At 39.2% G+C, this 243,793-nt stretch overlaps 1 long non-coding RNA gene and 1 pseudogene across 6 annotated transcripts; one reads left to right on the forward strand and one right to left on the reverse strand.

The window, feature by feature from the left end:
- Positions 1 to 9,340: 9,340 nt before the first annotated feature.
- On the reverse strand, positions 9,341 to 10,943 carry LOC123466111 (annotated as a pseudogene).
- Positions 10,944 to 47,145: 36,202 nt separating this feature from the next.
- LOC112586455 lies at positions 47,146 to 243,469 on the forward strand. 6 transcript variants are annotated; one of them, XR_006641305.1, is made up of 7 exons: positions 47,146 to 47,866; positions 227,412 to 227,536; positions 228,675 to 228,757; positions 234,961 to 235,042; positions 236,067 to 236,219; positions 242,439 to 242,587; positions 243,331 to 243,469. It is a non-coding gene; the product is annotated as an uncharacterized LOC112586455 (long non-coding RNA). The 6 variants fall into 6 exon arrangements; XR_006641304.1 differs by having other exon boundaries at positions 228,675 to 228,729; XR_006552673.2 differs by lacking the exon at positions 227,412 to 227,536 and having other exon boundaries at positions 47,147 to 47,866.
- The last annotated feature ends 324 nt before the right edge of the window (positions 243,470 to 243,793 follow it).

Genomic DNA, 243,793 nt, shown 5'->3' on the forward strand with positions numbered 1-243,793 from the left:
CCCAGAGAACCCTGACACTAACTTTTCTAAGTAGAGAAATGATCATTTATTCCTACACATTGCTTCCTGTCATTAAGCCATTTCCGTACTTAAGACAAAACATTTTCCATAATAACAAGGAAACCAAGTGTTTTTCCTAAATTGTTGTTTGACCACCTATAGCATACACACACTTACTTTCAAAGTTTTCTGAAAGTAGAAATTCTCTTTTGTCAATATCAGCTCTGAGAAATCCGGGAGATCCATCTATTTAATGTCTCTATTGAAAACCTGCTAAGTGCCAGGCACTATGAGACACATGAAAGGAAATCCCATGTAGCCCTTGAGATGCTTCACCTTTGCAATTGGCTACCTGCTTTAGTATGAGTACAAAGGAGTAATTTTACCTGGTAGGGAGGCCCATGAAGGTTTAACTGAAGTGGACACTTAAGCTGAGTCTTCGAAGACAATTTACTTAGTGGTCAAGGATCAGGAGGTACATCTGAGAAAATGGAACAGTGCATGTTGAATCATGGCAGCAGACACCAGCACCCAGTGTGATGATCTGCATGCAGTCTGTCAAGCTCTTCTGGAGAGAAGCCATATAGCAGATAAGACCAGAAGAGGCCTGTTGCAGAAATCCTTCTGAACTGTGGTTGTTGTGGTTGTTCAATCGCTAGTTGTGTTCAACTCTGTGACCCCACGGACTGCAGCATACCAGGCTCCTCTGTCCTCAGGCTCCTCTGGAGTTTACTCAAATGCATGTCCATTGAGTCAGTGATGTTATCCAACCATCTCATGAATCTGTGAACTCATTTTCCATGAGAACTGTGGTGGAGAGTCCCTGTTTTATCCTGTAATCAAAACAGTCAAATGTTTGCAAACAAGGAAGAGATCAGATAAGATATATCCTATAGAGTACTGTGAATGCTGGGATAAAAGATGTATATTGGAAAGTGAGGCTGTTTGCAGATTATTTGAAAACTTTAGTTCGATGCTCTAAGCTGTTAGAGCAGCAACAATGAGGAAAGAAGGAGATAAGCTATATTGTTTTGGAGGTTTAATCAAATGAAATATACAATTATAACTTGACTTCATTCAATTCAGTTCAGTTCACTTGCTCAGTTGTGTCTGACTCTTTGCAAGCCCATGGACTGCAGCACACCAGGCCTCCCTGTCCATCACGAACTCCTGGAATTCACTCAAACTCATGTCCATTCAGTCGATGATGCCATCCAACCATCTCGTCTTCTGTTGTCCCCAGCATCAGGGTCTTTTCCAGTGAGTCAGTTCTTCGCATCAGGTGGCCAAAGTATTGGAGTTTCAGCTTCAGCATCAGTCCTTTCAATGAATATTCAGGACTGATTTCCTTTAGGATAGACTGGTTGGATCTCCTTACAGTCCAAGGGACTCTCAAGAGTCTTCTCCAACACCACAATTCAAAAGCATCAATTCATTAGTAAGGCATTATTTTTGCCTTGTAGAGGCCACATTGCATATTTTTCCCAAAGTTATATTTTTCTAGGAATCCATGATATTATCATTCTTTCCAGGTGCTGCCATCCTGATGAGTATGAGGATACAAATCACTAGTCTGAAGTTCGCAGGTTTGCTTCCAGTTTCCTCTCAATGGACACTATGTACTGGAAACCATTAGTCTTTACTACCACAAGTCAGTTTAGCATGACAGTTTGCACATTCTAGCCAGAACTTTCACCAGGGTCCCTGATGATTTATTTATATCTAGTCCATCAATTAAATATAGAACATACTCTTGATTTACTCAGTACAACTTTGATTTTAGATTTTTAACTTGCCATTGTTATGCATCCCTTGCTTTCCTTTAAAAATGAAGATCTTATCCCTCCTTTCAGAAATCTCTGCTCATCCCTCATTTCTCATTCTAGCTTGCTAACAGGAGCTGTGGTTGAGTTACTTTTTAAAATATGTGACACACATCTTCCCTGAGAAGATCGTCATAGGTGACTCCAGGCTTCCTGTGTTCCAATTTCTCTCTAAATGCTCCTTCTTTTCTTTACCAGTGTATGCCAATAAGTGAGGATAAAGAAATATGGGACAGAATGGAATTCTGATACATTATGTATCCTTTACCATGAAATTAAAACTGTTGGGTCTTAAATTATTTTATTTCTTGTAATCCCAGAAGTTTAATAAAGCTACATACCAGTTGTTCTACTTATTCCATATATTCATCCTGTTAGTGTTTTTCAGCAAAGAAAAAAAATTGGAAATAATCACAGTAGACTAAAATTTTATATTTAATGACTCAGTTATGGTATATCTAGATAATGTACTAAGTAGCCATTTAAAAATGATTATTTTAATCTGGTATTTTGACATGAAAAACTATAGAATATTATATAATAAAGAAAAACACATTGCATAATTAGATATGGAGTATGATTTGATTTTGTGATAGATTTCTTTTTATATGATACAATTTGGGTAATAGAATTTCAGTTGAATTTGATTTAATTTTTACTGTTTTATATTTTCTGGTGAAGGTTGCCCATTGCAGATTCAGCATACTTGCTGTCTTTATTTAGGAATGCTTGTCCTCTGTTTGAGGTTTGCTAACATTTTCAGAATAAAATTATTAGTAATTCTTGGTAATACAAATGATCCGTGGCATATTTTAAGAACGTTTTTGTGAGATGTCGCTAAACAAAACACAGTAAACCAAAAACCCTTGCATCATTTCCTCTGAGTTAGTAGTCCTTGTCTGAGTAGAGAGAGACACTGGGTCTCCCCTCTGCTTAAGCCCAATCAGGGTTAATTTCTTAGATGATAATGCCACCATGACTAAAACCAAGTTGACAACTCCACATTCACTATTTCTGGGATGATATTTAAATGTTAAAGAGAGAGAGCATTTTATATATTAAATTTACATACATGTATTTTTTTTAGATAGAAAACTGAGTTTTTTTTTTGCTTTGTTTTGTTTTTCCTATGCTTTTTGTTGAAAGGATCTCAGCTCCTCTGCTCTCCAGTCCAGCATACCAGGGCACGATTTGGCATTATTATTCCATTCTTAGAAAAGGAAAGGACAGTGCTGGGCACGTTGACATTCAGTTCTGTATTTATTTTCCTGGTGGCACGTATCCTGACCTTTCCAACTTGATACCTCGGGTTGATAGACTGTGCAGTTTTCTTTTATTTTCCTTTACTTTGGCAAGTCTTCCAGGGAAGAAAGGATGACTTCTTCCAGTATCCAGTGAGGCTTTTTTATGTTTTTCCTTTACAATCTGGAAAATTTCATTATGAAAGCTGAAACATAACATTTATGCCACCAACACATTTTGCATGTTAATTTCCCAAGAAGATAAATCCCATTTTCTTACATTTCCAGAATCTCAAGGATTATGGGGCATCCCACACTTGTTCCTTGGATGTTCTACGCTGGTGCTCCATCTGGTTTTCTTTTCTAAACGTGTTCCCCTGAGATCATCTTTAATTTGAATTGTATTAAATTCATCAAACTTCTTAATGAGCCTTGGGCATTGTTCAACTTGTGTGGCAGTCCCTCCTGGATAGTAGCAGAGGAGAATCTTAACTGCCTTTAGTATCTTTACTTCTGGGCGTTCCTATCAGGTCTAAGCGCTGTTTCACATTATGTGGATGTCATAAATAACTTGGTTGAAAGGGTCAATGTTTTCTTATCTTGAAGAGAGTCAAAGGGCAGTTTGCATTTATCTAGGAAATGCACCTCACAGATGCTGGTCTTAAAAGCTCCTCAGGGGATGGGTGGGGAAATACTATTATCCTTACATAATTCTAAAAACCTGGGGGGTGAGGGGGTGGACCAACTGCACAAATTCTTTCCTTTCCTTTTCATCAAGGCCACAGCAAAAAGAAACACACACACACACACACACACACACACACACACCCCACTAGTAATTTCATTTATCTTACAGCTCACAGTTTCTACTTAGTAGTATGTACTTGTCTTGTCATATCTTAGCTTGTTTCCTTCAGGATGTTTTTCACTTGTATACAGAGTGGCTTGTAAGAGGTTTACTTAAGTACTATCTTGGAAACAGTTTCAAGTACACCTCCCCAAGTCAGAAGAGCAGAAGCCAAGGATTTTTTGTTTTGTTTTGTTTTGCTATGATGAACTGGGACTTGACTTAAGAAATTGAGCTCAAATCAGGTTTTAAAGAAAAGGATTTGTAATTGTATTCTAAAGGCCCCCTACACAGTCTACAGCTGTCTGGATCTGTTCCTGAATGGAAATCATAGATGAAGTCTGTGATATCTCCCTATTGAATTTTCAGTCCACCACCCAGTTTTAGTTCATGCTATCTGTTCCTTGCCAAATTCCACTTCCTTGAGACTGTAACCCATATCCATTGATTTATGTTGTAAGTCTGGGAAAATCAGCTTCTAAACACTAAAAAATTTGAATATTATCAATTCACCTTAAAGAACAGACAAATGCCTGCAAAATTCCTCTTGAAACAAATATTTTGAGATCAATTCTACTTTATTATTGACTTCCATTACTGAATTAGAGATTTTTTTTTCTTTAAATCAACTTTGTTGAGGTACATTTTCCTGGAATAGAATGCACTTATTTTAAATGCACAGTTTGTTGAATTTTCATAAAGACATATGAAGCCGTAGAGCTTCCGATCCAAGCAAGATACAGAATAGTTTTATCCCCTTAAAAATCCCCCTATGCCTCTTCTAGAGTGCAGCTAGTGAAAAATTCCAAAGATGAGACTGAGTTTGGCGGGTATTGGGAGTGGAAAGAAAGCCAGTGCAGCTGGCTTAGTGAAGAAGTGGAGAACAACATGAAAAGAGAGCAGAGAAGCAGGTGGGACCTGATCTTGCATGAAGTAAAGTTTGACTCTATGTCCAGTATAAAGAAGCCCTTGGAATCTTATATATCAAGGAGTATTATGATCTGAGAAGCATCCTATTTTTCCTTCCATCGCCATCTGTCGATTCCTACAGTTTCCACCTGGCCGAGATCCCCTACTTCATGCTTTTCTGATCTCATCCACAGGAATTTCTGGAATTTTTTTTAACCCCTAAACTTTTATATTACACGTGTCTTCCACTGTTTACACCATTGCTTCTGCTCTACTGTCTAGCATGTAAAAGGGACAGAAGGAAATAAAGAAGGAAGGAAGGGTGTTAAAAACCTATTGCAAACTGATCACAATACCAAATTATATATTTTATAATATATGACTGCCCTAATTGGCAATTTACTGCTATATAGGTAGTTTATGAAAAGTGAGACCCAGCAGAAAAACAACCGTTTGTTAAATGCATACTATCTGGCATTAGTCCAGGCACTGTCGCCAGAACTATAGAGTAGAGCATTTAATTTAACGACTACTAGGCTCAGTAGATGCTGCTTGCTTTAGCACATGAAGAAATAGATTCAGAGAATTAACTTTCCCTAAGTCAACTAAGTTGTAAGAGTGCTCAGATCTTTATGGTTCCATAACCTATTCTACTGGAGAAGGCAATGGCACCCCACTCCAGCACTCTTGCCTGGAAAAATCCCATGGACAGAGGAGCCTGGTAGGCTGCAGTCCATGGGGTCGCGAAGAGTCAGACACGACTGAGCGACTTCCCTTTCACTTTTCACTTTCATGCATTGGAGAGGGAAATGGCAACCCACTCCAGTGTTCTTGCCTGGAGATATCCAGGGCCTGGCGGAGCCTGGTGGGCTACTGTCTATGCGGTCGCACAGAGTCGGACACGACTGAAGTGACTTAACAGCAGCAGCAGCGGCAACCTATTCTATTCCCCTAATACATACTGTCTCCTCAAAATTAGGATTTCCTTTCTGGTGTGTTGGTGTGTTAGTCACTCAGTCGTGTCTGACTCTTTGCGGCCCCATGGACTGTAGCCCACAAGGCTCCTCTGTCCATGGAATTCTCCAGGCAAGAATACTGGAATGGGTAGCAATTCCCTTCCTCAGAGGATCTTTCTGACCCAAGGAGAGAACCCAGGTCTCCTGCATTGGCAGGTAGATTCTTTACCGTCTGAGTCGCTGAAATAATGTGAACATTTTAACTATGTGAACAGAAAGAGGGACGGGAACTGGTACTGTTTATTAAGTTCCTAATATATGCTGCTCATTAAGCTAAGTATCTAAAATTTTACCCGTTTTAATTATTCCAGCTATCCCAAAGAAAGGCTGAGAGAAGTAAAGAAGCCTTCTCTAAGTCATGAAGCTCACTGGGACAGAGCTGGGAGGTGATTCAGCTGTGTCTGGTTCTGATACCCATATTCATTGCCTCTGATGAAGCCACCGTTTGAAAGAAAAAGTTGGCCTCACCTCCCTAGGACTAAACTTAAAAGGTATATAATATACTTATTGTGTAGAAACTTTCAGCCAGACATGAAACAGAAAAATCTATTTCTAGGGACTGGGGGGTGGGGCCGTGATCTCCCTCCACTTCTGCAGTGTCTGTGAAGAAGAACGTGGTTGTCAAGTGCCCTAGAATAAATGACACGTTTTGATAGAAGCACAAGAGGGTCCTGGCTTCAGGGCCCACAGCAGCAGAACAGGAAACGGAGAGGTTCCCAGGAGAAATCAAGTTGCCTTCTCTAGGGAGAAACACAAAGGAGCATTTGAACAGGCAGTTGATCAGTAGGAAAACTGCGAAGTGATAAAAGAACTGGAAGTCACAAAAGCCCTTGGCATACTAGTTTTAATAAAATGGTTTGTCCCCAGCTACACTTTATTCAGTGAGTGCCTTGACATATGTTTCTAAGAATTATCTTTTAACAATGCAGGTGTTTCCACCAAGAGCCAACCCCTGTCTTTACCAAGGGTAAAAGAATCCCTTTGGACTATTTATCTGATTGACCAATCAGTATGTGCATTTATTTCTTTCACTGATTTTAACCAGAGTTTTCACTGCCTTCTATTGTCTCAGGTGGACAGAATCTGCTACAGTTTTGGCTGTGTGACTTTTTACTAACTATTCATTTGATTAAATTTGAAGCCATAATTATTAAGTATTTTAGTATTCCCCCAAAATTCCTTTTTAAAATTAGATTGCTACTTGGTAAAAAAAAATCCTAACAATTCTGAGTAAAATATTAAATGTTCCAGATTGGTTTAGCATGAGAAAACACATCTTAAAAATTTGAAGAAAGTTAATATATAACATTTTGACTCTTAGAACTCTTATAATATGCTTCCATGTAATTTATTTTGTAATAATTAGATTAGAATCTCCAAACTAGATCATATAAAGATGGTATAAGAATAACATGCATTACGTGATCCATAATATCTCCTTACTGTGAATATATTACAAGATGGCACAGAACCATATTAGCTACGAAAGTGATTTTTCAGCTGAAGATAAATATAAGAATTGCTACTGAGAATTTGCGGATTGAAAAAACACTGGTTACTCTGGCACCAAATTATACATCTTGGTAATGAAAAAGAGTAAAAGTATCTTTGCCTGTGTAGAAACAGTTTTGTCACATGTTGAGACAAGCATACTGAAAGTTTCTCTTTTTTGCTACTTAAGACACTCAGAACCAGCATTCACCTGGTATTTTGTAGGTAATTTATGATTTCAGTACTACTATAAAACAGCCACTTCTCAAAACTAGCGTAAATGAACCATATGCCCCAGATATATATATATATATATATATTTTTTTTTTTTTTTTTCTTCTGGAGTCTATTGGGAAACTATTTGTTCAGAAGAGTGTGAAGAAATTCAGCCTCACATCAGGGTCCTTGTCCATTGTGAGTGACAATAAAATACACTAGGCCAGTGTAGATTCATCTCTAGTGCTTTCTGGGGGAGGAGGGCTGTGGAGAGTAGGTAACAGAGTCCTCTGACTTTGTGGATTAGGATAAAATGGCTATGACTTGTGTTTATTGCTTCTATTCACAATCTTTTGGAAATACTGTCTAGAACACAGGAAGAGAATGAGACTCTCTCATGGACTGCTCTATCATAGATCAGCACATCAGAGTCACAGTGGACGCTTGGACTAAGTTAATCAATTGTTCATATACTTTGAACAGACCCAAATTACTAATAATTGAAAGTAGCTAAGAAATTTAAAAATAGATCGATGTAATTTAGTGTTAAACGTTTCTGTATCCATTTATGTATTTACTTATCCTACCCAAACAACCTTGTGCCTGCTACAGCTCCCCTAAACATGTTTGCGCTCTTACCTATTCTACCATATTTTGTTGTTGCTGCTGCTGCTTTGTTGTTTAATACAATCATTTTCCCTTTAGAGTCTATGTGTGACTTTGTTCAGATCTCTAGGTGTAGGGCTGACCCTGGAGAATATGTCAGGGACTGATTGCCTAACAATCACTTAATAATGATTGTTAATCAGTTATGATTAACTGATTATGTAATTGATTAAGTAACTGATTATGAATGATAATCAGTTAACAATCAGTTAATGGCAAAGAGATAGAGAAACAGTGGAAACAGTGGCAAACTTTATTTTTGGGGGCTCCAAAATCACTGCAGATGGTGACTGCACCCATGAAGTAAAAAGACGCTTGCTCCTTGGAAGAAAAGTTATGACCAACCTAGACAGCATATTAAAAAGCAGAGACGTTACTTTGCCAACAAAGGTCTGTCTAGTCAAAGCTATGGTTTTTCCAGTAGTCATGTATGGATGTGAGAGTTGGACTGTGATGAAAGCTAAGCGCCGAAGAATTGATGCTTTTGAACTGTGATGTTGGAGAAGACTCTTGAGAGTCCCTTGGACTGCAAGGAGGTCCAACCAGTCCATCCTAAAGGAGATCAGCCCTGAATGTTCATTGGAAAGACTGATGTTGAAGCTGAAACTCCAATACTTTGACCACCTGATGCAAAGAGCTGACTCATTTGAAAAGACACTGATGCTGGGAAAGATTGAAGGCATGAGGAGAAGGGGATGAGAGAGGATGAGGTGATTGGATGGCATCACGGACTCAGTGGACATAAGTTTGAGTAAACTCTGGAAGTTGGTGATGGACGGGGAGGCCTGGTGTGCTGCAGTCCATGGGGTCACAAAGAGTTGGTCAAGACTGAGCGACTGAACTGAACTGATTGCCTAACAGTCAAACAAACAAAAAGCCTCATAAAAATGGAAATAAATCATATTTAAGAAACTCCTTTGCAATTTGTCATCCTACTTGTTTCCATCACTTTAGCACTGCTCAGTGAATTGCATATAGAAAATGAATAAAAATATTTTTGAACTATCATTTCTTGGCATTGTCAATCTATGAACAAGACAGTTTTTTTTTTTTTAATTTCCCATGAAGGGAGAGCATTTTCAATCTGCCATAACATGTGCTCACCCATTTTTACCTTGAACCTACAGCATTTCAAACTATAGTGAGCGTAGATGATTCCTTTTTGACTCTTTTTATGTTGCTGGCAGAAGTCTTCTCGCGTTTGCTTTGAATCCAGTCTTTAGTGCATCTCTGTCTGCTCTTGCACAGATCTAGGAGTATAAGATGTAGCTGAGTCCAGCCTGTCGCCCCTACACCACCACGATGTCGCGAGAAAGGGCGCAAGGACCTGTCAGTGTTGGCTTAGCCTTCTGCCCAGCTGGCACAAGGTCAGGAACTACTTTTTCTTTGGGTTAATTTGCGAACTTTGATGGTGTAAAACAAGGTTCATATCTGTAATGAAAACAATATTGTAGTTTGAAGATTCACAAATCCCCAAGGAAGTAATTCCTCAAGTATAAACATTGCTAGTTGCATTTATTCACTTGATTCCTCTTTATATGTTAAAAAGAAAAACAAACAAACCCAACAGCTTTTACAAAAAGCATTTTCAAAGTGGCTTCACTTTTCTACAGAACATCAGTTAAAAAATCAAAGGCCAGGATAACACAAGATAGTGTTTATTTTTAAAGTTGCCTCTATAAATGAATCTTCCAATTTCACATTTTTATGTTTCTCCTTTATGGTTAGTCTTTGGAGAAAATACAAATTAAAGAGTTTTTATTCCATTGAAATGGAGGTTTTCTTTAGAAGAATTTCTTTCATAAAGCATAGATCAAATCTAAGCTCATATTTTGAATATGGAAATTCTCTTGGTGATGAAAGTTATACTGAGAAAATGTGGAATGTGTGCTTCATACTTTGTGTGTTCTTGAAAATAATCACAGTGCCAGTGAACTTCAAGATGATGGAGTTTAATGGGCCCTGGAGTCTGAATAGATCTCATTTCTTGGATTAGCATATGAACTTGCAACCAGAAGTGTGTGTAGAATCAGCACAAATCTGCAGAGAGTCATGGCTCTGGTGGGAAAAACACTTGTGCCAGTCAAAGGAGCCCCTGGCTGCTGTAAGTGACTGAGGAATTGAAAACTTTGGCTCGCTCAGTGTAACTGGGTGCTAGACAGGGTTCCACTAGGAAACTTTGTGCTGAGATTAGACTGGTTTGTAAAGGATGCCAAGAAAAGCAGAGTTGGTGCTGCTAGGACAGACTGAGGCATGAACAGTGAAATCACTGGACGTTATAAAATATTCTAAAAGATGAGGAATTATCTAATAAAAAGTGTTGCCTTTAGTCTTGGACCTGCTCTTTTGTTCTTCCTTTCCCTTCTCCTCCCTCTTGTGATCAGTCCTTGATCTCCAACTAGGTTCAGTTATTTGGATTCCCTGGCACAGTTGTCATCTGGTCTGGGAATTATAATTAATTATTTTTGTGAAATAGTGACTATCTTGAAGCAATGCATTTATACTGGCAGAAGGTCAAAGCTTGTTTCAGAGTTTTAAGTGCCTAAAAAGTTGGAAAGTATTCTCGTCTCATGTCCTGACAATGAAAGCAAGTAGGTAGTACCAAAGGGAACTGTGGGGGTTCTGGCATTATTGCCCTTTGCTTTGGTAACAAGAAGAAAAAAGAATGACTTGGAAAGACATAGGAAATTTAGCTCTTACCTGGGTGGATCATGTCAAGTTTTGGTTTTTCCATTTCCCCGTATTTCATTTATTTTTTGGATAGCGTTGTAATTTTACAAAGTGGTTGTGAAAACACTGCTGACAGCTGAATGTACATCCCTGGGTCATAACAGTCACCCGGAGATTGGGTCCACAGTGAATAAGCAGCAAGAAATCTGGGTAGAGGCATGGGGCATAGAGATATTATGTTAAAAATTCATTTAAAATAACAAAAGACACCGCCCACTCTAACTTTTTTCCTATCAGTATAACCGTAAGGTAGTTCAGCCCTCAGACACAGTGTGGGGGATATGAAAAAAAGTCAATCATGTAAATTAACTTCTTAAATGCATTATTTTGTCTTCAAAAATCTTTATAATTGCATGAAAAATATATTAGTATATTTGAAATTTAGAATTAAAAGCTGACTTACTGCCCAATAATGAGCAGGCTATTTTATTTTTGAGAGTTAGAAGAAGGAGAAAATCAAACTAATGAACTAAAAACAATTATTTATTAAACATTACTTTGTTGATAGAAAATTTAGGAATTAAACAAGTCCTATGAACTATAATCTAGTAGCAAAGAAAATTAACCAGTCTGTTCCTTTCAGATTCTTTAAGGCTGTGCTCCTTTCTGTAAAGAGAAGTGAAAGAGACCAGTGTTTGCAGACTGTCTGCTTCAAGTCAGGTGTTTTACACGCACTATCTCACACCCTCTGAATTAAATGCCACTCAGGGAAGCTTTACAGTCATCTTTTTAATGATTAAAAACACAAACCTCAGAGGGGAAAAAAAATAAATCCACTATTGTTAGTAAATGATGAAGTTCAAATTTTGAACCAGATCTATCCACAAATTTATGTTTGATTTACTTCACTGGCAAGCTGGAAGTGGAAACCAATTAAACATTTTTAAAAACCTGTATTTTTATCATTAGTACCATGGGAATGAAAAAAAAATCAATGGGAAAAAAAAACAACAACCCTGCTTCATTCACATTTTATTCATTCAGTGAGAGTAGCTTGACAGTGAATGACCACGGCTGGAGCAAAGAACTACCACGTTGCCTGAGCCTTCTCTCCACATCCTCGCTCTCTGGAAGAGCCCAGTGCTTTTGTATGGTTTTCCTTACGTGATGGGCTGGCAGGTATGGTCACAAGAGGAAACACAGGAGAGGCTCCAGCAAACAAAGTTTCTTACACTCACAGGTCTGAGAGATAGGAGGGCAGGCAGACCACATGGGAAAGACACAGGATGGTCAGAAGATGGAGTGAGGGGAAGACTTTAAGCCTGAGCCTTGACTGGGGACAGCAAGGCAGAGTAGAAAGTACAGTTTAAAGTTAGTTGGTTTGAATCCTTTCAGTGGGCTTTCTAAAACTATAGAGGTGGTTCCTAGTTGCCTGGTAGTCAGGTACAGATGAGAGAGTTGGACAATAAAGAAGGGCAAGTGCGGAAGAATTGATGCTTTCAAAGTGTGGTGCTAGAGAAGACTCTTGAGAGCCCCCAGGACAGCAAAGAAATCAAACCTGTCAATCCTAAAGGACATCAACCCTGAATATTCATTGGAAGGACTGATGCTGAAGCTCCAATACTTTGGCCACCCAATGCAAACAGCCAACTCACTGGAAAAGCCCCTGATGTTGGGAAAGATTAAAGGCAAGAGAAGAATGGGGTGACAGAGTATGAGATAGTTGGATGGCATCATCCACTCAATGGACATGAGTTTGAGCAAACTCTGGGAGATGGTGAAAGACAGGGAAGCCCAGTGCGGTGCAGTCCATGCGTCACAAAGAGTTGGATACAACTTAACGGCTGAACAACAAGGTCCTGAGGTGATTAAAGCAGAAGAATAAAGAGTAAGGCAAAGAAGTAAAGAGTAAGGCAAATAGAGGATGTGTTGGTTCTGGCTTCGTTAGTGTGCTTTTTAAAGGCACACTCCGGGCTGAACTCTTTGCTGTCATCTCTGAGAAGTGGCTGACCCCAAGAGGGGCAACTTCTCCCCAGCTGGAAAGTGTTTTTTCTAAGATATCAAAACATTATAATATATAGAAAATTTTAAATATATACACTGTACCTGATGACCTGTTTCACATGACATGGTTATTGCTGTCCCTTGTCTTTCAAGTCACTATCTCTTCAGGTCTTGGGTTTGAGAATATAGTGAACATCCTGACCATCTAATTGGCAGGCATCCTTCCTTCCACCATCCAGAGAAGCCTGAGTCTTAGTTCAGCTTTCTTACTTCCTTCATGTAACCTACATGATTCAAGAGAAAAGTAACCATACCACCCTCTGCTCATGAGTGAGCCTGAATTACCAAAGGTCCTGCTCTTCTTGATTAGTAATTGAGTCAAGTATGGGCATGTGACTTTATCTTGACACCCCCCCACACACCAAAATAAAGATTTCTGAAGGGTTCTAGAGAAGTTTTCATAGATCTGCTAAAAGGAATACAGAAGACCTCTCATGCTGAACACTTCTGACCTTAATGCCTCAGGCAGCCACTGCATGAATGCAAGGGAAAGAAATCTCAGGATGAAACCAGCCCTGCCTAGGACAGAGCAGAGAGTCAGCACTCATGCACTAAAGGTAGAGTGGGGCTAGGGACTGACCAGTCCTACTTCTGCATGTCCAAACTCTGGATGTCCTCTCAGTGTTTAAGTCAGGTTGAGTTGGATTTTTCTATTGCACATATGGGTCTTTGCAAAGGCTTGCTCCTGATACAGAAGTTTTAGATAAGTGAGAAAAGGCCTAAGAGGACCCCTACTACAACATTGGTTCTGGTGTTTATCCAGGACTTCTACTATTTGTTAGGTTTATGCGAATATAATTATGGTTTTTGGACCATGAATTTTAAATCATTATAACTAACCTCAAGCACATCTTTATTAGTAAAAACAGGAACCATTACAGTCAACACATTTTTGCCAATGAGAAAGATGTTTGTTTATTTCTATAGTGTAAAGATCCACGCTTCAGAATTAGACAAACTCTTGGAAAAGAATTTCTGCCTCCTGCTGTTTGTGGAAGCACTTTCCCTGTAAAAGTTGTTGAGATGCTTGAAGAGGTGGTAGTTGGTTGGCGAGAGGTCAGGTGAATGTGGTGGATGAGGCAAAACTGTGTAGCCCAATTCATTCAACTTTTGAAGTGTTGGTTTTCCGATGTGTGGTCGGGCATTGTCTTGGAAAAGAATTGGGCCCATTGTGTTGACCAATGACAGCTGCAGGCTTTGCAGTTTTTGGTGCATCTCATTGATTTGCTGCGTGTACTTCTCAGATGTGATGGTTTCACCAGAATTCAGAAAACTATACTGGATCAGATAGGCAGCAGACCACCAAACAGCGACCATGACCTTCTTTTGGTGCAAGTTTGGCTTTGAGAAGTGCTTTGGAGCTTCTTCTTGGTCCAGCCACTGAGCTGATCATCACTGATTATCGTATAAAACCCACTTTTCATCACACCTCACAATCTGATCAAGAAACAGTTCATTGTTGTTGTGTAGAATAAGATAAGACAACATTTCAAAACAATGATATTTTGGGTTTTGGTCAGCTCAGAAGGCACCCACTTACCGAGCTTTTTCATCTTTCCAGTTTGCTTCAAATGCCATTGACCATAGAATGATTGAGTTCTTTGGCAACTTCTCATGCAGTTGTAACAGGATCAGCTTCAATGATGCTTTCAGTTGGTCATTGTCAACTCCTGATGACTGGCCATTGCAGTCCTCATCTTCAAGGCTCTCACCTCCTTTGCAAAACTTCCTGAACCACCACTGCACTGTAGGTTCATTAGTAGTTTCTGGGACAAACACGTTGTGGATGGTGTGAGTTGTCTCGCTGCTTCATGACCCATTTTGAATGCAAATAAGAAAATTGTTCGAATTTGCTTTTTGTCTAGCATCATTTCCACAGTCTAAAATAAATATAAAATACACAGCAAGTAATGTCATTAGCCAAAAAAAAAAAAACCCTGTGAGAAATGCACATTAAAATGATGTATAATATAACACTCATTTAAGACTGTATTCCTATATCAAACGGCAAAGTTCAACAGTGCAAAACCACAATTACTTTTGCACCAACCTACTAAAGAGCCTCTTGATGAAAGTGAAAGAGGAGAGTGAAAAAGTTGGCTTAAAACTCAACATTCAGGAAACTAAGATCATGGCATCCAGTCCCATCACTTCATGGCAAATAGGTGGGGGAACAATAGAAACACTGACAGACTTTATTTTGGGGGGCTCCAAAATCACTGCAGATGGTGACTGCAGCCATGAAATTAAAAGACGCTTAGTCCTTGGAAGGAAATTTATGACCAACCTAGACAGCATATTAAAAAGCAGAGACATTACTTTGCCAACAATGGTCTGTCTAGTCAAAGCTATGGTTTTTCCAGTAGTCATGTATGGATGTGAGAGTTAGACTATAAAGCTGAGCACCGAAGAATTGATGCTTTTGAACTGTGTTGAAGAAGACTCTTGAGAATCCCTTGGACTGCAAGGATATCCAACCAGTCCATCCTAGAGGAAATCAGTCCTGAATATTCATCAGAAGGACTAACGCTGAAGCTGAAACTCCAATACTTTGGCTACCTGATGCAAAGAACTGACTCATTTGAAAAGACCCTAATGCTGGGAACGATGGAAGGTGGGAGGAGAAGGAGACAACAGAAGATGAGATGGTTGGATGGCATCACCAGCTCAATGGACATGAGTTTGAATCAACTCCAGGAGTTGATGATGGACAGGGAGGTCTGGTGTGCTGCAGTCCATGGGGTCACAAAGAGTCAGACACGACTGAGTGACTGAACTGAACTGAGTAGAAGCCCTTCTGTTCCACCTTGCCTTTCAGGTGTTGCATTAGAAAGAATGAGTACAAAGGAAATCATTTCCAGGAAACTGATATCCCAGAATTAGGATAACACAATAGGAAATTAGTTGAGCATTTCCACTGTATCAGTCACTCTTTGGGGCTGTAGAAATATACAAAAAGCAAGAAAAATCTCCAATAACAAAAGTTACTAACAGTTTTAAAGGAGGAGAAAAACAATCAACAAATCAGCAAATATGTATATAATATGACAAAAGGTATGAATATTTTCATCCCAATGCAAAATAAGATTCTCAGTAAATATTAGAAAGTGCTGCGAAGAAAATTAAGAGAGAATAAGGCAGTATAGAATGGCTGTGCACATGGGGAGTGCTATTTGATACAAGGAGCTAAGGGTCAATCTTCCAAAGAAAGGACACGAAAGCAGAAACCCCAAAGACTGAGAGAAGCAGTCATGGAGTTCTGGAGGAAAACTCTTCCAGACATCAAGAACAGAAAATGCAAAATCCCAGAAATAGGACCATTCCAGGTGTGTTAGAAGACTATCAAGAAGAACAATTTGGCTATTGTAGAATGAATGATGGGAGTGGGAGAAGATGAGGACAGAGAGGGGACACAGAACTTGTAGGCAGACATAGGACATCATTAGCCACAATAAAGACTTCAGACTTTCTTGTTTTCAGGAGCTTTGTGTGGATTGTGACATTCTCACTTCAGTGAAAAAACAGGCTCTAAGGAGGTCTGGGGGTAGGGAGACATGTTAGGAGGCAAATGCAGTAGTTCGAATGAGAAAAAATGATGAATTTGGAAGACAACATGAAGGTAGTAAGAAATGCCAGATTCTGAATATATTCTGAATATTGCTGAATGATAGACAATGTAGTATGAGAGAAAGAAAGGCATCAAGAATTATTCCATGATTTTGACCCAAAAAAATAGAATCATCTCTTTTCTACGATGGTGCTAACTACATGATGGACTACTCCTGTGAAGGTGTGTAGTTACAAGTTCAGAATAGCAATTTTCAAATTCAGAATAGGTGGAAAAAATTCATATTTTTATAGACTTTCATAGAAAAGTGTTGAGTAAGAGGCTGGGTATCCAGCTCTAAAATTCAGAAAAGAAAGTTAAGATTAAAGACCCAAATTTGAAAGTTGTCTGAATAAAAATGTATGGAAAATTGTGGGACAAAATTAAATCATTTGGAGAATGAATGCAGATAAAGATGATTCTTGAGCCCATCAGTGTTTAGCAGTCAGGGAATATGAGCATCACCCGGGAAAGGACAGAAGCGGATTAAAAGAGGAGACCAGTGAGTTTTAAAAAGAAAAGAATGATCTGGAGGCCAATAAAGAATGTGCTTTAATGAGGAAGAAATGAGCAAGTGCTTCAAACACCACTAATTGGTAGAAAAAGATGAGAACTGGAAAATGTCCATGGCTGTCTGAGAAAAAGGCCAAATTCAACTTGTTTGACTTTTCTTTTCTACAGGTACCACTTTATCATACTTCTTTAGCATTTGGAATGCAGACTAATTAGACTACTTATTTTTATAGAGATTATATTTGATTTCTTTTTGTTCAGTCCTTAAGTTATGTCCAAATCTTTGCAAGCCCATGGACTGCAGCACACCAGGCTTCACTGTCCTACACCATCTCCTAGAGTTTTCTCAAACTCATGTATATTGAACAGTGATGCCATGATAGCCAATAAGTGGTGTCATTAACAAGCTGAAAGCAGCTGCCTCTGTGTTTCTACCTAGACTCCAATTTGATGAGTGGCTTAGGAGTATTCTGAGGGTCAGCCTGCAGTAACATGGGAATCTTGAAAACATGCAAATAACATCCCCGCCAAAGCATTGCATCGCTCGTTGCACATTAAGGCGCACATTTTCAAAGCCACCGGAAAGCTGTAAAACCAATCTGACTGGCTTTAGCAATAGTTGAAGAAAGAGGACAGCATATATTAATGCTTTCTGGCAAACCATTTGGAGATTTTTATTTAACTTTCATTGTATATAGGTGTTAAATTATCAAAATACCTCCTGCCAATATGATAGGGTAAGTCTTCCAAACTAAAGCATTTCCACATCTGTGAAACAGCTGAATTTATGTCAAGTTTGTGAATCTATATAATTATAAATTTAATTAAATTCCAAATGATATTTTAATGAAGAATTCAGGCCTCCAAAATGAGTATTTTGCACAAACTCTCTTTTAAGATTAACAGTAAAATATTCAAACTAAAGGCTTTGTATTTTATTTTGTAGTAGAAACAATGTCTTTAGGCTGAAGAGAGCTGATGGAGTGCAGTACAATGAAAGGAAGGCTATGCTGTTAAATAGCAGTTAGCAATTAACCTTATGCTCTTTCTTGATTATGTCTATATCATAGGAGTTAAAGCAATGCCAAGTTTTTTTTTTTTTTATTAAATTTCAGTTCTAACTGTAGTTTGTTTCAATGAGATTATTTTTGTCTTCTAATAAACACATGATTCACAGAAATCTTAGTTTTCGTTATGTAGTGATTAGGCATTAGTGATTTCTGTGACTACAGATTTGAAAAATACTTCACTGACACTGAATGAATTCAATAAGACTGTATTGTAGACAATATGTTTATTACTAATTAGGGATAAATGTTAGCTTCCCAGGTGACTCAGTGGTAAAGAATCATCCTGCCCTTACAGGAGATGCAGGAGACATGGGCTCAAACCCTGGGTTGAGAAGATGGAGAAGGAAATGGGAGCCCACTCTAGTATGCTTGCCTGGGAAATCCCATGGGGAGAGGAGCCCAGCAGGCTACAGTCCATGGGGTTGCAAAGAGTCGGACACAACTGATACACATACACAGGGATAATGTTAGTTTTTGAAGCAAAGAATAAATCAACATGTCCATGAAAATATATGTAATCATTTTTTCATGTTCCAGACACTGTACTAAGCTCTTCATTTATAATTCTTAATTCCTCAGACGAACTCTGAGGGATAGGACTATTTTACAGATGAACCCTGTTTTAAACAATGGAAACTGGGGTCTGGAAATTTTAAGTAATTTGGTGAACGTCACAGTAGGTATGTTGGCTTGCCAGGCTCTTAATCACTACTCTGTACTGGGCCTTGATGTTCAAGTACAAATCTATACACCAAGGTTCTTCTAAAGCTTCTGTACCAAGGGAGATTAACAATAAATCAATAAATTTATGCAGTTTTTCCACATAGCTATCTCACTGTTTCTTAAGCTTTTATTAATACTTTTTTCACAGTGATGAATAGCTCTAATAGATACAAATATTGTCCATTTCTGCTTTATCCCAGGGATGCAAGGACTCTTCAATATCCACAAATCAATCAATGTAATACACCACATTAACAAATTGAAAAATAAAAACCATATGATTATCTCAATAGATGCAGAGAAAGCCTTTGACAAAATTCAACATCCATTTAGGATAAAAACTCTCCAGAAAGCAGGAATAGAAGGAACATACCTCAACATAATAAAAGCTATATATGACAAACCCACAGCAAACATTATCCTCAATGGTGAAAAATTGAAAGCATTTCCTCTAAAGTCAGGAACAAGACAAGGGTGCCCACTTTCACCATTACTATTCAACATAGTTTTGGAAGTTTTGGCCACAGCAATCAGAGCAGAAAAAGAAATAAAAGGAATCCAAATTGGAAAAGAAGAAGTAAAACTCTCACTATTTGCAGATGACATGATCCTCTACATAGAAAACCCTAAAGATTCCACCAGAAAATTACTAGAACTAATCAATGACTATAGTAAAGCTGCAGGATATAAAATCAACACACAGAAATCCCTTGCATTCCTATACACTAATAATGAGAAAACAGAAAGAGAAATTAAGGAAACAATTCCATTCACCATTGCAACGGAAAGAATAAAATACTTAGGAATATATCTATCTAAAGAAACTAAAGACCTATATATAGAAAACTATAAAACACTGGTGAAAGAAATCAAAGAGGACACTAATAGATGGAGAAATATACCATGTTCATGGATTGGAAGAATCAATATAGTGAAAATGAGTATACTACCCAAAGCAATTTATAGATTCAATGCAATCCCTATCAAGCTACCAACGGTATTCTTCACAGAGCTAGAACAAATAATTTCCCAATTTGTATGGAAATACAAAAAACCTCAAATAGCCAAAGCGATCTTGAGAAAGAAGAATGGAACTGGAGGAATCAACCTACCTGACTTCAGGCTCTACTACAAAGCCACAGTTATCAAGACAATATGGTACTGGCACAAACACAGAAATATAGACCAATGGAACAAAATAGAAAGCCCAGAGATAAATCCACGCACATATGGACACCTTATCTTTGACAAAGGAGGCAAGAATATACAATGGATTAAAGACAATCTCTTTAACAAGTGGTGCTGGGAAATCTGGTCAACCACTTGTAAAAGAATGAAACTAGAACACTTTCTAACACCATACACAAAAATAAACTCAAAATGGATTAAAGATCTCAATGTAAGACCAGAAACTATAAAACTCCTAGAGGAGAACATAGGCAAAACACTCTCCGACATACATCACAGCAGGATCCTCTATGACCCACCTCCCAGAATATTGGAAATAAAAGCAAAAATAAACAAATGGGACCTAATTAAACTTAAAAGCTTCTGCACATCAAAGGAAACTATTAGCAAGGTGAAAAGGCAGCCTTCAAAATGGGAGAAAATAATAGCAAATGAAGCAACTGACAAACAACTAATCTCAAAAATATACAAGCAACTCCTGCAGCTCAATACCAGAAAAATAAATGACCCAATCAAAAAATGGGCCAAAGAACTAAATAGACATTTCTCCAAAGAAGACATACAGATGGCTCACAAACACATGAAAAGATGCTCAACATCACTCATTATCAGAGAAATGCAAATTCAAACCACTATGAGGTACCATTTCACACCAGTCAGAATGGCTGCAATCCAAAAGTCTACAAGCAATAAATGCTGGAGAGGGTGCGGAGAAAAAAGAACCCTCTTACACTGTTGGTGGGAATGCAAACTAGTACAGCCACTATGGAGAACAGTGTGGAGATTCCTTAAAAAACTGGAAATAGAACTGCCTTATGACCCAGCAATCCCACTGCTGGGCATACACACTGAGGAAACCAGAAGGGAAAGAGACACGTGTACCCCAATGTTCATCGCAGCACTGTTTATAATAGCCAGGACATGGAAGCAACCTAGATGTCCATCAGCAGATGCATGGATAAGAAAGCGGTGGTACATATACACAATGGAGTACTACTCAGCCATTAAAAAGAACACATTTGAATCAGTTCTAATGAGGTGGATGAAACTGGAGCCTATTATACAGAGTAAAGTAAGCCAGAAAGAAAAACACCAATACAGTATACTAATACATATATATGGAATTTAGAAAGATGGTAACAATAACCCTGTGTACGAGACAGCAAAAGAGACACTGATGTATAGAACAGTCTTATGGACTCTGTTGGAGAGGGAGAGGGTGGGAAGATTTGGGAGAATGGCATTGAAACATGTGTAATATCATATATGAAACGAGTCACCAGTCCAGGTTCGATGCACGATACTGGATGCTTGGGGCTGGTGCACTGGGACGACCCAGAGGGATGGTGTGGGGAGGGAGGAGGGAGGAGGGTTTAGGATGGGGAGCACATGTACACCTGTGGTGGATTCGTTTTGATGTTTGGCAAAACTAATACAGTGTTTCAGGTTTAAAAAAAAAAAAAAGACATGTATGCATTTTATTTAATTTATTAGTATGTGAGGAAACCAATAAAATATTAGAACATGTTAGTAAAGAATCCAGAGAGCACAGATATGCGCAGTCAGAAGCCGCTTGCTGAAGCAAATGTATGAAAAACTGAATTCTTGGAGGTGTACTAGACAATTTTACTTCCTAGGAACAAGAATAATGTTCTTTGCTACCCACTTCTACAAATTACAAAGTTATAAACTTGCTGAAAGATAATAAATGCAGATAACCCAAGGGTGTGCTAGACAAGACACCATGTCATCTTTGTTCCTGTTCAAAGTCTTTAATATCTGACAGTCCGTTCATCTTGTGACCATAGTAATCTCAAAGATTATTCTTGAGCATAAAAAAGGCACAATTAGATTTGACCTGATTATTTACCCAAGTGCAACAAGAGTGTTGCTGCTGCTGCTGCTGCTAAGTCACTTCAGTCGTGTCCAACTCTGTGCTACCCCATCCCTGGGATTCTCCAGGCAAGAACACTGGAGTGGGTTGCCATTTCCTTCTCCAATGCATGAAAGTGAAAAGTGAAAGTGAAGTCGCTCAGTCGTATCCGACTCCTAGCAACTCCATGGACTGCAGCCTACCAGGCTTCTCCGTCCATGGGATTTTCCAGGCAAGAGTACTGGAGTGGGGTGCCATCGCCTTCTCCGCAACAAGAGTGTTAATGTATCATAAAGGCTCTTTGAGTTTGCTTTGCTTTTTCTGGGTCATACATACAGCACTGAACAGCTACAAAGGCCATAAATTAACCTCTGCCTAGATATTTTCATAAGGAATCTCAGATTTTGTGTTTTTAAAGGCCTCTATTCTTCTATCCCAAGGCCAGGAAGCCAAGCCCAAGAATCTCACTCCACTAGATTTTACTGGCAATACCTAAACATGTAAGTGAATTCCTATCTTCTGGAAGTCTCCCAAATTTTTAAAGATTCCTAGTCTGCCAAGAACTTACTTACTAAACTTTAGAATAAGGCTGGGACCCTGTAAGCCAGGTATTGGACCAGTTTTCTTAGGAGAAGTTTGGAGGCATTGGCTCTATACTTTTCTTTCCCCTGAAAGGCAGCCTGTCACACCTGATTTTTTAAGAGTTTCAGTCTCTAATACAATACCCTAGGCAAAAATCTTGGAGAACAGATTCTTGTTGTGGCTATGCAAATATTTTCATGAAAGGTAGGGGGTCATACTAAGTTTCTGAATTCTTGAAAGAGGGGGTAAGTGGGTTGAATTGCATCTGCCTGCCCCTGCTGCTGCTAAGTCACTTCAGTCGTGTCCGACTCTGTGCGACCCCATAGACGGCAGCCCACCAGGCTCCCCCGTCCCTGGGATTCTCCAGGCAAGAACACTGGAGCGGGTTGCCATTTCCTTCTCCAGTGCATGAAACTGAAAAGTGAAAGTGAAGTCACCCTGTCGTGTCCGACACTCAGCGACCCCATGGACTGCAGCCCACCAGGCTCCTCCATCCATGGGATTTTCCAGGCAAGAGTACTGGAGTGGGGTGCCATTGCCTTCTCCCTGCCTGCCCCACCCCACCCCTAAATACCTCAGAGTTCTAACACTTGCGAATGTGTATTGTTTGGAAAGAGGCTCTTTGCAGATTAATTAAGTTTTCTTATTCAGTCCCAGGAAATGAATTCTTATTCTACTGTATCTTGGACTAGTGGCCTGATTTTATGGCACTCTGGTTGGAAAGTTGTCTATGTGAGCTCACCTTTAAAGCCTGTACCCAAGAGTTTATTCTTTGAAGTGTCAATCATTAATTAAGAATTTCAAGACAAGATCATCCTAGATTTAGGGTGGGCCCTAAGTCCAATGACTGATGTTTTTTATAAGAGAAAGAAGAGGAAGATTTGGGACACAGACAAATTGAGGGGAAGGCGGTGTGAGGACAGAGGCAGAGTTGAACTGATAGGTCTACAAACCAAGGAACACCAAGGATTGATTGCCAGCTGCTCTCAGAAACTAAAAGACCTGGGACAGCTTCTCCCCTCAGAACCTTCAGAAGGAATGATTTTTAAACTTCCCACCCTCAGAACTGTAGAGAATAAATTTTTGACATTTTAAGTCACCCAATTTTGTGGTCATTTGGTATGGAAATCTTAGGAAACTAACACAGGTGGTCAGTAAGAAGTAAATATTATTTATAAATGCCATATTTCTGCTTTAAATGCAGATTTTACTAAATTGTATGCATTATAGGTAGCTTAAGATGAAAAAGAAAGGGCTTATTTATATGTCCAAAAAATAGAAACTTAAAACTGTACCAACTGTATTCCAAACAAATAATCACAAGAAAATTACCTTCATCACTTTTCATATTCAGCTCTAGGAAATAAATGCTTATTCCAGCGAATCTTGGGTTAGTGGTCTGACTTCATGAAGCCGTCTAGCAGTGTGGTGTGAAAGTTGTCTGTGTGATGTCAGTTTCAAAGCCTGCACTTGAGTTTATTCTTTGAAATGTCAATCATTTAAAGTCTCAGAGACCTTTTGTGTCCATGATACAACTTTGCCTTGCAGCTTACAGTAGGGACTTCAGGTGAGAATTAGAGTAAAATAAAACTGTTTAGAGACTTAATGACCTTTGTTATTTTATCACCATAGTCGATAATATCATCATAATAAATAATATCAAACAAAAGAAAGTAAAATTCGCTATGGGGGTATAGCATATAACTACTTTATAGAAATTTTGATCAATTTTCCCCCTTAGGGTAAAACTGTATTATGGAGAAAAAGGGCACTGACAAATTTCCAGGGACTTCCCATGTTTCTGAAATATTTACATTAACAGCATTTCACCCCCACATACATTATCTAGAAAAAGCTGAGTGTCTCTTCCGAACTGATAACTTTTCTATGCAACTCTTCCAATAGCAATAGATCAAACAAACGTAAAGTTGTCTCATATTTCTTTTTATTAGGTGATAGAACAAAGCTTTGTGATTTCTCAGGAGACCTCTGGGAAATCTCAAAAATAGTTCTAGATGTAAAATATATCCTGAAAATATTTTCATTCTTTCCTCAATTCAGGGACAGTTTTCAGAAGACAAAAGCAAAAGAGTGGTCACAGGCTATTTGGACACTTTAAGAAAATAGAATAATAGGTATCTGAGAAACGATTTCTAGTTACCTAGTTAATCAAAGTGACAGTAAAAGATATTAAAAACAAATCTAGAAGATAATATCTGTAGTGGATAGCCAGTCCCTTTTGCAAAGGATCTTCCCAACCCAGGGACTAAAACTGGGCCTCCTGCATTGCAGACAGATTCTTTACCACTGAGCCATCATGGAAGTCCCATTTAATCAAAGTGACAGTAAAAGATTTTAACTGCAAATTTAGAAGATATTATCAGTCTAAGAACTTTAGTTCTTTAATAGCTGAGGAATCGTTATCCTTTTTTGTTTGTTTCTGCTTAATTAAATAATCAAAGACATAAGAAAGTAAACATAAAGCACAGAAAATTGTTTTGAAGAGGCAGTATGTCCTGTGTAAGCAAGATAACAGAGAAAGCAAAAAAAAAAATCCTTTCATAACGTAGAGGAAGGCATGAATCAGTTAACCAAGGAATTTAGCCCATCAAAAGTGAGCAAATGTGACTAAAATTTTAACAGGCTTCATATTAAAAGCTTCTTTTCAGATTTAGGTATTACATATAAACCAGGGATAATTAATTCCACCATGCCAAGTCTTGTCCTATATTATACTCTTTCAGTATTCTGGAACATGCTGACCTTTGGTTGGAGGACAACCTATGTTCTCAGGACCCCTAGGGAATTCTTCGGAAGTCTTTGAGGTCAAAACTATTTTCACAATAACATTAAGATTTTCTTTTTTAATTTTCACGCTCTCACAAGTGTGCATCGGGGTTTTCCAGAAGGGACACAGTGTGTGATAGTGCAGTAGGCTGCATGCAGAAGCCGGTTGAGAACCCAGCTGTCATCTATTATTTCATATATTAAAGACATTTTTTTTAATGTGTAGCAAAGTCACTTTTTTAGCAAAAATCCTTTTTAGTAAATAGTTATTTTCATAAAAATATGTTCCTTCTCTTAACATGGTTGATTTACTTCTTCTGTCTTTAAATAAATGAGTAAATTTATATTTTAAAAATCCAACCATTTTAGGCTTGCATATGGCAAATATTGACAGTTATAACTCACAAAATAATGCTCTTTGGGGTTGACAATACTTTCTAATAGCTTAAAGGTAGAAGTGAAAAAGTTTGGGGAAAGCTGCTTTAGGAAAAATGTACTCCTTTTCCCTAAAAAGGAAAAGCGCAGAGTTGTGTTTTCTTTCTACTGCTCCCTGTACTGTCTCAACCACTTACTAATTATTACTTTTAACCATAGTAACTAACTTCCATATCTAAAGTCATAGGAAGAAACACATTTATTAAAATGCAGTTTGAGGCCATTCTTTTATAGAATGGCCTTCCCTGGTGGCTCAGACAGTAAAGAATCTGCCTGCAATGCAGGAGACCCGGGTTCGATCCCTAGGTCAGAAGGATCCCCTGCAAACTCCAGTATTCTTGCCTGGGAAATCCCATGGACAGAGGAACCTGGCAGGCTACAGTCCACAGGGTCATAAAGAGCCAGACACAACTGAGTGACTAACACATTCACTTCGCTTTTTATAGAATAGACATAAAATATGAACTATACTGATATTTAACATCTAGATAAGAATAAATAAGTAGCTCAGGATAATTAGAGGACTAGACACAGCAGAGCATGTTTTAGAGATTAAAAGAACTTCATTAAAATCACAAGTTATCACGTAGAGGAATTCAATATTCACCAAGAGACTGGCTCCCTATTTTATGAATGTAGTCAGAAAAGTCTAACAAGAGCACAGGAAGGACAATCAGATTTGCAGCCAAAGCAAACATGCTTTAGTTAGAAAGACTCATGTTAGACCCACTGAATAGCTGTACACTCCCCACCATCCCACACCTCTCCTAAAGGGATGGGAAGATCCAAATTTATCTAGGAACTCACTGAAGATCTAATGACAGAGAGAGGCCACAGTGACTTTCTTTGTAAAGATTATTTTAGCTGAGGTGAGTTTTATTTGTTTTTTGCTTTTCTCTGGAAAAAAAAATAAAAAATTTATTATCAGTCCTGTTTTTTGTTCTTACTAGGAAATGGTGACGCAACAGCCAAGTACAATCAGAGTCTAGTGAATGGAAAGAAAATACATATGGATGTGAAAAGTCAACTTGATTTGAGGAATTTGTAGGAAACGTCCAGGCTTCCCTCGTGGTTCTGTGGTAAAGAACCCACCTGCCAATGCAGGAGATGTGGGTTCAACCCCTGGGTCGGGAAGATCCCCTGGAGAAGGAAATGGCAACCGTCTCCATTATTCTTACCGGGAGAATTCCATGGACGGAGGAGCCTAGCGTGCTACAGTCTGTGGGGTCACAAAAGAGTCGGACAGGACTTAGTGACTCAACAGTGACAACAGAGGGTATGTCCTGTGCAGTCGAAGGAGACTCTACACAACTGCTAACGAAAGCCATCTGTGTGCTTCTCAGCTGAGATAAACGCTCCCGTCTTGGCTTGTGAAAACTTAATCGGTTTTTAATTTTGACTTATAGTCATTTAATTTTCATGAACATACAATGACACTGAGATACTGTGTCAAGTTATAATATCATATTGGAAAGTATTAGAATGAGACTCACTATAGGCAATGCATTGGACTAGAGATACTCACATGTACTGTTCAGGAGTGTAACTCTGCATCTTTTCTGGAAGACTATTATAGTCATGGGAGAAGGCAGTGGCACCCCACTCCAGTACTCTTGCCTAGAAAATCCCATGGACGGAGGAGCCTGGTGGGCTGCAGTCCATGGGGTCACCAGGAGTCAGACACGACTGAGCGACTTCACTTTCACTTTTCACTTTCATGCATTGGAGAAGGAAATGGCAACCCACTCCAGTGTTCTTGCCTGGAGAATCCCAGGGACGGGGGAGCCTGGTGGGCTGCCGTCTATGGGGTCGCACAGAGTCAGACACGACTGAAGCGACTTAGCAGCAGCATTATAGTCACATAATTAGGGCTCTTATAACTGTGGCAGTCCTGTAAATCAGCAGTTCTACTTCTGGAAACTTGCCTTAAAGAAACACTCAGATGTTATCAGTGTTAATGTAGTGCGCTAATAATAATAAAGAGATAGAAACAAACAGAACAAGCACCCATCCAGAGTTGGTTGAAGAAATTAGCAGTTCATCCATGTAATGAAACAGTAGTTACAAATAATGATATGACTTCGTTTTTTTCTTCATTCACTCAACAAATATTTAAATGTAATATTCTAGGAACTACTGTATAAATTGGGCATATAGAAATAGACCCAAAAGTCCCTGTCCTCCAGGAGCTTACATTCTAGCTGAGAGAGAAGCAGTAGTAATGCTGCTAACACATCACGTTAGCACTAAGGAGAAAAGCAAAGGAGAGAAATGGCAAAGCTGAGGAAGGAGCCACTGAGCGAGTTAAATTTGCATCAAGAAGTGAAATAGATGAGAGACTAAACCACATAGATACCTGGAAGAGTAGGATCCTATACAGACAGAACAGCTGATACCAAAGCCCCTCAAGAACAACAAGGGGTCAGCATGGGCAGAGGGGATTTAGCAAAAAGACTCAGGTGGTGAGGTCAGAGAGGAAAGGTATTAGGTGGTGAAGTCAGAAGAAAGGAAGTGCCAATGAAGAATTTGGCCGTTTTATTTATTTTTTTTTTTTAAATTTTATTTTATTTTTAAACTTTACATAACTGTATTAGATTTGCCAAATATCAAAATGAATCCGCCACAGGTATACATGTGTTCCCCATCCTGAACCCTCCTCCCTCCTCCCTCCCCATTCCATCCCTCTGGGTCGTCCCAGTGCACCAGCCCCAAGCATCCAGTATCGTGCATCGAACCTGGACTGGCAACTCATTTCATACATGATATTTTACATGTTTCAATGCCATTCTCCCAAATCTTCCCACCCTCTCCCTCTCCCACAGAGTCCATAAGACTGTTCTATACATCAGTGTCTCTTTTGCTGTCTCGTACACAGGGTTATTGTTACCATCTTTCTAAATTCCATATATATGCGTTAGTATATATATGGAACAGGTAATGTGATTTGTCTTACATTATAAGATTACACTAATTGCTATGTAGTTAGAATGGACATGGAACAACAGAATGGTTCCAAATAGGAAAATGAGTATGTCACCCTGTTTATTTAACTTATATGCAGAGTACATCATGAGAAACTCTGGGTTGGAAGAAGCAATAACCTCAGATATGCAGATGACACCACCCTTATGGCAAAAGTGAAGAGGAACTAAGAGGAGAGTGAAAAAAAAAAGTTGGCAAAGCTCAACATTCAGAAAACAAAGATCATGGCATCTGGTCCCATCACTTCATGGAAAATAGATGGGGAAACAGTGGAAACAGTGTCAGACTTTATTTTTTGAGGCTCCAAAATCACTGCAGATGGTAACTGCAGCCATGAAATTAAAAGACGTTTATTCCTTGGAAGAAAAGTTATGACCAACCTAGATAGCATATTCAAAAGCAGAGACATTACATTGCCTACAAAGGTCCGTCTAGTCAAGGCTATGGTTTTTCCAGTGGTCATGTATGGATGTGAGTGTTGGACTGTGACGAAAGCTGAGTGCCGAAGAATTGATGCTTTTGAACTGTGGTGTTGGAGAAGACTCTGGAGAGACCCTTGGACTGCAAGGAGATCCAACCAGTGCATTCTAAAGGAGATCAGCCCTGGGATTTCTTTGGAAGGAATGATGCTAAAGCTGAAACTCCAGTACTTTGGCCACCTCATGCGAAGAGTTGATCATTGGAGAAGACTCTGATGCTGGGAGGGATTGAGGGCAGGAGGAGAAGGGGACGACAGAGGATGAGATGGCTGGATGGCATCACCGACTCGATGGACGTGAGTGTGAGTGAAGTCCGAGAGATGGTGATGGACAGGGAGGCCTGGCATGCTGTGGTTCACGTGGTCGCAAAGAGTCAGACACAACTGAGCGACTGAACTGAACTGAACTGAATTGCCATGTTGAGTATAGATGAGAATGAGCTAAAGATGGAAGGGAAAAGACCAGTTGTGAGGTTTCTTTAGTTATCTAAGCAAGTTATAAAGGGGTTTAGACCTGATTGTAATAGTGGAGTGGGAAGTGGTAAATTTGGGGCTTATTTGGAAAGACAATAGCATTTTTATTAAATCAGATGTGGGCTTCAGTAAAATAGCTAAAAGATGACTTCAAGACTTATTTCTTGAATAACAGGAAGGATGGAGTTATTTTTTGAGATTAGGAAAGAGGAGTAAGTTTGGCAGATAATATCAGTCAGATTTGAACTTGAACTTTGAAGTTTTGCATCTTAAATTTGAGATGCCTATGAAGTCACCAGATAGAGATGTCAAACAGTCACTTGTATATGTCAACCAGGAATTGAGAGAAATCCAGGAGGCAGGTATACAATCGGCAATGCATCCTGTAAATGGCATTTAGGGCTTTCCTGGGATCTCAGTGCTAAAGAATCCACTTGCCAATCAGGAGACTTGGATTCGACCCCTGAGTTGGGAAGATCCCTTGGAGAAGGAAATGACAACCCACTCCAGTATTCTTGCCTGGGAAATCCCATGGACAGAGGAGTGGTGGGCTACAGTCGATGGGGTCAAGAAAGAGCCAGACAAGACTTAGCAACTAAACAAAGCCACAGTGAAATGGTATTTACAGGCATTGGATTATATACGAACACAAAGGGTACAGGTATAGAAAGACCGAAGAAGAGGTGAACGGACTGAGCCGAATAACACTACAAATGTTTAAAGACTGAAATTGAGAAGAAGTCAAAGAAACCAAGGGAATTCCCTGGTTGTCCAGTGGTTAGACCTCTGTGCATTCACTGCTTGGGGCCCAGGTTCAATTCCTAGTTAAGGAACTAGAATCCGCAAGTTACACAGTGCGGCCAAAAAAGAGAGAGGTGGGAGGAGAGACCAAGAAGAAGCAGCCAGAAAATAAAATCAGAAGAGGCTCTGAAAGCCAAATAAAGACAGTGATTCAAGAAAAGAAAGGGATCTGCAATGTCTAGTAAAGATCAAGTAAAAGGAGGAATGAGGACTGCACATTGAGTTAGAAGTTAGTGGTGATCTTACGGAACAGTCAGTGAAATGTTTATAAATGTCTAATTGAATCTATATTTAGGTAATATTTTTGAATCCTACTTAAAATAATGTTTAGGGTATAAAACAATACATGTTTGGAAAGTGTAGTATGAATTTATTAAATATAAATTCATATCTATTATTTTTTTCTTAAATTTTATTCTGAGACTGTACATTTGGTACCCATGAGTTTTATTCTGTGACTGAAGTTTGTGCCTCTTAATCCCCCTCACCTATTTCTCTAACAAGTAGGTGGTTGCTAGAATGAGCTAGAACTGAGTGACTGAACTGAACTGATACATGTTTAGTATTAAAATGCATATATAGGAGAAGTATGAAATAAAGTCCACCAAGATATTAACAGGGTCTGTTTCATCAGGTGATATATTAAAGCCTTTGGTTTGGGGACTTTCCCTGTAGCTTTATTTTTTCTGAATGGGTATCTATTATGTTTGCATTGAAAGGAAAAAAAAGCAAAGGTAAAAAATAAGGAATAAAAATAAACCACAAAAAATAAGATAATCTGCATTATGGTAAAACTCTTGGTAAGATAAAGATTAAGGTAAAAAAGACTGTTGATTCCTCTTAAGCTAGGAAATGTTTTAGAAAAAAGTTTAGTTGTAAAATGCATTTGTATTTAAACACTTGAAGAAGTTCATAGAACTCTTTCTTCTTACACAGTGAATTATTATTTAGTAAAGAGTGTTCTTTCACTTAAAAATAAAAATCTGATTTCAATTGTTCTTAATGGTCTAAAAACAAGATGTTGTGCTTGAAAGCTAATAAGAATATGCATTAGAAGGTTGGAATTTTGTTCTTTTTTTTAAATTCACTCTTTTTTATTTTCCTATAGCTCAGTAAGTGTTTAATATAGCAAGACTTATATTTTACGTGTTTTAATAGTGATACTTTAGGAAAACCTCAGTTTACCAAAAGATCCTCAAACATAATCATGACCCAGGAAGCAGCTGTATTCCATTTCCAAAGAAAAAATTACACCATGCTGAATTGTTTAAAAGAAGTAATATAATGGTGATTTTTTTTTCTTGTGATTTAGTTTGAAATACTGTGCCTAAAATGCTGAGCTTGAAGTCCCATAAAGCTTGGTATGCTTTGCAAGAAAGCACTCCCAGCTTAATTTAGGCCAGGCTTCCTTTTGCTTTGAAGGAACAAAAAAGAAACATTAACTGTTCCTGGCCTTCTCCTTAGGAATTGACTCAACATTTCCTCAGCAGTCATGGTGATGTTCATAGCAAGCTGAGCTAATTCTTCAATGAATAGATGAATGAATGAATGAACTGTGGAAAACTCCAAAAAAAAAGAAAAAAAAGTAAGTCACCTTTTATCTTAACAGAATGTAAATGAAAAGTCTTAGAAATGAGAAAGCTTCCAGTCAAATACGTTTTTATTTCATCTGAGGCAGTTTTCTTTCAAAACCATGGTAGCTTCAAGCAGGCACCACAGTTTTTAGATTAAGCCTCATTGTGTTGTATCACCTGTCTAAAATCTAAAATGAGATAAATTTTAAAAATATTCATATATTTATTCCTCAGTACAAGTAATATAAACGGAGATTCAGTCTTGCTCAATATTTGTAGTGCCTGTACTTCTTGTTGTCTCTCACTGTAAGAACTAACTTCTTCCCTTTTCTTGTAATCAGTCTGAAAATATCTTTCCACTCTCTCTGTAATCTGAGTTTAGAATACAAATTATTGGTGTCAAATAATCAAATATCTCTTCTACTGATCTTATATAGATGAAAAGTTAAAATTCAAGAAGTAATCCTATGGAATACATGCTCTAGTCTACTAAAGTAGAAACAAAAATGATAAAGCAATGAAGTATAGATTTAAAAAATAATTATGGGGGACAATATAAAATACTTGAAAATATTTGACTGTTCCAAAGAATCAGAGAAAAGAAAGAACAAAAGAACAGAAAACTTGTTGGGACAAATAGAGATAAAATATATGGTAAAATTAAATTCAGTGCCAACAATTAAATGTAAATGGACTAAACACTCCTGTTTGAAGGCATAGGTTTTCAGAATGTTTTCAGATATACTGCTTACATTGATAAAATTGAACAAGTTGGAAGATTTAACTATCTGACTTTAAGTCTTGTTATACTGATAACAGTATATAAAAAAGTGTGCCATTTGGTATTGGCATAATAATAAATAGATCAATGGATCAGAATAGAGTCCAGAAATAGACCCAATTATACACGGTTAGTTTCTTTTTGAAAAGATGATAAAACTATTTAATTTAGTGAGAGAAAAGAAAATCTCTGTGACAAGTGGCACAAGAAAAGCAGATAAACATATGGGAAAAAAATAAACCTTGACCCAAATCTTACACCACGCATAAATGAGTTGAATTGTCAGCCTAACTAATGTAAAAGCTAAAACTATAAATTCCTAGAAGAAGAAAATGAAAGAAATATCTTTGCAAACTTAAGTAGGCAAAGATTCATTAGAAATTTAAAAGATAAACTGGGCTTTATAAAAATGTTTAAATTTTCCTCAAAAAAAATTATCACATGAAGAATCAAGCCATAGAATGGGAGAAAGTATTCACAATTAGCATCTTACAAGAACTTGTAGCAATAATATATAAAGAACTCTTAAAAATAATATTCAAGTAGTCTAAAACTAGAAATGATCAATGTCTTTCCACAGATGAATGGATGAACATATAATGATATAAATATATCATTATTCTACATGGCAATGAATAAAAGAGAGCTGATACAGAATGAGCCTCAGCTATATTATATTGAGCAAGATAAGTGTGCGTACTGTATTTTCCATTAATATAAAATTCTAAAATGTCAAAACTAAAGTACTGTAATGGAGAGTAGAATAGATGTTCCCTGATAGTGAAGGGCAGGAAGGAACTTTCCAGGTTAGTGAAAATGATTTATGCCTTGATTAATTATTGATTACATGAGTGTATACAATTGTTAAGAATCATTAAATTGTACACCTAAAAGCCATGCATCTTATTGTACTTAAGTTATACCCCAGTTTGTAAAATGTGATCCTGTTGAGGAGCTCTGGCTGCTGGGATTCATCTACTGGGTTCAAGGGTATTAAGCAACACATTCTTTATTTTGCCCAGGAATGCTAAAGGTAACTAACTCTACCAATAGAATATATGGAGAGAATATAATAACCCTTTATAGCAATTCAGCACATAGAGTTTTAAAGCAAACATAATTCTCTTTTGGCCTTAAAATAATATCTTGTTAAGTAGGCAAACATCATTATTCCAAGTCATAAATGAGGAAAGTGAAGCTTTTTAGCAGGACATAACATTAGAAGGAGAATCTCAGTTTTCCTGACCATTCGCCAGTCCAGCTCTCTGCACCACTCTATCTGTATAGACCATTGTCATTTTAAGGCGTTGATTGATTGTCCAAATTCAACAGTCATCCACTTATCTCCTGGCTGGGCTATTGGGTTTTAAAGATGAACACAAGGCCTCAATCCTCAAGGAGAACACAGTATGTACTTACTCTGCTGAAGTCCATTGTGGGAGGATATCTATTTCGAACACCTAAACAGACATCATGGGGCTTCCCAGGCAGTGTTAGTGGTAAAGAACCCACCTGCTAGCACAGGAGATGGAAGAGATGCAGGTTCAATCTCTGGGCCAGGAAAATACCCTGAAAGAGGGCACGGAAACCCACTCCAGTATTCTTGCCTGGAGCAGCCCCATGGACAGAGGCTTGGTGGGTTAGTAGTCCACAGGGTCACAGAGTCAGAGACAAGTGTGGGACTTAGCACGCACACAGACACTAAGATGTGAATGCATTTTCCACGTTACCTGATATGTTGGAATTAAATTAGACATCTTAATCAATAATCTATCAAAGTGTATTTATTAGGAACACATGCTTTTGGACTTTAAATTCATCATATATCCAACTCTTCAAACCCTGAGGGGTAGTTTCTACTGCGGCCGACCAACCCACTAAAGGTGTGTCTTTATTTCTAAACTGAAAGTGGATGCCTCAAAACCCCAGAAAGGAAACATTTGTTTTGGCCGTTTTTTCTTTCAGCTGTCATATTTTCATTGAGAATATACGGACAGCTAGGTGCAGGAAGGATCCTGTTAAGTTTCCATAAAACCACCAGTCCTGACACTGTAGAACAGTTTGTTCCTTTTGTTGGTTTTCACATTCCCTGAAAATTGGAGGGGTGACTAAAAGAAGAAGGGCTCAACAGTAGGGCGATGGGAAAGTTACTATAGAATAATTTGAAGCTTGGTTCTCCTACACAATATCTTTTATTGAGTGAAAGAAATAGTTTTAATTTCACTCTGAAACAGAATGAAATGGTGACTTTACCAAGGATGCCTTTCAGCCCTAATTTTATTTTTCATTATATCTTGATATTTAGGATTCAATGCTTATTAATTTTTCACTTTAAAATTAGCATAGAGGGACTTCCCTGGTGGTCCAGTGGCTAAGACTCTGCATTTCCAATGCAGGAGGCCTGGGTTCAATACCTGATCAGGGAACTAGATCCCACATGACACAATTAGGAGAAGACTGCAACGAAGACCAGCACAGCCAAATTAAATATTTAAAATAAAATAAAAGTAACAGTATAGACTAAATATACATATTTTAATATTTTAACTTATTTGGACATATTAGAATTCAGAGTTTATAATGTTTAAGAAAAGTAAGATATATTGACATTTTATATGGCATTTCTGACAGATTAAAAATATCCCTAATTACTGGATAAATAAGGAGCTGTAGAGCAACTGAAAGCCTCACTTGTAACTTTAATGAATGTCAAGAGTAATTCTTATTTAATATTTTAGAGGTGGCTAATACCATATTTGTTGTACATTTTTCATATAAAGTATGGTTTACCATTAGTCTTCAGAAAAAAAACTTAAGACTATAAATTTTATCATAAAAATCACAAAAAATGATCTTGGTAATAAAGATTTAAATATTATTCAGTAAGAAAAGCAGTAGGTGTTAGAATTATAAGATTTAATCCGAGATTACTATGAATGTGTCGAGTAACTTGTTAAATCTGAAGAAGAAACTCTGATCAAAAGGATAACCAGTTTCCATTCCTAGTTTTGCCACTAAGTAAATGTGTGATACTGGATAAAAACAGAGAATTTTAGAATAATATGAAGGCCCAAAGAACTCAGTGAAGAAATTTTCTCCAGTGGCAAAGACCATTACACGATCCTACAGTCTTTGATCACTTACATTAATGAGGACTCATGGCTTCATGAAGCAGATGTTAATTTTCTGTAAATTATCTGAGATTACTTAAGTTTAAATAAAGTGGTATAAGTGTGCATGTTAGTTTTAATCTGTGCCCTAGAGATAACATTAATTTACAGAGTCCTAATCAAGACTACGCACCCCAGGGAAGTTGAACTACTGCTTGGAAAAATTTCATCAGAATCCTGCACTACAACATTATGGTGATAATCAATTCAATGGTCCTAAGTGTTGATCCCTGCTAAATGTCAGATAGTATGATAATTAGCCTAAGGAAAGTTAGCAGTGATTTTTTATCTGTGATAAGACGAGTATTGTATGAAACAATATGGGTTGATCACTCTGCTCTTGGTCAAAAAAGGTATAAGCATCTTGGATTAGCTCGGTTATTCAAACTGGTACCCTAAACCTAGGGCTGTGTGCTCACTCTGACTAGCAGACTACAATAACTTTGCTACTGAAATGTTGTCACATTTGCCTCATGGGACCCTCTTATTTAATTTCATTACAAGAGTGCCCAAAAGAAGAAAGAAACTTGGTCAAGTTTGCAGGTTGCATTCCTCACATGAGTGTGCCTGTTAATGTGTGGCAGAATCTGGCCTGCAACTTGCTTTTATCATAACATACCAAGCGGCAGTAAAGTGCTAGAGGCTATTGTATCTACCTGCCCAAAATCCAATAATTATTTATTTCCAACTTTATTGAGATATAATTGACATATAACATTGTGCAGGCTTAAGGTGTACAATGTGATGATTTGATGTATATATTTATTGCTAAATGATTTTCACAATAAGAGGAACGCAATTATTCTGAAGGACTACATCAGTTTAGGTAAGTTCACAACAGCAACTCATTCTGTTTTTATTTTTGTGTTAATGTCTCAGAATACTATTTATTAATTTGCAAAGAGAATATCAAATTTTAACTGAGCCAGAACATGTGTATTAGCTGATGAACACATTACCTCTTCTGGTTTTATAGTTCCCTTAGGAAATATTCTTTATATTTAGCTGACATTGACTTCTGTAAAACTTTCATGCGTTTGTCATGGTTTTTTACTTTCTGGGCCACACACATGAGCCTAATCCCTCTAAAGCAGAACTAAATTTTTAAACACAAACTCAAAACATGACTTATTTTTTTTTCTGTTCTGATTGAGACCTCATTTACCTAACAGTATAAAATTCAGTCTCAGTCCATTTTAGTGTTTACCCTTTCCAACTCATGTGAAAACCCTCGAGTCTCACAGAAGATAGTCCATTCAAAGAGTCTTTCCTGTGTTCCCTTCATGTTTCTGTCTTCTAAATTGCTCATTGCTTAAGATCCCCTGATGAAGGCTGTACCTTGTCGTGGTCCCACAGCCCTGGCGCTGAGACAGGGACTCTCTAGTTGCACCAGGCTGTTCTACTGATATTCTGCCGCTTTCTTGGAAGACAGTATCATGGTAATCCATGATATTTGATAGAATTACAAATCTTGATCCTCTTCTTACCATGGGAAAAAGAGCCTAGCTCCAGGAATTTCTACCTCCCCAATCTGCAAGAAATAGGCCCTCATACACTACCACACACATACACGTCAGCTTTGTCCCACAACATTTCACCATTCCCTTTGCCACGAGTCTGCACCACCATCTTCCCAGAGGCGATTACTGTTATGAATTTTTTAAACCATAGATTCGTTTTGCCTGCTTTAAAATTTGTATAAACAGAATTGTATAATATATATTATTTTCCTGTGTAAGAAATTCATTCTTTTTTCCTGCACTATAGTAGCATTTCATTATATGAATATACCACTGTTTTAGGCATTCTCCTATTAAGTTGTCTCCAGTTTTTAACTACTGTGAAAAGAGTATTTGTGGATGTATATTTAAACCTTTTTCTTGGTTAAATATATTGGAGTACAACTGCTGGGTCATAAGGTAGTTATATGTTCAGTTTTATAAGAAACTGCCAGACCTCTATTGAAAGAGACAGTACCATTTTACATGCACACTAAAACGAATTCTTCCACATTTTCATCAATATTTGGTGTTGTCAGTGTTTTTGTAACTAACCATTCTGTTGAGTATGTAGTTGTATCTCACTATGGTTTAAAGTCCATCTTGTCTATACTTTTGTGTATAGACACACATAGAAGCAAGCCACAGTAAAACCATCACTTGTGTATTCAAGTTTTGGATCTTCAAATATTGAGAAGTATCCCAGTTGAAAAGATAAATATTCAAGTCTATTCCTAACTCTTGGGGGCAGGGGGTACAGATTCACAGTTCATCCTTGAGTGTTCTGGCCTCTATTGTTTCCCACCTTTGACTTCCTCCCACCACCATGGGGTTGCCCATTCATGTAGGTCCTCCAGGTCAGGCGTCTGAGCTTTGTTCTTCCCCATGCACAGCACCCCTTTGGGTCTAGGGAAGTGCACACCACTGTCATAATCTGGAAGCAAGCCGAGTGGGTGAGGAATTCTGGGATTGCAAATAGCTGCAGGGTGGGCCACAGGGGAGAATGTGGACTTCAGGTGGACATAGCCTTTGATCCCCTACCCAAATCCTTGCTCTGTGGGAGAAGTAAGGACAGAGGCAGAGATCCTCTTGTCCAAATCTGAGTATAGTAGTGTGAGAACACCCATTTCATCTGATATTAAAGTTGCATTCTATTACTTGCCTGAGCGATACCAATTTCCACCTCTTTTGCTGCAATGGCAGATCCTAAAGGGCTCTGTCATTTCCTCAGCCACCTTGGTCTTTCTACAGTATTTGGCTGAGATGTAATGTTTTCACAAGAAAAACAGAAACGCAAAACCAACCAACAAACCCAGGAAATGCAAAAACACATATATGGATGTTTACCTACCTCAGAGAATTGTTTGTGGCTGATACTCAGAAATGGCACCCCACTCCAGTACTCTTGCTTGGAAAATCCCATGGATGGAGGAGCCTGGTAGGCTGCAGTCCACGGGGTCTCGAAGAGTCGGACACGACTGAGCGACTTCACTTTCACCTTTCACTTTTATGCATTGGAGAAGGAAATGGCAACCCACTCCGGTGTTCTTGCCTGGAGAATCCCAGGGATGGCGGAGCCTGGCGGGCTGCTGTTTATGGGGTCGCACAGAGTCGGACACGACTGAAGCGACTTAGCAGCAGCAGCAGCAGCAACAGATACTCACAAATACATTAGCGATATAGCCAAAACATAACCAGAGCAAAAGAACTCACAACCCCCTCCCACACACACAGACACACACCCCCTTGCCAGATTTCTGTACAGATGGATCATTCAGAAATGCCTCAGAAATATTTATCAATCATAGGTGAATTGAACACTGCTTATATATATGGTGGTCACTGCTCCAAGGACTCTACATACACTACTTGTTTAATCCTTATACGACTTAGCAACTAAACAACAATAACAATTATTATCTTCACTTCAGATGTGGAAACTGAGGCATAGTGAGATTAAATTAAAAAGATTGCTTGAGTTTACTCGCTAGGAAGTTGCAAAGGCAACATTCAAAGCCAGACAGTCTGGCTGCCGAATCCACAGCCCTGCCAGGAGGCTGTGCTGGGTAGGTCTATGTGTTAGGCGTTTTATGAGGTGTTTTATATAGATTAGCTAATTCAAACTGTGACAAAGGTATAATTATCTCTGCTTGACAGATGAGAAAATAGAGGCTAACTAAGTTGCCAAAATTATAAAACTAGTAAATGACTGAGCTGGATTTTACTAATTTGTCAAAATCCTATAACTAATAAGTGAGTGAGCTCAAACTTGATTAAATTATATTTGGGCCACATAGCATCTGAAGGCAATATGTAATATTTTTGACATTTTTTTTGTGTGTTTTCATTTTCAATTTATACATGGAAGAGTAAAATTCAATTATCTGGGCATTTCTTTCACATGGAGCACCCCAGCCTTTAACAATAACTGATAAATGAGGTATTACTGTACCCTGCTACACACAGGGAAGGTTTGATTTGATTTCCAGTCCTGCAGCCTAAACCAAACCCGGGATTTTGAAAGTGGTGCTATAGTTGGCATTAACTGCATTTGATTTTTCTCTGGGAGAAAAAGAGTTCCTTTTTGGACTTAAAAAAAAAGAACCAATATATCCGTAAATATCAAACACGTTATTTCATTTCAATATACATTTATGGATAAGATAACTTAGTGATTTCATATTTCCCTGTGAGTGCAATAAAATCTGAAGAAAACTAAAGGAAAAAACGTCTACACCAAATCATTCAATATGCATTCCTCGATGCATTCCACAGCTTGGAGCACATACAGGAAAGTATGGAAAAAATGACTGCCTGAGCTCTCCTACTTAGAAAGATTTAATTTTCCTTCTGAGCCCTTAGTGTGAGCATAGGTGCAGCATTTATTGTACATCTGTCACACGTTTTCAAGTTGCCACTGAATTGAGCATGTGCTCCTTAAATGTAAGAGAGAGTAAAAAACCAGGAAAGGTTCCTTAAAGAAAGCAGTGCATTTTCTATCCCTGAGAAATATTTGCACATTTAAGCATAAACAGAGACTATGCTTTTTACCCAACAGCTTTCTTTACTTCTCAGTACACTGCTTCTATGATAATGAGTCTTACCTGAAGACATGTTCATTGACTAATTATTCTGATTAAATTATGCTTTGCAAGCTTCAGAGTAAAATTCATTTTTTCACTGATCTTAAAAATACTAGAAGGTCTGGGCAGAGAGTTCTTCCACAAATGGGGAATCTCCAGTAGCACTGTTGGGCTGGTGATTGGAAAGGAAGAGCAAACACAACTGTAATAAACCATGCATGTGGTGTGTGTGTGTGTGTGTGTGTGTGTGTGTATTAGTTGCTCAGATGTGTCCAGCTCTTTGTGAACCCATAGACTGTAGCCCACCAGGATCCTCTGTCCCTGAAATTCTCCAGGCAAGAATACTGTAGTGGGTAGCTATTCCTTTCTCCAGAGGATCTTCCCAACCCATGGATCAAACTCAGGTCTCCTGCCTTGCATGCAAATTCTTTACCATCTGAGCCACCAGGGAAGCCTGCAATAAACCCTATGACTCCTTTAAAATAAGTACCTCTGTGAATGTTACTTCTGACGAGAATGCCGTATCGATATGGATCTATGTTGACTAATCCTGGTGGTGGTGGTGTGCTTAAATATTAGCGGATAATAGTGGCAAGAGAGGGCATCCTTGTCTTGTTCCTAATTTTAGAGAAACTGCTTTCAACTTTTCACCATTGAGAATAATATTTGCTATGAGTTTGTCATCAGTTCAGTTCAGTCGCTCAGTCGTGTCTGACTCTTTGCGACCCCATGAATCACAGCACACCAGGCCTCCCTGTCCATCACCAACTCTCAGAGTTCACTCAAACTCATGTCTATCGAGTCAGTGATGCCATCCAGCCATCTCATCCTCTGTCGTCCCCTTCTCCTCCTGCCCTCAATCCCTCGCAGCATCAGGGTCTTCTCCAATGAGTCAACTCTTCGCATGAGGTGGCCAAAGTACTGGAATTTCAGCTTTAGCATCAGTCCTTCCAATGAACACCCAGGACTGATCTCCTTTAGGATGGACTGGTTGGATCTCCTTGCAGTCCAAGGGACTCTCAAGAGTCTTCTCCAACACCACATTTCAAAAGCATCAATTCTTCGGCACTCAGCTTTCTTCACAGTCCAACTCTCACATCCATACATTACCACAGGAAAAACCATAGCTTTATGGCCTTTATTGTGTTGAGGTATGTTCCTTTTATGTCTACTTTCTGGAGGGTTTTTAATCATGAATGAGTGTTGAATTCTGTCAATAGCTTTCTCTGAATCTATTGAGATAATCATATGGTTTTTCTTTCAGTTTCTTAATATGGTATATCACATTGATTGATTTGCCTACATTGAAGAATCCTTGCATTCCTGGGATAAAGCCCACTTGGTCATGATGTATCTTTTTAACCTGTTGTGGGATTCCGTTTGCTAGAATTTTGTTGAGTATTTTCGCATCTATGTTCATCAGTGATATTAGCCTGTAATTTTCTTTTTTTGTGGCATCTTTGTCTGATTTTGATATTATGGTGATGGTGGCCTCGTAGAATGAGTTTGGGAGTTTTCCTTCCTCTGCAAGTTTTTGGAAGAGTTTTAGTAGGATAGGTGTTAGTTCTTTTCTAGGAGTTGTGGTACATATACACAATGAGGGGCTTCACTGGTGGCTCAAACAGTGAAGAGTCCACCTGCAATGCAGGAGACCTGGTTTTGATCCCTGAGTCAGAAAGACTCCTTGGAGAAGGGAACGGCTACTCACTCCAGTATTCTTGCCTGGAGAATTCCATGGACAGTTCATGGGGTCACAAAGAGTCAGACACGACTGAGTGACTAACACTTCACTTTCATTTTCATACACAATGGAATATTACTCAGCTCTAAAAAGGACCACATTTGAGTCAGTTCTAATGAGATGGATACACCTAGTGCCTGTTATACAGAGTGAATTTAATTCAGAAAGAGAAAGACAAATACCATCTATTAATGCATATGTATGGGATCCAGAAAGATGGAACAGACGATCCTATTTTCAGGGCAGCAAGGTAGACGCAGACATAAAGAACAGACTTAGGGTCACAGTGCAGGAAGGAGAGGGTGGGATGACTTGAGAGAATAGTATTGAAACATATACATTACCATATGTAAAATAGATAGATAGTGGGAATTTGCTGTATGATACAGGGAACCCAAAGCTGGTGCTCTGTGACAACTTAGAGGGGTGGGATCGGGAGGGATGTGGGAGAGAAGTTTAAGAAGGAAGGGACACGTGGATGCCTGTGGCTGATTCATGTTGATATATGGCAAAAACCATCACTATATTGTAAAGTAATTATTCTCCAATTAAAAATAAAATTAAAAAGAAGAGGAAGGAGGGGGAAAAAAATTAAGGAGAGAAAAATATCCTTTAATAAGAATGGACTTCTTAAAAATTCTTACTTCTATGCCTAAAATTCAAACTAGGAAGAGAAGATTTAAACCAAGAAAGAACTCACAAGGGAATGACTCTATTTCACGAGTTCTACGTATCATCATCATAAAAAAAAACCATTAGTGGTAGTGTTTTTACTTCCCCTGAAGCCTCCACACCACCATGCTATAAAATGTCAGTGCATAGTGTTGCAAAATTTATCTGTTTGTTTAGCTTTAGAACTTGACTTTCCAAGAATGCTTCAGCAGTGAATGAGAGGCCCATGGTGAGAACAGACCCCACACAGCTGCTGGCACTATGGGTGCCTGGGCACAGCCCATACAGAGCAGGAAGTTGCTCCCACATATTTGGCAGAGACTGCCGGGGCATGGAGCCACTGGCAACCTGGCCTCCCCAGTGAGTGAAGTGAAGTGAAAGTCATTCCGTCATGTCCAACTCTTTGTGACCCCATGAACTATAGCCCACCAGGCTTGTAGATCTGTGGAATTCTCCAGGCAAGAATAATGGAATTGGTTGCCATTCCCTTCGCCAGGATGTCTTCCCAACCCAGGGATCAAACCCAAGTTTCCTGAATTGCAGGTGGATTCTTTGCCATCTGAGCCACCTGGGAAGCCAAGAGATTTTTTTTCCTAAATGTCAGGGTCTCCTTGGGAGGATGGGAGCCAACATTGCCAGAGGCAAGACTTAGAAATTAGCAGGGAACAAAGGGAGATGAGAATGGAATAAAAAAAAAAAAAAAGATTATGGCTTCTTTGCCAGAACCAACAGTGCATGGATAAATCCGCTAAGTTGCTGGTTTGATAGATAGGGACTTCAAGGTGAAGAGTATTTTTCTTTTGTTCAGTGTTTGAACTCCACCCTGCTTTGATTTGTGATTTATACTTCACTTTGTGCTTTTTTTTTTAATTGCTGTTGTTTGTGGCTATTTAATTTTTGTTTAAGAAACAAAATCAAATCCAGTAAGAAATGAAAACAATTGATTACCTTCCAGACTATCATAAAGATTGTATAGAAAGTATTTTTTTAATTAACTTTTAAAAAATGTTGGGGAGGCAAATACACTCTCTTGAAGTTCTGCTATATGCTAAAGAATGTGCTAGATATTTAACACATATTATCCTGTTTGGTGCTCATAATAACACAGATAAAATATTTATTTTTGGCTCTGTTTTGCTGATGTAGAATTTAAGGTACTAATCTCTGGTGACCTCAGCCCGAAGCAGATTGAAGTGGGGCTTCGGTTCCCCATCCAGAGACTGAGGTTGGGTCATGGCAGTGAGAAGAGCAAACCCTGACCATTAGACCAGTGGCCAGTGAAAAGGCCCTGGCTCTTTGGCTTTGTAGAAAAAGGATTCCCATAAATATGAAAATAGTGAAACAAGTAAAGTCTTTATTAGGAGGAAAAAGAGTACAGTACTTGTGGATAGATACATGGGCAGACTCAGAGAATCACTGAGTTGCACCCTCATGACAGTTTAAATCACTTATTTGGGGCATTTCTTCCAGTTTTCCTTTGGCCAATTATTTTGATTTGCCTGGTTCACAGTCCATATTTGGTCTATCTCAGGATCCTCTCGTGTGTGGGCACGCATCTCTTAGCCAAGATGGATTCTACCAAAGAGGCCTATGGGTAGTAACCATCACTTAGTTTCGCTCCCCTTTGACTTCCAAGGAGGCTTTCTGTGCGTGTGTAGGTAGGCAGGTCTCCTGTCTTTGAGAATGAGGAGTGGGTAGTCTCTTATCTTCTATCTAGACAGGGCCCAGCCTCCCCTCTCAATTGTCCTGCCGTTCTCATCTTGGAGTATTTGTCCACAGGGAATGAATCTCCAGTTACTTTACCCCGGCAAGGGGAGGACATCTACCTCCTGCCTCAATAGGAAGAAAGTGACATGGCCAGAGTGACACAGCCACAAATGTGATTTATGACTTGACCCTTGTCCAACAGAGAGTTCATTCCCTGTCCTCACATTGAAAAGCATTTCCAATGCATTTGTCCTCATTGTTAATTATGAAATAATTTTTTCATACAATAATATCTTATGCAAATAAGAATTTAGATGTTTCCAAGAAAATCCCATTGTCAGTTTTACATTCTGACTTTAACAGATTTCTGTAGAGATGTAAGTTTCCAACCTATTTGGTTGTGTGGCTAGAACTAAATGTTACTATACAGAATCAAAAGAGAATTGAATTAGGAGGCTCTATGGATTGTCATCATGCACTGTCCACAATTGTCAGTAGCCACATGGGGCTTTTTAAAATTAAAGAAAATTAAATGAAATGAGAAAAATGTATCCTTTTGTAAAAGTAGCTACATTTTGAGTTCTTGAATAGCCCCACCTGGGTGGCTGGTAGCTGCTGTATGGCACACAGCAGAGTATTACCTACTCATCTTTGCAGACAGTTCCACTGAACAGTGGTTCTCTATTCTTTACCACTTTAGAGTCCAGATGAAGAAGCAGATTTCCAGAAAGTTATTGTTTGTATAATAAATACCTCTGGTGTGCTTTCTCTTCCAGCCCTCTTGTCCCCACACTACACTGTCATGTAAGTTTACTTTTTTTTTTAATATGAGAACAAAAGTAAACAATTATAGGAAGAACTGCAGGAAATTTATTTCTTGTTTGTAACATGCCGAAGTGAGGGGAAATGATACTTTTTTTTTTCAGGATCTTATTGTGAACTGTAGGTTTGTTGGCAAAGATAGAACTCAGGTGCCCCAAATCATGTTTCTTATGAAAATGATTTAAAACCTTGAGAGACCAAAAAAAAAAAAAGGTCCTATGAAGCTTTGATTAGTAATGTCTTTTTCCTAAACGTGAATATCTGTAAGAGTTTCTAATGTTTAAGTGATGGTCATTTAATAAGGACTGTTTTTCAAATGCCTATTTTGTGAAAATATAAAGTAATCCATTCAATTATGCTTAAATAATGAAATTTAAAATTGAAATGACCAATATATTTTGTGAAAATTAAAATAATTTCCAAAACATTTTAAACCTTAATTCTCATGGTATTTGGAAATTGTCATTTCTTCACTGATTCTTTCATGTAATTAATCATATGTAGATTGTACACCTAAATCTACATTTTTTTTTCATTTGGATCTAAACGTCATCGAAAACAGTTGAAACACATATAAACAGGGGTCCCCAACTTCCAAGATCTAACGCCTGGTGATCTGAGGTGAGCTCATGTAATAATAACAGAAATAAAGTGCACAATAAAAGTAATAGGTTTAAATCATCCTGAAACCATCGCCCACCCCTCTCCCCACTGGCCCACAGAAAAATTGTCTTCTGCAAAACCAGTTCCTGGTGCCAAAAAGCTTGGGGACCACTGCACTTAAGGACATTTTGAGTGAGAGTCAAAAGACTTTTCTCTATACTTATTGAACGTTAACACGTGGAATCACTTTTCGTATAGTAGTTACAGCTGACTTTAAATAATACCTCACTGAGTCTTTGTGTTAAAACTTGCACTTCTGTGTTCTAAGTCATATTCGTTTATTAAGAAATTACTTTCCTCACAGTATTCTCCTGGTGTAGGAAAACAACTAGCTAAATTCTCAGGAGGGAAAAATCAAGCACAAGGCTGTGATTATCTAAGAACTTTTTCAGTATACTAAAACCTATAGCAACTTGGTTGTCAGGTAACCTAGATCTGATGGCTCACAAATGATCACAGACAATGTGTGAGCATGCTAAGTCGCTTCAGTTGTGTCCGACTCTTTGAACTATAGCCCACCAGGCTCCTCTGTCCATAGCATTCTCCAGGCAAGAATACTGGAATGAGTTGCCATGCCCTCTTCTAGGGCATCTTCCCGACCCAGGGATTGAACCTAAGTCTCCTGTATCTCCTGCATTGGCAGGCAGGTTCTTTACCACTAGCACCACCTGGGAAGCCCCCACAAAGTATGTAAGCCTCTTAACTTCCACTCTCATAAAATCAGTGTTATAGTTAAAGGACCCTGACAGATATAACATTTATGACTGTGTTCAGTGTATATGTGAGTGCATTTATCATTTAGGATGTACACCAGAGCGAATTATTTCTGCCAGATTCTGTGACTGTGACATAGATTGGGTGTGGGGTTAAGTCCTGACATGATTATAACATTTAAAGATACAGAAAATTTCACTGTAACCATCCTAGCCCATCCTGTTCCACCATTAGGGATATCTCATGAAAGAAGTTAGACAAACATGATTTGAAACCATTACCCTTCAATTCAAAAGTTTCAGTGTTTTTTTGGTTTTGTTTTTTTTTGCGGGAACCTGGTTCCCAACTAGGGATCAAACTGTGCCTTCCTACAGTGGAAGCTCAAAGCCCTAACCACTGGACCACCAGGGAATTCCCAGTTTCAAATTTTTTTAAGTTTATTTCCCACACTGTCTCTGCCTCATCCAAGTTCTTATTTTTTTTCTTTTAGTTTCTTTTAGCTTTCCTTCCTATTTTTTTTCTATTTTTCTAAACAGATTTTAGCAAGTCTCGGCAGTTGTGTTATGTTTGAGGCATACCATGAAAAATGGATCAAGAAGGCAGACCCTGTACATTGGTAGGTATGAGCTGGCCACCCAAGATGGCTATTCTCTTGCTTTCTGCCAGTCCCTTCTTCTACCAGTACCTACTTAGCCTACACCCTACTCACCTGACTGACCTTCCTACATACTTGCCTCAGCCCTAGCTAATGACTGTTCTGACCTTTAGATCAGAACATCTCCACCTGATAGCCTATTTAAGGGGCAGTGAGGGGCAGCGGGCCTCCGCTAGTTTCCCTGGTAACCAAGGAGCCAACCAGATATCAATCCCCCCTGCAACTGGTACCCTCCCCCTCCCGGCGGGACCGAAGCCTGCTGCTGGGCACTGCCCACAGGCCTATGCCGCGCACTGTGAGGTGTCCCTCCAGGACTTTGCTTCAGACGTGTAAGTTTGACCTCTCTGTCACCGACTCCAGGCTCTATTTTGGTCTCAAAGCTGGGCAGGGACTGGGCTCGCAGGCCTGTGGGACGCAGCCCAACAATTGACTGCACAGCCAGGAGACCAAGGAAGCTCCTGGGAGCGCTGGAAACGGTCAGGAAAGGGAAGTTGTGGGGGCCCTGCACTAACACCTGGGGCCTGAAGGTTGTCGGGGGGCGGGGTGGGAAATCTGAGGGTGACCACCTACTGATGTGGGCTGGATGATAGCTGTCCTTGATGAAAGGAGACCACCCAGGGAGTACAGAGGACTCAGATACCCTCAGGCTGTTGGAGAGATGTGGCCGCCATTACAGTGGGAAAAAGTGGCCACAGGTGTGGTCTGGTTGCTGCTTTTTATATTAGGACCACCAGTGCTGAGCTCACAGACCAGGTGAAGCTTGAATGCTGATCATGTTCCTCAGAAAGTAAGGTGTGGGAATGGGAGGGAATGATATGTATTATTGTCTATTACTGTTATTTGTTAAACTGAATTGGTGATTTAGAAATGGAAAAAAGAAAATCCCTGAAAAATGACCAAGATGGGAATCTTGACTTTCTAAGACTGATTTCTGTATATGCCATGAGAGGAAATGAGCTTTCTGAAAGGAATTGGTATTTCTCTTCTTGTGTTTTTGAGATGTAAATCATCTGCTTGGGATCTCAGGGACTTTATCAAAGAAAGGAAAAGAGACATTGATTTATGGATTACAGTTTTACAGTGTGTTAGTTTCTGGTATATAGTATATGTGTTTTATATATATTCTTTTTAATATTATTTTTCTTTTATAATTTACTTTAAGATATTGACTATAATTTTCTGTGGTATACCATCAGTTCAGTTCAGTCAGTAATGTCCGACTCCTTGCGACTCCATGAACTGCAGCACGCCAGGCCGCCCTGTCCATCAACAACTCCCAGAGTTTACCCAAACTCATGTCCATTGAGGTGGTGATACCATCCAACCATCTCATCTTCTGTCGTCCCCTTCTCCTCCTACCCTCAATCTTTCTCAGCATCAGGGTCTTTTCCAATGAGTCAGCTCTTTGCATCAGGTGGCCAAAGTATTGGAGTTTCAGCTTCAACATCACTCCTTCCAATGAACACCCAGGACTGATCCACTTTAGGATGGACTGGTTGGATCTCCTTGCAGTCCAAGGGACTCTCAAGAGTCTTCTCCAACACCACAGTTCAAAAGCATCAATTCTTCGGCGCTCAGCCTTCCTCACAGTCCAACTCTCACATCCATACATGACCACTGGAAAAACCATAGCCTTGACTATACGGACTTTGTTGGCAAAGTAATGTCTCTGCTTTTTAATATGCTGTCTAGGTTGGTCATAACTTTCCTTCCAAAGAGTAAGCGTCTTTTAATTTCATGGCTGCAGTCATCATCTGCAGTGATTTTGGAGCCCCCCAAAAATAAAGTCAGCCACTGTTTCCCCATCTATTTGCCATGAAGTGATGGGACTGGATGCCACGATCTTAACCTTCTTAATGTTGAGCTTTAAGCCAGAATCTTGCTATTTATCCATATTCTATATAATAGTATGTATGTGTGAATTTCAAGATCTTAATTTATTCCTCTCCTCAAGTTTCCCCTTTGATAGCCATAAATTTGTTTTCAAAGCCTGTGAGTATTTGTTTTACAAATTAAGTATATTTTTATAATTTAAGTTTCTGCATATATGTAGTATCATATGATATTTGTCTTTCTTTGGCTTACTTAGTATGATCTCTAGTTCCATCTATGTTGTGGCGAATGGTATCATTTCATTCTATTTTTATGACTAATATTTCATTGAATATATGTCCCACATCTTCTTTATCCATTTATTTGTCAGTGGATATTTAGGTTGCTTCCGTGTCTTGGCTACTGTCAATAGTGCTGCTATGAACATTGAGGTGCATTTATCTTTTCAAATTAGAGTTTTCTCGGCATATGTGCCTGGGAGTGATATTGCTGAATCATATGACAACTGTACTTTTAGTTTATTAAAGAACTTCCATACGGTTTTTCTGGAGAAGGCAGTGGCAACCCACTCCAGTACTCTTGCCTGGAAAATCCCATGGACAGAGGAGCCTGGTAGGCTGCAGTCCATGGGGTCGCTAAGAGTCGGACATGACTTCACTTTCACTTTTCACTTCCATGCATTGGAGAAGGAGATGGCAACCCATTCCAGTGTTCTTGCCTGGAGAATCCCAGGGACGGGAGAGCCTGGTGGGCTGCCGTCTGTGGGGTCGCACAGAGTCGGACACGACTGAAGCAACTTAGCAGCAGCAACAGAATACTGTTTTCCATGGTAACTGCATCAATTTACATTCCCCCCAACCTGGTAGGAGGGTTTGCTTTTCTTCACACCTTCTCTAGCATTAATTATTTGTAGATTTTTTAATGATGGCCATAAAAGAGGATTTTGTAAACTCGAGCAGAAAAACTGGGAGATCTGTGTTGACTGTGTATGTGTACTTTACAGTATACCTTATAAATGTTATGTTTCTCTACCTCCAAGTGGTATGGCCAAGATCATTAGGCATAGAAGCAGCAAGTGACTTTTAGTCACTAGGGGCGAAAGAACTTTTAACACCATTCAGTTATTAATGGTATTAATAACTGACTGGGATTACATTTTTAAATAGGAGTATACTTGCTTTACACTGTTGTATTTAAGTTTCTACTGTACAACAACGTGAATCAGCTATAAGTATACATATATTCCCTCCCTCTTGTGGGTTAACATTGTTGAAGCCTTATGACTTCAGGCGGTACTCACTTTGATTTTGGAGGGGTGCTTTTCATTTCTTTCTTACTCATTCACGGCTTTTACTAAATATTGAGGCAAAAGGCAGGAATGAGCTATTAAACTGGAATAGCACCATGGAAAGAAGATGGAGAAGAATAAGTTGGTTTTTCAGTTCAGTTCAGTCACTCAGTCGTGTCTGAATCTTTGCGACCCCATGGACCGCCGCACGCCAAGCCTCGCTGTCCATCACCAACTCCCAGAGTTTACCCAAATTCACGTCCATTGAGTCGGGGATGCCATCCAACCATCTCATCCTCCGTCGTCCCCTTCTCCTCCTGCCTTCAATCTTTCCCAGCATCAGTGTCTTTTCAAATGAGTCAGCTCTTCACATCAGGTGGCCAAAGTATTGGAGTTTCAGCTTCAACATCATGATGTCCTTCCAATGAATACTCAGGATTGATTTCCTTTAGGATGGACTGGTTGGATCTCCCTGCCATCCAAGAGACTCTCAAGAGTCTTCTCCAACACTGCAGTTCAAAAGCATCAGTTCTTTGGTGCTCAGCTTTATAGTCCAAATCTCACGCCCATACATGACCACTGGAAAAACCATAGCCTTGACTAGATGAACCTTTGTTGACAAAGTAATGTCTCTGCTTTTTAATATGCTGTCTAGGTTGGTCATAACTTTCCTTCCAAGGAGTAAGCGTCTTTTAATTTCATGGCTGCAGTCACCATCTGCAGTGATTTTGGAGCCCAAAAAAATAAAGTCAACCACTGTTTCCCCATCTATTTACCATGAAGTTTTGGGACCGGATGCCATGATCTTAGTTTTCTGAATGTTGAGCTTTAACCCAACTTTTTCGCTCTCCTCTTTTACTTTCATCAAGAGGCTCTTTAGTTCTTCTTCACTTTCTGCCATAAGGGTGGTGTCATCTGCATATCTGAGGTTATTGATATTTCTCCCCGCAATGTTGATTCCAGCTTGTGCTTCTTCCAGCCCAGCGTTTCTCATGATGTACTCTGCATATAAGTTAAATAAGCAGGGTGACAATATACAGCCTTGATGTATGCCTTTTCCTATTTGGAACCAGTCTGTTGTTCCATGTCCAGTTCTAACTGTTGCTTCCTGACCTGCATAGAGATTTCTCAAGAGGCAGGTCAGGTGCTCTGGTATTCCCATCTCTTGAAGAATTTTCCACAGTTTATTGTGATCCACACAGTCAAAGGCTTTGGCATAGTCCATGAAGCAGAAATAGATATTTTCCTGGAACTCTTGCTTTTTCTATGATCCAGAAGATGTTGGCAATTTGATCTCTGGTCCCTCTGCCTTTTCTAAAACCAGCTTGAACATCAGAAAGTTTACAGTTCACATATTGCTGAAGCCTGGTTTGGAGAATTTTGAGCATTACTTCACTAATATGTGAGATGAGTGGAATTGTGCAGTAGTTTGAGCATTCTTTGGCATTGCCTTTCTTTGGGACTGGAATGAAAACTGACCTTTTCCAGTCCTGTGGCCACTGCTGAGTTTTCCAAATTTGCTGGAATACTGAGTGCAGCACTTTCACAGCATCATCTTTTTGGATTTGAAATAGCTCAACTGGAATTCCATCACCTCCACTAGCTTTGTTTATAGTGATGCTTCCTAAGGCCCACTTAACTTCACATTCCAGGATGTGTGGCTCTATGTGATTGATCACAGCATTGTGATTATCTGGGTTGGTTTTGGGGACCCACAAATGCCCAGTTTTGCTGAATGATGAAAAACTTGTTGTATAGTAATAGCAATCATGATGGTTAACTTTATGTATCAACTTGACTAGGCCAGTGTGCTTAAATATTTGGTCAAAAATTACTCTGGATGAAAGTTACATGTAAATCAGTTGATTCTGAGGGAAGCAGATTGCCTTCCATCAGGTGAGTAACTGTCATCCAGTCAGTTGAAGGCCTGAACTAAACCAAGGGCTAACCTCCCCTGGCAAGAGGAAATTCTTCAGCAAACAGCCTGCCCTGAGTCTGCAGCCTCATAGCCTTTCAGACTTAACCGTACAATCAGCTCATGGCTTGGTGTTCAGCCTTTCAGTCCACTATGCAAATAGTTGAACTTGCTGGACTTCACAATTGCATGGGCTATTTCCTTAAAATAAATGTCTTTCTATATATACACAGCCTATAGGGTCAGTTTCTCTGGACAGCTCTGATTAATACAGTAATGAAAGAAAGGTAACAGAGGAAATTAGCAATAAGAGACTATTAGCAATTTTTAAGTGGAAGAATGATAAGATTGGAGTCTTGTTTCAGGAAAATGAGTCGTGGTGAGATGTAAATTGCATGGAGGGATGAAGCACAGTAGAGAAACACGTGGAGGGGAATGTAATAGAGGTTAATAAGCATTTGAGGACATGAGTGGCACTGTAATAAAGAGACGACATAGATAATGAGAAAACATAGGTGGCGAGGCTTCAGATTCTGGAAACAGACTGATCACAATTTGAAACCCCAGCTTTTGCCTTTCCTATTTGTTTGAACTCAAATAAGTTCCAGAAAAGCTTTCCTTATCTGTAAAATATAAGTAATTGGATCTATTTCCTAGAACCATTGGAAGATTCGAATAAAGGCATAAATACTCCTGTAATGTGTAACACAGATTCTGCGTTTCTTGTATAGTAACCACTGAACGAATACTAGTTTCGGATACCCATCTCCCACATACACAGGATAGCTAGCATATATATGGAGAGTTAGCCACATGAGAGCTAGCTTATTTATGTGTATACACACACATATGCTGGCTCTACATATATATGCTAGCTATCATGCATATATACATGTGTGTGCATATATATAAAATGTGTATAAAGTATGTGGCACAAAAGCAGCAGTTCAGATAAGTTAAAGGGAGGAGGGGGATTCAAGCTTCTGTGATGTAAAAAAAAAATGGTACTGTTAACAGGAATAGCAAAATCAAAAGCCATAGCTCTTTTGAGGTAAGAGACAAGAAAGGATAATAAACTCGTTTATTTTGGAACATGTTAAAATTCATTTACTAAATGAGACCTGAGGAAAATCTAAGTGGTTAGAAGTGAAAGTTTAATAATATGTAATAAAGCAGTTGGAGAAAAGCAATATCTTAATTCCAAAATAACTGGAATGAAACTGAAGATTTTAATTTATTCACTATGTATATTTCTATTAAGATAATATTAAGAAAGTTTTAATGAAATGGGAAAATGCTATATTATAGCCATTTCTTTCAATATATATATTTATTAAAATATAGTCAATTCCATGGTATAAAATTATAATTCATTAATATTGTTTGCATTCCAGTAATCTTACAGATGTACCTCTGCTTTTTAAAAGTGGGTACATGTGTCAGATGCCAAGTACAATGATTTATTAGCACTGATATTTGAAAATGAGAAATCATGGTCAGATGTACATACATATGACTGGTATTGATTACCTACTACATGTCAGGCTCTGTGCTGTAGTTAATTCTTCCTCAGAATTTCCCTATTGGTTTGGACTTTATTCTCTAATCTATGAATAATGCCCTCTTTCCTTTGAGGACACAAAGCTAATAAAAATACAGTTTAATCTGAACCCAAATTTGTTTGATTTTACAGCACTTAGATGTGTGTGGACTGGTTACCAGAAAGCCTTTTTTTTTTTTTAACCCAGTGGCTATCAAAATTAAACCTTTTTATTGGTCAGAAAAGCTTCAAAAGCTTTCTTTGGCAAAATGTTTTCTATCCCTTTTGGATTCTGCTCAATCACAGAGGAAGTTGTAATAAAAGTTCTCATGGTAAGACCCTTATTTCACTTTAGCTACTGTCTCCTCCCACCTTCCAAAAAAAGTTTATGTACCACACAGACTATAAAGAACACAACTGAAGGCAGACTCACAGGATAGGGCTGAGGTAATCTGTGCTCTGCAGACACTCTTCCTCTACACATTTGGAGGAAAGCACAATAAGACTTTTCAGACATCTGTTTTTGAGGTTAACGAAAACCGAAAACATCAACAGGACTCAAATAGCTTTAAAATCTTTAACACACTCTGCCATGTTGGAAACTACCTGTCAAAACACATTCTCTCAAAGCAACCTATTCCTCTTTCATATTTTATTTGTAAAATTATTCTATTATCCATTAGCCTAGCACCAAATCCATTTACTGTATCTGGGGATACTTTTTAAAGTAACATTGTAAATTGACGTATCCTGTGTATTTATTGCTCCTTCCCATTTTCAAGCTCTGACGAAGCCCAGGGCCAAGGCCTTTGAAGACAGTCTAGAATCCTGCAACCAAAGGGAGCATGTCAGGAAATGGGCTTCCCAAGGAGGTGAAGCTGCTAGCTGCTGTGTATCTAGGCCACAGACTGGCTAATGGGCAGCAGGCAAGTGACCACTTAGAAAAAGTACTGTAACAGGTGACTAAAAAGGTGACTGGAACTAGAACCCACTTTGTTCTTATTCCATGAGCACTCATAGGTCAATCCATTTTTTTCTTACAGGTGGAATGATAGAGATTTCACCTAAATCCTTAAACCCATTTCATACCATGCTGCTGCTGCTAAGTCGCTTCAGTCATGTCTGACTCTGTGCGAACCCACAGACGGCAGCCCACCAGGCTCCTCTGTCCCTGGGGTTCTCCAGGCAAGAATACTGAAGTGGGTTGCCATTTCCTTCTCCAATGCTTGCATGCTAAGTCACTTTAGTCATGTCCGACTCGGTGTGACCCTATGGACAGCAGCCCACCAGGCTCCGGTGTCCACGGAATTCCCTAGGCTAGAATACTGGAGTGGGTTGCCATTTCCTTCTCCATTTCATACCATAAAAATACCAAAATAAATATTGAAAAATAACAGCACAAGCACAAACTTTTGAAATACTCATAGTAAGTAAAATCAAGCAGAATATAAAAACCACTTTGTTAATGTCCCCTGTGGTTAATCACCCTATATGAATAGAAAGGGCAAACCATCTTACAAGGCAAATCCAGTAAGTTGGAACTATTTTATTCTTTAGAATCAGTAAACCTTCTTTTGGGAACCACTTGTCTTTGCACCAGGATCAAAATTAGATTCACCTTAAATTTATTATTTATTAAACTATGAAAACCTTTGCATTAATAAAGCTAAAGGCAGGACTGCCCCTAATATTTGCAGGGCCTGAGGCTTGCACTAGGCATGTCTGAGAATTTTAAAGTTATATATCAGACTATGGGGCTTCCCTGGTGGCTCAGTGGTAAAGAATCTACTGCCAGTGTAGGAGATACAGGAGACAAGGGTTTGATCCCTGGGTCTGGAAGATCCCCAAGAGAAGGAAGTGGCAGCCCACTCCAGTGTTCTTGCCTGGAGAATCCCATGGACAGAGAAGCCTGGCAGGCTACACAGTCTATGGATTCACAAAGATTGGGATATGACTGACTGACTGAGAACATACACATATATCAGGCTATAGTCATGATCCTTCCAGGTTCCCACTAAGGCCCTTAGAACCTGCTTTTGCACTTGCCCCGCAGCTGAGGTGCAAGAGGTGTTGATCTCTCAGGCTGCATCAATCCCTGTAAACCCCAGTAGCCACCTGGATCTGTTGACACAGGGCAAGGCAGAAGCTGGTCCAGCACCCAGGCTGCCAGGGCAGTCACCAGAATTACCCAAGCCTAAAGCAGTTCTGACCTGGTAAAGTTCCCCCAGTGCCAGGATGGCAAGATCTCCTCCCACTCTCTTACTTTTCTAGGTCAGAATTTCCTGGCAGTTCTAAGCACTTCCCAAAGCTGTATTACCCCAGGACGGGGAGGGATGATGTTTAGTTGTTTGGAGCATCCAGTCTGACTCAACACCTACTTGCAGTGATTTGAGTCAACCGGCTTAAATAGAAGCAGCTCCATTCCCTGACTCCCAGGGAAGAAACCGTGATTTTTCTCCACTTGTGTGACTCACTCCCAAGACACACATCCTGTGTGTGTGTGTGGGGGGGGGGGTGCGGTGGTGTCCCATACCTTCCTCCCAAATAACTTTATTGGTCCAATTAGTTATTGAACTTTGTAAAACCTTCCTTTAAAGGTCAGAAAGAAAAAAATTGTATTTTGGTATTTGAGAAATGTGTTGATTCCCCTATAGCATGAGACCTAGCCCTGGAGCCTTTGAAGGCAGGACTTGCTCAGAAGGGAGATATCTTCTTCATGCATTTTAATGTCCTCTTCATTGCTTTTCTCCAGTGTCTAGTAATTCAATCATATCTGCCAGAAAAACTAATTGCCTTATAGTCATTGTGTGACAGTTATAGTATTACTTACGATAACAGTGTTTGGTATCAAAACTTTCAGATCTTTAAAGGTATAGTATCTCATATCTCATCACATTCTTATGGTTAGATTGCGTTCCAGTAGGACCAAAACTTGCCACTGAGAACTGTTCTTCCAGCAGAGATGCACCCTTCTGCACCCCATGTGGTTCTTGGGGCATGGTCACTCCAGGGGCCTTACCCGGGATCTGGTTTCTGGGTCCTGGGGACATGACTTAGGATTGGACAATCTGAGTGTCTCCTGCCCTGGCAACATGACTGGTGGCAAACGGGGCTAATCAGAGTCCAGAAGTGCTGACAGATGTTGGGAAGAGTATGTTCTTTTTCTCAGGAATCCAGAGCATGTTGGATTAGTGCTGTCTGTAGTCATCTTGGTGCCTCATGAAAAAAGCCTCTGAAATTGAAGTCAAACAGAAGGAGACATGAGAGAGATAGTCCTCAGGATGGTGTTTAGATCCCTGAATCTAGTTGTGCCTCTTGGAAAAGCCAATACATTTTTTTATTTGGTTTATTTTGAACTAGTTTGAGTTGGAGTTGTGTCACTTGTAACACAAAGCCAACTGAATAACAGAATTTCTGAAAGCAACAATTGATTCTGATCCCAGGCAAATCCGCCCAGATGTTCTACAACCACATCATTTAAAAAACTAAACCTATGTTTATCTCCCTCTTGACAAATCTGCCTTTCCTACTGTATTCCAAAACCTCTGACCAAAAAATATCACTCCCCTTGAAGTTCCATCTCCGTAAGTACTGCCACACTTTGCCCTGAATATTCGTGAATCCATCTTCTCTTCTACTGTCGCTGTTTATTCCATAATTTTTATTTTTATTTTTTTGCTGATCTGTTGGAATAACCTTTTTCTAACTGGTTTTCTGTACCTCGTTTTGCCCACTTGCAAACTATATTTGATCTTGTTGCCAGAGTGAGATTTGTGACAAGTACTTTTAATGATGTGACCCCTGTGTTCCATCCCACCCCTGCAACGCTCTCTCTCAGTTGCTCATCATTGCCTGAAAGGTAAAGCTCAAATACCTTAACACTGGTTAGCTAGCTCCTTTATAATCTGGCTGAAGCCTGAACATTTCTAAGCTGGCTTTCTGTCTGCTGCTGCTGTTGTGTTGCTTCAGTCGTGTCTGACTCTGTGCGACCCCATAGACGGCAGCCCACCAGGCTCCCCCGTCCCTGGGATTCTCCATGCAAGAACACTGGAGTGGGTTGCCATTTCCTTCTCCAGTGCATGAAAGTGAAAAGTGAAAGGGAAGTCGCTCAGTCGTGTCCGACTCTTCGCGACCCCATGGACTGCAGCCCACCAGGCTCCTCTGTCCATGGGATTTTCCAGGCAAGAGTACTGGAGTGGGGTGCCATCGCCTTCTCTGGGCCTCCTGTCCCTGCCTCACAAATAATCTGCGGTTCATCCATAATAAATTACTCCAGTTCCTTGGGCAGTCATTTGTTTGCACATGCTGTTTCTCCTTTATCTGAGAAGGCCTTTATATTTGTTCTCAGCAGAAAGTTAATATGTGCTTTTCTAGACTCAATCAAACCTTGCTTCCTTCTAGTAAATGTAATCTTTCAAGGATCTGTACAGAATGGAAAGTCCAAATCAGTCTACTTCTTAAGCTCAGGATTTTATTTGTATCCATTATTCTTAAATTCACTTAGAGAATCTGTGAGGTATGATCACAGAGGAATGGGAAATAGCAGAATGGATCTTAGAACTTTGCTGTGAAGAGGCCATGGTTATTATCTGCTGTTCCAGAAGCCAAGGCAAATGTAAATTTTTAGTTCTTTTGATTCTGTACTATTTGGTTAGCTTAGTGTTTCCACGGGTCACACACTTATAGTCCTGTAATATAAACCCACAATACACATTGGTGTGTGCTGAAAGCATAGGGACATTCCATGTTGTTTATGACCTTCTTATTTCCATATAGTTTTTCTCCCAGAGCCCAATTTGTATTTCTGTCTCTACACCTCTGAGTTGGAGATTTTCCTATATTTGCATCAGTGTTTTACATTGGACATTTCCTCAAGGTCTCTGACTTGGATTCCCACTCCCCCTACTTCAGGTTACTTTGTAAAGCATGTATATATATATATATATATATGTCTATATTGTAGCTAGCCCATTGGAACCCACCACTTACACGTATGCCCCACTCTTGGGTATATGGGCTCTTCTTAATACTGACCAGAGTTTCCTTTTAAGTCTGGTTAGCAGGAAATATGAATGTTGGCTTAGTCATGAGCAAGATTTAAAGACCCAATAGTAATCACAAAATCCAACTAGATTTCTTTTGCAGTTACTTAGCACTCCTTCCTTTGTCTTGTTTTTTGGTCTCCAAGTGGAAGGAAACAAAAGTTCCTGTTTATTTCTCTAAAGTGCGTGTGACACTGATTTATTCATTTCCAACCCGAGGGTAGTCGAAGCCAGCAATAGTGTGACTCATCCGTTTGAGATATTTTTTTCAGTCCATCTCAGCAAACTGACTTGTTCCGGCTCCAAAGCAACAATGCCTGGGCAAAGTGGTTTATCATTAACTCCCAGATTGCATGATGCCAAATGCTGGATTTTTAGAGTCATGGGTGTTCTGCAAAACCCTCAATGCCCAGGCGAGACATGCTGGATAGATTCTGTGCATTCTGGGAAATACATCAAGGTAATAATTACTTCCACATTTCCCCTCTTAAATACACATTTTTACTCAGGGCCACAGGTTGCTCTTACATACACCCAATGCATTTCAGATTTCTGTGTAATTTAAAGAAAAAGCATTGCTGAGGTGAGCCAAATTTATATACAAGTTCTTTGTATAAGTTATTTCAGAGCTACAAAGGCTATGGACCCATGCTTATATACAGTTTGTTTCCTTGTTATGGCTTTCTGCCATCAACTGGAATACCTTTCTTACAGTGCTTTAGCTCCCAATATGAAAAAAGGTTACTTATTTTTTATTCATTTTTTAAAGAAAGACTCCTTATGTATGTTACTAAGAGGACTGGTTTACATTTTCAATACCCTTGATCTGGATATGGTAGGAGAGGTGATATGTTAGAACGGAAAATTGTGAATTGCAAGTCCAGTGGAAAGAATGGGATCGTTTTCTGTGGGGGTGAAGGAGAACGTATATAATTTTTTATTCTGTGGAAACTGAAGGCAAAATGTATTGAAACATATCTTTATGAATTATAAATAGAACTCGCTTCTGTTGCACTCATTTATTCCTTGTAGGATATATATAGTCGTTTAGTTTCATATCATTTTGAAGTCTTTCTTAGAGTTAACATTCAGGCTATTACTCTCTGTTCAGTATTGATAATGTCAATTACATTATTCATCTCCACAGATTTTTGCTTCATTACTGTTTGGAAATGGCTTTAACATTGCTTTGGTCCTAGGTCTTTCATATAGAAATAGTTTTCTCTGTTTTAAGTGTGCCTTCTAATTATATTTGATTAAAGAACATTTGGGACTTTATTTGGGGGTTCTCTTTGTATATTGTTTTTACATTTTCCTAAAAGCACTGACAGTTTATAGATATATTAGGAAGTCACTAGATTTTTCTGTGTTTCTTACTGTTGTCCATGCTTTCTATTAAAATACTTATTTAAAATAGCACAATATTTTGTCTGTGGTTTTGGGAACATTAAACTTAAGTACATTCTGTGACTCAAATGTGTGTCTGTTCAGAGACATTCAAAAAGAAAAGCAATTGAAAGCTCAAGTGCAATGTTGTTACGTTTTTATTGAAAAGAATTTTTAAAAAGCCAGATATTGTGGTGCCAGATACATTACTTTAATGGTTAACTCCTTGACAGTCTGTCAAAAGGTAGAACTTGTATCTGGGATAGCTTTATGGGATAAACATGTCATAGCTTTGATTTTACTACCTCTGACTATAGAAAATTGTTTTAACTCATTAACCATGTAAATAGTCCTGTGTTCAGTACCATCCATAGAGCTTTTGTGGAGAAAGTATACTGGATATATCATTTTAGGCTGTCATTAGACTGTTTGAATTTGCTTTAAATTAAAAATAACTTGAATATCTTCAGTTCAGTACAGTTGCTCAGTCGTGTCCGACTCTTTGTGAACCCATGAACTGTATCACGCCAGGCCTCCCTGTCCATTACCAACTCGTGAAGTACACTCAGACTCACATCCATCGATCAGTGATGCCATCCAGCCATCTCATCTTCTGTCGTCCCTTCTCCTCCTGCCCCCAATCCCTCCCAGCATCAGAGTCTTTTTCCAATGAGGCAATTCTTCGCATGAGGTGGCCAAAGTACTGGAGTTTCAGCTTTAGCATCAGTCCTTCCAAAGAACACCCAGGGCTGATCTCCTTTAGAATGGACTGGTTGGATCTCCTTGCAGTCCAAAGGACTCTAAAGATCTCCTCCAACACCACAGTTCAAAAGCATCAATTCTTCGGTGCTCAGCCTTCTTCACAGTCCAACTCTCACATCCATACATGACCACAGGAAAAACCATAGCCTTGACTAGATGAACCTTTGTTGGCAAAGTAATGTCTCTGCTTTTGAATATGCTATCTAGGTTAGTCATAACTTTCCTTCCAAGGAGTAAGCGTCTTTTAATTTCATGGCTGCAGTTACCATCTGCAGTGATTTTGGAGCCCCAAAAAATAAAGTCTGACACTGTTTCCACTGTTTCCCCATCTATTTCCCATGAAGTGGTGGGACCGGATGCCATGATCTTCGTTTTCTGAATGTTGAGCTTAAGCCACCTTTTCACTCTCCACTTTCACTTTCATCAAGAGGCTTTTTAGTTCCTCTTCACTTTCTGCCATAAGGGTGGTGTCATCTTGATATCTGACATTATTGATATTTCTCCCGGCCATCTTGATTCCAGCTTGTGTTTCTTCCAGTCCGGCGTTTCTTATGATGTACTCTGTATATAAGTTAAATAAGCAGGGTGATAATATACAGCCTTGACGTACTCCTTTTCCTGTTTGGAACCAGTCTGTTGTTCCATGTCCAGTTCTAACTGTTGCTTCCTGACCTGCATACAGATTTCTCAAGAGGCAGGTCAGGTGGTCTGGTATTCCCATCTCTTTCAGAATTTTCCACAGTTTATTGTGATCCACACAGTCAAAGGCTTTGGCATAGCCAATAAAGCAGAAATAGATGTTTTTCTGGAACTCTCTTGCTTTTTCCATGATCCAGCAGATGTTGGCAATTTGATCTCTGGTCCCTCTGCCTTTTCTAAAACCAGCTTGAACATCAGGAAGTTCACGGTTCATGTGTTGCTGAAGCCTGGCTTGGAGAATTTTGAGCATTACTTTACTAGCGTGTGAGATGAGTGCAATTGTGTGGTAGTTTGAGCATTCTTTGGCATTGCCTTTCTTTGGGATTGGAATGAAAACTGACCTTTTCCAGTCCTGTGGCCACTGCTGAGTTTTCCAAATTTGCTGGCATATTGAGTGCAGCACTTTCACAGCATCATCTTTTAGGATTTGAAATAGCTCAACTGGAATTCCATCACCTCCACTAGCTTTGTTCGTAGTAATGCTTTCTAAGGCCCACTTGACTTCACATTCCAGGATGTCTGGCTCTAGATGACTGATCACACCATCGTGATTATCTGGCTCGTGAAGATCTTTTTTGTACAGTTCTTCTGTGTATTCTTTCCACCTCTCTTTATATCTTCTGCTCCTTTTAGATGCATACCATTATTGTCCTTTATCGAGCCCATGTTTGCATGAAATGTTCCCTTGGTATCTCTAATTTTCTTGAGGAGATTTCTAGTCTTTCCCATTCTGTTGTTTTCCTCTATTTCTTTGCATTGATCACTGAGGAAGGCTTTCTTATCTCTCCTTGCTATTCTTTGGAACTCTGCATTCAGATGCTTATATCTTTCATTTTCTCCTTTGCTTTTTGCTTCTCTTCTTTTCACAGCTATTTGTAAGGCCTCCCCAGACAGCCATTTTGCTTTTTTGCATTTCTTTTCCATGGGGATGGTCTTGATCCCTGTCTCCTGTACAATGTCATGAACCTCATTCCATCGTTCTTCAGGCACTCTATCTATCAGATCTAGGCCCTTAAATCTATTTCTCACTTCCACTGTGTAATCATAAGGGATTTGATTTAGGTCATACCTGAATGGTCTAGTGGTTTTCCCTACTGTCTTCAATTTCAGTCTGAATTTGGTAATAAGGAGTTCATGATCTGAGCCACAGTCAGCTCCTGGTCTTGTTTTTGCTGACTATATAGAGCTTCTCCATCTTTGGCTGCAAAGAATATAATCAGTCTGATTTCAGTGTTGACCATCTGGTGATGTCCATGTGTAGAGTCTTCTCTTGTGTTGTTGGAAGAGGGTGTTTGCTATGACCAGTGCATTTTCTTGGCAAAACTCTATTAGTCTTTGCCCTGCTTCATTCTGTATTCCAAGGCCAAATTTGCCTGTCACTCCAGGTGTTTCTTGACTTCCTACTTTTGCATTCCAGTCCCCTATAATGGAAAGGACATCTTTTTTGGGTGTTAGTTCTAAAAGGTCTTGTAGGTCTTCATAGAACCATTCAACTTCAGCTTCTTCAGCATTACTGGTTGGGGCATAGACTTGGATTACTGTGATATTGAATGGTTTGCCTTGGAAACGAACAATCTTAACATGACTTAAATTCCAGCCTAGACTTAATTGGCCTATTCTCCAAATGCAAAGTCCAGAATTGAATAGAATGTCATGATTTATTTATTAAAAAATCTTGTACCTAGAGAATGAAGAGATAGAGAAGGTGGAGTTACCAAATTCTGAGTACTTATTCATTTGGGTTGATGTATCCAATTATTTCTAGTTCTGTAGCTCTTCTTTGGGAAAAAGGAGTCAAGTGGTTTCAAACATTGGCTTTGGAATCACATCAAAAGTGATCAAATACTAGGTTTTCTATTTGGAAGTGTTCAAATACCAGATTTTATATTTGATAGTCACATGCACTTGGGAAAATTGTGTGTCCTCTCTGATCCTTAATATTCCCTGGAAAATGAGTAAATTTTAATCTGTATCATAGGACAATTGGAAGGATCAAATGAGATTAATGCAAGCAAATTATTTATCTTAGACTCCTGACACATCGTAACATTTGTTAAATCATTCCCTAAGTGTTCGAGGTGAGGTGGAAGTTAGGGAATGGTCCCTGCACTGATGAATGGCATACTAATACCATTAGCTGATATTCTGATGACAGAATGAAAGCGATCAAATTTAATGTAGATCCATCCATATCTTGCTATCTCTCTTAATAATTCATTTGCCAGATCTAATAAACTCAGAAGTGAAGCTGACATTCGGGACTACCCAAAGACAGTGGCAAGCTAGGGAATGGTGACTATCTAATAGCTCAGTAACTTCCCACACTATTAATACTGGAGATGTTCATGACTGGGCAGATGAGCGCTTGGCTTCCAGTGGGACCATATTTGTCAGTTGCTCTTGATCACAATGCCTAGGAAAACGGAAATGTGAAAAATATGTGTAGTGTGTGTGCAGATTCACAAAATTTGCAAGAAGATGCAAGTCTTGCCTATGTTTCCTACCAAAGGAAAATACAGTAGCTATCAACCATTGTTGTTGTTGTTCAAGTTGTCAAGTTGTGTCTGACTCTTTTGTGATCCCGTGAACTGTAGCGCACCAGGCTCCTCTGTCCATGGGATTTCCCAGGCAAGATTACTGGAGTGGGTTGCCATTTCCTCCTCCAGAGGATCTTCCCAACCCAGACACTGAACCCAAGTCTCCTGCATTGGCAAGCAGGTTCTTTATTGTCTTAGCCACCAGAGAAGCCCTTCTCATGGTTTTAGAGAAATTGTATTGGAAAGATAATTAACTACAAATATTTACTGAGTCGCTTCCTTCAGGAAAGAATGCATATCATCCAGAGGGCTGATGTTAGTATAATATAAAAGTGACTGTCAGGGCTGTCAGTGTCAGATAAGTACCCAGAATGTTTCCTTAAACAATTCACGCAGTAACTTCTTCTGCAGGAAACCCTGGTTCAATTCCTGGGTCAGGAAGTTCCCCTGGAGAAGGAAATGGCAACCCACTCCAGTATTCTTGCCTGGGAAATCCCATGGACAGAGGAGCCTGGTGGGCTACAGTCCATGGGGTCGTAAAGAGTCGGACACGACTGAGCACAATTAATGCCTTATCTAAGTGGATGTGGAATGAAGTTTGACAGGGAACATAGTATTATAGCCCTTTGTTCAAAACAAGTCTGTGCACACAGTCTGAGCTGTAATTCCTTGTTTCTGTTTCAGTCTTTGTTTCTCAACTCACATTTTAAATGATTTAGATACAGGGGACAAGTCTTGTCCTTTTGCAAAGAACAGTTCATACCAAATGACACTGATTTTAAAACGTTTTTCTTCTTCTGCCAAAATGTTGCTACTGAGGAATTACCATCAACTCAGTTAAGACCCTCCAGTGTGAATGGTGGTGCTGAGTCACCCACACTCTCAACCTGATCCCCTTATTGATCACAGCAAACTTTTGCAAAATAGCTGGGTGGAATGATGGTTAGAGCCAGTGAAACCATTCAGCTCAGACTGGGACTTGAACCCATAGCCTGGGGCCTCAAACCTGGTTAAAACCCAGTTTGGGACTTGAACCCATGTGGCCAGGACTTGAACTCAACCAAATCCCACAGTTTTCCAACTGAGATCACAGACCTAGTTTCAAGACCTAATGAAGTTCTGGTTCTTGATGTCTCATCACAGGAAGAATTCAGTGGGAGACAAAATGATAGGTAAGAAGTGGGTTTAGTTAGAAACACACTCCACAGACAGAGTATATGGGTCATCTCAGAAGGCAAGAGCTGTCTTGGGAGAAACACACTTCATAGACAAGAGTGTCTGCTCAAAATGTGATTGGTTAGTTTTTATGGGCCAGGTAATTTCATACACTAATGAGTGGGAGGATTATTCCAAGCATTTTGAGGAGGGGTGGAGATTTCCAGGGATTGGGCCACTGCCCACCTTGTGGTCTTTGGTCAGCCTTGGAAATGTCTTGGCGCCTCTGGTGTGTCATTTAGCTTGCTGATATATTCCAATGATCATATACTGAGGATCAAGGTCTAGTTGAAGTTGACATGTCTGCCATCTTAGACCCATTTGATTCTAACTGGTTTATGTTGTATCCTTGGGCTATGTCATTCTTTCAAAGGTTGTGCCCTGTCCCCTCCCTCCTGTTTCATCAGCATGCGTAAAATGCTACATTTTCTGTTTTCGAACATGTTTCTAAAGGGGTAAATACAACTCTGGCATCATTAACACTGTATTCAGTAGAACCACTAAGCTGTATGCGGAAATGTATATTTGAATTGGGATGAAATTCACAGTGGCATACTAGACATCTACACTCATTTACACTACACTCAATGAGTGTAGTAATATCTATACTCATTTGTGTTGATAAAGCCGAATCAGAATTTCTGTGTGTATTTTGTGCCTAAGAAGTTGGTGGAGCTGAGGAGATGATTTAGGAGAAAGAAACATGGGTTCTAGGCCTAACTGGGTTGTCCTTTACTGGGTTAGTAATTTTCCTTTGTCTGTCTTCATTTCTGAAAAACAAGGGTTTGGGCTAGACGGTTATTTTCCAAATGTACTGGATCTTAAAGAAGCTTATCGCGTCCTGCTGCTGCTAAGTCACTTCAGTCGTGTCCGACTCTGTGCTACCCCATAGACGGCAGCCCACCAGGCTCCCCCGTCCCTGGGATTCTCCAGGCAAGAACACTGGAGTGGGTTGCCATTTCCTTCTCCAATGCATGAAAGTGAAAAGTGAAAGTGAAGTCGCTCAGTCGTGTCCGACTCTTAGCGACCCGGTGGACTGCGGCCTACCAGGCTCCTCCATCCATGGGATTTTCCAGGCAAGAGTACTGGAGTGGGGTGCCATTGCATCCTAGCCAGTCCTAAACATCTCTATTCAGCAGGGCTATAGCCTGTAAATCTATTATATATATATAATCAAATACTCCTAGTAACCTATATAAACACTGGATTAGGTGGTGTTTGACTTCCTTGCTCCCCACTTCAAAAAGTCAGAGGTATAAGAAGTGGTAGTTATCACATTGTTATTAATGTCCATTTACAAATGGCTATGCTGAGAGATTGGCCTATCAACAGAAAAATCTAAGAAATAAAATCCTTTAAGGACACATTACTTCACTTTTATTTAACTAAATGACAAAATATACATTCATTAGTACATACTAATACATTGAAACCAACCGATAGAACATGGTGGTCATTAAAAGCGTGTGCCGTCTTGTTGAATGAAGCCTGAGGAGAGGAAAAACAGTTTTACTTTTCTACCCTCTAGTCTTATCTGTATTTATAGAATCTCTTTGCAGCATGGTATTGTAGGGTCTAGGAGCATGAAGAAGTGTTATAAAAATCATGGAAATTCAGGCTTGATATGATCACAACTGCAAAGATTGTAAGTATGGGCTCTACTAAAGAGAAGAGCGATATAAAACAATAAAATTTTATAACACAAACAACACCTTTGCTCATGCTCAAACATCCACACACACAAGCACACTCACGCCCCCACAAATATGAACACATGCACACCCTCTTTGGAACACATGCTGTGTCACACTCTCAGTTCTGGATTGAGTTTTTAGTTGATTAAACACACGAAACTGAAACTATCCAAATAAACTCTCTTGGCAGTTATTGAAAGTCTTTTGAAGTAAGCCAGAATGCCTCTGCAGTCCATGTTCCCATATTGAATCAGTCCCTGTCACAGTGATAGCATGTTTATTTTTTATTGTTGGAACGTAGACTTCTTTCATTGCACCAGCTCTATGAGATAAAAATAAAAGTCAATAATGCAAGGCTCCGTGGGTTTGAAGACCTCCACTGTGGTGAAAACTTAGGCTCTAATTCTTTTTGCAGTCTATTTAAAAGATTAGGCTGCTACTTTGTAGCATTATTTTCAGACTTTTTCTCTCCCCTCTAAGAGGAAAAATAGTTTCTTGCTCTTATGAAGCAGTAAAGCTTCTTAATACTTTGGTGATTCCCTCATTCCTTTTATGTTTCTGGGGCCATGTGGTCTGTTGAAGCTTGTCATTTGTAACAGGAACTGACTGGGAGAGACCCATGTGGGAAATGCTAAAGGTAATTTTGAAGATTTCCCCAAAACCTTGTTCCTTTCTTCAGAGACCTTTACTGCTCAAAAGCAAAATATTTTGAAATACCAAATTTGGAACTTGAACTATAAAGTAAAACAAAGTGAAATATTTCCAAAAGTTAACTCATACACCCTGCATAAAAGCACCCTCTTCCCCCAAAGTCCCTGCTTTGGATAATGGTATCAACTGAAGTCTTGGCCTCTCATCCTGCCCAGTTGTTCTTCACATGCTGTGTTACCTTAGTTCTCATTCTCTGGGCTTGTCTCATGGCTGAGTAGGATTTTGTTGAATATAATCTGTCAATCTCCCTGCTTCCTCTTCCTCAAATCCTAACCCTGTTGAAACAGTCTTCTAAAGTATGAATCTGATCTTGTCTTTAGAAACTTTGTAACTAGAATAACTAAGGAATGTTCTTCTCTTATGGTTATCAGCTCCTTTATAACCTATCTTAGACGCATTATAACCTATCTTAGACTCATATGCTATGATTTCCTTTAGCCCTTATTCGACCCCTCAGCCCTTTTTTAGGGACACTGACCTTCTTACCATTCCCTAAATAGGCCCTGTTGTTGTCTGGACTATCTCCGTAGACATGGCATTCCCCTACCTCTCACATCATGACACCTGTCCCAGGCTAGCAAACTCCAGTTCAACCTTCAATATTCATCTAATGTCGTATTTCCTATGAGGCTTCCACATTTCTCCCTCCTAGAGTACTCCGTTCATCCTCTATTTCCGATGCAAATCATGCTATGGCTAGTATAATGAGTTGAATGTTGACATCCCCCACCAAAGGTATATCCACACCCTAACCCCCTCCAGTACTCTTGCCTGGAAAATCCCATGGATGGAGGAGCCTGGTAGGCTGCAGTCCATGGGATCGCCAGGAGTTGGACATGACTGAGTGACTTCACTTCCACTTTTCACTTTCATGCATTGGAGAAGGAAATGGCAACCCACTCCAGTGTTCTTACCTGGAGAATCCCAGGGACGGGGGAGCCTGGTAGGCTGCCGTCTCGGGTCGCACAGAGTCGGACATGACCGAAGTGACTTAGCAGCAGCAGCAGCAGCAACCCCCTGAATCTCTGAATGTCACCTTGTTTTGAAAAAGGCTCTTTGCAGACATAATTAGGAATCTTGAGATGAGATCATTATGGATTACACGAATGGGCTTTAAATCTGATTCAAGTATCCTTATAGGACACATAGAGGAGAAACACACAGGGAGAAAGGGAGACTCGGTGAAGATGGAGTCAGAGATTGAATTGACCACAAGCTGAGAAACTCCTGGAGCCACCAAAAGCTGTAAAGATCCCCCTGCCCTCCGCCCTGAGACTTGGGAGGGAGCATGACCCTGTCGACCTCCTGATTTCTGGCTTTAAACCTCCAGAACTGTGAGAGAATACATTTCTTTCTTTTTTTTTATAGCCACCAAGTTTGTGCTAATTTGTTGCAGCAAACCTAGGAAACTAAGGATGGTTGTTTATACATCTGCCTCAAACTAGATCTGGAAATCCTAGAGAAGAAAAAAAAAATCACCATAGATTTTTCTTTGTAATTAATAGATATTTTGGGAGTGGATTTAGGTTAATAGAAAAATTGAGCAGTAAGTACAGACTGTTCTCATACACCCCTTCTCCCCCAGTTTCCTTTATTATTAACACCTTCCATTTTTGGTGTATATTTATCACAATTAATGAGCCAACATGTATACATTATTATTGACTTAAATCCATAGTATGCATTAGGGTTCAGTCTGTGTGTGGTATATTCTGAGTTCTAATAAATGTATAATAACATGTATCCACCGTCGTAGTATCTTACAGAATAGTTTCACTGTTGCTGCTGCTGCTAAGTCACTTCAGTCATGTCTGACTCTGTGCGACCCCATAGACGGCAGCCCACTGGGCTCCCCCGTCCCTGGGATTCTCCAGGTAAGAACACTGGAGTGGGTTGCCATTTCCTTCTCCAATGCATGAAAGTGAAAAGTGAAAGTGAAGTCGCTCAGTCGTGCCGATTCTTAGTGACCCCATGGACTGCAGCTTACTAGGCTCCTCTGTCCATGGGATTTTCCAGGCAAGAGTACTGGAGTGGGGTGCCATTGCCTTCTCCAGAATAGTTTCACTAAGAAGCTAAAAAATAAAGCCCTAAAATGCTCTGATGCTCTACCTATTCATCCCTCCCTCTTCCCAAACCTTGAAAACCATTGATGTTTTTACTGTCTCCACCTGTCTTTTCTAGATTGTCAGAGTTAGGATCATAGAGTATATAGTCTTCAGATTGTCTCCAGTCACTTAACAATATGCACTTATCTCTCTTCATGGCTTGATAGCTCATTTCTTTTCTCAGTGGCTGTTACTCAGGGTTTCTGGGTTGGTTCTGGATTCTTCCTTGCTTTGATGTGATTTGTGTCATATCCTAAAGCCAGAGGACAAAGTGAGAACTGATAATGAAAAGGACACAGAAACACCTGCTGTCACATGAGAAAAAGGAGCCTTAAACCTCCAAAAGGTATATAACTCATATTCATAGGTTGAATACATTTTGAGTTCTACAACTGGTAACTTTGACTTATTTATAAAACAGTTAAAAAGTGACTCATGTAATAGTTATGAATCTTACTTAGAGTCAGATTTTAATGGTTATTCCCATGGCTGAATGGCTAGGATCAGTTACCCTTTTATTTTGCCCTCCCACCATCTCTTTTTTAAGAAAAGAGTATCCTTCAGTAGCATTCGGCATGTATGAATGAATGATATGAAGTGGAGGTTTTCGGTTCAGTTCAGTCGCTCAGTTGTGTCCAACTCTTTGCGACCCCATGGACTGTAGCACGCCAGGCTTCCCTATCCATCACCAACTCCTGGAGCCTACTCAAACTCATGTCCATCGTGTTGGAAGATGCCATCCAACCATCTCATCCTCTGTCGTCCCCTTCTCCTCCTGCCTACAGTCTTTCCCCGCTTCAGGGTCTTTTTCAGCCAGTTGGTTCCTTGCATCAGGTGGCCGAAGTATTGGAGTTTCAGCTTCAGCGGAGGTTTTAAGTCACAATAATTTTAAGAGGTCTTGGAAGGAGAGATACTGGGTTGGCCTAAGTGTTCATTCAGGCTTTTTTGTAAGCTGTTATGAAAAAATCCAGACAAATGTTTTGCCAACCCAATACATATGAAAGAAGCTGGGTCCTGAGGTGATAGTTGTTAAAGGTGAGTGATAGAGATATGAGAGCTTGTTTTATTCTCTAAATTTGTGTATTTGAATTTATTCATTTGAAAATAATACTGATAAAGAGAATTTCAACATAATTTTAGGCAATTATATTAATTGAACAGAACTTTGATCTCATCTCAAAGCAGAATTTTATATGCTGAAAAAAATTCTAAAAGACCAAAAATTTTGTATGACTGAAGCTACTTAAGGATCTGAATGCAAAAAAAAAAAAAATGTATACATACATACATATGTGGGGGGGTATGTGTATTGAATATCTGTAATATATTCTTAGAAAACATATTCCAATATAGTAACAATAGGAAATAATTTGAATTATATTTATGAAAATACTAGAAAAAATGCTTGAACAAATACTGACAATAGATAATACATAGCCAAATGGAAACATTTTAGGTGCCGATTTAAAGTCTAAAAAGCCAAATATAGAAAATTTTTTTACTATTAAAGAAAAGTTTCAAGAAAGGATATTTGAGCAGTCTCATAAAATTGTCATCTTATGATATGATTTTGGGTGCAGTTTGTGATAATTTCAAGGAAGACAGAGGCAACAAATCTATCATGCAATTCATAGTAAATAATTTATGTTAATGTAAATAAATAATTTATGGATACATCACAAATGGGAAGGATTCCTCTCCCACCACATTGGGAACTGTCTTTAATTAAACTACAAATTCATATCATTCCCTTCTGAATAATGAAAAGTTCCCTTCAGAATATCCTGAAAATATTGAACTGGAAAAAAGAAAACTCATATTTTGTTCACAATTTCAAATGGTTTTCAGTGTAAAGTCCTAAAACATAAACTTATTTTCATCAAATTAGTATTATTTAGCTTTGTTTTTAATAAATATATGTATACTTACACTAAGAAAATTCATTTAACTAAAGAGCAAAAAAAAAAAAAAAAAAAAAATCCCAGCCTCTTGTTTTCAGAAAATATATTAGTAGATGGCTCAAACATAGAATCTTGATTCCCAATAGGTCTCCAGCCAGCCCTCCCAGTACGTCGAGCTGTGGTCTTCTGATGCATTCTCCCCATTGTTTGTGATAAATATTTCTGGCACACTTATCATCTTAGGTAAAGTAAATTGTTGAAATCTGATTTACTGCCAGCTTTCTGGTGAAAATGCAAAAGGAGCTGAAATCTGTGTTTTGGATTAACATTTTATTATTTGGTTGATACTTTTCTTCTGCTTTGTAGCAGTGTTGTGATTTTGCTTGTTTTTAAGCTTCTTCAATTTTTGCTGCATATTTTGTCATTTGACTAATAGGAAAATGTTTGCTTCTTAGTCATCTTATGTCAGATGATTCATTTCTTCTTCTTTTTTTTTTTTTTGTTGATAACATCAGGCAATTTTAGTAGTGTTTCTAAATTTATCATGCAGCTGTTAAAAAAAATCCCCACTGGAATTCTAGCATATGTGCTTGGGTGCTGTAATGAATGTGCCTATTTAAAAATTTTAAATTGATACTTCAATGTATACAGACTACATAACAGCATCTCTAAATCCATTTCCTGTCCCAGGAGTCAGAGTAGGCTGCAAAAAATGACTGTTGTGGTATGATTTTTATGAGGATTAGGTTTTCAAGTAGTCACTGACTCATTTTTGTTGGTTTTGTTTTGGTGCTATAATAATTTTCCCTTAGTCCCACACCACCTTCCTAGTCATTCATTTAGCTTAAATTTATGTATTTATTCAATTAACATTTTGTGACCACTGCTTATTTGCCATGCACTAGAGGTCCAACCAGTCCATTCTAAAGGATATCAGCCCTGGGATTTCTTTGGAAGGAGTGATGCTAAAGCTGAAACTCCAGTACTTTGGCCACTTCATGAGAAAAGTTGACTCATTGGAAAAGACCCTGCTGCTGGGAGGGATTGGGGGCAAGAGGAGAAGGGGACAACAGAGGATGAGATGGCTGGATGGCATCACCGACTCGATGGACATGAGTTTGAGTGAACTCCGGGAGTTGGTGATGGACAGGGAGGCCTGGCGTGCTGTGATTCATGGGGTCACAAAGAGTCAGACATGACTGAGCGACTGAATTGAACTGAGGTTAAACATTGGAACCAAGAAATGAATAAGACATGATCACTACATACAAGTAGCTCATACATTGTGAGGAACATCTTTGTTCAAAAGGGGAAAAGAAACTTGTGTTAAGACAAAGAAAAATAAAAATAACATCTTTCTCTGACATAGGCATACCTGAAATGATAAAACTGTAATATTGACAGCTTTGGGGGGAAAATGGACTTGCAGAAACACTTTAGATTGGGAGCAAACATTTGGATTTAAACACAAGGCTGTCTAGAACTGACTTAAGTTGAATGACAAGGGTTTCTGGTGACATTTTTTGCAGCAATCTGCAGGCAAATGGTGCATATTTATAGTCTGGAGGTCATCAGGCAGAACTGCAGGGGTTGGAGTGAAGACGAGGAGGAGAATTAGGAAACATAAAAGGAAAGTGAAACTACTTGAATATTTAGAAGTTGGAATAGGTGAGCCCTCCTATTGTTAATAGGGTGATAAGAATGACAGGTGTAATAATGGGTATTTCATCTCATGTATCTGATAGTGTGGTGGTGGCTAAGCTGTAAGTGAATAATACTATAAATATGATAAATGTTATTACAAATTAGTAGATTTAAAACTATTCGATTATACAATAGATTTTAATAGATTATACAATGGCTTTTATTTACCCTATATGAGCAATTGATGAATAAGCTATCTTTTTTCATAGTTGTGTTTGGTATAGTCTGCCTTATTCAATTATAATAGTATGAATAAATAGTAGGCTTAGGATCATGGATAGTGAGACTTGGTAGAACACTAACAAGGGTGCAAGTTTTTGTCATGTTAGTAAGATTAACCCTGCTGTTACTGGGATACCTTGTAAATTCAGGTACTCAGAAGTCGAATGGTGATATCCTAGTTTTATGGTTAGGGCTAATGTTATTACTGTTGGTACTGTTGGATTAAAGATTTTTGTAATAGTTCATAGGCTGGAGTATAATAGGTTAATGATAACAGCTATTATAAGTAATATTGATGTGGTAGCTTGTGTTTGAAAATATTTAGTGCATGCTTCTATACCTCACAGGTTAACTTTTTTTAATATAGGAAAAATGGCTAATATGTTTATTTTGAAACCGATTCAAATAAGTAGTCACTTCAGTTCAGTTCAGTTGCTCAGTCGTGTCTGACTCTGCGCAACCCCATGGACTACTGCAACATGGCAGGCTTCCCTGTCCATCACCAACTCCCTGAGCTTGCTCAAACTCATATCCATTGAGTCAGTGATGCCATCCAACCATCTCATCCTCTGTCGTCCCCTTCTCCTCCAGCCTTCAATCATTCCCAGCATCAGGGGCTTTTCCAATGAGTCAGTTCTTTGCATCAGGTGGCCAAAGTATTGGAGTTTCAGCTTCAGCATCAGTCCTTCCAGTGAATATTCAGGAATGATTTCTTTCAAGATGGACTGGTTTGATTTCCTTGCTGTCCAAGAGACTCTCAAGAATCTTCTCCAACACCACAGTTCAAAGGCATCAGTTCTTCAACACTCAGCTTTCTTTATGGTCCAACTTTCACATCCATACATGACTACTGAAAAAAACCATAGCTTTGACTAAATGGACCTTTGTCAGTAATGTCTTTTTGCTTTTTAATATGCTATCTAGGTTTATCATAGCTTTTCTTCCAAGGAGGGAGCGTCTTTTAATTTCATGGCTGCAGTCACCATCTGCAGCGATTTTGGAGCCCAAAAAAGTAAACTCGGTCACTGTTTCCATTTTTTCTCCATCTATTTCCCATGAAGTGATGGGACTGGATGCCATGATCTTGGTTTTTTGAATGTTGAAATTTAAGCCAGTTTTTTCACTCTCCTCTTTCACTTTCATCAAGAGACTCTTTGGTTCCTCTTTGCTGTCTCCCATCAGGTTGGCATCGTCTCCATATCTGAGGTTATTGATATTTCTCCTGGCAATCTTGATTCCAACTTGTGCTTCATCCAGTCTGCCATTTTGCATGATGTACTTTGCATGTAAGTGAAATAAGCAGGGTGACAATATTCATCCTTGACATACTCCTTTCCCAATTTGCAGCCAGTCCATCATTTCATGTCTGGTTCTAACTATTGATTCTTGACCTGCATACAGATTTCTCATGAAGCAGGTAAGGTGATATGGTATTTCCATCTTTTTAAGAATTTTCCAGTTTGTTGTGATCCACACAGTCAAAGACTTGAGCATAGTCAATGAAGCAGAAGTAGATGTTTTTCTGAAATTCCCTTGTTTTTTCTATCATCCAACGGGTGTTGGCAATTTGAACTCTGCTTCCTCTGCCTTTTCTGAATCCAAACTTGAACATCTGGAAGTTCTTGGTTCACATACTGCTGAAGCCTAGCTTGGAGAATTTTTAAGCATCACTTTGCTAGCGTGTGAAGTGAAGTCGCTCAGTTGTGTCCGACTATTTGCAACCCCATGGACTGTAGCCTACCAGGCTCCTCTGTCCATGGGATTTTCCAAGCAAGGGTACTGGAGTGGGTTGCCATTTCCTTCTTCCCAGCCCAGGGATTGAACCCAGGTCTCCCATATTGCAGGCAGATGCTGTACCATCTGAGCCACAGGGAAGCCTAGTGTGTGAGATGAGTGCAGTTGTGCAGCAATTTGAACATTCTTTGGCATTGCCCTTCTTTGGGATTGAAATGAAAACTGACCTTTTCCAGTCCTGTGGCCACTGCTGAGTTTTTCCAATTTGCTGCCATATTGAGTGCAGCACTTTCACAGCATCATCTTTTAGGATTTGAAATAGCTCAGCTGGAATTCCATAATTTCCACTTTGTTCATAGTGATGGTTTCTAAGGTCCACTTGAGTTTACATTCCAGGATGTCTGGCTCTAGGTGAGTAATCACACCGTCATGCTTTCCTGCATCATGAAGATCTTTTTTGTATAGTTCTTCTGTGTGTTCTTGCCACTTCTTCTTAATATCTTCTGCTTCTGTTGGATACATACAGTTTCTGTCCTTAATTATGCCCATCTTTGCATGAGATGTTCCCTGGGTACCTCTAATTTTCTTGGTGAGATCTGTGGTCTTTCCCATTCTATTGTTTTCCTCTATTTCTTTGCATTGATCACTGGAGGAAGGCTTTCTTATCTCTCCTTCCTATTCTTTGGAACTCTGCATTCACAGGGGTATATCTTTCCTTTTCTCCTTTGCCTTTCGCTTTTCTTCTTTTCTCAGCTATTTGTAAGGCCTCCTCAGATAACCATTTTGCCTTTTTGCATTTCTTTTTCTTGGGAATGATTTTGATCCCTGCCTCCTGTACAGTGTCACAAACCTCTGTCCATAGTTCTTCAGTCACTCTGTCTATCAGATCTAATTCCTTGAATCTATTTGTCACTTCCACTGTAAAATCATAAGGGATTTGATTTAGGTCATGCTTGAATGTTCTAGTGATTTTCCCTACTTTCTTCAATTTAAATCTGAATTTTGCAATAGAGAGTTCATGATCTGAGCCACAGTCAGCTCCAGGTCTTATTTTTGCTGACTGCTTAGAGCTCTTCCATACTCAGCTGCAAAGAATACAATCAATCTGGTTTCGGTGTTGACCGTCTGGTGATGGCCATGTGTCGTCTTGTGTTGTTGGAAGAGGCTGTTTGCTATGACCAGCGCGTCTCTTGGCAAAACTGTTAGCCTTTGCCCTGCATCATTTTGTACTCCAAGGCCAAACTTGCCTGTTACTCCAGGGATCTCTGGACTTCCTACTTTGCATTCCAATCCCCTATGATGAAAATGACATCTTTTTTTGGGGTGTTAGTTCTGGAAGGTCTTGTAGTTCATCATGCTGCTGCTACTGCTGCTAAGTCACTTCAGTCGTGTCCGACTCTGTGCGACCCCATAGACGGCAGCCCACCAGGCTCCCCTGTCCTTGGGATTCTCCAGGCAAGAACACTGGAGTGGGTTGCCATTTCCTTCTCCAATGCATGAAAGTGAAAAGTGAAAGTAAAGTCACTCAGTCCTGTCCGACTCTAGCAACCCCATGGACTGCAGCCCACCAGGCTCCTCTGTCCATGGGATTTTCCAAGCAAAAGTACTGGAGTGGGGTGCCTAGAACCATTCAAATTCAGCTTCTTAGGCATTAGTGGTCGGGGCATAGACTTGGATTACTGTGATTTTGAATGGTTTGCCTTGGAAACGAACAGAGATCATTCTGTCATTTTTGAGATCATACCCAAGTACTGCATTTCGGACTCTTATTCACTATGAGGGCTACCCTATTTCTTCTAAGGGATTCTAGACCACAGTAGTAGATAGAATGGTCATCTGAAATAAATTCTCCCATTCCCGTCCATTTTAGTTCACTGATTCCTAAAATGTCGATGTTCACTCTTGCCGTCTCCTGTTTGACCAGTTCCAATTTGCTTTGATTCATGGACTCAACATTCTAGGTTCCTATGCCATATTGCTCTTTACAGCTTGCACTTTACTTCCATCACCAGTCATATTCACAACTGGGCGTTGTTTTTGCTTTGGCTCCATCCCTTCATTCTTTCTGGAGTTATTTCTCCACTGATCTCCAGTAGCATATTGGGCACCTACCAACCTGAGGAGTTAATCTTTCAGCATCCTATCTTTTTGCCTTTTCATACTGTTCATGGGGTTCTCAAGGCAAGAATACTGAAGTGGTTTGCCATTCCCTTCTCCAGTGGACCACATTTTGTCAGAATTGTACACCATGACCCATCCATCTTTCATGGCCCTACATGGCATGGCTTATAGTTTCATTGAGTTAGACAGTGGGAGCTGGTTATTACAATTATGGTTCCTGAGATAATAGTTGTTAGGATGATGATCAAAATGATGCAATTTATTAGTATAGGAAGGAAAGGATATAAACCAACATTTTAGAGGTATGGACCAGATGGCTTATTTAGCTGACCTTGCTGTTGAGTCATGTCTGACTCTTTGTGAACCCACAGACTGTAGCCCACCAGGCTCCTCTGTCCATGGTATTCTCCAGGCAAGAATACTGGAGTAGGTTGTCATTTCCTTCTCCAGGTGATCTTCCCAACCCGGAGATCAAACCTGCGCATTCTGCATTGGTAGGTGGATTCTTTTCCACTGATCCACCAGGGAAACCCCTTAGCTGATTTTTCTCTAGAATATAGTGTAATGTGATGGCATGAAGAATTCTGAATTAAGAGTTCAATTCTTATAATTCTAGAAAGAAGAGAATTTAAACCTTTATTATTTAATCTATCAAAGCAACTCTTCTATCAGACATATTTGTTATTTTTTGGAGGAATACTTGATGTTATAATAAGTAATGGGACCTGTCATGTGCATAGGGCTAGCATTAGTGGTAAAAAGATTTTTGAAGTAAATGTGTTAGTTGATCATATGGGAATTGTATCAAATTGAATTCATAGGAAATAAATTGTTAGTAGTAGTGTTTTGATAATAAAATTGTGCATCATTTTGGTTTATATGGGTTATGGAACACTCCTAGAAATAGCATTGTTGTGAAAATGTTCAGTATGATGATGATTGCATTTTATGCTGAGAAAAATATGGTGAATGGGCCTGCTGTGTATTCTATGGCTAGAAGAATGGGGATAACAAGAATTAATATATAAATTGTAAACATTGTGTTAGGAAGAGAATTTGAACCTCTGGTTATAAAAGTGTGTTTCGTGCAGACACACACTGAGTGGTAGAACACGCACAGTGGGCAGGCGGTCCTCTAGTATCACTTACACTAATGTGATGTTTTTGGTAAATAGGTGGAGTTTGTGTTTGCTGAGTTCCTTTTACCTTTTTAAATCTTTAATTGACTGCATGCTTGTGTTTAATAAATAATGTTGAATTTATTGTTAATGCTCTTGTTTAATAAATAATGAGTTGTATTTACTGTTAATTATCAGTGTGTTATTAGTTACTGATGCAAAGATATGCAAGGAGAAATACTTCTTGTTACTCGTATTAACTTTATTGCCTCTATTGGTCAATAGACTAGTCAAGTATAAATCTTGAACTTGATTTACTTGTTGTTGGTTTTAGGGTAAAATTACTGTTGAGCTTGAGGTGGCAGCTTTTAAGCCAACTATGGTGGATATGGAACAACAGACTGGTTCCAAAGAGGAAAAGGAGTACGTCAAGGCTGTGTATTGTCACCCTGCTTATTTAACTTATATGCAGAGTACATCGTGAGAAACGCTGGACTGGAAGAAACACAAGCTGGAATCAAGATTGCCAGGAGAAATATCAATAACCTCAGATATGCAGATGACACCACCCTTATGGCAGAAAGTGAAGAGGAACTAAAAAGCCTCTTGATGAGGGTGAAAGTGGAGAGTGAAAAACTTGGCTTAAAGCTCAACATTCAGAAAATGAAGATCATGGCATCCGGTCCTATCACTTCATGGGAAATAGATGGGGAAACAGTGTCCAACTTTATTTTTGTGGGCTCCAAAATCACTGCAGATGGTGACTGCAGCCATGAAATTAAAAGACGCTTACTCCTTGGAAGGAAAGTTATGACCAACCTAGATAGCATATTCAAAAGCAGAGACATTACCTTGCCAACAAAGGTCCGTCTAGTCAAGGCTATGGTTTTTCCAGTGGTCATGTATGGATGTGAGAGTTGGACTGTGAAGAAGGCTGAGTGCCAAAGAATTGATGCTTTTGAACTGTGGTGTTGGAGAAGACTCTTGAGAGTCCCTTGGACTGCAAGGAGATCCAACCAGTCCATTCTGAAGGAGATCAGCCCTAGGATTTCTTTGGAAGGACTGATGTTGAAGCTGAAACTCCAGTACTTTGGCCACCTCATGCGAAGAGTTGACTCATTGGAAAAGACTCGGACGCTGGGAGGGATTGGGAGCAGGAGGAGAAGGGGACGACAGAGGATGAGATGGCTGGATGGCATCACTGATTCAATGGACCTGAGTCTGAGTGAACTCCGGGAGTTGGTGATGGACAGGGAGGCCTGGCGTGCTGCGATTCATGGGGTCACAAAGAGTCGGACACGACTGAGTGACTGAACTGAACTGATGGTGGTGTTTGTCTTTATTTTCTAGTTAAGGTTGTATCCATTTCTGAAAAGCTGTGCCTTTTAGATTAACATTTTAAAGTACTTTAATATTTATAATTTGTGGTAATTTTTAAAGTTGAACTGAAATTCTTTTCCTAGACAACTAACCATCAGCAGGCTTCTTAGGCTTGTCACCGTCACTCACAGATTTGCTCACTGTTCTGCTACATAGATGAGTCTGTTGTAAAAAACTGGTCATAAGTACCTCATCAATTTCAGGATATTTAACTTTTCTTTGTTAAATGTTTGCAACTTAAATCATTATGAGAAAGATACAAGGGGTAAACTTTGCTTTTTGCTACTTTTAATGTTTCTTTCACCATTCCCATAGTTCTATCAGTTCAGTTCAGTCACTCAGTTGTGTCCAACTCTTTTCCACCCATGGACTGCAGCACACCGGGCCTCCCTGTCCATCACAGCTCCTGGAGTTTACTCAAACTCATGTCCATTGAGTCGGTGATGCTGTCCAACCCTCTCATCCTCTGTTGTCCCTTCCTTCTCCCACCTTCTATCTTTCCCAGCAACAGGGTGTTTTCAAATGAGGCAGTTCTTCACATCAGGTGGCCAGGGTATTGGAGTATTCAGCTTTAGCATCAGTCCTTCCAATGAATATTCAGGACTGGTTTCCTTTGGGATATACTGGTTGGATCTCCTTGCAGTCCAAGGGACTCTCAAGAGTCTTCTTCAACACCACACTTCAAAACCATCAATTCTTCAGAGCTCAGCTTTCCAACCCTCACATCCATACATGACCACTGGAAAAACCATAGCCTTGACTTGATGGACCTTTGTTGGCAAAGTAATGTCTCTGCTTTTTAAAATGCTGTCTAGGTTGGTCATAGCTTTTCTTCCAGGGAGCAAGCGCCTTTCATTTCATGGGTGCAATCACCATCTGCACTGATTTTGGAGCCCCCAAAAATAAAGTCTCTCACTGTTTCCATTGTTTCCTCATCTATTTGGCATGAAATAATGCGACCACATGCCATGATTCTTGGTTTTCTGAATGTTGAGTTTTAAGCCAGCTTTTTCACTCTCCTCTTTCACTTTCATAAAGAGGCTTTTTAGTTCTTCTTCCCTTTCTGCCATAAGGTTGGTGTCATCTACATATCTGAGGTTATTGATATTTCTCCTGGCAGTCTTGATTCCAGTTTGTGCTTCTTCCAGCCCAGCGTTTCTCATGATGGACCCTGCATGTAAGTTAAATAAGCAGGGTGACAATGTACAGCCTTGACCTACTCCTTTCCCAATTTGAAACCAGTCTGTTGTTTCGCGTCCAGTTCTAACTGTTGTTTCTTGACCTGCATACAGATTCTCAGGAGGCCAGTCAGGTGGTCTGGTATTCCCATCTCTTTAAGAATTTTCCACAGTTTATTGTGATCCACACAGTCAAAGGTTTTGGCATAGTCAGTAAAGCAGAAGTAGATGTTTTCCTGGAACTCTCTTGCTTTTTCCATGATCCAGCGGATGTTGGCAATTTGATCTTTGGTTCCTCTGCCTTTTGTAAATCCAGTTTGAACATCTGGAAGTTCATGGTTCACATACTGTTGAAGCCTGGCTTGAAAAATTTTGAGCATTACTTTGTTAGTGTGTGAGATGAGTGCAATTGTGCAGTAATTTGAACATTCTTTGGCATTGCTTTCTTTGGGATTGGAATGAAAACTGACCCTTTCCAGTCCTGTGGCCACTGCTGAGTTTTCCAAATTTGCTGGCATATTGAGTGCAGCACTTTCATAGCATCATCTTTTAGGATTTGAAATAGCTCAGCTGGAATTCACTACCTCCTGCAGAGGTACAGTCAGCAGCTGGAAATCACTTCCACTAGCTTTGTTTATAGTGATGCTTCCTAAGGCCCACTTCACTTCATATTCCAGGATGTCTGGCTCTAGGTGAGTGATCACACCATCATGCTTATCTGTGTCATGAAGATCTTTTAGGTACAGTTCTTCTGTGTGTTCTTGCCATCTCTTCTTAATATCTTCTGCTTTTGTTAGGTCCATACTATTTCTGTCCTTTATTGAGCCCATCTTTGCATGAAATATTCCCTTGGCATCTCGTATTTTCTTAAAGAGATCTCTAGTCTTTCCCATTCTATTGTTTTCCTCTATTTCTTTGCATTGATCACTGGAGGAAGGCTTTCTTATCTCTTCATGGTATATTTTGGAACTCTGCATTCAAATGGGTATATCTTTCCTTTTCTCCTTTGCCTTTTGCTTCTCTCATTTCGCAGTTATCTGTAAGGCCTCTTCAGACAACCATTTTGCCTTTGTGCACTTATTTGTCTTGGGGATTGCCTTGATCCCTGCCTTCTGCACAATGTCACAGGAGCGGTGGCTGCACAGTGCTGGAGTGGTGGCTGCAGGGCGCTGGAGCGACTGTGAGGAAGTACCCCATGTCCAAGGGCAGAGAATCCCCGGCAATATGGTAGGAGGGGCAAAATTGCATTTAGAATCAAACCCCATACCTGCCAGAGATGCTCAGAGAGCTCAAGCAAACCTTGTGCCCACCAGGACCCAGAGACCCCACAGAGACTGAGGCAGAACTGTGTTTGAGTGTCTCCTGCAGAGGTACAGGCCAACCGTGGACTGTCACAGGGGCAGGGGCTCTGGGGGCAGCAGACCTGGGTATGGCATAAGCCCTCTTGGTTGAGGTTGCCATTAAACTCAACCATAGAGCTGCCAGAACTTACATAGGACTGAGGAAATAGAGGGCATAAACAGAACCTTGTGCACACCAGGACGCAGGAGAAAGGAGCAGTGACCCCACAAGTGACTGACCCAGACTTGCCCATGAGTGTCCAGGAGTCTCCAGTGGAGGTGTAGGTCGGCAGTGGCCTGCTGCAGGGTTGGGGGCACTGAGTGTAGCAGTGCGTGCATGGGACCTTTTGAAGGAGGTCGCCATTATCTTCATTACCTCCACCATAGTTTGGCCTCAGGTAAATAACAGGGAGGCAACACAGCCCCACCCTTCAAAAGAAAATTCATTAAAGTTTTACTGAGCATGGCCCTGGCCATCAGAACAAGACCTAGTTTCCCCCTCAGTCAGTCTCTCCCATCAGGAAGCTCCCATAAGCCTCTTATCCTTCTCCATAAGAGGGCAGACATACTGAAAACTACAATCACAGAAAACTAACCAATCTGATGACATCGACCACAGCCTTGTCTAACTCAATGAAAGTATGAGCCGTGCCATATAGGGCCACCCAAGACGGATGGGTCATGGTGAAGAGTTCTGACAAAACGTGGTCCACTGGAGAAAAGAATGGCAAACCACTTCAGTATTCTTGCCTTGAGAACCCCATGAACAGTATGAAAAGGCAAAGATAGGATGCTGAAAGATTAACTCCCCAGGTTGGTAGGTGCCCAATATGCTACTGGAGATCAGTGGAGAAATAACTCCAGAAAGAATGAAGGGATGGAGCCAAAGCAAAAACAACACCCAGTTGTGAATATGACTGGTGATGGAAGTAAATTGCAAGCTGCAAAGAGCAATATGGCATAGGAACCTGGAATGTTAGGTCCATGAATCAAGGCAAATTAGAAGTGGTCTAACAGGAGATGGCAAGAGGGACCATTGAAATTCTAGGAATCAGTGAACTAAAATGGACTGGAATGGGTGAATTTAACTCAGATGACCACTATATCTACTACTGCAGGCAAGAATCCCTTAGAAGAAATGGACCCCATCATAGTCAACAAAAGAGTCCAAAATGCAGTACTTGGATGCAATCTCAAAAATGGCAGAATGATCTCTGTTCGTCTCCAAGGCAAACCATTCAATATCACAGTAATCCAGGTCTATGCCCCAACCAGTAATGCTGTAGAAGCTGAAGTTGAATGGTTCTGTGAAGACCTACAAGACCTTCTAGAACTAACACTCCCCCAAAATGTCCTTTTTCATTATAGGGGACTGGAATGCAAAAGTAGGATGTCAAGAAATACCTGGACTAACAGGCAAATTTGGCCTTGGAATAAGGAATGAAGCAGGGCAATTAGTGCCATTCTGCTGCTGCTGCTAAGTCACTTCAGTCGTGTCCGACTCTGTGCAACCCCATAGACAGCAGCCCAACAGGCTTGGCTGTCCCTGGGATTCTCCAGGCAAGAACACTAGAGTGATTGCCATTTCCTTCTCCAATGCATGCAAGTGAAAAGTGAAAGTGAAGTCACCCAGTCAGGTCTGGCTCAACGACCCCATGGACTGCAGCCTACCGGGCTCCTCTGTCCATGGGATTTTCCAGGCAAGAGTACTGGAGTGGGTTGCCATTGCCTTCTCCAATAGTGCCATAGGGTATTTTAAATTTCTATCTTCTATGCTTTAAATGTTGAGTAAATGTTTTATTTAGCTGGCTTATACTCACTCTTCCCTGGTGGCTCAGACGGTAAAGTGTCTGCCTACAATGCGGGAGACCCAGGTTCGATCCCTGGGTCAGGAAGATCCCCTGGAGAAGGAAATGGCAATCCACTCCAGTATTCTTGCCTGGAAAATCCCATGGACAGAGGAGCCTGGTTGGCTACTGTCCATGGGGTCGCAAAGAGTCAGACACGACTGAGCGACTTCACTTAATACTCACAGAATGGAGAGTGTTGGGCTAGATTTAGTTCAAAGTACTAACAAATTACAAAATCTAGGTGTAAACTAGGTGCTTTATTAAAGCTATGATTTGGTTTATCAATTTGTTGAGTCTCGTCTCTTACATGATTAGGAAGTTATTACAATACTTGGAGCCTGACAGACGGTGTGTGTGTGTACTTTGTAGTCTTATTCATTAACCACTTCTATTCTTAATTTACTAAATCCTCCTTTGGTTTTTAGTTTTCATAAAAACTTTTGAGTGGTGAGAAATATATTCTTAAAGTAGGAAATGTAGCCCATTTATTCTGACCCATAGGTTACACCCTAATCTAATGTCTTTATGTGTAATAATTATGCTTACTTTTATCTCTTTTAGGATTTAAACTGAATGTAGTATGTAGACTGAATTAGCAAGAGTTGGTGAGGTTTCTTGGGTTTTATTGATTATAGAGCAGGCTCCTCTAGAGTGGTGTGAAGCACCGCCAAGTCATTTGAGTTTTCAGCTGTTGCTAATAATACTCTGACCAATAATGTTATTTATTATAATTATTTGAGTTGAGGGCTAAGCATAGTGGATTATCTAATCCCAGTGTGAGTCTTAGCTGTTGTGTAATCAGGAAGTATTAAAGTCACTTTCATAGCAGATTTTTATTTTAGTTAATGGCTTTTTACAACTTAAAAGTTTATTTTACATCACTGTTTAACATGCTTTGTGCTGAATTTCTGTTAACTTGGGCTAATCATTTGACCGCAGTGGCTGGCATGAAATTTACCAATGCTAGTTAGTATAACTTAGTCAAACTTTCATTTATGGCTTAATTTTTATCACTGCTGTTTCCCGTGGAGGGTGTGGTTAAGCAAAGTGTTATGAGCTGCTAATAGTAGTGTGCTTGATGACTGCTTCTTTTAATCTTAATGATTTAGAGGGCATTCTCATGGGGCCTGGATGATTGGATATGTAATTTTATTTAAAACCAGTAGAAAGGCTGGGCCCCAAACACATGTGTTTATGGAGTCAGTAAACTCATCTAGGCATTTTCAGTGCCTTGCTTTAGGTTTTAAGCTATGTTAACAAGCTGTTCTTAACAATGAGAAGTAATATGTTGATAGTTGTTTTAAGGGATTTACGTTGAATTAAATGTTAAAATTTTGATAAAAATGGTCAGTAGATCTGGGGAGATCTCTGTCTATATAAATGTTAGATAAGTATCTCAGTACAATTATAGTTACTTGGGTATAATTTTGAGGATTAAGTTATTCATGTTTATTAGGTAGATGGCTGCATTCTATGTATTTTTATTTTTTCCTTGTTTGGGGAGTTTGGAAGGTATTACAGTCAGGGAGAGCATGGGATTTAGTGGCGGTTGTGGGGGTTTGTTAAGCAGGTCACTTCTGTTCAGTGTGTGTCTGCATGTGCACGTGTGTGTTCATGTGTCAGTAATTTCCTTATGTCCTGTAACCACTGACTGAATAACAGCTTATGGTTGGTGATGTTGGTAAATAATACTAAAATCCAACTACAATTTATTTGGCTGTGTTAAGGCCATAGATGGCCATAGCTGAGTCACAGCATCCCTTTAAAAATGAAAAAATTACCAGATGCATGAAACCATAGTTATGTATGAACACAGGCTGATTAGTCATTAGTCCATCAAGATGTAGGATGCAAGATGTGAAACAATAGGTGATTTTAGGTGAGATGCTCCTAGGTAATAATAAGATGCCTGATAAAGTTGGCTTAAAGCTCAACATTCAGAAAACAAAGATCATGGCATCTGGTCCCATCACTTCATGGGAAATAGATGGGGAAACAGTGTCAGACTTTATTTTTGGGGGACTCCAAAATCACTGCAGATGGTGACTGCAGCCATGAAATTAAAAGACGCTTACTCCTTGGAAGGAAAGTTATGACCAACCTAGATAGCATATTCAAAAGCAGAGACATTACTTGGCCAACAAAGGTCCGTCTAGTCAAGGCTATGGTTTTTCCTGTGGTCATGTATGGATGTGAGAGTTGGACTGTGAAGAAGGCTGAGCGCCGAAGAACTGATGCTTTTGAACTGTGGTGTTGGAGAAGACTCTTGAGAGTCCCTTGGACTGCAAGGAGATCCAACCAGTCCATTCTGAAGGAGATCAGCCCTGGGATTTCTTTGGAAGGAATGATGCTGAAGCTGAAACTCCAGTACTTTGGCTACCTCATGCGAAGAGTTGACTCATTGGAAAAGACTCTGATGCTGGGAGGGATTGGGGGCAGGAGGAGAAGGGGACGACAGAGGATGAGATGGCTGGATGGCATCACTGACTCGATGCACGTGAGTCTGAGTGAACTCTGGGAGTTGGTGATGGACAGGGAGGCCTGGTGTGCTGCGATTCATAGGGTCGTAAAGAGTCAGACATGACTGAGAAACTGAACTGAACTGATAAAGTTCATTAATACTTAGGAAACTGCACAAGTAGTGGGCCTGAGTGAGAGGAGGGACACCTGCCAATGTGTGTGATCTGTTGGATATGATACACATGTTGACTAGAACTGATTTGATCTAATGTGCTATGTACAATCAACAATATGTACTATGTAATAGTAATAATATAGTGTGTATGTTTATAAGCATGGGCTAAATAATTAATATATGACTATAAATATTGGTATTGTGTACCATCAGTAGAGTAATGTCCATGCTTATAAGCATGGGGGATATAATTAATGTTATATATGTAATGTATTATGTACAGTATGATATGTATGTACATAATAATGTGATAGTGTGTGTATGCATGAATTACATAAGAGTTTATCCTCTACCCAACTTGACAATATCTTTCATGTCTTTTACCAGAGATCTTTTATGTTCCCAATCTATACCTTCTTCATATTTGAGTTCATTGTTTCCCTTGAGTTTAAGTATAGTCTATAATTCTAAATTCCTTTTTTTTTTTTTTTTTGGCTTAACATTCTCATTGGAGTTCCATTTCCATATCCAGCTGCCTTGATATTACCATCAGGCATGGCACAGGTGCTGACTTGACTGTAGACTCTTCTAGAACTTCAGCCTTCACCTCCTTATATCACAACACCATCCACCTGGTTTTCAAGCCAGAATGCTGTTCTAGTCTTTCGTGACACTTGCCTTTCCTTCAATGTTCATGTCTTATCCATGGTGAAGTCTTGTGGATTTTGGCTCTGTCACAAATTTTCTTTCTTCACTGTTCTTTATCTGCACATCATTGAAAGGTCTCTCTGGTTGTATTCTGGCCAGTTTCCAAACAATTCTCAATTTTGTCCCCCCAAAGAGATCTTTTAAAAAAGAAAAAAAAAAAAGCATAGAACTGATGATGTTACTGTGGCTTCTTAAACTGCTTGACTCTTTATTCTTTAAGGCTTCCCATTATGTTACATAAAAATTTGAAATCCTTAACAGGATCCTCCATGATCTAGCTGAGACTTGTCTCTTTAGCCACTTTCTGCCTTGCCTGCTCCACTTCACAATGGATTTTTTTAAGTTCTTTGGAAGGACAAGCTCTTTCCTAGTATCTGAACCTTCACACATGGTCTTGTTTTCTGCCTAAAATCTCTTCTCTCACTATTTACTTTAATATTTCCTTTTTATATGCTTAATCTGTATATTCCTTCACAAAACTAAAAGCCTTACTTTGAATTCTTCTGTAATAAATGCCACTTACTTCATTCACATCCCCTTTTTGTCAGAGGTGAAGTTGATGCTAGAAATAGCAGATGTCAATTGCTCACATTTGTATCTTTCAGTGAAAATGGTCATTTGAGGAAGGCTATGCCATGTCTAATGTGGCTATAAAAATGTCTGACCCTTTGCATCAAGCTGAGACAGCTGAGCTCCAGATATCCATGTAGGATTTATTGAGGCCTCAGTTGTATGACAGGTCAACATCTCTGTCTGTCCAGTGCTGTCTTTTCCACTTCTTCACAGACATCTCCGTAGAGCTCTTCCTGGTACACACATACACAACCTTTTTTTTTTTTTTTTCCCCCTCAGAGTTTGTCTCCAGAGAGCCAAACCTAAGATCATATCAGGAATAGTCCTAGGAAGTCAACTATAAAGTGAAAACCTTAGTGCCAAACTGTTCAGTGCCTGGAGAGTAATAAGACACCATCATCAATGTTAGGATGGGTGTGGATAGCTGCTGGCATTCTCTAGTTCAGAATTAAGCATTCACTGGTCATGAACTGGTAGGGTCCAATATCAGCAATAATATTTTTGGCACATAGGAGGGATGAGCAAATTAGTTAATGGCAATGCCTGTAGAACTGGACATGGAACAACAGACTGGTTCCAAATCGGGAAAGGAGTACGTCAAGGCTGTATATTGTCACCCTGATTATTTAACTTATGTGCAGAATATATCTTGAGAAATGCTGGACTGGATGAAGCACAAGCTGGAATCAAGATTTCCAGGAGAAATATCAATAACCTCAGATATCAGATGACACCACTCTTATGGTAGAAAGGGAAGAAGAACGAAGGAGCCTCTTGATGAAAGTGAAAGAGGATAGTGAAAAAGTTGGCTTAAAGCTTCAACATTCAGAAAACTAAGATCATGGCATCCAATCCCATTACTTCATGGCAAATAGATGGAGAAACAATGAAAACAGTGACAGACTTTATTTTTTTGGGCTCCCAAATCACTGCACATGATGACTGCAGCAATGAAATTAAAAGACGCTTGCTCCCTGGAAGAAAAGCTACAGCCAACCTAGACAGCATATTAAAAAGCAGAGACATTACTTTGCCAACAAAGGTCCGTCTAGTCAAAGCTATGGTTTTTCCAGTAGTCATGTATGGATGTGAGAGTTGGACTATAAAGAAAGCTGAGCACTGAAGAATTGATGCTTTTGAATTGTCGTGTTGGAGGAGATTCTTAAGAGTCCCTTGGACTGCAAGGAGATCTAACCAGTCCATCCTAAAGGAAATCAGTTCTGAATATTCATTAGAAGGACTGATGTTGAAGCTGAAGCTCCAGTACTTTGGTCACCTGATACACATAGTCTGACTCATTTGAAAAGACCCTGATGCTGGGAAAGATTGAAGGCAGGAGGAGAAGGAGACAACAGAGCATGAGATGGTTGGATGGCATCACTGACTCAATGGACATGGGTCAGTAAGCTCCAGGAGTTGGTGATGGACAGGGAGGCCTGGCATGCTGCAGTCCGCAGGGCTGCAAAGAGTTGAACACAACCGAGCGACCGAACTGAACTGAACTGAAAGCCTGTAGAAAGAGGTGGATCTTGATGATTTCCATTTGATTTATTGTCAAGAGAAAATGTTAGGCTCAGAGTAATTATTCCCCAATAGATCACAAGATGTAAAGGCTGCAGGGCATCAGTTGCATTTAAAGAAATCCTAATCTCTTGATGTGGGAGGAAGAGGTAGCAGAGGATCAGGTACATGACTCTATCCTAAAAATAGCAGAGCTGTAGGTGAGGTTGCATTCTCACCCGGCAGTCTTCTGCGCTAAGATCAGAGCCCAAATAAGAAAAGAGGGGACCCTAAGATACAGAATGAGGATTTCTAAATGAATCCTGTTGAGAACTTCACACCCCCAAATTCTCCTGAACCTGCTGGACCTGAAAAATTGACCATATACTCTTTATTAGAATTCAATGGCTCCCCTGGTTTGAGGACTATGTAGATGCCTCAAGACACTTTGCAAGATGGTGCTTCTGTCCCCAGTGATCTCCTCCCACCTACCACTGTAGCATCATTTCAATAACCATATCAAAAAGAAAAAAGTCAAATCCCAGCATAGCCTGAACAAGAATGAGCCTGATCTGCCAGGAAAAGAGGTGGATTCTATCTTGAAGGATACTGAAGGAACTGCAGGATCTAGCTGATACATATCAGCAAGAGCTGGGAGACAATGGAACTGGATTGTGAGATGTACTCAGGGAAACAAAAATAAATCTGATCAGGAAAGATTATTGATGTGGGCTACTTTTCCAGAGAATAAAAGTCTGACAAGGGTCCTAGGAGATAGTACTAATACATGGCTAAGGTGACTCTTTAAATTTGTAAAAAATTATGGTCTTCCTTAGTTAAAAAGTGTTAGTTTCTCAACCATGACCAACTCTCTGGGACCCCATGGACTATCGCCCACCAGACTTCTCTGTCCATGGAATTCTCCAGGCAAAAATACTGGAGTTGCCATTTCCTTCTCCAGGGTATCTTCCTGATTCAGGGATTGAACTCAGGTCTCCTGCATCGCAGGCAGATTCTTTTGTAAAGTATAAATGTCAGAAATGCTGTAGCTGGTAGTGGAGTAAGGGTTTAAAAGGCTCCTGGAGATAAACTTTCTAGAGTAGATGTACTCCCTTAGGCTGGAATAGGTTCCAGGGGAGGGCCATGGGAACATTCCATTTACCAAAGCAGTTAGAAATGCCCAGTGAGAGGGGCAGCAGCATCATTGGGAAGTTCAGTGAAGGATTTCTTCTGTAGACAGTAGCTGATGATAGAACATTCTGCTCCTGTTAGGGCTTCATGATGGTGCTGGTGATGATAGGATGCTAGAATGAGGTGGCTGCACTTCGCTGTTAGAAGCAATGGAGAATGTACTTTATACAGTAAGGAGCACAATGAGATTGTAGCCAGGGCTACTGTGAGAGAGGTATGGAGAATGCTAACGAAACAGTTTTCGTGAAATGAGTGAAAGTCGTTCAGTCGTGTCTGACTCTTTACGACCCCATGGACTATACAGTCCATGGAATTCTCCAGGCCAGGATACTAGAGTGGGTAGCCGTTCCCTTCTCCAGGGGATCTTCCCAACCCAGGGATCGAACCCAGGTCTCCCACATTGCAGGTGGATACTTTACCAACTGAGCCACCAGGGAAGCCCAAACACAATATTCAGTTCAGTTCAGTCACTCAGTCGTGTCCGACTCTATGACCCCATGGACTGCAGCAAGCCAGGCCTCCCTGTCCATCACCAACTCCCAGAGTCTACCCAAACTCAAGTCCATTGAGCCAGTGATGCCATCCAACCATCTTGTCCTCTGTCATTTCCTTCTCCTCCTGCCTTCAATTTTTCCCAGCATCAAGATCTTTTCCAATGAGCCAGTTCTTTGCATCAGGTGGCCAAAGTATTACTGTAGACTACATAGGCATCCAAAAAGGGTATGTCTTGGTTTTACAGTATAAACTAATTGAGGGAAGAGGCTGGATATATGGCAGAAAATACAGTCTGAATTTATTTGTACAGCGTGTTAATGCCCACTAGAGAGCATGAACCTCGGAAGAGAGACTAAGCAAAAAGGTAGAGATAATACCTTCCCAGTGGTGCTAGTGCTAAAGAACCTGCCTGCCAGTGCAGGAGATGTAAGAGATGCAGGTTGGACCCCTGGGTTGGTAAGATCCCCTGGATGAGGGCATGGCAACCCACTCCAGTATTCTTGCTTGGAGAATCCCATGGACAGAGGAGCCTGGCAGGCTATAATCCATAGAGTTACAAAGAGTTAGACACGACTGAAGCAATTTAGCATGCATGCAGTGACTAAAACTGAAAGACAGCCAGTTGCTGTCATTGGTCAGCCCAGAAGTGGGACAAGGGGAGCATAATAGAGATGCTATGGTGGCAGAGAGGGAGGTTATACACAGGCAATCTCTGTAAGGCAGTTCAAGTTACTGCCCCTGCTGTATGTTTAACTGGCCAAAATAGATGCCATTACTGAACCTCTGATATGATGCCAACCCTAAAGAAAACTAGCCAACCACTTCGTGGAGAGTTAATTGTACTTGAAATCTCCAAGCTAGAAAGATGAGCAAGTAAAATTCATACACTGATTATACATTTGCCTTTCCTACCCACAAAGACTTGGCCATCCTCTCTATCTGAAAACATACAGAAAAAATTTTTATCTACTGGCACAGCATCCTGCATGTCTATACCTTGAACAAAGGACTAGCTTTATTAGCGACCAAGATATGGCAGTGGGCACATGACCATGGGATCCACTGAGCCTATAATATATAAACCACCCAGAAGTTACTGACCTGCTGAATGGTAGAATGGGTCTGACCACATATGCATCAATTTGGTTTGAGAGTGTATTAATTTGCTTTGTTGTTGAGTTGCTAGGTCATGTCTGACTCTTTGCAACCCCGTGAACTGCAGCATGTCCTTCACTATCTCCTAGAGTTTGCTCAAACTCACATCCACTGAATTGATGGTGCTATCCAACCATCTCATCCTCTGTCGCTCCCTTCTCCTCCTGTCTCATCTTTCCCAGCATCAGACTCTTTCCAATGAGCTGACTGTTTGCATCCAGTGGCCAAAGTACTGGAGCTTCAGCATCAGTCCTTCCAATGAATATTCAGGACTGATTTCCTTGTCTCTGTGGTCATAGGCTTAAATAACAGACATTTATTTTCTCTCAGTTCTAGAGGCTAGAGGTCAAAGATAAAGGCAGGTTTGGTTTCCCCTGAGGCCTCTTCCTTGGCTTGCAGTTGGCAGCCTCTTGATACGTTTTCACATAGTTAATCCCTCTGCCCAAGCACACCCTTAGTGTCACTGTTTTTATTTCCTCTTTTAATAAGGACACCGAGTTGGATGGGCCTCATTTTACCTTCATCATCTCTTTAAAGTTCCTCTCTCCAAATATAGTCATATTATATGATACTGGGGTTCATGACTTCAAAATAGGAATTTGGGAAGTCAGTCCTAAAGGTAATCAACCCTGAATGTTCACTGAAAGGACTGGTGCTGAAGCTCCAATACTTTGGCCACCTGATGTGAAGAGCCAGCTCACTGGAAAAGACCCTGATGCTAGGAAATATTGAGGGCAGGAGGAGAAGGGGGTGACAGAGGATGAGATGGTTGGATGGCATCATCAGCTCAATGAACATGAGTTTGAGCAAACTCCAGGAGATGAAAGACAGGGAAGCCTAGCGTGCTGCAGTCCATGAGGCTGCAGAAAGTCGGACATGACTTAGCAACTGAAAAACAACACAGTTCAGCTTGTAACAGAGAAGGAAGGGTTCCATCCTCCAGAACACAGTATGTACCTTGAGTGAAGGAAATTTATACGTTGGTTTGTCTTCAAGATCTCAAACACTTGAGACTAGGAACCAAAGAGTTGTAAGTATCAATAGCCCCAGTTACTATCACTCCCAAGAACCCAATAGGAAAGTTTGAGCTTCCTGTCTTACCAAGGACACAGTAAGAGCCCCATTCAACTTTCAACCCTCCAGTAACTTCATACTCCTCACACCAAGGAAAAATCAGGAAAAACAGGAAATCGCCATCCCAACAGGTATCTTGGCAGGACACCTATCCTGATCATCTGCAAAATGGGACTAAACATGTGTTGTGCTCAAGTGACTCACTGGGGTATGTCTCTGCTTCCATGGCCAAAGTTTTAATAATAATGAACAAGCACAGCAGCCATTGTCTGAGAAGAGCATGCTAACTAGGGACTCGGATCCTTCAGGGACAAAGATCTCATTCACTTTACCAAGAAAACCACCTAGCAAGCAAGGGGGTTAGCTGAGAATGAGGAAAATGTGGAATGTACGGTGGAGCAGGTTGATGAATATTAGTTAGTTACTACTAAGTGGTCACACTTTATTTTGGGGGGCTCCAAAATCACTGCAGATGGTGATTGCAGCCATAAAATTAAAAGATGCTTACTCCTTGGAAGAAAAGTTATGACCAACCTAGACAGCATATTCAAAAGCAGAGACATTACTTTGCCTACAAAGGTCCATCTAGTCAAGGCTATGGTTTTTCCAGTGGTCATGTATGGATGTGAGAGTTGGACTGTGAAGAAAGCTGAGCGCCAAAGAATTGATTCTTTTGAACTGTGGTGTTGGAGAAGACTCTTGAGAGTCCCTTGGACTGCAAGGAGATCCAACCAGTCCATTCTAAAGGAGATCAGTCCTGGGTTTCTTTGGAAGGGCTGATGTTGCAGCTGAAACTCCAATACTATGGCCACCTCATGCGAAGAGTTGACTCATTGGAAAAGACTCTGATGCTGGGAAGGATCAGGAGGAGAAGGGGACAACAGAGGATGAGATGGCTGGATGGCATCACCGACTCAATGGACATGAGTCTGAGTGAACTCTGGAAGTTGGTGATGGACAGGAAGGCCTCGTGTACTACAATTCATGGGGTCGCAAAGAGTCAGACACAACTGAGTGACTGAACTGAACTGAAGTGGTCACATGAGGCAGCAGTGGTTCATCCCATGGCCCTTCTTTTGTAAGTTTCCCAGGAAAGTTCAATAAGAGCCATGAAGGAGTTGTTTCCAGAGATGGACAACTAATTGGAAGATACAGGTGGATCTATACCACTTAGTCATGGTGGTGGTTTAGTCACTAAGTCATGTCCAACTCTTATGACCCCAGGAACTGTAGCCTGCCAAGCTCCTCTGTCCATGGGATTTCCCAGGCAAGAATAGTAGAGTGGGTTGCCAGTTGCTTTTCCAGAGGATTTTCCCAACCTAGGGATCGAACCTGGGTCTCCTACACTGCAGGCAGACTCTTTGCTGATTGACCCATCAGGCAAGCCCATACCACTTGGTAGTAGACTATAATTATTACATGATGATTCCCTCAGATACCCGCTTTAGGACTGATGCACCAGCCCCAGCTCTTGGAAAAACAGACTGCTAAGAGCTCACTGATAGACCTTTCACTGTGAATTTCTTCAGTAGCCACAGGGAGCACCTTCCCCTCAGTGATAAATTCTTCCAGGGAGGCAGTCTGTAGCCAGTGCCCATGAAGATGCAAAGCTTTGTTTCCTTCCCTTAATTTGGGATAGCTTTGAAGGACTGTCCCAGCAGCTAGACCTCCATAGGGTCCACTGAGAGCTCAGGTGCAACCTCATTGTGGCCCAACCTCTCCCTCAACCCAATCCTGCTTCATCAGTGTCTCCACAAGTGTCCTGAGAGCACTCCACAATGGGTCTTCTCTGTGAAGCCATCACCCTGAATGTTTCCAGGATATCTGATCTAAAACATTCCACTCTCAGCCTTTCACCATATATCTTAGCTTTCTTTCAGAGCAATTAATATTATTGGTAGTAACTATACATTTATTGGAGAAGGCAACGGCACCTCACTCCAGTACTCTTGCCTGGAAAATCCCATGGACAGAGGAGCCTGGTAGGCTGCAGTCCATGGGGTCGCTAGGAGTTGGACACGACTGAGCAACTTCGCTTTCACTTTTCATTTTCATGCATTGGAGAAGGGAATGGCAACCCACTCCAGTGTTCTTGCCTGGAGAATCCCAGGGACAGGGGAGCCTGGTGGGCTGCCATCTCTGGGGTCGCACAGAGTCCAACACGACTGAAGCGACTTAGCAGCAGCAGCAGCATACCTTTATGAGTATTCATTTATTTCTATATCAGCTACCAACATGATTGAGAGCAGGACACGTATGTAACTATTTTGTCCACTCCTGTAACCCCTTATATGTGGTACATAATTGGTACTTATTAAATAGTTCTTTCTACCACTAATCAAACTGGATAACATGAACTGTTTTTTTAAGTCCTCTGTTAGTAATATATTCACCTTACAATAATGAATTCTTCAGTTTCTAGAAGAACTCCAAGCATGAAGGAATGTATCTGTCTACCTTGTGCAGGATGCTACATTCTTCAGGAGAAAATAGGACCATCTCCCAGATCATGCAATGAGCTGTAGCCTCTCCTTGTTCCTCAACACTGTTTACTCATCCATTTAGATTCCCCTAAATCAGCTCCTTTCTTTTTCCCACAAATAGCTAATTCAGCCTTTTCTAATCTGCCTAAACACCTCCCCCTTCTCTCAACCGTGCTGTATCATTGCAGAGGACTTGAAGTTCTTGACGCTACATCCATTTACAAAACATAAACACTGATGCCTATGTCGGTGTCTACCTTTTTAGTGCCAGATCATTAGGAGTATTTTTTGTTTAAGGTTATCAGCACTATTTTTTTATTGACTTATGCCAATTTTATTGACTTATGCCTGCTTTATTGACTATGCTAAGGCCTTTGACTGTGTGGATCACAATAAACTGTGGAAAATTCTGAAAGAGATGGGCATACCAGACTACCTGACCTGCCTCTCGAGAAACCTGTAGTCAGGTCAGGAAGCAACAGTTAGAACTGGACATGGAACAACAGACTGGTTCCAAAGAGGAAAATGAGTATGTCAAGGCTGTATATTGTCACCATGCTGATTTAACTTATATGCAGAGTACATCATGAGAAACGCTGGGCTGGAAGAAGCACAAGCTGGAATCAAGACTGCCAGGAGAAATATCAATAACCTCAGATATGCAGATGATACCACCCTTATGGCAGAAAGGAAAGAAGAACTAAAGAGCCTCTTGATGAAAGTGAGAGGAGAGTGAAAAAGTGGGCTTAAAGCTCAACATTCAGAAAACGAAGATCATGGCATCTGGTCCCATCACCATCACTTCATGGCAGATAGATGGAGAAACAGTGGAAACAGTGTCAGACTTTATTTTTCTGGGCTCCAAAATCACTGCAGATGGTGATTGCAGCCAGGAAATTAAAAGACGCTTACTCCTTGGAAGGAAAGTTATGACCAACCTAGATAGCATATTAAAAAGCAGAGACATTATTTTGCCAACAAAGGTCTGTCTAGTCAAGGCTATGGTTTTTCCTGTGGTCATGTATGGATGTGAGAGTTGGACTATAAAGAAAGCTGAGTGCTGAAGAATTGATGCTTTTGAACTGTGGTGTTGGAGAAGACTCTTGAGAGTCCCTTGGACTGCAAGGAGATCCAACCAGTCCATCCTAAAGGAGATCAGTCCTGGGTGTTCTTTGGAAGGACTGATGTTGAAGCTGAAACTCTAATACTTTGGCCACCTGATGCAAAGAGCTGAGTCATTGGGAAATACCCTAATGCTGGGAAAGATTGAGGGCAGGAGGAGAAGGGAACGACAGAGGATGAGATGGTGGGATGGCATCATCGACTCAGTGGACGTGGCTCTGGGTGGACTCCGGAAGTTGGTGATGGACAGGGAGGCCTGGCGTGCTGCGGTTCATGGGGTCGCAAAGAGTTGGACACGACTGAACTACTGAACTGACTGATGAGCCCTAATTTTTTTAGGATAACATTTATTCTTGCCCCTTCCCTTCATAGATGAGCCTCTTGAAGAGGTGTTACATTTACTATTTCTGTTTCTTCACCTTCCATTTTTTTCCCATAAATTTCAGCTTCCTTTGTGGAGCTCATCATTCCACTGAAATTACTCATAACAGGATTGCCAACAATCTCATTGTTAATATATCCCAACAGAATCTTTTTCAATCTTCAAATTACTAAGCCTTTCCTAAGAATATATGACACTTGTCCTGTCTCCTGAAATGCCCTCTTTCTTGGCTTTCATGACACCAGCTAGATTTGTGTTCTCACCACTGTTCAGAATTACCATCTGGCAACTGTATTGACTCCTTGTCTTCTGGGACTCCTCTAATTATTGGTGTTTTACTGAGTTGTTGGCTCTCTTCTCTCCACATTTTATGATGTTCAAAAGATAACCCTGTTCAGTTCCTTGGAATAAATAACAGCCATACCTTCAGTGCCAATCTCTATGTGAGTGTCGAATTCAACATTTCCAAACTCCAGTTTGTTATCTTTCTCACTCACTTCTCCACTTTCTCTCACTACACACACACACACACACACACACACATACACACACATGCACACACACTCCATTCACTCAGCAACACAAATGAGAAATTTAGGAATAATACTTGACTATTCACCACACAGAGTTTTGTGAATTTGCATCTAATTATGTTAGTGCCTCACTTAAATCCCTCAATGATCTGTATAATGCCCAAGAAAAACCCCTATTTTGTTTATAAGACTCCTATACCTTTCATGGGAGAAGGAAATGACAACCCACTCCAATGTTCTTGCCTGGAGAATCCCAGGGACAGGGGAGCCTGATGGGCTGCCGTCTATGGGGTCGCACAGATTCGGACACAACTGAAGCGACTTAGCAGCAGCAGTAGCATACCTTTCATGAGCTGAACTCGCTCTCACCAAAAATATTTTAATCATTCCCATCTCTTGTCTAGAAAGGCAAGATAATTCAAGAGAATAGAGCTGCCTAAATTTGAATTCAAAGTGTACCATCTGTATGATGTTTGTAATCTGTGAGAGGAAAAATAATTAATTTGTCCATGTCTCATTTTCCTTTAATGTTAAATGAATATAGTATCCATTTATGTATGCATGAGAATTAATTCATATCCAACATGTAAAAGTCTACAGTGGGTGCCTGGTAAGTAGGAACCACACAACAAATGTTACCTATATTTATTATTTTTATTACTAATAGCAGTAGTAGTAGTATCTGATTCTGGACATTAAGTTTCTTCATGGAAGGTACTGTGGTAGGCATATAATAGATCTTAAATGTTCAGGTATAGAAAAAGAAAGAGTTCTTTAGAAAACCAACTCATGATACTACGGAATATTTTTCTTCTTTAAATGCTGAAATAATTGCAAAATTAGCACATTTCAAAGAATTTCAGTAAGTGTAAACTCTGAAACTATGACAGAAAGAAAATATTCTGTTACATATAAATTGAGAAGGGTCATTATCTTGAGAGACACATACTTCATGTGTAAAAGCTTGAGAAGCAAATATTTTCTGAAAGAATCAAAAAGAAAATGAAAGTTAAGCCATAAATGTATCATGCCTATTGGCATAGGAAAAAGTAAGTTTTGCGAAATAAAGCTCAACCAAAGCTTACTTGCAAACTTTATTATTTAAACCTTCTGGAAGAGACCGAAAACTCAACAACTTGGCTTATCAAAGACTGCAGTCAATATAGCAAGGCTTAAGAAAGATTGGAATGAACAAGCTGCTTCACAGACTCGGAATGTTATTAGAGTCAAAGCCAGCCACACCATATGGTTGCTGAAAAATCCACTCATCAGGAAGAGCCATAAAATTGTACTGTATTTCTTGAGACATAAAACTCCTACCTATTAAGGTTTAAAAAAAAAAAAAAAACACAGCACTCAGAGAGAACTTGGAAGGAAAGGGAAGCAAGATTAGAAGACTTCCAAAATGTGTTTAGAGTATTCATGCTGTATATAGCTACATGGCAGACAGCAAAATAGGTCGTATACGCTGCAGACATAATATCAATGCACAGAAACTCCAGGCTGTTCGTGAATTGTCTGTAGAAGTTATCAATTCAGTACTCACCCATGACTGATAGATGCCCTTCCAATGGCCTTTTCACCCACTTCATGTCCTGATTCAACTACTGCCATGCATTTCCTTTTATTCCACAAACTTTTTGGAATGAAGCAAGTATTATGATCTTTTTAATAAAACAACCTAAACAACATTTAGGTATCAAATATACATATTTCTAAATCAAGATAAATTTGACTTGGAGTAACAGGTAAAAAAAATTCTTATATTGCAGATTATCAGGTCCCCCAAATTATATAAAATCTAGAACATTTAAAGAAGTCCTCCAGTTTTTTTTGGGGGGGTTGGATTTCATTTTCTATTTGTCAGTGCATATTGATCATGTGGGACTGGTCCCCTGAGGATGGGAGGCACCACTGGTTTCTCACTAGGCTGGAGAGGGGGCATTTTGCCTAAATTTATAGTTTCAAAGTCCACCATCTGGTCTCCTAGGGATGTCCTGAAGCTAGTGTCTTCTGAGGTCCTACTTCTCCCTCCAGAGTAGCAAGAATCATGCACTGTAACTGTAAAAATGAAACTATATATTTGTTTCCTGCAGCCTCATTAAGTCTTATGCAATGGTAGAATTCTTCCCTATTCTTGAATGAAAACCTGGATGAAATCGAAGTCCCTGCATTTTATGCTGTTTATGTAATCGCACACACTGTCTTGTTTCAGTTATTAGCATGTCCAAACCAAGATTCTAATTAAACTCTTAACTTGATTAAATATTAACATGTTCTCTAGCCTATATGAGCTTGAGGCTGGAGCCTGCAAAGGGATTGCAAGACCAACTGATAATTGAAGTCAACTGAACTCCTGGCCTTGAAAGTGAAAGCGTTTATTGCTCAGTGGCATCCACTCTTAGTGGTCCCAGGACTGAAGATTGCCAGGCTCCTCTGTCCATGGGATTCTCCAGGCAAGGATACTAAAGTGGGTTACCATTCCTTCTCCAGGAGATCTTCCTGACCTAGGGATTGAACCTGGGTCTCCTGCATTGCACACAGATTCTTTACCGTGTGAGCCCCAGGAGGCTGTCACTCCTGGCCTTGGTCCATGGTTAAACTTGACTTTTTCTTTTGAAGCATTTGCATAGCCTTTTCAGGGACCCTCACCTGTCTGTTCAGTTCAGTTCAGCTGATCAATCATGTCTAATATTTTGTGACCCCATGGACTGCAGCACACCAGGCTTCCCTGTCCATCACCAGCTCCCAGAGCTTGCTCAAATACATGTCCACTGAGTCCATGATGCAATCCAACCATCTCATCCTCTGTCATCCCCTTCTCCTCCTACCTTCAATCTTTCCCAGCATCAGAGTCTTTTCAAATGAGTCAGTTCTTCACATCAGGTGGCCAAAGTATTGGAGTTTCAGCTTCAATATCAGTCCTTCCAATAAATATTCAGGGCTGATTTCCTTCAAGATGGACTGGTTTGATCTCCTTGCAGTCCAAGGGACTCTCAAGAGTCTCCTCCTACACGACAGTTCAAAAGCATCAATTCTTCAGTGCTCAGCTTTCTTTATAGTCCAACTCTCACATCAATGCATGACTACTGGAAAAACCATAGGTTGGACTAGATGGACCTTTGTTGGTAAAGTAGTGTCTCTGCTTTTTGATATGCTGTCTATTTTTATCATAGCTTTTCTTCCAAGGAGTGCCGTTTAATTTCATGGCTGCAGTCACCATCTGCAGTGACTTTGGAGCCCACCAAAATAAAGGCTGTCACTCTTTCCACTGTTTCCCCATCTATTTCCCATGAAGTAATGGGATTGGATGCCATGATCTTCATTTTCTGAATGTTGAGTTTTAAGCTAACTTTTCACTATTTTCTTTCACTTTGATCAAGAGGCCCTTTAGTTCCTCTTTACTTTCTGCCATAAGGATGGTGTCATATGCATATTTGAGGTTATTGATATTTCTCCTGGCAGTCTTGATTCCAGCTTGTGCTTCATCCAACCCAGCATTTCACATGATGTACTCTGCGTATAAATTAAATAAGCAGGGTGACAATATACAGCCTTGACGTACTCCTTTCCCAACTTGGAACCAGTCATTTGTTCCATGTCCAGTTCAATCTGTTGCTTCTGGACCTGCATACACATTTCTCAGGAGGCTGGTCAGGTGGTCTGGTATTCCCATCTCTCTAAGAATTTTCTACAGTTTGTTGTCATCCACCCAGTGAAAGGCTTCAGCATAGTCAGTAAAGCAGAAGTAAATGTTTTATTGGAACTCTCCTGCTTTTTCTATGATCCAGTGGATGTTGGCAATTTGATCTCTGGTTCCTCTGCCTTTTCTAAATCCAGTTTGAACATCTGTAAGTTCACGGTACATGTACTGTTGAAGCCTGGCTTGGAGAATTTTGAGCATTACTTTGATAGCATGTGAGATGAGTGCGATTGTGTGGTAATTTGAGCATTCTTTGGCATTGCCTTTTTTTGGGATTGGAGTGAAAACTGACCTTCCCAGTGTTACTGGAGTGTGTAGCCATTCCTTTCTCTAGGGGATCTTCCTGATCCAGGGATCAAACTGGGTCTCCCACATTGAAGGCAGATTCTTTACCATCTGAGCCACCAAAAATATATAATTTCTCCTCAGTTTAATTTGGCTTTTAAATCCTCTATTCTTATATTGGAATAGGTAAATAAGATGTAAAGAGCAGTCTTATATTTTTCTCACCAACTGATCCCACTATATGAATATTAAAAATGAAAGCAAGAGTTTCACATAACTACACAGATCAGTAACTACTGAGAAATAATACATACCTCTTATATATAATTTCCCCAAAGTAAAGATATCTATGTATATGTGTATATATTTTAAAATTTTGTTCTCCAAATATCCACTGCATTTGAAAGCTCTGATAATCTTTGCAATGAGTCATACATCTTTAGTGCTATTGAAACATTCCTTGCACATACCATGAACATTCAACAGGAAATTTAAAACTTGTAGGGAGGATAAGTATAACAAAACCAATAATTAAAATTAACAATCTGTGTTCATTCTCACAGATACTGGGACAGGTGGGAGCTAACATCATTCATCTCTAAGTTTTCTTTCCTCTTCTTTCTCTTGTTTTTGTCAATGATGAGTGTACCTGAGTCTCAGTTGTGTGCAGTTCTCAGTTGAGAAATATAAAGAATGCAATGAAGAATCTCAAAAGAGGAGCCATTTATTTTTCAGTTAACAAAAGAGAAAGACAAAGACCAATCTGAAATACTTGACTGGGACCCCAGAGTTGATACCTGCACCTTAGCAGAAACTTGAAATAGAACCAAGTATTGGAATAGAGAAGTATGTAGAAAATGACAGTGATCTCAATTATTTGCATCATCAGATAAAATACTAAGTGAAAAGCCCATGTGCAGAAGGAACTCTACTATAGATGAGGTATTGCTTTGCTGTCTTATACATAAGTTATTGCAAGGAAAAGGCAAATATTTAAACTGCCAATTGAATAAGTAACAATACCACTTATCTCCCCAAAATATGGTGAACATTCATTTAGTTCAATTCAAAATTATTTTTTAGGCCTCATTGCTTTAGGTTGTCATAAAATTTCTGTGTGTGTGTGTGTGTGTGCATGCGTAAATGCAGTGACAGCTCATTAGTGGTACGGAAGTAATTCAATTGATGAATCAAACTGGCAATGTGGGAGGAAGAGTGGGTCATTGTAAATGTTGTACAAGGTATGATATACTACCTGTGAGCAGAAAATAAGTTCTCTACGACAATAGGAATGTTTTGGGGTGTGCTGAGTGACAGTTTTAAATGTATTGCAGTGAACAGTAACTCATATAATGATGTGTAATTAAGAGAAACACAGTACCATTATGTTACCATTTTAAAAATGACAGAGCTGAGAATGTTTTCTTGGGAGAACCATATTCAAATGGACATGTAAGCTGGGGAACTTCAGTTCTGTCTTCACATGTTTGAAACTACCATGTGGAACAGGAGATAGATATTTCTCTAGGTGCCAGAGGAAAATGAGCAAAAGGTAAAGGGAGATCATGTTTGGATCAAATATAAAATGGGTATCTCAGAAGGAAGAAGGTTCTCTGCCATCTGAGGTGTTCTGATGTGATATGTTCATCTTGTCTGAGATAGTTTCACTTGACTCATGTTTTTGGACTCAAGAATCCCTGTGCACCTCCTACTAACACATTAGACTGATATGGAACATAGTCTAATAGGTTAAAGAGGCAAATGTATAGGAATCTGCCTTGGTTCCCTACCCTAATTAGGGATGCCATATTAATTTAGCCTTGGGCTAAGAGGAGTTGGTATCCAAGTCACAAAATTCTTTCGCATCTTAGACCTTTCAAAACAGATAACTTCCTCCACTGGCTCTAAATCAGCTCTAAAGAATCCTGTGTTTCTTTGTTCAATTAATCCATGTCTTCCTTTTTTTGTTTTTAGTCATGAAACTATTCTTTATGGATTTCATAACTTAAAAATTCCTGTGATACATTGACAGACCAAAAAAGCACTTTCTCTTTTCAACATCTGTACTATGGTGATTTATGACCTCTCTTTATTTGGTTTGCTGTCCTACATTTTTTAAGCAGTAGGTAGAAGAATGAGAATCAGTTCTTTGAACTGTACTGTATATAAATATCTGAGCTGAAGTACAATAACAGGTCTGTTGTGCATCATGAAGTAAAACCAGTAAGGTAAATAATGTAGCCGCATAAAAATATCTTATTATTCATATTATAAACACCTCTGATTTTACCTAAACACAGCCAAGTACAAAGTAGCCATATTATCTTGGTGTTGTGTGTAGCAACCATGAAGCCTATAAACTTCCATGGGTATCTGTTTACAGTATTTTCTAATCAGTAAATGGAGGTTAGCATTGGTTCATCTTTAAATTCAGAGCATTATTCTATACAGATGGAGCTTTAACATTTTTTCCCATATGGTGTCATATTTATTTCTACAAAGGAAAAGTGATGACAGAATTTTTCTGAAAAAAAAAAGTTCCAAAAAATATGTATTAAAACAGCAGTAGATTTCCCATTAAGCAAAAAATTCAGTACCTCATTTTTCAGCCAGCTGAAGGAGCGCCGAGAATGTACTGGCTTTGAGAAAGATATATCTTTCCAGCCAAAACTCTTCAGAGAAGTTCAATATGAATAATTTCCATTCAGGAATTCCATCTTTCATATGCCAGGTGTCAGGACTGTCAAATCTTTGGACTGTTTAGTCTTATCAAACCTAATAAAACAATCATACATAACCACTAGGAAACATTTTGTTCTTTTCTTCACAGCATCACTTTTAAGTTCAGCTTGGTTTACTAAAAACCAGTTTCGCATTCTTAGACATCTTGTTCAGATTTCTAAAGAAAATTTTCTTGAAAAGTATGTCAATATAAGGAGTTATTCAGATATACACATAATGCAAGAGTGGTATTCAGATGTTTATATATTGAATGTAAACTATGAGACATGAAGTTTAAATGGTATTCTTTCTGAGGGAAAAAAAAATCGATGGTACAAACCTTTTAGCTTTACCTTACTGACAGTTCATGTGGAGCTGGGTGATGTTGGCTGGATATTTCTTTGTACCAAACATTTGAAATTCAGTACAGAAAACAGGTGTGCAGATTGCCTCCTTGCACCGTGATTTAGTCTTGTGACACCAGGGTTTCCCTTGTAGAACTTTGAGTTCAAGGTGTCCTTATTTTACTTACTTCCCATAACTTGTAGTTCTACAAAAGAAATGGAGTAGAGAAAATTTCTCAGATGAAATATCTTAAGTGTCACCTGCAATTGGTATTGTTAAAATCAGTTCCTTGGATTAATAATATTAAAGTCTGTTTTAATTTCTCCAACAATATATTGGTAAATAAAAGGAAAATATATTTTTAGAGGGGAAAAAAGTGGAAATGTTAGTCACTCAGTCGTGTCTAACTCTGCAACCCCATGAATGGTAGCCTGTCAGGCTCCTCTGTCCATGGGATTCTCCAGGCAATAATACTGGCATGGATAACAATTCCATTCTCCAGGGGATCTTTCTGATTCAGAGATCAAACCCAGGTCTCTTGCACCACAGGCAGATTCTTTACCATCTGAGTTACCAGGGAAGCCCCAGGGAACTGATGCAGTTGCTTAATGTTGCTCAAGAACAGGATGAAGCATGATATAGGCTGCATTTTCATAATCCTTTGTGGGTTAAATTTCTCTAGATATATGAGGGGATAATATAAATCGCTCCTTTGCATACCTATCCTGGAATGGTTGTGAATGATCTTAGCAGTTCCTGGATTCCATTTAAGAAGTAATAACTGTATTGGCTTCCCTGGTGACTCAGTGGGAAAAAATCCCCCTGCTAATGCAGGAGATGCAGGTTCAATCCCTGGCCTGGGAAGATCCCCTGGAGAAGGAAACGGCCCTGCTCCAGTATTCTTGCCTGGGAAATCCCATGGACAGAGGAGCCTGGAGGAAACAGTCCACAGGGTCACAAAGGAATCAGACACTGAGAGACTAAACAACAATGGTAATTCTGTTGACCAACTGCCAGATGATGGGCCAGGTACTTTTAGACGTATTATCTCCTCTGACAGCTTCAGTTGCCCCTTAGGTTTGTCAACCAGTCCTGCTTCTGGTTAGGAGGAAGTCTAAGCCATGACTTATTTTCACATCACTGGGTTCACTAGATCTTATTTGTCTATAAATTATAGTTCTAAATTCAAGGATTCTGTCTTAGGTTTAAAACCAAGTCCTTGACCTTTAAATCAATTTTATTAGGTGAGTGTGTGGTTTATTCTTTCAATACTGACCTGATACTTGAGTTCATCCAAGAATACATGGTTCTGCTGGCTTTACCCATGTTTCTCCAGAGACTTGAATTCAATCCAATAGTTCTGCCTCTGGGTCTTGATGTTTTATTGCTGACTACGAGAATATCCAGTCATTAATCTGTTGTAGCCTCTATGGTGATATCTGTTACTTTGGAATTATAACTAATAACTAGTGGGATAAAGATACTCGGTATAAACCTGTATATTCTTATAGCAGAGCAATGTGTTTGAACATCACCTGTCATATTTGCCATTTTTTTAAAAACAATTGAAAATCATCAGTTGTAGGAATTATCAAGGCAGCGTCAAAGGACAGTTTGTCATCTAGATCCCGAGGACATAAAATCTTCAAAGCCAGAGAGCCTATTTCATCATTGTATTCTTTGCAGCTAAAATGGGTCCTGCCCCAGATGCCTGTGTCCTGTCTTGAAAAACCAGGCAGGTCTAGTTGCTGCATTCTAATCCATTCCAGTCTGCCTCCAGAGTTTGACTGTAGTATCCGATAACTGTTTTTTTTTTTTTTTAAGAGCCTTAGGTGCTTAAATTCTTAAAAGTATTTAACTCAGATTAGCAGTTGCAGAAATTCATGGCAGAGCAAAGCGAAAAGTAAAGAAGTTGAAGTGAAAGGGAGAAGAAAGAAGATGTAACTAAGAATAGCATAGGTGACTTTGTGATTGGTCATAGAACTACATTGGCAGATAATGTTTAGTTAAAAAAAAAGTTTAGTTTAAAAAATGGATATTTTAGGGGGAAAGATATTTTAGGGGGAAAGTTTTAGGGGGAAAGTTCTGACTTTTTATTCATTTTACTTTTAAAATTACTTTTTATTAGAATATAGTTGCTTTATAATGTTGTATTAGTTTCTGCTGTACAGCAGAGTGAATCAGTCACACATTTAACATAGATATGGGCTTCCCAGGTGGCTCAGCAGTAAAAAATGCACCTGCCAATACAGGAGACTTGGGTTTGATCCCTGGGTCAGAAAAATCCTGTGACAAAGGAAATGACAACCCGCCCCAAGATTTCTTGCCTGGAAATCTCAGAGGAGCCTGGCAGGCTACAGTTCATGGGGTCACAAAAGAGTCAGATACATCTTAGCCACTCAACAACAACAATATATGCTTGGGGCTGGTGCACTGGGACGACCCAGAGGGATGTTATGGGGAGGGAGGAGGGAGGAGGGTTCAGGATGGGGAACACACGTATACCTGTGGCGGATTCATTTTGATATTTGGCAAAACTAATACAATTATGTAAAATTTAAAAATAAAATTATATATATATATATATATATGTATGTATGTATGTATGTATATCCCCTCCTGTTGAACTGTGTTCCCATTTAGGTCACCACAGTGTATTAAGTAAAATTCCCTGTTTTATACAGTAGGTTCTAATTAGTTATCTATTTTATACATAGTATCAATAGTGTATATGTGTTGGGGGGTTGAGGAGAACTGGGACATATATATGTCATCTTCTTGAAGAATACTTAATATGCTTAAATTAGTTTTTTGCACATCAGTTCTCATGGTAGTCGATGTTCCATACCTAACACTGCATGGTCATATCCATGTTTCGGCACTAAGTCTAGAATTTTCTCCCCAGTAGTCAAGAAAACAAGGAAATGAAGATGACACCATACAGATGATTTGTTCTTGGTTCATGTCTAATCACTATTTAAAATAAAATTTATATTTATTTATTTATTTATAAAATTTACCAGTTTGACACATATACTCTTGATAGTCAGAAACGTTTAAACAAAAACAAACTTATTCATAATCATTATGAAATAACATATAAAGTAAATATTAACCAAATGTGAATGTAAATTGCTATACTGCTTAACATGTACAGTTGGAACACAGAAATATGAATTATCTAAGAGAACAAATAATTTTAGAAATGCAGGAGAAATCATTTATTGGGCAAAAGAAATATTTCATGTATTTTTAGAGACTGTATTTAGTCTGCTTTGGTTAATGAATAGTATGTCCCCTCAACCATTAATTGATCATGCATCCAGATGCAAAGGAAAATATTTTGGAATATGCCAACATTTTATAAATTAATGTATGAGTTCAGTTCAGTTCAGTCGCTCAGTTGTGTCTGACTCTTTGCGACCCCGTGAATCGCAGCACGCCAGGCCTCCCTGTCCATCACCAGCTCCCGGAGTTCACTGAGACTCACGTCCATCGAGTCAGTGATGCCATCCAGCCATCTCATCCTCTGTTGTCCCCTTCTCCTCCTGCCCCCAATCCCTCCCAGCATCAGAGTCTTTTCCAATGATTCAACTCAGTCCATAAAAGAATTCTTTTTTTTTTTTCCATAAAAGAATTCTAAGTGATAATTTTTACATGGTGGTGTACAAACATTCTTGTAGCTTACAAAACTCATGTTGAAAAAAATATTCTTGAGTCTCAATAATTATTTACTGGATTATATAAGAATATTTAAAGCCAGTGGTGATACTGACTGTGAAACATATATATATACACACACACAGAGAAAGCATTTTTCAGAAAATGTATGTGCATATGTGCTCAGTCATGTGCGACTCGTTGCAACCCGCCAGGCTCCTCTGGCCATGGAATTTTCCAGGCAAGAATAGCTAAGCAGGTTGCCATTTCCTGCTCCAGGGCTTCTTCCTGACCCAGGGATCAAACCTGTATCTCCTGCATGTGCTGCTTTGGTGGGTGGATTTTTTTTTACCACTGTGCACCTGGAAAGTCCCCAGAAAATGCACACCTGTAATAGATATGGGATTGAAAAAGCATTCCTACAGAAGATAGTTAAGAAGAGGTTTATATTAACAAATTTCTTAGCCACCTGTTTTCACAGAATTTCAGTCACATCTATATCCTTATCTACTGTCTAAAATCTCCAGCTTTTCACTGAATAATTTTAGTTGAAGTTTTCACAGAGATTGAAAAAGCTGGCTCTGTGAGACTGTATGTGTGAAACACTTTTAAAATGGATGCCCTTAACACGATTTTTTTCTCTGTTTGTTTTACTCATATTTTTGCTCTTCTACTATTTTTTTACACATATTTTCCTTCAAAGTTTGACCTGTATATCCTCAGGTAACTCTCCCCTACTTCCTGACACTTCCAAGTACAAAACTCTCTCACTCTTTACACCTAGCGGGGATCATGGTTTCTTGTCACGAGAAGGTGTGCTGTGAGATTCAACCTGTTGCCACTCAGCGTAAACCTCTTTCTAATCCCTGGTGGTGCTCAGAGGTCTCGGTGCATACAGCACTGTCACCCGCACCACGGTGAAGCACCAAGAGTGAACCTTCATACTCAAACGCGTGTAAGGACATACACGATGACACGGTTGTCAGTAGTACTTGTGAGAATCAACTTAAAAACAAAAGTCTCAGCTAGTGTATCTTCAGGAGATTTTTTCCATGTGTAAAATCTCCGCATGTGCAATATTCTCAGCAGGTTGAAAACTAGATTAATTGTTCACAAAAAGTAGCAGTTTGATACTTTTCTCAACCTTAGCATTGAATTATTTTCACTTGTTTGAAATTATTTTCCTACTTTATTTCTATATTTCTCACGCCATCCACTGTCGTACTTAAACATTCAAAAATATTTCACAAATATGTCTATGTATTATATAAATAGATGTGATATACATCTGTATATGTCCATGTGTGTATGTGTGCCTGTATACACATACACACACACACGTATCTACATACATACACACATTCTGGTGAATAGAATATTTATCTGTGTGTTTCTCTGTTCTGACTAGACTTTAATTTCAAAGCCTGCGTTTTGAATAAGACTGTGAGTGCCCTATTTGTTAAAATTAATGAAATACTCTTCATTTTTTGCGTGTACATACTCGTAAATGATGATGCTCATTTTGTAACTACCTTCTCTACTATAAATTATGATTCCAGATGGCATTCCATTGTTTCAAAACTGATGCCACTTGCCATCTTTTAGGAAAAGATTGTATTTAATAGGAAGTCTGGGCAGTGTTTTTCTACAAAAAGGGAGAGAGGGTGTAGCTTGAGGAACAATATTAGGCTTTGCAATTGAATTGTTCTTCTACGAATTACTTCCTAAAAACTGATGTAAGCAAATAACTCTTCCAAGTCTCTAAGAACTTCTTTACAGTAGGAAGTAGCTTAACAATTTGCTGAAAATATTTTCATCTCTCCACTCAGGAAGTAAGGATCAAAAGCGATTATTATTTCTTCTTCCTTAAACACATCATAGGTGCCATGTGTCATAGAATACACACCCTAGTTCTGGGTGTGTATTCATGTTGGAAAACACTAGCATACTCTTACAAAGAAGCATCTTCCTTCCCCTCCCCCCTAAAAATGTTCTTAAATAAATTAAATGTAAAGATTAGTGGGAATAGAGACTTGTATTTACTACAGTTGTCTCAGTGCCTAGTTCAGGGTCTCACACAGATGCTTGATAAATATTAACCAGATGAATGAATGAAAGCTGTTTATAGTTTCAGCTATCAAGCAATAAACTCGTGGACTAAAGGACTCCAGGCTCTCTCCTCACTCACTATATTAGCCCCATAGGTAAGAAAAGTCTCAAGGATATCACAGAATCAGTTTACCCTTTCAGGTGATAAGAATTGTCTATGTGGTGTCTGGGAAACACCAAATATGGAGATAAAGGTATATCTTTAAAGATAAAGATATAAAGGCCGTACAGAACATAAGGAAAAAAAAAACCCACACCAGACTGAGCCAGGTAGTGAATGAATTATCACTAGTCTGTTGTTAGGTGAAGGGGGTGATATCAGTGTCTGAATCTCTTTCAGGGTCTATATTCTATCATTCTATGAACATTATCCCCACAGTATACACTGTTTGCTTATATTCATGGATGTTCTGGTGCTAACAACCAACAACGCTAGATGAGATAGCATCAGTCCACAGGGTTGCAAAGAGTTGGACACGGCTAAATGGCTTAGCATGCATGCACGCATGCATAGTAGTTAAATTCTGGTTCATCAGTAAGCATTTCTTTTTTCCATTTCATTTGGACTTTTCAACTGGCACCCACAGTGCCCTAAAAGTCATGGTACTTTCTCTTCTAATCAACACTGTTGGTCTAAATGTCCAGTAAACTTTATTTTTAGTGAAAATAAGAATGAAATGTTTCAAATTTAATTTTACACACTGGACTTAGATGGTTTCCATAACTTACATAAGGGCATGCTATATAGGAATTATGAGCACTTCACTCGCATACCATATAATGCAAAAAGAGAAGGGACTGCTTTTCTCAAACCCTTGGTGATTAAGTGGAGCCGTTCATGTCTCCTTCACTTCCACTTCAGCTTCTTTCATTCACTTGAACTCTGCTGAGGGCCTTTGTGGTGAGCAACTATCACTTCTGCCAGCCCAGCATCCATTCTCCTTCTTCTGATATAAATACCCTGACTTTCCTTAGGGAGCCACCCCTCCCCAAGTCTCAGCCCTGTGGTTAGAAGGCGCCTGGCATCACTGCTAGATTCCAGACTGGACTCGTAACCCAAGTTTGTCAGATCATTGCATCACATTGATAGAGCAGTTTTCCAAGGGTAGGTGTGTCACTCAAGCCAAACTCATAAAACTCAAATCTAGGATTTTATTCTCCATGGGGTCACAAGAGTCAGACAGGACTCAGTTTCAGTTTTTTTTTCACTTCGTACATATACATATAGGTAAATAGAAAAATATCTGTGGATATGTATGCATGTGTAGACATGTGTGCATGCATGAATTTGAGTGGGGTTAGCATCAGTGACATCCTATTAGCAAATCAGTTCACTCCATGCCCAGATAGGGGTTTCTAAATACCACTCTCTAATAAATGAACAGAGCTCCTGGGAGAAATGGTTTTCTCTAGATGTGAGGCAGGAAAATATGAAATAAGCCTGGATCATTATACAGTAGCAGAAGTAAAGGAATGTAGGGAAAAAAGCAAATGAAGGAGGTTGGCATATGAAAGGGCATAAGAGCCAAACTGAAGGATCTCCAATGGACAAAGTTTGAATAGCTTGAATAACAGAATAAGTTACTGGGGTAACTTATTGAGTTTGAGATTTAAACCCCCAAAATAAAAATCTGTAAGTATTTAACAATGTAAATAAATTAATTACTGCATAAATAAATAGGGAAAATTCAATGACTCTCCCTGCAAAAGAGTTTCATTTAACAAATTGAAAAGTACCAAGAGAAATTAGAAACCACCATTAGGACACTACAGTAAAAATTGCCACAGGCAAAATCCAAAGGTGAATGCTAAAGTGAGTGGGACAAAAGTTTAAGCTGAAACAAGATGTTTGCACAGTATTCCTTTACAGTACTTAATAATCACAGGACAAAAGTAGTTCCAAATGAAAAGTCTTAGCAGTTATGTCCATAGCCAAGTGGTTAAGGTTGCCATTACCAGCATTGATTCATGTAGCCCCTGATACTAGGTACTGAAAAGGGCACATCACTTCTGTGATAGTCTTTTCATTAATCCTAGCCTGAAGCCAATCATGAGAAAACATGAGACAAACCCAGGTTGAAGGGCTTTCTACAAAAAACCAGTACTCTTCAAAGATGTCAAGGTCATAAACACAAGAAAAGACTGAAGACTGCCCCACATTGGAGGAGACCACATAGGCATGAATCCAGCATAGGAATCCTGGATTAGATTGGAACAGAAAAATAGCAGTATTTTTTTTTAAATGATAGTATTTGAATAAGGCCTGTACTTTGGTTAATACTCATGTGTCAAGGTTAATTTCTTGATTTTTGATAAATGTTTTATAGTTATAAGATGTCACTGTAACAAAAAGCTGAGTGAAGGGTAAAGGGGACCACGCTGCTTTTGCAATTATTTTATAAGTATTAAATTTTCCCAGTGTTAAAAACAAATCAAACTTCTTGATCCTTTAACCGGTAGTAGACTATCAGTGCTATTCATCCCATGTTGCCAATCTGAGTTTTTATTATTTAGGACATTTCCTAATTTTCCCCATTTTGTTTTCTGTGATCATAGAAAAAACGTGGAAATACCACAAAGCATCATGTATGTAATTTTTAAAAAATTGACTAAGCTCTTGTATCAAACAGACAGCAGAGTCAGTGACTGTAGTTTAGTTCTCCATCCAGAAAAGCACAGCGCAGGGCTTCCAGGGATCAGGCAGCTTTGGTCTATAGAGTGATTCAGAGGTCCAGGTTTCATTCATATTTTTTCTTCATCATCCTCTGTGGGGTCCTCCCTGTGTGTTACCATCATATCCAAGTTAGAACTGTTGGGAAGTAGAAAGAAAAACTCAGGAAGCTCTGCCAGGACTTAAGAAATTATCGTGGAAGTGGCACGTGTCAGTGCACTCATATAAACTTGAACATCTGTCAGGATGTCTAGGAACAAAATCAACTGCAATTCTGTTGCTATGGAAGAAGAGAAGAAAGTGTTTGGTGGTTGACTACCAATCTCTAATACAAGAAAAAAGAGCATTTTTAGGAGATTCCCAGTTCAGCAATCATTTACAATAATGAGGAACTTCAAATATAGAAAAGAATCTTTAAGCAATATGAATAGTGTCATAAATATTAATGATAATAGCTGACATCTGAATAGTAAGTTATATTTCAAAAATGTTTTTCCTGTGAATTGTCGCATTTAATTCTGTGAAACAAATATATTAATCCTAATTTATAAAGGAAGAAATTAGAGCAGAGAGAGATTAAATATTAAATAATGGTGCTGCGGGAATACAATTCTAGATTATCTGACCCAGCATGGGAATTTTCTTTATAGACTGTGTTTGGATACCTTCAGTTTAATTGTTAAGAATGGTTTGAAAATTCAGAAGTAAAATTTCACCTCAGTATTATTAAAATCACATTGTTAGAAAATTGTATACACTGTTTTCAGGGAATTAGGAGTTTGAGAATGAGTCAGACTCTCCTCCTGAACGTGACCTAACCATATTTGTTCAGTTCATAATGACTGAATGTTTTATTTAGACCAAAGAACCACTAATTTCAGGCTCTGGTTAAAAGCCAGACCTCGAAGTCTCCTATTATTCCAAGACTCCATTTCCAAATATTTTATTTCCTTAATTTGTCTCATGCACTGGTTTTGTCCCAGGCAGTTCTCATTCAACTCCAAGTTCAAACAAGAGCCTTCAGTTTCACAGTCTGTCTTCTCTCCCCCAATTTGTCTTGGCTGATCGCCTCCCACTGTGGCCACACAATTTCTCTCATTTGCACAGTTGATGCCGTAAGTCACTGCTGTTGGCAAGGGAGTATGTGAAAGGGTACGTTCCTTCATAGCGAGTGTGGTTAAAGGACAGAACCCAGAGCAGAGGACCCCTCCAGTCCATCACATTCCGTGATCAGTGCCCTCCTTGTGAAGTGATAAATATCACTCCTATGCAGCTTAGGATTCTAAATAAGTATTCAGGTCATTTCCTTTCCTGCCCGTGTAAAATTGATGTCAAGATTGCAATGAAACTGCCAAAAATGCCAGTTTGATTTTTCATTAATGGAAGGTAGGTATCCGAACAGAGGAGCTACTCTCTGTCCTTGCTCTGTGATAGACTAAGCCAAGCGGAAACTTTAAGTGGAAGTCATAGTCTCTTAGCTTAAGAGCCCTGTCTATACCTGTGGACTGTTAGAGAAGTGAAAGGACTCAGACATTCCAGGAGGAATGAGAGAGGCTCTTACTAAGACTGGACAAGCATTGTCTCCAAGTATCTCAAAGGCAGCCTTGAACCATCCTTCAACAAGGCATCACTCTGCATTACCTAATAGAGAAAGCCTGACTTTGGTAATTATTAGAAATCATATCTTAGCTCAACATGGAGAAAAATAGGTGTAAACATCAGAGATGTCTGAAAAGGCAGTGTCTGCAGTGAGCTAGTTTCTTACCCTTTGGAAGGCTTCAGGCATGAGAGCAGCAGTTTGAAAGTCTGTGGTTAAGAGAGTAAAGGCTGGCCCACATGGCCTGGCTCTGCAAACTTGGACACACTGTCCTTTAGCATCCTTGCAACATAAGTGGAATAACAATGCCATCCATCTTAAATAGATTTGTGACAGTTTATATGGAAAGTACTGAGATGAACTTTTAATGATACTAAAGTTTCAATAAATATTGTAAATATTTTTTAAGAGCCAGAACTGGAGAAAAATCTGTAAATGGGAAAAATAAAAAACACATGGGAGACTGAAGAGCTACATTGAAAGTTATAACAAATTTGTATACTCTCCTTAAAACTCCATACAGTCTGCCTTCTGTATTGTCTTTATTAAATAACAAACTATTAGAGGGCAGAGAATGTATGAAGACAATATCAGTTTGAAACAAGTAAGATGCGTTAGTGATTTGTTTTTCCACCAATGTGTCATGGCTTATTAGTGGGCTGTAAATGCATTATGGGTATGGTTACAGGGGATAACAAAATTTAAAACAATTTTATAACCATTTAAAATGTATATCAATTAAAATTATTGCATGGATCCATTTCAAGCATCAAAACTGATATTAAAATTTTACATTTATTTAGCAATTTTAAGTTGTTCATTAAAACTTCTGAAAACATTAACTTAGATTTTTTATTACTGATAAATAAAGTACAGAAACTATGATGTTTCTCATCAGGCTTCACATAGATCACCCCGAAATTACTTCTAAATGATGCCAGTGTGCCAATTAAAATTATTTTCTACATGTCATGACATTAAAATGTATGAGAAGTACTAAACTGCATTTTTTTTTTAAATACAGTAGTCCTTTGATATATGCAGCAGATTGGTTCCAGGACCCTCCCTACTGATACCAAAATCTAAAAATGTTCAAATCCTTTACATAAAATGCATAATATTTCCATATAACCTATGCTCATTCTCCGGTATACTTTAAATTATCTCAATTATTTCTAATACCTAAAACAATGTAAGTAGTATGTACATAGTTGTAAATACAATGTAAATGCTATGTCAGTAGTTGAGAGTATGTAGCAAGTTCAAGTCTTGCCTTTTGGAAATTTCTACAGGTTTTTTAAAACATATGTTTTCCATTCATGATTGGTTGAATCTGTGGATGTGGAACTTCTAGATACAAAAGGTTGACTGTAATCTTTTTATTTATTTATATCTTTTACTAAATCTCAATATAAAAATTACGATAAAACCAAGTTAATCTGGTCAAAACCAAATTTTGATCAAACCTGGCATAAGATTAGCTAGATTTTATCCTTCCAAGGGGCACAGTTTGAAATTTTTGTAGAAACCACACTGCAGTGATCTTTTATGGTGTGGGCTATGATCTCCTTTTGGCAGAAAAAATTTCCCTGATGAGTGAAAATTTACATAAAATTCAAGTATGACCAAATAATGGTCAACTCCATGCAAGTATGTATTTATGTGTAACTTAGAATGACTCTTTAAAGTGAATTATTATACCTTACTAAATGTAATATTTATAAATAAAAATAATAGATTCCTCTTATTGACTGTTGGTTTTTTCTGCAATGAAGTCTGGCTCCCAAACACATTCAGCAGTGCTGCAATCTTGCTGTTGACTGGTACTCATATACATGGGTTGGAAATGTGGTGGTGTCCAAGAAGGCATCATTTGTTTTAGTCTTGAGTTGAACATATTTTTCAACTGCTTTCTTGCTTTCTAATAAATTCTGCTTTTAAACCACTCTGGACAAATTTAGCTTTAGACTGTATTTTATTTTTATTGTAATTGCTCCTTTCTCCAGCAGTAAGGAAGTAGAAATGGAAAGTTTAGGTGGACTTTGTGTACCTAAATGTATGATTATCAAAATAGTTTGGGAGCCAGTAGTGCAGTGAAAGAACACTGAAACTTGAGTCAGAATATCTGACTCTTAATTGTTAAATTACTTTAGACAATTTAGCCCCATTGAATCTGCTTTCTTAGTAATAAAGAGAGTAACGGCATGCCCATTAAATCTGTTACAAACAGAGAATTGAAGGATTGATCTACTGTAGAAGCTTAGAGATGTGAGTTATGTCTGTGTCTAAATGTTTTTAATGATCAGTTTAGTCTTAACATTGTTATTCTGGATTCCGAAAGGGACTACCAAACAGAAGCCATAGTAAACAACCTCCAGTAAAAACAAATGACATGAAACAGGCTCTCCTCCAATAACTTTCTCCCAGAGCATCCACTGACCACTAGCCAGCTGTGATGCAAGCATTCATTGATAAATACATTCAGGCAAAGAGTATAGTGACTAGACAGCCGCAACATAGCTGACAAAGTTTATTTAATCATTTTAACCGTTGTCTTGGATTTCTAAATCCATGATAAATGTAAATAAAAGCTAAGGAAACCAATTGAAGCCAAAAATAATGGGAGGTGGGGAATAAAAAGACAAACATGGATCAATTGCAAAATAACAAGGTATGCAAACTAACGTCCAGGTACGTATCTTCCTTTGTGATTCCAGAGTACTACAGAACTCAACATGAAATACCAAGAATGGGCAGAAATTTAAAATATTTAGCAGGCGTTGATGGATATAAACTTGAATACAAATATACCCTGAATGCAATTGAAAGACTGAGAATAGAAGTCATGGCACACACACGGTTATATTTGATATTGTCAGAATACCTCATGGGCCGACAGGTGCACTGATGTTCATGGCCAGAAGTCTGCACTTCTCCTGGTCACACTATTCCTAGCTTGGGAAGCAGAGATCAATAAATTCCATGAGAATAGTGAAGATTAGGGTTATTTGATTAGACTCAGAAGCAACATAAATAAGGAAGTCTTCTACAGAAAACTTTGATGTTCTACCCTTTATCTCAACAGTATTGTCGATCCCCCCCCCCCCCCCAAACAAAGCAATAAGGAGGAAAAGCAACATTACATGAGGGGTGGCCTCAACTATGCCAAGGAGTATTTGTTATTCTTTCTTTCCAGGGTTGTTTCCTCTGATGGGCACTAGCAGTGTCATGCAGGTAGATCTGTGACAAAGTGCATACAGCCCAGGGAAACTTTCCAAGCACTGGTTGGAGGGGATTGATTTTCTGTTTTTAAAGAAAAGTCTGTCTCGCTGAATCGTATGCCCATTAACTTCAGGTTACTTACTCGACTTTCTCTTGAGGTAGTGAATAGTCTGGAGTTACCATATGTATTCCAAGGTTGTGTTTACAACATGCTGGGGAGAGTATAGGACTATCAGTTACAGAAAAATTACTTTGATTTTGTTATATTCATTGTATACATGGTTTTCAAAGAGCAAAAAGCATAACTTTGTGTTCATATAAGTAAATAGAATTTATTAAGACCGAAGGATCCTTAAGAACAGAGGTTACACTTACATGAGCTCATGGTGCTTTGAAACGTAAGCTAAATCAGGCTGGTAGCTGATTAATTAACTATCTTTACTGCGTTGATAATTGACCATTTTTGCTGAGTTGACAAGAAATCTAAATCTGCAACTCAAAGGGGCTTCCAATATTCCGTTAAAATATTTTTGAAATTTAAATCCCAATGTTAAGAAGATAAATAGGTTTCTTGTTGGGGATACAGTTTGGCAGAGAGTCGGTGTCTTTAGAGCTTTGGATGCCTTGTTGAGATTTTAGCTTCTTTTCTCTTTTCCCTGTCAAGCAGGCAAGCAGCTCTATATGTAACCACTTTAGTAAAGATGTGGGGCAGGAAAGAGGAATGAGCCACAAGTCTTTGTGGACTTTTTTTTTTTCTCTAGCTCTTAGGAGAACCTAGATAATTTTATGATGAAGCTAAATCTTCCTTGGTATCATAGGCATGAGTTTCTGAACAGACAGGGAGGATTGGCTAGACTGTGAATAAGAAGAGACAGACAGAGGGGCCAGGGAAGCCACATCTTGTTCTTTAGCAGTTCTGCTGCGGAACTGGCTGGCAGGCAGGCAGGCAAGATAGATAGGCAGGTTGGTAGATAAATAGCTAGATAGCTAGCTACCTGGCCGTGTTATCCCATTTTGTGCACATGATCCCTGGAAGGTAAGTGAAAGGATCCTGTCACGCAAGCATGTACAGGAAGCAGGAAGGAAGCAGCTGAATTCTAAGAGCCTGTGAATCCTCTACAACGGTCATCCCCAAGCAAACCATAGGAACCAAAGACTGGGGTCAACATCTAGGATGAGTCACCTGTCCCAGGTTACCTAGGACTGCCCCACTTGTAGCAGGAAATCTTAGTCTCAGACAAACCAAGACATTTGTCCTCTTCCCTTTCTGTTCCTCCCCCAACCTCAAACACAGGTTTTAAGTATATGAAACAAGGGAACAAGTCTAAGATGACTATTTCAGAAAGGACTGAGATTTTCACCTGACCTAAGGAATGGTCAGATCAGAAATTGAGATTATGAAATCAAAAGGAATTATGGAAAATATTCTATTTTTTATACACCAGAGCTTGTGTACTAAATGATAACCTAAAATAGTTGAATACTAGAAGGAAAGAATGTCAGCAGTTTTCCAATATCACTAGCCTTAAATTCTATACTGAGCTAAAACATTGTGTAGAGCGACCAAAGAAATATGTCATAATTACAAAATTCAGAAACTCTCATAGCAGTCCTGATAAAGGTACTTGAAGAACTACTAGTTGATACAGAAATGAATCAATAGCAAAACTCAAGAATTAGAAAATTGTGTAATAAAAATCACATGAAAGCCTGTAGAGTAAAATTATGTCTAAATAATGTTTGTAAAAATGATAGTACAAGTAAATGCAAAAAAGGTGGAAAGTTTCTGAAAAAAACTGACACAAGAATGATAATTCAAAGATAACTTTCATCATTTGGGCCTATACATATTGTACCTTCATATACAAATTGTACCTTCGAAGATGGGGAAGTAAGATTATTTTTTAATTTTTAAAAATTTTTATTGAAGTATGATTTATAATGTATTAATTTCTACTGTAGAACAGATTTATTCAGTTATACACATGTATGTATATTCTTTTACATTATGTTTTATCATAGGGTACTGATTATTGTTCTCTGTGCTGTATACAGTAGCATCTTGCTGTTTATCCATTCCCTGTATCATAGTTTACATTTCCTAAGCCCTGTCTCCTCCTCCATCACTCCTCTAACTCCCCTCCTTGGCAACCAGAAGCCTCTGTGCCCATGAGTCTGTTTCTGTTTCACAGATACATTCATTTGTGTCATATTTTAGATTCCACAGATAAGTGGTATCATATGGTATTTGTCTATATCTTTCTGATTTACTTCACTTTAGTGTGATAATCTCTAGTTCCATCCATGTTACTGCAAAAGGTATTATTCCATCCTTTTGACGGCTGAGTAGTATTCCATTATATTGATGTAACACATCTTCATCCATTCTTCTGTTGATGGACATTTAGGTTGTTTCCATGTCTTGGCAATTATGAACAGTGTTGCTGTGAACATAGGGGTGTGAATGTATCTTTTTGGATTAGAGTTTTCTCTGGATATAAGCCCAGGAGTGGGATTTCTGGATCATATGATAATTCTATATTTGGTTTTCTGAGAAGTCTTCATACTGTTTTCCAAGTGTCTGTGCCAAATTACATTGGGGAAGTAAGGTTAAAAGCATTCTCAGTTTTTTTTTTTTAATTTACCAAAAATGTCAAAAGATTTGTTAAGAGATTTGATTTTATAATTATAAATATATGGTAAAAGAATTGTCCAATGGAGAACAGTGTGGAGATTCCTTAAAAAACTGGAAATAGACCTGCCTTATGATCCAGCAATCCCACTGCTGGGCATACACACTGAGGAAACCAGAAGGGAAAGAGACACGTGTACCCCAATGTTCATCGCAGCACTGTTTATAATAGCCAGGACATGGAAGCAACCTAGATGTCCATCAGCAGATGAATGGATAAGAAAGCAGTGGTACATATACACAATGGAGTATTACTCAGCCATTAAAAAGAATACATTTGAATCAGTTCTAATGAGGTGGATGAAACTGGAGCCTATTATACAGAGTGAAGTAAGCCAGAAAGAAAAACACCAATACAGTATACTAACACATATATATGGAATTTAGAAAGATGGTAACAATAACCCTGTGTACAAGACAGCAAAAGAGACACTGATGTATAGAACAGTCTTATGGACTCTGTGAGAGAGGGAGAGGGTGGGAAGATTTGGAGAATGGCATTGAAACATGTAAAATATCATGTATGAAACGAGTTGCCAGTCCAGGTTCGATGCACGATACTGGATGCTTGGGGCTGGTGCACTGGGACGACCCAGAGGGATGGAATGGGGAGGGAGGAGGGAGGAGGGTTCAGGATGGGGAACACATGTGTACCTGTGGCGGATTCATTTTGATATTTGGCAAAACTAATACAGTTATGTAAAGTTTAAAAATAAAAAAAAAATTGTCCAGAAATCATAAGTATATTATTTTAGATGAAAGAAAAATAAAACCAAAAAAAGAAATAGGAATGTAATATAAATGTGCTTAATTGGCTCAGATGAAGAATCTTCCTGCAATGTACAAGACCTGGGTTTGACCCCTGGGTTGGGAAGATACCCTGGAAGAGGGCATGGCAACCCATTCCAGAAACCATAAATAGATTATTTTAAATGAAAGAAAAATAAAAGGCAAAAAGAAATAGGAAGGTAGTATAAATAGGATACACAAAACAATTACTAAAGTAGGTCTGGTCATATTGCATATGATAATGGAGGTTAATGAGTTAAACTCCTTAAATTATAAAACTCTCCATTTTCTTTGGGAAAAAAAACTTATTATTGAACATATGCTGTTATAAGAGAAATACCTAAGTTCAAAGGTGTCTTTGGGTTGTCCATTACTGCTGAATCTTGAAACCCTATTGTAATATCACTAAAGTGATTATTTTAAAAGACACAGACGCACAAGGATACTGAAAGTAGGAGTAGAGACGATAGCCACAGGGCTTTGAAGCCTGGGAAATGTGAATGAGAGGCCATGGCCTGATCTACACCACAGAGTCTTCAAAAGACTCAAGAACCAATGTCCACAGGTATCACAGTGAGGGCGAAGCTGATAAAAGAGCTGTTGGATGAGAGCTATTTGAAAAGCAGTTGTCTGATCCTATCTCCTTTCCCACTCTTTCCCCTAACTGCCCCTCCTTCACCCTATTCATTGTTTCACACTCCATGGAAAATTGACAGACAGGATCTCTGGACGGAGAGATACAAGGAAAAGTTGAGGACAAGCGTGATATGACAAAACAAAACCCATGGGCATCAAGAGTACACATGCCAACTACATAATGAGACTTCCTCCTCGAGTACCTTTGCCTTTTTACGGCCCTTCTACAGCCAGGACATAACTTCTGGGTAGGGCCTTAGAGAGTTTTTCAGTGGGAAATATGTACAGCCCCAAAGAAGGGGACTAAAGGCACTGGCGCAGAGATGACACATGGCCCAGGCGCAGAGATGACACATGGCCCAGTCAGATCCCCGTTCTGTCATCTCAAGAGCAAAGGTCCCATAACAAGCACAGGGCTTCTAATCAGCTTTCAGGCCCTTCAATCCTAAATACAGTAAAGAAACCAGGATTAGCAAGCATTTTATGAAAGCCTCTAATGTGAAAGGGAAGGGATCGAAACAAACAGAAAACAAAAACAATTTGGAGGAAAAGAAAATTGTGAAAAGTGAAGGAATAAAGAATATCATAATCAGAGAGAAGTACTGAATCTCACACTCAAGTATATTAGACTGTTATTCAAAAATGGCAAATCATATCTATCAGATCAGATCAGATCAGTCGCTCAGTCCTGTCCAACTCTTTGCAGCCCCATGAATCGCAGCACGCCAGGCCTCCCTGTCCATCACCAACTCCCAGAGTTCACTCAGACTCACATCCATCAAGTCAGTGATGCCATCCAGCCATCTCATCCTCTGTCATCCCCTTCTCCTCTTGCCCCCAATCCCTCCCACCTCCCAGCATCAGAGTCTTTTCCAATGAGTCAACTCTTCGCATGAGGTGGCCAAAGTACTGGAGTTTCAGCTTTAGCATCATTCCTTCCAAAGAAATCCTAGGGCTGATCTCCTTCAGAATGGACTGGTTGGATCTCCTTGCAGTCTAATGGACTCTCAAGCATCTTTTACAACACCACGGTTCAAAAGCATCAATTCTTCGGCGCTCAGTCTTCTTCACAGTCCAACTCTCACATCCATACATGACCACTGGAAAAACCATAGCCTTGACTAGACGGGCCTTTGTTGGCAAGGTAATGTCTCTGCTTTTGAATATGCTATCTATGTTTGTCATAACTTTCCTTCCAAGGAGTAAGCGTCTTTTAATTTCATGGCTGCAGTCACCATCTGTAGTGATTTTGGAGCCCCCCAAAAATAAAGTCTGACACTGTTTCCACTGTTTCCCCATCTATTTCCCATGAAGTGATGGGATCGGATGCCATGATCTTCGTTTTATGAATGTTGAGCATAAGCCAACTTTTTCACTCTCCACTTTCACTTTCATCAAGAGGCTTTTGAGTTCCTCTTCACTTTCTGCCATAAGGGTGGTGTCATCTGCATATCTGAGGTTATTGATATTTCTCCCAGCAATCTTGATTCCAGCTTGTGCTTCTTCCAGTCCAGTGTTTCTCATGATGTACTCTGCATATAAGTTAAATAAACAGGGTGACAATATACAGCCTTGACGAACTCCTTTTTCTATTTGGAACCAGTCTGTTGTTCCATGTCCAGTTCTAACTGTTGCTTCCTGACCTGCATATAAATTTCTCAAAAGTCAGATCAGGTGGTGTATAGGTATTCCCATCTCTTTCAGAATTTTCCACAGTTGATTGTGATCCACACAGTCAAAGGCTTTGGCATAGTCAATAAAGCAGAAATAGATGCTTTTCTGGAACTCTCTTGCTTTTTCCATGATCCAGTGGATGTTGGCAATTTGATCTCTGGTTCCTCTGCCTGTTCTAGAACCAGCTTGAACATCAGGAAGTTCACGGTTCACATATTGCTGAAGCCTGGCTTGGAGAATTTTGAGCATTACTTTATATCTATAATTACATCTAATTTTAATATCTAATGAAGGTTAAAAACAGTAATTATTAATGCTATAAAAGGTATGATGTACTTTCCCAAACCTTGTAGGAAAGAAACCTGGAATAGTAAACCAAGATACATGAACATTTATCTGCATTTTTGCCCAGAAAACCCAGTTCTAGAAAATGATCTTGTGTAAATTATTATACATGCACAAATGGTATAAGGACAGTCAATCTGAAAGTATTCAGAGTAGCAGAAAGTGAGAAAAATTCCATATGTGCATGGAAAAGTGGATGGTTTGCATATAAAGTAACTCAAATTGTTTTAGTTATTAGGAATCATGTAACAATAATTGAAGACTGAATGTTTTTGTAATATAATTTTAAAACTTATAAGTTGCAATTTCAGCTTTGAAAAAGTTTAGGTATGTGTACATATGTATTTAGGTATACATATAATTAATAAATGCTAAGAAATAAAGAGGGCTGAAAAGTATATCAAAATTTAGCTGTTTATTTCTGAGTAATGGGGTTATAAATTAAACTTATTTTCTATTTTCATATTTTTGTTTATGTTCTTCAAATCATGAAATTTGAAAATAAATCTGAATATTTTAAATCTTTAAATAGAAATTTGAAAGCCTCTGCAGTTGAATTGGCGAGTGACAAGTATGGAATGAACAGTTGTCCAAAGCATTTGATTGCTATTATAGACTTAGTGTTCCTACTGGCAGAAGAAGCCCAAAATAACGAATAAAACTTGTTCACACAACCGTGCTGACAATGATATTAATGCCTAGAACAACACAACAGTTCACTAAGGGAAAACCATGTTGGGTTCAGCTCAGAACCAGAGGAGGGTAAAAGCAAATGGAAAAAGATGAGATTGACAGGGAAACCCAATGCTCAATTCAAGCTCCCTGCCTGGGTGGGCAGTACGAGTGGGAAACTAACCTCTCCAGAATTGGGGTTCACTGACCACAAGTAGAACAAAGGCTTGCAGAGCTGGCCAGACTGAAACAAGTAGCTATAAAAGTGTTCTGCCCTGTGAGTACCACCCTGCAACATAATTGGCCACCTGAACAAAGGAAAACAGTGCCCGGGGTTTCTCCATTCAGGAAGCGAATCTGAAGAGCAGGAACTGGAGCCATGTGCCAACACTTCCCCAAGATCAGAGGCCAAGAAAATAGTATAATATCTGAAAAACAAATCTGGTCAGTTTCTCATAGGACTTCCTAACTCAACTATTTTTGAATTGGCAGTATATTTCTAAGGGTCTGAGTATTAGTTCTATCCTAAAACCATGAGGTATTGTGAGGTTACTTTTATATGGTAACAGACTTTATTAAGTTATATAAACTATCATTTCTGATATTGGAAAGAGAGCTAGTCTACCTGAATTGTTGGAATACCTATTACTTTAATACAAAACAACAACAGTATGTATATAAATACATATATACATAATACACACACGTGTGTGTGTCTGTGTGTGTGTATATATAGAAGATAAATAGGTTTCTTGTTGGGGATACAGTTTGGCAGAGAATTGGTGTCTCTAGAGCTTTGGTTGCCTTGTTGAGATTTTAGCTTCTTTTCTCCTTTCCCTGTCAAGCAGGCAAGCAGCTCTATATGTAATCATTTTAGTAAAGATGTAGGGCAGGAAAGAGGAATGAGCCACAAGTCTTTGTGGACTTTTTTTTCTCAATTTTTAAGCTCTTAGGAGAACCTAGGTAATTTTACGATGAAGCTAAATCTTCCTTGGTATCATAGGCAGGAATTTCTGAACAGAGAGGGAGGATTGGCTAGACTGTGAATAAGAAGACACAGACAGAGGGACCAGGAAAGCCACATCTTGGTAAAGAGTCTGCCTGCAGTGCGCGAGACCTGAGTTCAATCCCTGAGTCAGGAAGATTCCCCTGGAGAAAGGAATGGTTACCCAGTATTCTTACCTGGAGTATTCCACGGACAGAGCAGCCTAGTGGGCTATAGTCCATGGTGTCACCAAGAGTTGGACGTGACTGAGCGACTTTCACTTTCATGAAAAAATATATGTATACATATATATGAAAAAAATATATAGGCTTCAGTTCCTTTTTTTCCACTAAGCATTCAACCACTGTTCTTTATATATAAGATATTGATTATGCCTAGCTATTGAGTATTTAAAGACAAGTCCCATGTGTTGTTTTTCAAATCTAGTAGGGGAGGGAATAAAATTAATATATACATGCTTTACTTATGTAATTATATATAAAGGGCTCTTATTAGTATAGCTAGGAAATTTGCATTAATTAAAAAAAACCTTGTTATATCAATGACTTCACCTAATAAAACTTTATTTATCAATCATAAAAATCTAAAGAAGATAAGTTTTTTAGAGCAAAACTCCACCAAATGGTGACTTAAGAATGTAGACCAAAACATAGCCTCCAAATTTGCTGTCAAAAAGAGATGGAAGTGGCACACTTGCTTTTAAATATTTCATATCAGAAGTGATGTTTGTACCAAATGTGAGAATATGTGTGTGTGTTGAGAATACTTAAGATCGACTCTCAACAAATTTCATTTATGCAGTACAGTATTATTAACTATAGTTATCTTATTTATGAATTCAGGTCATAACTGAATATTTGTACCTTCTCACTAGCTCTCCTGACTTTCCCCTGGCCTCTGGCAACCACCTTTCCACTCTCTGGTTCTATGAGTTCAATTTTTTAAAGTTCCACGTATAAATGAGAATATGCAGTATTTATATTTCTGTTTGACTTTATTTCACTTAGCATAAGGTCCATGTTGTCACAGGTGGCAGGATGTCCTTCTCTTTTATGGCTGAATAATATCCCATTGTGTGTGTGTGTGTGTGTGTGTATGAATGAATATTTACACATATATGTACACCCACCACATGTCTTTATCCATAGCCATCTCTTGGGCTCATAAGTTGTTGCCATATCTTGGCTATTGTGAATTATGCTTTGGTGAACATGAAAGGGTAGATTCCTGTTGGAGATAACTAATTTTATTTCTTTTAGATAATGCTCAGAAGTGAGATTGCTGGTAGTTCATATGGTATTTCTATTTTTAATCTTTTTAGAAACCTTTATACTGTTTTCCATAATGGCTGCACCAGTTTACATTCCCACCAACAGTGTAAAAATGTTCCCTTTTCTCTACATCCTCCCTAATACTCATTATCTCAAATCTTTTTGATAACAGCTATCCTAACAGGTGTGAAGTGATAGCTCATTGTGGCTTTGGTTTGCGTTTCCCTCAGAATTAATGGCAACCCAGTCCAATATTCTTGCCTGGAGAATCCCAGGGACAGAGGAGCCTGGTAGGCTGCCATCTGTGGGGTCGCACAGAGTCGATCATGACTGAAGCGACGCAGCAGCAGCAGCAGAATTAGTAATGTTGAGTACCTTTGCATATACCTTTTGGCCATTTGTATGTCGTCTTTGGAAAAATGTGTATTCAGGTCCTTTTTCCACTTTTAAATCATGTTAATTTTTTATATTAGCTGTATATGTTTTTTACATTAACCCCTTATTAGATACATGGAATGAAGATATTTTCTCCCATTCTATAAGCTGTCTTTTCATTTTGTTTACTGTTTCCTTTGCTCTACAGAAGCTTTTTAGCTTGATGTAGTCCCACTTGTTTATTTTTGCATCTGTTGCCCATGCTTTTGGTGTGCTACCCAAAAAAATCATTGAAAAGACCAGTGTCAAAATCTTTTCCTTGCATTTTTTGATAAGAGTTTTATAGTTTCAGTTCTTATATTTAAGTTTTTAATACATTTCAGTTTCATTTTTTGTGTATGGTATAAGACAAGAGTCCAGTTTTATTCTTTTGCGCATGGATATTGGGTTTCCCAAACACAACTGATTGGAGAGACTGTCCTTTCCTCACTGTGTATTCTTGGCACACTTGTTCATTTTGATATTTGGCAAAACTAATACAATTATGTAAAGTTTAAAAAAAAAAGATTAGTTAACTGTATATGCATGGGTTTATTTCTGGGTTCTCTGTTCTCTTCTATTGGTCTAGTGTCTGTTTTAATGCCAGTACCTCAGGGCTGTTTTAGGCTCTGCAGTTGGTTGGAGTTCAGTGGGCCTGCTTCCAGGGGCAAAGACAAGTGTTTCTCCCATCAAGTCTCTGGGCAGGTAGGACTTTTGTGACACCATAGCTGAGAGAGGCTGAGGTTCAGTGATAGAGCCATTTCTGGATCTGCTATCAGATTGAGGGTGGCGGCCTGCCTCAGGAGGGATGAGTATGGGGAACAGATGGGCAGAATTGCCTCCAGATTTTAGCTAAGAGGGGCTGGAGTCAGGTCACAGGACCATACCCAGGATCAATGTCAGCAGGCCTGTTATCCAAGGCACCTATCGGCATGACTCCTGTTGGGTCCCCTGGTGGGTGGTCCTGGCAGCAGAGCCAAGGCCAGTTGGGGTTGCAGTTAAGCCAGTTCCACAGGAGATGGAGCTGTTTCTGGGTCTGTATCTAGGACCATGGGCATCCCAGGTGACTCAGTGATGAAGAATCCACCTGCAAATGCAGGAGACACAGGAGAAGTAGGTTCTGTCCCTGGGTAGGGAAGATCCTGTGGAAGAGGACATGGCAACTCACTCCAGTATTCTTGCCTGGAAAATTTCATGTACAGAGGAGCATGGCAGGTTACAGTCCATGGGGTCACAAACAGTTGGACATGACTGAGTGACTGAGCACGCATGCATCCAGGACCACGGTTGGTGAGTCAGCCACCTGTGCGTGGGCCTGCCTTCTCAAAATACCCCTCCTTAGTCTTGGACTCCACTGGAGTTTCACAGTCTCCTGAGTGGGTCCCAAAGTTCCCACAAAGATACTTCTATCTGTGGATGGCTGCCAGATTATAGTTGCTGAGGGCACAAAGGAGCCGGGGACCTCCTATTTTGCCAGCCTGCTGAAGTCACCTCTAATTTCTTATTTTTGTATTTAACCTAATAGCCTTGGGTGGGGGGAATGTTGATTATTTAAGATTTTGTATTTATTAATGTAAATGAAGGGAGCTTGCTTAGCACAATGCCAGCATGTAACAAGCTCTTCATGACTATTTTAACCCATTAACTAAGAAACAATAGTAAGAAAATGATTCTGTAGCAAGCACAAAATTATAGCCATGTATGACATGGTTAACTGTTTAAGAAATTCTCTTTAAAAATAGTAAAAATGAACTGGAAGAGATAAGTCATCTGGTAGAGATTCTAGAAATATAAGATCAGCCCTCAGGCCCAAATCAACCAAAGTTCTAATCCAAATTCAGAAAACAAAGCTATTTAAAAATTCAGAACCATAGCAGACATAACAATTTAAGTGATCTTTTTCACAGATCTTTCTATCCAAAACTTTGTAGGAATTTCTCAACAAACTTTGTTTCAATCTTAATTATGTCTTTTCCTACTTTTTTTCTTCCCTTTTGCTGTTAGCTGGCTCCATTTTTGTGTAATTATGCTAGTCTTATATGATGATTTCCACATTAGATGAGGCAGAACTACTACAGTCTGTGATTATTGTTAAGGTGGGCTGTGGCCCAGTGTTTCCATTCCTTTTTACCCTTCACTGACCATTACAGAGAGAATGGTATCAACTTTAAAATACGAAACACCTGGGTTTAAACAAACATCTCTGCTGCAAAATTACTGTTACTGAAGCTAGCTACAAAGACATATACTAAGTTTAGAAGATAAAAATCCAAATACATACATTAGAGATAGACCACACATAACAATGTGCCTTGAAACTTGGACTTCTCTGATTCTAATAACCTCTCTTACTCTTAACAAAGAAAAATTCTGAAGAGAAGTAACTTTCATAGACAAGAACTGCTGAGCAAAATCCTAAATCATTGCTCCTAAGTATTTATGTTTTGGAGAAGGGAATGGCAGCGTACTCCAGTATTCTTGCCTGGGACATCCCATGAACAGAGGAGCCTGGTGTGCTACAGTTCATGGGGTCGCAAAGAGTCAGACACGACTAAGCCACTAACACTTTCAAATATTTATGTTGACAGCAGCCAGAAAACAGTTCTTAATTGGTTGTAGCTGCCAAAACAAAAACCCATAGAGGTTATAAAAATCTAGGAAATTCAGTTCAACTGTTTAAAGCATATTTGGAGATACCTACTAAGTGCTGGGCACCACTGGCCTCTGGAAATAAAAAAATGTGTCTGGTATTTTCATGCTGATACTGGAGTAAGCACACCTATTCAAACCCTGATAGCAAGTCTGGATACATTACTGTTATCTAAAGAATATTCCCAAAGGCATTCATTTACCTTATGACTCAGTCAACATTTGTACTTAAATAATAATTAATAGTCATTTATTAAGCTCCCACAGCATTCTAGACTCTAAAATCCACCTAAATATGTAAAACTCTCACTCTCAAGGTGGTACTGGAAATAATGGTCCTATTTTTCTAATATCTCTCATCCCTAATTCTTTATCTGAAAAAAAAAAAAGCACTATGTACATTGAAATGCTTTATTTCATTATATTAAATGAAAGTTTACACATGGAGACTGCTGAGTGCTCCATACATATGCTACACTATTTGTCCATAAGTCTAGGGATTTCCTTTTCTTGGCATGAATTATAGGAGAAGTGCCTCACACCCAGACTGAATGAGTTATTCTAGCTTATGGTGGTGTTGGAGAGAAAAGCACATAAACCAGAGGATGTCATTAGACCAGTGACAATGGAGGAGAAAATATCCCGCGCTGACAGCCGCGCTCACTTGCAAGCTGATGGGTGTCAGCATGCCGAGCAGTACAGACAGAATGGCTTAGGAAGGGGTTTGCTGCATCTGGCGAGAAAGGAAGTGTAACAGCAAAAAGAGAACAAAATATTGTATGTCTGTGTTTGCTCCACCTAGGAAAAGCAGACACAATGAATCCACAGTATGTATAGAGAAGGAACTAACCACATGTATTAATACGGTCTTTGTGCCTCGGCTATAAAACAGGTTCTGGGCTTGTAGTTAAAGTGGCTGCACAGATGGGGCCTTTTCCCCTTTCTTTGCAATATTCCATATTCTAATTATGACTTGCACTGCTTCTGGCACGAAAGCAAGGCCACTGATGTGGCCCCCAGAGTAGGCATGATAAAAAGCCAGGCCCGTGAACTCGTGTGACTGCTCTTTTCCACTTCCCTTCTCCTCCCTTGGCTAATTCAGTCTGATTTTTTTGGGTTTTTTTTTTATTTTTTTTTTTTTTTTTGACAGCATTTGGAATTCTTCAAGCTGTCTCTGGTTGCTTTTCACTCACTGGGAAAAAAAAAAAAAAGAAAAAAAAGGATCAGATCTTCAGAAGTAACTCTATAGTTACTGGCAGGAGAAGAAGCCCAGACTACTTAACAGTGTGGTTGGTATAAAACCCCACAAGCATGTGAAGTGCTAATAATTGATTACAGTAAAAAGGACTGTGTGAGAGCCAGTGGAATTGTCCAGTGTTCTATGTAAAATCCAAGTGCAAATCTCCATCAAGGGTGACAGGTTTCCCCACTTCATATGAGACTTCATTTTGGCCCTAAAGGTTTAGGTTTTCCATTTTAGACCGTAAAAGAATAATATCATAAAATTAATGAAGATCACTAAATGAGATAGATGGTCTAAATCATCTTATATTTTTGTGATGGCTAGTAGAGTCTCGTAAGTTTTCTCTTCTGTACAAATTGATTTGAACTATCGAACATTAGGCGATTCATTGAACTGTATCTTAACATTCCATCAGATTCTTATGAAGAACAGTTTTTGGTAACCATGAGTCTCAAGCTGTATAGCTGTAAATATAGGAAAGTATCTTACACAATCGGTACTTAGGTTTTAGCTCTTTGAATATAGTAATAACATAATTCTTAGGTAAAGGGCCTTTTATTTTAATGTTATTTAAAATACTTGATGCTTTTTCCCCTCTTTTTCTTGCTTGCAGTCATTTTCCCCTGATATATCAGTACTCTGTCATTTGATAATCATAAGCATTGTTGTATTCATTCACTCACTCATTTTTTTTTCAACAAATATGCACTAGTGCCTGGAAGTAGAGTAGTTAACACACCAGAATGAAACCCATACTCTCCTAGAAGATAGGTAAAAGATAAAATAAATATATAGTAAGCTAGATATTGACAGAAATTATAGAAAAAATATATAAGAGGAATAGGGAATGGAATTTTAAATATGGTGGCCAGGGAATGCTTCTCTGAGAATGCTGTTTATACTTCAATAGGAACAGACAAAAATCCATTCATGTGTATTTATGATAGAAAATGGTTTTGCTGAGAAAATGATTGCAAAAGCTTTGAAGGTAGATTATTCATGGAGTGTGAGAAGAGGAGCATAATGGAGCAACCAGTATAACCAGAATGGAGCAACCAGTGAAGCTGACCATGGAGACATCACCAGGACCAGATGATGTAGACCAATGTAAGGACTTTAGTTTTTACTGAGTGAGATGAGAACCCTTTGGAGGGTTTATGTAGAACAGTGACATGTTTGAATTTATGATTTGAAAGTAGGTTATATTGGTAATAAACTGTTGGAGTGAAAAAGGCAGAAATGAGACTATTAGCTGCAATTATTCATTGAAAAAATGATGCTTTGGACTAAGCTGATACAGATGAAGTGAATACAGATGGTTGGATTATAGATGTATTTTAAAGGTAGATTGAGTGGTACTTGGTGATGAATTGAAAGCAAATTATGAGGAGAAAAATTTAGAGATTTGGGTGTTAGCAAATGAAATGTGGATTTGTCATTTACTGATATGGAGAAGACTCTGTGAAGGACAGATTTGGAGGGAATGGTAAGAGCGTGATTTTGGAGTTGCTGAACTTGAGATACCTATTAGATATCTAAATAGAGAGATGTTGAGTTTAGAGAAGAGGTCCAGGATGCAGTTATCCATCTGGGGAGTTGTCCATGGAGAAATGATTTTTGAAATCATCTAAAAAAGAGATGTGATACCCGAAATAGTGTAGGGAGAGAAGGCTTTGGGGTCTTAGGCCTGAATCACTCCAGTGATTCCTGGTCAGGGGGATATAGAGAAACCCTCAAAGGAGTATTAGCTGAAGCAGCCAATGAGGAAAAGAGAAAACCTGAAGACTGTAGTATCCTGCAGTCCACATGAGGAAACTTTCGAGGAGGATGGGGAGTGGTCAACTGTATCAAATTCTGATAACGGGTCAAATGAGATGATGAACAAGAACTGATTTGGATTTAGTAACATGAAATTCATTGGTGATTAGACAAGAAAAATTTCATTAGTGTGGTGAGTTCCAAAGCTTGACTGGAGAGGCTATAAGAAAGAAAGATAGGAAAAGAGAGAAGAATTGAGGACTATTAATTTAGACAACATTTTGAAACCTTTTTTTTTTTTTTTAGATAAAAGGAAATGAAAAATTAAGTGCTAGCTGAATGGGATGGTAGAGTCAATAAAATCCTTTTCTTTTTTCAGACAGGAGTAATAGTGGATGTTTGTTATACATGATCTAGTAGAAAGTAGAGGAAAATTAAACAAGAGGGACAACAATGTCTAGAAGTAGGAGAGTAAGCAAACAGTCTCCTGCCCAGTGGAAGAGCTGTCTTTAGATAGGAACGAGTTTAAATCATCCACAGTCCAGAGAACAGATACAGGTCGGTGGTTAGTTATTATGGTAGGACCTTGTGGAAGCTCTCTTCTGTTTCTATTTTATCTGAAAACAAGGTCATCAGCTAAGAGTTAGGATTTAAGAAGAAGTATCATGAGTTTGAGGAGAGAAGCAAGAGTAGGAATTATTTTTCAGGGAGAGTGAAAGAATGAATGGACTAGGGAAATATAATATGATTGCCAGGCAACATTAAGAGCCCACTTGAGATTAGAGGTCATAAATTTAAAGGAAGACAATCGTTATGGTTGTGTTTTTCTGCAGTCATATTCAGCTGTATGGGAACAGATGTGGAGTAGGCAGAGAGATGGATTTAACCATGGATTAACCATGAGTGAAATTCTGCAAGACAAATGTAATCAAGGAGAGAGAGATGGAGGAAGGGAGAGAGGCAGGAAAAGAGGGAAGGAAAGGGAGAGATTAGAATGATGGGTCATGAGATATAAGGTAGGTGAATAAGAAAGACAGTTCATAAAATCATAAGGGTGACAATTAAAAAGTGGTATAATCAATCGATTTTGGCCCCCATGATGTATAAATAAGCATGAACTGGAAAGGCAAAAAATAATAGTCATGGAGAGAGATTCCTGAAAATGCAGTTTTGGGAAGTTAAGTTGCTGTTGTTCAGTTGCTCAGTCACGTTCGACTCTGTGACCCCATAGATTGCGGCACACCAGGCTTCCTTGTCTTTCAGTATCTCCCAGAGTTTACACAAACTCATTTCCATTGACTCAGTGATGCCATCCAACCATCTCATCCTCAAAGTCCCCTTTTCTTCCTGCCGTGTATCTTCCCCAGCATCAGGGTCTTTTCCAATGAGTCAGCTCTTTGCATCAGGTGACCGAAGTATTGGAGCTTCAGCATCAGTCCTTCCAATGAATATTCAGGGTTGATTTCCTTTAGGATTCACTGATTTGATCTCTTTACTGTCCAAGAGACTCTCAAGAGTCTTCTCCAGCACCACAGCTTGAAAACATCTATTGTTTTGGTACTCAGCCTTCTTTATGGTCCAACTCTCACATCCCTACATGACTACTGGAAAAACCATAAGGAAGTTAAGAGTTGTTAGTAAAAAGAAACTATATAGTCTAACCTTAGTACTGTCTGTCTTACATAGATGGAAGGTGATCATTTTAGAGAGAGGAGGGCAGGGCACCAAGAAGCTAGACTGAAGGAGCATCTACATAGATTTTGAAATCAGCAAGAATTAAGACAGGAGTAGTTTAGGAGACAGTGACCTTTAAGAATTAAATTCCTAAAGAAAAAAAGGGAAGTGACCTAGCAGCCAGCAAATGAGTACAACAGGGAAAGGTAACATGAGCTCTCACAGTACAAGGTTTAAAGTGGGAAGAATTGATGAAGGAGAAAGAATTGCTGAGAAATAATGACAAGGGAAAAGTGCATGGCCCATGTACAGGCCCAGGGGTAGGAGAGTGTGGAAAAGAGCCACCTGTTAAGGGGACTCCTGAGGAAGCAGTGTCCTCAAGGAAGAACCAACTGCAGTTACAGGGGTGGTTCTCAGCCTTGGCTGCTCATCTCATAAATAGATTAGGTAGGTAATAGGTAGGATGAAGGGCTGTCCCAGTGGCTCAGTGGTATAGAATCTGCCTGTGATGCAGGAGACTTAGGAGACCTGGGTTCAATCCCTGGGTGGGGAAAATCCCCTGGAGAAGGGCATGGCAATCCATTCCAGTATTCTTGCCTGGAGAATCCCATGGACAGAGGAGCTTGGTGGGCTATAGTCCATAGATTCGAAAAGAACTGGACATGACTGAAGCGACTGAGCACGCATGCTCAGGTTGAAAGTGAAAGTGTTAGTTGCTCAGTGATGTCCGACTCTTTGTGACCCCATGGACTGTAGCCCACCAGGCTCCTCTGTCCATGGGATTCTCCAGGCAAGAGTACTGGAGTGAGTTGCCATTCCCTTCCCTGGGGAATCCCAACCTAGGGACTGAACCTGGCATTACTAAATTGCAGACACATTCTTTACCATCTGAGCCACCAGATAAGCCCTAGATAGGATAGATAGATATGACAATTTGTGGGGGAAAGCTTTACAAGTGAAACTGAAAATTATTTATTTGAAATAAGTCTAAATAGAACAGTCTATCTATCTAGACTATCAGTCTATTCTATATAGTCTATTATCTAGACTTATTTCAAATAAATAATTTTCAGTTTCACTTGTAAAGCTTTCCCCCAAAATTCTCATGGAAAATCTGCCATAAGATTAAAACAAGTAGTTTTTCAATCAATTAAATTCCATGAAAGACATTACTTACATTCTCTATTATGTAGTGAAAAAAGTATCCAGGGTCATGCACATAATCAGTTTTCATTATCCCAGAAGATCTAATCAAACATAATTAGGCAGGAAGTAATCTCACTTAAACATTCTTTCGGTATGAAGAGTTCTCCAACAATAATAAAGACTAATCCTTCTTCACGTGTAACATTGAAGATATGGAATTACGTGTGTCACTGGGTACAATCCAAGATGGCTGTGTTCCTGGTGCTCTATTGAGCTGGTTGTCCACAGTGCCTCTGTTACAGGCACTATACCCAAGGAGATCTAGATATAAAGCAGCAATCTACCCTGTTTGTGAGAAAAGCTGTGTTTCTATGATTCCTATAAGGTTGTTGTTCAGTTGCTAAGTCATGTCTGACTCTTTGTGACCCCATGGACTGTAACATGTAAGGTGTCTGTGTCCTTCACCATCTTGCGGAGTTAGGTCAAACTCATGTCCATTGAGTCGGTGATGCCATCCAACCATCTCATCCTCTGTCATCCCCTTCTCCTTTTGCCCTCAGCCTTTCCCAGCCTCAGGGTCTTTTCCAGTGAGTCAACTCTTCTCATCAGTAGGCTAAAGTATTGGAGCTTCAGCTTTGGCATCAGCGCTTCCAGTGAATATTCATGGTTGATTTCCTTTAGAATCAACTGGTTTGATCTCCTTGTATTATGATTTATAGTTCACTGTGAATTAATGTATAATTGGTGCTAGAGAAAATGTTAAAGTGCTTAATTATAAGAGACAAAAGAGCCAATTCAAACCTTTTTAAGGCTTAATATTTTATTATTTGAAAATGTATTCATTTACTTCTTCAAACAACAATTTCTGAGTATCTAATATGTATGAGGCACTCTACAGGCTAGTGGGCACATGGCAATGAAAGAAACTCAAACTTCCCATAATTTACATTCTTCTTCACTCTGGTGAAGAGTCTTTTTATTCACCACCCAAAAAGCAAGATATATGAGTGTTCCCAGATAAATAGAGGCGGCAGGGATTAACTTTAAATTGGATATTTCCTCCTAAAATTATTTCCTGATATCCCTTGTGAAAATTGAAGATATATAGGAGACTTACAAAACTTGGAATGAAAAGTCACAAACTCAGGGAAAGCTGGTTTCTTAGTAAATCTCTTGTGATGTTCGTAATTTCAAAAATCAGAAACAAATGTTTCTGTCACCCCTAACAAGTGAACGGAGGCAGTTAAAATCAACTCATATATCTTAGATTTTTTGTTAAAGATGAATACTAAGAACATAGATGAGACTTTAAAAGAACAGGAGAGATCTGAGGGTTTAAAAATAAAAAATGTAGCCATAATTCCTCTGAGAGGAAGAGCTAAGACAAAATAGAGTGGTGTTGCAGAAAGAAATGAAAATCCCAAGGCAACCCAGCAAAGGAAGAAGAGGTTCTCTTAAAGTATAAATGGGCTTTTGTTGAATTTTAACAAGCCCTCAAAGGACAGATGCCCGGAGATGTCTGAAGTTCTTCATTTAATGTGAAAATACTTTACACTTTCCTTTAAACAAAGAAATCACCCCACTGGCTAGGAGCCAGAGCTTGCACATTTTTTGAGGCACCACAGGAAAAGAGAAAAGAAAGAAGCCAAGCATTTCCACATTTCCCCTAGGGGAAGAATATGCCCGGGTCCCAGATTCTCATCAGTGGCAGCTCTGGATCCCTGATTAATGAGTCCTTCCATGCTCCCAGCTTTGCCGCCCCCACCGCTGCGCTCCAGTTTCAATTTTCACCCCCTATCTGGACGTGGCTCCTCAGTGAAGAAAGCCCAGAAATGATGTGGAGGGAATAAAAGGGAAATGCAGATATTAGTGCTACCTGACCAGCAGGAAATTTGAACTGTATCAGTTGAGATGGCCCAAAGAGCTGTTGAAATGTAAGATAAAGTTCAGAACAGGATTACTATGCCATGGATTATTTGTGGGGGAGCGAACAGAGTTTAAACTAGAACTTTATGAGTCACTGTGGCATACTATCACTGTTTCACTCCCTCCTTCTCTGGATGGGGGCTTCTTTAAGTCACAGCTGCAGTGGAGGCTTTTTATTTAACCTCCTGAAAAGGACTCGGTGTCATTTGGGTGGCTGAGCTGGGTTAACTTATCTGTGGGTTGTGATTTACTTGAGTATGTGACCGTGATAATCGTAGATACAGATAACCATAGCAATAACACCTACCTATCATACTACCTGCGTTCTATAAATATAAGATAAATACATCTCCACAGCATGGCAATATAGCACAGAAATGGAAGATATGAGATGCTCATGATTCACTCATGGTCCCCCAGCCAGGGGGCTTCCCAGATGGGCAGTGATAAAGAGTCCATCTGCCAATTCAGGAGAACTGGGTTCAATCCCTGGTTCGGGAAGATCCCCTGGAGAAGGGAATGGCAATGCACTCCAGTATTCTTGCCTGAAAAACTCCATGGATACATGAGCCTGATGGACTACAGTCCATGGGGTCGCAGAGAGTAGACATGACTGAGCAACTCAGTTTCACTTTCAGCCTGTTTCTGAGCTGTATGACCTTGGACAAGTAGCAGCCTTGTTAAGACTCAATTTTCTCATCTATTAATCAGGGTGATAATAGTAGGTTTACTTTAAAGATTAAATGAGATGATGCATAATAGATAAAACATAATCTGTATACTAACATTATAATAAATGACAGCAGTTAATTAGATGTCAATAACATGCCCCCAAATAGTGGTTGCACCCCAATGGAATCTAAAATTTCCACTTGTTTTACTCCCAGAATATATATTAAAAGGTTGTTTTATACAGCTCAGGGATTGGAAGATGGCAGGGATATTTTTAGTTACAGAAAGAATTGTGAAAATTAATTTGTGTGTGTTAATCACTCAGTGTCTGACTCTTTGTGACCCCTATGGAGTGTAGCCCACCAGGCTTCTCTGTCCATAGGATTCTCTAGGCAAGAATACTGGAGTGGGTAGCCATTCCCTACTCCAGGGGATCTTCCTGACCCAGGGATGGATCCCGGGTCTTGTGCATTGCAGGCAGATTCTTTACTGTCTGAGCCACCAGGGAAGCCCAAAAATTAATTTGAGCTTATCTAAATCCTGGAGGAGAAGGAGACAGCAGAGGATGAGATGGTTGGATGGCATCACCGACATGATAGACCTGAGTTTGAGCAGGCTCTGGGAGTTGGTGATGGACAAGGAAGCTTGGCATGCTGCAGTCCATGGGGTCACAAAGAGTCAGACACGACTGAGCGACTGAACTGAAATCCTGGTAACAAGCTGACAACATGAAGCAAATAATTAAACTTAGAAGAAACAGAGAAGGGGCCATCCAGGGTAAATCAGAACAAGCAATGCCTTCTTCTCGTTTTCTCCCCGGATTGTCCCTCAGTCTTGGATTTCTTCTGGGCTGTTTAGTTTATAGTCGGTGTGTTCTTGGAGCAGCAGTTGCTTGGAGCTCAGCATTGTGGTTTCTAGCAGCAAAGGAAGCTTTGTGACTGGATCACTCTAAGTCACTCTATTTCAAGCTGCCAAAGACTCTGGGGTTAAAAAGAATGGTAGAGGACCTCTATAATTTAAGACCAGTTTTCTTGTTTTTTTGTTTTTTTCCATTGGAGCAATTCAGTGTGCATTGTGTGCACATGTGTTCCAGTACAGATGGAGACTCAAATGACTGTCAGACCCTTTGGTGTGAGTTCAAATTTCCCGAAGGTGTTGGAATGTCTGTAAAACATCAGATGCCCTTCTGCTTGAGTTTTTGTTTTTTTTTTTTTTAAGTAAATATATTTTAATTCTCTGCTGATGTGAAATCTCATTTTATTTAGGGAAAGGTTTGACAGTGTCTTTGAAAAATTGTTCATTTAAAAAAAAAAACTTTTGAGTTTCTGGCAGGTAACTCATTCTCACAGTAAGAAGTTAGATCTGATTTGTCCATAATCAAAAACCAGGCATTGTGTTTGTGTGTCTTCCCTCCCCTGCACCCCAAAATCAAAAATCTTTTTTCTTGTTCCAATACTATTAGTCATATTTTAAAGAATTATTGGTGAGCCGCTGTCATCACTCTTACAATGCTTTTTCCTACTTAAGCTTCAGAAAGTTTTTTTTTTTTTTTTCCAGGGAGGCTTGGATGACTTTATCAATATTCATGCTGGGGTTTTATTTCTAAGCCTTTGGATAACTGTAGAGTAGCTTCCTCCAGCTTCATTTTAAACTAATCGCGTTTGTCAAAGAGAGAGCAAAGAAGCCTCCCCCATAGTTGTGCCTTCACTAGTGGGTCCTGCACTCGGCAGCTTCCCCCAGCTACTTTTGTAGCTGAGAATCAAAATGTTAAGAAAATGCTGCGAAAAGGATTTGGGGCAGATAGAATCCTCAGTTCATAGTATTTTTGTCCTCAGCCAGAAACTGAAAATACAAAAATAACCATCAGTTAAAACATCAGCAGCAACTAATTTACAGGTGTGCTGAATATGTAGCTGCTTATTTAACATGCCTCGAGGTGTGTGTACAGTTTCTATTTACCCAGTTATTCCCCTACATAAGATCTCTTGTTCCCTGTCCCATGGCAGACATTCTACCATTAGAGTCACGCCTATGGATTCCAAACCAAAGACCAAAGCAAGGCCACTAGAATGCTCCTGTGACAATATGATATATGATACTAGTTCACTCAGGATTGGCTTGCTCATGCCGTGGGAGCAATGTACCACCAAGTCACTTAAAGCAACTCCAAGCAACTTAAAATGATAAATGTTTTATATTTTCTTATGTGACATGTCCATCATGGGGACAGAGAGCTTCTACTTACCACAGACATTCAGGGAATTTTCTCATAATCATTCCAAAAGAAAAAAGGATTCCTAAAGTGATCTTGAAGTTACAGTTAAGTACTCAGATCTCCAGAGTGACACACATCACTTATAATTACAATTCATCTATCATCACTGGTCACATGGCCCCCATGACCACAAACACGGGCCAGCAAGAGCATCCAGTATGAAATGGTGGGAACTTGACAGCATTTGTTCAGAGCACTAATAACTCTCAACAGTTACCTCAAGGGAGGGGTTCTGAATTTGGAAACAGCCTTTGCCTTTTGGCTCCAGGAATTCTCAAGATGAAGTGCTGGATGAGCTGGGGGGAAGTAGGAGCAAGTCTCATTAGGTTGAGAGGCTTCATGGATGGAAGCCACAGGGAGAGGATCATGTTTGTCTGGAAGCAAATAGCAGATGTTAGGCAAAAACAAGAGGGATATCAATTTACTGTGCAACTTTGCTAATATCAGTTTTGCTTACAACTGTATTGTTGAAATCAGAGTCAGACTTTTTAATGTAAATATAACATATTTTAGACATAACACAAAATAATAAATACTGTATGTGAGATCATCATAAAAAATGTTATATATTTGTGGACTACTACAAATAACAAACCAAGTCATTCACTGTATGCTTAGCATCAAAAAAAAATAACTGAAATTTGAAATGTACATACACTAAAGTTTATGTGTACAAGTTTCTAAATTTGCTTCAGTTCAGTTCAGTTCAGTCGCTCAGTTGTGTCCAACTCTTTGCAACCCCATGAATCGCATCATGCCAGGCCTCCCTGTCCATCACCAACTCCCAGAGTTCCCGGAATTCAGACTCACGTCCATCGAGTCAGTGATGCCATCCAGCCATCTCATCCTCTGTTGTCCCCTTCACCTCCTGCCCCCAATCCCTCCCAGCATCAGAGTTTTTTCCAGTCAGTCAACTCTTCGCATGAGGTGGCCAAAGTACTGGAGTTTCAGCTTTAGCATCATTCCTTCCAAAGAAATCCCAGGGCTGATCTTTAGAATGGACTGGTTGGATCTCCTTGAAGTCCAAGGGACTCTCAAGCATCTTCTCCAACACCACAGTTCAAAAGCATCAATTCTTCAGCTCTCAGATTTCTTCACAGTCCAACTGTCACATCCATACATGACCACAGGAAAAACCATAGCCTTGACTAGACGGACCTTTGTTGGCAAAGTAATGTCTCTGCTTTTAAATATGCTATCTAGGTTGGTCATAACTTTCCTTGCAAGGAGTAAGCGTCTTTTAATTTCATGGCTGCAGTCACCATCTGCAGTGATTTTAGAGCCCCCCAAAATAAAGTCTGACACTGTTTCCCCATCTATTTCCCATGAAGTGATGGGACCTGATGCCATGACCTTCATTTTCTGAATGTTGAGCTTTAAGCCAACTTTTTCACTTTCCTCTTTCACTTTCATCAAGAGGCTTTTGAGTTCCTCTTCACTTTCTGCCACAAGGGTGGTGTCATCTGCATATCTGAGGTTATTGATATTTCTCCCGGCAATCTTGATTCCAGCTTGTGCTTCTTCCAGCCCAGCGTCATGATGTACTCTACATATAAGTTAGCTTGCTGCTGCTGCTGCTGCTAAGTCGCTTCAGTCGTGTCCGACTCTGTGCGACCCCATAGACAGCAGCCCACCAGGCTCCCCCGTCCCTGGGATTCTCCAGGCAAGAACACTGGAGTGGGTTGCCATTTCCTTCTCCAATGCATGAAAGTGAAAAGTCAAAGTGAAGTTGCTCAGTCGTGTCCGACTCTTAGCGACCCCATGGACTGCAGCCGACCAGGGTCCTCCATCCATGGGATTTTCCAGGCAAGAGTACTGGAGTGGGGTGCCATTGCCTTCTCCATAAGTTAGCTTAGGTAAGTATTATTATAAGTATTCTCAGAATTCACTAATATGGAAAACTATTTGCCAGGAAATCAACTTTTTTTGTATAGTAAGAGGCCACTTACAGTTTGTTTCAATCTTAGGTGTCATTGTTTTGATTAATTGTGCATTTTGTGGTTAAGTAATTGTGCATTTTTGTAGTCACTCTTTCAAACCATGAACCACTCATGAATACTAGATTGCTTAACTTTTTCTTATTTGTGTCTCAGGAGTTCATTCCTTTTTATGTTGCTTAGAATTCCATTATTTGGGTACATGAAATTGTTTATCAAATGGTCTGTTGAGGAATGCTTGAGTTGTTTCTGTTTTTTGGTGTTACAGATAAAGCTGCTTTGAACAGGTAGGTACAAGTCTTGTGTGGACATATGCTTTCAGAGCTCTTGGGCATATACCTAGAACTGGAATGACTGGGTCATGGGAAAGTGTATTTTTAACCTTTCAAGAAATTGCCAAACTGTTTTCCAAATGATTGTACAATTTTCTATTCCTGTGAGCGTCATATGAGAGTTCTAATTCCTCTGTATTTTCACAGACATTTGGTTTAGCCAGCTTTTTACATTTTAGCTGGTTTCATAGATGCATAGTACTATTTCATTGTACATTTAATTTTAATTTCTCGAATATTTACCATTTAAAATACTTTGTGAAGTATCTGTTCAAATCTTTTGTTTATTCTTTGGGTTGTTGTTTGTAATGAACTTGCAAGAACTCTACATATTCCTGATACAAGTCTTTTGTCTGAGAATGTTGTAGTTTCTACCCGGCTGTTTTTGCCTTTTCATTTTCTTAACTGTGTCTTTTGGAAGAAGAAAAGACTTAAAAAATACAGGCAATTAACATTTTAGGTTAGAAAGTAACATTTCTAAAGGGAGAGACTGTCCTCAAAATTGTATCACAGTCCTTCTGGGGCTAAAACATGAGGCATTGTTAAGGTATGAACAGTTCAGAACTAAAGATAATCATAACAAAACCCAACAACCATATCCATTTCCTGAGTGCTGAGGCTGTGCCAAGCAATGGGGTTGGCTACTTAAATAGGAAGTGACTGAGACAGAAGCCCTCCCAACTACAAAATTATACAAATTTTTATCTCTGCTAAAGCCAGCACATTTCTGGGAGTGTTTCATAACTACTCCAACAGCTTAAAAAATAGTGAGTAAAAAATACACAATCTATTTTTTGTGTAGTGTAAACATCTACTTCTCTGACTTTCTTTCAAATACTATGATGCTGAGATGGAAAAGTTGATGCAGGTGATAATCTCAAAATGTGAGATCAAATTGCTTTGCATTCATGTCCCTTTTTAAGAATTGAAACAGTGATACAGCATTATATTAGATAAGAGGGGTTGTTTGCTTTCATTTATTTTTAAAATATTTTTATTAATAGTTACCTAAGTTATTTTTTAACTATTAAACTAGTACACTGTGAAGAAAATCTTATGGGTTTTTTAAGATAAAATATAATGTTTCTGGAAAATATCATTTTTATGTTGGCTTATTTCAGTTGTACCTGGCACAGGATTCTTTATTCACTGGCTTTTGTCATGTGGTTCTCTCTGAATAAAACAGCCAATAACTGAGTTGCAAGTCAAAAGGAGTTTCATGTTTAAGTCTTAAATGTTGGTAAAAAGCTACGTATGTACCCCTGCATAGGGTAAGCTCTAGCTTCAATGTGACCAGTTACAATTTTCAAGCAAATGAACTGAGATTAAATAATAAAAAGAATTCAAACCATAAGAGGTAGAAAGTAGAGTAAATATGTATATAAAAATGTGGGAAATATAAATTTAAATATAAAATACAGATTTAAACATAAATGTTAGTAATTATACTTGGTGTTAATACATTAAATTCCCTATCAAAGTCAAAGATTTTAACTGAGTTTATCAACAACAGCAACAATTCTATACTTATAATAACGGGCACAGCTAAATTCAAAGTTAAGAAAATAATTAAAAGTAAAAAAAAATTTGATAAGCAGAAACTAGACACACACAAAGCAACTGAATATTAATATTGAATAATAATAATATTGAGGTATATAAGTCAGAAAGTGTTAGCAGAGATGAAAAGAAAATTTTCATGATGATAGAAGGTTCAATTGATCATGGTGATAAGAGGTTTCAATTCTAAGTACCTAATTATATAGCTTCAATTTTATGAGAAAAATTAACCAAAATTCAGGGAAATGTAAAAAATTAATATGGGATAGTATACAAATTATGATCACTTGGCTATAAAATAATAAATGAAAATAACATAAACCACAGTGTAAAAATTTTAAAGAAAAGATGTCAAAGCCAAATCTTGTGAGATTAAAAAAAAAAAATTACAATCAGGAAGAGATTATTCAAGTTCTGCTACATTGGTTCAGTATTTGAAAGCCAGTCAGTGTATTTAATTACATTAATATAATTTTAAAAATCCTGATTTTCTTTATGCATTCAGAAAAAAAACTAGACAAATTACAATTACCATTACTTATAAAAACTTCTGTAAAACTGAATTAAAAAAACTCCCTTCATACTAAAGTGTATCTTCAAAAATCTATAGCAAAATACAAAGTCATAAAATATTAAAGGCTTTCCCCATTAGTGTCCTATTTACAAAACTGCTATTCTACTTCATATTGAGTTTCCTAGCCATTACAAGAAAGGAAATAAAATGTACATGGAATGGAAAGAAAGAAAGAAAATTGTCACTCTTTGCAGTCAGGAGATCCAAAATAATCATTATATAAATGATTAAGTGGGTACATCAGGGTTGCTGGGTATAAGGTTGTATTTGGGTTCTCCAGAGAAACAAAATCGAAAGGAGGTGAGGAAGGTAGATGGGTTGGGTGGGTGGATGGATGGATGGATGGATGAACGGAAAGGCAGGTAGGTAAATAGATGGATAGATACAGGGGCAGAATTTGAGAAAATGTCTTACATAATTGTGGGGGCTGGCAAGTCTGAAATCTGTAGGTTGGGCCAGCAGTCTGGAAATTCGGGTTAAAATTAATGTTGAATTCTTGAGTCTGAAATCTTCAGGACAAGTCCTCTGACAAAGTTTCCGATACTACAATCTTAAGGCAGAATAACTTCAGTCTTTGCTCTTAAGATCATCAACTGGCTGGATATAGCTCCCCCATGTTATGAAGTGAAGTGAATTGAAGTCGCTCAGATGTGTCCAACTCTTTGCGACCCCGTGAACTGTAGCCTACCAGGCTTCTCTGTCCACAGGATTCTCTAGGCAAGAATACTGGAGTGGGTTACCATTTCCTTCTCCAGGGGATCTTCCTGACCCAGGAATTGAACCCCAGTCTCCCGCATTGAAGGCAGACGCTTTAACCTCTGAGCCACCAGGGAAGCCAAAATGTGATCTCTTTTACTCAGTCTAATGATTTAATCACACTTGAAAAAAATAGCTTCGCAACAGCAACTTGACTGGTGTTGAAAATAGTTGGGTACAATAGCCTAGCCATGTTGATAGCCGTTGCAGTCCACCCCTTGTCCACTTGGCACCCACACACATCTCCTTCAAACATACTTAATTTCTAAAGACATTATTAAAGTCTTACTTCTACTTGGTATGATACAACAATCCTGTATGAAACCCAAAGTTCACTAACCCTTTCACCAGAAGATGATGCAAAATCCTTGAGTGACAGTCTTCCCTTTATATTCTGTAACTCAAATACTCTGATATAAAGTTAATAAAGCTTAACTACTATGATGCAAAGTTAATACATCTCATATCATGATAAGAGAGGAAAGAAAAAATGTTATGTATATGCACAAATATATTCATAATAAAATAAGGAAGACATACTCAAAATGATTACGGTTGTAGTTTCTGCAACTGGTCATGTGGCCATAACTGGTATTTGAAATTACCTACTCCTCCATCCCTTCTATACTGTCTTAGCCCTCAGAAAGTACCTCAGTTGGTTGTGGTCTATACCTGGTATCATGATACAAACTTTTATTCCTGAAGGTTCTAAGCCATTAGTAATCCTGCCTCAATTGGGTTGTTGTAGTTTTCTATTCACTTTAACCACAGGGTATGGTAGTAGTTAGAGATGCCCTAAAGCAGGAGTCCCCAGCTTCCCAGATCTAATGTTGCTGATCTGAGGTGGAGCTGATATAGAAGTAAATGTAATGGACTGGACTTGAATCATCCTGAAAGTGTACCCCCCTCCCCAGTCCGTGAAAAGATTGTCTTCCACAAAACCAGTCCCTGGTTCCAAAAAGGTTGGAGACTTTTGCCCTAAAGGAACTTGTGCATTACAGATATCTTCTTCCTTACCTCTATTTTATAATAACAGTCCAATTTCTTTTTAACTTTTTATTTTATATTGGAGTATGGACTTCCCTGGTGGCTGAGATGGTAAAGAATCTGCCTGCAATGCAGAAGACCTGGCTTTGATCCCTGGGTCTATAAGAGACCCTGGAGAAGGGAATGACTAACCCCTCCAGTATTCTTGGCTGGAAAATTCCATGGACAGAGAATCCTGGTGGGCTACAGTCCGTGGGGTCACACAGAGTCGGACACGACTGAAGGGACTTAGCATGCACGCATAGCCAATTAACAATGTTGTGATAGTTTCAAGTGGACAGCAAAGGGATTCAGCCTTACCAACTGCCCTTTGGTAGTCAGGAACAGCCCTCCTAGCCAGTGTAGTAATGCCCATATTTCCCTGTTGATTCAGGGGCATGAGGAGCCCAAAGTGGCCAGGTGGCAGTCTTCACTTCCAATTCAGTGGAATCATGCTGTATTTTCTGGTGGAAGCATTCCTTCCTTTGGAGACCTATAGACCAGCAAAACCAGCAAGATGATGAGGACAGGAAGAAAAATTCTTTACTGATGAATCACTCGCAGTAATAGTGATGTCACCTCCATTTTCACCCCTTGATCCCTGGACCCATGGTCCTGGATATGGGAGAAACAAACCATATACTGAGCACTGACTTTCAAGATTCCTTGATATTTATATCATATTATGTATGTGCTCAGTTGCTCAGTCATGTGTGACTCTTTGCAACCCCATGAACTGTAGCCCTCTAGGTGCCTCTGTCCATGGGATTTTCTAGGCAAGAATACTGATGCTGGTTGCCATTTCCTACTTCAGGGGATCTTCCTGACCCAGGAATCAAACCTATGTCTCTTGTGTCTCCTGCATTGGCAGGTGGATTCTTTACCATTTGTGCCACCCTAATAGGAAACCCTATTATATACACATACATCTAAATCCATATATACATACATATATATCAGGGAATCTTGAAAAAACTAAAACACAATAAGTTATGAACTATGATACCATTTTATATAACATATGAATGCATACATCACAGTATTAGTTTACACACATATAAATAAGTGGTTAAATATTAAAATCTAAACAGAAAAGATACACAAAGTGCAAGAATAGGGTTATTATTAGACAAAATTATATGATTGGAGGAATGTCTAAAGGAATTTTAAATTATAAACTTATTTTTTAAAAATTCTGAATCACATAAGGCAAAACATGACATTTTTCAAAAGGGGCACCTGAGTCTATCCTATGGACTGAATTGTGTCCTTCCAAAATTTGTATTTTGAAGCCCAAAACCTGATATAATGATATTTGGAAATGGAGTCTTTGGGAGGTAATTAGGTCTAGATGAGATCGTGAGGGTGTGGCCCTCGTGATGGAATTAGTGCCTTTATAATAAGAGACATCAGAGAGCTTGTTCTCACTCCATCTTGTGAAGACACAGCCAAAAGGTGATCATGTGTAGCCTGGAAGAGAGATCTAATCAGAACTCTTACCCTACTGGCATCCTTATCTCAGACTTCCAGACAGCAGAACTATAGCAGATAAACTTCTGTTAGTTAGGCCATGTTGTCTATGGTATTTTGTCATGGCAACCCAGCCTAAGATAATCTTTATTACCTTATTCAGAATATAATTCCTTATGTTTGAAAACTCACTCCCTTTAAAAAAAAAATCCATTGCCATGAATATCAAGATCATGTTGCCCAAAGAGTTCATAGAAAAGCAGAATACTAGAAAAATTAAAAGTAAGTGAAAACATTTTTTAAGTTTAAGTGACTATACAAGTATCAGCTATTGTAAAATCCTTTAAGGTAGGAATTATGTGTAGATCACCAAAGCCGAGTGAAGTATATGCCACATACCAGTGCTTAATATCTGTGACATACAAAGAGTATATCAATGAAACAGAAAACATAAAGCTCCACTAACCATTGTTCTTCTGAAATCTCATAATAAAAAGAGGGGGTTACAACAACCACAAAAACTTATCTTTTCAGGGACCTATTATCATGTCGCAAGTTTTCAAGCTTTTAATGCTGCTGTAAATAACATGGACCCCTTGGCCTGCTTACACCAGTTTCCTAATATTCTCTTTTCACGAATTACTAATTCTGGCTTCTGCAGTTGTGATTAAGCCCTTTCCCTTGCTTTTTCTAATCTTTATTTTTTTTTTTAGACTTTTTGCTTTATAATGGAGTATAACTGATTAACAATGATGTGATAGTTTCAGGTATACAGGAGAGGACTCCACCATACATATACCTGTATCCATTCTTCCCCAAACTTCCCTCCCATTCAGGCTGCCTCATCACATTAGGCAGAGTTCCCTGTGATACACAGTAGGCCCTTGTTGGTTGTCTGTTTTAAATATAGCAGTGTATATGTCCATCCCAAACTCCCTAACTATCATTTTCCTCAGTCCTTTTCCCCTAGCAACCATAAGTTCATTGTCTGAGTCTGTGGATCTGTTTCTGTTTTTTTTTTTTTAATTTTATTTTATTTTTAGACTTTACATAACTGTATTAGTTTTGCCAAATATTAAAATGAATCCGCCACAGGTTTTGTAAATAAGTTCATATGTATCATTTCTTTTTAGTCTTCTTATAAGGGATGTCATACAGTATTTATAATTCTCTGTCTGACTTCATTTAGTATGACAATCTCTAATTTCCTCCATGTTGCTGCAAATAACATTATTTCATTCTTTTTAATGATTGACTAATATTCCTTCATGGAGAAGACAATGGCACCCCACTCCAGTACTCTTGCCTGGAAAATCCCATGGATGGAGGAGCCTGGTGGGCTGCAGTCCATGGGGTCGCTAGGAACTGGACACGACTGAGTGACTTCACTTTATTTTTTCCCTTTCATGCATTGGAGAAGGAAATGGAAACCCATGCCAATGTTCTTGCCTGGAGAATCCCAGGGAAGGGGGAGCCTGGTGGGCTGCTGTCTATGGGGTCGCACAGAGTCGGACATGACTGAAGCGACTTAGCAGCAGCAGCAGCAGTGTTTATTGAGTAGTGTAGATTATAGAAGGTTTCCATCTTTGTAAAATATTTTGTGGCTAGCAGAGATTTCTTTTTCCATATAATACTTCAGTTCAGTTGCTCAGTCATGTCTAACTATTTGTGATCCCATGGACTGCAGTATGCGAGGCCTCCCTGTCTATCACCAACTCCCAGAGTTTACTCAGACTCATGTCCATTGAGTCGGTGATGCCATCCAACCGTCTCATCCTCTGTCATCCCCTTCTCCTCCCGCCTTCAATCTTTCCCAGCATCAGGGGCTTTTCAAATGAGTGGGTTCTTCGCATCAGGTGGTCAAAGTATTGGAGTTTCAGCTTTAGCATCATTCCTTCCAAAGAAATCCCAGGGCTGATCTCCTTCAGAATGGACTGGTTGGATCTCCTTGCAGTCCAAGAGACTCTCAAGAGTCTTCTCCAACACCACAGTTCAAAAGCATCAATTCTTTGGTGCTCAGTCTTCTTCACAGCCCAACTCTCACATCCATACATGACCACAGGAAAAACCATAGCCTTGACTAGACGGACCTTTGTTAGCAAAGTAATGTCTCTGCTTTTGAATATGCTATCTAGGTTGGTCATAACTTTCCTTCCAAGGAGTAAACGTCTTTTAATTTCATGGCTGCAGTCACCATCTGCAGTGATTTTGGAGCCCAAAAAAATAAAGTCTGACACTGTTTCCACTGTTTGCCCGTCTATTTCCCATGAAGTGATGGGACCAGATGCCATGATCTTCGTTTTCTGAATGTTGAGCTTTAAGCCAACCTTTTCACTCTCCTCTTTCACTTTCATCAAGAGGCTTTTGATTCCTCTTCACTTTCTGCCATAAGGGTGGTGTCATCTGCATATCTGAGGTTATTGTTATTTTTCCCGGCAATCTTGATTGCAGCTTGTGCTTCTTCCAGCCCAGCGTTTCTCATAATGTTCTCTGCATATAAGTTAAATAAGCAGGGTGACAATATACAGCCTTGACATACTCCTTTTCCTATTTGGAACCAGTCTGTTGTTCCATGTCCAGTTCTAACTGTTGCTTCCTGACCTGCATACAGATTTCTCAAGAAATCTGGGTAATTTCTCAAGAAATCCTGGGTAATTTCATACTAAATAGGGGCATGTGATCGCTTCCTTCTTTTGAGCTAATCATCCCAGAGAGGGAATCACTCCTACTTTGCATCATTCCCCAGAGGTGTACTTCAACTTCTCCAGGAAAAGTGAGCACATTTTATTAACCTGCACCACATGAAGTTTGGGAGGTTTTTTGGTTAATATACCAACAAGCTGTCATTGTAGAGAACAACTTCTAGCCTGTGGGCCTGGATAAAATTATAGAAATGGAGCTATCAGGGAAAATCTAAAAAGTGTGGCTCCAAGTAAGAATTGTATGTATGGTTCTCTCTCTCTCTTTTTAACATCATATGTGTTTATACTTTCACTAAATTTCCAAATGTGTTAATTCAAATTAGTCTCCTAAGTATTCCCTTCTGTCGGTAGCATTTGGCTGTAGAGTAAAATGAGCAGCTGCCACAAAGCATTCGCTAATGCTCCCTTCCTCAGAGGGAGATTAGTACAAATTTAAGTTTGTGTTAATCCCCACCTGTAGCACCATGATCTCTGTTGGGTTTTGCTAAGTTTAAATAATTGCTACAAAAATAATTTGCTCTTATTTGCATAATATAGGACTGTAGCAACAGTTTCTGCACTATATTATTAACCTGTTTTGTGGTAAATGGTGTTTACTTATGGCCTTGGACATGTGGTATCTATTAAGTAACATCTCCAAGAATGGATGCTTGCTTACTTGTTAAATGGAAACCAAAATGTCAAAAATAATTTGGGGGAATGTAAAAGTAAATGGCAAATGCTGACAGTCATGAGGCTTACTGAAGTTACCAAAAATGCAGATTACTTAGACATTAATAAAAAATAATAATAACAGCTTTTGAGGCTTGACTGGGACCATTTATGGCATGATTTCAACATCACTTAACATGACGCATTCATATTTTCCCAGTGCCATTTTCAATTACAGTACAATACAAATTTTATTAGTTGTCTAGTAATACTGTTGACTCATTGGAAAAGACTCTGATGCTGGGAGGGATTGGGGGCAGGAGGAGAAGGGGACGACAGAGGATGAGATGGCTGGATGGCATCACTGACTCGATGGACGTGAGTCTGAGTGAACTCCGGGAGTTGGTGATGTACAGGGACGCCTGGTGTGCTGTGATTCATGGGGTCACAAAGAGTCGGAAGCAACTGAGCGACTGAACTGAACTGAAGTAATACTGTAGATAATTTAAAAAGGCAGTATATGCTTTTTAAAATAGGGACATTGATTTTAATTCTACAAGGCTTTGATTTAAGAAAAAAATTAATGAAACATTTTTATTTATTTTTTTTGAAACATTTTTATATAAGGGAAAAATAATTATCTTCCATGGTTTTATTACTGAGTTTTTCACTTTACTTCAATTGTCTTTAAAAATGGTTTGTAATGGCCTAGCATGAACATAATGAACACGCATTAATTACAAAATGTTTTCAAATGTAAATGATCAGGATCCATTTGGGAGATGAGTGTCAAGTACTTGGGCCTAATAAACCTGATATCTCACCAAATGTTTTCTGCTCTAAACGCTGGCATCTCCTGTGACTTCAGATCCCATATCAAAAATGTTCAGTCGTTCTCCAAGACCACACTGCTCAGAACTCAAGCAAAAATTCCTTCTTGGAAATTGTTCCACTCAGTTTGACTACCTCATTAATAGTCTGAAAGAATGATGGGAACAGAAACAATGTCAAAAAATGTTGGTACCACTGCTAAGTAAAAACTTTTGAGCTATATCACCACTCAGCCCTTTATGTGGGCTTCCAGGTGGCACCTGTCAATGCAGGAGATGCAAGAGACACAGGTTCAATCCCTGGGTTGGGAAGATCCCCTGGAGAAGAAAATGGCAACCCACTCCAGTATTCTTGCCTGGAAAATCTCATGGACAGAGAAGCCTGGTGGGCTACAGTCCATGGGGCCACAAAGAGTCGGCATGACTGAGCACACACACAGCCCTTAACATAGTGGACTATTGTAACAGAATTCCAATACTGAAGGAAGTCTGGAGAAGTACACTGTATCATGGATAGGTAGAAGAGAGAACTAGGGGGGAAAAAAAAACTCCTGAAACTTTGGATCTTTATTTCTCCAATTTTCATTGATAACTCATAAAAAAACCATTAGACATTTTTATCTTTATGTTTTATTTAATCAAACTAGTTTCAAAATTGAGTTTCCATCCTGCCAGGCTGATGGAGGATTCAGCCTGCGATTTTTTGGGGCTCCCCCTACACAGAGGTGCCAGCACTGAGAAACAGGAACTCTCTTGGAGCAGTGCTGACAGTTGAAACTGGCTGCTGCATGGCGGCCTTGAGGTCTTGTTGTCCTCAGGAGCTCTGGTGCTCCACTTGAGGCATCTTCAGAACAGCTGAGAAGCCGAGGATCTCAGTGAAGTGCCAGAGGATTGTGTGATCTCGTGGGTTACAGTAATACCCCATATTTTTCTTGTTCTTAGAGACATAACCCTCTCCCTTGCCCCCACGGGTTTCCAACACTGTACCTTCACTGATTTTAGGAGGAATCTGCTTTATGTATGTATGTAGCTTCTATTAGGTGGGTACTAATGGAATTGCAGTTTCAGACTGAATTTTAAATCATTATAACTGGGCTCATAGACATATTTATTAATCAAAATAGGGCCCATTACAATCAGCACATTTTTGCCAATGAGGAATAAGTTTGTTTATTCTGTAGTGTGAAAATCTGTGCTTGGAACTCTTGGAAAGCGATTTCTGCCTCCTGGTTGTGGGAGCATTTTCCTTGCAAAAAGTTGTCAAGATACCTGAAGAAGTGGTAGTTGGTTGGTGAGAGGTCAGGTTAATATGGCAATTGGGGCAAAATTTCGTAGCCCAATTCATTCAAGTTTTGAACTGTTGGTTGTGCGATGTGCTATTGGGCATTGTCATGGAGAAGAATTGGGCCCATTCTGTTGACTGATGCCAGCTGCAGACATTGCAGTTTTTGGTGCATCCCATTGATTTGTTGAGCATACTTCTCAGATGTAATGGTTTCACCTGGATTTAGAAAGCTATCGTGGATCGGGCAGCAAACCACCAAACAGTGGCCATGACATTTCTTTGGTGCAAGTTTGGCTTTGGGAAATGCTTTGGAGCTTCTTCTCTGTCCAGCCACTGAGCTGGTCATCGCCAGTTGTTGGGTGAAGTCCACTTTTCATCACACATCACAATCTGGTCAAGAAATGGTTCGTTGTTGCTTTGTAGACTAAGAGAAGATGAAAATTCAAAACAGTTATTTGACTGCAGTCAGCTCATGAAACACCCACTTACCGAGCTTTTTCACCTTTCTGCTGCTGCTACTGCTAAGTCACTTCAGTCATGTCCGACTCTGTGTGACCCCATAGATGGCAGCCCACCAGGCTCCCCTGTCCCTGGGATTCTCCAGGCATTTCACCTTTCTAATTTGCTTCAAATGCCAAACAACCATAGAATGGTTGACATTGAGTTCTTCAGCAACTTCTCCTATCGTGAGAGGATCAGCCTTGACGATTGCTCTCAACTGGTCATTGTCAACTTCTGATGCCCAGCTACTTTGCTTCTCATCTTCAAGGCTCTTGTCTCCTTTGCAAAACTTCTTGAACCACTACTGAACTATGTTTGTTAGAATTTCTTGGGCCAAATACATCGTGGATGCTGCAAGTTGTCTCCTCTGCTTTACCACCCATTTTGAACTCAAATTAAGAAAATCACTCTAATTTGCTTTTTGACTAATATTATTTCCCTAGTCTAAAATACACGTAAAATAAATAGCAAGTAGTAAGTCATTAGCAAAAAAACATAAAGTGAGAAATGTGCATTAAAATGATGTATTACATAACCACATTTATTTAAGAATGTATTCCAATATCAAATGGCAAAGTTCAACAATGCAAAATTGCAATTACTTTGGCACCAACTAATATTTTTCTGCTCTGCAAAAATCTCCAAGGAAGGGAACCATAAATATCAGCTACCCACCTGGAATGAAGAGACTGGGAAACTTTTAGGGAGCACAAATGCTCTACAACGTAAAAAAAAAAAAATACTGCAATAAAAATGAGTTAAAAATGATTGCCAAAAAAGTTTGTCAGAAATTTGAATTTTTATGGTAACTGAGCCAAAATGTGAAAATATTTCATCTTGTCCCTTCAATGCAGCTCATTCTAAGAAGTCTTAAAACATGTGATATATATATGTATATATAAATATATATATATATATATATACACTTTTTTCCCAACCATTTTTGTCTGATTTTCTATGAACTCAAACTAAAACTGACTTTCTCACTCTCTAGACTCTCCCCTCCAACCTCTCTCCAATCCAGTCACTTCTGTCTCATCTTGTCTTCACTGGGGACCGCAATGCTGAGATAAGTCCTGAGAAGGAGTACATCTTACATGTATTGACTCTCAATATTTCAGAAATATTGCTTGACAACAGCTAGATTCTGTCACTGCTTATTCCTCCATGAGTCAGCTGGTAATGCTTTTCTCAGTATACACTGTTACTGGGTCCTCTTGATTTTACTTTTGTCTATGAATTTCTTTGTGTTGGCATTTTTATGATGCGGTGCTCAGGTGGCACTAGTGGTAAAGAACTCACCTGCCAATACAGGAGACATAAGAGATGTGGGTTTAATCCTGGGTCTAGAAGATCCCCTGGAGGAGGGCATGGCAACCCACTCCAGTATTCTTACCTGAGAATCCCGCAGACTGGCAGGCTACAGTCCACAGGGTCGCAGAGTCGGACATGACTGAAGCGACTTAGCACAGCTACTTTACAGCACTTCATCCAGAGCCTTCTTTTGAGAAATCTACCTGCCTACATGCAGATTTCCCTTCATTTCACCCAGTACAACATCACATGAGTCTTCTGACAATAGTTTTAAGTTGGTGTCCTTGGTCCTGTGCAGTAGTGTTCATTCTCTTTCGTCAAAAGGATGAATGCCATGCTTTTCAGTGTGGCATTTTCCACCCTACAGAAATATGGATCCAACTGTCTTTTACCTTATTTCTTCTTATATCTCTTTTAAAAATTCATTCAATCTAGGGATACCCTATGTTTCCTTCTTTGCAACCCACAGGACTCTTTCCCTGTTTTCAGGGTATCCCTATTGCTTTCCTGCATCTGATGTTCTTTAATTCCAGGTCAAGACCTGCCTTCTCCAAAAAAATGCTGCATATCCTATTGTACAGACCAGTGGCTTCTCTTGTGTGAAAACTCCCAGGTTTTCTTTCCAGTAGCCATTCTTTATTTCCTTGAGTATATGCCCATTTAGACTTGTTGGTGCTCTTCTTGTATTTTTAAATCATTCATATTATGAATGAAGTTTCATCTGTGTAGCTATAGAGTGTGGGCTTTGTATGGGAAACTGTGGTTCTTCTGTGTAGAGATCAGCGCAGAATAGGGAACTGTTTCACCCTGCCATAAAGATGTTGAAATGAGTGTATAGCCGTGCCTCAGCCTAATGACAATGGTAGAGTTTAGAGAATATGCTTGTAGTGAAAATTAACATAGAACAAATTGTGCCTAATGTGTGTGTGTGTATGTACTCAGTCATGTCCGACTCTTTGAGACCCTATGTACTGTAGCCCACCAGGCTCCTCTGTCCATGGGATTCTCCAGGCAAGAATACTGGAGTGGGTTACCATTTCCTTCTCCAGGGGATCTTCTCCTCCCAGTGATCGAACCCAAGTCTCATGGATTACAGTTGGATTCTTTACCACTAGTGCCACCTGGGAAACCCTGTGTGTGTATATAGGCACATAAGTATGTGTGTGTGTGTGTGTGTGTGTGTGTGTGTGTGTATGGAGGCTTCTGGTAAGAGATGCTGATTTGATCCCTGGGTCAGGAAGATCCCCTGCAGGAGGACATGGCAACCCACTCCAGTATTCTTGCCTGGAGAATCCCATAAACAGAGGAACCTGGTGGGTTACAGTCCATAGGGTCACAACAGGACTGAAGTGACCTCGCACACATGCACACATGCATGCATATATATCTATAGGTTCTATTACAAATAAAATGGCTAAGTATACATCATGGCTTTTGGAGAGATTGGAGAAAAGGATTCCACATTCCTCTGGAACAAAGAAAAAGGAAATTTAACTAGTGTAGGGGATGTCTTGCTCCAAAAGAAAGGATAAACCTTCCTCCAGCAACCAGAATCCAACATAACCTAAAAAAGTATTCTGTATGCATGTAAAAGTGGATAATATTTGAACTATCCATTCATCAAAGCATTAAAACCCCAAAACTCATTTCTGCTCTCCAGAATGGCGCCATTGCACATTTCTGCTCCAGAATAATTCGTGTGGACAGATCTGGCAGCCAAACATGAAAGTGTGGGTGCTGAACGGCTGGCAGCTGGCCCAGCAGTTAACCCTGCTGTTTTAGAATGTCATAAAATAAGCACAATTTAATCTTTCCAAATCATTTGGTCAGTGGCTGTGATTTCCGCAGAAAATAACTTCAAAGAAGACAGGCACCTTTGTTGATGCTTGTTTAAGCAGCCTGAGTGCTAGTATATTTAAGAATAGGAAACAAAAAACTCAAAGCCTGTGATACATTCTTAAGAATTTGAACCAACAGGGTATGTAAACCAGCCTATTGATTTTCCCTGGTGGTGAGGTTGTGCTCAGATTGATACAATTAAGAGATAACGTCATCAGCTAAAAAGTCATCACAGGTAGATTGATACTGCTTATTGAAATCTATCAAAGTGTGGAGTCTTTGCCATAGATACAGAGAACAGATTGGTGGTTGTCAGAAGTGGGGATTATGCGTCAGTGGTCAGTGAAATGGTGAAGAAAGTCAAAAGGTACAGACTTCCAGTTATAAAATACATGAGTTATGGGGATGTGATGTATAGCATGGTGACTTTAATTAATATTGTATTGCATATTCGAAAGTTGCTAAGAGTATATCTTAAATGGTCTCATCTTAAAAGAAAATCCTCTAAGTAAGGTGACAGATGTTAACTCGGCTTATTGTGGTGATCATTTTGCAGTATATAAAAATATCAAATGATATACACCTGAAACTAATAGAATGCTGTGTGTCAATTATACTTCAATTGAAAAAAAAGAGACTTTGTTATGGGGAACACAAATCAGTATGTAAAATTGTGATGTCTATTATTGATCTAAGAAAAACACACACTTATTTAGGATACTCCACACAATGACCTTATTTAATTTATGATACCAATCTGAAGTACAGATCCCATCATTTTATCTTATGATGACTTCAGTTCAGTCACTCAGTCATGTCCAACTCTTTGTGACCCCATGAATCACAGCACGTCAGGCCTCCCTGTCCATCACCAACTCCTGGAGTCCACTCAAACTCATATCCATTGAGTTGGTGATGCCATCCATCCATCTCATCCTCTGTTGTCCCCTTCTCCTCCTGCCCCCAATCCCTCACAGCATCAGGGTCTTTTCCAATGAATCAACTTTTTGCATGAGGTGGCCAAAGTGTTGGATTTCAGCTTTAGCATCAGTCCTTCCAATGAACACCCAGGACTGATCTCCCTTAAGATGGACTGGATGGATCTCCTTGCAGTTCAAGGGACTCTCAAGAGTCTTCTCCAACACCACAGTTCAAAAGCATTAATTCTTTGGCGCTCAGCTTTCTTCACAGTCCAACTCTCACATCCATACATGACCACTGGAAAAACCATAGCCTTGACTAGACGGACCTTTCTTGGCAAAGTAATGTTTCTGCTTTTGAATATGCTATCTAGGTTAGTCATAACTTTCCTTCAAAGGAGTAAACGTCTTTTAATTTCATGGCTGCAGTCACCATCTGCAGTGATTTTGGAGCCCCCCAAAATAAAGTCAGCAACAGTTTCCCCATCTATCTGCCATAAAGTGATGGGACCAGAGGCCATGATCTTAGTTTTCTGAATGTTGAGCTTTAAGCCAACTTTTTCACTCTTCTCTTTCACTTTCATCAAGAGGCTTTTGAGTTCCTCTTCACTTTCTGCCATAAGGGTGATGTCATCTGCATATCTGAGGTTATTGATATTTCTCCCGGCAATCTTGATTCCAGCTTGTGCTTCTTCCAGCCCAGCGTTTCTCATGATGTACTCTGCATATAAGTTAAATAAGCAGGGTGACAATATACAGCCTTGACGTATTCCTTTTCCTATTTGGAACCAGTCTGTTGTTCCATGTCCAGTTCTAACTGTTGCTTCCTAACCTACATATAGGTTTCTCAAGAGGCAGGTCAGGTGGTCTGGTATTCCCATCTCTTGAAGAATTTCCCACAGTTTATTGTGATCCACACAGTCAAAGGCTTTGGCATAGTCAATAAAGCAGAAATAGATGTTTTTCTGGAACTCTCTTGCTTTTTCCATGATCCAGCGGATGTTGGCAATTTGATCTCTGGTTCCTCTGCCTTTTCTAAAACCAGCTTGAAAAACTGGAAGTTCACAGTTTATGTATTGCTGAAGCCTGGCTTGGAGAATTTTGAGCATTACTTTACTAGCGTGTGAGATGAGTGCAATTGTGTGGTAGTTTGAGCATTCTTTGGCATTGCCTTTCTTTGGGATTGGAATGAAAACTGACCTTTTCCAGTCTTGTGGCCGCTGCTGAGTTTTCCAAATTTGCTGGCATATTGAGTGCAGCACTTTCACAGCATCACCTTTCAGGATTTGAAATAGCTCAACTGGAATTCCATCACCTCCACTAGCTTTGCTTGTCGTAATGCTTCCTAAGGCCCATTGACTTCACATTCCAGGATGTCTGGGTCAAGGTCAATGATCACACCATGGTGATTATCTGGGTCATGAAGCTCTTTTTTGTACAGTTCTTCTGTGTATTCTTGCCATCTCTTCTTAATATCTTCTGCTTCTGTTAGGTCTATACCATTTCTGTCCTTTATCAAAGCAATCTTTGCATGAAATGTTCCCATGGTATCTCTAATTTTCTTGAAGAGATCTCTACTCTTTCCCATTCTGTTGTTTTCCTCTATTTCTTTGCATTGATCATTGAGGAAGCCTTTCTTATCTCTCCTTGCTATTCTTTGGAACTCTGCATTCAGATGCTTATATCTTTCATTTTCTCCTTTGCTTTTTGCTTCTCTTCTTTTCACAGCTATTTGTAAGGCCTCCCCAGACAGCCATTTTGCTTTTTTGCATTTCTTTTTCTTGGGAATGGTCTTGATCCCTGTATCCTCTACAATGCCACAAACCTCTGTCCATAGTTCATCAGGCACTCTTGTCTATCTGATCTAGTCCCTTAAGTCTATTTCTCACTTCCACTGTATAATCATAAGGGATTTGATTTAGGTCATACCTGAATGGTCTAGTGATTTTCCCTACTTTCTTGAATTTAAGTCTGAATTTTGCAATAAGGAGTTCATGGTCTGAGCCACAGTCATCTCCTGGTCTTGTTTTTGTTGACTGTATAGAGTTTCTCCATCTTTGGCTGCAAAGAATATAATCAATCTGATTTCGGTGTTGACCATCTGGTGATGTCCATGTATAGAGTCTTCTCTTGTGTTGTTGGAAGAGGGTGTTTGCTATGACCAGTGCATTTTCTTGGCAAAACTCTATTAGTCTTTCCCCTGCTTCACTCCGTATTCCAAGGCAAAATTTGCCTGTCACTCCAGGTGTTTCTTGACTTCCTACTTTTGCATTCCAGTCCCCTATAATGAAAAGGACATCCTTTTTGGGTGTTAGTTCTAAAAGGTCTTGTAGGTCTTCAAAGAACCGTTCAACTTCAGCTTCTTCAGCATTACTGGTTGGGGCATAGACTTGGATTACTGTGATATTGAATGGTTTGCCTTGGAAATGAACAGAGATCATTCTGTCGTTTTTGAGATTGCATCCAAGTACTGCATTACAGACTCTCTTGTTGACCATGATGGCCACTCCATTTCTTCTGAGGGATTCCAACCCGCAGTAGTAGATATAATGGTCATCTGAGTTAAATTCACCCATTCCAGTCCATTTTAGTTTGCTGATTCCTAGAATGTCGACGTTCATTCTTGCCATCTCTTGTTTGACCACTTCCAATTTGCCTAGATTCATGGACCTGACATTCTAGGTTCCTATGCAATATTGCTCTTTACAGCATCGGACCTTGCTTCTGTCACCAGTCACATCCACAGCTGGGTATTGTTTTTGCTTTGGCTCCATCCCTTCATTCTTTCTGGAGTTATTTCTCCACTGATCTCCAGTAGCATATTGGGCACCTACTGACCTGGGCAGTTTCTCTTTCAGTATCCTATCATTTTGCCTTTTCATACTGTTCATGGGGTTCTCAGGCAAGATTACTGAAGTGGTTTGCCATTCCCTTCTCCAGTGGACCACATTCTGTCAGATCTCTTCACCATGACCTGCCCATCTTGGGTTGCCCCAGGGGCATGGCTTAGTTTCATTGAGTTAGACAAGGCTGTGGTCCTAGTGTGATTAGATTGACTAGTTTTCTGTGAGTATGGTTTCAGTGTGTCTGCTCTCTGATGCCCTCTTGCAACACCTAGTATCTTACTTAGGTTTGTCTTACCTTGGACGTGGGGTATCTCTTCACGGCTGCTCCAGCAAACCACAGCCACTGCTCCTTACTTTGGACTAGGGGTATCTCCTCACTGCCACCCCTTCTGACCTTGAATGTGGAATAGGTCCTCTAGGCCCTCCTGGCCCTGGGCAGCCACTGCTCCTTGGAGGTGGGGTTGCTTCTCCCTGCCACCACCCCTGGCCTCTGGAGTGGGGTAGGTCCTCCTGGCTGCCGCCCCTGGCCTCCGGAGTGGGGTAGGTCCTCCTGGCTGCCGCCCCTGACCTCGGACGTGGGGTAGCTCCTCTCGGCCGTTCCTGCACCATCGCAGCTTGGCACCCTCCGCCACTGCGCCCGACCTCAGACGTGGGGTAACTCCTCTTGGCCACCTCCTCTTGGGCATGGGGTCCTCCCGGCTTCTGCCCCTGACCTCGGACGTGGGGGAGCCACCCGCGCTAAATGCGCCGGTCGCAGCTGCCCGCACATCTCCCTTTATATTTAAAGATCTCCCTTTAAGATATATTTTAAATTAAGGAAACCAAACTTGAAGTGTTCTAGAAGGAGGAGACCCTGTCGTCATAGTTAAAGTAATTTTATCATGGTCAGTGGAACTTGGAGACATGGTTCATTAAGACCATCTCACTTCGTCTTGATTTAAAAAAAATGTATAGAAAACCAAAAATATATTATGTTCTCACTGCATTTATCTGACTTAGACTTAAATACAGAATAAAGTAGTTTAAGCCAAATTTACTTTTAGTATCAATAGTGAATAGTGATAGTGAAGTCGCTCAGTCGTGTCCGACTCTTTGCAACCCTATGGACAGTAGCCAACCAAGCTCCTCTGTCCATGGGATTCTCCAGGCAAGAATACTGGAATGGGTTGCTATTTCCTTCTTCAGGGATCTTCCCGACCCAGGGATCGAACCCAGGTCTCTCGCATTGTAGGCAGATGCTTTACCGTCTGAGCCACCAGGGATTTAATATCAATAATACAAAGCAATTTATCTCTTATTTATCTTATAATCAAGAACTAACATAGATGTCACATCACATTTTATGAAGAACCCGAAGTTGCTTTTCATCAATTTTATCCATTATCTCTTGTGCAAATATTCTGTTTTGCTTCCTTTGTTTATATTTTCTAGTGACAACTTTTGTCTTACTAGTTAGTAGTCCTTTATGTAACTCACCACGATTCATAGATTTTTAGTTCCTTGATCTGTATCTTTTATATGTTCATTGTCCATCTATACTTATATTCTTTCCTCCAAAAGTAGGATCCATGGTTTGTCCTAATACCACCCTCAAATTCCTTGCCCTTGAATATTCTTATTTTGTACTTTTTGGATTATTAATTTCTATCTCTGGTTTACTGCAAACAATTCAATTCTGTTATTTTTCCTTGGCTATCATTGATTACCAGGGGGGGAAATGGCCTTAACTCTGTAGTAAATGGCATTACAGACATGACATTGGATGGAACAATCTTTATGCTGATCCCCATTTCACCCAGAGATTGTTGCAGATGTTTACATTCTTTAAACCTACACCATTCAGTCTCTGCAGATGATCTGACCGTAGAATAAAATTTTCTCCCCTCAAATCCCATGGGGAGTAGGGTCTTGATCACCCCACCAGGAGACAAACCTAGACCAAGAGAACTATTAGTACAAGTGGAGAAGGAGGGACGTCTGAAAAAAAGGTGGTGGATGAGGGGTATTACTCACTCTCCAAAGGATGACCCACTGAATAGCCTCAGAATATTCCTAACACTTCCTGATTCCTCTTGAGCAAAGCCATGCTGCTGCTACTGCTAAGTCACTTCAGTTGTGTCCGACTCTGTGTGACCCCATAGACAGCAGCCCACCAGGCTCCCCCATACCTGGGATTCTCAAGGCAAGAACACTGGAGTGGATTGCATTTCCTTCTCCAATGCATGAAAGTGAAAAGTGAAAGGGAAATCGCTCAGTCATGTCCGACTCTTAGCAACCCCATGGACTGTAGCCCACCAGGCTCCTCCATCCATGGGATTTTCCAGGAAAGAGTACCTTTCCTTAAAGACTGACGTCAACACCTCTGCTACTACTGGGGACTCACTTGCTTTCCACACAGTCTTTAGCATAGGAGCCTGAAGTAACAGATTAATAGCTATAGCAGAGAGCTATTTTAGTGGGATTATCTTTGTGTCCATTGGTGGAAGGATTCTGCTTTGGGAACTAGAACCTGTCAATCCACTGAACCAAAATCTGGCAATGAGAGGCATAATTCCCCCAGGTATGTCACTGGAGCAAGGGTAATTGAGATCACGGCTACTTCCACTACTTGGTTCCCAAACTCATGTACTCTTCAGATTATGGTATTTGATTTAGAATGTACACTCGTTCCTGAAGATGATGCAGTCCTGGAGGAGAAACCTTGTACGGTATCATATCCAAACTTTTGCTTCAACTGTACTTTCTTTTTTTAAAAACATAAAAAAGTTCAGTCACTCAGTTGTGTCCGACTCTTTGTGACCACATAGACTGCATCACACCAGGTTTCCCTGTTCATCACCAACTCTCGGAGCTTGCTCAAACTTATGTCCATTAAGTTGGTGATTCCATCCAACCATTTCATCCTCTGTCGTCCCCTTCGCCTCCTGCCTTCAATCTTTCCCAGCATTAGGGTCTTTTCTAGTGAGTCAGTTCTTTGCATCAGGTGGCCAAAGTATGGGAGCTTCAGCATCAGTCTTTCCAATGAATATTCAGGACTGATTTTCTTTATGATTGACTGGTTTGATCTCCTTGCTATCCAAGGGACTCTCAAGAGTCTTCTCCAACACCACAGTTCAAAAGCATCAGTTTTTTGGCACTCAGCTTTATTTATGGTCCAACTCTCACATCCATGTTTCAGCTGTACTTAAAGAGGCCAAGCTACTATACTCCTGAGCTAGTGGTTTATTTGTGGTCTTGTATGGGAAAGAACCAATGGATCCCTTGGTCATCTTTCCACTGCCACATATTTCATGTAATTATCAAAACATTTGGTATTATGTGTCCATGAATAAAACATTCTGTAAATCCTCAGATACTGGTCCAAACAAAGCTCTGCTGTCATGGAAGTCAATTCTTTACCAAGAGTATGTGTCAATTACAGTTAAACTGAATTGCTTCTGCTTTCAGAATGGAATGGTCCAACATAGTTAACCAGAAGCTGATTGGACTTGTCAGGGTACAGTGCTGTCCTAGGGTCCAGGATTAATACCTTTGCTGACAATTTGGGCATTTAGCAGGGGCAGTCACAAGATTAACACTGGTGAAGGGGAGGCCATGTTCCAGAGCCCCTCTATAGCCTCCATGACTTTACTCTTCATGTATCCATTGTCCAGCACTAGGATGGACAATGATGAAGGCTGGGTGATGTTTACTGGCCAAGTTTTTTGATAAAGAGACTTGGTTGGTTAGTGCATCTTTTGTGAATAGTGTGTGTATTCTCTGATAGATGTTGACAAAAATTTATGATCTTCCCATTTTGTGCTTAGTCCATAGGTCCAAATACATATCATTTCTCCAGACCTCCTTCTCCCCAACTTCCCATCCTTACTTTTCTTTGCCCTTGACCAATGAGCTGGGCTATTTAGCACTGTGCATGAGTTCATTTGTCCTTGGGCTATTTCTCTTTCCACACAAAGTAAATGTTAACTTCACTCTGAGCTCTACCTCTTGGGAGGGTTTTCCTACACTATTTTCTTTCAAGGAAACCCCTGAATTGAGCTGTAGTGAACTAACCACCCTTTTTCAAATAACACTAACATACTATACCAACCCTTTAGCAAACCCATCACTGGTGAATATTTTTCTCCATCTGCTGGTTATAAAAGATCTTCAGTGCTGCCTTAGATGTGACTTCGGGGAAATCTGCTGATGTAACAGTGGTAGATAATATGGGGATGCGGGCTGGGCCACCTGCTCATGCATTTCCTTTTTCTCTGTCTTCTTGCTTACATCTAATTCTGGATGTACCACTTCCATCTTATGATGACTGCTGAGTTCCCCTGGCCATATTAACTCAGTAATCTGAGAGGACTGTTCGTGATGGCCGGCTTTGGTTGCTTGGTCTCTTGATGTCACAGGGTCAGATGCTCTATTCCTACCAAGGCCCCTCTGCATACCAGGAAGTATGTAGCAGGTGTATTTTCAGGTGGTGTGTAGTTCTTGGCAACAAATTGTATGACCTGTTCCAGAACCGAGGGGTCTATGTGAATATTCCCATCACAGATGCCACAGTCTGCTGTGACTCTCCCATCACAGGCATGTCCAGTACCACAGTACAGTACGGCTCAAGAGGCAGTGGCTTCCCCCACATCATGCCTGTTCCTGCTCTAAGCCCTGCTAAAAACTAGGAGCCTTCCATGTTACCCAGAAAATGTGTTGGAACATTACCCCTAGTGCTGAAGATGATGACTGCAGAATTCAGAGTGTTGTGCTTCTTTTTCTAATATTCTCTCTATTCCACACTTTCCCTAAAAGCATTTTTAACTTTCTACCATCTCCAAATTTTGACTTGGTGTATACAGACGAGAATAGGAAAAATTTTACCTCTTTATTAAGCACTTTCTTTCATTGTGTTCCATGGTTGTGTTAGCAATACATGTTAACTTTGTCATTAATTGAAATCATGGATATTGTCATGGCAAATTATAGTTATTTCATTACAGTTATTTGTATCCTTCATTATATTAATATTGTGAGTTATAGGCCTGCTTGTGAGCTCTTGAGTTTTTATAGTTTATAAGTACATATATTACTGCATCACAAATTCATGGACTTTTTAACATATTTGACATTACGCCTCAATATAGTTGATTTCCCTTATGTCTCTATATACTAATATTATATATTTACAAATATTTTTCTAAGAAGGAATCCATCAACTTCTACAAAAGTCCACAGAGGTCTCGTTCATGGCATATATTTTCGGAACCCCTGCCTAGACCAGGCTTCTCTGTCACACACGCTCCTTTATGACACAGAGGCTTCAGCTTACATGGCAATTCCTCAGAGGCCTCCCTGACCACCCGCCCAAAGGAAGCCTCCTGGGCACTTCTGAGACACACTATCCTGTTTTTCTTTCATCAGAGTATTTATAAATGCCTTGTGTTTCCTTGTTCACATGGCTGTTTGTTGGCGCAGTCTGTAACACTTGATCTAGTTGACATTTCCTTCTTCAATGTCCATTCTCGTATTTCAGGCTTATCCCTTGAGATTTCCTTCAAGGGATACATTTCCTTTAAATGATCATTTTCCTCAGGTTTTTCCTACTAACACTTCTTTCTTCTCTAATTCATTTTCCTACCTGGACAGTTTCACTCACTCCCACTAGTACAAACATCACCAGAGTGTATTACTCCCGAGGAGATGTACAAGTCCGCAATCCTGTGTCCCCCATCCTGAAATCCATAAAGTTCCCTTTTCCTACTAAATTTATTAGCAGCAAAACAGTACCTGAATTAACAAAATAGCCTTTATTGATCTCACATCCTGTGAATATTCATGCATTTCACCAAGAGAACTCATGGTTTGGTATGAGTTACATGGCACTGCACAAGATTCTGCTAAAGATACTACTTTTTATAGGATATGTGTGTGTATGAGTCTTTGAGTCATGTCTGACTCTTTCCAACCCTGTGGACTGTAGCCCACCTGGCTCCTCTGTCCATGGGATTCTCCAGGCAAGAATACTGGAAGGAAGGGTGGAGGTAGCCATTACCTTCTCCAGGGTATCTTCCCTACCCAGGGATCGAACAGAAGTTCACATTGCAGGGGGATCCTTTACCATCTGAACCACCAGGGAAGCCCTTTTATAGGATGTAAGTAACATATTACTTTTCAAGTCTGAAAAACTGTGACATTGGAAGGGCTGAGATCATTTGTCTATTTCTAACCCATCTGTAGATTTTAAAATATAGTTAATATTTTTAATGAGGGATATTATAAAGATCTTTAATGAGATATATATTATCTTAATAATAACCCATATTTACTGTCTTATGAGTATAAAATAGCTCAGTGAGATTCCTTGCTCTTCTGCTTACAAGCCACATCTCCAATTGTTTCTCTACAAACATCCAGTTTTTCAGCTACATCAGGCTAGGCTTATGCACGTACCTCACTTCTCTATTACTTCTGCCCCTGGAAAGTAAATCCTTCTGTGTTCAGTTCAGTTCAGTCGCTCAGTCGTGTCCACCTCTTTGCAACCCCATGAATCACAGCACGCCAGGCCTCCCTGTCCATCACCAACTCCCGGAGTTCACTCAGACTCATGTCTATCGAATCAGTGATGCCATCCAGCCATCTCATCCTCTGTCGTCCCCTTCTCCCCCTGCCCCCAATCCCTCCCAGCATCAGAGTCTTTTCCAATGAGTCAACTCTTCGCATGAGGTGGCCAAAGTACTGGAGTTTCAGCTTTAGCATTATTCCTTCAAAAAAACACCCAGGGCTGATCTCCTTCAGAATGGACTGGTTGGATCTCCTTGCAGTCCAAGGGACTCTCAAGAGTCTTCTCCAACACCACAGTTCAAAAGCATCAATTCTCCGTGCTCAGCCTTCTTCACAGTCCAACTCTCACATGCATACATGACCACAGGAAAAACCATAGCATTGACTAGACGGACCTTTGTTGGCAAAGTAATGTCTCTGCTTTTGAATATGCTATCTAGGTTGGTCATAACTTTCCTTCCAAGGAGTAAGCATCTTTTAATTTCATGGCTGCAGTCACCATCTGCAGTGATTTTGGAGCCCCAAAAAATAAAGTCTGACACTGTTTCCACTGTTTCCCCATCTATTTCCCATGAAGTGATGGGACTGGATGCCATGATCTTCGTTTTCTGAATGTTGAACTTTAAGCCAACTTTTTCACTCTCCACTTTCACTTTCATGAAGAAGCTTTTTAGTTCCTCTTCACTTTCTGCCACAAGGGTGGTGTCATCTGCATATCTGAGGTTATTGATATTTCTCCCGGCAGTCTTGATTCCAGCTTGTGTTTCTTCCAGCCCAGCGTTTCTCACGATGTACTCTGCATATAAGTTAAATAAGCAGGGTGACAATACACAGCCTTGACGTACTCCTTTTCCTGTTTGGAACCAGTCTGTTGTTCCATGTCCAGTTCTAACTGTTGCTTCCTGACCTGCATACAGATTTCTCAAGAGGCAGGTCAGGTGGTCTGATATTCCCATCTTTTGAAGACTATTCCACAGTTTATTGTGATCCACACAGTCAAAGGCTTTGGCATAGCCAATAAAGCAGAAATAGATGTTTTTCTGGAACTCTCTTGCTTTTTCCATGATCCAGCAGATGTTGGCAATTTGATCTCTGGTTCCTCTGCCTTTTCTAAAACCAGCTTGAACATCTGGAAGTTCATGGTTCATGTATTGCTGAAGCCTGGCTTGGAGAATTTTGAGCATTACTTTACTAGCATGTGAGATGAGTGCAATTGTGTGGTAGTTTGAGCATTCTTTGGCATTGCCTTTCTTTGGGATTGGAATGAAAACTGACCTTTTCCAGTCCTGTGGCCACTGCTGAGTTTTCCAAATTTGCTGGCATATTGAGTGTAGAACTTTCACAGCATCATCTTTCAGGATTTGAAATGGCTCAACTGGAATTCCATCACCTCCACTAGCTTTGTTCATAGTGATGCTTTCTAAGGCCCACTTGAATGTGAAGTCAAGTGAGCCTGACAGAATGTGGTCCACTGGAGAAGGGAATGGCAAACCACTTCAGTATTCTAGTCTGAGAACCCCATGAACAGTATGAAAAGGCAAAATGATAGGATACTGAAAGAGGAATTCACCAGGTCAGTAGGTGCCCAATATGCTACTGGAGATCAGTGGAGAAATAACTCCAGAAAGAATGAAGGGATGGAGCCAAAGCAAAAACAATACCCAGCTGTGGATGTGACTGGTGACAGAAGCAAGGTCCGATGCTGTAAAGAGCAATATTGCATAGGAACCTGGAATGTCAGGTCCATGAATCAAGGCAAATTGGAAGTGGTCAAACAAGAGATGGCAAGGGTGAATGTCGACATTCTAGGAATCAGCGAACTAAAATGGATTGGAATGGGTGAATTTAACTCAGATGACCATTATATCTACTACTGCGGGCAGGAATCCCTCAGAAGAAATGGAGTGGCCATCATGGTCAACAAGAGAGTCTGTAATGCAGTACTTGGATGCAATCTCAAAAACAACAGAATGATCTCTGTTCGTTTTCAAGGCAAACCATTCAATATCACAGTAATCCAAGTCTATGCCCCAACCAGTAACGCTGAAGAAGCTGAAGTTGAATGGTTCTATGAAGACCTACAAGACCTTTTAGAACTAACACCCAAAAAGGATGTCCTTTTCATTATAGGGGACTGGAATGCAAAAGTAGGAAGTCAAGAAACACCTGGAGTAACAGGCAAATTTGGCCTTGGAATACGGAATGAAGCAGGGCAAAGACTAATAGAGTTTTGCCAAGAAAATGCACTGGTCATAGCAAACACCCTCTTCCAACAACACAAGAGAAGACTCTATACATGGACATCACCAGATGGTCAACACCGAAATCAGATTGATTATATTCTTTGCAGCCAAAGATGGAGAAGCTCTATATAGTCAGCAAAAACAAGACCAGGAGCTGACTGTGGCTCAGATCATGAACTCCTTATTGCCAAAATCAGACTTAAATTTAAGAAAGTAGGGAAAACCACTAGACCATTCAGGTATGACCTAAATCAAATCCCTTATGATTATACAGTGGAAGTGAGAAATAGATTTAAGGGCCTAGATCTGATAGATAGACTGCCTGATGAACTATGCAGTGAGGTTCCTGACACTGTACAGGAGACAGGGATCAAGACCATCCCCATGAAAAAGAAATGCAAAAAAGCAAAATGGCTGTCTGGGGAGGCCTTACAAATAGCTGTGAAAAGAAGAGAAGCAAAAAGCAAAGGAGAAAAGGAAAGATATAAGCATCTGAATGCACAGTTCCAAAGAATAGCAAGAAGAGATAAGAATGCCTTCCTCAGTGATCAATGCAAAGAAATAGAGGAAAACAACAGAATGAGAAAGACTAGAGATCTCTTCAAGAAAAGTAGAGATACCAAGGGAACATTTCATGCAAAGATGGGCTTGATAAAGGACAGAAATTGTGTGGACCTAACAGAAGCAGAAGCTATTAAGAAGAGGTGGCAAGAATACACAGAAGAACTGTACAAAAAAGATCTTCACGACCTAGATAATCATAATGGTGTGTTCACTTATCTAGAGCCAGACATCCTGGAATGTGAAATCCTTCTGTGTAGTTCTTGTAATATCTACACATCTCTGAGATGTTTTCGCTAGATTGCCAAAGCAGAATTACTGAATATCATTTGCGGACACTTCTGACTGAATAATTATTGCTGAAAACTCTTACCACATTAAATTGCAAAAATGCGAGGAGCCAAGATGGTGGAGGAGTAGGATGGGGAGAACACTTTCTCCCCCACAAATTCATCAAAAGAGCATTTAAACATCAAGTAAATTCCACAAAACAACTTCTGAATGCCGGCAGAGGACATCAGGCACCCAGAAAAGCAGCCCAACTCTTTGAAAGGAGGTAGGAAAAAATATAAAAGACGAAAAAAGAGACAAAAGAGGGAGGGACGGAGTTCCGTCCTGGGAAGGGAGTCTTAAAAAGAGAGAAGTTTCCAAACACCAGGAAACCTTCTCACTGCCGAATCTGTGCCGAGCTTTGGAAGCACAGAGGGCAACATAAAAGGGAGAAAAAAAATACATAAACAATTAAAAATCGCAGATTTTGAGCCCTACGGTAACTCCCCCAGTGGAGAAGCAGTGCAGACGCCTGCACACGGCATTAGCAAGCGGGGGCTGGGCAGGGAAGCGCGGCGCGGGCTGTGTCCCTTAGAGTAAGAATCGGGCCCGAATGTCCTGAGCGCTATCTGAGCGAAATAATTTGGGCTAGCAAAGCAGACTGTGGGATATCTACCACGCGAAAAGCCAGCCCTAACCTAAGACACCGCCAGGCCCGCGCACAGAACAAAGGACTGAACAGAGATAGCCGGCTGCAGACCTTCCCCCTCCGGTGACAGGCAGCCAGAGCCAGAAGGGGGCAATCGCAGCCCTGGAGAGACACTATCTATAAAACTGTAAGCAGGCTTCTTTGCTAACTAAAACTTCTTGGGGGTCTGGACGGTCAACATCTGCCTGAGAAGGTGTACCGGTTTTACACCCAGATAACCGAGTGGTGGGGAGGCGATAAGTCGCAGCATTGGTGCTCACCAAACACCTCATCACCTGAGCTGCTCGGACCTGGGAAGAACACAAAACGCAGGCCCAACCGAGTCTGCACCTCTGAGGACTACCCGAGTGCCTGAACCTGAGCGGCTTGGACCTGGGAGCTCAGCCCAGGGCCGGCCTCTGATTGTTCCCTGCGGAACAACCTAGAGCCCGAGCAGTGTGGGCAGGGAGGCTACACGCGCCGTGAGCGGGGGCAGACCCAGTGTGGCTGAGGCACTGCGAGGCACGCCAGTGTTATCTGTTTGCAGCATCCCTCCCTCCCTCCCCACAGCGCGGCTGAACAAGTGAGCCTAAAAAAAAAAAAAAAAAAAGTGTCCTCCACCGCCCCCTTTATGTCAGGGCGGGAACCAGACACTGAAGAGACCAGCAAACAGAAGAAGCTATAACAGAGGGAAACGCCTTGGAAGCTACAGGCCATAGATTAAAACCCTGTGGTTACTACGGATTACATAGGAAGGAGCCTATAGATCTTGAGAAATATAAGTCGGACCAAGGAAATAGCCAAAAATGAACTGAACCCACAATACTCACAACAAAACCAGAGAAGACCTAGATATATTTTTACTATTGTTATGATCAATCTTTCTTTCTTTTTTTTTAATTTTTTTTAAAAAAATTTAAGTCCTCTATTGTCCTTTAATTTTCACTTTTATAACTATTACTTTGCAAAAAAAAAAAAGACCCTATTTTTTGTTCTTCTTCAGCAAACTTCATATATATATTTTATAATTTTTTGACCATTTTTTTTTTCTTCTTTTCTTTAACATTGTATTTTTGAAATTCCAAACTCCATACTCTAGATTTTTAATTTTAGCCTTTTGGTATATGTTATCAATTTGGTACCTATAGTTTTTTTCATAATTTCTGTGACTTTTTTTTTTCCTCTGTTTCTTTCTCTTCTTCTTTTATATAACATCATATATCTGCAGTTCCAAACTCTACTCAAGATTTTTAATTTATGCTTTTTGGTATTTGATATCAATTTTGTACCTGTATTTTCTTTATAATTTTTGCGACATTGTTTTGTTGGTTTGTTTGTTTTCTCTCTTTGTTTTTCTTCTTCTTTTTTTTTTTTAACATTGTATTTTTGAAATTCCAAACTCTACTCTAGATTTTTAATTTTTGCTTTTTGGTATTAGTTATCAATTTTGTACCTGTAGTTTCTTTATAATTTTCGCGACCTTGTTTGTTTTTCTTTGTTCATTTTTTCTCTCTTTCTTTTCCTTCTTCTTTTCATTAACATCGCATTTTTGAAATTCCAAACTCTACTCTAGATTTTTAATTTTTGCTTTTATGTATTTGTTACCAATTTTGTACCTTTAAGAACCCAATCTTCAGGACCCATTTTTCACTAGGGAACGAGATTACTGCCTTGACTGCTCTCTCTCCCTTTGGACTCTCCGTTTTCTCCACCAGGTCGCCTGCATCTCCTCCCTAACCCCTCTCTACTCTACCCAACTCTGTGAATTTCTGTGTGTTCCAGACGGTGGAGAACACTTAGGGAACTGATTACTGGATGGAGCTGTCTCCCTCCTTTTCATTTCCCCCTTTTATCCTTCTGGCCACCTCTGTCTCCTGCCTCCTCCTTCTCTTCTCTGTATAACTCCGTGAACATCTCTGAGCGGTCCAGTTGTGGAGTGCACATAAGGAAGTGACTACTGGCTAGCCCACTCTCTCCACTATTGATTCCACCTCATCTCATTTGGGTCACCTCTAACTCCCTCCTCCCTCTTCTCTTCTCCATGTAACGCTGTGAACCTCTCTGAGTGACCCTCACAGTAGAGAAACTTTTCATCTTTAACGTAGATGTTTTATCAATGGTGCTGTATAGAAGGAGAAGTTTTGAAACTACTGTAAAAATAAGACCAATAACTGGAAGTAGGAGGCTTAAGTCCAAACCCTGACTCCAGGGAACTCCTGACTCCAAGGAACATTAATTGACAGGAGCTCATCAAACGCCTCCATACCGACACTGAAACCAAGCACCACACAAGGGCCAACAAGTTCCAGGGCAAGACATACCAAGCAAATTCTCCAGCAACAAAGGAACACAGCCCTGAGCTTCAAGATACAGGCTGCGCAAAGTCATCCCAAAACCATAGACATCTCATAACTCATTACTGGACATTTCATTACACTCCAGAGAGAAGAAATACAGCTCCATCCACCAGAACATCGACACAAGCTTCCCTAACCAGGAAACCTTGACAAGCCACCTGTACAAACCCACACACAGTGAGGAAATGCCACAATAAAGAGAACTCCACAAACTGCCAGAATACAGAAAGGACACCCCAAACTCAGCAATTTAAACAAGATGAAGAGACAGAGGAATACCCAGCAGATAAAGGAACAGGATAAATGCCCACCAAACCAAACAAAAGAGGAAGAGATAGGGAATCTACCTGATAAAGAATTCCGAATAATGATAGTGAAATTGATCCAAAATCTTGAAATTAAAATGGAATCACAGATAAATAGCCTGGAGGCAAGGATTGAGAAGATGCAAGAAAGGTTTAACAAGGACTTAGAAGAAATAAAAAAGAGTCAATATATAATGAATAATGCAATAAGTGAAATTAAAAACACTCTGGAGGCAACAAATAGTAGAATAACAGAGGCAGAAGATAGGATTAGTGAATTAGAATGGTAGAAATAAATGAATCAGAGAGGATAAAAGAGAAACGAATTAAAAGAAATGAGGACAATCTCAGAGACCTCCAGGACAATATTAAACGCTACAACATTCGAATCATAGGGGTCCCAGAAGAAGAAGACAAAAAGAAAGACCATGAGAAAATACTTGAGGAGATAATAGTTGAAAACTTCCCTAAAATGGGGAAGGAAATAATCACCCAAGTCCAAGAAACCCAGAGAGTCCCAAACAGGATAAACCCAAGGCAAAACACCCCAAGACACATATTAATCAAATTAACAAAGATCAAACACAAAGAACAAATATTAAAAGCAGCAAGGGAAAAACAACAAATAACACACAAGGGAATACCCATAAGGATAACAGCTGATCTTTCAATAGAAACTCTTCAAGCCAGGAGGGAATGGCAAGACACACTTAAAATGATGAAAGAAAATAACCTACAGCCCAGATTACTGTACCCAGCAAGGATCTCATTCAAGTATGAAGGAGAAATCAAAAGCTTTTCAGACAAGCAAAAGCTGAGAGAATTCTGCACCACCAAACCAGCTCTCCAACAAATACTAAAGGATATTCTCTAGACAGGAAACACAAAAATTGTGTATAAATTCGAACCCAAAACAATAAAGTAAATGGCAACGGGATCATACTTATCAGTAATTACCTTAAATGTAAATGGGTTGAATGCCCCCAACCAAAAGACAAAGACTGACTGAATGGATACAAAAACAAGACCCCTACATATGTTGTCTACAAGAGACCCACCTCAAAACAGGGGACACATACAGACTGAAAGTGAAGGGCTGGAGAAAGATTTTCCATGCAAATAGGGACCAAAAGAAAGCAGGAGTAGCAATACTAATATCAGATAAAATAGACTTTAAAACAAAGGCTGTGAAAAGAGACAAAGATGGTCACTACATAATGATCAAAGGATCAATCCAAGAAGAAGATATAACAACTATAAATATATATGCACCCAACACAGGAGCACCGCAGTATGTAAGACAAATGCTAACAAGTATGAAAGGAGAAATTAACAATAACACAATAATAGTGGGAGACTTTAATACCCCACTCACACCTATGGATAGATCAACTAAACAGAAATTTAACAAGGAAACACAAACTTTAAATGATACAATAGACCAGTTAGACCTAATTGATATCTATAGGACAGTTCATCCCAAAACAATGAATTTCACCTTTTTCTCAAGCGCACATGGAACCTTCTCCAGGATAGATCACATCCTGGGCCATAAAGCTAGCCTTGGTAAATTCAAAAAAAATAGAAATCATTCCAAGCATCTTTTCTGACCACAATGCAGTAAGATTAGATCTCAATTACAAGAGAAAAACTATTAAAAATTCCAACATATGGAGGCTGAACAACACGCTGCTGAATAACCAACAAATCACAGAAGAAATCAAAAAAGAAAGCAAAATTTGCATAGAAACGAATGAAAATGAAAACACAACAACCCAAAACCTGTGGGACACGGTAAAAGCAGCCCTACAGGGAAAGTTCATAGCAATACAGGCACACCTCAAGAAACAAGAAAAAAGTCAAATAAATAACCTAACTCTACACCTAAAGCAACTAGAAAAGGAAGAAATGAAGAACCCCAGGGTTAGTAGAAGGAAAGAAATCTTAAAAATTAGGGCAGAAATAAATGCAAAAGAAACAAAAGAGCCCATAGCAAAAATCAACAAAGCCAAAAGCTGGTTCTTTGAAAGGATAAATAAAATTGACAAGCCATTAGCCAGACTCATCAAGAAACAAAGGGAGAAAAATCAAATCAATAAAATTAGAAGATCACAACAGACAACACAGAAATACAAAAGATCATAAGAGAGTACTATCAACAATTATATGCCAATAAAATGGACAATGTGGAAGAAATGGACAAATTCTTAGAAAAGTACAACTTTCCAAAACTCGACCAGGAAGAAATAGAAAATCTCAACAGACCCATCACAAGCACGGAAATTGAAACTGTAATCAAAAATCTTCCAGCAAACAAAAGCCCAGGTCCAGACGGCTTCACAGCTGATTTCTACCAAAAATTTAGAGAAGAGCTAACACCTAGCCTGCTCAAACTCTTCCAGAAAATTGCAGAGGATGGTAAACTTCCAAACTCACTCTATGAGGCCACCATCACCCTAATACCAAAACCTGACAAAGATGCCACAAAAAAAGAAAACTACAGGCCAATATCACTGATGAACATAGATGCAAAAGTCCTTAACAAAATTCTAGCAATCAGAATCCAACAACACATTAAAAAGATCATACACCATGACCAAGTGGGCTTTATCCCAGGGATGCAAGGATTCTTCAATATCCGCAAATCAATCAATGTAATACACCCCATTAACAAATTGAAAAATAAAAACCATATGATTATCTCAATAGATGCAGAGAAAGCCTTTGACAAAATTCAACATCCATTTATGATAAAAACTCTCCAGAAAGCAGGAATAGAAGGAACATACCTCAACATAATCAAAGCTATATATGACAAACCCACAGCAAACATTATCCTCAATGGTGAAAAATTGAAAGCATTTCCTCTAAAGTCAGGAACAAGACAAGGGTGCCCACTTTCACCATTACTATTCAACATAGTTTTGGAAGTTTTGGCCACAGCAATCAGAGCAGAAAAAGAAATAAAAGGAATCCAAATTGGAAAAGAAGAAGTAAAGCTCTCACTGTTTGCAGATGACATGATCCTCTACATAGAAAACCCTAAAGACTCCACCAGAAAATTACCAGAACTAATCAATGACTATAGTAAAGTTGCAGGATATAAAATCAACACACAGAAATCACTTGCATTCCTATACACTAATAATGAGAAAACAGAGAAATTAAGGAAACATTTCCATTCACCATTGCAATGGAAAGAATAAAATACTTAGGAATATATCTGCCTAAAGAAACTAAAGATCTATATATAGAAAACTATAAAACACTGGTGAAAGAAATCAAAGAGGACACTAACAGATGGAGAAATATACCATGTTCATGGATTGGAAGAATTAATATAGTGAAAATGAGTATACTACCCAAAGCAATCTATAGATTCAATGCAATCCCTATCAAGCTACCAACAGCATTCTTCACAGAGCTAGAACAAATAATTTCACAATTTGTATGGAAATACAAAAAACCTCGAATAGCCAAAGCTATCTTGAGAAAGAAGAATGGAACTGGAGGAATCAACCTACCTGACTTCAGGCTCTACTACAAAGCCACAGTTACCAAGACAGTATGGTACTGGCACAAAGACAGAAATATAGATCAATGGAACAAAATAGAAAGCCCAGAGATAAATCCGCACACATATGGATGCCTTATCTTTGACAAAGGAGGCAAGAATATACAATGGATTAAAGACAATCTCTTTAACAAGTGGTGCTGGGAACTCTGGTCAACCACTTGTAAAAGAATGAAACTAGAACACTTTCTAACACCATACACAAAAATAAACTCAAAATGGATTAAAGATCTAAACGTAAGACCAGAAACTATAAAACTCCTAGAGGAGAACATAGGCAAAACACTCTCTGACATACATCACAGCAGGATCCTCTATGACCCACCTCCCAGAATATTGGAAATAAAAGCAAAAATAAACAAATGGGACCTAATTAACCTTAAAAGCTTCTGCACATCAAAGGAAACTATTAGCAAGGTGAAAAGACAGCCTTCAGAATGGGAGAAGATAATAGCAAATGAAGCAACTGACAAACAACTAATCTCGAGAATATACAAGCAACTCCTACAGCTCAACTCCAGAAAAATAAATGACCCAATCCAAAAATGGGCCAAAGAACTAAATAGACATTTCTCCAAAGAAGACATACAGATGGCTAACAAACACATGAAAAGATGCTCAACATCACTCATTATCAGAGAAATGCAAATCAAAACCACTATGAGATACCATTTCACACCAGTCAGAATGGCTGTGATCCAAAAGTCTACAAGCAATAAATGCTGGAGAGGGTGCGGAGAAAAAGGAACCCTCTTACACTGTTGGTGGGAATGCAAACTAGTACAGCCACTATGGAGAACAGTGTGGAGCTTCCTTAAAAAACTGGAAATAGAACTGCCTTATGATCCAGCAATCCCACTGCTGGGCATACACACTGAGGAAACCAGAAGGGAAAGAGACACGTGTACCCCAATGTTCATCGCAGCACTGTTTATAATAGCCAGGACATGGAAGCAACCTAGATGTCCATCAGCAGATGAATGGATAAGAAAGCCATGGTACATATACACAATGGAGTATTACTCAGCCATTAAAAAGAATACATTTGAATCAGTTCTAATGAGGTGGATGAAACTGGAGCCTATTATACAGAGTGAAGTAAGCCAGAAAGAAAAACACCAATACAGTATACTAACGCATATATATGGAATTTAGAAAGATGGTAACAATAACCCTGTGTACGAGACAGCAAGAGACACTGATGTATAGAACAGTCTTATGGACTCTGCGAGAGAGGGAGAGGGTGGGAAGATTTGGGAGAATGGCATTGAACATGTAAAATATCATGTATGAAACGAGTTGCCAGTCCAGGTTCGATGCACGATACTGGATGCTTGGGGCTGGTGCACTGGGACGACCCAGAGGGATGGAATGGGGAGGGAGGAGGGTTCAGGATGGGGAACACATGTATACCTGTGGTGGATTCATTTTGATATTTGGCAAAACTAATACAATTATGTAAAGTTTAAAAATAAAATTTTAAAAAAATGCAAAAATGCACATTCTAGTATTTCTCTTGCCACTCACTATGGGAGCTCCACGAGTAGAGATGGTGGTGATTTAGTCACTAAGTCATGTCTGACTCTTGCGACCCCACAGACTGGAGCCCTCTAGGCTCCTCTGTCCATGAGATCTCCCAGGCAAGAATACTGGAGTGGATTGCCATTTCCTTCTCTGAGCAATGTCATATTCCTACAATGATGCCTGGCTCTGTTCTCACAGTATCTACTAGATAAATTTACCATTTTCTCCAGCTCCCTCCTCCCACTGCATTCCCTGTTGCTGTTAATTGCACTAACAGGTATCTATTCACTCAAGCATCAGTCCTTCATTCTCCCTCCCATGATTCTCTTTAAGCATAACATTAGTCACTTATGCACTTTGAATTCATATTCTCTAGCTCCTGTGTCACTGCTATATGCCCTCATTATCTCTCACCAGCATTTTGAGATACTGTCCTGTTTCTCTCCTTGTAAAGTGACTTTCTGTACAGTCTGTTATTATTCTAAAAGAATGGTTTAATTGTGTTACATGGTAATTTGAGATGTTTTAAAATGAGCTTACCCATGCATTAGTATTGCATAAATGTCCTTAGAAGTTGCCCCCTAGTCTTCTATTCAAGCATCGCTCCTTGTTTGTCAACCCTGAGTTTGTACTTCCCAGCAAATCTTCTGTGACTTAAATCTTTTGCTTTTTCTGGTATGTAAGCCTCGATAATGGTCCCGTGTCAAGTTTCACCTTATGTTAAATAGCCAGATTAAAAGCTCACCTTTATAAAAATATTCTCCAAGTGGAGAAGATGGACATCTCAGCTCAGGGAGAGAGAGAGAATTCACCCTTCTTCTGCCATTGTGTTCTGTTCAGGCCTTCAATTGATTAGATGATGCCCATCCATATTGGTGAGGGTAGATCTTTCCTGTGTCCACTGATTGAAATGATATTCTCTTCCAAAAACACTGTCAAGGACACAGCCAGAAATAATGTTTAGCCAGCTGTCTGAGCATCCCTTATGGTTGTCAATTTGACACAGAGACTTAAACATCACAGTTAGAATTAAGATAAGGGTATCTGTTGTCACCGGTATTATTTATTCCATAAAGTAGTCAACATATAGTAAATGCATAAAACAAAAAAATGAAACAAAAATTTAATTACTTGTAGATTATATGATAATTTGTTTAGAAAGGCAAAATAGCTGTTGATTTTATTAGAAATTATACTAAATTTCAAATATTCAATAAATATTTGCAGAATTAATTCTTCGACAAAGTGTTACATAAAAAATATATACTCCATTTACACAATTAATAAAAATATAACATACCTACAAGTAAATTTTAAAAAATAGTTATTATCTTTAATAAGAGATATTATAAAGATCTTTAATGAGATATATATTATCTTGCTGAATAATAAAACTTCAAAATATTTAAAAGTATCCATATTTCCTAAATTAATGTGAAAATTTAAGGAATTTCCAGAGAAAATAGACTTTTGCTTTTCTTTGTTCTCAAATCAAACACGATAAGACTGAGAAAAAATTTTGAAATATAAGCAGTGAGTGTGGCCTAGTCTTGTTCAGTCGCTTAATTTTGTCAAACTATTTGTGACCCTATGGGCTAGAGCACTCAGGTTTCACTGTCCTTCACCATCTCCCTGAGCTTGCTCAAACTCATGTCCATTGAGTTGGTGATGCCATCCAACCATCTCATCCTCTGTCATCCCCTTTTCCTCCTGCCTTCAAACTTTCCCAGCAGCATCAAGGTCTTTTCCAGTGAGTCAGCTCTTCCCTTGTAGCTTAGTGTAAAGAATCTGCCTGCAGTGCAGGAGACCCAGGTTCAATGCCTGGGTTAGAAAGATCCCCCAAAGAAGGAAATAGCAACCCACTCCAGTATCCTTGCCTGGAAGATCTCATGGACAGAGAAGCCTGGTAGGCTGCAGTCCATGGGGTTGCAAAGAGTTGGGCATGACTGAGCGACTAACACTTACTTAAACTTTATAGTTCTTTACATCAGGTGGCCAAAGTATTGGAGTTTCAGCTTCAGCATCAGTCCTTCTAATGAATATTCAGGACTGATTTTCTTTAGGATTGATTGGATTGATCTCCTTGCTGTCCAAGTGACTCTCAAGAGTCTTCTCCAGCACCAACGTTCAGTTCAGTCGCTCAGTCATGTCCGACTCTTTGTGACCCCATGAATTGCAGCACCCCAGGCCTTCCTATTCATCACCAACTCCCGGAGTTCACTCAAACTCATGTCCATCGAGTCGGTGATGCCATCCAACCATCTCATCCTCTGTCGTCCCCTTCTCCTCCTGCCCCCAATCCCTCCCAGCATCAGAGTCTTTTCCAATGAGTCAACTCTTCGCATGAGGTGGCCAAAGTATTGGAGTATCAGTCCTTCCAAAGAACACCCAGGACTGATCTCCCTTAGAATGGACTGGTTGGATCTCCTTGCAGTCCAAGGGACTCTCAAGAGTCTTCTCCAGCACCACAGTTCAAAAGCATCAATTCTTCGGCGCTCAGCTTTCTTCACAGTCTAACTTTCACATCCATACATGACCACTGGAAAAACCATAGCCTTGACTAGATGGATCTTTGTTGGCAAAGTAATGTCTCTGCTGTTTAATATGCTATCTAGGTTGGTCATAACTTTCCTTCCAAGGAGTAAGCATCTAATTCCAGGGCTGCAGTCACCATCTGCAGTGATTTTGGAGCCCAAAACAATAAAGTCTGACACTGTTTCCACTGTTTCCCCATCTACTTCTCATGAAGTGATGAGACCAGATGCCGTGATCTTCGTTTTCTGAATGTTGAGCTTTAAGCCAACTTTTTCACTCTCCTCTTTCACTTTCATCAAGAGGCTTTTTAGTTCCTCTTCACTTTCTGCCATAAGGGTGGTGTCATCTGCATATCTGAGGTTATTGATATTTCTCCTGGCAATCTTGATTCCAGCTTGTGCTTCTTCCAGCCCAGCGTTTCTCATGATGTACTCTGTGTAGAAGTTAAATAAGCAGGGTGACAATATACAGCCTTGACATACTCCTTTTCCTATTTGGAAACAGTCTGTTGTCCATGTTGCATCAAAGTTGGAAAGCATCAATTCATAGGGATTCAGCCTTCCTTATGGTCTCTCACATCTGTACATGACTACTGGAAAAACCATAGTTTTGACTATATGGACCTTTGTTGGCAAAGTAATGTCTCTGCTTTTTAATATGCTGTTTGCATTAGCTTTTCTTCCAAGGAGCAAGCATATTTTAATTTCATATGAGTGGCTGCACTCACCATCTGCAGTGATTTTGGAGCCCAAGAAAATAAAACCTATCACTGCTTCTACTTTTTCCCCTACTATTTGCAGTGAAGTGATGGGACCTGGATGCCATGATCCTAATTTTTTGAATGTTGAATTTTAAGCCAGCTTTTTCACTCTCCTCTTTGACCATCATTTAGAAGCTCTTTAGTTCCTCTTTGTTTTTGTGCCCTTAGGATGGTGTCATCTGCGTATCTGAGGTTATTGATATTTCTCCCAGCAATCTTGATTCCAGCTTGAGCTTCATTTAGCCCAGCATTTCACACAATGTAGTCTGCATATAAGTTAAATAAACAGGGAGACAATACACAGCCTTGTCATAGTTGTTTCCTAATTTGGAACCATTCTGTTGTTCCACGTTGAATTCTAGCTATTGCTTCTTGACCTGTGTACAGATTTCTCAGCAGTTTCAGGTAAGGTGATCTAGTATTCCCATTTCTTGAAGAGTTTTCCACAGTTTGTTTTGATACACACAGTTAAAGGTTTTAGTCAATGAAGCAGATATTTTTCTGGAATTCCCTTGCTTTTTTCTGTGATCCAACAGATGTTGGCAAATTGATCTCTGATTCCTCTGCCTTTTCTTTTTAATTTTTTTTTTATTGAAGGATACATGCTTTACAGAATTTTGCTGTTTTCTGCCAAACCACAACATGAATCAGCCATAGGTATACATATATCCCCTCCCTTTTGAACCTCTCTCCCATCTCCTTCCCCATCCCACCCCTCTAGGTTGATACAGAGCCCCATTTGAGTTTCCTGAGTCATACAGCAAATTCCTGTTGGCTACCTATTTTACATATGGTAATGTAAGTTTCCATGTTACTCTTTCCAAACATCTCACCCCCTCCTCCCCTCTCCCCATGTCCATAAGTCTATTCTCTATGTCTGTTTCTCCATTGCTGCCCTGTAAATAAATTCTTCAGAACCATTTTTTTTGTAGATTCCATATATATGCATTAGAATATATTTATCTTTCTTTTTCTGATTCACATCACTCTGTATAATAGGTTCTAGGTTCATCCACCTCATCAGAACTGACTCAGATGTGTTCCTTTTTATGGCTGAGTAATATTCCATTGTGTATATGTACCACAACTTCTTTATCCATTCAGCTGTCGATGGGTATGTAGGTTGCTCTCATGTTCTAGTTATTGTAAATAGTGCTGCAATTAACAATGAGATGCATGTGTATTTTTCAACCCTGGTTTCCTCAGGGTATATACCTAGGAGTGGGATTGCTAGGTCACATGGTTGTTTTATTCCTAGTGCTTTAAGGAATCTCCATACTGTCTTTCATAGTGGCTGTATCAATTTACATTCCCACCAACAGTGTAAGAGTGTTCCCTTTTCTCCACACCCTCTCCAGCATTTATTGTTTGTAGACTTTTTGTTGATGGCCATTCTAACAGATGTGAGGTGATATCTCATTGTGGTTTTAATTTGCATTTCTGTAATAATGAGCAATGTTGAGCATCTTTTCATGTGTTCGTTAGCCATCTGTATGTCTTCTTTGGAAAAATGTCTGTTTAGGTCTTTTCCCACTTTTTGATTGGGTTGTTTGTTTTCCTGGTTTTGAGTTGTGTGAGCTGCTTGTATATTTTGGAAATGAATCCCTTGTCAGAAGTTTCATTTGCTATTATTTTCTCCCATTCTGAGGGTTGTCTTTTCACCTTACTTATAGTTTCCTTTGCTATGCAAAAGCTTTTAAGTTTAACCAGGTCCCACTTGTTTACTTTTGTTTTTATTTCCATTACTGTAGGAGGTGGAGAAGGCAATGGCACTCCACTCCAGCGCTCTTGCCTGGAAAATCCCATGGATGGAGGAGCCTGGTAGGCTGCAGTCCATGGGGTCGCTAAGATTCAGACACGACTGAGCGATTTCACTTTGACTTTTCACTTTCATGCATTGGAGAAGGAAATGGCAACCCACTCCAGTATTCTTGCCTGGAGAATCCCAGGGATGGGGGAACCTGGTAGGCTGCCGTCTATGGGGTTGCACAGAGTCGGACACGACTGAAGTGACTTAGCAGCAGCAGCAGCAGCAGGAGGTGGGTCATAGAGGAGCTTGCTTTGATTTATGTCATTGAGTGTTCTGCCTATCGTTTCCTCTAAGAGTTTTATACTTTCTGATCTTACATTTAGGTCTTTGATCAATTTTGAGTTTATCTTTGTGTATGGTGTTAGGAAGTGTTCTAATTTCATACTTTTACATGTAGCTGTCCAGTTTTCTCAGCTCCATTTATTGAAGAGGTTGTATTTGCCCCATTGTATATTCTTGCCTCCTTTGTCAAAAACAAGGTACCCCTAGGTGCATGGGTACCTATTTCTGGGCTTTCTATCTTGTTCCATTGGCCTATATTTCTGTTTTTGTGCCAGTACTATACTGTCTTGATGACTGTAGCTTTGTAGTATAATCTAAAGTCAGGAAGGTTGATTCCTCCTGCTCCATTCTTCTTTCTCAAGACTGCTTTGGCCATTTGGGGTCTTTTGTGTTTCCATATGAATTGTGAAATTTTTTGTTCTAGTTCTGTGAAAAATGCCATTGGTAATTTGATAGGGATCACATTGAATCTGTAGATTGCAATCAATAGTATAGCCATTTTCACAATATTGATTCTTCCTACCCAGGAACATGGAATCTCTCTCCATCTGTTTATGTCATCTTTGATTTCTTTCATCAGTGTCTTATAATTTTGTGTACAGTTCTTTTGTCTCCTGAGGTAAGTTTATTCCTAGATATTTATTTTTGTTGCAATGGTGAATGGGATTGATTCCTTAATTTCTCTTTCTGATTTTTCATTGTTAGAATATAGAAATGCGAGTGATTCCTGTGTATTGATATTGTATCCTGCAATAAATTCACTGATTAGCTCTAGTAATTTTCTGATACTCTCTTTAGGGTTTTCTATGTACAATACCATGTCATCTGCAAACAGTGAGAGCTTTACTTCTTCTTTTCTAATCTGGATTCCTTTTATTTCTTTTTCTTCTCTGATTGCTGTAGCTAGGACTTCCAAAACTATGTTGAATAGTAGTGAAAAGGTGGACAAGTAAGTGGACACTGTTGTCTTTTTCCCAATCTTAGGGGGAATGCTTTCAGTTTTTCACCATTGAGAATGTTTGCTGGAGGCTTATCACATATGGCCTTTACTATGTTGAGGTAGGTTCTTCTATGACCATTTTTTGAAGAGTTTTAATCATAAATGAGTGCTAAATTTTGTCAAAGGATTTTTCTGCATCTATTGAGATTATCATATGGTTTTGATCTTTCAATTTGTTAACATGGTGTATCACATGAATTAATTTGTGTATATTGAAGAATCCTTGCATTCCTTGAATAAACCCAAATTGATCATGGTGTATGAGCTTTTTGATGTGTTGCTGAATTCTGTTTGCTAAATTTTGTTGAGGATTTTTGCACCTATGTTCATCAGTGATATTGGCCTGTAATTCTCTTTTTTTGTGTAGTCTTTGTCTGGTTTTGGTATCAGGGTGATGGTGGCCTCGTAGAATGAGTTTGGAAGTGTTCTTTCCTCTGCAGTTTTTCTAAAGAGTTTTAGAAGGATTAGCTCTTCTCTAAATGATAGAATTATCCTGTGAAGACTTCTGGTCCTGGGCTTTTGTTTTTTTGGGAGATTTTTGATCAAAGCTTCAATTTCAGTGCTTGTAATTGGATTGTTCATTATTTCTTCCTGGTTCAGTCTTGAAAGATTGAACTTTTCTAAGAATCTGTCCATTTCTTTCAGGTTATCCATTTTATTGCCATATAGTTGTTCATAATAGTCTCTATAATCCTTTGTATTTCTGCATTGTCTGTTGTAACCTTTCTTTTTTCATTTCTAATTTTGTTGATTTGATTCTTCTTTTTTTTCTTGATGAGTCTGGCTAAAAGTTTGTCAATTTTGTTTATCTTCTCAAAGAACCAGCTTTTAGTTTTATTAATCTTTACTATTGTTTCTTTCATTTCTTTTTCATTTATTTCTGCTCATATCTTAATGATTTCCTTCCTTCTACGAATTTTGGGGGGTTTTTTGTTCTTCTTTTTCCAGTTGTTTTAGGTGTAATGTTAGGTTGTGTATTTGATGTTTTTCTTGTTTCTTGAGGTAAGATTGTATTGCTTTAAACTTCCCTCTTAGTACTACTTTTGTTGAATCCCATAGGTTTTGAGTTGTTGTGTTTTCATTGTCATTTGTTTCTAGAAATTTTTTTATTTCCACTTTGATTTCTTCTGTAACCTGTTGCTAATTTAGAAATGTGTTGTTTCATCTCCATGTGTTTGTGTTTCTTACAGTTTTTTTTTTTTTTCTCTTGTAATTGATATCTAGTCTCATAGCATTGTGGTCAGAGAAGATGCTTGATACGAGTTTAATTTTCTTAAATTTACTGAGGTTTGATTTGAGACCCATAATGTGGTCTATCCTGGAGAATGTTCCATTTGCACTTGAGAGGAAGGTGTATTCTTCTGTATTTGGATGGAATGTCCTGAAGATATCAATGAGATCCATCTCATCTAATGTATCACTTAAGACTTGTGTTTCCTCATTAATTTTGTTTTGATGACCTATCCATTGGTGTGAGTGGGATGTTAAAGTCTCCGACTATTATTGTGTTACTGTCAGTTTCTCCTGTTATGTCTGTTAGTGTTTGTCTTAGGTAGTAAGGTGCTCATGTGTTGGGTGCATATATTTGCAGTTGTTATGTCTTCCTCTTGGATTGATCCCTTGATCATTACGTAGTGTCCTTCTTTATCTCTTGTAATCTTCTTTATTTTAAGGTCTGTTTTGTCTGATGTGAGGATTGCTACTCCAGCTTTCTTTTGCTTCCCATTTGCATGGAATATATTTTTCCATCCTCTCACTTTCAGTCTATATGTATATTGAGGTTGAAGTCCGTTTCTTCTAGACAGCATATATATGGGTCTTGTTTTTGTATCCATTCATCCAGTCTGTTTCTTTTGGTTGGAACATTTAATCCATTTGTGGTTAAAGTAATTATTGATATATATGTTCATATTGCCATTTTCTTAATTGTTTGGGGTTGATTTTGTAGAACTTTTTTCTTCTCTTATATTTCTTGACTATATAAATCCCATTAACATTTGTTGTGAGGCTGGTTTGGTGTTACTGAATTCTCTTAATTTTTGTTTGTCTGAAAAGCTTTTGATTTCTCCATTAATTTTGAGTGAGAGCCTTGCTGGGTTACAGTAATCTTGGTTGTAGATTTTTTTCTTTCAGTACTTTAAATATATCCTGCCATTCCCTTCTGGCCTGTAGAGCTTCTGCTGAAAGATCAGCTGTTAAGCTTATAGGATTTCCCTTATATGTTACTTTGTTGATTCTCCCTTGCTGCTTTTAATATTCTTTCTTTGTGTTTAGTCTTTGTTAGTTTGATTAGTATGTGTCTTGACGTGTTTCTCCTTGAGTTTATCCTGTATGGGACTCTTTGTGCCTCTTGGACTTGATTGACTATTTCCTTTTCCACGTTGGAGGAATTTCCAACTATAATCTCTTTGAAAATTTTCTTATACCCTTTCTTTTTCTTTTCTTCTTCTGGGACCCCTATGATTCAAATGTTGGAGCGTTTGATACTGTCCCAGAAGTCTCTGAGACTATTCTCAGTTCTTTTCATTCTTTTTACTTTATTCTGCTCTTCAGAAGTTATTTCCACCATTTTATCTTCCAGTTCACTGATTCATTCTTCTGCTTCAGATATTCTGCTATTGATTCCTTCTAAAGTATTTTTAATTTCAGTAATTATGTTGTTTGTCTCTACATGTTTATTCTTTAATTCTTCTGAGTCTTTGTTAATTGATTCTTGCATTTTCTCCATTTTGCTTTCAAGGTTTTTGATCATCTTTACTTACTATCATTATTCTGAATACTTTTTCAGGTAGTTTGCCTATTTCCTCTTCATTTATTTGGACTTCTGTGTTTCTAGTTTGTTTTCCTTCATTTGTGTAGTATTTCTGTGCCTTCTCATTATATATATGTTTTTAACTTATTGTGTTTGATGTCTCCTTTTCCCAGGGGCTTCCCTGGTGGCTCAGAGGGTAAAGCGTCTGCCTGCAATTCAGGAGACTTGGGTTCGATCCCTGGTTCAGGAGGATCCCCTGGAGAAGGAAATGGCAACCTACCCCAGTATTCTTGCCTGGCATGGATGGAGGAGCCTGGTAGGCTACAGTCCACAGGGTCGCAAAAAGTCAGACACAATTGAGTGACTTCACTTTCACTTTCACTTTTCCCAGGCTTCAAGGTTGAATTCCTTCCTTTTGGTTTCTGCCCTCTAATGTTGGTCCAGTGGTTTGTGTAAGCTTTGTATAGGATGAGATTTATGCCAAGTTTTTGTTTGTTCGTTTTCCTCTTATGGGCAAGGCTGAGTGAGGTGGTAATTCTGTCTGCTGATGATTGGGTTTGTATTTTTGTTTTGTTTGTTGTTTAGATGAGGCATCCTGCACAGGGTGCTATTGGTGGTTGGGTGATGCCAGGTCTAGTATTACACTGGTTTCCTTTGTGTGAGTTCTCACTATTTGATACCCACTAGGGTTAGTTCTCTGGTTAGTTCTCTAGAGTCTTGGAGTCAGTGTTCCCACTCCAAAGGCTCAGGGCTTAATCTCTGCTCAGGAATGAAGATTCCACAAGTGGTTTGTTAAGGCATTAAGTGAGATTAAAACAAATACCCAAAACAAGAAACCAAAGACGAACCCCAAACAAATGGCAGTTATAAAATCAGGCAAATAATAATTAAAATAATGGAATATACACATATACATATACACCTATGAGCAAAGTCAAAACAGTTCAACAAAAATAAAGTACAATAGATTGACCTGGCAAACAAAGGAAATCAAAAATTATATTTACCAGTTAAGAACAAAACTAACTAAAACACAAACTGGAAAGAAAACTAAAGCAAGGTGCCAATTGGGGAATAAAGCAATGAAAACAAAACTAACAAATATGTTGAGAGGAAAGGAAAGAAAGAAAATAGATATGCAAATTTAAAAAGAGGTAGATAAAGATTTATATACATTAAAGATTAACTGCAAGGGGAAAAGAACAGTAAGAAAGGCAAACAAAGGAATAAATGTAGAAAAAGTATAATAGGTTTAAGAAAATTAAAAATTAAAATTATAAAAATGAGAAAAGAAAAAAAAATGGAAGAAAGAAAAAAGGAAAACTCCACAGAACTGCAAAGGCCCAATGCAGAGGCAGAGGTTTATAACAAGAATAAAAAGTGTGATTGAATGTACACACATACATATACACCCATAAGCAAAATCAAAACAGTCCAACAAAAATAAAGTAAAATAGATTGACCTGGCAAACCGAGGGAACCAAAAATTATGTCTACCAGAACAAAACTAATTAAAGCACAAACTGGAAAAGAAAACTAAATCAAGGTGCCAACTGGGGTATAAAGCAATGAAAATAAGACTAACAAATATGTTGAGATTAAAGGAAAGAAAGGAAGAATAGATATGCATAGTTAAATAGAGGTAGATAAAGAAGATTTTTATATATTAAAAATTAACTTCAAGGGAAAAAGAATAGTAGGAAAAGCAAGCACAAGAATAAATGTAGAAAAAATAATAATACATTTAAAAATTAAAATTACAAAGAGAGAGAAAAGAAAACAAACTCCCCAGAGCTGCAAAAGCCAAACATAGAGGCAGAGGTTTATAAGAACAATAAAAATGTGACTGAGAAAAAAAAGGAAAAAAAAAAGCTCAAAGGATTGGTTAGATTTCATAGTGCCAATAAAATTGACAACTACAACAGAGTGGGGGGAAAGGGGAAAAAAAAAGAAAAGAAAATCCAAAAGAATCTATAGAACAAGTCAAAACATAAGAATAATAAATGTTTTTCCTGAGTCTCTGCTGTCAGAGTCCTTTCCCTCCTGGGATCACAGTCCACCTCACCTCCCTAGGATGCCCTCTGACACTGTGCTGATCTCTGGACCTGCTGTGGGGGCTGCTCAGATTCTAATCTGCTCCTACTCCTCTGTGTTCTTGCCTCCAATGTCCGCAGCTATCAGAACCAGTGTGTTTTCTTTTGTGAGAGTTCTCAATGACCTTTTACATATTCCACAGACAGAGAGTCTGCCTCGTTGATCGTTTGGATTTAATCTGCAACTTGTACAGCTGGTGGGAAGGTTTTGGGTCTTCTTCCTTAGTCACACTGTGCCCAGTGTGATTTTATTTCCACCTCTGGATATAGGTCATCCACTGCGGGGTAGTTCCTGAGGCTGCCCTGGAGGACTTGGGTTTGCCCCTGTGAGGGCCAGGTGCAGAGGTGGTGCAGCTGCTTGGGTCACAAAGGTTCTGGCAGCACCAGGTACTCAGGGGAGTTGGTGGCCAGGGCAGCAGGAAATATAGTGCTCTAGAAGGGTATGGCAAGCAGTGTTGGCCAGTATGCTCCAGTATTCTTGCCTGGAGAACCCTGCTCCCTGTCAGAGAAGCCTGGCAGGCCACAGTCCACAGGGTTGCAAAGTGAGACACTACAGGAGTGACCCTGCCCGCATAGGCACAAGACTTTTTTGCCTGTGGCAGCTCTGCCCCAGTGAGAGTTGAGTGTGAAGGTGGCGCAGCTGCTTGGCTTGCGGGGACCCTGGCAGCACCCAGTGTGCTGGGACACAGACTGCCTCCGCCCCAGAAGTTATGGCCCTATCAGAGTCTCTTTTCGAGCCTCTTGTAGCTGGCGATCAGAAGGCCTCCTTGGCCAGTCTTTCTCCATAGCTCTGCTCCTTCAGGCCCTTAGAGGGCTTCCTTGCCTGGGGTCCTTCTCTGTTGTTTGGTGCATCAGGCACATAGAAGGGGCCCCCTGGCTGGGGTCCTACTCTGTAGATCAGCACGTCAGGCACTTCAAGGGGCACCCTGGGAGGGGTCCTGCTCTGTAGTTCAGTGTGTCGGGTGTTTGATGGGCCAGCCTCTCTATTGTTCAGCTGCCAGTGCCTGCATCTTGGGGGACAGAGGCTATGGTGATGGCTCCACCCCCTACACGTGACTCACCAGTATCCCCTCACTTTCTTGGCTGCCTGGCTCTCCTCCACAGACATTTCCCACCACAATCTCCTCTCTAACATCCTCTCTATCTGTCACATCGCCTCGCAGTCAACAGAAGCCCTTGCCCTGGGATTGCTCCACAATCCCTAAACTCCAGCTCCCAGCCACTGTGCCATCTGGGGTATATAAGGCTGCAGCAAGGAATGTCTGATTCTCATTCCATTTAGGCTGCCACAGATCAGCTGTTTCACTCTCAACCTTAAATGTTTCTCCTCTGACTCAGACAGTTGTCCCAGTGTGGGCATCAGACCCCTGCTTCAGTTCCCCCACCCACCGAGGGCAGGTCCAGTTCTACTAACACTCCCGTTTCCCCCCCTTGTTCCTTCATCCTCCTGAGTTTTCCATATATTCTTTCCCGCTGGTCAGGTCCTTCTGTCCACTCTCAGCTGGCGTTCTGCATGCACTTCTGTGTCTGAAGGTGTATTCCTAATGTATCCGTGGAGAGAGATGTACTCCACCCAGCTCCTCCACCACCATCTTTTTCCTCCTCCTCCTCTGCCTCTTCTTAATCCAGCAAGAACATCTGGAAGTTCTTGGTTCACATACTGTTTAAGCCAACTTGAAGGATTCTGAGTATGACCTTGCTAACCTGTGAAATGAGTACAATTGTGCAGTAGTTTGATTAGATTAACCTTAAATTCAGGCTGCTGTTGTTGTTTAGTCACTAAATCCTGTCTGACTCTCTACAATTCCACGTACTGAAGCCCATCAGGCTCCTGTCTCCATGGGATTGTCCAGGCAAGAATACTGGAGTGGGTTGCCATTTCCTTCTCCAGGGGATCTTCCTGATCCAGGGATCAAACCAAAATATTTTCAAGGGAAGATAAGAATGCTGTAGAATAAAATATAGAATAAGATCTATTTATGACTGACAGGTAGTAAATACATAAGAACACATGCCTAAATAGAGCTTTGGAAATGCACAGAGATGGTAGCAGTGGAGAGGGAAGAGAGTGCTGAGTGAGTGGAGGAAAGACAGTGAAAGAGGCCAGAGAGAAAATAAAAATTGCCTTTTAATCTGATTATGTATAACTGTATCACTAAATGTTTTTTTTTAGATTGGTGTGTATGTTCTATATTGTTTTAGAATGGAAGAGAAAAGGGAAAAAAGAAATTGTGATAAAATTCATGTTTGTGTTAGAGTAATTAAACAGGTGTCCTCTGACAATTATTACAGTTTTTTAGAAAGTATTTGTTAGCATCAATAAATTGAATAACGTGCATATACATTGAGCCAATAGTGGTATTTTAAAAAATTATACATTAGCCATATAAATCTAAGTATTCAAAATTGTTTATGAGAGAATGCTCAATGAAGAATTGTTTCTAACAGATAAAATTGAGAAACAGCTTAAATACTTTATCAATAAGGACTGAAATCTTAAATAACATGATTTATTTATTAAGAGAATAGAGTACAAAATTAAAAATTTGAAGCATATCTCTGTGTATTGGACCTAAAATTCCATTTAGTTTTTGTAAATGAATAATAATAATATTAACATAATAATAGGAACTATTAGTATATACACTGTTGGTATATGTATGTACAAAATTATAATAAGAGATGGCAAGAGTGAACGTCAACATTCTAGGAATTAGCGAACTGAAATGGACTGGAATGGGTGAATTTAACTCAGATGACCATTATATCTACTACTGCGGGCAGGAATCCCTCAGAAGAAATGGAGTGGCCATCATGGTCAACAAGAGAGTCTGTAATGCAGTACTTGGATGCAATCTCAAAAACAACAGAATGATCTCTGTTCATTTTCAAGGCAAACCATTCAATATCACAGTAATCCAAGTCTATGCCCCAACCAGTAATGCTTAAGAAGCTGAAGTTGAATGGTTCTATGAAGACCTACAAGACCTTTTAGAAATAACACCCAAAAAAGATGTCCCTTTCATTATAGGGGAATGGAATGCAAAAGTAGGAAGTCAAGAAACACCTGGAGTAACAGGCAAATTTGGCCTTGGAATACGGAATGAAGTAGGGCAAAGACTAATAGAGTTTTGCCAAGAAAATGCACTGGTCATAACAAACACCCTCTTCCAACAACACAAGAGAAGACTCTATACATGGACATCACCAGATGGTCAACACGGAAATCAGATTGATTATATTCTTTGCAGCCAAAGATGGAGAAGCTCTATATAGTCAGCAAAAACAAGACCAGGAGCTGACTGTGGCTCAGATCATGAACTCCTTATTACCAAAATCAGACTTAAATTTAAGAAAGTAGGGAAAACCACTAGACCATTCAGGTATGACCTAAATCAAATCCCTTATGATTATACAGTGGAAGTGAGAAATAGATTTAAAGGCCTAGATCTGATAATAGAGTGCCTGATGAACTATGGAATGAGGTTCCTGATATTGTACAGGAGACAGGGATCAAGACCATCCCCATGAAAAAGAAATGCAAAAAATCAAAATGGCTGTCTGGGGAGGCCTTACAAATAGCTGTGAAAAGAAGAGAAGTGAAAAGCAAAGGAGAAAAGGAAAGATATAAACATCGGAATGCAGAGTTCCAAAGAATAGCAGGAAGAGATAAGAAAGCCTTCTTCATCGATCAATGCAAAGAAATAGAGGAAAAGAACAGAATGGGAAAGACTAGGGATCTCTTCAAGAAAATTAGAGATACAAAGGGAACATTTCATGCAAAGATGAGCTCGATAAAGGACAGAAATGGTATGGACCTAACAGAAGCAGAAGATATTAAGAAGAGATGGCAAGAATACACAGAATTGTACAAAAAAGATCTCCACGACCCAGATAATCACAATGGTGTGATCACTGACCTAGAGCCAGACATCCTGGAATGTGAAGTCAAGTGGGCCTTAGAGAGCATCACTACGAACAAAGCTAGTGGAGGTGATGGAATTCCAGTTGAGCTATTCCAAATCCTGAAAGATAATGCTGTGAAAGTGCTGCACTCAATATGCCAGCAAATTTGGAAAACTCAGCAGTGGCCACAGGACTGGAAAAGGTCAGTTTTCATTCCAATCCCAAAGAAAGGCAATGCCAAAGAACGTTCAAACTACTGCACAATTGCACTCATCTCACACACTAGTAAAGTAATGCTCAAAATTCTCCAAGCCAGGCTTCAGCAATATGTGAACTGTGAACTTCCTGATGTTCAAGCTGGTTTTAGAAAAGGCAGAGGAACCAGAGATCAAATTGCCAACATCCACTGGATCATGGAAAATGCAAGAGAGTTCCAAAAAACACCTATTTCTGCTTTATTGACTATGCCAAAGCCTTTGACTGTGTGGATCACAATAAACTGTGGAAAATTCTTCAAGAGATGGGAATACCAGACCACCTGATCTGCCTCTTGAGAAATTTGTATGCAGGTCAGGAAGCAACAGTTAGAACTGGACATGGAACAACAGACTGGTTCCAAATAGGAAAAGGAGTTTGTCAAGGCTGTATCTTGTCACCCTGCTTATTTAACTTATATGCAGAGTACATCATGAGAAACGCCAGACTGGAAGAAACACAAGCTGGAACCAAGATTGCCGGGAGAAATATCAATAACCTCAGATATGCAGATGACACCACCCTTATGGCAGAAAGTGAAGTGGAACTCAAAAGCCTCTTGATGAAAGTGAAAGTAGAGAGTGAAAAGGTTGGCTTAAAGCTCAACATTCAGAAAACAAAGATCATGGCATCCGGTCCCATGACTTCATGGGAAATAGATGGGGAAACAGTGGAAACAGTGTCAGACTTTATTTTTCTGGGCTCCAAAATCACTACAGATGGTGACTGCAGCCATGAAATTAAAAGACACTTACTCCTTGGAAGGAAAGTTATGACCAACCTAGATAGCATATTCAAAAGCAGAGACATTACTTTGCCAACAAAGGTTCGTCTAGTCAAGGCTATGGTTTTTCCTGTGGTCATGTATGGATGTGAGAGTTGGACTGTGAAGAAGCTGAGCACTGAAAAATTGATGCTTTTGAACTGTGGTGTTGGAGAAGACTCTTGAGAGTCCCTTGGACTGCAAGGAGATCCAACCAGTCCATTCTGAAGGAGATCAGCCCTGGGATTTCTTTGGAAGGAATGATGCTAAAGCTGAAACTCCAGTACTTTGTCCACCTCATGCGAAGAGTTGACTCATTGGAAAAGACTCTGATGCTGGGAGGGATTGGGGGCAGGAGGAGAAGGGGACGACAGAGGGTGAGATGGCTGGATGTCATCACTGACTCGATGGATGTGAGTCTGAGTGAACTCCGGGAGTTAGTGATGGACAGAGAGGTCTGGCAGGCTGCGATTCATGGGGTCGCAAAGAGTCGGACACGACTAAGCGACTGATCTGATCTGATCTGATAAACATATATGTTGTATATAAATATATATATATATATATATAATCCTTTTATATTTGAAAAGTAAGATTAAGGAATGCTCTAAATTTCTGCTCTCCTTGGTAAATGCTTTCAAGTGATGATTTAATACTTTTAATATCAGAAAAATAAGAACTTATCAACTCAAAACCACCTAAAGCTTTTAGATGTCTGCAAAAATTACTAATATAAATGTAACTTGGTGCAATTAAATAAGTTGTCTTCTTTGAAAAAAGAAATTAAAATTAATCTAATGAATGTAAAACCCTATCAATTTGATATCAGTTGTTAAAATATGAATATCCAAGAGCTCAAACATTGCCTGTTTGCACGCATCACACCACTCATTCAAGGTAACCTTCAAGCCTAAAAGACCAGCAAATTATTCTCACTAAAATTAGTTGATCTCTCTGTGGACTTCCCTAGTGGCTCAGATGGTAAAGCGTCTGCCTGTAATGTGGGGGACCCAGGTTTGATCCCAGGTCGGGAAGATCCCCTGGAGAAGGAAATGGCAACCCACTCTAGTACTCTTGCCTGGAAGATTCCATGGAAGGAGGAGCCTGGTAGCCTACAGTCCATGGGGTCGCAAAGAGTGGGACACGACTGAGCGACTTCACTTTCACTTTCTGTAGACCTATGCATCACAATGCCCATTTCCAAAAATCAATGTTGTTTTCTCATTCAGTAACATAAAAATCCTTCTCAGTGACAAGGTTTTTCAGCTTTCCCTCCTGTGGGTCAAAGTTAAGGATTTCCTCTTGCACAGAACTCTGAATGTGGAAATGGATGAACTATATTAATGTCAACCAACCCATCATCTGCTTGATTTGTACCCTCAAACAATTAGAGCTTATAACCTCTTGCAAAAAACTTTATATCCAAAAGATACCATGATGTTGAAATTGAAATTCACAGAGATAATATTAAAAAGGAATTAACTATGTTTTCAGAGGATTTTATCTTATATTCAGGCTTTGGTCATGATTATAGTCTCAAATCACTTGCAATTTGTAGGTTAAAGAAAATCATGAAAAATTTTAGTTTAGTAATGTACATTCTAAATATGAGAAAACAAAGTAATTTATAAACTCTAATATATTTGAAGTTAGGAAATATATGTTAAGCATCTAATTTACATTGAATTGAAAAAGGCAATAAAAGTCTGATTAACATGATCTCCTTAGACATATGTTGAATAAAAGACTACCTTAATGATGACAATCATATTTTATGCTTTAATTTGGAGTTAATTGTAGAAGTTCTAGTGTTTTAGATATACAGTATTTGTGCATCTTAAAAATAAAATAATTTTCATTTTATATAAAATTCATAGGAAGGCAAAATTCTAAAAATGTAAAAACTCTAAAATCCAAGCCAAGTGAAAATAACACCAGGATTTATGATACATATGCATATTTGTTGGAGGCTCTGTCTTATAAAGTCAGAGGTTGCAAAGTAACATATATGAATTACCATTTCCTTTTGTACTTATTATATATATATAAAACATACATATGCTTATTGCATCATATATGTATGTATACATATAATACCTACATATACATATAAAATGCACACACACACCCAACACTACATCTCCTGGACTCTAGAAGCAGAATGGCACCTCTCAACCACAGTCACCCTGACTTAACATTTTAAAGGCAAAGTTACTCCATCCTTTAATAAGGCTGTTTTTAAATTTTGAATCATTTCCTCTAGCTTTCCATGGTAAAGTATATTTTTTAATATTTTATATATATAAAAAAACACTGAATGGTCTTATTAGCTGCAGGCTATAAATGCCACAAAACAGATTTAGAAATTGGAACATACCCAGCATAAATGGTTACCAACAGTGAACGGGAAGGCATACAAAACAGGGCAGTAAAGCCACCACACAATATGAGGAAAATCATTAAACGATCTGGAAAAGCATCAAGATGGCTGGCCTCTTTGTAGTTCCAGCACAAAGACCAAGCCTTATTTCTAAATATTTTCCCTGGTGGGGAATAACAGCTTGAAAATAATCCCAGATGTATTCATTTGTGTAACCATTTGCTTCTTGTAGCATATAGGCATGGAAAAATTATTGAAGGCTTCAATTCTGGACTTGTATTTTTTTAAATGTCAGGCTTTTGAAAAATAGCACCATTTTTCTTTAAAACCGTTCATTTACCTGGAATGTTGGCCAGCAGGCCTATAATATGGACTTGGTTTTGTTAAGATTGAAAAAATGCCCAATGGCAAAAGAGGAATGGGCAATTTCAGTGGATATAACTAAATGTGAACCCAAACTCAAATGAGCAAATGCCCAAGCAGGGTAAAAATCCAGTGCTTTTATGATTCTAAGCTAGCCAAGAAATTCTAGATCCTGTTAAAGAAATAGCAATTTAGAGAAAGACAGTAATCTAGAAATTTTTCTTTAAAGATACTGAAAGCATACCATTTGAACACATGTAAACCTGTGGCGGATTCATTTTGATATTTGGCAAATCTAATACAGTTATGTAAAGTTTAAAAATAAAATAAAATTAAAAAAAAAAACATTAAAAAAAAAAAAAAAAAGTTTAAAACAGTTGACTTTACACTCAGGGATTTTTTTTTTTTAATCATCCTTTCATTTTGAGATGATTCTAGATGTTGAGACAGGAGTTCCAAAAGCTACAAGTCATTTCTGAAAATCAGTTTTAAAACACAGTTAGATGAAAACATTTCTAGTTCTGTCAATCGTTGACCAATTCACGTAAACTTTTCGAGTTCTAAAAATGTTTAAATTATCTGCTAAGTATTAATTCAACTTTCTACATTTGAGTAAATGTTAATTTTTTTAAAGTACTGTCTCTGGTAAGGGTGGGGCAGGTATGTGTCTGTGTGAATATGTGTAGGGAGAAAAAAGGGGAATGAGATTTTAATCAGTGTCATGCTTTTCTCCTCACTTGATCAGATTTTTGTTGTTGTTTTAAAGATCACTAGGAAATAGCTCATATTTTTAGACATTGTAGTGCTGAAGTGTTGTTTCATTATTGTTATAAACTAGACCATTGTTTAGAATGTTAAGTGGTATGTTTGAACCCATCATCCATTTGCCAGATATTTAATGAGCACCTGTGTTATGCCAGGCACAGTTTCGCAACCACGGTTTCAGCATGTGGCAAGGAAAACTCTTGTGGCTTAGATGGTAAAGAATCTCCAGCCTACAGTGCTGGAGACCCGGATTGGATCCCTCCGTCAGGAAGAGCTCCTGGGGAAAGGAATGGCAAGCCACTCCAGTATTTTTGCCTGGAGAATTCCATGGATAGAAGAGCCTGGCAGGCTACAGTCCATGGGGTCGCAAAGAGTCAGAAACCATTGAGTGACTAACACACATAGACACAAAGTCTTAGTACATCATTCTTCAGACGGCTTCTTCAGAAAAACTAGAATCATAGTCCTGATTATCTAAGGAAAACAACCTGGGACAAGAAACAGAGTATTTTTCTCATTGACATAACTCTATATTGTAAACATGACATCAGTTTCCTCATATGATGTAAAACATTTATCACCTGAGTATGTATAACTGTTATCCTGTAGCTTAAAAAAAAATCTCTTTGATTCAAGTGATCTCTTGCCTTGAGACATACTATTATCCAAAGGATGATGACACCAGAAGGAATGGATTGGATTAATTTTTTCAAGCGAAAATAAGGAATTCAATCTAAACTACGTAAAACTCACCTCACTATGATTTATTGCTTTTTTCAGACCATTGAAGCTGCAAATAAAATTTATGACGGAAGAACAATAAATTAGGACTGGATAAAGGCATAATTTTAGGCCTCAAGTTCCTTGTACAGTTAGATTTTAGCACATAAAATGGGGAGCATAATACTAACAAGTTAATAAAATCAGCCAAGTGCTGACATGTAGAAACATTTTTTTTTTAAACAATGGGTCGGTCCAGTCAGTTAGCCTTGTTGACAACCTGAAATTTCAAAACCTTCATTACTTACATTCAATGAACATTAAAAATGTAGAAAAGTTCATAAATACATGCAGCAGAGGTTCACTGCTCTTAGAATATATTTGGGGAGTGGGGGTGGGTAAGTTGCCTTTAAAGTCAAAACTGTAAAATTACCACATAATAAAAACCTGTGCTTTGAACGCTAATTGCCCATTTATTTAAAAAAAGGGGTGGGGGGAAGCTCTCTCCTTACAACTATGAGAGTGTGATGTAGAAACTTTCTTAGGTTTTCCTGAGGTGTGTTTTATGTATTTTTGTCTTTACTGCGCTTTTCCATTTATTCTTGATTTTAATGTTACTAATATGCATAGTATCAAGAAGGCATTATGTCTATGAAGATTCCTACTGTGTTTTAATTGAGAGTAAATTGCCTTCAATAAATGGGGCTTCCTACTGGCCTGGAAAGCTGGCCCACCCTAGTGGCCAGGCACAAACGGTCGTTTGAAGAGTTAAACCGAGGCACGATAGCCCACTTTGTCAGCTGCCTAGAGGGAAGTTGTCAAGTCTGGGACCCTGCTGCTTTATTCCTATAACTGTGTTTTAGAAACACCTCACAAGTGGAATTGTGGTTGCCTCATCCAGAAAATGTGGAAAGGATTAATGTGGCATGTAAAACAAATCACTCCTGAGCTCAGCTGAGAAAGTGGGTATTAAAAGCACTGCAGTCAAAAGGGCTTTAGTGAGAGGGTCATGGTGATATACAGTCCGCATATGTTGGGCTGGTAATGCTGCAGGGTGTTTGGAAATGGTAATGGTCCATGGGTGTAAAGTCTTTCAAGACCTCTTAAAGGCACATGTGTTTCTTGAGCATGTCCTCCAAACAAGGGCCTGTTATGGGCTAGACTCACTGAAGCTTTTAAACTTTATTGATTGGTTTGTGGGATTCCAGGTTCACTTACTGCTTAAAAAGAGAGGGAAAGAAAAAAAAAAAAAACCTGTTGATAAACATGGGCAAGAATCCCACTTTAATCTCAACCTTATGAATCAATAAACAGTGTGGGATGTTGCCTCCTCATCGATTACAGTATGCACTGTTTATTTTTATTATGGAAGTGCTTGCTAGTTTTCAGAGTTAATCGCAATAGATCTGGGTTGTTCTTCTAAATCCAGGTGCTTTGTAGATTTATTTTTGAGGGGGAAGGAAAGGGAGACGTGAAGATTTCTTGCTATTTGAAATACGAACCATGCTCTTAATAAAAACTTGTGGGTTTCAAGTTGAGAGAGAACAAATAAACGTGCTAAGGGTAATTTCATAAACTGAAATGACTTTCTTTGGTATTCCCACTTTAGGAATAAATTCATTCAGAGCTTATATTATAATGCAAATATGTAATTCTAGCCACAGTTGAATGAATGCTTAAATAAATAAAATGCACTAGTTTTCTACATAGCAGTAAACTATTTTATTTTTTTGGCCAATTCTCCTCTGTTTGGTTTATATTTGCTCTTTTTTATGGGACACTTATATTTTTTCCCCAGAAGGTTAGACCTCATCCATTCATCCATTTTTCTAAATAACCTACTCCAAAGGATCATGCAAAATCTTTGAAAAGATGAAAGCACAGGCAAAGGTTGCAATAAATAAGGAATGATGCATTTAAGTAGTTGTCAGCACATGGACTCAAAACAAGCATGTGTTTTTGGGTAAGACCTGATAAAACATCAAGACAGGTTCGCAGGAAGTACTAGTTAACTGACCTAGAAATCTCATCAGTGAAACTAAACAAATAAAAATATTATGTGAGACTGGAAAAAGGCAAGGTAGGGTGCTTTTGTGTTTGGGTTCAGTGCTCCTGAGTTTGGCCCCAACTTACAACCATGACTGCAAATATTTTTTCACCAACTTCAAGCATGACATTATTTGCTACCTTTGCTTTACTGAAAGGCCTGGTAAAAGTCAAGATCAATAATTTCTCAGGACCATTTCCACTCTACGCTGAAATTACAACCAGCCTGAGGGACAGAGCAGATATAAAATTTCTTGCCTTCTCTGTAAAACTCATAAAGCATCTACATTGCTTTGTTTTTTAATTGAACTTCCCGTCTTAGTCCCATTGACGTCACTACTCTCTGACAAACACATTTGGCCAGGGGTGGGGAGGTGTATGGTGAGCGCCTGTGGTCATTGTATTGGAAATGAAGTGGATGTGTACAGAAAGAATATGGAAATGTTATAATAGCTAGGTGGTAAGAACAAGGGAAGCTGCCAGTATCATTGTATTTGGCTATGCAAGCATGGAATATTATGGCTATGACTACTTGATATTCAAAGAAGCAACTAATATTGCTGCTCTCCACATGCCCAGCTGTGGCTGAAAAGGACACTCACAGTCTTTTGTGCAAAATGCTCTGTGTAAGAGTCACTGTTCATGCACCAGTTGTTCTTACTGCCTTTGATCTTCAGATCCTTTTATTTTATGTGAACAGTCTTCATCAGCCAGAAGCAAGCATGAGTCTACAGCCTTATCTTCCCAATTTGCTTATAATTACCCCTCCAAGAAACTTCTGCCTTAGATATAAATGGAAAATGCTTTAGATATTTGTGCTCTCTGTTAGAAACCACCGCTTCCACATGTAAAACTACTCAACATTTTCTATTCTACATTTAGCATTTTTCAAATAATTTCCTGAATATGGTAAACATCCAGAGGGTCAAAGTGCAGTGCCTGTTTCATTTTATTGGGAAAGATATTTTCTTTTCCTACTGGAATGATGATAGCAAGTGGATGATCTTGACAACCATCTTTCCTTTGTCGTTAGGTATGTGTGAGTCTGTACGTGTATGTGACATTTTAAACTGGAAATGGTTCCGGGCCTGAATGATAGATTCTGAGACATCTAAGCAAGTTCTGAGTTGGGAAAATCCCTGTGCTCAAGGGTTCTGACTTGGACTGCTTCCTCAAACGCACTAATTGGGGACCTGGACTATGTTGAGTTTTGCAGGTTTCCATGTCTCCCAGACACACTGCACGTGAGGGCAGACTAACCCATACCAGGATGTGCTGCACACCTGTACAACAGATGACCAATTTTAAATGTGCAAAGAAAAACCTCCACAGCAAAACATGATGTTTCCTTCACATGGTATACATACAATTCAGACAGCTAAGGGGCTAAAGCATGCCATTTCACTGTAAGTTTTCATTGCTAAAGACATTTTATAGGGCTTAAATTTTATATAGTCCAGTATCAAGTAGAACTCCTAATTGCGTAACTTCAAAGTAGACATGTGAGCCCAACTTTAATATTATTTTAGTGGCAATCACTGCCCTTCCAATTGTTCCTAAGAGGTCCTATATTAACATTATTATTGGGAATTTTATTTAACTTCAATTTTAGTGAGACCTGTGCCTCCTCCTTTGAGTGGGAGTTTGAACACTTGAGATTGAATTGATAGAGAAAATCAAGTCTGAATCAGTTTATAGCCCAGAGGTACATTGTGAATCCCATAAAGCATTGTTGCAGGAACCTGGTTAGTGTTCTGTACACCTGCTTAATGTTTTTTTCATCATCACAAATGTCAAAGTGCTCAGTAAGTCACTGGGGTTTGAATGACAGCCGTGCGCTAAGCAAGAAGTTATGTTTTTTCACTACCAAATTGGACCATAAATGATGAAAAAGAGGTCAAAAAGGAAGTATGGAACCATACAAATTTGAAAGGGGAAACTGCTAATAGCCATAAACCCGGTGCAATCAAAGGCTTGGCAAGTCATTGCAAATTACCTGCTCTGTGAATTACTGATCGCACTGCATTATGATATAGAACTTTCTAACTCCTTTCATCTGTAGCAACAGGGCTTCTAATAGCTCACAGATCAAAAGCAAAACACTGCCAGTGGAATTCTGATACAAATAAGCCAAGGTTGCACAAGTATAATCCATGTGAACAAAATTTTAATATACATCCAATATTGCTTTTGGTCAGTGGATTATTTAACACAGTATATGTGTTTTACGAATCACACTTAACCAATACAATACTTAACAAAAAGGAATATAGGTAAGGTATGCTTGACTAATAAAAGGAAGAGTGAACTCTTACTTGATACTTTCGTTAGGGACTAATGTAAGTTGGTGTGCCTTAAGCCAGATCTTGGCAGTCTTCAAGATGGAAGATGTCAAGTCCCTAAATCTTTTTCTTCTAGCCCAAAACTCAGACATGTGGGAGTCAGGGGTACTAAAAATTATCCCTCCAAATATTTTTCTTATTAGGGACAATATCTGTATCAATAAGTTTCTTTTGAAAAATATAAAATGCCCATTAATGGAGAAGTCTGGTGGTCCTCTCCTTTGCATGCCACTGTAATCAAATTGTTTTCCTCCAGCCTCTTTGCTGGAGATCAGGGGTACTGATTAAATGGACATATTTATTCTACATAAAAAGGGCCCGGGGAAAAGAACAACAACAAAAAAACCCCAAAAACCTTGAACTATCAGATACATTATAGCAAAGACTTGGCTCAAGTGTTGCCAAGTGATATTTTTGCGCTGATGCAAAAATACCCTGGTGCCTGGGAGGTGAAGAGGAAGAAGCAGATGAAGCAGACAGCTGCCAAGGAGAGATTTTCAGTTATATTGTACTTGGATCTTTTGTACTTGATAATAACTGATAGAGTCACAATTGAAAATTATTTCCTTATTGGTTCTTGGATCTAAGTTCTTATGTAACCCACTGCAGTTTTTTTGTAAGGATAATTTTATTTGTGATAATTATTCAATTAGTGTTACTCCCTGCCCTAATGTTGAAAATACAGTGGAATGAGAGCTAGCATTCTTATAGGAAATGCACGTAAGTGGCCACACTGAGATAAACAAAGAATACAAATTGTAACAGTTCTATAAAGAATATAAACAGAAGGCCAAGAAAGTTATTCTTTAATATTTATTTTTATTTATTTATTTGGCTGTGTCGAGTCTTAGTTACAGCACTCAGAGTCTTTAGTTGTAGCATGTGGGATCTAGTTATTGCAATGTGAGATCTAGTTTCCTGACCAGGGATTGAACCTGGGCCCTCTTGTACTGGGAGCATGGAGTCTTAGCCACTGGACCAGGAAAGTCCCTTAGAAGGTATTTTAATAGGGCTGCTCCCTGAGGGAGAATGGTCAGGAAACACTCATAGATGAAATGCTGTTTAAGCTGGGATCAAGTCAATATGAAAAAGCAAGACGTGTAAAGAGCAGGGTAGATGGGAAAGATATGACACAAAGAATAATAATACAGGTCCAAAGTATGTGAAGGGCTAAGGGTAGTTGACAAAGAGCAAGAAATACAATGTGGCTGGGCCACAACAAGCAGGGGAGAATAGATGATGATGAGGGCAGATGATGTAAGGCTGTGAGTCAGAGTAAGGAAAAGAGCAACATGTTATAACTAGCTATTCTAGGAAGAACAAATGATCTGCGAGAAAGCACTGAAGCAAAACCAGCTAGGTCAACATTGAGGTGCCCAAGTGAGATGATGGTGGTTTGGATGAGGGTGGTGGCAGTGGAGGAACAGAAATTAAAGCAATCTGACTCTGCACCCGACAAATCCCCAGAGAAATTGTGAAAGGCTTCCTGTCATTGTGGAACAGTAGCCCAACTTTCTGGTTAAGGTGTCCCAGTGAACGATATTCTACCCCCAATCTCCAGACAGAGGATCTGCCTCTCTCAACAGTACACCCTTAAAATTGGTGTGAAAGTTGCTTGGTCGTGTCTCTTTGCGACCCCATGGACTGCAGCATGCCAGGCTTCCCTGTCCATCACCAACTCCCAGAGCTTGTTCAAACTCATGTCTTTCGAAATGGTGATGCCATCCAGCCATCTCATCCTCTGTCGTCCCCTTCTCCTCCTGCTTTCAAGCTTTGCCAGCATCAGGGTCTCTTCCAATGAGTCAGTTGTTCGCATCAGGTGGCCAAAGTATTGGAGTTTCAGCTTCAGTATCAGCCTTCTAATGAATATTCAGGGTTGATTTCATTTAGGATTGACTTGTTTGGTCTCCTTGCAGTCCAATGGACTCTCAAGAGTCTTCTCCAAACACCACAGTTCAAAAGCATCAATTCTTTGGTGCTCAGCCCTCTTTATGTTCCAACTCTCACATCCATACATGACTACTGGAAAAATAAACCATAGCTTTGACTAGACAGACCTTTGTTGGCAAAGTAATGTCTCTGCTTTTTAATATGCTGCTTAGGTTAGTCATAACTTTTCTTCCTTGGAGAAGGCAATGGCACCCCACTCCAGTACTCTTGCCTGGAAAATCCCATGGACAGAGGAGCCTGGTAGGCTGCAGACCATGGGGTCGCGAAGAGTCAGACACGACTGAGCGACTTCACTTTCACTTTTCCCTTTCATGCATTGGAGAAGGAAATGGCAACCCACTCCAGTGTTCTTGCCTGGAGAATCCCAGGGACAGGGGAGCCTGGTGGGCTGCCGTCTATGGGGTCGCATAGAGTCGGACACGACTGAAGTGACTTAGCAGCAGCAGCAGCAACTTTTCTTCCAAGGAGCGTCTTTTAATTTTATGGCTGCAGTCCACCATCTGCAGTAATTTTGGAGCCCCCCACCAAAATAAAATCTCTCTGCAGTGATTTGAACTGGATGCCATGATCTTAGTTTTTGGAATATTGAGTTTTAAGCCAGCTTTTTCACTCCTCTCTTTCACTTTCATCAAGAGACTCTTTAGTTCCTCTTCACTTTCTTCCATAAGGGTCATGTCATCTGTGTATCTGAGGTTATTGATATTTCTCCTGGCAATTTGTCTTTCTCTTTCTGACTTAACCTCATTTAGTATGATAATGTTGAATTGCATCCATGTTGCTGCAAATGTCATAATTTCATTTTTTTGGATAGCTGACTAGTATTCCATTGTGTGTGTGTGTATCTTCTTTATCCATTCATCTTGTTTATCTTTACCCATTCATCTTTCAGTGGACACTGAGGTTGGTTCCATGCTTTGCCTATTGGACATAGTGCTGCTATGAACAATAGGGGTGCATCTATCCTTTTGAGGGGTACACTTCTTTATTGCAGTATAGTTGCTTTGCAGTGTTGTGTTAGTTTCTGCTATACAGCAGAATGAATCAATTATATATATATATATATATATATATATCTCCACTATTTTATATTTCCTTCCCATTTAGGTCACCACAGAGCATTGAGTAGAGTTCCCTGTGCTATACAGTAGGTTCTTATTATCTATTTTATACATAGATGTGTATAGGTTGATCCCAACCTCCTGATCTGTCCCACCTCCCCCTTCTGAGGCATGCATGTATCTCTCTAATTTTGTCTGGATATGTGCCCAGGAGTTGGCTTGCTGGATCATGTGGTAATTCTTAGATTTTTAAGGAACCTCCATACTGTTTTCCATAGTGGCAGCACCAACTTACATTCCCACCAACAATGTAAGAGAGTTCGCTTTTCTCTACACCCTCTCTCCAGCATTTATTTGTAGACTGTTTTAATGCATTTACAAATTTTTTGAAGTACAGCTAATTTACTGTGCAAATCTCTTTGCTCTGCTCTGATGCAGAGCAAAGTGACTCAGATATACACATGTAGACTTTCCTTTTTTAATATCCCTTTCCATTATGGTTTATCCCAGGATATTGAATATAGTTCCCTGTGCTATATAGTACGACCTTGTTTTTTATCCATTCTATGGCTAGTAATTTTCATCTGCTAACCCCAAATTCCCAGTCCTTCCCTCCCCTACACCACCCTGCTTGGCAACTACAAGTCTGTCCTCTGTGTACATGTCTGTCTTGTAGATAGATTCATGTGTGTTATATTTTAGGTTCCACATATAAGTTATATGGTGTTTGTCGCTTTCTAACTTACTTCACTTAGTATGATTTCTAGTTGCCTCCCTCTTGTTACCAATGGGCATTGTTTCATGCTTTTGGACAGCTGACTAGTATTCCATTGTATATATGTGCCATATCTTCTTTATCTGTATGGATATTTGTTTCCATGTCTTGGCTATTGTGAATAGTGTTGCTATGAACATAAGGGTGCATGTATCTTTCTGAATTACAGTTTTGTCCAGGTTTATGTCTAGGAGTGGGACTGCTGGATCACATGGTAATTCTATTGCTAACTTTCTAAGGAACCTCAACACTCTTTCCCATATAGACTACACCAACTTACATGCCCTCCTGACAGTAGAGGAAGATTCCCTTTTCTCCACAACCTCTCCAGCATTTATTGGTAGACTTTTTAATGATGGCCATTCTGACAAGTGTGAGGTGGTCCTCAGTGTAGTTTTGATTTGCATTTCTCTAATAATTAGTGACGTTGAGCATCTTTTCATGTGCCTATATGCCATCTGTATTATTCTTTGAAGAAATGTCTATTAAGGTGTTCTGCCCACTTTTCATTGGGATTGTTTTTTGTCGTTGTTGTTGTGAAAGATGATTCAGACTGTCAGATGGCTGAAGATTATCACTTGGCCTTTCTTGCAATGCAGTGTTTGGGTGTCATCATCTATCTTGTTGTTCAGTCACTAAGTTGTGTCCAACTCTTTGCAACCCCATGGACTGCAGCACACCAGGGCCCACTGTGCCTCACTATCTTCTGGAGTTTGCCCAAGTTCATGTCCATTGAGTCAGTGATGCTATCCAACCATCTAATCCTCTGCTGCCCTCTTCTCCTTTTGCCCTCAATCTAGCCCAGCATCAGGGCCCTTTCAAATGAGTTGGCTCTTGAATCAGGTGGTCAAAGTATCAAAGGTTCAGCGTCAGTTTTTCCAATGAATATTGAGGGTTGATTTCCTTTAGGATTCACTGGTTTGATCTTGCAGTCCAAGGGACTCTCAAGAATCTTCTCCAGCACCACAGTTCAAAAGCATCAATTCTTTGGTGGTCAGCCTTCTTTATGGTCCAACTTTCACACCCATAGATGACTACTACATAGCTTTGACTATATGCGTCTTTGTTGGTAAAGTGATGTCTCTGCTTTTTAATACACTATGTTTGTCATAGCTTTTCTTCCCTCATCTATGAATCACTTCAGTGTCGTTTAGGGCAAGAGGCTACTGAACCAGGATGCTAGCCACCCCAGGCCCACCACCCCAGGCCCACCTTCCAGGGCTGAGTGACTATCGTGCTGTAAACCTGAAACTCTGCTGAGGCCATGTTCAGGCAAGTTCTAAAGAACAGTCCCTGAACCAGGAAGCTGCCTGTATACATGCACACCAACCTTTAGACCATGTAAGCTCAGTTATACTCCCAAACAAGTGTAAGTTCTATGATGCACTCATTCCCAACAGGGAAATGGGAAGGAAGGGGAAGCAAGGAGAAATAATAAACAACTGGCTTCCCATGAGGATTGTTGAATTTTATCATTAACATATATTTTGGCTAATATTTACAATATGGCATGTGCTGGCCTCTTTTTGAGGAAAAAAAAAAGATACAGAAATGCTCTTAAGTTCTTTTTCCTATCCTGCAGAAATGGAAAAAAATAAGTTCAGAAAGCACAAGTTCACTACCTGCCTTCAGTTCAGTTCAGTTCAGTCGCTCAGTCGTGTCTTTTTACGACCCCATGAATTGCAGCACGTCAGGCCTCCCTGTCCATCACCAAATCCCGGAGTTCATGCAGACTCATGTCGATCGAGTCAGTGATGCCATCCAGCCATCTCATCCTCTGTCGTCCCCTTCTCCTCCTGCCCCCAGTCCCTCCCAGCATCAGGGTCTTTTCCAATGAGTCAACTCTTTGCATGAGGTGGCAAAAGTATTGGAGTTTAAGCTTTAGCATCATTACTTCCAAAGAACACCCAGGACTGATCTCCTTTAGGATGGACTGGTTGGATCTCCTTGCAGTCCAAGGGACTCTCAAGAGTCTTCTCCAACACCACAGTTCAAAAGCATTAATTCTTTGGCGCTCAGCTTTCTTCACAGTCCAACTCTCACATCCATACATGACCACTGGAAAAACCATAGCCTTGACTAGATGGACCTTTGTTGGCAAAGTAATGTCTCTGCTTTTCAATATGCTGTCTAGGTTGGTCATAACTTTCCTTCCAAGGAGTAAGCGTCTTTTAATTTCATGGCTGCAATCACCATATGCAGTGATTTTGGAGCCCCCCAAAATAAAGTCTGACATTGTTTCCACTGTTTCCCCATCTATTTCCCATGAAGTGATGGGACCAGATGCCATGATCTTCGTTTTCTGAATGTTGAACTTTAAGCCAACTTTTTCACTCTCCTATTTCACTTTCATCAAGAGGCTTTTGAGTGCCTCTTGCCATAAGGGTGGTGTCATCTGCATATCTGAGGTTATTGATTAGGTGATAAAATTAAATGTATAATGACAGAGAAGCTGGCATATTAAAGCAATGAGGAAAGATTACCATTAATTTTGATTAAAACACCTTAATATTTCTTTATGAAACACTACTAGCTGATGTTCCTCAGTTAATGAATTTGCATATTTAAAATACTATCACAACCATTTTATCAGAGTGTAACTTGTCCAATATTGAGTTGGAATTTGAGTTCCTCTGATTTTCAGTCTCTGTTTGCTATTTGTGCTCATTGCTAAACTGTTTCATATTCACGGAATATATTTACATATTTCTCAATGCATGGGTAGGCCCAATGCATATCCAGAGGTGTCACAGAAAATTAATCAAAATCAAAAGAGTATGTATTTGCATATACATATATTGCACTATTTTTGAACAACAGTCTGTATTTTTTCAGTGTTTTTCCAGTGTGTATTTTTCTCTGAAAAAGAGAGTTTGAAAAGAATTGCCAGATCTGTCTTGGAACTTCCACTTTAAATTCAAAACAGATTCCCAAATGTCTACTGGGATATATCTCCAAATATGACAAAGAATGTGCACCTGTGATTACCTAAACCGGCTAAAGAATGGCACCAGTGCCTCACATAAATGTTGTCACAGATATTTTTTATTTGGTTATAGAATTTTATCAGAAATCCCATGGCTCGGTGGAGAATTCTATCTGTCCTACAGGTCTACTTCTTGCCTTTAGATAACATTTTACAGCAAAAACCTGACGTATTGCTTCTGTCACCCTTTGGCCACTAAAGGAACTTAAAACAGCACAATGGGTGAATAATAAGGAGACAAAGGGAATTTTCTGCTCTTTTGGCTCAGTCCATGCATATGGTCATAATTTTCCAACTTTATGACAATAAAGGGAATGAATTTCTCTCTCCACTGCTCCTTCCCCAGTTGATCTTCCACTGTTAAGTTTAGCAATTGGCTGTGTGTACTATAGAATGATTAAATAAGGTAAAGGGTAACGAACGAGATGGCTACTTGAGATTTACAAGGAAATAATGAATGGTGGAGAATGAGTGGCAGGTTTGAAGGGCAGGTTCAGAGAGGCACTAACCAAGTTGGATGATTATCTTAGTTTCTGAGAGCTAAATAGAAAACTAAAGATAGCCTGACAAGTCTCAGGCTAATTTGTTCTGTCGTGTGCTATGGCTGATAGGATAGACCCACATCAGCCTGGAGTAACTGCAATAAAAATCTTGTTTTCTTCTTTATAATTGTAGGCTACACCTCATAGTCCTTTACCTGATTTATCTATGAATGCTCCATACCATTTGGATGGTTTTTAAGACCGAGTTTTCAAACAACTACTTACATGACACAGTGATTTTACTTGTATTCAGTATTGCTCAGTTTTCAAAACCAGGCAAAGAAAACAATCACATTTTAAAAAATGTACAAAAATACTGAACAGAAGGATGGATAAACAAATTGTGGTATGTCCATACACTGGGATATTATTCAGAAATTGAGGAACAAACCACTACAACCCCATTGGTAAATCTCAAAAACATAATGCTAAGTAAAAGATGAGTAGTTACTATGAGTAATTAGCGTGTGGTTTGTTTGAAGAAGTGAAGTGAAGTGAAGTAGCTCAGTCGTGTCCAACTCTTTGCAACCCCATGGATTGTAGTCTACCAGGCTCTTCTGTCCATGCGATTTTCCAGACAAGAATACTGGAGTGGGTTGCCATTTCCTTCTCCAGGAGATCTTCCTTCTCCAGAAGATCCAGGAGATCTTCTCCAGGAGATCTCCTCAAGGAGATCTCCAGGTTTGTTTGAATGACCATGAAAACTAAAATGCCTGAAACTATGATATAAAAACTGGAACAGTAATTGTCTCTCTGGGCAGAGGGCTAGGAGGTGAGGGTGGTGTTGGATTTGGCATAGTAATATTCTATACTTTGAAAGAGGTTTTAGTTACATGGGTATAGAAACACATCAAAAATCATCAAATGATACACAAGATATGTGCATTTTGTCTTACATTAAGTTGAACAAAAAAGTCATTAAATATTGAACCCTGATTGATAATATTCATAGTTTTGAGGTGAACAGCACTGAGACTGCAGTTAACTTTAAAATGTATCAGAAATAATATAGATTAGTAGGTAGAGAGGTGAAAAGTAAAGAAAGCAGAATTATAGAAACTAGATGCTGAATATATGGGTATCCACTGCACACCGCTTTCAAACTCTGTTTGGAAATTGCCATAATTAAAATATTAGGGGAAAAAATAGGCATTGCTGTTTTCTTTTTTCCTTTGTGTTACTCCTGAAAACTTAAGAGTTGAAATGAAAAAACCAACAAAAATATTGGCTACAGCTCTCTCATTGAACAATGCTCTGATGCTTGCTATTCTGTTTAAGCCAGCACTCCATGATAATTTAACATGGAAGTGAATGACTTCCTTACCCAGAAGGACTATATTCTCACAGTGAAGAACAAGCATGCAAAGCAACGATGGAAGTGCGCTGGCCAGGGATACACGATGAACCTGCTATATGAGAGCCCTGCTCACAGACCTTCCCCGTGGCAGCGAGCAAACAGTACAGGTTCTTCCTCTACAAAAAGGGGCAAGTAGATACAGTGATTACCTACAAGGATTTGAAGTCAGGGGCATGCATCTAAGTTTGCATTTGGGCTCTCCCTGCCATTAGCTTTCTTTCCCTATCAACGTTACTGAATGTTCTTCCGTGTTTTGGTTTCATCATTTACCAAATGGACAAATTATTTGACATTTACTCTTGAAGGTGTTCTGAGGAATAATGAAGTACTGTGGTTATTATTATCACACACAGATACACACAAAACTGGAGAAGAGAGAACAGAAATAGATTAAGTGTGATGGAATTTAAAGAAAAGTAAAGTTTTAGAGCAGAGGATAATGATAAAATAAGCTAGAAAGAATCAAACTATCAGACTGCACAATTCCTGGTGTTCCCGTGACTGCTTTTTGATTTTCTTTTTTGTACTATGTGGGTTACAGAAGTACTTTCCCCCCTTGAACATTAAAGCGGTGGCAGCAATGGTTATTCCTAAGCATAGGTCTGAATAAAAAGCCATACTATGGAATATTTTACTCTCCCTGCAAATCTCCTCACAACCTTCTCATAAATAAATGGGGCTAGAGTCAAGAAAACTATGTTAAATCCCTCCTTTACTGTTTGGACTGTTCCCAAATCATTCATCATGGATACAGGAGGATGGGGGCTTCTCTCTGGCATATATCTTAGGGAGGTCTGGCAGGGTTAAGGGAAAGAGACAAAGGAGCCTGTGCTCAAATAGCCAGGGTATTTTTGCCAATCTAATGCTTTTAAAAATACATGCACAGTGTACTTTTGTCAGGAAATCCTCTAGACGCTTACAGTGAAGGTGGTGAAAATTGCTTAGGCAGCTCAAAATCGTATCTAGAGCTTTTTGCAGAACAGTGTTCTGACAAGTGAAGATGAGAATATCCATCTCTAGATCTTAAACTCAGTGACCCTGAGAATTGGCAGTAATTTTTTTTAATTGTATTGGAATTGAGTAACTCTTTAAATGTGAGTGGTATCTATTTCCACTCTATCAGTATTTCTGGGCAAGGAGGATGATGTTGTACAGGGGATTTGGGCCAATTTGAGGGCAAAAATATCTTGGTCCCAGGGAAACTAGGCATGCTGTATAAGAGTCACAAAATTCATGATAGATTGCTCTGTGCAATTGCTCTTAAGGATTCCATGTCCTATTTTAAATCTTTGAAATGAAACTTTATGCCACGGGGTCGTCAATGAGAGGAAAGGGTAAAGGAAAAATATAAAATAAGGCTGAAGCAAGACAGCACATCTGTTACAGTATGAATGGCTCTTACAAATTCTCTTCCTTTCACTCAGAAACGTCTTATTGTTAACTGTTTTATTTGGGTGGGGTATACATTATTTATGGGGTTTAGAGTAGAAGGCCACCATGTTTTATCTTTTTCTGGTTTTTATGTTTGAAAAAACAATGCTAAGTTGTGGTTGTGTCAAGATAACTTTAAGTGAAAAATACATTTTTAAATTTCTTTAATTAAACATGATCAAAGGCACTCTTAAAGCATTTGAATGAGCATTTTGCTAGTTATATGGCACTGTCTATATTCTTTTAACATGGCTATTGGCTCAATGAACCTGTTGTTGGTTCAGTAGTTCCTTCTGCTATGAACGACCAAAATTTTCCACTCTTTGAAACTTAGTGTTTTACTATATACAGATGAAACACACCTGTTTCTGATATACAACCACTTTCAATTTTTGTTAACTGAAAAAATTCATGAAATGGAAAAAATCTGTGTACCCCTTTCTGGTGTAAAATATAATTTGGAGGTTCATGTTGTTGATTAAAAAACAGGGAGCACCTACTGTGCGCAGAAGGCACTGTGGGATTAATTCAACAAATCTGAACATGTTTATGGAGCGCTCACTCTGGGCTGAGCCCTCTTGCACGATCTGAAAGGTGGGTTATGAAAACAAAACAAAGCAAAAATACAGAGACAAACACCAGTAACAAGCATGGAAGGAAGGGGGATAGAGTGTGCTGGGTGGTAGGCTGACTTTTAAATAGGATGACCAGAGCACTTGGTATTGGGGAAACAAGATTATAATGGGAAAAGGTGCAGAAAGATTGGGAAGAAAATGAAGGTGCAGACAATATAGTTCGTTGTGGAAGATCTTTCCTAACAGAGGGAGCAACAAGGGCCTTGAAGTGGAGGAACACTGAACACTTGAAGAAGAGGCCAGTGATGCCATAGCTGAACACCTGGAGTGGGAAGAAGCATAGATGAGTTCATAGAGGTAACAGGGAGCCAAATTATAGTAGGTCTTGAAAGCCATTGAAAAGGCTTTGTTTTTACCATGAGCAAGATGGGAGCCTTTGGAGGGGTTGAATAAGAGAAAGTATTATCTAAGTTTTTTAAAAATTACTTATTTCAATTAATTTTTATTGGAGTATAGTTGCTTTATAATGTTGTTAGTTTCTGCTGCTGCTGCTAAGTCGCCTCAGTCGTGTCCGACTCTGTGCGACCCCATAGAGGGCAGCCCACTAGGCTCCTCTGTCCCTGGGATTCTCCAGGCAAGAACACAGGAGTGGGTTGCCGTTTCCTTCTCCAATGCATGAAAGTGAAAAGTGAAAGTGAAGTCGCAAAGTCGTGCTCGACTCTTAGCGACCCCATGGACTGGAGCCTACCAGTCTCCTCCATCCATGGGATTTTCCAGGCAAGAGTACTGGAGTGGGGTGCCATTGCCTTATCCAGCAAAGTAAATCATCTATACACATATGCCCTCTTTTTTAATTTCCTTCTCCTTTAGGTCACTATACAGCACTGAGTAGAGTTCCCTGAGCTCTACAGTGGGTTCTCATTAGGTATCTGTTTTATACATAGTATCAGTATTGCATATATGTCAATCCCAATCTCCCAATTCCTCCCACCACCCCCCTTCACTTTGGCATCCATACATTTGTTCTCCACATCTGTGTCTCTATTTCTGCTTTGCAAGTAAGATCATCTGTATCATTTTTCTAGATTCCACATATATGCATTAATATACATATTTGTTTTTCTCTTTCTGACTGAGTTCTTATTTGCTTCGCTCCATATAACACTCTCTAGGTCCATCCATGTCTCTGCTGCTGCTGCTGCTGCTAAGTCGCTTCAGTCGTGTCCGACTCTGTGCAACCCCATAGACGGCAGCTCACCAGGCCACACTGTCCCTGGGATTCTCCAGGCAAGAACACTGGAGTGGGTTGCCATTTCCTCCTCCAATGCATGAAAGTGAAAAGTGAAAGTGAAGTCGCTCAGTCGTGTCCAACTCTTAGCAACCCCATGGACTGCAGCCTACCAGGCTCCTCCGTCCATGGGATTTTCCAGGCAAGAGTACTGTAGTGGGGTGCCATTGCCTTCTCCATGTCTCTAGGCCCACCCAATTTTGTTCCTATTGGAACAAAGAGGCTGAGTGATATTCTATTATATATGTAATACATCTTTATCCATTCCTGTGTTGATGGACATTTAGGTCGCTTCCTTGTCCTGGCTGTTGTATGCAGTGCTTCAGTGAACACTGGGGTGCATGCATTTTTTTTGAATTATGGTTTTCTTCAGGTCTATGCTCAGTAGTGGGATAGTGGAGTCATATGTAGTTCTGTTTTAGTTTTTTGAGGAACCTCCATACTGTTTCTTTATAGTAGCTATACCAATTTGCATTCCAGTCAACATTGTAGGATGGTTCCCTTTTCGCCACATCTTTTCCAGCATTTGTTGCTTGTAGATGTTTTTGATGATGGCCATTCTGACCACTGTGAGGCGATACCTCATTATAGTTTTTATTTGTATTTCTCTCACTGACTTGACGGATGTGAGTTTGAGTGCACTCCGGGAGTTGGTAATGGACAGGGAGGCCTGGCGTGCTGCAGTTCATGGGGTCTCAAAGAGTCGGACACGACTGAGCGACTGATCTGATCTGATCTGATCTAAATAGTGATGTTAAGCATCTTTTCATGTGGTGTTGGCCATCTGTATGCCTTCCTTGGAGAAATGCCTATATAAGTCTCCTGCCCATTTTTTGACTGAGGTTTTTTTTTATATATATTGAGTTGCAGGAGCTATTTGTATATTTTGGAGATCAATCCTTTGTCAGCAAATATTTTCTCCCATTCTGAGGGTTGTCTTTTCATCTTGTTTATGGTTTCTTTAGCTGTGCAATACCTTTTAATTATTCCTAAATCAGTATAGTTGCCCTGTTGCATACACATGCGCACACAGTAGTATGTGTATGTAGAGACAGAGAAACCAGTCAGCAAGCCACGGAGTATACCAGATGAGAGATAATTATGGCTTGGATCAGGGCCATAGACATGAAATGCCTAGAAGTAGATTCTGGCTATATATTTGAGATTTGCAGGATTTACTGAAAGATTGTATGCATAAATTAAGTGAGAGATGAATCAGTGATTCTAAAATGTCAGTTGCCATTATTACAGAAGAGAAGGTAGGAGGTAAAGCAAGTTTTGAGGGATGGCAATGGGGGCAGGGATTGGGATTTCTGTTTTGGACACATTTCACGGGAGATGCCAAGTGAGGAGGCAAAGTGCAGATGACTCAGCATGCAGATGGTGAGAACCATCAGGAGCTGAGGTCAAGGTCCAGGCTGGACACACATATTTGGGAGTCATCAGCATTGAGATGATATTTAAAGCTGTAAAATTCCATAAAATCATCTTGGGAGTGAATGGATATTGATCAAGTACCAAAATGAAGCTTTACTAAATAGTGAAGAATCCAGACTGATAAGCTAGAACCCAAAGAGAAGGAGGGAACGAGACACCACAAAGAAATGGCCAGTGAGCGAGGAGGAAAATTGAGAAAGCATGAGGTCCTAGAAGTCAAGTGGTGAAAAAAACAATGGAATGAGGATTATAGAAACAATTCTTAACCTTATAAAGAAGATACAATGATATAAAAGTATTCCAAATTTAGTAAAGTGGTAAGTGCTACAGAAGATCTGTATTTCTGGCTTCTACAGTCACTTACAAAAGGGATTCCTGACCCTCAGTTCATGAGAGGCCTGCATGGAGTGGGCAGCATTTATACCCAATGTTGAGGGATGTGTAGAAATTTGATTGGTAGAAGTGGAGGAATATAAGACAGTTATATCAGAGGGAACCTTTTACTAAGAAGCTCAGAGAAGGGAAAGGATGAGGTATATTTGAGGAACAGCAAGTAGTCAAGCTGGCCTGGGGTGGAGAATGTCCAGACCACTCGCTGCACACATCTAGGGCAGGTCGCCAGGGGCTGAGAAAGATGCTCAGATTTTGTTATGTGGTTTTTGTTTCTTTACCAGCTCTTCAAAGCAATGGGTATAAGAAGTCTTAATCCTGAACCTTTCTTTTCAATCCTTTCTCCCAATCTCTCACCTACCAAATCTTGTATTCTCATCTGTAAATATAGTAACAGTCATGCACAACCTCTATGTGTTTAGCAACTGTGGAGTTCTTGTTCTAAGGTAACTCTGGTAGGAGGAAAAGAGAGTAACATGTGCAAAAATAATCACTGTACTAGGAGTTGCTTCTGTGTTCCAATTCTGAAGTTGGAGGAAAAGGGTAGAGAGAGAAATAAGAATAAGATAAGGCTCATTCTTTGAACAGTTGCACAAATTTCTGAGGTCAGTTTGCCTTAATAGCTGGAAAATAGAAAATCCATGCTATATATTTGGAATTTGGCCCAGCACAATCTGACCTGTGCCCCAGTGCCATGGAGACGAGAAAGTTGTGTTGCCAGCATCCAGATACAAAATTCCTTAAAAATAACAGTCGTCACCTCTGGGGCCTGATCAACTCATGGCACTGAAGAAAAAGAAACATGAGGAGGAATCACATGAGATTTTCTTCTCAGTAACAGACAGGAAATATATTAACAGATTCCATGCCTCAAAAAAATGAACATGGTAAATTTTCTTATAGATATTTTCATGTGAATTTTAATTTTAGGGTCAATTTCATGAGTTTTTCCCCCCTCATCTTTGTATTCCCAGTGGCTTAGTGGGATGAACTGAATCAGAGGACCTATTATCCATTTCAAACTCAGTCACCAGTTTAAGCCCCCTGGTCTCTTTGCACTTCATGGGTCTTATTTGCAAAATTAAGGGAGGGGACACTGGTATAGAAGAAAATGGGAAAGTCATCCTAAATCTGTAGGATTTGGAGTCATACAGATTTGGTAGCTATAGGATGCTGTGCAAACTACTGAGTGTCTCAATTTCAGTTGGTGAAACACAGATTGGAAAGAATAACAGCTCTCACCCAGTGCTGTGATGAGGATTAAAAGAATTCATGTACAGAAAACTTCTGGCACATAGTAGATCCTCGAATAAATACGCATTTCCTTCCTTCTCTTAATTTGAGCATTTTAATTCCAATATAATGTCAAGCACTTATTTTGCAGAATATTTTTTGAAAGAAATTACAGAGTTTACCACTATTTGTTGTTTTGAATTTTTGAGAAACGGCACCCGCAGCCTCTACGTTTAGGGTGAAAAATAAAGAATTTGCCGGGAGCGTGTACTACATGAACAGTGAGGAGAAAACTGGTATTCCCCTCGGGAGATTTAAGATTATTTGGGGAAAAAAGAGGAAGGAAGGAAAGGAGGAAGGAAGTTAGTTGATAAATAGTTTTAAAGTCTATAAATTTAAAATAAACCAAGTAAGAGAAAGAAGAGTATTTGTTCCACTGTCCTTCCCATTAAGATGTAGGTTAGGTACTGTGGCTGGCATGACACAAACATCTATCTTCTTCCTAAAATGGAAAAACAAATTTTATGAAAATGAGTGAGTTAACAGCAGGAATGTCAGCTCAGTCAATGACTCAATGCTCTATGTAAAAGGAAGTGTATACTTTACTACTTTTGCCTTTCTATATTTTTCTGTTTTTTTTTTTTAATTTTATTTTATTTTTAAACTTTACAAATTGTATTAGTTTTGCCAAATATCAAAATGAATCCGCCACACGTATACATGTGTTCCCCATCCTGAACCTTCCTCTCTCCTCCCTCCCCATACCATCCCTCTGGGTCTTTTCAGTTAGCAATTAGTCTAATTTGCAGCTGCTTTTATAAAACCAAAGCTTCCCTCCTACAAATGAAAATGTTCAAGTCCTTCGATCTCTAGTATCATACGGTTTGTTATTTCAGACATGTAAAACACCCAGAGCACGAAGAAAACCCAATGAATGGCCACCATCCCTCAGCGCCATCCATTACTCAGCCGTTTCAGTTTTGTCATACAGTATGAAATATAAATGGAGAAAGAGAGGAAGGGAGACAAAGCAGTAATTTACGCCTGTCTAGAAAGTTTGGCACTGCAGCCCCAAGTACAGGGAGCCATTTACAGGAGAAAAAGCGTAACCAGAGACTATGGAAGTGTGGAAGGTGAGATCATCCACCAGCAGCGATCTTTCAAATTCATAGACACTTGTGGATTCATGAGGTGAGAATGAGCAGTGCAGAGGACTGTGAAATTCATTTCCAGTGTTTGACTTTGTTAACACACATTCTCAAGCTGTCTTTGTTATGAGATAGCGCTCAACTTCTTAGTGAAAAAAAATCCGTATAGAAAATATCCCCATTAATTGGAAATAATAATAGTGTCAAACATAAAAAAGACCACAGGACTATTTATGTAACTCTGAAGTATTATTTAAAAGAGAAATATATATATTTATAAATACATATAAAATATATAATATATATTCTTTTAAATAATTATATATTTTATATATTATATAATTCTATAGTTCCTATATATAATTGTGTGTGTGTGTGCATATATATATATTTATTTAGGAGAAGCTTGCACTAATCATCTTTTTTTTTTAAAAAATCTTTACCTGAATTTTTAAATGATTAATTTGAATTAACTAATTGTAATTTATTTGAATGTATTTGTCTTTATTAAGAATAATCAAAACTTGTCTTGAAATATCTTTTAACTAAACTTTTTTCCAAGGCAGAAATAAATCTATCAGTGATTTAATAGGACAAGAAAAGTAATTTATGAACTGAAGCAATGATCTGTTACCTTTCTTACATCTCTCTCACAAAGCCTCGCATAGATATTATGTCAATTTCAAAATCAGAAGAAGGAAATGCCTAATATATATTAGTAGTTTCTCTAGAAACTGGCAAATCAAAATCTAGGAATGAAACAATGAGAGTGTGAAAGTGTTAGGAGGTGAGAGAGGGAAGAAGAGGTAGCATCAATTATAGCTTTTGGGGTCTGAGTGTGTACCAGAAAAATTAAAATAACATGTGTCAGTAAAGTGTCATTTGTTCTGAAGGACTTGTCTGACAATTCAGAAATTTTTAAAGTTGTTCCTCTTACTTCTGGTGTCTGCTCCTCAGTGGGTGAGGTTGGTCCAGAGATTTGTGCCATTATCCCCTTGCTAGGGAGTCTGATTCGGAGAAGGCAATGACAATCCACTCCAGTGTTCTTGCTTGGAGAATCCCAGGGACGGAGGAGCCTGGTGAGCTGCCGTCTATGGGGTCGCACAGAGTCGGACACGACTGACGCGACTTAGCAGCAGCAGCAGCAGGGAGTCTGACTGGTGTGGTGCTGACCAGAGCCTACCATCGTGTAGCGCAGGGTCTGCTTTGCTCTGTGGGTGTCAGTGCGCCTGTCAGGGGTGGGGCCTGCTCCCTAGGTGTTGGAGGAGAGGCCTCCAGGCCTGGTGCTTAGCTGTGTCTGTGATCTGCAGCAAGGTAGGCAGGATTGCAGCACTCCCCTGGGGAGAACAGCCACTGAGTAGTCCTCCCCTGGAGCTGCTCACCTGTGAGTGTGCTCTGCTGGGTCCCCATCACCCGTTGTGCCAGCTCACCAAGTGCGCTGTAAACATGCGGCCTTACGACTACACATGATTAATCCATGTGATTAAATTAGGGGTAAGATGAGGAACATCTGAAAGGATAAGCAAGGACTTTAGCTGTCTAATCCAGAGCTTTTCAAATATTAAAGTGCACAAGTCACTTGGGATCTCATTAAAATACAGACTGCGAATCAATTTGGGGTGGGACTCAAGATTCTGTCTTTCTCCTAAGCTCCCAGGCCTTGCCAATGCTGCTGGTCTGTGAAGCACACTTTAGCAAAGCCTCAGATCATGACACAGGAAGAAAGTTTATCAGAGAAATTGCATCTAGAGAAGTCTGAATATCACATGATCTTTCTTAGCACCCTTATTCCCACTCAGTTCTTTGCAGTGAAATCTACTCTAAAAAACATAAATAAAAGTAACATATTCAACTAAACACAATATGATATTTTTACTAAGGCAAATAAATGCATTATTTAGCTCAGTTCTCAAAAGAGCCTGTGAACTAAATGCTTTTATTGGGTTGGCCAAAAAATTCATTCAGGTTTTTCCATAACCTGAATGGAGAAATCTGAATGACATTTTTGGCCAACTCATTATTATTTTGACTTTACAGAAAAAGAAACAGCCTTGGGGAATTTAATTAAGGCAAAACCACATATGCAGAATTTAGAAACAGTTCTGAATTTGGCAAATCTTCACTCCAGAGCCTAAATATTCTAGTCAGTTTTACTACAATTGTCAAATTATGCTATTGCATTCTTAGTTATTTTGCAAACAAAGCACTAGACAAAAGAGACAGTAGGGATACAAAGATGTAGGAACTTTGGGATATACCATCTTCATTGACAGCTTCTAGAACAGGAGGGGCACAGGAATAAATTACTCTTGACATTAGCAATCTTACATGTGTGGTGAATAGAAGCAGCATTGATGCAATAGATCATCTCTTTCAAGACCTAGAATGAATGCAAGAACACAGTAAAATACTGGATTCAGCTCCGTAAGCTAAAGAATGGACAAATAGATTCTAGATAAGGACATGCTGGAGCCTCCACAGCCCTGAACATATGGGATAACCCTTAAAGCTCCACGTCTGAAAAAATAGCCCTTAGATTTTAGAATCCCTAAAGGACTTTTACAATATGAAGGATTTACTATATGAAGGGTATACTATTAAACATTTTATGCATTCTGTTATTTTTAAAGAGTATAATCCTTCCCCTAAGGTGTGCTGGCCCCAGGGTCTTTGAACAAGTCTAGACAAGAATTAACCAGGAGCCATCATTTTCATTATGTTATAATTATGTTTGCTTATTTCACACTGTTTAATATACTCCCTCCTGTTAAACTACAGCAAAGGCCTTTAGCACCTGTTGCTTATTTCTGCCAGACTGAAAGTATTCCTTTCTCTTTATTATTCGTGTGCAAGGATAAGATGGAACTTGCCAAGAGTTGTCATTCTTGAATGCACCTGCCAAGTGTCAGATACTTTAATAGCTGAAATGCTTATAGCATATGCTGTGGTTGCTGCAGCTACCAACTTCCAGTGCCCAGAATTTCACAAGAGATGGAATACATGCAGGATGACAGATTCATTCCTTGATACACACGTATGTGACTATGTGCCCATGGGTATACACCACACTTATATAACACATCCCCAGGTCAGCTTTGGAGGAGAATATATCTTAAAGTAATTTACTACCTTACATCTTAAACTTTAAAAAAAAAAAAAAAGAATAAATCCCTTGGACTATACTTACTTATTTGTTGGCAGTTGCTCGACCAGACTGGCATCAGCCTGAGTACTAAAAAAATAAAATAAAATAAGGTAGCACCCCACATCCTTTTTTGGTAAGTTCTTTTCTGGTGATGCCTAATACATTCTCCACTCTTCTGTTAGGTCTTCAGTCCATCCAGATAAAAGCGAGGACTGCACAGCTGCAGTGATTGAGGGGCGGGGCTGGAATAGATGTCTTATCCTCCATACTGAGGTCCCAGTGGGGTGAAGACGGAAAGGAATGCATCCTTGTTCCAATTTACTGTCTCCTGCCAGTTCTGTCAGATCTTCTCAGAGGTGCCCAGTGGAAGGGAGAGAGGGTAGAAACGGTTTTCCAGAATGCTGACATGGGACTAAAGCCAGGAAAGATGGAGTGATGATGGTTCTGCGTTCCTTGCTTTACCACATTCCCAAGGACGAGTGAGGCCTTCCAGGCTTTTGTTCAGTTTCCCAGGAGCCCTGTGTTTCATGTTTACTCCCCTGCCCATGAGTATGTATATGTATATATAGCTGGCAGAACATTAGCCTCCCTCTCCTTGACGGATATTAAAAAAAAAATCTATGTAACATACAAGAAAACAACTCTGCAGCAGGAAGCAGTCTTATTTTATGAACACCCTTCTTCAGGTAACATCAAGATAGTACAGTTTAGACAATTAATTTTCCCTTTAGAAACACTAGAGTGCAATATTCCTGGACCTCTTTCCCTCTCTTTCTCCCTCTTTTGCTTTCACTGTACCTCTCTTTCATGTATGAAATTACCACTCAGAGCTCAAGCTGCTTGATAATTAAAGAATAAATTAGACATCTCAAGGTCTTTAATATTTGAATAAACATGAGTTTAGTTCATGAATAGCAAGCTTTCACAAACCAAGTAGTCAAGAACCTTGTTGGCATAGCACCTGAATGGAACCAAGGGCTCTTTCTCAGAGGTAGAATTTCCCATATAAGTAAGTCTACAAACCTCTTCACTGATAATTCATTATACCTTCTGGAAAGGGCTGTCTTGCTGTGTAGGGCTATAGTCAAGCAATTTTTATTTTCCTAAGTTAACTTATACCCTGGTAAGTAATCCTTCTTGGATGTGAGTCAGTCACAAGGAGGATTTTTCTCAGAGGTTCCTGGCACATTTAATTTATAATTGATGCCACCGATGACATAAAAACAGAAGTGCATTATACTTAAGGACAAAAAAGATTCTTCAGGTATACTCAGAGTGAGCTCATTTTTGCCAGCAAAGGAATAGAGCACCTGCAGGTAAGTGGTCTATGTTCCCACGGCTGTGCTACCTGTTAATAATAGTAGTATTGGATCATTACCTAGGAAAACAACCCTAGGAAAAAAGTCAAAGCTCATGGCTTTCAGCAGACTCAGAAAAACACATAGGAAGCAGAGTTCTAAACTCTGCCTTTCAGAGCCTAGGCTGCTGATCAAAGAATTCCAAAGAGAATTCTGTGCGCTGTCACTGATAAAATTTAAAAGGAGATTAGAGACCTGTTTCCAGCCGGAATAATTTGAAAGCTCTGACATGTACCATTATACTGTTTGATGAACATTTCCAGAAGAATAAGATGTCTGTTTTGACCTGTGCAGTGTAAAAAAACACGTCAAAGAGAAGGACAGAGGATTATTTTTATACAGATACCAGAAAGCTGCCCTCCTTATTAAGAAAGTATGGCAGGCTGAATTTTTGTCTTTAGTTTCCTTTGTAATTTGAAAGTCCTCCCAGATAAAACTTTGCGGTATACAACTTGGTTTTGACATCCTGGCTTTTTGCCTCTAACTGTTTATAAGTCATGCAAGGAAGTCATCTATCTTGACCAATATGGCTTAGACATATTTTCCATGTTAATTACACATGTTTGGACTGACATTGCAGTGATACAATTTCATTGTTTAAAACAACAGAGTGGATGGCTCTTCAACTCAACAAGTATAGGTAAAAATTCTTCCTAGGGTAGATGTAACAAGTCTGGAAATTATATAGGCATAGGCACTAGTGGCTGAAACCCCAGAGACTAAGAAGCTGGTAATTCTGCAATGATCCCTTGTTTCAATTAAAAGCATGTTGGAAAACTATGACATAGTTATCGAAAAAATTACAATTATAATAATATATGTGTTAGACACTCCCACAAGATTGGTATCCTGAAAATAATCAGCAGTTGAAAAGGAAGCAGAAGCATTTTAACTCTGACCCAATGGAACTATTCACATTTTGGCTGTGTTTTTGAGCAGGACCTCCACATTTTTTTACACTCACCAGAACACCAGCAGTTAACCCCGTAATGGCCAACTGCTAGTTATTACCCTACATTTGGTCCGCAGCTGCATGGCTCTGCTCACTTTATTGTCGTTTCAGCCCTCAGCCCATTAGATGCCTGGTGACCGCTTGCATGCAGAGGGGCCTTTGGTTAACTGAATCCCCATCAGGATCACAGCTGTTGTAAAATATGCGGTGACAAAAATATCCATGTGCAATGCATGGCAGATAAATCTACAAGCCAATTTAAGCAAAACCTGAAAAACAAATGAGGGGACTAGTCAAACGCTCTGGCTTCTGAACATTACAAACTACATTTCCTTTATTTGGGGGGAATATGTTTCGTAAAATGCCAGCATTCCCCTCTCAGTGTAACAGATGACTGGGGCTAAATTTCAAAGTAATAGGCCCAGTTAAGCAAAAAATATACTTTTCACCTTCCTTCACTCAGCAGTGAGAGAATGAATGTCATGTTCAATTATCCAAACAGATTCCTGACTTTGGCATAATGCTCACATCAGCATTAGGTATTTATTCACAGTGTGCCTCCACTCAAACACCAAACCCGTGTTTCAGTTTCTTTCAGTCTGGACGCCTAGCACGGTGGTTGCATATGTGCAAGCATGTCCTTCCACAGCTGCTGGCAACAGCTGAGCTTCCAAGCCCGGCCCATCACACAGCGCCCTGAGAGCAGCCCGCAGGTAACTCTGGTGGCTGTTACAGTGTCAACCCATTGTCCAGTTGTGACACCGAGAGACTGTGCTCATTCTGCTTCATATTGCTACCTGCAAGCATTTAAAAATAGGAAGAGGACAAGGAAATAAACTACCCCACAAACAGGATGAAATAGTTTCTCGATTGTTATCACTGAATGTCACTCCTTTGTCATTTTGTCAAAAGTGAAAATCAGGTAGCAAACGTGACCTGAGACTCCCTTAGGTCTAACTAAATTTAAATTCACAAGGTGGGAGTTGTTTCTGGTTCTAACTAATCTAAAATTTGGTTTGTACCTGCATGTGTTGATTGAATGAACTCTCCCACATGTATTCTGTCCATTCACTCAATTGTTGAGATGTTCCTTAACAGACTTTTCTCCTCCATTAACTTATTCTGACATGTTGTAAGTACCCACTATGTGCCAGGCACTGGGGATGAAATATTAATGAGTCACAGCTCCTGCATGCAAAGAATCTAGGATTCAGAGGCATAGAATCTCTCAAATGTAGGAGAGGGAAGATTCTTTTTATTCCCTTTCCACCCATGGACAGAGGAGCCTGGTGGGCTACAGTCCATGGGGTTGCAAAGAGTCAGACGCGACTGAGTGACTGAGCACAGCACACATGAATCCTCCAGTTCTCTGCTGCCATAAATTATACAAATGAGAGGGAAAAGCACCATTAGTTACTAAATACTGTTAGCTGTTTCCCCAACTTGGTTAGGTAGGAGAGAACTCATGGTTATATTACCTATGCACTGATGGCCTGTTGATTTCTTAGTAATGGTCATTGGGTAAAAAGATTTTTTTAAAACTTAAAACTAAAAATTATCAGTTAGATACCTGGAGCACAGCCAATGTTTTATGTGCAGGGAGTTAAAAAATACAGTGTGATTTATACATTCTATCTTTAAGGAATAGACCTTGTCAGGTCAAACAAGGTTATGACAAATAATTTAAAAATATAATAGAATGGATTACAATTCACTTATCTGTATATCTATGTATGATGGGAAGAAGTATGCATATGAAACCTCCTGGTTTTTAGCATTGTCAAAATAAACTTAATAGTTTAGATTCTCATAATCTCACATCATGTTGCTCTATTTCTTGCTGTTTTTCAGAGGCTCCCCTTCACCCATAAGATAAAGCACTGGAAGGGCTGTGTGGAATCCACAGGTGGGTGCAGCTCTGCTACATGAAGCGGGTAAGCTTACCAAAGATTTGATCGAAGTCAGTGAATTCCAAGCCTGCTTTGCTCTATTTCTCCTTTGCGAAAGTGTGTGAAAGTGTTAGTCACTCAACCTAGTCACTCAGTCGTGTCCGACTCTTTGCGACCCTATGGACTGTAGCCCCCAAAGCTCCTCTGTCCATGGAATTCTGCAGGCAAGAACACTGGAATGGGTGGCCATTCGTTTCTCCAGGGGATCTTCCCAGGGATCAAACCCACATCTCCTGCATTACAGGTAGATTCTTTACTGCCTGAGCCACCAAGGAAGCTCATTCTCTCCTTTGGGCCCATATTTTTCTCCCCATATTTCAGCTTTCTTCTTGTGTCTCCTCTCTGTTGGTTAATGTTATGCTGTTATTTGAAGGCAGGTCATGGTTCATAAAATACAGGTTTTCTCTAAAGTTAACAAAAATAACTTTATGGATTTGAATGTGAACTTCTATCAGAACAAGAAGACTGATAAGATACATCCCTTTACACTAAATATATAAACTTGGAGCCAAGGGCTAGGGATTTCCCCTGCCTCTAGTGAAATCAGTTCAGTTCAGTTCAGTCGCTCAGTCATGTCCGACTCTTTGCGACCCCATGAATCACAGCACACCAGCCCTCCCTGTCCATCACCAACTCCTGGAGTTTACTCAAACTCATGTCCATCGTGTCGGTGATGCCATCCAGCCATCTCATCCTCTGTTGTTCCCTTCTCCTCCTGCCCCCAATCCCTCCCAGCATCAGAGTCTTTTCCAATGAGTCAACTCTTTGCATGAGGTGGCCAAAGTACTGGAGTTTCAGCTTCAGCATCAGTCCTTCCAAAGAACACCCAGGGCTGATCTCCTTCAGAATGGACTGGTTGGATCTCCTTGCAGTCCAAGGGACTCTCAAGAGTCTTCTCCAACACCACAGTTCAAAAGCATACATTCTTCAGTGCTCAGCTTTCTTCCCAGTGAAATAAGAAAGTATAATAGTAAACACTTTCTGAACTTGTTTCAAGTTTTTAAGAAAATTACAATAGCTCATTTCTTATACTTATCATAATAAAGGAGAAATGAATATGTGGCATTCAGTTAGTCCAAAAATTACTTATTGTTGTATGCTTGTGTGTGTATATATCCTAATAGCATATATACATGTATTACTATATACAGACATATATGTATATATGCTATTAGATATTTTAAGTACAAAGGAAAATGAGATACTCTTATACATAAAGTTACTTCTAATCACAGGAGAAGTAGAAAATGAGCCAAGAGCTTAATCATGATACAGAAAGGTTATAAGCAGAAGGAAAAGTATCATAAAATATATATATTGGAGAAGGGAATGGCAACCCACTCCAGTATTCTTGCCTGGAGAATTCCATGGACAGAGGAGCTTGGTGGGCTATAGTCCATGGGGTCACAAAGAGTCGGACACATCTGCGTGACTCACACAAACACACACACACACATATATATGTATATATAAGGATGAGCACCTGGCCCATACCAGATAAGCTCTCAAGAGGCAAGTAAACTAACCCTTAAAAGCTAAATTTAAGAAATCAAAGAAAAAGGCATATCATAGACTCTTACTTCCAAGGAAATAGTTTATGAAAAGAACAGATGCATAAAACATGTTGAATTTTAAGGAACCACAAATTACTCAAAACAAAATGCAAGAGATGGAGAGACAGAAGAGACTGGACAAGAGAGCTAGAACTGATCAAGAGGGCTTTAGATACCAGGTTAGTAGGGTCTGGGATTCATTAGGTGATGAAGATGCATTAAGAAATTTATGAAAAAGATCATGATGAGCTAATAAGGGCCTATGCTAAGCACTATTTGCCATGAGCAGGAAAAAGAAACATACTGAATATGTTCAGGAAATAAAATTGATAGGATTTCACAGAGAAAATATACAGGAAAAGCTGGTATTAAATGTGACTTTCAAGTTTTGTCTTGAGTTATTAGCTTGTTGATAGATTTTACTACTTGAAATAAGAAATGGAAAAGGGAATCTGATCAAGAGCACAGGTGGAAGCTTAAGGCTTAAATGGTAATAAGAAATAACATATCTAAAAACTACTGAGGCGATAAGAAAAAGTAAAAATATAAATGAGTTTGTCTACTCATCAATTTTCTCTCAAGTTAAATAGAGTTTTGGAGTCTGTCGGACAACATCTAAAAGAAAGTTAAATTGAATCTGAAAGTCAACCCTTTTAACTGAAGAAATAATCCATATTCTAAGAAAGAATGATAACTAAGAAAAGTATTTTCTAAGAGTTCTAACTACAGCATTTTTTTGTTTTAGAAAACATTACATCTGTACCATTACCTGAAACTAGATTGTTTTTAAGTAACATATAAGCTTTGCATTCCACTTAAAAATGAAAATACTATGCAAAAAAGTCTTATAAAGTAAATATTGGAAATTATACATTTTATGAGCTATTATCCAACCTTTAACTACAAAGAAAATTTATAGGCCTGCCATTTATATGAGAGGGAGAGATGAAATGGTAATAATATGAGAGAGAGACAGAGAAATAATATGAGAAAATATCTATACACATTTAATAAAAATGAAAGTTAAAATAACTTGACATCATTGTTTATCAGTTGGCAAAGTTGAACAAATGTAGGAAAACAAGCACTTTTAAATACGCTCAATGGATATAAAGAGATTTCTTATGTAGCAGTTTAAAAATATAGATTAAAACCTTTAAATTTTACACACCCTTTTTATGAAGCATGTTATTTATAAATTGAGTATATTCAAGAATTAAGCTGTATACATATATATATGTATACACACACACACACATATAGATAGATCAATCCCTGTTATGTATTAAAATGAATACATAACATTTGTGGTGGTTTTAATCAGTGTTTTTTATATTTTAAAGAAAACATCTGATATTCAAAAATAAAAAATGAAAATTGTAAGATTTCTCAAAAGGACTTATGAAGGGTATTTTAGTCATACCCCACAGAACTTCTAAAAATCCTCTTCCTCCATTTATCTTCCCTAAAATCCTCACTACAGTTGGGTAGGTTCTCCCACTGTCTCTGATTCTCTATTAATATTCTCCAAAACCTTTTAATATAATTAAGCACTGGTCATTTCTTCTCTGTCACCTCTTTTCTCCATCTTTTCAGATCAACTTTTTTCTTGTCTTGCATGTGTCTTCCTCAAGTGAATTAATATAGCCTCTTAGACTTAAACAGTGCTCTCATTCATCCATTTCCTGGATCAACACAGCCAAAACAAAGTAGCTTTCCTCTTTGGAAGGGAAAAGAGAAGGCTTTAGAAGAGGGACAGCTGAAAATATGTATATGTTAATTTTTGAAAATATGTCATAGAGAATTTATCATATTTGTTCTGCTTATTACTGAAAATATTTGACATTCTAATTAACAACAGTTGATTGGTTACATTAATTATGCTAAATTCATTCAACAGAATTTGATGACACAGCTTTCAAATTGTTGTGCGTGTATAGGTACGTATGAAGTATATTTAATGACAATGATATTCATATATTAAATTTAAAATCACTAATTTAAATTAGTTTCTGTAGTTAATCTCTCCATTTTTTATTACTGGCTATGTTGAGATATCAAACTATTTCAGTGACTGAGTGAGTGAAGTTGCTCAGTCGTGTCCGACTCTTTGCGACCCCGTGGACTGTAGCCCACCAGGCTCCTCCGTCCATGGGATTCTCCAGGCAGGATTACTGGAGTGGGTTGCCATTTCCTTCTCTAGGGGATCTTCCTGACCCAGGGATCGAACCCAGGTCTCCTGCATTGCAGGCAGACGCTTTAACCTCTGAGCCACTTGTGATTTTCTTTTGTCCTATGTTTTCTAAATATTTTACAACAAACATTGGTGATAAGATTAAAACAGTGATTTGTAAAAGTGGAAGTCTTTACTGCTCTAAATAACATGTTAAACTCAGAGAAATGAAAATGTGTCTAATTTCACCCAAATTGAATTTTTTTCAAAAGCCTCTAATTGACACTCATTTGTTATCATGTATGCCAGTAGTTCTAAAAATGGATAGATGTGAGTTATTTTTAGGACTAAATTAAAAAACACAGAACAGTTTCCAACTATATTACCTTGCTAGGGCTGCCATAACAAAATATTAATACCTCACATAGGTATCTTAAATAGCATAACTTTATTCTCACTGTTCTGCAGGCTGGAAGTGCAAGATCCAGGTGCTGGCAGGGTTCATGTCTTCTGAGGACTCACTCCTGGGCTTGCAGATGGCTGCCTTCTTGCTATGTTCTCACATGGCCTTTCCTCTGTTCACGTGCATTCCTGTAATCTCTTGCTTTTCTCATAAAGACACTAGTCCTATTGATCCAAGATGACCTCATTTAACCTTGAAAAAGTAAAGTGAAACTGTTAGTTGCTCAGTTATGCCTGACTCTCTGCAACCCCATGGACTGTAGCCTGTCAGGCTCCTCTATCCATGGAATTCCTAATTACTGCTTTAAAGGCCACATCTCCAAATTTAGTTATAGGAACTTAGGGCTCCAACATATGAATTTTGAAAGGAATATAATTCAGACCATAATGCCAACTAAAATATACTCTATCAGTTAAAATAAAATTCAACTTAAATTCCAGAAGGTGGATATGAAGATAATAATAGAAAGATACAATTTATACAGTAGCACTACTGTATATTTTAGTATATTCCAATTCTTTGAAATGCATTGTGTACAAAGTAATTCTGTTAACTAAGAAATATAATTAATGAAAAAGTCCCTTTTTCAGTAATGCTAAAACTAGAACGAGTCTGAATGTATTTTCTCTACTTTTAATCTAGCTGTGCTGTTACAAGGTGTCACGTATACAACTGTGCTAACAGATATAGTCATCTAGAATGCATAGCTGGAAAGGAAATCCTCTACTCCAGGGAGTGCCTTAAAAAAAAATAGGAGGCCTACTCATTAGTTGTCCTTTGTTTTCTACTTTGGGTTACATCAAACTGACCAAAATTCCTATTTATTACTAGTCCATTAAAACAAAAGCAAAGTTTAGACAGAGAGCATTAATCAATTCATATTTCCATAAGCACAAAGATTACGTCAGCCAATAAATCACTCAACCAGCTGTGTCTTTTTTAAAAAGGATTTGTAAATAATCAGTTTGACTGAAATTAATTGCATTTTTTTCTTCCCCCAATCCCTCACACATACAACAGTGTGAAAGTATCTGGAGACAAAGAGTAAGCTGAGATTCTGTCATAAATAAGATAACCAATTTGGCTTATACGCCAAGTAATCCATGGTGAGATCACTGAGTCCTTAGGTATAGAGCAACAGCAAAATGTAGTACTAAGAAATGCGATCACAAAATTTTCCAAGGGGCATAGTTTTTCAATGTGTAAAATGTCATCCATATACGAGGACTTTTTTCTTTTGTGAAAGCACCATGATAATGATTTCATTTACCCAATTATATTTCATAAACTTTTATCAGATAATTTACCTAAATGATTTCTGACTATACACTTGTCTGAAATGTGGGTTTTGAGGATTGGCTACATGAAATAGAAGTCATCTCATGCCCTGAGGCTTCTACTTCATTCATCCAGTACAAACATCAACATGGCAAAAATCCATGTCTAGAAACTTCCTAAAGAATGAAGTGTCTTTCCTCTTTAGAAAGTAGCAACATGAAAGATGACTGAGAATGGTAAGTACTCAAAACCATACCTTACAGTGTTAACTAGTCACCCTGCTTTACTTTAGATCTTCAGACTTTATTCACCTAACAGCTGAAAGTTTATACCCTTTTACCAAGCTCTTCCCACTTCCTCCAGCCTTTGGCTACTCCTTTTCAATTCTCTATTTGTATGAGTTTTACTGTTTTGTTTTTTAATTCCATATATATATATATGATACCTTACAGAGCAGTATTTGTCTCTGCTTGGCTCTTTCACTTAGCATAAAACCTAAAGGTCCATCCATATAGTCACACATATCATCATGATCTCCGTTTTTCTCATGGCTGAATAGTATTCATAGGAGTGAGTATGTGTGTGATTCTTGAATATGATGTCCTGCATTTCCATTTTGCCTTGGGCCCTGAAAAATTAGGTAGCAAATCCTAAGAATATATTATCCTGAGGATCCCATATCAATTCAAACTCTTCTCTGAACATTAACTTCTTACCTTAGGTCCTGATGATACTGTTTCCCTTGTCTGACACAAGAGGATGTATTTTTCTATTATACCCGAAGTAGCACGGACCCAAAGAAGGTAAGGCATTGGTTGTGTATCACTCCCCTCCCATTTGCAGCTTGCACCACCAGACTAAACCACCCACTACATCTCCTTCTTAGTCTCATATTTTGACCCAGTTACTCCCTTAAATTTACTCTTGACTCATTCTCTTCTCCAGTTTGGTTCATGCCATCATTTTTGGTAACTGTAGGAGGCCTATGGATGAACTATTTCCTCTGCCTGTCAGAGCCCTTCCTTACCTTCAGTCACCTGCTCCTCCACCCCTCCCAGCCAGTGATGCTGGTTGCATCAGCAGTAACTCACCATACCTGAAAGCTTAAAATCAGTCCCTCCCTTCTCCGGCTGCCACCTGCGTTCATTCAGCTTTCAGTCTCAGGTACTCATTTTGCAAGAATTCTTCATCTTCAATAAAACATCAAACCATTGACTTTACTTTTCACTCTTCCAACCTACATATGTTTCCTTTTCCCCCTTTAACCAGGCTTTTAATCCATGTTTCCTAGTTGAAATAATTCCCTTTTAAGTATTTTACCTTCTTTGCCTCCTTTTTTTCTCCAGCGTCTTCCCCTTGAAAACCGTAAACACTGGCTGAAAGCATCTTAAAACTTTTTTCATGCCAGCATCTGAGAAGCTAAATGTAATTGTAGATTAACAACTAGGAGGAATAAAACCACTTCACATTTGTGCTAAAATTTTTATACAGATATTGACAGAGAGGTCTAGTGTGCCACAGCCCATGGGGTCACAAAGAGTTAGTCAGGACTTAGCGACTGAACAACAACAAAAACATACAGATATTTAACATTTCATACAGATATTTAAAACTTTAACCATGAAAGCTGGGATAATTCTAGTTTTAAACTAGAGAATTCTTCTGTAAAATACATACACTCATTTCTTTTTAAAATGTTTAAATTGTTTCCTACCTCTTTGAGAATAGCAACCAAACATCTTCCAGGGCTTATAACAGTGCTTCTCTATCAACCTATGGGGAGGAGAGTTTGTTTTAGTTTATGCTTTTGTTCCTATTCTATTTCAGCATGGACTGAGACAAGGTCCTACTGCCTATGGTTGGAAGCAATCTGCAATGTGAGATGCACTATCCAAGTTCACACTCACCTGAACTGAGTCCAGTCTAGTGATCAAGGGCTGGAGTCTCTGCAATTTGAAGCTGTTACAAAGGTTTTAAATTGTAAGTACTTTAGTCTATTCGCTACCAGAAGTGGTTTAACCCAGACTGTTACTAGTGGCAGTCTACAAGTCCCTGTCTTTCTGACCTTAATCCACACAAACCCATCCACTTGTCTCCAACACAGCAGGCGGCTGGCTTCCTTTCTGCCCTTCAGATGAACTATCAGGCCTCTGGACTCAGAAAATTCTTTGTCCAGTTCTCCACAATAAAGCTTATTGTTATCCTTCAGGTCTCAGCTCAGATACTGTCCTCAGAGAGGCTCTCCCAAAGGCCCCCTCTCAATCAGTCGTCTCCAATTATTCCCTGAATCATAATACAGCTTATTCCCTTTATAGTATATTCTAGAATGTTAACATATTCTTAAATTTTTGTTTTTTAATGCATTGTAAATTCTGAAATTAACTGGATTAGTATAAGAAGTAATCATCCTTTGCTTGGCAAATCTACCCTTTCTAATGAAACCAGAATTAATAAACAGGTATGCATAATCTTTTTGGTAAAAACACATAAAAACACACACTTTTTTTTTTAATGGACTCATTCTCTACATATTACTCTGTGGAATAATTTTTCACCTAAGAATATATTTTAGACATTTCTAAAGTCTAGAGACCAACACTTAAACTTAACTGTTTTAAGAAACAATTAAGCAAGTATATACATAACTCAGGTAGGGAGAGCTAAGTAAATGAGATTTTTGGTTATGTTTTTAATCTGCAAGGTTTGTCATTGTTTGTTTGCTTCGCTACTTCTCTGTTCCCTTTCTTCACCTTCATCAATTCACCCTCCCCCATGAGGATTCTTTTTAAAAGTTCAGTGCCTGCCATTTTTTATAGTGTGTGTTGTGTGTTGTTCTGGTCTCTGTAGTGTTGTGTTCTGGTTGCTTCTCTGCATCTTGCTTTTCTCACTCAACGACTTGTTGTCATAATTACTCCAAGACAAATGGCATAGGTCTTACTCATGGTTTCTAATTGCTTCTCAATAGCCCATAGTGTGACTGTATCATACTTTTTTCTCAGTTGAAGGCCATTCATTCTTTCCGATTTTTGCCTCTTAAAAAAAAAAAAGTGAACATTCTCATATGTATATTTTTATACCGTGGTGTTTTTATTTCTGAAGAATGTGGTTGCTTCTAGGCTGTGGTTATGTACATTTTTAAAGACATTGTTAAAAATTGTTCTCCAAAAAGATGGGGATAATTTATCATTCCAGTAGCAAAGAATGTATCATTTCCTTTATACTGACCAGCAATAGGTTTACTGAAATTTAAAAATTTTGTCAGTTGGTGATGGTAAAGTGATACATATTACATTGTTATTTTAAGTACAGGAAACTTGAGTTTACTCATTTGTGAATTCCCTATTCATATCCTTGATGTAATTTTCTATTGAGTAGCTTGTCCTTTTCTTTACAATTTGTAAGGATTCCTCCTATATTATAGACATTAAACATTCATCATCATTGTGTTGCAACCTTGTTTTTTTCCCCACAATTCTTATTATCTGTCTGCTGACTTTGTTAGTGTAGTGGACATTTGTCATGTCTGTGTCTGTTCTAAGATCTACTGAACACTCTTTCTGTATGTGAATAATTTTCTACTCATGAGTTCTGTCTCCTAAACTAGAAAGCAGAAACTCACTTTCACAGGTTCCCTTGCAGCTAGTGTACAAGAACATGCTCCTATCAAATTCACCTGCACATAGCTCTAAGGTGGAAATGATGAAAGCAAGACAGTGAACCGTGCTTTCAGTGTTCTACAGAGGCAGCAGAGGTATCTTCTCAAAAGTAGTTCCTCAGTAGAGTTTGGACATTTTTCCTACAAAATTGATTTTCTGAACATGTTGTTTCCAACCAAGAACCCTAACTTATAGTGATATCAGTGTGTATACAAAAGTTATAATTTTAATGTCAAATGTATCTTTATTTATTTTTTCTGGGCTTCTGTAATGTTATACAATTTCCCCTTAATCCCTATATTATATAAGTAGCCTTGATGATTTTCTTCTATTTTTTAAATTTTAAATCAATAGGGAACTACTAAACATACATGTACACATATATTTATATTCATATTTTTGTTTTTGAATATTCATAAACAATTGTTGTTTAGTGGCTAAGTCATGTTCGACTCTTTGTGACCCTACCGGGCTCCGCTGTCCATGGAATTCTCCAGGCAAGAATACTGGAGTAGCTTGCCATTTCCTTCTCCAGGGGATCTTCCCCACCCAGAGACTGAACCCATGTCTCCTGCTGAGTTACCAGGGAAGCCCAATTTATAAATAATATACTGTGTGGATGATAACAAACTGGAAAATTCTTAAAGAGATGAGAATACCAGGCCACCTGACCTGCCTCTTGAGAAACCTATATGCAGGTCAGGAAGCAACAGTTAGAACTGGACATGGAACAACAGACTGGTTCCAAATAGGAAAAGGAGTACATCAAGTCTGTATATTGTCACCCTGCTTATTTAATTTATATGCAGAGTACATCATGAGAAGTGCTGGACTGGATGAAGCACAAGTTGGAATAAAGATTGCTGGGAGAAATATTAATAACGTCAGATATGCAGATGACAACATCCTTATGGCAGAAAGTGAAGAAGAACTAAAGAGCCTCTTGATGAAAGTGAAAGAGGAGAGTGAAAAAGTTGGCTTAAAACTCAACATTCAGAAAACTAAGATTATGGCATCTGGCCCCATCACTTCATGGCAAAGAGATGGGGAAACAGTGACTGACTTTATTTTTGGGGGCTCCAAAATCACTGCAGATGGTGACTGCAGCCATGAAATTAAAAGACCCTTGCTCCTTGGAAGAAATATTATAACCAACCTAGACAGCATATTAAGAAGCAGAGACATTATTTTGCCAACAAAGGTCTATCTGGTCAAAGCTATGGTTTTTCCAGTAGTCATGTATGGATGTGACAGTTAGACTATAAAGAAAGCTGAGCTGAAGAATTGATGCTTTTGAACTGTGGTGTTGGAGAAGACTCTTGAGAGTCCTTTGGACTGCAAGGAGATCAAACCGGTCCATCCTAGAGGAAATCAGTCCTGAATATTCATTAGAAGGACTGATGCTGAAGCTGAAACTCCAATACTCTGGCCACCTGATGCGAAGAGCTGACTCATTTGAAAAGACCCTGATGCTGGGAAAGATTGAAGGCGGGAGGAGAAGGGGACAACCGAGGATGAGATGGTTGGATGGCATCACCGACTCAATGGACATGAGTCTGAGTAAACTCCAGGAGTTGGTGATGGACAGGGAGGCCTGGTGTACTGCAGTCCATGGAATCACAAATAGTCGGACATGACTGAGCTGAAGTATTATATGGAAAAAGAGAGAAATCTCTGCTATCCACAAAATATTTTACAAAGATGGAAACCTTCTATAATCTATACTACTCAATAAACACTAGCCCCACTTTAAAAAATATGACTGAAGCTGCTGAGAAACATAATTTTTAATTTAATTTAGATTAATTTCCATTTAAATGTAAATAACATCTGTGCCTGGTGGCTACAGCATTGAACAGCACATAATAGGGACCATTGGCATTTTTATTATATTAATTCTTCCACATATGAGTGGACCCAACTTAGTTTCCTCTGGTTAAACAGCTAATTGTCATCTCTATTTAATAAATAAGTCTTTCTTTTCCCAAAGAGTAGCTAATGTTACCATATATGAAAGTTTCATATACACACATTTATTTTCTAGATTCTCTATTTTTTATGGATCCATATGGCTAATACCATATTGATGTTATTATAGCGACTTTATAGTCTGATGTGTAAAGCATATTTCACAGCTTCTGATTCTCCTATATCTAACTTTTCTTGGCTGTTTCAGACTTATATTCTTCCAAGTGAAGTTTTATATCATTGTATCCAGTTCTAAAACCAACCTTGATGAAGTTCTATTTATTAGTGCCTCAAATTTATTGAATAATTTTGAAGAATTGGCATTTTTATTGTATTATTCCCATCCAAAATCACAGTATATTTTTCCATAGTTTAAATATTGTTTTATGTCTTTTAATAGTCTATGAATAAGATTCATAGATTTTTTAAATATATGTCCTTTGTTTTCTTTTTTTAAAGGTAGCTATGAAAATATTATGCTCTTTGTTATAAATTAGTATCTTTCCATTTTCATTGCCGTTGCTTACAGATAATATAAACAAAAGATTTTGGTCTTAAAATATTTATTTTGTTTTTATCTTAAATTCTCTTATCCATTATTTTTCATTGGTTCTGATTTTAACTAGAATCTGAATTTCTAGATTAATGTTGTCATTAGAAAAAAATCTATTTTCTAATATTTATACTAATATTTTTTTACTTAGCATTCCAAAGCAATAGCAGCAGTAGAAATTTACATCTAATTTTTCATATTAACTTCAATGAGAATTTTCTAACTTAATGATTAATTTTAGGTTTATTAATTCATATAATTCATAATGTACTGGTATTACCATATGACTTTTAAATAGATTGATGTAAGTCATTATACTGATGGACTTTGGGATATTACAACTATCTCTTATTTTACAAAGATCTCTGTATCTGTATTTATATAGGAGTTTGGGCTACATTTTTGTTTTTATATGCTAACTTCGTAAGGTTTCATATTAAGAATTTTTTCCAGTGGATTGTAGTAACTTAAATAACATAGGAATTATCTGTTTTTTATGAAGATTTGATGTAATCCAGCTGTGAAAATCTGTGGTCTTAGTGGCTTTTATTAATGGCAGATTTTTAACCTTCTCAATAACTTTTTTGATTATTTTCAAAAAACTTTTACGATGATTTTAGAAATTTAAATTTTTAGAAAAGCATCTATGTCACCTATGTCTAAGGTTTTCAGATCTGTTGCAAAGGACTGTCTTCACACATACTTTTTTTATTGTTTTATGACTATTTTAATCACACCTCTAATTACGTCTCATATGTCACTCCCATTCTTGCATATTTTGCTCCTTTCTATTCCCTTAACCAGGCTTCTTTTTCTTGCTTCTCAAATCTCACTTAACTTTCAGTATAGTTCAATAATTGTAGAAAAGGGATCTCTTAACTCCAAATAGTTATAATGGTATGCTATTACAAAACATTCGTCACTATGAATAATAAATTCTCTTGTTACCTTGAGTCTTCACATATAGCTCCATCAGAAAGTCTATTTCCATTCAGTAATAAAAGCTGAGTCCCCCTGTTACATGGGGGCCTATTATGTGGACGAGATGAGGCACAAACTGTATTTAGTAAATGGGTGAGGCAACTATTTGTTGGCAGCCATCAGAAGAGGAAGGGAGCAAAGAGAACAAGACGGTTTTTGTGTGACTAGGAGCTGGTATGGTAATCCCTGTGTGATGCAGACACAGAGCTAACTCTCAGACTATTTCTTAGGTTCTTCAGAAATCTCCATCTCTATGGAAGAGGTGGGCTGATTACCAATTTGGCTGGTTAATACTCCTATAGTCACGGAGAATGCTTCAGGGTCTGGGCCTCTTCAGTAAATCTCCCTTGAGATCACATTTCCCCTTCAGAGAGCCCTGAACCTACAGATGATCTCATGTAGGCTCTTTCTCAGGCATGGCCCATATATGGTATGGGTTGAATCATTCAGGTGTCTTTACTCTGAGAACATCTAAGCACAAGAATCCCTGCCTCCCCTCTCTTTAGGTTTCCCTAGTAGCTCGGTGGTAAAGAATCCACCTTCCACTGCAGAAGACGCAGGTTTGATCCCTGGGTGGGGAAAAGCCCCTGGAGAAGGAAATAGCAACCCATTCCAGTATTCATGCCTGGAGAATCCCATGGAGAAAAGAGCCTGGCGGGCTACAGTCCATGGGGTCACAAAGAGTCAGACACAACTTAGCAACTAAACAACAACCCCTCTCCTTGGCTTGTCTGTCAGCTGCCAGCTAGTTACTCATTTGTGACCTTTATATTTAACAAACTGAAGTCAGACCCTAGGCTCTTGTGTCTCCCTCAATCTGCCACAGACTTACATAAGATTCTCAATGTTCTCTTTAGATCTGAAATGAAGAACAAAGTAATCCCCACCCTTCTGCCTTTATACTCAGAAATTCACAGAACTGCTATTTCTGAATAATCACTTTACTAAATTATAACCATGGTCCAATCTCAGAAAAAATCAACCTAACTTAAGCAGTATTAAACATCAAAAGATTAATTGGTACTTACCAAATTTTTGCAGGGCAGGAGAGCTCTAAGTGGGCCTGAAGCACTGACTGCCAGAGCACCATTGCAGAAAGGACCGTCAGGCCTTGGCCACTTTTGCCACCATCAGGATACTTCAGTTGATGCTATGCACCAGTTTCTATTGCAGTTCCTGAGGATACAATGGTAAACAAAATCAGACAATAAATTCCCGAAATAATGAAATTTTACTTTTAGGGATAAAGTGGAAGGGGAGACAGGGAGCAAGCAAGGTGCATGTATAAAATATACATTTATGTTACATGCTGATGATTTGCCGTGCAGACAGATACCAGAGGCAGCATGCAATTTTAAGCAGGTTTTTACAATTGGAACATTTTTGGTTTTCTTAAAAGACTGACACATACAAATACACCTGAACACTTTTTGAATAATCCTTGATATTTTCTGCTCTTGGGATAATGCCCCAAGTCTCTCAGCCAGTAAATGGGGAGTGAGTATTCAAATTCAGGCCTGGGTGCCTCCAAAGCACATGCTCTTTCCACAACCCATTATTTTTTAATAGTAAAATATAAATGACTTCTAGATTTGCCATATCTCCATTCTTTTATTAATGTACATGTAATTAAGAATTGACATATATACACTACCATGTGTAAAACAGATAGCTCATGGGAAGCTGCTTGTATGCACAGCTTGGTATTCTGGGATGACCTAGAGGGAAGGGATGGGGGTAAGGTGGGATGGAGGTTGGGGTGGGAGGCAGGCTCAAGAGGGAGGGTGTGTAGATATACATATAACTGATTTGCTTCACTGTACAGCAGAAACATAACATTGCAAAGCAATTACACTTAATAAAAAAATTAAATTATTTAGAGAAGTCATTGAATCTAAATAGATTAAAGCAAATGTCTTTGTGTCTTTTCTAGTCATAAGGCCATTCCTGGAAAGTTCTGAACAGCTTCCTCAATGCCTAGTTATTGCTCAATCTGAAAACATGGTGTCTTGAGTTCTGCCTTGGAAGAGGCTAAGCAAGATGGCTGCAGACGGCTGGTGAGGTGTGTCTGGTGTTATCTGTACATTCTCCCAGAACAGCTCTAGTTCTGCCAATTTATATATTGAAATGCTCAGGAGTAATCACCATTCTTAACAGACTGGATCTTGTCCAGGCCCAGATTCTTGGACTTCTCTGAATCTCACATGATGGCCCCAGAATCAAATTCTATTAACTGCTAAGGACCACCCAGGAGTAACCTTTAAACTGGATGTAGACATATCAAATTTCCCAGAGCTCTGTCAAGCTAAAGTGGGTCACCCAGACCACACAGAGGCAGGACAGGAGATCTAGTGGAGTTTTGGTTTGGACTCAACTTCCAAAAGAATGTGTGATGT

The sequence above is a fragment of the Bubalus bubalis genome, chromosome 8, assembly GCF_019923935.1.
Source record: "Bubalus bubalis isolate 160015118507 breed Murrah chromosome 8, NDDB_SH_1, whole genome shotgun sequence".
In the NCBI taxonomy this organism is placed as follows: Eukaryota; Metazoa; Chordata; class Mammalia; order Artiodactyla; family Bovidae; genus Bubalus; species Bubalus bubalis.